The 266,718-nt window shown below is 36.0% G+C and overlaps 55 protein-coding genes, 1 long non-coding RNA gene, 2 other non-coding genes and 5 pseudogenes across 139 annotated transcripts in view; 31 read left to right on the forward strand and 32 right to left on the reverse strand.

Moving 5' to 3' along the window:
* Positions 1-4,927: 4,927 nt before the first annotated feature.
* LOC104782126 (putative LRR receptor-like serine/threonine-protein kinase At1g67720) lies at positions 4,928-9,896 on the forward strand. 2 transcript variants are annotated; one of them, XM_087510937.1, is made up of 15 exons: positions 4,928-5,386; positions 5,632-6,171; positions 6,267-6,772; positions 6,853-6,985; positions 7,068-7,139; positions 7,228-7,296; positions 7,375-7,446; positions 7,552-7,617; positions 7,755-7,918; positions 8,017-8,261; positions 8,378-8,504; positions 8,587-8,655; positions 8,755-8,941; positions 9,048-9,183; positions 9,271-9,896. In XM_087510937.1, exons 2-15 carry the CDS (start codon positions 6,086-6,088, stop codon positions 9,610-9,612), a joined length of 2,274 nt encoding a protein of 757 aa, XP_087367063.1. In that variant the 5' UTR covers positions 4,928-5,386; positions 5,632-6,085; the 3' UTR covers positions 9,613-9,896. The 2 variants fall into 2 exon arrangements, with proteins under 2 accessions (XP_087367063.1, XP_087367062.1); XM_087510936.1 differs by having other exon boundaries at positions 5,637-6,171.
* A 447-nt stretch (positions 9,897-10,343) lies between these two features.
* LOC104782127 (nuclear transcription factor Y subunit B-8) lies at positions 10,344-12,563 on the forward strand. 11 transcript variants are annotated; one of them, XM_087511636.1, is made up of 7 exons: positions 10,377-10,541; positions 10,689-10,915; positions 11,256-11,385; positions 11,578-11,583; positions 11,736-11,810; positions 11,934-11,990; positions 12,357-12,563. In XM_087511636.1, the coding sequence occupies exons 2-7, from the start codon at positions 10,689-10,691 to the stop codon at positions 12,396-12,398; spliced, it is 537 nt and encodes a 178-aa protein (XP_087367762.1). In that variant the 5' UTR covers positions 10,377-10,541; the 3' UTR covers positions 12,399-12,563. The 11 variants fall into 11 exon arrangements, 10 of the variants coding, with proteins under 10 accessions (XP_087367755.1, XP_087367758.1, XP_087367762.1 ...); XM_087511629.1 differs by lacking the exon at positions 11,578-11,583 and having other exon boundaries at positions 10,344-10,541; positions 12,150-12,563; XM_087511632.1 differs by lacking the exon at positions 11,578-11,583 and having other exon boundaries at positions 10,344-10,541.
* A 1,634-nt stretch (positions 12,564-14,197) lies between these two features.
* LOC104782128 (uncharacterized) lies at positions 14,198-17,463 on the forward strand. Its single transcript, XM_010506965.3, has 9 exons — positions 14,198-14,465; positions 14,609-14,788; positions 14,892-15,137; positions 15,407-15,444; positions 15,533-15,601; positions 15,719-15,842; positions 15,934-16,568; positions 16,666-16,895; positions 17,116-17,463. The coding sequence occupies exons 1-8, from the start codon at positions 14,303-14,305 to the stop codon at positions 16,888-16,890; spliced, it is 1,680 nt and encodes a 559-aa protein (XP_010505267.1). The 5' UTR covers positions 14,198-14,302; the 3' UTR covers positions 16,891-16,895; positions 17,116-17,463.
* On the reverse strand, positions 17,262-21,206 carry LOC104782130 (interactor of constitutive active ROPs 2, chloroplastic-like). 4 transcript variants are annotated; one of them, XM_010506969.3, is made up of 5 exons: positions 20,896-21,206; positions 20,726-20,757; positions 19,717-19,797; positions 19,358-19,538; positions 17,262-19,028 (listed from the first exon to the last, which is right to left on the reverse strand). In XM_010506969.3, exons 3-5 carry the CDS (start codon positions 19,734-19,736, stop codon positions 17,478-17,480), a joined length of 1,752 nt encoding a protein of 583 aa, XP_010505271.1. In that variant the 5' UTR covers positions 19,737-19,797; positions 20,726-20,757; positions 20,896-21,206; the 3' UTR covers positions 17,262-17,477. The 4 variants fall into 4 exon arrangements, with proteins under 4 accessions (XP_010505271.1, XP_010505269.1, XP_010505270.1 ...); XM_010506967.3 differs by having other exon boundaries at positions 20,726-20,768; positions 20,875-21,049; XM_010506968.3 differs by having other exon boundaries at positions 20,726-20,768; positions 20,896-20,997.
* A 3,265-nt stretch (positions 21,207-24,471) lies between these two features.
* Positions 24,472-25,580, forward strand: LOC104782131 (uncharacterized). Its single transcript, XM_010506972.3, has one exon. The coding sequence runs from the start codon at positions 24,547-24,549 to the stop codon at positions 25,462-25,464; it is 918 nt and encodes a 305-aa protein (XP_010505274.1). The 5' UTR covers positions 24,472-24,546; the 3' UTR covers positions 25,465-25,580.
* A 306-nt stretch (positions 25,581-25,886) lies between these two features.
* On the reverse strand, positions 25,887-27,768 carry LOC104782132 (uncharacterized). Its single transcript, XR_015597563.1, has 2 exons — positions 27,242-27,768; positions 25,887-26,345 (listed from the first exon to the last, which is right to left on the reverse strand). It is a non-coding gene; the product is annotated as an uncharacterized LOC104782132 (transcript).
* A 3,391-nt stretch (positions 27,769-31,159) lies between these two features.
* On the forward strand, positions 31,160-32,845 carry LOC104782133 (cell number regulator 8). Its single transcript, XM_010506974.3, has 3 exons — positions 31,160-31,636; positions 31,861-32,063; positions 32,373-32,845. The coding sequence occupies exons 1-3, from the start codon at positions 31,348-31,350 to the stop codon at positions 32,607-32,609; spliced, it is 729 nt and encodes a 242-aa protein (XP_010505276.1). The 5' UTR covers positions 31,160-31,347; the 3' UTR covers positions 32,610-32,845.
* Positions 32,846-32,983: 138 nt separating this feature from the next.
* Positions 32,984-34,229, reverse strand: LOC104782134 (DNA-binding protein S1FA2). Its single transcript, XM_010506975.3, has 2 exons — positions 33,816-34,229; positions 32,984-33,366 (listed from the first exon to the last, which is right to left on the reverse strand). The coding sequence occupies exons 1-2, from the start codon at positions 33,840-33,842 to the stop codon at positions 33,163-33,165; spliced, it is 231 nt and encodes a 76-aa protein (XP_010505277.1). The 5' UTR covers positions 33,843-34,229; the 3' UTR covers positions 32,984-33,162.
* Positions 34,230-35,171: 942 nt separating this feature from the next.
* Positions 35,172-37,420, reverse strand: LOC109124402 (peroxidase 21-like). The gene is made up of 5 exons (XM_010506976.2): positions 37,018-37,420; positions 36,712-36,860; positions 36,430-36,618; positions 36,162-36,330; positions 35,172-35,725 (listed from the first exon to the last, which is right to left on the reverse strand). Exons 1-5 carry the CDS (start codon positions 37,091-37,093, stop codon positions 35,325-35,327), a joined length of 984 nt encoding a protein of 327 aa, XP_010505278.2. The 5' UTR covers positions 37,094-37,420; the 3' UTR covers positions 35,172-35,324.
* Positions 37,421-42,398: 4,978 nt separating this feature from the next.
* On the reverse strand, positions 42,399-47,445 carry LOC104782136 (uncharacterized). 37 transcript variants are annotated; one of them, XM_087511648.1, is made up of 9 exons: positions 47,189-47,445; positions 46,638-46,699; positions 45,076-46,458; positions 44,711-44,847; positions 43,668-44,396; positions 43,177-43,589; positions 42,976-43,077; positions 42,759-42,896; positions 42,399-42,679 (listed from the first exon to the last, which is right to left on the reverse strand). In XM_087511648.1, exons 4-9 carry the CDS (start codon positions 44,808-44,810, stop codon positions 42,542-42,544), a joined length of 1,620 nt encoding a protein of 539 aa, XP_087367774.1. In that variant the 5' UTR covers positions 44,811-44,847; positions 45,076-46,458; positions 46,638-46,699; positions 47,189-47,445; the 3' UTR covers positions 42,399-42,541. The 37 variants fall into 37 exon arrangements, with proteins under 37 accessions (XP_087367774.1, XP_019100476.1, XP_087367782.1 ...); XM_019244931.2 differs by having other exon boundaries at positions 46,377-46,503; XM_087511656.1 differs by having other exon boundaries at positions 43,668-44,590; positions 45,933-46,503.
* Positions 47,278-51,761, forward strand: LOC104782137 (uncharacterized). Its single transcript, XM_010506990.2, has 11 exons — positions 47,278-48,227; positions 48,473-48,790; positions 48,877-48,985; positions 49,075-49,168; positions 49,424-49,511; positions 49,606-49,689; positions 49,780-49,876; positions 49,971-50,058; positions 50,188-50,293; positions 50,374-50,466; positions 50,963-51,761. The coding sequence occupies exons 1-11, from the start codon at positions 48,039-48,041 to the stop codon at positions 51,335-51,337; spliced, it is 1,641 nt and encodes a 546-aa protein (XP_010505292.1). The 5' UTR covers positions 47,278-48,038; the 3' UTR covers positions 51,338-51,761.
* A 603-nt stretch (positions 51,762-52,364) lies between these two features.
* Positions 52,365-53,936, reverse strand: LOC104782138 (aquaporin PIP2-2). The gene is made up of 4 exons (XM_010506991.3): positions 53,431-53,936; positions 53,025-53,320; positions 52,796-52,936; positions 52,365-52,705 (listed from the first exon to the last, which is right to left on the reverse strand). The coding sequence occupies exons 1-4, from the start codon at positions 53,729-53,731 to the stop codon at positions 52,586-52,588; spliced, it is 858 nt and encodes a 285-aa protein (XP_010505293.1). The 5' UTR covers positions 53,732-53,936; the 3' UTR covers positions 52,365-52,585.
* Positions 53,937-56,552: 2,616 nt separating this feature from the next.
* Positions 56,553-58,091, forward strand: LOC104782139 (aquaporin PIP2-2). The gene is made up of 4 exons (XM_010506992.3): positions 56,553-57,078; positions 57,190-57,485; positions 57,578-57,718; positions 57,818-58,091. The coding sequence occupies exons 1-4, from the start codon at positions 56,778-56,780 to the stop codon at positions 57,935-57,937; spliced, it is 858 nt and encodes a 285-aa protein (XP_010505294.1). The 5' UTR covers positions 56,553-56,777; the 3' UTR covers positions 57,938-58,091.
* Positions 58,092-58,309: 218 nt separating this feature from the next.
* LOC104782141 (large ribosomal subunit protein uL11y) lies at positions 58,310-59,202 on the reverse strand. Its single transcript, XM_010506994.3, has one exon. The coding sequence runs from the start codon at positions 58,971-58,973 to the stop codon at positions 58,473-58,475; it is 501 nt and encodes a 166-aa protein (XP_010505296.1). The 5' UTR covers positions 58,974-59,202; the 3' UTR covers positions 58,310-58,472.
* A 125-nt stretch (positions 59,203-59,327) lies between these two features.
* Positions 59,328-61,186, forward strand: LOC104782140 (uncharacterized). The gene is made up of 5 exons (XM_087511668.1): positions 59,328-59,458; positions 59,713-59,746; positions 60,393-60,473; positions 60,763-60,819; positions 60,900-61,186. The coding sequence occupies exons 1-5, from the start codon at positions 59,328-59,330 to the stop codon at positions 60,990-60,992; spliced, it is 396 nt and encodes a 131-aa protein (XP_087367794.1). The 3' UTR covers positions 60,993-61,186.
* A 926-nt stretch (positions 61,187-62,112) lies between these two features.
* LOC104782142 (CASP-like protein 5A1) lies at positions 62,113-63,263 on the reverse strand. The gene is made up of 3 exons (XM_010506995.3): positions 62,906-63,263; positions 62,550-62,682; positions 62,113-62,435 (listed from the first exon to the last, which is right to left on the reverse strand). The coding sequence occupies exons 1-3, from the start codon at positions 63,124-63,126 to the stop codon at positions 62,247-62,249; spliced, it is 543 nt and encodes a 180-aa protein (XP_010505297.1). The 5' UTR covers positions 63,127-63,263; the 3' UTR covers positions 62,113-62,246.
* Positions 63,264-64,200: 937 nt separating this feature from the next.
* Positions 64,201-67,437, reverse strand: LOC104782143 (cytokinin riboside 5'-monophosphate phosphoribohydrolase LOG3). The gene is made up of 7 exons (XM_010506996.2): positions 67,103-67,437; positions 66,660-66,757; positions 66,435-66,465; positions 65,819-65,918; positions 64,888-64,958; positions 64,658-64,801; positions 64,201-64,553 (listed from the first exon to the last, which is right to left on the reverse strand). The coding sequence occupies exons 1-7, from the start codon at positions 67,223-67,225 to the stop codon at positions 64,473-64,475; spliced, it is 648 nt and encodes a 215-aa protein (XP_010505298.1). The 5' UTR covers positions 67,226-67,437; the 3' UTR covers positions 64,201-64,472.
* An 8,059-nt stretch (positions 67,438-75,496) lies between these two features.
* LOC104782145 (RNA-binding protein CP29B, chloroplastic) lies at positions 75,497-77,381 on the reverse strand. The gene is made up of 5 exons (XM_010506997.3): positions 76,971-77,381; positions 76,690-76,791; positions 76,063-76,395; positions 75,852-75,964; positions 75,497-75,764 (listed from the first exon to the last, which is right to left on the reverse strand). Exons 1-4 carry the CDS (start codon positions 77,340-77,342, stop codon positions 75,899-75,901), a joined length of 873 nt encoding a protein of 290 aa, XP_010505299.1. The 5' UTR covers positions 77,343-77,381; the 3' UTR covers positions 75,497-75,764; positions 75,852-75,898.
* A 628-nt stretch (positions 77,382-78,009) lies between these two features.
* LOC104782146 (large ribosomal subunit protein mL102 (rPPR5)) lies at positions 78,010-81,081 on the reverse strand. Its single transcript, XM_010506998.3, has one exon. It carries the CDS (start codon positions 80,532-80,534, stop codon positions 78,252-78,254), a length of 2,283 nt encoding a protein of 760 aa, XP_010505300.1. The 5' UTR covers positions 80,535-81,081; the 3' UTR covers positions 78,010-78,251.
* A 6-nt stretch (positions 81,082-81,087) lies between these two features.
* On the reverse strand, positions 81,088-82,765 carry LOC104782147 (thioredoxin-like protein AAED1, chloroplastic). The gene is made up of 9 exons (XM_010506999.3): positions 82,506-82,765; positions 82,288-82,420; positions 82,138-82,183; positions 81,977-82,036; positions 81,856-81,892; positions 81,675-81,754; positions 81,492-81,583; positions 81,333-81,393; positions 81,088-81,202 (listed from the first exon to the last, which is right to left on the reverse strand). The coding sequence occupies exons 1-9, from the start codon at positions 82,684-82,686 to the stop codon at positions 81,143-81,145; spliced, it is 750 nt and encodes a 249-aa protein (XP_010505301.1). The 5' UTR covers positions 82,687-82,765; the 3' UTR covers positions 81,088-81,142.
* Positions 82,766-82,855: 90 nt separating this feature from the next.
* LOC104782148 (adenylate kinase 1, chloroplastic) lies at positions 82,856-84,681 on the forward strand. The gene is made up of 4 exons (XM_010507001.2): positions 82,856-83,306; positions 83,620-83,760; positions 83,869-84,141; positions 84,241-84,681. The coding sequence occupies exons 1-4, from the start codon at positions 82,881-82,883 to the stop codon at positions 84,382-84,384; spliced, it is 984 nt and encodes a 327-aa protein (XP_010505303.2). The 5' UTR covers positions 82,856-82,880; the 3' UTR covers positions 84,385-84,681.
* A 1,281-nt stretch (positions 84,682-85,962) lies between these two features.
* On the forward strand, positions 85,963-88,530 carry LOC104782149 (WRKY transcription factor 44-like). Its single transcript, XM_010507002.3, has 5 exons — positions 85,963-86,273; positions 86,627-86,899; positions 87,001-87,117; positions 87,196-87,848; positions 87,933-88,530. Exons 2-5 carry the CDS (start codon positions 86,687-86,689, stop codon positions 88,234-88,236), a joined length of 1,287 nt encoding a protein of 428 aa, XP_010505304.2. The 5' UTR covers positions 85,963-86,273; positions 86,627-86,686; the 3' UTR covers positions 88,237-88,530.
* Positions 88,531-89,271: 741 nt separating this feature from the next.
* LOC104782150 (small ribosomal subunit protein uS7z) lies at positions 89,272-136,991 on the reverse strand. The gene is made up of 5 exons (XM_010507004.3): positions 136,897-136,991; positions 90,652-90,872; positions 89,907-90,178; positions 89,591-89,794; positions 89,272-89,488 (listed from the first exon to the last, which is right to left on the reverse strand). Exons 2-5 carry the CDS (start codon positions 90,742-90,744, stop codon positions 89,434-89,436), a joined length of 624 nt encoding a protein of 207 aa, XP_010505306.1. The 5' UTR covers positions 90,745-90,872; positions 136,897-136,991; the 3' UTR covers positions 89,272-89,433.
* On the forward strand, positions 91,919-98,579 carry LOC104782152 (ABC transporter G family member 33). Of its 2 annotated transcripts, none has more exons than XM_087511669.1 (23): positions 91,919-92,587; positions 92,657-92,780; positions 92,866-92,951; positions 93,045-93,129; positions 93,228-93,387; positions 93,464-93,540; positions 93,623-93,676; positions 93,757-93,847; positions 93,936-94,237; positions 94,313-94,594; positions 94,679-94,992; positions 95,093-95,253; positions 95,336-95,439; positions 95,533-95,686; positions 95,767-95,889; positions 95,980-96,053; positions 96,165-96,497; positions 96,578-96,868; positions 96,985-97,068; positions 97,162-97,295; positions 97,393-97,620; positions 97,702-98,128; positions 98,216-98,579. In XM_087511669.1, exons 1-23 carry the CDS (start codon positions 92,232-92,234, stop codon positions 98,480-98,482), a joined length of 4,311 nt encoding a protein of 1,436 aa, XP_087367795.1. In that variant the 5' UTR covers positions 91,919-92,231; the 3' UTR covers positions 98,483-98,579. The 2 variants fall into 2 exon arrangements, with proteins under 2 accessions (XP_087367795.1, XP_087367796.1); XM_087511670.1 differs by having other exon boundaries at positions 92,151-92,587; positions 93,782-93,847.
* LOC104782151 (uncharacterized) lies at positions 98,501-104,393 on the reverse strand. Of its 10 annotated transcripts, none has more exons than XR_015597568.1 (19): positions 104,176-104,369; positions 103,667-103,736; positions 102,468-103,493; positions 102,249-102,380; positions 102,047-102,160; positions 101,811-101,869; positions 101,636-101,702; positions 101,501-101,552; positions 101,274-101,337; positions 101,098-101,181; positions 100,621-101,018; positions 100,356-100,417; positions 100,180-100,249; positions 99,964-100,044; positions 99,775-99,876; positions 99,559-99,683; positions 99,254-99,335; positions 98,924-99,109; positions 98,501-98,824 (listed from the first exon to the last, which is right to left on the reverse strand). XR_015597568.1 is itself a non-coding variant. In XM_019244934.2 (19 exons), the coding sequence occupies exons 1-18, from the start codon at positions 104,220-104,222 to the stop codon at positions 98,957-98,959; spliced, it is 2,817 nt and encodes a 938-aa protein (XP_019100479.1). In that variant the 5' UTR covers positions 104,223-104,393; the 3' UTR covers positions 98,501-98,824; positions 98,924-98,956. The 10 variants fall into 10 exon arrangements, 3 of the variants coding, with proteins under 3 accessions (XP_019100479.1, XP_010505307.1, XP_087367797.1); XR_015597571.1 differs by having other exon boundaries at positions 100,356-100,428; XR_015597567.1 differs by having other exon boundaries at positions 103,829-104,201.
* On the reverse strand, positions 104,814-106,820 carry LOC104782153 (uncharacterized). Its single transcript, XM_010507008.3, has 4 exons — positions 106,404-106,820; positions 106,188-106,297; positions 105,944-106,085; positions 104,814-105,704 (listed from the first exon to the last, which is right to left on the reverse strand). Exons 2-4 carry the CDS (start codon positions 106,229-106,231, stop codon positions 105,306-105,308), a joined length of 585 nt encoding a protein of 194 aa, XP_010505310.2. The 5' UTR covers positions 106,232-106,297; positions 106,404-106,820; the 3' UTR covers positions 104,814-105,305.
* LOC104782155 (pentatricopeptide repeat-containing protein At2g37310) lies at positions 107,518-109,624 on the reverse strand. Its single transcript, XM_010507009.2, has one exon. The coding sequence runs from the start codon at positions 109,622-109,624 to the stop codon at positions 107,660-107,662; it is 1,965 nt and encodes a 654-aa protein (XP_010505311.2). The 3' UTR covers positions 107,518-107,659.
* On the forward strand, positions 109,636-111,344 carry LOC104782156 (pentatricopeptide repeat-containing protein At2g37320). Its single transcript, XM_087511674.1, has one exon. It carries the CDS (start codon positions 109,691-109,693, stop codon positions 111,299-111,301), a length of 1,611 nt encoding a protein of 536 aa, XP_087367800.1. The 5' UTR covers positions 109,636-109,690; the 3' UTR covers positions 111,302-111,344.
* Positions 111,616-112,823, forward strand: LOC104782158 (protein ALUMINUM SENSITIVE 3). Its single transcript, XM_010507014.3, has 3 exons — positions 111,616-112,047; positions 112,133-112,378; positions 112,465-112,823. Exons 1-3 carry the CDS (start codon positions 111,787-111,789, stop codon positions 112,777-112,779), a joined length of 822 nt encoding a protein of 273 aa, XP_010505316.1. The 5' UTR covers positions 111,616-111,786; the 3' UTR covers positions 112,780-112,823.
* LOC104782157 (serine/arginine-rich splicing factor RS2Z33) lies at positions 112,732-115,350 on the reverse strand. Of its 5 annotated transcripts, none has more exons than XM_010507012.3 (7): positions 115,111-115,350; positions 114,688-114,802; positions 114,191-114,230; positions 113,971-114,066; positions 113,692-113,879; positions 113,520-113,612; positions 112,732-113,335 (listed from the first exon to the last, which is right to left on the reverse strand). In XM_010507012.3, exons 2-7 carry the CDS (start codon positions 114,792-114,794, stop codon positions 113,002-113,004), a joined length of 858 nt encoding a protein of 285 aa, XP_010505314.1. In that variant the 5' UTR covers positions 114,795-114,802; positions 115,111-115,350; the 3' UTR covers positions 112,732-113,001. The 5 variants fall into 5 exon arrangements, with proteins under 5 accessions (XP_010505314.1, XP_010505315.1, XP_087367803.1 ...); XM_010507013.2 differs by having other exon boundaries at positions 114,191-114,443; positions 115,111-115,317; XM_087511677.1 differs by having other exon boundaries at positions 114,191-114,443; positions 114,993-115,208.
* On the reverse strand, positions 115,518-118,016 carry LOC104782159 (ABC transporter G family member 2 pseudogene; annotated as a pseudogene). Its single transcript, XR_015597572.1, has one exon. The product of XR_015597572.1 is annotated as an ABC transporter G family member 2 pseudogene (transcript).
* On the forward strand, positions 121,166-125,733 carry LOC104782160 (uncharacterized). 3 transcript variants are annotated; one of them, XM_010507016.3, is made up of 19 exons: positions 121,166-121,536; positions 121,653-121,892; positions 122,002-122,094; positions 122,226-122,278; positions 122,375-122,471; positions 122,618-122,691; positions 122,808-122,928; positions 123,030-123,140; positions 123,222-123,298; positions 123,388-123,454; positions 123,542-123,607; positions 123,705-123,812; positions 123,921-124,051; positions 124,162-124,228; positions 124,369-124,433; positions 124,525-124,618; positions 124,795-124,865; positions 124,985-125,358; positions 125,487-125,733. In XM_010507016.3, the coding sequence occupies exons 1-18, from the start codon at positions 121,387-121,389 to the stop codon at positions 125,340-125,342; spliced, it is 2,043 nt and encodes a 680-aa protein (XP_010505318.2). In that variant the 5' UTR covers positions 121,166-121,386; the 3' UTR covers positions 125,343-125,358; positions 125,487-125,733. The 3 variants fall into 3 exon arrangements, 2 of the variants coding, with proteins under 2 accessions (XP_010505318.2, XP_087367799.1); XR_015597573.1 differs by having other exon boundaries at positions 121,216-121,536; positions 124,786-124,865; XM_087511673.1 differs by lacking the exons at positions 121,166-121,536; positions 121,653-121,892; positions 122,002-122,094; positions 122,226-122,278 and having other exon boundaries at positions 122,404-122,471; positions 122,813-122,928.
* LOC104782161 (putative membrane-associated kinase regulator 3) lies at positions 129,169-131,973 on the forward strand. Its single transcript, XM_010507017.3, has 2 exons — positions 129,169-130,080; positions 131,780-131,973. The coding sequence occupies exons 1-2, from the start codon at positions 129,194-129,196 to the stop codon at positions 131,877-131,879; spliced, it is 987 nt and encodes a 328-aa protein (XP_010505319.1). The 5' UTR covers positions 129,169-129,193; the 3' UTR covers positions 131,880-131,973.
* A 5,992-nt stretch (positions 136,992-142,983) lies between the features above and the next one.
* Positions 142,984-144,993, forward strand: LOC104782162 (protein SODIUM POTASSIUM ROOT DEFECTIVE 2-like). Of its 2 annotated transcripts, none has more exons than XM_010507019.3 (3): positions 142,984-143,909; positions 144,007-144,085; positions 144,708-144,993. In XM_010507019.3, the coding sequence occupies exons 1-3, from the start codon at positions 143,349-143,351 to the stop codon at positions 144,866-144,868; spliced, it is 801 nt and encodes a 266-aa protein (XP_010505321.1). In that variant the 5' UTR covers positions 142,984-143,348; the 3' UTR covers positions 144,869-144,993. The 2 variants fall into 2 exon arrangements, with proteins under 2 accessions (XP_010505321.1, XP_010505322.1); XM_010507020.3 differs by having other exon boundaries at positions 143,112-143,909; positions 144,010-144,085.
* Positions 144,994-153,772: 8,779 nt separating this feature from the next.
* On the reverse strand, positions 153,773-153,879 carry LOC147946262 (small nucleolar RNA R71). The gene has a single exon (XR_015597936.1). It is a non-coding gene; the product is annotated as a small nucleolar RNA R71 (small nucleolar RNA).
* Positions 153,880-165,758: 11,879 nt separating this feature from the next.
* Positions 165,759-167,235, forward strand: LOC104784238 (F-box/LRR-repeat protein At2g43260-like). The gene is made up of 2 exons (XM_087511678.1): positions 165,759-166,269; positions 166,374-167,235. Exons 1-2 carry the CDS (start codon positions 165,804-165,806, stop codon positions 167,174-167,176), a joined length of 1,269 nt encoding a protein of 422 aa, XP_087367804.1. The 5' UTR covers positions 165,759-165,803; the 3' UTR covers positions 167,177-167,235.
* Positions 167,236-167,702: 467 nt separating this feature from the next.
* Positions 167,703-169,117, reverse strand: LOC104782163 (protein SLOW GREEN 1, chloroplastic). The gene has a single exon (XM_087511679.1). It carries the CDS (start codon positions 169,010-169,012, stop codon positions 167,999-168,001), a length of 1,014 nt encoding a protein of 337 aa, XP_087367805.1. The 5' UTR covers positions 169,013-169,117; the 3' UTR covers positions 167,703-167,998.
* Positions 169,118-169,603: 486 nt separating this feature from the next.
* On the reverse strand, positions 169,604-171,228 carry LOC104782164 (mitochondrial import inner membrane translocase subunit TIM17-2). The gene is made up of 2 exons (XM_087511680.1): positions 170,920-171,228; positions 169,604-170,625 (listed from the first exon to the last, which is right to left on the reverse strand). Exon 2 carries the CDS (start codon positions 170,575-170,577, stop codon positions 169,864-169,866), a length of 714 nt encoding a protein of 237 aa, XP_087367806.1. The 5' UTR covers positions 170,578-170,625; positions 170,920-171,228; the 3' UTR covers positions 169,604-169,863.
* A 2,241-nt stretch (positions 171,229-173,469) lies between these two features.
* LOC104782165 (kinesin-like protein KIN-5B) lies at positions 173,470-178,975 on the forward strand. The gene is made up of 21 exons (XM_010507026.3): positions 173,470-173,856; positions 174,008-174,341; positions 174,415-174,570; positions 174,653-175,227; positions 175,317-175,473; positions 175,559-175,628; positions 175,730-175,806; positions 175,877-175,930; positions 176,018-176,098; positions 176,186-176,297; positions 176,371-176,457; positions 176,529-176,704; positions 176,801-176,962; positions 177,065-177,172; positions 177,256-177,414; positions 177,494-177,577; positions 177,667-177,872; positions 177,963-178,064; positions 178,143-178,252; positions 178,321-178,472; positions 178,582-178,975. Exons 2-21 carry the CDS (start codon positions 174,039-174,041, stop codon positions 178,774-178,776), a joined length of 3,126 nt encoding a protein of 1,041 aa, XP_010505328.2. The 5' UTR covers positions 173,470-173,856; positions 174,008-174,038; the 3' UTR covers positions 178,777-178,975.
* Positions 178,976-179,954: 979 nt separating this feature from the next.
* On the forward strand, positions 179,955-180,828 carry LOC104782166 (zinc finger protein ZAT11). The gene has a single exon (XM_010507027.2). It carries the CDS (start codon positions 180,126-180,128, stop codon positions 180,672-180,674), a length of 549 nt encoding a protein of 182 aa, XP_010505329.2. The 5' UTR covers positions 179,955-180,125; the 3' UTR covers positions 180,675-180,828.
* A 4,313-nt stretch (positions 180,829-185,141) lies between these two features.
* Positions 185,142-186,456, forward strand: LOC104782167 (Cystatin/monellin superfamily protein). Its single transcript, XM_010507028.3, has 5 exons — positions 185,142-185,226; positions 185,298-185,461; positions 185,565-185,904; positions 185,999-186,044; positions 186,171-186,456. The coding sequence occupies exons 1-5, from the start codon at positions 185,190-185,192 to the stop codon at positions 186,193-186,195; spliced, it is 612 nt and encodes a 203-aa protein (XP_010505330.1). The 5' UTR covers positions 185,142-185,189; the 3' UTR covers positions 186,196-186,456.
* Positions 186,457-186,910: 454 nt separating this feature from the next.
* LOC104784239 (uncharacterized) lies at positions 186,911-187,933 on the forward strand. The gene is made up of 5 exons (XM_087509554.1): positions 186,911-186,928; positions 186,997-187,179; positions 187,315-187,657; positions 187,772-187,802; positions 187,906-187,933. The coding sequence occupies exons 1-5, from the start codon at positions 186,911-186,913 to the stop codon at positions 187,931-187,933; spliced, it is 603 nt and encodes a 200-aa protein (XP_087365680.1).
* Positions 187,934-188,925: 992 nt separating this feature from the next.
* LOC104784240 (uncharacterized) lies at positions 188,926-189,743 on the forward strand. The gene is made up of 3 exons (XM_087509555.1): positions 188,926-189,033; positions 189,180-189,518; positions 189,732-189,743. Exons 1-3 carry the CDS (start codon positions 188,926-188,928, stop codon positions 189,741-189,743), a joined length of 459 nt encoding a protein of 152 aa, XP_087365681.1.
* Positions 189,744-198,190: 8,447 nt separating this feature from the next.
* LOC104782168 (type I inositol polyphosphate 5-phosphatase 8) lies at positions 198,191-202,100 on the forward strand. 2 transcript variants are annotated; one of them, XM_010507030.3, is made up of 11 exons: positions 198,191-198,644; positions 199,122-199,243; positions 199,333-199,417; positions 199,528-199,587; positions 200,075-200,159; positions 200,269-200,373; positions 200,469-200,850; positions 200,945-201,129; positions 201,222-201,327; positions 201,405-201,553; positions 201,647-202,100. In XM_010507030.3, exons 2-11 carry the CDS (start codon positions 199,220-199,222, stop codon positions 201,933-201,935), a joined length of 1,470 nt encoding a protein of 489 aa, XP_010505332.1. In that variant the 5' UTR covers positions 198,191-198,644; positions 199,122-199,219; the 3' UTR covers positions 201,936-202,100. The 2 variants fall into 2 exon arrangements, with proteins under 2 accessions (XP_010505332.1, XP_010505331.1); XM_010507029.3 differs by having other exon boundaries at positions 198,191-198,330.
* Positions 202,101-203,536: 1,436 nt separating this feature from the next.
* LOC104782170 (WAT1-related protein At2g37460) lies at positions 203,537-206,151 on the reverse strand. Its single transcript, XM_010507032.3, has 6 exons — positions 205,819-206,151; positions 204,939-205,001; positions 204,507-204,858; positions 204,268-204,429; positions 204,030-204,181; positions 203,537-203,944 (listed from the first exon to the last, which is right to left on the reverse strand). The coding sequence occupies exons 1-6, from the start codon at positions 206,016-206,018 to the stop codon at positions 203,731-203,733; spliced, it is 1,143 nt and encodes a 380-aa protein (XP_010505334.2). The 5' UTR covers positions 206,019-206,151; the 3' UTR covers positions 203,537-203,730.
* Positions 206,152-212,408: 6,257 nt separating this feature from the next.
* Positions 212,409-214,301, reverse strand: LOC104782171 (uncharacterized). Its single transcript, XR_015597226.1, has 4 exons — positions 213,757-214,301; positions 213,563-213,595; positions 212,792-213,012; positions 212,409-212,681 (listed from the first exon to the last, which is right to left on the reverse strand). It is a non-coding gene; the product is annotated as an uncharacterized LOC104782171 (long non-coding RNA).
* Positions 214,302-214,575: 274 nt separating this feature from the next.
* Positions 214,576-215,177, forward strand: LOC104782172 (histone H2B.4 pseudogene; annotated as a pseudogene). Its single transcript, XR_015597225.1, has one exon. The product of XR_015597225.1 is annotated as a histone H2B.4 pseudogene (transcript).
* Positions 215,178-216,102: 925 nt separating this feature from the next.
* On the forward strand, positions 216,103-218,290 carry LOC104782173 (uncharacterized). The gene is made up of 3 exons (XM_010507035.3): positions 216,103-216,777; positions 217,028-217,306; positions 217,626-218,290. Exons 2-3 carry the CDS (start codon positions 217,043-217,045, stop codon positions 217,944-217,946), a joined length of 585 nt encoding a protein of 194 aa, XP_010505337.1. The 5' UTR covers positions 216,103-216,777; positions 217,028-217,042; the 3' UTR covers positions 217,947-218,290.
* A 279-nt stretch (positions 218,291-218,569) lies between these two features.
* LOC104782175 (arginine biosynthesis bifunctional protein ArgJ, chloroplastic) lies at positions 218,570-222,232 on the reverse strand. Of its 3 annotated transcripts, none has more exons than XM_010507036.3 (18): positions 221,869-222,232; positions 221,673-221,761; positions 221,463-221,582; positions 221,247-221,370; positions 221,048-221,121; positions 220,906-220,950; positions 220,681-220,731; positions 220,525-220,593; positions 220,351-220,409; positions 220,180-220,249; positions 220,026-220,106; positions 219,849-219,935; positions 219,641-219,763; positions 219,435-219,497; positions 219,289-219,366; positions 219,049-219,194; positions 218,902-218,972; positions 218,570-218,824 (listed from the first exon to the last, which is right to left on the reverse strand). In XM_010507036.3, the coding sequence occupies exons 2-18, from the start codon at positions 221,730-221,732 to the stop codon at positions 218,742-218,744; spliced, it is 1,404 nt and encodes a 467-aa protein (XP_010505338.1). In that variant the 5' UTR covers positions 221,733-221,761; positions 221,869-222,232; the 3' UTR covers positions 218,570-218,741. The 3 variants fall into 3 exon arrangements, 2 of the variants coding, with proteins under 2 accessions (XP_010505338.1, XP_087367812.1); XM_087511686.1 differs by having other exon boundaries at positions 219,641-219,759; positions 219,845-219,935; positions 221,869-222,008; XR_015597574.1 differs by lacking the exons at positions 218,570-218,824; positions 218,902-218,972; positions 219,049-219,194; positions 219,289-219,366; positions 219,435-219,497 and having other exon boundaries at positions 219,641-219,759; positions 219,845-219,935; positions 220,028-220,106; positions 221,869-222,008.
* Positions 222,233-222,506: 274 nt separating this feature from the next.
* LOC104782176 (organelle RRM domain-containing protein 2, mitochondrial-like) lies at positions 222,507-223,767 on the reverse strand. Its single transcript, XM_010507037.3, has 3 exons — positions 223,596-223,767; positions 222,971-223,039; positions 222,507-222,866 (listed from the first exon to the last, which is right to left on the reverse strand). Exons 1-3 carry the CDS (start codon positions 223,714-223,716, stop codon positions 222,625-222,627), a joined length of 432 nt encoding a protein of 143 aa, XP_010505339.1. The 5' UTR covers positions 223,717-223,767; the 3' UTR covers positions 222,507-222,624.
* A 202-nt stretch (positions 223,768-223,969) lies between these two features.
* LOC104782177 (increased DNA methylation 1) lies at positions 223,970-229,400 on the reverse strand. Of its 7 annotated transcripts, none has more exons than XM_010507038.3 (19): positions 228,242-229,400; positions 228,089-228,157; positions 227,791-227,989; positions 227,610-227,673; positions 227,318-227,446; positions 227,136-227,201; positions 226,975-227,056; positions 226,823-226,882; positions 226,672-226,724; positions 226,401-226,567; positions 225,966-226,149; positions 225,781-225,838; positions 225,633-225,689; positions 225,304-225,549; positions 225,074-225,135; positions 224,930-224,986; positions 224,744-224,837; positions 224,499-224,639; positions 223,970-224,374 (listed from the first exon to the last, which is right to left on the reverse strand). In XM_010507038.3, exons 1-19 carry the CDS (start codon positions 228,827-228,829, stop codon positions 224,267-224,269), a joined length of 2,484 nt encoding a protein of 827 aa, XP_010505340.1. In that variant the 5' UTR covers positions 228,830-229,400; the 3' UTR covers positions 223,970-224,266. The 7 variants fall into 7 exon arrangements, with proteins under 7 accessions (XP_010505340.1, XP_087367808.1, XP_087367809.1 ...); XM_087511682.1 differs by having other exon boundaries at positions 227,780-227,989; positions 228,242-229,375; XM_087511683.1 differs by lacking the exon at positions 227,136-227,201 and having other exon boundaries at positions 227,780-227,989; positions 228,242-229,364.
* Positions 229,401-231,835: 2,435 nt separating this feature from the next.
* LOC104782178 (uncharacterized) lies at positions 231,836-232,658 on the forward strand. The gene has a single exon (XM_010507040.3). The coding sequence runs from the start codon at positions 232,098-232,100 to the stop codon at positions 232,470-232,472; it is 375 nt and encodes a 124-aa protein (XP_010505342.1). The 5' UTR covers positions 231,836-232,097; the 3' UTR covers positions 232,473-232,658.
* Positions 232,659-233,480: 822 nt separating this feature from the next.
* Positions 233,481-233,961, forward strand: LOC147946263 (uncharacterized). The gene has a single exon (XM_087510939.1). It carries the CDS (start codon positions 233,508-233,510, stop codon positions 233,910-233,912), a length of 405 nt encoding a protein of 134 aa, XP_087367065.1. The 5' UTR covers positions 233,481-233,507; the 3' UTR covers positions 233,913-233,961.
* A 124-nt stretch (positions 233,962-234,085) lies between these two features.
* On the reverse strand, positions 234,086-236,793 carry LOC104782179 (short-chain dehydrogenase TIC 32 B, chloroplastic). Its single transcript, XM_010507041.3, has 8 exons — positions 236,391-236,793; positions 235,504-235,735; positions 235,341-235,420; positions 234,999-235,152; positions 234,815-234,893; positions 234,629-234,713; positions 234,489-234,535; positions 234,086-234,384 (listed from the first exon to the last, which is right to left on the reverse strand). Exons 1-8 carry the CDS (start codon positions 236,506-236,508, stop codon positions 234,214-234,216), a joined length of 966 nt encoding a protein of 321 aa, XP_010505343.2. The 5' UTR covers positions 236,509-236,793; the 3' UTR covers positions 234,086-234,213.
* Positions 236,794-237,667: 874 nt separating this feature from the next.
* Positions 237,668-240,325, reverse strand: LOC104782180 (ADP-ribosylation factor GTPase-activating protein AGD7). Its single transcript, XM_010507042.3, has 4 exons — positions 239,237-240,325; positions 239,046-239,123; positions 238,127-238,632; positions 237,668-238,033 (listed from the first exon to the last, which is right to left on the reverse strand). Exons 1-3 carry the CDS (start codon positions 240,032-240,034, stop codon positions 238,129-238,131), a joined length of 1,380 nt encoding a protein of 459 aa, XP_010505344.1. The 5' UTR covers positions 240,035-240,325; the 3' UTR covers positions 237,668-238,033; positions 238,127-238,128.
* Positions 240,326-240,571: 246 nt separating this feature from the next.
* On the reverse strand, positions 240,572-243,270 carry LOC104784242 (cation/H(+) antiporter 20-like). The gene is made up of 3 exons (XM_087510940.1): positions 242,928-243,270; positions 241,817-242,836; positions 240,572-241,470 (listed from the first exon to the last, which is right to left on the reverse strand). The coding sequence occupies exons 2-3, from the start codon at positions 242,414-242,416 to the stop codon at positions 240,817-240,819; spliced, it is 1,254 nt and encodes a 417-aa protein (XP_087367066.1). The 5' UTR covers positions 242,417-242,836; positions 242,928-243,270; the 3' UTR covers positions 240,572-240,816.
* Positions 242,483-243,107, reverse strand: LOC147946264 (cation/H(+) antiporter 20 pseudogene; annotated as a pseudogene).
* A 2,763-nt stretch (positions 243,271-246,033) lies between the features above and the next one.
* Positions 246,034-250,120, forward strand: LOC147946265 (zinc finger BED domain-containing protein DAYSLEEPER-like; annotated as a pseudogene).
* Positions 250,121-250,714: 594 nt separating this feature from the next.
* Positions 250,715-251,132, reverse strand: LOC104782182 (protein RALF-like 25 pseudogene; annotated as a pseudogene).
* Positions 251,133-255,995: 4,863 nt separating this feature from the next.
* On the forward strand, positions 255,996-258,119 carry LOC104782183 (origin of replication complex subunit 2-like). 3 transcript variants are annotated; one of them, XM_010507044.3, is made up of 6 exons: positions 255,996-256,205; positions 256,297-256,431; positions 256,516-256,622; positions 256,903-257,035; positions 257,137-257,428; positions 257,592-258,119. In XM_010507044.3, exons 2-6 carry the CDS (start codon positions 256,297-256,299, stop codon positions 258,017-258,019), a joined length of 1,095 nt encoding a protein of 364 aa, XP_010505346.2. In that variant the 5' UTR covers positions 255,996-256,205; the 3' UTR covers positions 258,020-258,119. The 3 variants fall into 3 exon arrangements, with proteins under 3 accessions (XP_010505346.2, XP_087367067.1, XP_019100481.2); XM_087510941.1 differs by having other exon boundaries at positions 256,082-256,205; positions 256,723-257,035; XM_019244936.2 differs by having other exon boundaries at positions 256,100-256,431.
* A 10-nt stretch (positions 258,120-258,129) lies between these two features.
* On the reverse strand, positions 258,130-260,563 carry LOC104782184 (uncharacterized). Its single transcript, XM_010507045.3, has one exon. It carries the CDS (start codon positions 259,853-259,855, stop codon positions 258,371-258,373), a length of 1,485 nt encoding a protein of 494 aa, XP_010505347.2. The 5' UTR covers positions 259,856-260,563; the 3' UTR covers positions 258,130-258,370.
* Positions 260,564-263,490: 2,927 nt separating this feature from the next.
* On the forward strand, positions 263,491-264,593 carry LOC104782185 (RING-H2 finger protein ATL33). Its single transcript, XM_010507047.3, has one exon. It carries the CDS (start codon positions 263,748-263,750, stop codon positions 264,465-264,467), a length of 720 nt encoding a protein of 239 aa, XP_010505349.1. The 5' UTR covers positions 263,491-263,747; the 3' UTR covers positions 264,468-264,593.
* A 60-nt stretch (positions 264,594-264,653) lies between these two features.
* The window catches only part of LOC104782186 (beta-glucuronosyltransferase GlcAT14C), a 2,345-nt gene continuing 280 nt past the window's right edge, over positions 264,654-266,718 (forward strand). Inside the window, exons 1-4 of one of the 2 annotated variants that reach the window (XR_015597227.1) lie at positions 264,654-265,393; positions 265,993-266,087; positions 266,181-266,296; positions 266,387-266,718. The exon at positions 266,387-266,718 is cut by the window's right edge and continues 280 nt beyond it. Coding sequence is in view for 1 of the 2 variants with exons in the window: in XM_010507048.3 (XP_010505350.1) it covers positions 264,889-265,393; positions 265,993-266,068; positions 266,181-266,296; positions 266,387-266,718 (1,029 nt within the window). In the remaining variant the exon portion in view is untranslated. The remainder of the gene's footprint in view (positions 265,394-265,992; positions 266,088-266,180; positions 266,297-266,386) is intronic. The other variant, XM_010507048.3, reaches the window with a different exon arrangement.

A 266,718-nucleotide genomic window follows, 5' to 3' on the forward strand; every position in this document is an offset into this window, starting at 1 on the left:
TAGATATACCCTTAACTAGAGTTAATTACATACGTACCTAGCTACGTTATGTTTGTGGATTTTACAATCTTTTAAAGCTACAATTAATATGTAAGTCCTATGGGGCTATGGTGAATTCTATCATAGGCTTTTCAGAACAAATATTTTTTCTAGTGCTAAGTTTGAAAAAAGCTGGAGTCGATATTTATCTTTGGTTTTAATGTTAAAGGCCTTTGAATGAACATATTGGTTTATGTATAGCTTTCATTATTATTATTTTTTAATATTTAAGAAGGTGGTAAGTACAATATATATACGTAAAACATTTATTATAGAACATGGCGGGCCGATATAATTAAATACGCTATTTATCAGACTGATCTAATCAGAATGGTTTTCATATAGACACCAACCACACGTAAGTAAATTATGAATATATTATTTACATGAATGCATCTTTCTCCTTGTGCCTGATCTAGCCACAATTGTCTTTCACGAATAATATTGATATTGTTAATGGTTTTTATCGTATTCTTTACCAGGACAAAAAAAATAAACATGGAAACTTTGTTTCATATCTAAGGATTCCTACATGGAACTATATACATATATGTAGAAAACGTCAAGAAAGAATATTTGTAATCGGCAAAAGACAATATCTCTAGGGAACACATATACAGAATTAAAGTTGTTAAGCGAATATTTGGTCGAAAATATTGTTATTTTAGTGGATTTTGTAGCATGTCATCATTTACATTAAGAAAGGACTAATATATATATATATATATATATATTTAAAAATGGAGAAAAGGGAATGACTAAAATTAGGCCACCAAACAAACAAAGAGAAATGGAGAAAAGAGGGGTAACAACAACCATAGTCGCGAGGATCCATCGGACACCACTCGTCTCACCAAACCCTCTCTTTTCTTCTTGATCAGACTTATTCATTAGGTCCCACTTTCACATTTTCACCAAACCCCTTTCCTCTTTGCTGTCCAAATCATACTCAACTTACAACACCCCAAACCTAATCAATATGTACACGTCATATATCGAGTTATATCAATACATATATATTACTAATTAAGGAAGTTTGGAAAAGAAGATGGATCCAGTTCAATCATTTGAGTTTCATGTATTACTCATATTATCAAAACATGTGGTGATTATCACACCAAAAAAAAAAAAAACATGTGGTGATTAAGTATTTTTTTGCTATGTCGGTCGAGTATATTTATCAACTGAAAGAAATGGTCTGGAATGACTTTTCTTTTTCGAGTTAACTTTTCATGATGGATCTCCAAATTATTATCGTCCATAAACTTGTACACCCATCGAAGAGTGGAATGAAAAGCTTTAAACTTGTTGAAAGTTTATAGGATTGGACATATCTAAATAAATTAGAATTGATTGACGCCCTAGAGATTTTTCTTAGTTTAATATATGTAGTAGGTGGTAGATGAGAATGAGACGTACGTAAAATTTCAATAGACTACTAGTCGTAATGGTATCTATGATCATATATATTTGGTTTAAGAAAACAAACTAGTTAACTTTAAAGTTGTGCATTTATCGATACACTCCTTGCAATAAAATGGATACTAGTTGTCGTCTTTTGTAGTATTCTATCCACCCTGCTCCCCCACATGCTGTCGCAATTTTGAACATTAATTATTAAATATTCGTTTAAGAACCTAAGATAGCAGTCGACGCGACCTTTCTATTTCGTTCGTCAGAACTCAGAGGTTGTACCGTTGTAGAGTTCTTAGTTTATTGGGCTTAATTAGTTTAGTTATTCTTTTACTCGATGGGCTATCTTTTAGATGGGTTTGTTAAAAAGACAACACACCATTTTCTAATTGCCTTGCTTCGAAAACCAAGTTTGATTTCTACTCTGATCACATGATTCTTAAAATTTCATCATAGGTCGCTAATCTAACTCAGGGCAACAGGCAAAAAACAAAGAGAGGTATTGTCATTTGTCAATCATGCAAGTTATTCGGAAAAACAAAATCCACAAGATCATTTACAATGTAATCATGGGCCCTAGTTAAACCCATAAAGAGTTTTTAAGAAAGCCTTAAAAATTTAATTTTTCATAAACCGAAAAATCACAAAGATAAAAAAGCTTACAGAACAAATATGTTACATAATTTATCTAAAGTAAAAGTATGCTTCAGTTATAAATTTTATGTTGCCAATGTATATTCATTTGACGTTCATGAATATCATTTGTCACTTTATTATGATTACTAGATTAAGAGTTATAAAATTTATATTCTATGACTATCTCAAAAGACAAAAAGATTTGCTGTTAAATTAGAGAGTTCATGTTGACAAATATTGGCAACGGCCTGGAACTAGAAATGGCCAGGGAGGGAATCACTACGTCTCCACTGGGATCGTTCTTTTGAGATGCATCACTTTAGATTAGAATGAGGCAAAAAAAAAAAAAGTCAGATAAGAGAAAAAAAGATAATAATGACTAATGAGAATATTATCTTTATGAATACAAAAAGTTGGAGTCTGCTAAAGTCGATACACAAGGAGGCGATAAAGGAATTCGTCATTTGTCCACATTCCATAAAGACCCATTTAGTCATCTTCCCATACAGATCATTCCTATTTATGCTGGACTTGTCTTTAAAGTCTTTACTAGATTATATAATCAATTTGAGGTAAGTAATTTAACAAAAATTACAAGAGAACAACAACAAACTAATTTTAAAATTTAAGAACTAAAATGCTTAAACGAATTAAAGTTTCTTTTACTTTATATACCAAAATGGAAATTAGAAATTTAGAATCCATTACAAACATGATATATATATATATATTATATATATATCTATGTGAAGAAAAGGTGTAATTGGTAGGAATGTAATGTTCGATCACGCTGTAAAGAAGACTAGAGAAGACTCTTGTCATATTGTTTTGTCTCGTGACAAAATATACATATTAATACAGATCCAAAGGAGAAAATACAATAAACTTTAAGGAAAATAAAATAAAATAAGCATATTGATGATAACTAGGATACGAAACTAAACAAAAAAGAAGATGATATTGGAAAAGGCAAAGAAGAAGAATAATCCATTTTAATAAAGCAATAGAAGAGATTGATTCAAAAGCTCATTAGCCGATGCCATAGATGTTTTTAGGAAGACGATAAAACAGTAAAACAACACTCAGATCTCTAGTTTTTGTCTACTCTCCCAAAACCCGATAATGTTTTCTTCTCAACGTTTTGACCGTTTCTTATCTTTGCCATAGTACAATTTAAGCTTTGGTTATTAAAACACTAATTACTAATAAATTAGGATGAACAGAAATGTTGTGGAGACCGAAGAAAATATGTGTACCAATAAATTTTCACTAACACTATCGGATCAATCAAACTGTTTGTCATTAAACATTTGAAAATGATATTTAGCGGAACTCTTGATCTTAATTTTTTTGATCTTATCTCTAAACCTTTAATAACTCTATATATATAAATTTAACAACTCTGGCTAGACTATATCCATGCAACTTGAAACATAGAGTTATCTTATTTAAAGGTTAAAGCTAATCTTTTTACAACTTTTATCCTCCAATTTATTTTGTTAACGCAATTTGAATTACCAATTTCCCACTATAATTATGATAAGATGTACTCTTTCTTTTTTGGGTACAATATCGCTAACGTTTTTTTCTTCTTGACAACAAATTACAAGTATCTTACTCTAATTATATTCAACATATCAACAAATAGTAACATGTGTAGATGCACACTAAAAACATAGACATAGCGTACGTTGGGGGATTTATTTTGGGAATTCTGTCACATGTGTACAACTCGATTTATTTATTTAACGATTTTTTTCCCCGGGTATATATTTATGTGACATTTAATGAGTTGGAACTTCCTTTTTTTCGTTGGATTCATTATGTTTGTTTCATAGGGTACACGTTATTGCCTAAATGTAAATATAACATTGATGTTAAAAAATAAATAAAATATTAATAAATATTTATCTGTTCTATTGGCAAAATAAAACCAAGTAAGGTATATATCCGAATAACACTGAACTGAATCTCGAATATAATAATTTAGGGATGAAAAACAGAATCTCGAATATAGTTAAGATATTACCAGATTTATGTTTAGCATATACTAATATCTTAGAACTAGATCATTTAAGAACGTTATCGTGATCATCAATTTTCAAATTTCCTCCTTGATTTCATTATTTTTTAAGTATTTTTCTTTTCAATAACAATAACAATAAGATAACTTTTTTTCGTTTAACTTAATATTTTAAATGATTTGTGTTAAATTTACAAATGTTATTCAAACTTGAATTTTAAAAAATCAATTAAAATCTATTATTATTGAATTGATGATTTAAAATTTTACTTAAAAATCTATTGTTATACAAAATAGTTTATAGATTTAGATTTTAATGACATTTTAGGAATTCTGGAGAATTTGAGAGGTTTTGTTTAATTTAAAATACTGAAATCCAAATCTCATGATTTTAAATGAGATTTAAAAGAATTTTACAATAAATCATATTGATTTCTCTAAAATCTATTAAATTTTCTAAATATCATAAAAATTTTCAAAATCATGGTTTCAATAAACACTTTCAGTCACTTTAAAAATTATATTAATTTTTCATAAAAGATAAACATGCGGATGTAACAATAAATAATTAAATATTCTCAAGAAACAGAAGAGAATGTCATTGAATTTAAACCTGAAAATATCATTATTAACTAAAATGGCACCGTTTAGCTGGAGACTGCGGGGGTGTGAGAATCCACTACGACAACGCTAAAGGTGGACCACAAATGATCTGGACCATTAAATTAAACGTGAAAAGCCATACGAACGGTTTAGATGTAAGTAGTAGAGTCTAGGACTTGTTTAATAATATATGGACCCAACAATTGCAACTTTACCACTTACCTCCACTGGCTTTGGGAAGCTCTTCTCTCTGCTCTCTTCTCTCTTCTCTCACATCAGGCAAAAAAGCAAACACTTAACGAGGAAGAAACACACTCATTTCTCTCTCACGTTCCCCTAAATTTTATAACTTTTTTTTGGGTTTCTGGTTTTGTGGTTAAAACCATTTTCTCTCCTTAAATCTCTCTGTTGGAGAAAGTAATTATGTTTTAGGTTCGACTACTCTGTTTCTGGGAATTTTCATTTCTTTTTTTTCTTTCTTTCTGGGATCACATTTTGCTTTTTTTCTTTTTTTTTTTTCTTTTGGTTCTTTTATTTTGTAACGCCATTTATGTGTTGAAACTGTTACCAAGTGTTGGGTCTCTGAGTAGGAGATGGTGAGAATCTCGCTGCTTTTGTTGTGTCTACTGGTTTCTACTTGTCTTTTCCATACTTCATCAGCACAAGCTCCAGGTAAATTCACTGTTTCTCGGTACTTTTTTTTGTTGGTTGTTTCCTTTCTTGAATTAGGATTCTAGTTTTATGTGATAGTAACAAGGGTTTTGAAAAGTTTCGCCTTTTGTTAACAAATCTCAAGAGCTCTGCTGTTTTGAGATTTGTGTGTTTAGTTGGACTGTAGTAGGCAAAAAAGGTTGAGTCTTTGTGGTATTTGAATTGAATTCTATAACAAAAATCAAATTTTTTGTTTTTGGGGTAAGGGCAGGTTTTGTAAGCTTGGATTGTGGAGGTGCAGAGCCATTTACTGATGAGCTTGGACTTAAATGGTCACCTGATAATCATCTTATATACGGGGAAACCGCTAAGATATCGTCCCTTAACGAAACAAGAGCTCAGTACACGACTTTGAGGCATTTCCCTGCTGATTCAAGAAAGTATTGCTACACACTCAATGTCACTAGTAGGAATCGTTATCTCCTTAGAGCTACTTTCTTGTATGGTGATTTCGACAACAGCAGCAATGTGTATCCCAAATTCGATATCTCCCTAGGGGCGACTCATTGGGCGACCATTGCTATCTCTGAAACCTATACAATCGAGACAGCAGAACTGGTGTTTCTGGCTTCTACTCCTAGTGTCAGCGTTTGTTTGTCCAATGCCACTACTGGGAAGCCGTTTATATCTACCCTTGAGCTTAGGCAGTTGAATGGTCCAATGTATAGCACCAACTTTGAAGACCGGTTTTACCTGAGTGTTGCAGCTCGGATTAATTTTGGTGCTGAAAGTGAAGCTTCTGTGAGGTCAGTATATAGAGTTCATGTTCTGTTAGTTGTGTCAACAACGTTGTGATTTTATCAGGATGAGTTACGAAAACACTAAGTTGTTGGTATTGCAGGTACCCGGATGATCCGTATGATAGAATATGGGAATCTGATTTGTTAAAGAAGCCTAATTATCTTGTGGATGTTGCTGCTGGGACTGTACGAGTGTCGACTACATTGCCTATTGAAAGCAGTGTCCATGAGAAACCGCCTCAGAAGGTTATGCAGACGGCTGTGGTTGGAACAAACGGGTCCTTAACTTACAGAATTAATCTGGAGGGCTTCCCTGGTTCTGGTTGGGCATTTACATACTTTTCTGAAATCGAGGATTTGGCTGACGACGAGTCAAGGAAGTTCAGATTAGTTCTACCTAATCAGCCTGACATTAGCAAATCCATTGTTAACATCAAGGAAAATGCGCTGGGACCACATCGTGTTTATGAACCTGGCTATCCTAACATAACCCTTCCATATGTGCTCAACTTCAGATTTGCCAAAACGGCTGATTCTTCTAGGGGACCCCTTCTGAATGCCATGGAGATCAGCAAGTATCTGCGGAAAAGCGATGGTTCAGTAGACGGTGAGCACAACAACTAGCCCTTCCTCTTAGTGTTTGTGTCTTCTTCACATTTGATTCTAAGATGATTGCTTGTGTTGCAGCAACTATTATGGCTAATGTGGCATCTCTCTATTCTTCCACTGAGTGGGCTCAAGAAGGCGGAGACCCATGTTCACCCTCACCATGGTCGTGGGTGGAATGCAATTCGGATCCACAACCAAGGGTTGTTGCTGTGTAAGCAAGTCTATCTTAGTAGCTTTATTTGCTATCGGTTGTTTGTGTATGTGCTTATATGTCATGCCTCTTATAACTGCAGCAAGCTGTCGAATATGAACTTGACGGGAAATATACCTTCTGACCTGGTGAAATTGACTGGATTGGTTGAGTTGTAAGTTGCTTATTCTTTTAGACTTTTTAATTTAGGAGTATACAACTGATGTTCTTGTTATTGACATTGCAACTTTCGTCAATGGTAGATGGCTTGATGGGAATTCTTTTACCGGTCCAATACCGGATTTCTCTCGGTGCCCAAACCTGGAGATTATGTAAAGTCACTTTCTTTGGAGTTTAAGTTTCTTTTCTTGCCTTCATATAACTATAAATATATAATGAACTATTTGCAGACACTTTGAGAACAACCGACTAACCGGAAAGATCCCTTCCTCGTCGGCCAAACTCCCAAACCTGAAGGAACTGTAAGCTTTTTAAACAGGATTAATATATTGATATATTATTTCTTGTGGTGGGAATGATTTTATAATCTACATTCTTATGCACCTGACCTGCTTTATGATTTCCAGGTACCTGCAAAACAATTTGTTATCAGGAACAATACCATCAGACCTTACCAAAGATGTGATCTCAAAGTAAGTATTTTGTCCTATCCAACTACGGATTTAAAGTGCTTTTGCTTGAATAGTTCCTAGCTAGAGTGTCTTAAACGTGTTCAATAACACTCATGCATTCTTACTTTTTTTTTTTTTTTTTTTTTTGTGGTTTTCAGCTTTTCTGGAAACCTTAATCTTGAAAAAAGTGGAGATGAAGGGAAGAAGCTCGGTGTTATCATCGGTGCATCAGTTGGTGCTGCTGTTCTGCTAATCGCAACCATCATTTCTTGCATCTTTATGTGCAAAAGCAAGAAGAATAACAAGATGAGGAAAACTTCAGGTATGTTTTTCTGCTAGTATACCGGTTTCATAGTGTATCTTGATTCTAGTGTTTGGATGAATGTGCTTACCTTTTTTTTTTTCTTGGGTTAATTTTAGCGGAGTTAACGAATCGTCCCTTGCCAATTCAAAGAGTGTCATCTACCTTGAGTGAAGCTCATGGAGACGCTGCACATTGCTTCACACTTCATGAGATTGAGGAAGCCACCAAAAAATTCGAGAAGAGAATTGGGTCCGGAGGTTTTGGAATCGTATACTATGGGAAAACAAGAGAGGGTAAAGAGATTGCTGTTAAAGTTCTTGCAAATAATTCATATCAGGGAAAGAGAGAGTTTGCAAACGAGGTAAATATGCTTTAATATTAACCCATATTCATAGGCGCCCCAAGTATGAGTCTTTGTTTTGTGTTTTTTTTTCTTTTCTTTTTAGGAGGTAACCCAAGTGATTATGGTTTGTTCAGGTTACATTACTCTCAAGGATACATCACCGGAACCTTGTGCAGTTTCTTGGTTATTGCCAAGAAGAGGGGAAAAACATGCTTGTGTATGAGTTCATGCACAATGGGACTTTGAAGGAGCATCTTTATGGTAACACATTTTGTTAAGATAAGAATTGTGTATTGCAGCGTTTTGATTTAATGTTTTGTTAAGCAAGCGTATTCTTTTCCAGGTGTGGTACCCCGTGACCGAAGAATCAGCTGGATCAAACGGCTGGAGATAGCTGAAGATGCAGCCCGAGGTCCGTGCATCATACTAAACAAAACAGAAAGAGCTCTTGAACTCTGATCCTGAGGTCACTTTCAATATTTCATTTTGCTGCTTTTGATTGTTTTTGTAGGGATCGAATATCTTCACACGGGGTGTGTTCCAGCAATCATACACAGGGATCTCAAGACGAGTAACATCCTCATCGATAAACACATGAGGGCAAAGGTTTCAGATTTCGGATTGTCAAAATTCGCAGTTGATGGAACCTCACATGTCTCTAGCATTGTCCGTGGCACAGTTGGATATCTTGACCCCGAGTAAGCTAGACTTTAACTAATGCCAAGAACTTACTTCACATGTCTTTATCAAAACTAGCCTAAATGTCAAGAACTCACATATTTTTGTTTTAATTCGATATTAAAGGTACTACATATCGCAGCAGTTAACAGAGAAGAGTGATGTATATAGCTTCGGAGTCATTCTTCTTGAGCTTATGTCCGGCCAAGAAGCCATATCAAATGAAAGCTTCGGTGTCAACTGCCGGAACATAGTCCAATGGGTTAGTTCATTTTTTTTTAGCTGTGGCTACTCTTTTTTTTTTGGGGTAATATATATAGATCATTCCTTTGGTACCTTTTTTCTGTAGGCCAAGATGCATATAGACAACGGGGACATCCGAGGGATCATCGATCCAGCTCTTGCAGAAGACGATTACAGTCTCCAGTCAATGTGGAAGATCGCTGAGAAAGCATTGCTGTGTGTGAAACCTCACGGGAACATGAGACCCTCGATGTCCGAGGTGCAAAAGGATATACAAGACGCGATTAGGATCGAGAAAGAAGCATTGGCCGCAAGAGGTGGAGTATCAGACGAGTTTTCTAGGAGCTCGGCGCATTCGTCATCACTCAACATGGGAATGCTTGACCTGGCTGGATCGCAGAATTATGTCTCCATTGATGAATCTGTATTGCAGCCAACAGCTCGGTAGTAGTAGATTTTGGCTTTTGTTTGTACAGATGCATGCACCACTTGCTTGTGTTTTTTTTGACCTTTCACGTTGTCTGGTCTTTTTTTTTTTTTTTTTTTTTTTACTTTTTTAATTAGTTTTGAGCTTAACAACATTAGTCTTTTTCTTTTGGACTCGAGCTTACAAGAAGTGTGCTTCGAGTTTTTTTTGTTCTTTTCTTTTATTATTTTTTAGACTAACTCGGTGAGATTATCTGGGATTGTGATTTATATTATGTTTTCACATTTCAACACATTTTGTGATCATATCACTTTTTATTACGTTCTCGTGGAAATGGTTCTATTGACACCTTTGAGAGGTGTATTGACTATTGAGAACACAACTATATTTATATGAGTTTAAGTAATTGATAAAAACTTTTACAAGTTAATGTATCTTAGAGATATACCTTTCTCTTGTATTCTTTAATTGAAAAATTACAAATGGTAAAAAATTCAAAATAATGCTGGTTTAATTGATTTCTTCTATGGTTTTAAAATCATAAAACTCCCTACTATTGAGTAGCAAGTACCAAAAATCAAAATCAAATTATAGTGATTAGAAGTAAATTAAGGGTTGAATGAATAATAATACTAAAGTACTCTCCTTCATAATAATGGTAAAAGATAAGAAGAACACGTGGCGCATCTGGATTTGGTAGAATAAGAACCAGAGAGAATAATTAAAAAAAAAAAAAAACGAACGGTGCTGATAAAAAGCTCATTAAAAGTGAAAAACCTAATCTCTCAAATCGCAGACGTCTCTCCTCTCTCTTTCTTTTCTCAAGCGTCCGATCAATCTCTCCTCTCTCCCTCGCTGCCTCCCTTCCCTCCCTCCCCAATCTCTCTTCCTCCAATCAACGACACCTCTCTGTTTTCTCACTCCCGCCCTTTTTTCGAATTCATCTCTGGGTAAATCATATCTTCTCTCTGATTTCATGGGTTCATCTTCGATTTTCTGTTTTTTCTAATTGTGATGTGTTTATGTTGATGGGTTTTGTCTGTTATGTTGTTTGTTGTTGGGAAAGTTAGGTTTTTTTTTTTTTTTTTGGTTTTGAGATGACGGAGTCGCAGGCCAAGAGTCCCGGAGGCGGTGGAAGCCATGAGAGTGGTGGAGATCAAAGTCCGAGGTCTTTACACGTTCGTGAGCAGGATAGGTTTCTTCCTATTGCTAACATCAGCCGTATTATGAAACGAGGTCTTCCTGCTAATGGCAAAATCGCTAAAGATGCTAAGGAGATTGTTCAGGAATGTGTCTCTGAGTTTATCAGCTTCATCACCAGCGAGTATGTCTTCTTTTTTTTTTTTTTTTTTTATAACCTTGTCAACATTTTGATTTCCTGGACCTGTTTATAGAGGCTTCATGGGAACATTTGTGTGTCTGCCACAGTTTCAAAAGTCTTAAAACTTTATGGTGATTCAAGTCCACTTTGGTAGTTTGAGATTTTTGGATTATCTTAATGTCTGCAGCTTTGGTTGGTTGATTGATTGAAAGTTAAGGTCTTTTTAGTCCTTACATTGATTGGATTTGATGTAGCATATTGGATCATTCAGGTTAGGTTTCTAGTATTATAAAGATCCTTTTTGTAATGATGCAATGGCTGTTTTTATGACTTTGATGAGCAGAGCGAGTGATAAGTGTCAAAGAGAGAAAAGGAAGACCATTAATGGAGATGATTTGCTTTGGGCAATGGCCACTTTAGGATTTGAAGAATACATTGAACCCCTCAAGCTTTACCTGATGAGATATAGAGAGGTATGTTCTGGTGTCTCCATATTCAGCTTCCATGTAATCAATTACCTAACTTTTTCCAGACCAAGGAACAAAAGATACAATTTTGATTACGATGTTAATTAGTTCTGCTGGAAGTTTTTGGAGTTCACTCACTTACTCTGTTTTCTCCTTTTTCTTGTTTCTTTTTCTACTACCTGAACTGGAAAATCGCAGATGGAGGTCAGTGGTTTCTCATCTTTTGTTTCTTGTTCATTCCTAATACTTGCAACAAACCTGATAGTTTTCGAGAATCATCTATTGTATATTTATCTTTTAGTCAACTAGTGTATGAAATTATTGATGCTTCTCTTATCCTTGTTAATGATCAATAGGGTGATACAAAGGGATCAGCAAAAGGTGGGGATGCAAATGCAAAGAAAGATGGGCAATCAAGCCAAAATGGCCAGGTAAATGTCTCAAAACTTATTATGCCTTATGTCTTTTCATTTATCTGCGCTTCTTGTCTCTTTCGCGTTAGTTATGACCCGAGTTAGTCTTGACATTCACGGGGTTTGTTTACCATTTGTCAGTTTTCGCAGCTTCCTAACCAAGGCTCTTTCTCACAAGGTCCTTATGGGAACTCTCAAGTAAAGTTTCCTCTCTTCTCTTTCAAACACTCATTGCGCGATACACATCTTTCTCTTCTTGCTTAGTGTATACCCACTTCATTACTTTTTTCATAAATCCCTATTGTCTTCTCATTTTCTCCGTATCCATAGCTTAATCAGAATCCCAAAACGTTACAGATGAGTGGTCATTTCTCAGCTAACACAAATCCGACCAGTCATTTAATTGATGGATCATCTTTCTGAATCACCTCCTTGAAACCCTTGAGTGTTGTGCATACCGATAGGCATAAACAGAACTGAAAACTTGTAAAACATCACTTATGTTACATAATCTATAAAAAAAAAACCACTGTACTAATATGTATGACTCTTGGTATAATGTAGGCTCAGCAGCATATGATGGTTCCAATGTCGGGAACAGACTAGTGGCACCAAAAAGGGTTTTATCTTTCGTCTGTACATTATTTGTGAGCTGTAAGAGTTTTGCTATATTATATATGCAGAACTTGTGACAATCTCATTGTTTTTTTTACCTTTTGTTTTTGTTTCCTATGAATTTGTTCTGAATATGTTAAAGAAATCATTTTTATATTTGGTTTGTGGATTATTATTGCATAAAATTGTTTCAAAATTGCAACACATGTCCAAAGAATGATTTCTGATTCAAGTATTCAACCAATCAAACACAGCAAATGACAAAAAATGAATACTTCATATCAAAAACCTCGATGCCTAGAAAGTGCTCTACAGCAAAATGATCACACTACGTAGTAATTATGTAATTTTGATGGGGAAAAATGTAATTTAAACCATCAACTTTCAAATTTTGGCCATTTAAACCATGAACTTTGTTGTAGATCATTTAAAACATCAACTTTTGTTGATTAGTTTTTTTAAACATGAAGTTTCGTTGACCAAATCAAAAAAGACATGACTTAAATCCAATAATTGACCTACTAACAGTCGTTATTATGCCGTTAATCACTCTGTTACTAACAAAACGATGTCGTTTTAATGGAAGTTTTAATTCGATTTAAATCATGAACTTTTAAATATAGACCATTTAAACAATGAACTTTTAAATATCGGCTATTTAAATCATGAACTGTATGTCATATAAACCATGAACTTGCTTTGGGCGTTCCATGAAAACTAGAAAACCTGAAAATTTTGGTTATCGAAGCAAACCGGAAAAAAGCCTAACTTTTCGGCGCAATTGATTTGGCTAATCGGATTTTTGTTCAGTTCGGTAATCGGATCGATTGGTTTATTAGAAACCGCAGAAGTATATAAGCCTAACCGGTTAAACCATTTAACCCTAGTTTAGTTTCTCTCTTCTTTCTTCGGCTCTGCCTCATGATGCGATTCTGAAAAAAGAGAAAGAAGAGCATCAATTCATCCTTCCTTTTCAATTTTTGTCATGTATTTTGTGTTTTTTTGTACTTGTCTTGAGTCTTTTTCATTTATTAGGATACTACACTAGAGTTTGAATGATTAATCATTTTGTTTTAGGACACTACATTAGAGTTTGAATGATTGATCACATTTTTCATATATTGTGGTTTAAATGACATAAATTTGAAAGTTCATAGTTTAAATGACATACATTTACAAGTTCATGGTTTAAATGACCTATATTTAAAAGTTCATGGTTTAAATGACATTTTTCGAATTAAAACTTCAATTAAAACGACGTCGTATTGTTATTAACAGAGTGATTAACGGTATAGTAACGTTTGTTAGTAGGTCAATTATCGGATTTAACGTCATGTATTTTTTGGCTTGGTCAACGAAACTTCATGTTTAAAAAAATTAGTTAACAAAAGTTGATGTTTTAAATGGCCTACAACAAAGTTCATGGTTTAAATGGCCAAAATTTGAAAGTTCATGGTTTAAATGACATTTTTCCCAATTTTGATTTGTGAATTTAACTTTTTTTTTGTAATTTTGTAATAAAATTTTGATTTTGATTAATTTTATATATTTTTAGATTAAATGTAATTAGATGCTTATTGTTACATGTTGGTTACAGTTGTGTTTTTTTTTAAACACGGAGTTATCTGTTAAACCAAATTAGATATCCTTTTCTACGAGAAGAAAAATAAAAAAGTATCCAACGGTCACAAATTCAGAAATCAACGGATCACGTTTATCTTGAGAACCCACTTCGGTTAAAGAAGAAGAATTAAGACAAAACAAAACAATGATTATTGTAATTAAATAAGCAAAATAACAAAACCGCCGATTTGCTTCGTTTCAAATTCTTTCATCTTTTTTTTTTTGGGCTAAATCCTTGAGATTGGTAAAGGTGCTTTCCTTTCTTTCATTCTATGGGAGGAGGAGGAGACAACAATAACAACAAGGAGAACTGGAGCAGCGAGGAGCTTGGAGACATCGATGGTCTTGCTCTCATTGATGTCTCCACCGAGGATGATAACCTCCTTTTCTTCTCTTCTTCCCTCCTCGATCCATCCACCTACGATAAATTCTCAGGTAATTTTCTATAATACATTAGATCTCTCAATCGCATTTCAAATTTTTTATCAATTCTGAATTCTTGTTGTTTGGTTCATGATTGTGTTATGTTGTTGGTACTGATTCTTTTTTTTTTGTTCTTGATGATGATGTATTTATAGATACTGATAAGGAAGACAGAGGTCTTTGTTTGTTTGGAGATACACATGATTGTTGTGATAATGATGAGATTGTGGTGTCTTCTACTACTACTACTTTAGAAGATAAGGAACCTCATAAGATGATGAAGACTCATCTACGCAAAAGTCTTGCTTGGGATAAAGCCTTTTTCACCAATCCAGGCATGTCTTCTTCTTTTGTTGCTGTTGTGTTTCTAATTCAGTTTAGTGTGTGTTTTGTTTAGTTTTGGCTGAAGATACGTTGTTGATGTTGTCGAAATTTTAGGTGTTTTGGAACCGGATGAATTGTGTAGCATGATGGAGAGGAAGAATTTACCAACCATTCGAGATGATTTGCATAGATCAACAGAGTCCGTATCTACATTGAAAAGTGACTGCACTGTTGAGGAGACTGGTTTGTTTGATGATGTAAGAGCTTCAATCCAAATGTCTGATATAACGTCTGATGCAGCAACACCTGACAAGACTAAAGAATTGGGAGCTAATGAGGCAACAACACCTAGCCCAAAAAGTGAGTTTTTCTTTATTTGGTAGAGAGAATTAGAACTAGCTTTATAATTCTAAGCTGATATATAAGGTTTAAAGCATTGGCATCTCTGGCTATGATTATATTCTATTTGTTTTGGTGTAGATGGAGCTTTTAGTCATGGTTCTTTTTTTTTTTTTTTTATCAAACAGATAAACTTATAGGAAGTGTTGTTTGAAACTGTATATGCTTGAACATAGTTAATTTCTGTTATCTATTGAATCTCTAATTGACCATCTTTTTGAAATTTGTAGCTACAAGTACAGTAGAGGACCCTGGCTCTGAGGAAAAGGTAAGTGCCAAAAACAGCTTTAAGCTATGGTTTGATCTTGCACTCCCTCTTTTGATTAACCATGTCTTTGTTTTGTTTGTTTTCTCAGATAAAACCCAATTCTATTCGTAAAAGGCCCAGTATTAAGGCACAAGGATTAGTAAAGGCGACAAAGCAGGTATATGTTTATGACTCTCTATATGTGCTTGTTTTGTTAAAGCATCTGACAGGATAAGTAAGAGAGATAGAAAATGTTGAGCTTTACTAATGAATGTTAGTGATACATTGTCTACAGCCCATCGCTACAAAAGAACATAATACATCCATTTCCAGGCCATCCACTGGACTCAGCAGAACTACCAGAGGTTCGGTAGATACTAACAAAGCCAAACAAGAAACGAATCCTAAATTATCTGGGGGTTAGTCATAACTCTTTCTTAAAGATGTCTTTACATGTCTTTTAAGAGCTATCTCTTTCTTTACTTCTGCATCTTACTGTGATCTTTACAGGTAAAGAGCCTTTTGCTTCCAGAGTTCCAATTTCAAGAAGAACTAGACCCGTTGTATCAACACCTGTAGTGCACTTTAAATCTGCTTTACGTTCTTCAGTTGCCTCCAAGAATGATTTGACATCTTCTTGCTCTTCACTTGAGAGCTGTCTCAGTGTTTCCTCAATCGCTTCTACCAAGTCTGCTCTAAATTCAGTAAAGCAGAAGAAAGATCAGAGTTTAAGAATAGCCTCCCATTCTTTGGCAAATAGACCAACATCTAGTGCTGGATCTAGAATTATAGGCCAGCCTAAAGTGTCACCGCTCTCAGCCAGTAAGACATACAAGTCCAAGCTTAATGTATCACGTCTTAGTGCTAGTGTTGACTGGTCATTCGAATCACCGCGAGCTTCAACACCTAATAAAATGGCTAAAGGTAACAAGAAAATAGTCTCTGGTGAAAGCAGCCCTGCAGTTAATGATACAAGACGGACTCTGAAGCCTTTTAACAATTCTAAAGATGTATCTGCTGTCCAAAACGACCCTAAGTCGGAGAAACGTGGTTCACTTGTCAATGGCGGTGCTGTGCCTTCTGCTTCCATGATGAAACCAACAGGACTCCGTGTGCCATCACCCAAAATAGGCTACTTTGACGGAGTAAGTTCCCAAATTCAGAGTAACATTAAAGAGAAATATCTCTGAGCCATATCTATGTGGAATCCATTAAGTATATATGAATGTTTGTTGTTAACAGGCGAGGAGTAACATTGCAAGAACACCCACGGGATCATGTACTGGTATGGTAAGTGGCTTGGCAAAACATGGAGCTCGTACTCCCAATGGATCAGCTGCTAGTAGAACCATGTCTAAAGCAAAGGTCAGTCCTCTTTCAAGGAGTTCAAGGCTGAGTGTCTCGGCTTCACCAAAACTTACCAACAAAATGTATTCAAAAGTCAGTGCAGAGGAACAACTTGGATAATATAGGTACGGTGATGAAGCCAAATCACTTGCAACTTGTTATAATTTAAATTTACCATAAGCTATTTAAGTAAAGAACAGATGGATAAGTGCTCTGTCATGTATAGTTTTGATTGGTACTTGCAGTCTGGTTTGTTATGGATTTTATAAAGTAAAAATATCAACTTGTATATCAAGTTTTAAAACCTTCTTTTGAGTAATACAGTATAGTTTCATTTTCATGTAGTAGCTTAAATATTTCCGAGTCTAGTCAAATAGCAAGATGAGCAATCACGGGAAGAACAAGAAGAGAGGAGGTAGAAAGAGCAATGGCAAAAAAGATAGGAGCTGGTTAGAGGAAAAAGCAAGCAATTGCAGTAGATGTGGAACAACTTTAGGAGCAATATATATGTATTGTAAACAACCGAGCTCAGCTTCATAAATGTTGATCAGATAGTTTCAGCTACGTCAATAGAAAAGAAAAGCAAAAGTAGTTCACAATACAACTTTCTTAGCAACAAAAACATGTCTACACATAGAAACTTACGAAAAAACAAGCGAATATTACAGACGAGACAATGGTGGTTTCTTGTTTCTGAACTTCAATGATTACTTCTGACTTTTCTTCAGTAAAACACCAATTTTCTTCAGCATACTCCCATTCTTCTTCTTTGGTGATGACAATTCATCATCCGTTTCATCCATATAAGGCGACATGTTCACGTTCCTCCTCCTTAAAGGACTCTCTAGTGATCCTGTTCTCTCCACGTACTTCCCATTACTGTTATTGTTGTTGTTACCACCAGAGAGCATAGTAGCTGCGGCTTCAGCTGCTTTCCTCCATTGATCACACTGAACCTTGAGTCTCCTCAGCTCAGCTTCTAGTTCTGTGTTGGTGACTTGTGCTGCTCCTAGCTGTTCTGTTGCATTTTCCGCTCTCTTCCCGCTCTTATCTGCTTCCTCTGTCAGACTCCTGAGATTCTCTAAGGCCTCATTGATAACCTTGTTCTTCTCGCTCTGCATTGTCTCCATTTCGCTCCTGAGACTCTCATTCTGCGACATTACGCTCTGCAGCTCCATCTCCTTGTCCATTAGATTCGCTCTCAACTCCATCACATCGGATTCTAGCTTCTTGAGTTCGTCCGTGTGCTCAGGCTCTTTCTGGTTCAAGCTGTTCTCCAAGTTTAAGTTTACTTCATCTTTTTCTTTGATTTTCAAGTTCAGTAACTCGTTTTCATCGATGAGTATCCTCAGCTTAGCTTCCTTATCCATCAACCGTTCATGCAAAGACTCTCTTTCAGCTTTGGTTCTCTTCAGTTCTTCCCCCAACTCTGCCTCTCTCTCTGCATATCCGGATTTTACTACCTCAACTTGTTCATAAGCAGTTCTAATCTGCAACGTGCTCTGGATATACTCTTCATGGTACCTTCTCTCAGTTACTTCTACTGCAGATTTCAATTGGCTAATCTCTTGCTTTGCAGCATTTATCTCTTCTTTGAGTTGTTCCACTGATGATGAGTCCTCGTTGGTGTTTCCTCGGGATTCATTATCTTCCTCAAGCTGTCTCACAAGTTGCTCTAGTGACTTTACCTCAGATTTAGACTGCTCTATCTCGGTTGTAAGGGAATTACAAGCTTCAGACATCTTCATCCCATCTGAGCGTAACATCTCAAGCGTCAGGTTTGCTATCTCTAATTGCTTTTCAGTTCCCGACACAATTTCATGTGCCCGAGCCTCCCCTTCCTTTGCATCCAACAGCTCACCTCTGAGTTCCTCAACTAGAGACAGTGTCTCGTTAAGTTCCATCCTCAAGTTTTCAATAGACTCAGATTCAGACAGCTGCGCTTTCAGTTTCTGGACCTCGTTCATACTAGAAGCTAAAGCAGCGGAATCCATAGCATGCTGTCTCTGCATTGCTTCGAGTTCAGACTGCCATGCTTTGTCTCGTTCTTGAGAGAGCTTACGAAGCTCATCAATTCTGGAATCCTCAGAGGCATTGATCTCCATCAAGTGCTGCTTTGTCTCCTCTGCTTCATCTTGAGCTTCCTTCTTCAACGCTTCTGAAGCACTTAGCTGTTCCTTTGCCCTCTTTAGCTCCTCTTGCAGCTGAGATATCTGAGATGCCACTTCGGCTGTTCTCCCTGTCCGCTTCTTCTGAATCTAAGCATACAGAAGCAACGAATATAAACAACTCAATTACGAAATGGATGCCTCACAAATCACATATATCAAGCAACAAGCCACAATACTTACAACAAACAAAAAATGGTACATTTCTCTTTCAGTTATTGCAAAGAGTCAAAAACTTGCAAGGTTTAATTAGTTGTTGTAAGAAACAATACATAGACAAACTTCAAACACCTAAAGAGTTTTAGCAGCACCAAGAATTAGTAGAGGATCTCGACAACACAAACTAGTTCTTGTGAAACGTGAAAAACTAAAACCAGTATGAGTCAAATCAAATAGGCATTGTGGAAAGCTAGTAGTACCTCATTTACAGGTGTTCTTGGAGAGCGGCGATCAGCAACTACTTTTGGATTTTGAGTTTTCGGTGTCCTGATTTTCGGGTTGGGAGATGATACAGGATCGGACTCTGCAGTTTTGAGCTTACGAGCAGTTTTAGGAGTTGCTGTAGGAGATTTCTTTTGAGGCACCTCCAACGATCCCGGCCTATCATAATCAAACAAACCAAGAAGGAATCAATAAGCCACTAAAATACACTCCCAAGAACCATTGAAACAAATCAAAACTTCAAAAACTACAACTAAAAATCTCCAATGAGCACATCAAAGACTCTAAAAGACACACAAAAATAGAAAGGTTTGGACAAGAGTGAGGGGATTATCACCTAGGTTTTGGAGTCTGCATTGCTTAGGATTAGAGTTTTAAAAAACACTTCCTTTTCTTTTGGGTACTCTGAAGAAAGAACCTGACAAAAAGAACATGAAGAGAAACTGTGTGTGTAAGAAAGAAGCAACAAAACACCAGTCCAGTATTATAAGAATATCATAAGCATATACAACAAACTCAACGGAAGTACAAAGCTTAAGCAAGTGTACAATAAAAACAAAAAACCCTAACAAACTAAACAATACAAATACATTAGCTTCAAAGAGACTCCATTTGAAACTACTACCACTACCACCAAACCAAGGCAACAAGAGACAAACATAAAAAAGAAAGAAACTGTTCACAGTCAAAAGAAAAGGTTTTATCAAATTGTAATCCAAACTAATGACAGAGATAAACCCAATTACAAGCAAAGAAAGTACAAATTAATATTCCACATAAAATCTTTTTTTAGTTGTCAAGTCATCAATCTTAGTTTTGTTTTCTCTTTACAAAAAATTTGGAATCTATTGAAGAGGAAGAAAATACCAAATTTCAATTTATGTCATTTAGTTAACGTGGGTTCTGGTTTTATTAGGTGAATCTTTCCCTAAAATAGACAACAGATCTTTAAAGAAACTAACCAACTTACAAAATTTCAATTTTAAACCTAAAACGAGAACATTTTTATCAGAAAAATCAAAACTTTTAAAAACCCTTTCTTTTAGAAAAGAACAACAACTATATTAATTTCTTTGGCTGAATCTTCAACTTGAAGAACAACACCAAAAAAAAGAGAGTAAACATAACAATTATAACCCAAAACCCTCAAAGATTTAACCTTTCTCCAATATAATAATGCATAAATAAATAAAAACCCCAGAAACATAAGGAAAAGTTTAGGTTTTTTTCGAACCCATCAAAGGAACATCTTCTAAGAAACAGATTAAAAAAAACCCATTTTTTTTTAAGTATTTCAAACAGATAAAGAAGAGAGAGAGAGAAGTGGTGTTGGGGGTGTTCTTCACCTGCACTGTGGCTTTAGCTTTCCTCTTTTGGTCTGTAAATGCGCTTAAGAACAGAGAGATCGGAGTAATTAGATGAAATAAAGAAAAAATGAAAGATTTTTAGAAGCTAAACCCAAGAAGAAGAAGAAGAAGAAGAAGAAGAGTTAAACCAATGGAGCTTCAGACATCACCTTCTTCCTCTCTCTTTGTCCCTACTGTTGTTCTCTTACTGACTCTGCTCGTTTCCCAAGTCCTTTTTTGTGTGTACCAGTGAACTGTCTATTTGTTTACACATTAAATATCCAGAAAGAGAAAAGAGAGAGACTGTGAACAAATTGAGACTTTAGGAGAAATCATGATTTTGCCCCGTTACTTTTTGTTTTATTTCAGTTTAGTCCCTATTTTATTTACCTCCTCTTTCCGACCAGGTATGTCAGATGGTGTTCGTTATTCAAGAAATAGTAATATTTTTTAATAGTAATTTTTTGAAAAGTTTAATGCCAACACAATATAGCATAATCAAAGTTAAATACGCCAAATTTTGTAAAAGTAAAATTCACACTATTAATGTGTTTACAATCATTAACTCCATTAACCATAACTATGTTGTTTAACATGTACCCACCCACCATTCAAAGCCTAAAAAGAAATGTAACGCCAACCTCTTTCTTTAATTCCACAACTCACTAGCTTACAACTCACTAGTTTTGATCAGTTGCACCAGAGTCTCTGCCACGCCCATATAGAAAATCGAGGTTGCTATATAGGGAAGATGAAGGGAACACCATAGGATGGGAAGGGATTGTCGATAAAGCCCATACTTGACGTGCTGGGGGGCATTCAAATAGCATATGGTTTATAGTTTCCTCCTCCGCTCCACATCTAGGACAATCTTTATCTCTACCAATATGGCGATAATGCAGGCGTTGACATGTTGCCAAGCACCCAGTCACACATTGCCAAACGAAATGCTTAAGCTTCCGTGATGTTTTTAACTTCCATGCTTGCGCCTTAAGTGTCGTAACACTAGGTCCCTGAGAAGGGAGGTCGCAAGCAGGGCGAGAGATAGCTCTCACGGCTTCGTATCCAGATTTAACGGTATAATTTCCAGACTTTGTCAGAGTCCAAGAATAGTCGTCCCTCGAGGCATTCAAGCTCGGTTTAATCCCCAAAATAAGGGTAATTTCTTTCGGGGGGAAGAGTTCCCGAAGACGTTCAATTTTCCACTTTTTTGTGTTGAAATCTATCAAGGTGTTAACACAAATCAAAGGATTTCTCTCACTAGTTAAACTTTGGGGTGGCCGTGCTGGCGTATCTGGGATCCATGGTTCAGTTCAGATACACGTATTAAAACCCGAGCTTATGGTCTTACGAATTCCGTACGAAAGAACCTGCTTTGCTGCCAACATGCTCCTCCAGCCATACGAAGGTCGATTTGATACTTGTATCTCTAATGGACTACAATATCGAAAGTATCTCCCTTTTAGAACTCGGCTAAGAAGGGAATCTGGATATCTCAGCAATCTCCATAGTTGCTTTGCCAAAAGGGCAAGATTAAATTCTTCTAGTGTTCTAAAGCCTAGCCCACCTTCCGAAAGTTGAGTACACAATTGCTTCCACGATATCCAGTGTAGTCCTTTACTGTCTGTTTTATTGCTCCACCAGAAATTGGCTATCGCGCTAGTTAGTTTTGAGCATATAGCTTTTGGTAAGAGAAAACACGACATTACATATGTCGGAATTGCTTGCGCCACTGATTTGATCAGGATTTCCTTGCCTCCCTTGGATAGAAATTTCGAAGTCCATAAGTTTACCTTCTTATGGAGTCTATCCCTCACGAATGCAAAGACTTGTGCCTTTGACCCATGAATCTTCTCAGGGAGACCCAAGTATGTACCCATGCCTCCTTCTTGTGCTATCCCAACAATAGATTTGATCTCTTGACGTATATGGGACGGGACCTCGGTTCCAAACATGATAGAAGATTTGGAAAAGTTAATTTCTTGTCCAGACGCCTCACCATAAAAGCGGATTATATCGATAATTTCCTTGCATTGCTGAGGATCGGCTCTGCAGAAGAATAAACTGTCGTCTGCAAAAAGTAAGTGGGAAACACGTGGGCTTGCGTTCGAAATACGTAAACCCTGGATCTTTCCCTCTCTTTCTGCGTTCCTAATTTGAGCAATTAAGGCCTCAGTACAAAGTATAAATAGGTATGGAGAGATTGGGTCCCCCTGACGAATCCCATGTGTTGGCCTAATTCGTCCCTTGGGATCTCCATTGATCAAAATACGGTAGGAGACGGAAGTAATGCATTGCATTATCCAACCCACCCATTTTTGATCAAATCCCATTTTTTCCATCAAAGCTCTTAAGAAATTCCATTCCACTCTATCATAAGCTTTACTCATGTCCGTTTTTATTGCCATAAATTTTTTCCGGTTGGCCTGATTAGAACGGAGGGCATGGAAGTTTTCTTGAGCAATGAGGATATTATCTGTGATTAATCTTCCTGACACAAAGGCAGATTGGGTCTCAGATATAAGTTCCGGCAAAAACTTCTTGAGACGTAAGCTCAGAATTTTTGAGATGACCTTATAGCTCACATTACACAAGCTAATAGGGCGAAATCTTGACATTTCACGAGGTCGTTCTCCTTTCGGGATTAAACATATATTTGTCTCATTTAGCTTGCCATCAAAAATTCCTGAGCTAAAGAAGTTCTTCACCATCTTAGTGAGATCGCCTTTTATGGTTTCCCAAAAATTTTGGAAGAACAAAGCAGTCATCCCATCCGGTCCTGGAGCCTTTCCCGGATTCAGGGAGAACAAAGCTCGTTTGACCTCCTCTTTTGAGATTTCTTTTGTGAGATGCTCATTCATGTCAGGTGTGACCAATGTAGGTACATCCTTTATGACCAATGTAGGGTCGCTCGCATTCGAGGAAGAAAATAGATTGTCAAAATACTCTACCGCTACTTTTAGTAGAAGTATATTTACAAGTATTGTGTTGTAAGCAGACAGAGCAAAGACATCCATAAGGAGATTTAAGCTTGGTAGTCTTCTAGTTTTTTTAAGTAATTAGCACAATGCCAAGATACTTGACAATTAGAGAAGCACTAGTGAGAGACCAAAAACATTTCTAGCGAAGAAGTTGTTGTTTTTCAAAATGAAAAGAACATGTGATGTATGCAAAATTAGTTGGTGCCAAAGTTATTGCCGTATCACATACGAAGGTGAAGCTCAGATTTTAGTGGAATCAATCTAGATTTAAACTGATATTTTCATTTGCTAGTCCTTCATGTACGTACCTTTTTATTTGTTGGACTTCCAAGTAATGGGTGGATCCGTTTAAACATCAGACTGAAGCAATGTAAATAGAAATCTCAAGTTTCTTCGCATATTTTGTTTATTAGTGTAGAAAATGGCCATGTTTTTTATAGTTTCATTATGGAACATACCAATGCAGTAGTACTCTCTTTATTACTTTTTCTTCTTTAGACTCAAGTTCTCTCGTTATTTTACTTAAAAGTTTAGATGTCCCGAAAAGTGAATCCAGCAAGAGATCTTAAGCTCTTATTAGCAAACAACTAGAGAGCATAGAGACAAAAAGTACAAATATTTCTTTGTGAAAAGGATTAGCCAAGCAGAACCGCCGATTTCCTCTTATAGAAAAGATCTCAGCCGTCAAAATTTCTGAACACAACGTGTGAACATTAACAAAACATAAAAAAATAATAATAAAAACACAGTCTTCGATCTGAATCATATAGGGAGAGGGACCAGAGTCACCAAAATAAGAGTGAGAGAGCTTCAAAAATCTTCACTACTGAAAAAAAAAAGATGAGGTTTTCTTCATCAAGACCCGTTTCAAGTCCGGGTCGAACCGAAAACCCGCCTCTACTGATGCGGTTCTTGCGGACCAAAAGCAGAAGTAGAAGCCGTTCTCGTTCAAGAAGACCAATCTTTTTCCGGCGGAAGAACGCGGCGGCGACGACGGAGACACAAGAACCTACTTCACCCAAAGTCACTTGCATGGGTCAAGTTAGGATAAACCGGTCAAAGAAACCCAAACCCGGGACTAATCGGGCTGTCGGAAGTGCAACAGATCAAAGCCACCGGGGACGTCGGTGCGGGTGGGTGAAGAACGCTTTTTCCTGTCATCCTTTCACCGGAATAATCAAACCAACTTGCTTTAGTCCCGTGTGGCGCAAATGGAAATCGTTTTATAGTGTAAGTTTCTCGAGAAAATCAGAAAAGAGATCAAGTTCGTCGCGAAGTGAACCTATCTTTGGACGCTCCACGGTGGAGCCAGAAGAAACAGAGAAGACTCAAAAAGAAGAAGAAGAAGCAAGTTCATGCAAATCTTTCACAGCTACACCACCAAGAAACGCATTTTTACTAACTCGATGCAGATCTGCACCATACAGATCTCCTTCATTGGCTAATAACAACAACAGCTTCTTTGAAGATCAAGAAGAACAGAGCAGTGAAACAAAGCAAGATCCTTTCCGACGACACGCCTCACCGGGAAATGTATTATTGGTTCCTTCAGGAGACTCAACGACTACGAGCGTCACAGAAACAACAACAGATGAGAGATTGGATGATTCAAGAAGAGAATCAGCTGCGAGTGATGAACCACCAAAACGAAGACAATGTGTGATCCTCACGCGCAGTAACTCGGAGCCAGCTAGAATCGGAGAGAAACTCGTTCCCGAGCTGAGTTATCGACAGAACCGAAGGTTGGGATTTACGTGATCGGTTTACTACAATTTTTTTTACTTATTTCTTTGTATTTTTACGAGAAGTTTTATACAACAGTATGACGATTACTATATTCTTTCTTGGATTTACTTCCGGAAGTTTCACTGAAATTTATAGAGCTTTACCCTAGGGAATCTTGTGGTTCCCTTAGGGCATCTCCAATCCTACTCTATTTTAGAGTAAAAACTCTATTATAGAGCAATATTTGCTCCAGATTGCTCTATATATAGAGCAAATCTGTTCTCATCTCTATTTTTTTACACTAACTATTGCTCTATTATAGAGTTATTCTATTTTAGAGAAAAAAATAGAGATATACATTGGAAATGGTCTTAGAGCATCATTAGTAGAGCAACCCTCCTAAGTTACTCACAAATAAATTAATATTAAACTAATTAAAGCAATCCAAGAAGAACTTAAACCAAAATCATCTTCCACTAGCTCAATCATAAAACTGAAACTGTTTTGCAAGTTGAAAAAAATTATGTGTTCATTCTCTCAATACTTGCATTAACCATAAAAAAAAACACAGACATTCAAATCCTAAACAATGCCATATAAAACAAGTATTATCTTAAACATGTCTCAAAATTGAAAACAAAGCAAATAACGATTAAACTCTCATCTCTTCTCACTCATGTCTTAAACTAGACTCATACAAAAAAGACACCAAGTCATTGTTGTAATTGATCATCTCCAACTGCAACGGCCAAGGATTCAACAATGGCGTCTCTTTCTCTCACCTCTGCTATAACAATCTCATCCGGAACCAAACTACCCGAATTCATGAACTCTTTTGCTCTCTTTCCAATATCTGTCCCGGCTGAAACCTGTGCCCTCAAGAGATCCCCCGTTGATATGTGCACCAAACCAAACTGCATGAGCAAGAAACAAAAAAACTGACATGATTTACATGTAGATATGCAAACATCGACAGCATAATCTTAAACAAAGTGAAGATGGTGAAGGTAAAATAAAAACTAGAATGGGAATTGTACAAAAATAAAACAAGAGCAGATATTTCCCATGTTGTTAACAAGCTCTACTCGTTCTCCTCTTCACCACACAACATCCATACTGTGTTACATAACTGTTTCACAGATTCTAATTGGGCATCTTGTTCAAATACAAAGAGAAGAACATATACTACTTTGTTTTGTTACTATAAAATTCATATTGTAGATTCTTGGTTTCATGGAAGTGTTTGAAATTAACAACTGTTCGTATATACTCTACTGAGGTAGAACACCGTGCAATGGCATTGACAGCACTGCATCAAGACTTCCAAATTACACCATTGTTATCAGAAAAGATTCAACATGGGCTGAAATCAGTTTCATTGATAAAATCTAAATAACTATTATATATATGATCAAGAATCAGAAAAGACGATGATCAAATCTAAACTAACTAAATCACAAGATAAACTGGTAGAATCACAAGATTTACTTAAGCCAACGCGTACAGTGATACGATTCAAAATGGTGAAATATCTACAAGGAACCTATATTGCAGAACAACAAAAGCTCACTTAAACAATGTTTGCAAAAATCATTCGCATCAAAACCTAAGAATATATCAGCAACAAACAGATAAATTCTCCTAATCCTTCAGCACCAATTGAGAGAATAAACTTGACTAATCAGAAAGAAATACATCAACCAAAAAGACACTCAATTACAATGCTCAACAAAGAAGGTTAAAAACAAGCAATCTTCAAATCACCAGTCAACATACTCAATGCACACAATTCCTATATATAAAAACATACCTGGTTGCATCGGAAGATGATTCTTATCGACAGCCGGACCAATACGCATAGGCCTGGTCGAGCAGTATTGACCATTCATCTCGGTCAGCACCTTCACTCGGGCGTCTCTCTCCAGCACCAACCTGAGCCCAGTTGAGCCTAAACGTCTGTTCACCGCTCAATCTGAAACCTCCGCCGTCGTGTGTCAACAGAACCGAAGCGTCAATCTTTGGGTTACGCCGATTAATAAAGCCATCGCCTCCGGTGACCATCAACCCTCCAGATTTAGACTGAAAATTCAGCGGATTCGATGTGAATCGGTTGAATTTCCAGATTCTCGGACGAATCGTCTCTTCCGTCGCCTCTCTTGTTTCCGTCGCCTTTCCAAACGAGAGAGAAGAGAGATAGTCGGGGGAAGAATGAAAGGGAATCTGAGAGTATCGTTACTCAGGGAGTTGCTTAATTTCTTCGGAGAGCAACGATACTCTCGTTTTTGGACTCGGAAATGGGTATTTAAATGGGATTTTGGAGCCCAATTGTGAGAGCATAGAGTACTTCCCAGTAAATGGTCTTAGTATGTAATAATATTTTTCAATTGTCTTTTCTATGACACTAGGTAATTAGTCCACACAATGCGTGTGGTTGTATGCATAATAATTTTGATTATATTTTTAAAATTTTCTTAAACTAAAATATTATTTTACTAATGTATAATCTCAAAAAAATTATACTAATGTATGAATCTCAAAAACATTTATAGCAATTTTTCAAAATAACACTCCTGTCAACAATTTTTTGATATGGTTATTTATTATATAAAATTTAAAATATATAAACTTTTTTATTAATCAAAACTTAACCAATACTACAAAAATTATTACAAATTGATTAGCTATATTAATATAAATAATAATATAGAAATTTAAACATTTTCCTAATATGAGAGAATCTATGTTTATGATCATGTTTTATAGAGGTTAAACATTGATTTAAAGATTTTTTTTAATGACCATGTAAACATAAGACTATAGTATAGTAAAATTGAATCAAAGAAAATTATCAAAAAATTTAGTAACTACGTATAAAATTATTGTATATAGAATATTCCTCATTTCAAAGTTTAAAGCAATTAAAATAATTAAAAAAATATTAAAATTTTACCAAAAACATTTTTTCTTGAAAGATAAATATATTAGTTGGAGGAATGAATGTAAAATTATTGGGTAGGAGTTACATTTGAGTTAAATGTAGAGTTAAATGGAGTTAAATACCTTTAAAAGTGGGTTAATTATAAATAAATATTTTAATTTATTTTTTGACTTAAAAGAAAAGGAATGCCAAGTGGCTCAATCAAAATTTAAACTTAAACTTTTTCGATTGTTTTGTTGATATAAACTCAATACTCACACATAACATTCCAAATTGAAAATATTACTTTTTGAAGTGACAAACTAAATTAGTTTTTTTTTTTAATTATATGAACTTTAATTTAATTTTTTTTTAAAACCCCAAGAATAACTTCAATCCTTTTGGTGAAGTGACCTTAGTGCAGTGACAGGAGGTAAGTCCATTTGTAGAAGGCACCATCACACCCGGGATCGAGTTTCGGTTCCTACGAATGTAGGAATTTGACTAATGGGCCGACCAGTTGTGGCCCAATGGTTGAGAAAAAAAAAACTTCAATGTTTTTTGTTTTTTGTTTTGTTTTTCACTCATCAATATAATTTATAGTGCTAGATTTCATACTAATGATTTCATCTTTAGAAGATTTAATTAGTTAAATGGTATTTTAAAATAATGACTTATAAGATGCTAATCTAAAATAGATAATGAAGATAAACCTTTTAAAACAGATTCTCAAATAAACTTGATTTTTTTGTTAAACCAACATATGTGAATTTAAATTTAGCTATGGAAATTTTAAAAATAACTATGAATAGATTAGAAAGGCAAGAAATATAAAAAAAATATTTTATTTTTATATAAATAAAATAAAAATTGAAAACAATGTTAAATTGTTAATTATATATAATAATTTCTAAATTAAAATATAGAATCAAACTCTTACAACACATATTATATATAACAACATTTGGTATTGGTGAGAGAGGAGAAGAGAATGATTACTTATAAGATGATAATCCAAATTAGATAATGAAGATGAATCTTTAAATATAAAAACAATGTAAAATAGAGATATATATATATATATATATCATGTAGTCTCTAAAATTAAAATTTAGCATTAAAAATTTTACAATGATATTTCATTTGGTTTTTTGTAACCCATACAACAAAAAAAAAGAAATTGAAAACATAAAAAAAATACTAAAAATGATTTGAGATATTGTGGAAAAGAACGAGAGAATGTGAAAATGAGAAAGTAAAAAATACTAATATGAGAGAATGAGGCAATGCTTATTTATATGATAAGAATTGATGGAAGTTACATTTAGAATTATTGGAGTTACAAATATTATTTATTGTGTTTGAATAAATTGAGTGGTGGAATATGATTAATGCATAATTTATTTTATTTTCAGTTATAATTTTATTTTAATGTATGAATTAAATGTATTGTGTTAATTGGGTCTTAAATATTATTTAAAGCAATTAAACAATTAGAAATCAAATAAAAAAATAAATAAAAATAAAAAGTATTAAATAAAAATCAACTAATAATAAAGAGGGAATAAAACCTTACTTTTATATATATGATTGTTCGTAATTAAACAAAGGGAACCAGTTTCGTTCGTACACTTAGGTGGTGACTGGTTCTCCCGCTACCTCCCGCAAACGCTGCGTTTGCGGATGGTAGCGGCTGCTAGCGATTGGAACCAATTACACAAATCGCTCCCAGTCGCTCCAAATCGCTTCCAATCGCTTCAAACCACTGAATTTCAAAAGCTGTCTCCCGCAAGCGTTTGCGGTTGCGGGCGATTGCGATTGAATTTTTTTTTTTTTTTTTTTTTTTTTTTTTTTTTTGTAAAAAAACTTAAAAGAAATCAATGATAATGAATTTTTTTTTGTTATATCTTCAATCTATCCATTTTACTCATTAAGGATGGGAAAAAATGAAATACGAATATGATTGCAGAGATTATAAAATAAACAATTAGAATTAAATAATATTCTAATTAACAATAACCCAAAAAACTTGATGAAAATTTAATGGCACATCGTACATAAGTTCAAAAAAATCTAAATAAATATAATATTTTATCAGAAATTTAAGAAAATAAGATTATTTGTAAAAAATATTAAAACAAATCACCAGTGACTCATCTCAACTCTCACATGACTATTCCTACCGATGAAACTACTGAGCCAAGATCTAAGAGAAAAGAGAAAAGATCTACGATCTAAAGCATATGTTTTGTCATTTATCAAATTATTTGATTAAATTTTTAGTGAAAAGCCAAATGCATAAAGGAATAAATATTTCAATATGAAATTTATTTGTTTTTTGAATAATTATTTTAGTACTTTTTTAATAAATTTTAATTATAAATCAAGTTTAATAAAAAAATGGGTGTTTTTAAAATTTATATATTATATATCACATGTATTATGTTTCAACCGCTATTGCACCCGCTGATCAACCAGTCGTAAACCTCCCGCAAACGCACCAATTTTAAACCGCTAAACCAGTCGTTCAAAACGCTTAATAACGCTTGAAACTGCAATCACCCGCTTCCGCAATCTTCCGCAACCGCAACTGCAACCGCAACGTTTGAACCAGTCAGGCCCTTAATAATAGATTCGTGTTTATAGAATCCTAGATCTCTCTCTCAGACAGATATTTTTTCGAAGATGCATTAAACAAGAAGAGCCTCTCTACGCATAAATTGATGAGCTATGGGCCATACAAGAGTATGTCATTATGGGCCTCTATTAGGCCCAGATATTTAATGAAGTAAAATTATTATTTTTGGAAAATGGGGATGAAGGTGTCTTTTTATGACTATCTCTATTAATTTATCTTAACGCGTACGAGACGAGACGCCCAATAAAATTGGTTAAAGTCTCTCTCTTTCTTCTTCTTTCGTCTCAACCTTTTTGCTTCAAAGAAGATCAATCAAAAGAGATCGTTTTTGTCCAGAATCAAAAGAAATTTTTAGCACAATATGGCGGGAGAAGATAGCCGCGAAGCTCAAAGAGAGGAATCGAGTCCTCTCTTGCAGGGGAAAGAGAACGACACCAAGATCTGCTCGAAAGGGGATGATGTTAAGGCTAAGTCGGCGTCGGTTGTTGCGCCTCCTCCTGCGGCGGAGGAATACGGTTGGACGGCGGATGGGTTGCCTGTGAGCCATGGTAGCGTGATCGGCGAGCCTATTAGGAGAAACCAGTGGAATTCGGGTCTTTTCACCTGTCTTGGTCGTAATGATGAGTTTTGCAGCAGCGATCTCGAAGTTTGTGAGTATTTTGGATGATTGGGTTTTTGAATTTTGGGGTAATGGGTATGTTAATTTGGTTCGAGATTGGTTGATTGAATTGGAAACTTTTGGTGATTTCTGATTTAAAAGTTCAATCTTTAGATCTGATTGAGTTAAGAGATAAATGGGTCAAGATGAGATATTTAATTCGGATTTGTTATGTGTTTGATGAGACTCTTTAGTGATGAGGTTATTGCTTTGTAGGTCTCCTTGGAAGCGTGGCTCCATGTGTGTTGTATGGAACGAATGCAGAGAGGCTTGGGTCTGCTCCGGGAACATTTTCAAACCACTGCTTGACTTATTTGGGTTTGTACTTTGTTGGTAATTCTTTGTTTGGCTGGAACTGTCTTGCTCCATGGTTCTCTTATTCCAGCCGTTCTGCTATTCGCCGAAAGTTTAACCTTGAGGTAATGGTTTATGTTTCCTTCATATGATATAGACAAGTGAACTTGGGATAATTAAAGATGAGATTGATCACCTCTTGTCTTTATGATGAGTGGGGGGGGGGGAGGGTATAGCCCCAATTGTAGTTTGGTTCCACTTCCACCCAATTCACTAGTATTTAGAACCCATAGAAGGGCCAGCCTGGTCTCGTAGATCTCCATTAGTATTTAGTCTCCTTGTTTTCATTCTATTTTTTTGCTTCTTAGTAAGGGCAAATTTCATCATCTCCTTAGTCCTGATCTTATCTTTCATTTTGTTTTGGGTAAAAACAGGGAAGCTTTGAGGCAATGAACAGGTCGTGTGGTTGCTGTGGTAGCTGCATAGAGGACGAGATGCAAAGGGAACACTTGGAGACGACTTGTGACTTTGTGACGCATGTCCTTTGCCATACATGTGCCCTTTGCCAAGAAGGACGTGAGCTCCGCAGGAAGGTTCTTCACCCAGGTTTCAATGCTCAGTCTACCGTGGTCGTGATGCCACCTAGAGAGCAAACCATGGCTCGTAAATGAAGCTTGCTTTGAGTCGAGTGGTCTAAGTAGCACTTGTATTGGATACGTTGGTGAAACAAGTGTCTTGTGTGGAACATGAACCATGATATTGTCTTTTGCTTACGTTTTTTGAATAAAACCTTATCTGGATGTAATCTGTCGTGTGTCTTTTCTTTTTTTTCTCGAAAACGAACATATATATCTTTATTGTTACGAACTTGTTTGCATGTGGTCTGGAATGTTCAATTGTTTCACAATTCGCAGAGCCTAGAAAAAAACGAAAACTGGATTGGTTTAACGTAAGAGTTTGTAAGCAAAACCTTTGGATCAACAAAGCTAACAACGTATGGACAAGTAAAGTGATCATGAGAGACTCTACGACAACTGCTACCAAATTTGTGAAGGGGAAACCAAACGCAAAGCTGAGATTCAAATCTTTGTGAAGTCTACCGAAAGCAAAACAAGGGTCGTTTCTACACTCCCATATAAAAGTCTCATTGACATTTTCAATACAAGAAAAAAGTAAACTGGTAACTGACACAGTCGAAGAAGTAAAGGGGAAGAAGTTAGAAATCTATTCACCGGGCACAGGGACTCCCTGCTTGAGCTTCTCACGCTTGAGCTTCTTTTTGGAGACGGGCTTCTTCTTCTTTGGGGGTAGATTCTTCTGGGCATACATGTACATCACGTAATTGGCTAACAGGAATGTCACAAGCAGACCTCCAACAACAAGCAACACTACCAATCCCGGGTTCAATCCTTTGGCTTCAACAGCCGCCTGTAAAATCACAACAATGTATACAAAAAATCTTCATACCAATGTGAGATTTATGGTAGCATGCAAGAGAGCATGACGAAACCAACACTATTAGTGATTCCAAGGGCAATTGATACACATTAGCAGCAGCATCATGTACAAATTGTGAAATCTATCACAGCGAATTGGGGCACAGTGAAATCTTAACACTTCGACACTAATCCATAAGGAGAACACAATTGAAATCCTCTGTTAAAATTTCAGATCATGTTTCAAAAATAAACAATGCAATGCGAAAGGATCAACAAGATCAAGACAATACGACAAGCTAACAGCGAAAATTCAGATAATCTTCTCTATCAATATAAAATTAGATCTAAACCATAAAATAAACCAAATTATGGATCATAAACAGACACACACAGCTCGATTTCATCGAAATTACAAAAAAAAAAAAAATGGAGACGTACCTTTCCGGCGGAACCTTGACTGCTCATACCTACGATCCGAATCTACGAGACCCCGATGTGGCAAAAAGAAACGAGTCGGAGATTCTATAAAAAACTGAGATCTGTGTTTCCGACAAGAAGAGATTCAGACATAAGACAAGAAAAAAGAAAAAAAAGCATGTACACAGAAATAGACAAATAAAATAAAATAAAATATAGTATTAATTCATTTGCATCCAAGTAAGTAAATGTAGAGAGGCCCAATAAATAATTACATAACAATCAGGCCACAAATTGACTTTCAAAATTTCTTATAGTTGGCTTAGCTAATGTATGTATATCCTCCTCACTTAAAACATATTTTTCTAAAAACCTTAAAACCTAATTTAAAATATGTTGAATGTATTATAGCAACCTAGTCATCAACTCCCTTCTGCCTTTGCTTCGTATAGGAAATTGTGTTTTATATGATCCCAAATGCTTGTCATTAAGTCTAGAAAAGTTTAAAGACTGAAGAGAAGAAGGGGAAGTTCCATTGTTCGCTCATCGCTCACGTACCAACGTTCATCATAAGTTCATAACAGTTATCTTGATTTATATGATTTAAGATTCAACAATATTATTTATTATATATACGCTTCTTTGTATCGTATTAATTGCGTTAGATCCTTTGTAATAATTTGATTAAACTAGTGATTAGTTTGACTCCATGCAATTTACTTCGCATGTGATTCGACTTCTATAGTTCTATAATTTGGTTTTGAATAGAAAATATAGATGACTTCTATATTTTGGTACTATCTTATATGTTAAAATTGTTAATATATATATTTGCCATTTTCTTATACAAATAATTAGGTCTATTAATTAGACACCAAATGAGACTGACCAAACTATTCGTCGATAGTTAAAAAGAAACATATTATTAAAAAACTCTTACAATGATGGGAATGATCGTAAAAAGAGTCAACGGAGACACATGGAGAAGTACCCAACTCGTTTGGCATCTCACAACTAAACAAACACAAGGATCATGATTTGGCTTGGAGCCAGCAAGTTGATGACCTTAGCTAATTATATTCCCCGAAATTGGTCTCTATATATCTTGTTCTTGTTGATAGGCATAAACTTCAAATAGCTCGACATTGTAGACAACAAAAAAAGTTTAAAATTTTATATCTATGTATTAAGATAGGTTTGTAGTATAGGTTTAGATGATTTCAAATAGTATTATTGTCTGGTTTTAGAGAATTTAAAATCTAACCGTTCTGCTTAATTTACATATGGGTTGGTACCACTATTTATATAACTTAGAACTAAAATTCGAATAAGTCCGAATCGGTGGTTGCAAAATCACTCACGGAATACACCAACAAATGACAAAATATAAAAATACCATCGGAACCTTAGGACGATACAAACATATCTCAATCCACAACGGTTTTGGTGTTTCTTCTTCTTATTGAATCCAAAACATTTAAATACATACATTCACATGATTATTGTCTTTCACATGCATTATAACCAATTCTAGTTCACATAACGACAATCCTTCCTGATCTCCCCTTGGTCTCCGGTAAGCGGGTTGGTCTCGGACAAGAGCCTGACGCCACGTGAGAACTGCTCGTGGAAGTAACCGTTGTCCGCAGCCATCTTGGTCACAAACGGTGCGGTCCTCGGATCGGTGGCTAGCTCATCATCAATTACAAGAAGCCCCTTATGGGCCATGATGTTCTTGTAATACATGTTGTCCACAACCATAGGGGTCTCCCGATCGTTGCGGGAGTACAAGACGGCGTTCGGATCAGGTGTTGGAGTTGGGCAACGTTTTTTCAAGTAAAGAGCGTAACTTGGGTCGAGCGTCGGGTCAATCGTTGGGTATAGTCGGTGCACTAGATTAACGCAATGGACCCTACCCACTGAGTGAGCACCTACGATAATATAAAAATTGACTGATCAATATATCAATTTTATTTAAGAATTCATATCTCTAAAAAAAACTTCTACGATGTATCTTTTCACTTCCGTCTCTATCGTTAGACAACACCGAATCAATACCAAATTTATATAACAAAACAAAATTTCTTTACGATGATCGGAAACATACAAAATTTAACTATTAAAGTCACTTTCCAGATTAAAATTTATTGTATACTTTCCTAAATTTATAATTAATAAAAAAGATTAATTGTGTGATTAATCTCAAACAACCAAAAGATTAATAATCAATTTTATTTTTTTAGATCGAACTAAACTCTTCTCTTTTCAAAATTTTCGTTTGAACTGAACCGTGGAAATGCCATCCTAGTTAAGTGTTACTGGCCGTGGCCGGTTCAAATATAGTGATATATGTCGTTAAAAGGATACCTAAGAGAGCGACGGTGGCTTCAACATCGATACCAATGGAGTCAAAGGTGGAGAGAACAGAGGAGAGAGAGTCATTGTGGTTAGGGATAAGAGTCTCAACATCTCCCAAGTAGCTTCCTCTGCTGTCTCTCCTTCCTGTCTTAATCATCTCTATCTTTGGCCCTTTCAACTATTAATATCACCAGACAATAATTAACAAAAAATTATATGCCAGCTTTATTATTAGAATTAAATGTAAAATGCATGTAAAAAATTGCCTAAAACGCACCATGACAATACCGTCTCTAGCAGAGAGAGCGACGATATCAGCGCAAGAGACTGTGGAAGGACACTCTTTCTCAAGTGCGTCTTTGATAATCTTAACGTACTTAAAGTTTCTCATACCGAAACTCCTCGTTGATTTCTGCTCAGATTCCACACCTCTCGCTGTCTCCAGCAGCAGCGACGCATCACACGACTACAAAATAAAATAAATAACACACGAACATTAATATATGTATTCGTAGTACTTATGGTGAATATGTAAAACTAAAAGAGTTGATTAATTAACCTTGACGACACAGTCATGGAAGAGGTTACGGAGCCAAGATACGGCAGTGTTGCCGTGTTTGTAGTAAAGCGTCTCCACTTGTTGTCTTATTATCTCTTCCGCTTTTGGACAACTCTCTCTGTAATAGTTCATCTCCAACTCCCCATTTCCTACATTTTTGTTTCTTATTATGTTAGATGTGCGTTTACTAGCGATCACTAAAAATCAAAAATAAATGTTGATCAATTTTTAACGGTGGAAAATGAAACTAGTGAAGCATGGAGACACATGGCATAACGTGATTAGATGAGGGAAGAATGTATTTACCGATATGGAAGAAGGAGAATAACTGTAATAACAGACAAAAGAAGCCGAGGAGGCGGAAGGGATCTGCACTGGCCATTGCTCTCTTTCTCTTCTCTATTACTCTTTTTTCTACTAGTTAATTATTGGTGTGTGTCTCTATGTGTTCCAATGTAGGGTTATATAGAGTTTGAGAACCTCTCTTAATCTTGTATTATATAATTAAGTATTTTTTAGTCAGAGTGGTTGCAGTCGCTATTATTTTTTTTTTCTCAATAATCAGGGGGTTTCTTCATTATTCTAAACGCATATTAATACTCAAATATATAACCACTAGCTATAGTTATCTGAAGTCTGAACTCAATAGTTGTTGGACATGTGAATTCAGTGAGACTCGATTTCAAAAATTTATTCGATAATAAATAGTACAAAAGTAGTTGTAGTACTAGTTTATTAGTTTGGCTATTCACTTTCTTTTGTTCTATTTTTTCTCCATAAACTACATTAGTTAGCCATCATCTTTAAACAATTCCATGTTCCACGAGAAGTAAACGAAGAGATCTAATATGAACATTTGAAAGAGTTCTTAAAATCAAAATTATTACAGAATATAATTGTTTGCAAATGATTATGAATACTATACACGTCAACGTCCAACTTTCTTAATAACTAACCACTATACTAATCTATAGCTTTATACTATATTTGTCCTATTATTTTCATTATGGTTATAATTAAGTTTAATTAAATTTACTAAACATAAAAAATCTCATAAGCCTTTGATGCTGCTACGGTGCTACCTGCTGAACTGGTAAAGTGTGCACGACCACAATTCTAAACTTATTCTACCAGACTTACAGGCTTCTTACTTTCCGTTTAAGATATCGTTACAAATTTAGAATCATTAGCCTCACTTTAGAAACTTTATGTCTTCAGTTGGAGTTGTTAAAGTTAATTTTCTCAAATATCAAACGAAAGAATTGGACTACTCATTAAAATATCTTTGTGCATGGACCAATTTGTAATACATCATGCCAAAAATATTGAGTAAAAACCTTAAATTCTTAAAAACTCGATGGTACGTTGTCCACGCAATTTTTAGTTGTCCATACAAACTAGATGCGTGGATGGTGTATTTTTAATTGTTTATAAATTTTTATTGATTTGTGACTATAATAAAATCATATATATATACATGATCAAATTTGATTTGATTGTTTGATATGCATTTATTTAATATCTTACATATATTTTTAAAAATAAATAAGTAAACTAACAAGACAATAAGCAAATTATATGTGAAATATAAACAAAACATAAGTAAAATACTTTTACATATGTGTTTTTATAACAAATAAAATAGACTCTCAAATGTCATACCATCTCTTTTTAATTGTAACGTTAGCATTTTGTTAGTTTATTAAACATATATTTTCGTACAAAGTTTTAACACAAATTCTCAAGTTTCATGTGCTATGCCTTATTTAAATCATTTGAACCTCTTTAAATATAAAAATATGAAATATCTACAAACTAATTTTAATACAAATTCTTAAGTTTCATGTGTTATGCCTTATTTGAATCATTTGAACCTCTTATTTTAATATGTATTTGTTTAATTAATTACATATTAATGTATTTAAATTTGAGGAAAAACACATGTATTAGTCTATTACTAAATGGTTTTAATTAATTTAGGACAAATGTCAAACTCTCATGCGACTTTATTATATAAGATTATGTATAACATTAATAAATATTTTTTCAAATAAAATTCAAGTGTCTCAGTACAACTTTCTTAATAGTATATCTAGCAACAATTGAAATGTTTTGTTGGAAATTTGGATCCGATCTTACAAAGAAACATTTGTGTAGTGTATATTTTTTTGAAAAAAACAATATTGTTCTAATCTCGAGTCTGGTTGGATATGGTCTCAAACTCGGTGTCGCTTAAGAAATAATGGTTAATCGTTATTCAATGGTTAAATATGAATGTTACGAGAAGTCTGAACAAATTTGAAAAATCCTATAACTAAATAGTTGTTCAACGATCCTCTAGTCGACTAATGACATGTATTAGCATTAATAGATCACTTCAGTTCTACTTTTTTTAGAGTAGAACTGAAGTCTTTGTCACTCGACACCATAAGGATGTTGTGTGGAAGGATACAGTCATGGTCAGAGTGAGATACGATGTTGTGAAGGATACACCTCTTCATGTGACATTTAATTGCATGAAGGAGCATTGTTTTCACCAGAAGTACATCAGCTGCATCTGTTTTCCTCTCATAAGGATCATCTGTCTGCCATGTTAATTTTTGTCCCAAAGATGATCGAAAAAGATAGATCTGTGTTATCATCAAACCACAGATTCTCAAAGTCTCATAGCATAATAAACCCAAGTAGTTCGATGTCAGATCTGGAAAGTCTCTGCAAATCAAAATGCAATGTTATATCAGGTTTTTCTGCGTGTTTAGCGGACTAATGCAAACGTTTGATGCAAAAATTTAACATGACTGTCAATATTAACACATTCTCATTTAAATATGATTAGTATAAACTATAAACCAAAGCATTATCGTTGGCTTAGCAAATTCGTTGGTGTAATGTACATAATTAAAAGCCATTTTTGACCTTTTAGGCACTTGCGTAATCGCACGCGCATTCGCATAACCACTTAAATAAAAATCAATTCCACTTTCTTAGTTATGGCGGCTGTAAAAATACCGATCTCTCGTCTTTAGTTTTGCTGACATAATGCTTTGTTGCCACTTTAACTACCGTCCAATCCATTCACTTGCTGACATAATGCTTTGTTGCCAATTCACTTATCCTCAATATTCTTTGTGTAATGATTTCCTCGGATCTTTTTTTTTTTCTTCTACATCGAAAAGGTTTCTCTAGAGGCTTATACATGTATGAGTATAATTTTGATCATCTTTCACCAATAGAATTTGGATCTGGACCATCACTTTCTGGCTCTCATCAAAGTCAAAAATATGGACCCATCTTGCTTCTCCCCGCGAAATGCTTGTAGCGTGTCGGAATAATTTTGAGTTTCCTATCGTTTCGATCCGAAGAAAAATCAATATACAATATTTATATTATATCTTGTTTGGTAATGTGTTAATATGTTAGTGTATTATTGCTTCATAGGTCTTGAATGGTGACGATACAAAAGGCGTTTTTCTAGGTTTTATGAGAAAAAAATAGACCATGTAACCAATCACACCAAAAACAAAAAATTTGCGTTATTACAAAAAAACAGTAAAAGTACTATTTGCGGTTTTCTAAACACAATATTACTCTATGGACCGCAGTTGTTTGTTAAACAACCAATTATCCAGCGTTTTTGCAAAAAACGACTTGAGTAAAAAGCAAACTTTTTATTTACTTAATTTGTGATTACTAAAAAAACAATAATCAACATAAGTTTTAACAAATGACTGTATGCTGAAAAGGGTTTTTAAGTTAAATTGTTAAAGATTTTCATAAATAATTTGTTACTTATATGTGTTTTTTTTGAAAAAAAAATAACTTACCTCATTATTTTTTTCACAAATTGTACAATAATCAATTTTAATACAAAAAATAACAGAATTGTAAAAACAAAAATCTATAGTCAAATTTATGATGAAAATATCATTAAACTTTAGTATATATTAATATCTTAATAGATTTAACAATCTCAAAATTAAATTATAGTTTTTAATTATAATTTCCGTAAAAAAAGAATTTATTTTTAAAATATGTATTTCTTCACTATTTTATTAAAAAAAATTCACTTACTTACTTCAAAATAAATTTTGATTTTAAAATTTTTTAATAATATAATTGTACTAATTATTAATAAAACAATATGAAATCCGCACCGCATATTAGTTTTTTACCAATCAAACATTATTTTGTACTGCTTATTTTGCATTAACCGCACTTGTTCCGCAAATACATTTGTTTCGCACGTACCGCAGTTCAACTGTACCGCACTATCAAATCGTTTATCCCGCATAACCAAATCCGCGGTTACTATCTGAACCCATAATATTAGACATAAATTTATTTCTTTTTAAGTTAGTTTATATATTTCGAGATATATGAATGTGACTTATTAGATGAGTTGACCCTTGTGAATATCCCCTAAAAGAGTCTTATCCGTTACATTAAAATTTTATTATCACCCCTTATTGTATTTAATTGGGAGTGTGTCTGGCGTATGTATTTTAAATTTGTGTGGCTATATTTGTGTTTATAAAACGATAATTATGTAGTACTGATGGAAATTCAAGATCATAATCATCCTCCTCTTGAATTAGTTCTCCACTTGCTTTCACGTTTTCGTCATATATGGAGTAAACAACCATTGGTTTCCTCTTCATCTTATTCCAATTTTCAAAACCAATCATTCTTTTTAGTGAAAATATATATTTGAATAAATAGAATAGAATATTTCAATTCTTAATTGTTTATATATGAATAGGTTGATCAGGAGTCCAATGAGATTTAAAATGAAATAAATACTATCACAAATATATTACCTAGGTAACTCTAGTGGATATTCAATTATTCATCGTCACAAGTATGCATGCGTATTTTATCATAGACAGCATCTTTTGTTTATCTCCTAGTTAAAGTACAGTTCAAACAGTACTCCAAAGCTAACTATAGCTATGCCAGGTGAGCACAAGGAGGCATTCGATCAGTACTTGGAGATTGGTGGAGTAATGGCGTCAACGTATATAACAATAGCATGCAGTGTTCTCGGGTTAGGACAAATTGCTAGGAAATAATTTACGAGTTACTAAACTTTGAGGTCACACAGACGACGCACTCTAAACTTTTCAAGCAAAATTAAGGTTAATCATGTTTGAACATGCAGGTTAGACACAAACAAAGAGTATATATATAGAGTGAGTGCTACGAACTACTACAGGAAGTCATTAATACGAATTAGCAACGAGGAAACATTGCTTTATGTATGGTCCATCATGTTCTAGTGTGTACTGTTGTCTCAGCTGCAACTATTTGCATCTGTAGGAAATCCTTGAGAGCCACTAGCAATAACATATATTGGCCCTGTTCTTTTATAAGTCGCTCATTGAGCGACTGCGACCGACCAAAACGACATTGACGACGGCAATTAAAAACCAAAACGACAACGGAGAAAGCAAGATGACGATGCAGATGTTTCTTTTAAAGTAAGAAAAAGTGTCGCTGGAGAGAGAGATGAGTCGTCGGAATTTATAGCGACCGCTGCGACAGGTTATTTCAACACTACGGCAACTTTCGGCGACTCTTTTCACAACGGCAGCGACAGTTATGATTCCGTTTATGTCTATTATTTCTGTCGCTGTCGCTAATCCAGCGACTTAAAAACAAACAGGGCATTGTATAACCCTTAAGAGAAATAATCATGGAGTTTCTTCTATTTACAACTAATAAGACAACGTAATGTTGTATTCTATATATATAACATTCACACAGAAAAGATAAACCTAAAAGCATTTGAGTATTTAAAAATCTAGAAAGATAATTTATGACGATGGGTTCTTCAAGCATCAGGTAAAGCAGGGGATTTGCAAATAGGGCAAGAGTTCTTCATCGACAGCCATTTCTTGATGCAGCTCCCATGGTAGTCATGACCACACCCCTTCACTTCCCCCAACTCTTCTTTCTCCTTGTACTCCTCCTAGTTATATTACCATTAACACCTCACCATTAGCCTTTTTACTTGCATAATAAATTGTTTTCGCCAAGCAAAATCTTACCAGGCAGATAGCACATTTTTTTTCCTCCTCAGTTTGATACAATGGATAATACGTTGTCGCTAACAAGCAACTGGAGATAGCGCTGTCCGAGAGACCAGTGTTGACACTCCCGATCCTTTCTCCAAGAGCAAGAAGATCCTGGATGGTGTCAATCACTCAGAAATATATATCAGTGAGCCTATGTGAGGCTTCAAAACACAAGTATTTGGCTATTAACCTCATAGGTCATGTCATCGATGTCTAGCCTCATGTCTCTGTGGTAATCAGGCGAGTTTCTGGATCCATCGTAGTGTGGTTGGCGATCTACGACCATGAATACCTGTTTTTACGCACACCCCAAATATTTATTATCTTTATGTTTAATGTGATTAGGACAGACTTTAACTCAAAATAATGCAGCTGCAAGGGAATGCCATACCTCAGATGAAAATCGATCATGGAGAGAAACTTCATCGAAAGGAGGCTGAAACCTCTCATAGGAACTCCTGCGTCTCCCTGGGCGATCACCGCTACGCCATGAAATGTGTGGTGGTGGCCTTAGATGCCTAGAAGGATAAGTCTCATTGACCAAATGAGACCTGTCTCCAGATGAAGATGCTACATGTCCCAGTCGCGAACCATGCGAAGAAGATCTATAGGTGGGTGTTGACCTATGAGAGAAGCGGCTGCTGCTTGTAGATTGTGTTGATGTTCCAGGAAAACCGTGGGAAACTGTAGGGTTTCTGTTTCCGGGAAGTCCATGGTGATAGCTGGAAGTATCAACAGAAGTGCTGTTGGCAACACTTCTCGCAGGAAGAAAATTATTTGTCTCCGGACTAAAGCCATTAATATCTACAAGGTGAGAATTCATGTGGTTATAGAGACAAAAAAAACAAATTCAGAGCTAGAGACAAAATGAAAATTGCATACCTCTAGGAGCTGAGGGCGGTCTACCACAGTTCCAGTCCTTATCTACGTGAGATGTATGGCCAGGAAATTGACCTGAGCCAGAATGCTCAACACTGTGGTGGTGTGCATAATGGGAATCAAGTCTCGGGGTTCTTGACAAATTATTTCTATCAAAGCTGGACTCTAAATCAAGTGTAGGACGACTCCGGACATTCCTTGAAGAACCCTCTCCCCTGATCAACGAATTATTACTTTGGTAAGTTGGGTTCATGAGCCATGGCATGTAATGAGGATCATGATCATGCTTTATTGATTTTCCCAGGTGAAATTCCGCGGGGAATGGTGTGTCTGAAGAAGGTCTGTCACTGTGGTATCGGCTTGAACTGCCCATTTCATAGATGGAAGAACCACACGGGCTTTTTCGCTTTTGTGCTCCTCTCACATTTTCCGTAGACTGATCAACATAACTAGTATTTGACCATGTCTGGTTGTTGCAATTCGAAGAAGCTGAAAACGTCACATAATTCTCATGTGGAGCAGAGAAAGTTCCAACTGTCGAGCTCACGAAACGGTCATGAGATGGGCCTGAAGCCCCCGGATTGTAGTGTGGTCTCTCCACACTATGACCTGAGGCAGTATAGGCATTTGGTCGTGGGGAAGAGTTCCAATGAGAAGAACCTGGCATTCCTTCATTCGATATGTTTTCTGCTGGATAAACATGCGATCTGTTCTCACTTGTCCCAGATCTTGCTGAGAAAATGTGGGGTGGATAATATTAATCAGAAAGTCCAGAGACATTACTAAGGAAAAGGAGGGCATCAGAGATGATTATAAAACCCAGCCTCCTAATTCTCACTAGCTGAGGGTCTCCACTTATCAAGATTCAATTTTCGCCTAGTGAAACACAATTTACCCATAGGTGAAAGCATATGGAACATCCTAACCTAAAAATAAACATGCATAGCTTTTACAAAGGTTGAATATCAATCTCTAAAAAATAGAGAACGAGGTTGAAAGATTAATTTCAACAGTTTAAAGATCTATAGAAATGGAGGACTAGTTACCTAAACTCGTATATGGATACTCTGGGTGTATATGATTCCATTCTTGATCATGTTCATCGTCAAAATATTGGGATGAGCCAGGAAAATGTCTGTGCCCCATGATTACACAAAACTTCAACCTTAATGTCCAATTAAACCTGCACAGAAAGTTCTCTCAACATTCAAAATTCATCCAGATATACATTTCAAAATATTTCTGTAATTACCAAGCAAATTCAGGTTCCTTTCATAAATAGTATTTCTTAAAGTGAACCCAAGAAGCACTAAATGGTGACTGAAAACGTATCACCTATTTGTATTCAGTCTGATAGTCATATTTCCCAAGTACTATATAAGAAATCAGTCATAGCTCTAGTACTAATTACCATATTCTACCTCAGATCTCATGGAATTATAAGCAAACAAGTTTCTGTGGCCTTATGCTCTGTGCTGCAGGGAAGTTCATGATGCTTATAGATAAAACTAAAAATAAACCTTTACTAGTACAGCTCTATTAGTTCATAAAAATAACTTACATTTGTCAGTAAAAAAAAAGACACACAGTACTTGTTCTTAGTTAAACCAAAAGAGAAAAAGAGACAAAGAGCAAACAAGATTGGGAACACAACAGTACTCTCTCGCCTCTGCAAACCAGAGCCATCAAAAGTTAAGAGTAACACAAGGAGTTCATAAAATTACACACTTTCAGAAAGTCAATAAGTTTTACAGAAGCAGTCAATTGAGAATCAAGTATGACATACAGAAGAGGAGGGAAGAAAATACTGTATCCGAATAGAAGAGCATCAAAGCAAGTCGATGCAAAATAGGTAACTATTAATATCATCATTTCAGCTTCTATCAATGCAGTGCTTCTTCTTTCATATTCACCAACAATGATTTCCAACCTCAAACAAAAGGCACTCAACTACTCAAGTAATGTTCTTTGTTACAAACAATAGATTTGACAGATCTGGAGTGTGTATACTATGTATAAAGGCCATGTACATGTCTTTCACTAAACTTACAACCATGGTTTAATGACCAAGAAAACTACATGGACGATCGAATAGCAGGGCATAAGCTTACAGTATTTTATAAACTAAAACCCTCAAAAATGCACCTGCAGGCAAATAATTCTAGCAGGATATATAGGTTTGGAAATCCTAACCAAAATACACTACACTACCCAAGTGAAAAAGCTTGTTGTGCTTGATTGAGAAACTGATTCACCATCTTCACACACCTTTCAAATAGACCAACCGGAAGTGATGAGGCCTGTGACTTCACTAATACAATAAGAACACCAAATTTTTAGTTCCTTTTCTTCCACAAATTGAATACACTACAGCTTCCTTGGGTGAACGGTTTAGTCTACAAAAGTGCTAGCTTACTACTTCATTTACTATTTCAGCGCTCTTATTATCCTAAACCCACAAATGCACCTTGACAGACACCTGAATTCGTGACTCATGAGCACAAGGATTGTAAAACAAAGTGAGTTGTTGAAATCAGCATTATGTTTCACATCATCGTGCACCCAAATAAAATGTATGTGGCAGCGTGTCATTCCAGACACCATTATAGGATGAATGCAGTCTTGTAGAGAGAAGAGTAAACTGGTGGATATACTTCACAAAGCCTTTACAACCATAAAAATTGGTCATCAAACATTAGGAGTAGAACTAACCACGCTAATAACTTTTGGATCACTTATCTGAGTTCAGGATCTCTCTGCTTTGCCAATCAACCAAAACGGTCCACAACAAAATCTGCAAATCAGAATACAAGATATGGCCAGCCAGTCGCCACTGATCCTATGTGTTACAAAGGCTAGCATGAGAGACTAGCATCTGTCTGATAAGTGTTGACAATACCAGTTTTGAAGAGAATGATGCTATAATTTCAAAAGTTTTCTAAAAGTTCTGGAAGAAGGAAGATGAGTTCTGACCTGAAATCTATGGTTGTACTAGCTCTCAACTCTCCCAAAACATTCGTTCGTGGTGGAGAAACCTGCAGGATACAAACCAGCTAAGCCTAGGTTATGCTAATATATCCCAATCTAGCTAGCTAAGCCCGTCGCTGCAGCAGATCCTGGACAACTTTTACCAACAGCTAACCAAAAACATCGTAGAAACTAATCCACCAATTTTGGTCTCTTCTCTGTTCTCACTTCTCAGCATCGGAACAAAGCAAAACAAACAAATTCAAAGTCCGGTATCCTCAAAACCGACTCCGATTTACGGGACATGATCGCGCGATCAAACCCGAAGATTGCGTGAAAAGTCACCGATGTAGCAACAAAACCGGGAATAAACCGACAAAAAGCAAAACAATCATCACACACATACACACACGCAATCCCCCCCCCCCCCAAAAAAAAAAAAAACAACGATCGGTAACGAGAAAATAATAATGATAAAAAAAATTGCAATCATCATCACCTCAAAAGGTTGAAACAACAAGGATCGGGAGAAAGGGACAACAATTTACAAACCTTACCACAACGTTTACGTTCCCCCCGGCGATGAGAAATGATTTACCGATCGGAGGAGAATAGCAAAAGAGACGGTATGAATTTCGTATTAATGACGCAACTTTTTCAGGAAAAAGAAAGGGTTTAGAGAGAGAAATTGTATATGTTTTTCTGAGAAAAAAAAATTTGCTTTTCCTTTTTATTTTTTCGGTGATGGTACTACGTACTTAACTAATAAAGCCGATGAAGAGGATCGGTTTATTAGAAAGAAAAAAATCAAATTAAAGCGGTTGACTACGTTTGCTGGGACAATTAATCCTCCTCTGACCAGTGACCACCTTCACCGCCTACCGGTCGAAGCTGAAGTAGGAAATTAATGGGCCTATATTTTGGACTGTGTATGGGCCTCAACTGTAAAGGGTTCGGAGAAACCCAGAGATCCATCCAAAGATCTCTAGCCGTTGAATTACACCCACGGGATCTGGACCGTTGATTGAGATGACTTTTAATTTATCCATGAATAGTCGGATTTGATTGATGATTAAGAAAGCAAATAAAAGAAGCGAATCGGAATATATACACACAAAGTTAGAAGAGGAGAGGAGAGGAGAGGACCAACAACAACAACATTGTATTCTTCTTCTTCATTGAGTTAAAATCAGCCAGCCATTGGAGAATCCAGAATTTGAAGTTCCGTTTTGATTATCCGGCGAACAGAGTTTGAGAGCAATTTTTTTTTGTATCGAAGACGGATATAATTAAGAAGGGGATTTAGTTGATTTTTTTGTGTAGAGTGGGAGAAGAAGAAGAAAAAAAAACCCTAGCTAATGGATGTGATCAGATGCTACTAGTAAGTAAGTAAGAGGAAGAGCGAAGATGATGAACACTTCGAATGGGATGATCTCCGGGCCTTCTTCTTCGTCAGCTTCGGCGGCGGCGAATCCTCCTCAGTCTCCCGGAATCAAGACCTATTTCAAGACCCCTGAAGGCAAGTACAAGCTCCACTACGAGAAGACGCATCCCTCTGGGCTTCTTCACTACACTCATGGCAAAACCGTCACTCAGGTTATATATGCTTTGATTCGTTTTGTGTTTGTGTTTGTGTTTGTGTGTGTGTGTGTGTTTAATCTATGAATTGAAGTTTAATCTAATCCGATTGTGATTGTGATGTGGTTTGCAAAATTTGGGAAATTGATCACTGTGAAATTGTATACCTCTCAAGGGGTTTTGTGTAGGAGTATCAAATGTACATATCATTTTGCATCTTTTTTAATTTCTGAGGATGGATTTGGGAAATTTTTGGGTGTCAGGTTACTTTTGCTCACCTTAAGGACAAACCTGCTCCATCCACCCCAACTGGTACTTCGTCAAATGTCACTGCTAGTAGCGGTTTCCGGTCAGCAACGGCAAGGTTACTAGGTGGTGGGAATGGTAACCGTGCCCTTAGTTTTGTTGGAGGTAATGGAGGGACCAAAAACGTGGGTGCAAGTTCGAGAATCGGTGCCTCATTCGCTGCCTCTAGTTCTGGTACCTCGGCTACTAATACAAATTTCGATGGGAAAGGAACTTACATTGTCTTCAATGTCGGTGATGCTATTTTTATTAGTGACTTGAACTCGCAAGACAAGGTACTTTACTTCTACTCCTTTAATTTTCTTAAGATTTGATTTGATGTGCTTGTTTTGGTCTCAGTTAAGATATGTCTTTGTTGTAGGATCCTGTAAAGTCTATTCATATCAGCAATTCGAACCCTATGTGTCATGCGTTTGATCCAGATGCTAAGGATGGACATGATCTACTTATTGGGCTGAATTCTGGGGATGGTAATGTACAACTTTGAGATCAAGTTTGTTTACTTATGTTCTAGATGAAAATTTGTCTTGTTCTTTATTCTTTTGGTGAATTCTTGTAGTCTACACCGTATCACTAAGACAGCAGTTACAGGATGTCAGTAAGAAGCTTGTTAATGCTCAGCATTATAACAAAGATGGTTCTGTAAATAACAGGCAAGATTTTTTCCCTGTAAACTTCTTTATTTTACTGAATTGACATGTGGTCACGTAGTTATCGTTGTTTTTGTCATTTTACTGGATATATGCTCTAGGTAACGCTCAGTTTAGTGAATCAGATTATATACATTATACTTGATTCCCTTCTTGGATAAAATTAGACTTAACAAAAATCTGGCTGAAATATCCTTTCTGGAACAGTATATATATTATTTGTGTCATGTGATAAGATAAAGTTGTTCTTATTAACAGTCGCTGTACTAGTATTGCTTGGGTACCTGGAAGTGATGGATCATTTATTGTTGCTCATGCCGATGGAAATTTGTACGTGTATGAAAAGGCAAGCACTGAATTCGGAAAAAAATTATTGCATTTGACTTTTCATTTACCTAATTTTGTCTAACTTCTGACCAGAGTAATTATTATACTTCCAGAATAAAGATGGTGCAACTGAATCTTCATTTTCTGCTATAAGAGATCCGACACAGTTTTCAGTTGACAAAGCAAAATATAGCAAGGTACTAGTGTTATAATTGGTTTCTTTTCTCATTTCTTTTTCTGTCTTCAAAATATTAATCATCTTTTCACTTTCACAAATATTCCTGCAGAGTAATCCAGTAGCGAGATGGCATATTGGTCAAGGTGCTATTAACTGCATTGCATTTTCAAATGATGGAGCATACTTGGCAACTGTTGGAAGAGATGGTATGATGCTCTTTGTGATTTTATCGCCGACTCCAGTTCTTTCTCTACATATATCTTTCTGTTGACCATTCGTTTCTTTTTTGACCATGTACAGGTTATCTTCGAATTTTTGATTTCTCAACCCAAAAGTTAGTGTGTGGTGTAAAAAGTTATTATGGTGCTCTACTGTGTTGTGCTTGGAGGTGACTGGATCTAATCCTTTGACTAATCATTTTTCCCTAATGCATTTGAAGGAACTGAATTTTCGTTCACTCAAGCTGCTTTTACCATGGAATTGTTGTTGTATGCTAACATTGTAATCGGCCTGACAGTATGGATGGAAAGTACCTTTTGACTGGAGGTGAAGATGACTTGGTTCAAGTCTGGAGTATGGAAGATCGAAAGGTTGTAGCGTGGGGTGAGGGACACAATTCGTGGGTATGGTTTTCAAATTGGAGTATAGTGAATTTTGTATGTAACACAACACTACTTGACTAATGTTATCTGCTTTCTCACAGGTAAGTGGAGTGGCTTTTGATTCTCATTGGTCGTCACCAAATTCAGACGGTTCTGGCGAGAATGTCATGTATCGGTTTGGTTCAGTTGGTCAGGTATTTAGTTATGCTACATCCATTCTTCCAGGCTCTCCTTTCTTTTATGTGAATGTCAACTAAACATTTTTTGCTTCCTTGTTGAGAGTTTGCCTTGACCTCTTTCTATCGATTGAATGGTCTTAATACCTCTCCTTTTTATATTTACTGGAGAACGGGAATAGACTTCTGACCATCAAATGGAATGTGAATAACCTGCTGCTCAGATTCTTTTGTATTTTAGTTTAATACAAGAATGTAGAATGATCTTAGTGTAGGAGAGATAAGAGTGAGGTAACTGAGATGAACTGTTTTCATGGAAAAATTCTTTTGATCATATGGGGCGATAGCATTTGGAATTTGCTAGATTATGGGCATAGATTCGTTAATCTGCTCGGTAAAATTTGTTAGAAAGTGAGTTTTTCCATTGCCTTGGCACACTTGTTGTGAATGTTGTGTCTGTAACTTATACTTTGATCTTCTGTTGTTCTTGGCTCGTCCTACATGTGCCAAACAGGACACACGGTTACTGCTATGGGACCTTGAAATGGATGAGATTGTAGTTCCGCTTCGGAAACCTCCAGGAGGATCACCCACTTACAGCACGGGGAGTCAGTCCGCTCACTGGGACAACATCGTACCAATGGGCACACTTCAGCCAGCGCCATGCATGCGCGATGTCCCAAAGCTTTCACCAGTCATGGCTCACCGTGTTCACATGGAGCCCCTCTCGGGCTTGATCTTCACCCAAGAATCATTGATAACAGCTTGTAGAGAAGGCCATTTAAAGATCTGGACACGACCAGACAACCAGTCCAGCAGTAACACAGAAACATCAAATCCAACCACAAGCAAACCCTCGCTGACCAGCAAGGTCGGTGGTTCTAGTTAAATCAGACACCATTCGATCATGTTGTTTCAGGTCCTGGTTTCGAAAGGAAGCCATGCGAATATCTCTCCTGGGTCTGAATCTGACTCCATTAATGTATGTGAGAGGCTGAGACATATCTGGGGACTGCTGGGGAGTGGAGACTACTAAAGAGACAAAGAGAGTTTTCGGATGTAATTAGAAGAAAACATTTATTTTGGATTTAGGGCTTATATCCAACAAATACTAACCAAAAAACAATAATTCAAGATTGGTGCTTCGGAAGAAGACGCTAAGTGTTTTTACTGCACTGCAGTGATTTTTAAAATTTTCCTATAATTGTTTCTAGTTTTTCTAAACAATGTTTTTTTTATCTTGATTCTTGAGGTACATTTGGATTTTTGGATAATCTACACTGGATTGTTTATTAATGTGTAATCTTTCCAAACTTGTGCCCATCTATAGGATTTTTACTTTTTTGCTGTAATTTGTTCATCAGGCTCTCTTTGATATTGTTATTTGTGAAAATGACCTTTTCTATATTTTATGTTAAGTGACGCAAATTATTTGAACCAACAAGCTATATATGCTCAATTTACTATTACAAAAGTATAGCTGCTTATAATAGTGAATGGGAATGTCAACTTAAACAAAAAGTGTTAACCACAAATTTAATTTATGATGTAGACTAATTTTGAATTTGAGACGACGATTTTACCAATTGACTTGTGGTTTAGAGTTTGCTAATATAACTAGGCGAGGGCGACAAGTCGACAACAAAGTGCCGAACAGAAAACACAACTAAAGAGTTCAGAATGAGCTGGCGAGTGTGCGCCTTTTAGAAAGAGGAACATATGTTTCTTGTACTTTTTTTGAAGAAAAGCTGAACACTACTTTTAAAAACCAACTAACTACTAATGTTTCTTATTTTTTTGGTGTAAATGTTAAGAACCTATAATGTAAATAAGCTTTTAGGTAAACATCTGGAATTTTTAGTATGTGTGACACATTTCATCACTAAAATTAAAAATATTGACATGAAGCAAGAAAAGAGGCAAAACAATTTGGTTTTCATTAATTGTTTTCCCGAGTTCACAAACATTGGCATTGGCACATATCAAAGCATTACACCACAATTTTAAACAGATAATAAACAAGAAGAAAAACAGGGCATATTTTTGAAAAGCAAAGTTGCCAATTTTTTTGTACATACATAATAACACAACCATTTTATAATTGTTGTTATCATGATTGTTGTTTTTGTGGCTAAAATCAAACGTTGGCCGCACTTCTGAAGGATCCGAGGGACTTGGAACCTGATGCCCTTAGGACGAATTGGTGGTAGAACGCAGCAATCGCAGCTCCAATGAATGGCCCCACCCAGAATATCCACTGTAATTATATAGCCCAACAAAATATATTGTTATTTCCATAAAACCAATAGAAACATAATTTGAATAGATCATAGGAGTAGGAACATACGTGGTCATCCCATGGCTTGCTTTCGTTAAAGATTACAGCGGCTCCAAAACTCCTGGCCGGGTTAATCCCTGTTCCGGTGATGGGAATAGTGGCCAAATGTACCATGAACACCGCAAATCCAATTGGAAGTGGTGCCAATACCTTTTTTTGCAAAAGTAACACAAAGTATTAAGTAACCATATCATGTTAAATTTTTACTAATTGATTATATGAAGAGATTAATACTAACGGGAACGTGGGAGTCTCTAGCGTTTCGTTTGGGATCAGTTGCGGAGAACACTGTGTAGACGAGGACGAATGTTCCGATGATTTCCGCGGCGAGTCCGGTTCCTGTGTTGTAGCCGTCGGCTAGAGAGTTAGCTCCTCCACCGTAACGAACGTAGTAAGAGCTTTGAAAGGCCTTGACGAACCCAACTCCACAAATAGCACCCAAACACTGAGCCACCATGTAAAGAACCGCCCTAATCAACGATACCTTCCGGGCCAAGAACAATCCGAAAGTTACCGCCGGGTTAATGTGACCACCTTCAAAAACGTTTTGAGGTTAATATCAAATATACAAGAAACCAAAAGGATACGTTTAAAAATGTCACAATTTTAAAATAAGTGAACCGGTCCGGTTTGATAAATGATACCTGAGATACCGGCGGTGCAGTAGACAAGAATGAAGATCATGCCACCAAAAGCCCATGCGATGCCGAGGATTCCGACACCTCCACAGTCAACTCCACCAGCGGTTGTGTCGGACTGAATCTTGTAGCCGATGACAGTCAAAACAGTGACGTACAAGAAGAGGAGAGTAGCTACGAACTCGGCTATGACGGCTCTGTACAAAGACCACTTGGTAAGCTCCTCGGCGTCGAAAAACGGAGTTGGCGGCGGATCTTCGTAGTCCCTAGATTGAAATCCCTCAGGTCCTTCCACGTCTTTCGCCATTTCTTTACTTTTTTGTTATGAAAAGTGTGTCTTGTGGTTTTTGTTATGTGATTGTGAAGAGATGAAAGGAAGGTTGTTTATATAGAGACTAGAGAGTTTAGTTCCTAGCTAGTGTGTGCTCTTATTAATTTTGCTTGTCCATGGTGAATAATTCGTATTACGTATTATTATTTTGATAAGATTACAATAATGAATTACTTTTGGTAGCTTTATGGTTGTTCTTATTATCCGTTTCGATGAAAATGAATATAGAATTGTCTGCGACGATTATGATTATTTTTTTGTGGACGTTTTGCTTTTCACTAATTAATTACATAGCTAGCTGTGATGATAATATATATATATATATATATATATATATATATAATCTAAACCAATCTAATCATTGCTTCATTATTAATAGAAATTGATATTGGCGTAATATATTCTTGCTCCACTATTAGTTTTTTTTAAAAGCAAAATTTTCATATCCATGTAGTTATTACAGTAAAAACCAACTGATCATGGTTAATATAGTTACTGTCTTTGTGAGGAAATTAGAACTCACATTTATTTGTGGTTTCAATTAATTAACTTTGCAATTCTTTAAACTAAAAGCTGAACATATTTTGAGAAATGGATTATTTTAAAAAGAATGATTGTGGAGCTATCAATAAGAAGAGCGACCTTTTTAATTCTAAAATTATTATGGTAGATAATGGAGTATTATGGTTAAATTAACTTAGCCTCGCCGCCCCATACCTAAACGTAGTTTTCATTTGGACCGACCCTAACATACTATATGCTTCTATATTTTCTTTCTCTTGTCCATATGTCATGAGCCTTGTCCTCTCCCTAGAATAATATAGACTGTCACTCTTTTTACACATTAAAAAATATAATTGTATGAATCTTATCTATTTGGGCATACTTGAAATTAGTTTTTTTTAAAGAACATTCGGCTATAATATGCGATAACGTTATATATATATACATGTTGAAAATTTTCAGATAGCTAGATTTATCAATGGTTGGAAAAAAAATCTAATTATGTCGATTCCACCATCTTTTTAATTGCTACTTTAAACCTCGTATACAAACTCTCTTCAAGGACCTCATGTTTTTGAATAGTAACACTAACATCAAAATAAAAGATTTACGGGACTAAATAAACTATCATACTCTTTATAAATAGTGAAGAGTATTACATAAACTATATTTATGAAAACTAGATTTCATGTATTTACTAATTGTAAAAAGTAAGTATTACATCAAAATGAAATTGTTAATTACTACACTAGGCCACTACTATTTATTTTTCTTGTTTGTGATTGGTAACCGCTTAATCAATTTATTTAACTCATAGACTCGGTGTTACCTATAAGATCTATAATAAGATGGAAGAAAAAAAGAAAGAATAAAAGTATTTTCAGCAGTACCTTACCATTATATTTCTAACATAACTATCACATGGACAGGATAAAAGAAACGGCGTCACTTCACGGGTTCTGTTTCCACTAAATAGGTCGAAAATATGATGAAACTCGGGTCCACTAGACCGCAGAGAAACCGCCCCAATAGAGATAGCTCCGACAATTGGATCGGCACCGTCCATACAGACTAAGTCCAACTCAGTACAGCCGTCGGTTCTCCACCCAACCACTCCTCTAACGCCACGTTGTGCAAATTCCAAAAGCAATTTTCTTACGTATGTATCCCACTCACTATTATGTATACAAAATTAAACTAAATTAGAAAAACAAAAGTGTATACATACAGACAAAAGGAATGTGGTGTGTAGTGTTGTGTTCGTGGCCAATGTTTTGCCACATCACAATATCCTTATCGTTTTAGCAATATTCCTCTGCTCTCATTGGATTAGACTCTAATCATAATTAGAGTTCCAACCTCAGCTTAATATTTGTATTTGTCGCTTTCGTTTGTAAAATAAATGGTTACGTATAATATTCTTTATGGAAAAAATGTGCTAATTTACTCTGAATTCTGATAAATTTATACACTGAATAAACCTTTTCGTGGTTCTTTAAGATCACTCATATAAAATGACTCAAAAATATAATTTCATTTCTCTATAACAAAATATGATTCGCTTTAATTTGATGTTCTTCTACCTAACTATCATGGAAAAGATGCAAGAATGATCCAGCATGTGCTCGAAACGGCAGGAAACACACGAGTTTTTTTACACGATCGTGACAAATACTTTACAAAATGATATAATCTCAATATTTGCCAAAAGCTTTTTTAAAAGTACATATGCATGTGGGTAAAAGCTTGTAGATAAGGTAATGTATGTATGTAAACATAAATGTATTTCTGATTTATCATTGTTTATATCTGTTCACTTGTATAGTTTGCTCACGTTTTATTGGTTTTTTGGTTGTTTGTCAACGGTCAAATTTTTGGGGTGATGCCTAACAAAATTTAGTGACGTGAATTTGGGATGTTGATATCTCCAGTAAGTCAGTAGCAAATAGCAATAATTGAGTTATTTGGAAATAGTAATAGTATTTCTTCGTTTAATGTTTTCATGTAAATGTAAAATAACTAAATATAGTTTTTACTTCAAAGTTTACTTACATCCCACTCAGATTGGTTTACAACTTACTTGACGTGAATTTGATGATTAAATAAGATTACTACCATATTAATTCAAGAAATATGACACTACTAACTTACTATGTAGTTAAAAGAAATCTAGAAAGAATATAAAAATTAGTGTAAATAAAAGAAAAAGAAAAGAAAATGATTCCTCTTTGCATCTAATTTTTTTTTTTCCTGTACTTATATATTCACAAACATATGTAATCGTTACAAAAACAAAACATTATTGTCTTTAAAAAAGAAAAAAAAAACATTATTGTTGTTGTAACATCAAATCAAAAGTGTCACATAAACAGTATCACAAATCAAGAAGAGCTCACACTCTCTATATAAAGAGCCTTTGCACTTCATCTCTCACAACCACAAGTCCAACAACAAACAACAACAATCAAAACACTTCTCTTAGCTAAGAAACTCTAGAAGCATCATCCATTAACTTATTATGGCTAAAGGCGTCGAAGGAGCCGAGGGATATCAGGCAAGGGACTACGAAGATCCGCCGCCTACTCCGTTTTTCGACGCGGATGAGCTTACCAAGTGGTCTTTATACAGAGCCGTCATCGCTGAGTTCGTAGCTACTCTCCTCTTCTTGTACGTCACCGTTTTGACTGTCATCGGTTACAAGATTCAGTCAGACACAACCGCCGGTGGAGTTGACTGCGGAGGTGTCGGAATCCTAGGCATCGCTTGGGCTTTTGGTGGCATGATCTTCATTCTTGTTTACTGCACCGCCGGTATCTCAGGTATCATATATCAAACTGGACCGGTTCAGTTATTTTTAAAATGATGACATTTATAAACGTATCCTTTTGCGTTCTTGTTTATTTGATATTGACCCCATAACGTTTATGAAGGTGGTCACATTAACCCGGCGGTGACGTTCGGATTGTTCTTGGCCCGGAAGGTGTCGCTGATTAGAGCGGTGCTTTACATGGTGGCTCAGTGTTTGGGTGCTATTTGTGGAGTTGGGTTTGTGAAGGCGTTTCAAAGCGCTTACTACGTTCGTTACGGTGGAGGAGCTAACTCTCTAGCCGACGGCTACAGCACAGGCACTGGACTCGCAGCAGAGATCATTGGAACATTCGTCCTTGTATACACAGTATTCTCCGCTACTGATCCCAAACGAAACGCTAGAGACTCACACGTTCCCGTTAGTATTAATCTCTTCATATACTATCAAGTACTAGTAAACTTTAACATGATATGGTTAATTAATACTTTGAGTTACTTCTTGAAAAAAAGGTATTGGCGCCACTTCCGATTGGGTTTGCGGTGTTTATGGTACATTTGGCAACTATTCCCATCACCGGAACAGGCATTAACCCGGCCAGGAGTTTCGGAGCTGCCGTAATCTTTAACGAGAGCAAGCCATGGGATGACCACGTATGTTCAACTCCTATCTTAATCAAATTATGTTTCTATTGGTTTGACGGAAAAATAATGAAATGTTGTTTGTTTCTTTCTGGTCTATGTAAATTACAGTGGATATTCTGGGTAGGACCATTCATTGGGGCTGCGATTGCTGCATTCTACCACCAATTCGTTCTAAGGGCATCAGGTTCCAAGTCCCTCGGTTCCTTCAGAAGTGCAGCCAACGTTTGAACTTAGCCACAAACAACAACAATGTAGAAATCGGGCTCATGGTTTTTTTTTTACAATATGCCCTCATTTCCACTTGTATCTTTACTTCTTCCTGTTTTCTACTTCTATTTGCGTGTGATTCCTTTAATCAATCGAGTGAAAAATGTTTTCATCATTGAGTTTTTGTGCATTGAGAAAGACCACTACTTCACTTATCCATTATCTCCATCTACTCTAAACAATGTGTATATTGAATCCCAATTTAAGAGAGACGAACACACAAGCATTGCCATTGTTCTTTCTCATTTCTAATCCTAAAACATTTCTCTACTCTTAACTAACAAAAGCTAAGTTCATACTCATCCCTAACGCATTTCGTATAAAACTGGAAAATAGCATAAAGATTGGGACTGGATAGATAAAAAAAAAAAAAAAAAGTTGCAATAACAATCCAAAACTGAGTTGAGTCGTCGTTGTTGTTCTCTAAAACATAAAAGCTCAAATGGAAGAAGGAGCAGAAGAAGTAAAAAAGAAACAAACGAACCATTAACCATCTTCAATTCTCAGGAACTTCAACTTCACCTTCTTGAATCTCCTGTTGAATGTCCTTCGGATCTTTACCATCCACAGTACACCCAACAGACACACAAGTCCCCAAGATCTCTCTCACTGTACCACTCAGCTCTTTAGCAATAGATCTAGGCCTCATGATCCTCGCGATCTCAATCACATCTTCAAACGATATGTTCCCGTTATGCTTAATGTTCTTCACCTTCTTCCTATCTCTCTCCGGCTCTTTCAACGCCTTGATGACGAGTGCAGCTGCCGATGGAACCACTGTGACCTTAGCCTGACGGTTCTGCACAGTTAGCTTGACTGTTACACGTAGTCCTTTCCATTCTTTGGCGGTTTCTTTGGCGATGTCTTCTCCGATCTTCTTTGGTGCGAGACCTAGTGGACCGATTTTGGGAGCTAGAGAACTCGCTGCTCCGACTTCTCCTCCGGTTACGCGGACGTATACGTCAACGATCTGACTCGGATCCAACTTCGGCGGCATGGTTCGGTGTTTTTTTTTTTGGCTTTCTCGGGTTTTTTTCCTAGGGTTTCTTTTTACGATCCGAGTCCCGAAACGAGGAGGCGCTTCGAGATGACGATCCTAAGGTTTTTGAAGGAGGTTAAAAATTAGGGTTCACGGAAAAAAGGAATTTACGATTTTAGCCTTATTCGCATTCGGGCCTCTATTGGGCTTGCTTTTTATAATCTAAGGAAGCTTTCACTAATCCGGTTATGTTCGGTTTAGTTTGATTGAACCTTTCACTGAAAAAGCAAATCGTTGACTCTTTTGCTGGGAGAGTCAGAGAGAAGAGAGGCTTCTTGGTTTTGGGGGCAAGGTCGTCGTGGATGTTCTAGAATGGCGGGAGGATCTGAGAGGAAGACGATACTGGTGGGTTTGGTTCTACCTCTTGTTCTTGGTATCGCTGTTTACTTGAGGCTTTGGACTATCGATTATACTCTGTCTTCAGATGACACTGAACGCTTAAGGTTTGTGAAAAAACGATTGATTCAGTTTAAATCATTGCAAGGTCTGTGTGTTTCGTGTAGTGTTGATTTGAAGTATTGGTTTTTCTGGATGGGTCTTTAATTTCAGTAGCTTTGGATTTTTCCAACTTTTATTTGAATAGAGACTTTTCGTTATCTATCTCAGCTTCGTTTTATGGAATTAGGGATTTTATGGTTAGTGTTAGAATCATTCAAGTAAAATGTGTATGATTTGAGATTTTTTACAATTGGTGTAGGAAACAGTTTGATTTGGCTAATAGAGAAGCAATGGATGAATCTAGGGCTGGGCAAAATAACCGATAACCAAATAACCGACCGAAACCGAACCGAAAAAAACCAAACCGAACCGAACCGAAATTCTTCAAATACCCGAATGGTTAGTAAAAATCTATATCCAAACTAACCGAAACCGAACCGAACCGAACCGACAATTAAATGGTTAACCGAAATATCCGAAAACTTAGAAGATATCAAATATTATATACTTAATACTATGCAAAACTATAAAATAAACTTAAAATATAAATTATTTCTAGATTCAAAACAATTAAATATTTTAAATAATCAATATATGTAAATGTTATTATTTTGAATTTACAAAGTTAAATACTATTTTGTAAAATTGAATCCATATTTTTCCCTTTTTTGTATTTTTGTTATTGTATATTTGGTTAATTTTGGTTATATTCGGTTAGTTTTGGTTATATTTAGTTTATTTGGTTAATGTTAATATAATTTATGTGAGTTATGGTTATTTATTTAAATAACCAAACCGAAACCGAACCGAAAGAAACCGAACCGAACCGAACCAAAATTTCAAAAATATCCAAATGGTTACTGTATTACTATATCCAAAATAACCGAAACTGAATACAACCGAACCAAAACCGAATGGTTAACCGAATGCGCAGGCCTAGATGAATCTGCAGACTGGAGGAGGAGAATGTTTGATAAGGAAGCTGAGAAAGCTTCTAAATGTACAACAGAGCTCGCCATGGTATTTTTCTAAGCTCCTCCTTGTAGAAATGTTTCTTTTTTTTTCCGAATGTATTTGTTGTGACACTGAACAAGACTGTCACTAGTGGATGTGGTTGCCTTGTAATTCTCAATAATTGCATCTGCTGTGGGAATGTACAGCTGTGTCTTCTCTACGTAGATTGCTTTCGCCGTTTGTGCATTTATATGTTTAAAAACCGTTAATCAAGAATCATCAGCGCATAGCACTACCTCTAAGTCTCCGAGGGTAGTTTTCTATTGATTTTGAGCGTTCTCTTGTTTTCCTACAGATCAAAGAGTCATCTGGGAATGGAAACGGTAATCAAAAGCTGGAGTCATTACAAAAGGTGACATTCCCCACTCAGTTCTTTTAGTATTGTCTTACGTTGAATGTTCATGGCTTATTAGTTCACTGTCTCTTGTGTAGGATAATGCGGCATTGCTCATTCAGATAGAGACATTAAAACAAGAGCTTGAAGCTTCCCGGTTAAAGTGTCGCTCACGACAGGCACCCCGTTAGAATAATCTTCATGATAAGCCACTGGTAAGAAAAATACTGGATTGTCATAGACGTTTCATAGGCTCTTTCCTGGAATAGTTTTCCAAAGCAGCAGTACTATACAACAACACCAACCTTATAACCTTGTATTGATAAATCAACTTTTGAAATTTAGCTCTCAGGTCCTTTCACTGAATTCATGTTGTAACTCCAAATGTTTATTTTGATCCTCATGTTAATGAATACTAACTAGATAGGCGAAGAGCTGCACTTTTAGTTTTTGAAGAAGGTTTGCACTTGTACATCATTGAGTTTAGCCTCGCCTGTGTTGTGTTCTTCCCCGTGAGAGCACAGATATAACGGTTTGATTTAAAGGTGTTTTGTTATAACGGAAACCAGAAACTATACCATAGTTGAGTATCATAAAAGCTTTTAGATTTCTTTGACTGATTTCTCCTTGTGGTCGTTTTATTGCGGATGGATTGCATCACAAATCTTTCTGTTTCCTTCATTGAACCGGTCTTTACATTAATTTATATGATTCACAAGAGACTAGTGGGTCTGTCACGCTAGCAAAACATGGTCAGAGGTGAAAATTCTAGTCAAGTATTGTCATTCGTAGATTCATAGTAACCATCAAATGAAAATATTGATTTCATTACGTATCATTTTAAAATACCGTTTTATATTATTTTCGTTAAACGAATTGGTCAAACTCCATTCCATCACACCCATCAATTCTTTACTTTTTGGAAATGAAATGAAAACTATAAAACAAGACGATTTGCGTTACTGAAACCTGATTGATTTCATCATATATCTAACTTTCCTGTTGGTTACTCAACGTCGGACTCCTGACACTATGGAGAAGTTTAAGTTGCTACACTTCCTCTCAACTCAATACGAAAACACACACAAAATTAGCAAATCATACCACTCCATATCATTATGCATCATCCTTATCTAACTTGGAAGTTGGAATCTACAAATAAGTTACGTTTCAACATCATCTATTCACCTAAAACAGCCAAACCCAACCACTCACTCTCCTTCTCCTCCTAACTCATATTGCCTCAAGATTCCACATAGATCACTATCTTGTTGATATAAACTAGATGACTCATGGAAAAAATGTCATAACTTTGCTCAACCGATAAGACCAACTACTATAATTTTCCAATGTAAAAATATCTGTTTCAAAACATTATACTCCACCCTTTATTTACATTATACTAGGAAGATGGATTTCTCTGAACTTATCCTGTGTGCTATATTTTAGTGGGTGGCTAAGGACCAGAAGTTGAGAATAAAGGAAGGAGACACAGCAAACCAGCTGATGAAGGCCATTGCTGTGGCGGTCTCGAACCTTGTACAATGATTCACGTTACATTGTCCAAGATCGTTGATGAGTACAGTTATGCCAGCAGAAGCAGATGCAGCTGCAAACGTAAGGGTTGATGTGACCTGCAAACAAACGAGAGATGGCAAAAAAAAAAAAAAAAACAGTCACTGGCAATACCTCTTAGTAAACTAATTAAAACATCAAACAAGAGATTGATTTTTGTATAGGTCTTTTACTCCATCTCCGATTGTAAAACATTGAACAGCATAGTGGTTTCGAAGGCTTCTCCTCACCAGAAGAGCATAAGCATCAACAATAAAAAGAGACAAGCTCCACAGGCTTTGCAAGCTAACCGCAAGAACCAAGCAACTGTCACATATCATAAGAGATTGTCAGATTCATATTGTCTAAAAACCAAACTTGCTCAAACTAATTCCAAAATTCTCAAAACCAACAAGTCTAATTTCATATCAAAACCCTAATTCCAAGCCAACATCAAACAAATTTGATTCCAAGGACCCTAAAAGTTTACAGAATCTTAAAATCATCGAATTCACTAAAATCCTAGGTTCGAGAGTCAGTTTTGGATTACCAGAAGGCGGTGGCGGAGCGGAAGTCGGAGGTGGTGACCATGACGGAGACGGAGATGAGAGCAGGGATGAATTGAGAGAGACGGAGGATGAGACCGCCGGTGGTTCCGGGCATGCCCTGCACATCTTTCATCCTCACTGGTGGTCTATCGATCGCTCCGGTAGTTGGAGCCATCGGAAGAACATCCACCGGGTGAATCGCCGGCCGGCTTACGTTCATCATAAAGCAGCTAAAGGCGAGCTTTGAACAGTTCCCACCAAGCAACTGCAACCTGAAAATGACGTTTGCGACTTGGCCAATATATAAGAAAACAACAAAATGTGATGTGTTTTTTTTTTTTTTAATCAAATTCACCACAAAAAATTGCTATTATTGCTCTTAAACTTTATATTTAAAAATTTTAAATATTTGACAAATATATACAACTTTTACTACTTTTAGTGTTAAATTTAAAATCCATTAAACACAGTAACCGACGTTGTTGATTGTTTTAAAAATTATTAACTTTTAACAAGAATAAAAACATAGTATTAGTGTCGGTTTTGATTGATTAATCTTTTTAACGTCTATTTGAAAGATGTTGACGTCTAATTTTACATTTTTTCATAAATTAGGTAAATGTTTGACTCTTTATAGGTAAAGTTATCCATAATTTTATTTAAAATTTTGAGACATGATCTATGATCTCACGTTAACTAATTTTATCAAAAAAAAACACTCGGTTGTGCGTAGGTTATTTCTGATGCAGATTTGTTGTATTTTGTTCGATAACATGTTCTTTTAATCATTTTACTAAGCATAGCCTTATTTAACTAAAACGGACACAATTTTTTACTTAAGTACAAACATACTTATATATTGGTTTTATGGTTTATTAAAAGCCACTATATCTCTATAAATAAACGTTTTAAATTTTTCTGAGTATTAAAGTTTATATTTGAATTAGTATTGCATTGGCTACCCAAAAAACACACACACTCAAAGTTTTTTTAAACATTCCAAATATAGTAAAATTAAAATGAAAATATTTTATCATGCAATCTGAATTATAAAGAAAAGATGGTTGCTTTTTTAGATTTCCTTTTTTTTTTTTCTCTTTTTCTATGACAACAATTTTAGATTTCCTTTTAGATAAAGCTTTTGTAGATTTTTTTTGTTGTTTTCGTTTGTTTTTTCTGTTGTTTTTTTTTGGTAAAGAGACAATCTCTGGCATTGAGTATTGACTATACATAATAGTATATGTTTGTCGGTATTGATATCCTGTGAGGAGATAGATAATGTATGAGACGACACGAAAGTGTGAATTGTTTTGGTTACAAAGGAAAGAGTTTGAGCACTTACAGAATTTAAAAAGAAAAAGAAAAAAACATTTGGCTTGGAGTTAAAAAGACTTACTAATAATAATTTACATAAAATAAGAACTTCCTCCGTAGTGGAAACTAATCATAACCTATTCCTTCCTTTTATAGTAAGATTAAAATCGTGAAACTCTCCGACAATTTTCATATCTATATATATGAAAATATTCAAGTCGATTTTTTTTTAAATATAGATAAACTTGATCTTAATCACTCTTCAGAAGAGTAGCCAATCCGTTCCATCTCCCAACAAAGCTTAGTTGCAACACTTTCATGGCAAGGTGCATACTCCTACAAAACAACAAACACTTTATGAGATTATGAAGATATTCAGAAAATTACAATGATCAATATATATATATATATATATATCTTCAGTTTTCTTTAATAATTACCTCTAGCATTTTCACCAGCTCTTTAGCAGTAGGTGCAGAGACGATGATCTCACGAGCAGTCGGGCTAATGAATCCTTCTTCGACGGCTTTGTCAATGAATGAGAGCAGAGAGTTGTAGTATCCATCAACATTGAGCAAACCCACCTGCAGAAAAAAATTGCTATTAATCTTGAATATCTCAAACCTCGTTTATAAAAATCTGAGAGGGTTTATTTATTTCTTTATTTTACCGGCTTGTCATGGATACCAAGCTGAGCCCAAGTTATGACTTCAAGCAACTCTTCAAGTGTTCCATAACCACCTACAATGTTCATGCAAAACTTTTAGTATATTGGTTTGGTTAAAGAAAAAAAATACAAAACATTAATTATTTAATTTGATATGGTCAATTCAACACATGTACAAGACAAACCAAAATAATAGAGTCTTCTCTCCTCTCTGTTACAAGTTTTGTAGTACATTGGTAAGAATATGATTGCAAAAGCAAGATCTTTGAAAGAATTTGACTTTCCATAATGATTTCAGATTCAGTGTGGGCAAAAATATGCTATTTATGGGACTGTTTCAGGTTTTGTCTCTTACCTTGAAATAGGTAAGAAGAAAACTTTGGTCACAGTAAGACTATACAAGCTCTATGGATAGTACTCCTAAGTTAAAAGCAGAGCAATAAACAGAGTAAAGAGAGAAAAAAAATAAAGAGTCTAATTTTAAGTGCCAGATGTTGATGGGTCAAGGCCCTTTATCTTAGACTGTAGAAACTTTTAATTATTTTAAAAAATTTCCATACCAACAAAAAAAAGAAGAAAACTTTTCAGTGTAACTTTCACACTGCAGCTTGACCAAGACAATTAACATGTTTTTTAGTTTTACCAATTTGTTGTTCTCTTCTCTCTTTGGCAAAATCAGTCAAACTTCTTTTTTCTTTTCATGAACAATTATTCCTCTTTTAAGCATTTTATTTCCCATAAATTTTACTTTTGGAGGGCCTAAAACTGGTGTTCTTGAGGCTCATGTGTCACTAGAGTTTTGACCAATTTTTTCCTTAGATAACATCATTACTTGGTTTGAAAGAAAAGCAAATTTGAGGTTTATATTATTAAAAAAAAGCAAAGCAAAATAAAATGATGAGAATTTGGGTGGAGGGGGTTTAAAAACAAAAACCTGGTAAGGCAATAAAAGCATCAGAGTGCTTAGCCATCTCAGCTTTCCTTTGGTGCATATCTGCAACTGCTCTTACTTCTCCTACTGTTTCACCAGTCAACTGTAAACAAAGAGCACATCCACCAATTATATTTTTTTTCAAAAAAAAATATAATAAAAGGAAGTAATAATTAAAAGTAGTTAAAGGGAAAAAGCAGGTTTGGACTCTTCTACAGGCAAAAGCAATCATGGCAATGCAAGTAATCGTAAAATATTGGCTGTTTACATTTTTGAATCTCTTACATACTATATATCTCTTTTTTTTTTTTACAGAACCCTAATCTAGTTTACCTCTTTTTTATCATTTTCTTTTCATATCCCTTTTTTATTTTCTAAATAAAATAATACAGACAAAGAAGATATTTTTAGTTTAGGGTACCTAATTGAATAAACGGGAAAGAAGAGGAGGCAGAAAAGAGAAACTACTCATAATCATTAGACTTAAGAAAAAGGGTAATAAATAGAGAGAAGAGTAAAACTGAAGCAAAGACTGAAGATTAAATGGGGTTTGAATGGTGATATGGATAACTTATAGATGAAAATTAATAAACAATTAAAAACCTTTAAATTTGTTTACCTCTCTAGGCATGAGGGTCTTGGGAATGATTCTGTAGAGTGACAACAAGATGACAAAAACAGAGGTTTGTTAGAAAGTTATTAAGACAAATTGTGTTCCATCAGAAACTCAAAAGACTGTTTTCTTTTGTGTGAAAAAGATTCACAAAGTTGTTAAGAGAAGAGATTAAAGAAAGAAAGAAACAGATTTAACTAAAAACTGATTTGACTATAAAAAAAAGTTTACCCAATAACATGACGACCACCATCATGAACAGCTTGTGAAACCAAACCCATCAATCCGATGCTCCCACCTCCATAGACTAGATCAATATTCCTTGAAACCTGCAGAACAAAAAAAAACAGAGTTACACATGAAGCTTAGATTTGGTAGTAGAAAAAAATAGTCTGAGTTCTACATGAAGCATAGATTCAAACCCCTTTAACAAAACAGAAACTCGTATAATCTAAGGTTCTATCACTTGGCACGTTTCGAAGAAGCAAGCAAAAATGCTCTGCATTTGCAAAAAGTTACACATCTTGTGAACATGTTGAACAAAAACCTTCAAAATCTACAGTTTTGTAGTCCATAATGAAGCTAAATTAAAAAGCACATCATCATCTTATTTCAAAACCCACTAGCGAAAATCAAAAACATAAGTACGTAAAAGAAAGTTATATATGTATTACCAGTTCGTTGCCGAGATCAACAGCAGCATCTTGGTAACTACTCTTCTTGCCTTGGCTGCTTCCACAGAAGACACAGATTCTTCTGAACTTTGACTTTTGTATCGTTTCAGCTTTGATCTCCATTTCTAACTTAATTTAAGAAAATCTAAACTTTGGTCGAAAAGAGAAGTTTAAAGGTTTCTTTGAGCACAAGAATCAAACAAACCTAATTGATATCTGAGAACTCTTTTTTGTTTTTTGTTGTTGTTTGTTGTAGTTTATCTTCACCACTAATGCTTTGGCTCAAGGATGGTTGTTAGTTATATAGTGCGTCTTCTCGTCATGCGTCATCGATTAATTTATATTTTAATAAATTACATTACTTTTTATTTGGCATTTTCAAAAGTACGACACTTATTAAGCCAAAAAAAAACTAACGATTAGTAAAGTTTAGCAATACAATTTTTTTTCCTAAAATTGGGAAAATAATAATATATTTTTTTTTGGAAAAATACTAAAACCACTTATAAATTATCCTACCTTATGAAAAAAATCTGTAACTGAGTTATGAAATATTGTTAAATATATTCAGATACGAAAAAAATTTGGTATTTTTTAGAAAATCAGAAAATATAATAATTAATGTAATCAAAAAAAATTATGTAACTGAGTTATGGTATTTTTTTTTTGTTTTTCCTTTCGCATTCCTTAAATCTTCTTTTGTTTATATTAACTGAAGAAAAAAAGAAATTGATTTGTCTTATTCACACGTGAGAGATGAAAAGCACGCGCGTCTTTCCCCAACCGCTCATCTTTGGCACGCGTGACCAAATTCTTCCTTGTGTTAACTCTCTCCTCTTAGTTATTGTTATGTTTCAACAAAATAAACGTATAACAATATTATGGCTACTACCATAAACCTTCGTTGTGGTTGGAAGAAAAAACTTTGGTTATGGACCTTATGGGTTATGGCTAGGCAACTTCATGTCTTTAGAGCTGACAGTGACAGGAAACACTTGAACTCACGATACACATCTTACATAGTCGGAGACGGAGTCACGAATCCCCACTATTTTTGAAGAAGAGAGAAAAATATATGTCATTATGTAATCTTTTGATTTAAAGTAGTTATGACACATAAGCTTGATTCGAGTAGGCTTGATGAAAACTAGAAGAGGCATGCTGATCACTCTCGGTATTAGTACATTATCGAAGAACAGTAGCCAGCAAAGTACATAGAGGCTCATGGAGACTGTGTGAAATGAAGTCCTTATTAGTCAATATTTTACTTCTAATTTGAACGTTGAGGCTTAATTTTGATGTGGTCATCGGGTGGGATAAACATTCGCGTGTACACTATTACGATTTAATGTTCCAAGAAACGGTACAATATTGCGTGTAAGATTTTATACATCTAGATCATAAACAAGTTTTATTATACGAGTACTTCATGAATGATTACAGCATAACAGCAATGTAATATAGGAATGTTTTCCTAAACTGGCTAGATATAAGACCCTATGCGTGGTGAAGATTCATTATAGGGTGTGTGTGAGTATAAGATCTTATATCTAATTGTTTACAATTGCTTTGATATATACACCAACTTACCTTTTCATCAAATTTAAATGATAAGAATAAAAATGTTTATGTTATATCGTTTGTTCGTTTGTAAACCGTAATATTTATATATATACATTTACAATGAGAGCACGATATTGTGGTACTGGTACACTATTTATCGATCACATCACATGCTCATCAATTTCACCATCACTCAGATTTAAGTTCTTTCTAAAAATATGTCCAAATGAATAAGAACAAGACATGAAAAATGGTATAGTCTCGTGTATATTTACTTCTCTAATATGCGCGTAACAATGTTATATATGCTGTAAATTTCTTTTATGCATGTATATAGTAAAGCCCTCTTGCTAGTTTTCTTTAAGAGAGCTTTCAATGAAACAAAAGAGACATTTTAGATTTTAAAATTGATTGATCAGTGATAAAGTTCACTCACTTTTATTCCCTTGATCAAGAACAGGACAAATAATCCATTTTCAATACAATAATTTGGGGGAAACAATATTGGACAGCTTATATCTGGACAGAGTAAGATGGGTATAAACGTTATTTACTGATACTCATGCAAACAAAATAAAGAAAAAGGAAAAAAAAAAAATAGCTAAGACAAGAATAACCCATGGAAATGTTATGGGGTACACCAATAGATATATACGCACATTTATTTGTTTATATATATATATATATATATCAAGAATAAGGAAGTTAATGAGATGATGATGTCTGAGATATGGAGCAATGTGCCAATTGATGATTGAAATAAGAAACACAAAGTGAGTTATGGCTTTTATTACCAATGTAGCCCAATTCACCCTCCCTATGTAGACAACCTTCTTCTTGTTCTTTGCATAGGAAACATTTCTTCTATTTTTTATTCCCCTATTCTCATTTTAACCTTTTTATAGTTTTACTAGAAAACACTTCTTTACATTGCCCCATCTTCTTGTGTAACTAAGTTGTTCTAATTGCACTTGGTCTTATCACTCCACGTTTTATTGTGGTGTGAGACAGACAACGTGTGTATATAGAGTTTCGACAGATGATAATGTTTTAACGTTTCAAATCCTATTGGTGGGCAAAATGTTTTAAAAATCATTAGAAGTGGCTGTATGCCTGTATCTATTTCCAACTCTAACTTTGCTAGTTGATAACTTTAGAAGTGGCTGTATCTTGAACGCTATGAAAGATGACACCTCGAATGTTAACCAATATTATCAAAACTCTAAATTCACTAACTAACGTAAAAGTTAATCATCATTAATAAACATCTAGTCACATATTGTAGTTGGTTTATAAAGTATGGACTGATAACTTAACTTAAAATGTTCCACTTAAACAGAAATATTCTCCTAGATTCCATCGTTTCACCTATTAAATTCTGAAAGGATCTCCTCTTTGATTCCATCCTAAGGTAGAGTGTCCGAGAGCTTTTTTTAATTAGTCTTTTGGTATTTTCTTTAATTAGTTTTCGCTTAAAAACGGATAAGAAATACTCATAAAAATTCAAAGCCTATGGTATAACCCTATTGGAATTGTTGGCTTGGAATAGCAGTAACCCCCACATTCTTATACTTAATTAAACAGTTACAATATACAAATCATGTACTTTATTTGTTTATAATAGTATATGTTTAAGCGTGTGAATATTTAACGAAGAAAAATAAGATAGTTGCAATCCCAATATCTGAGTAGATGCTGCCCATTCCTTCTATGTAGGGGTTATAGAGATTACAAACACATAAGTAAGTTTATAAATTACTGTGTTTTATTATCTGCATGCTTGCATGCGCATTTTTTTTTTGTTCATCTCTAGTTTGCCTCCACATTCTTCTTGGGGTTTTCACTTCCGACCCAATTTTTATTTTATTATAGTAACCATGACGATGCAGTGATATCACAATTCCATTCGACAATACTTTATTCTGTTTAAATTGAAAGGTTATATATATGAAATTGGGTACATGAAGTCTTGTGAAACAAAGAAAAACAGAACTTCGAAAAGTGGATATATTTTTTTTTTGATAAAACAAAAAGTGGATATTTTTGAAGACCAAATTCTTCTTTTTAACACAAAAGGTTAATGTTTTTTCTTTAACCGGTTGTTATGATGTCAAAGTTTTAACGGAATTCTACATTACTTTAAAAAGACACTTTGGTTTTTGTTGTTGTTTCAAAGAAAGTACTAGTTGCCAGAGATGTAGTTCATTTTGTTTTAAAAAGGGGCTATAAGTTTCATTATAGAGTATCCTTAATGTTCTTGGAATGGTCAACATTCGTTTTAACATTTTTGAATTTACAAAAAAGAAAAGTAAAAAGGTCAGTTAAACTTAGAAAAGTTCCGAAAGCTGAAACTTTAGTTCAAAAGCCAGTTAAATTTTTAGGGTAACGTTGACCGTTTTATGATTACTTCAGTTAAAACTTTGAATTTATAACTATTCATTTCATATTTAAACGAATACTCAAATACGATTTTTGTGTAAGTAACTTTGTCAAAAAGCGAGAGTAAATTATATTACCGACAAAGAGGCACCAAGTTATTAGTATAATACAAGCTCATCTATTTATTATATGCATGTATTATTATTATATATATAGTACTGACGAAGCAGAAAAGTTTCCACACTTTCTATCTGACATGATATTTTTTTTTGTTAAAAGTATTCAATCCCGACAAATTGAATGTTTATTTTAATTTAATTGAATGTTAAGTAAGATGAAGAAGAAATTAAATATATTAGTATTAAATTTTCGTTTTTCAGTTTTAGCTTTAGTTAATAAAAAGCTGTTTATTTATTTATTTTACCAACCTGGAAAAATATATATTTAAACTAATATATAGCTTTGTATTGATATTAAAAAGTGAATTTATTCTTTCAGAAGGTAATCATAATTAATTAACGAATGAGGTATCTGTTATATATTACCTTTCTATCGGAAAATGCCTGTATGCTTATTATATATCCGGTCAATGATAATTACAAATCTTGACGATCTATCTATCATGAAAGTTGTCTACAAAACTTGTACTTTGTTTTATAATTAGAAAGATCAAGATTGATCCCTTATATACACGATTAAAAGGAGAACAAAAAATAGTTACTGAAATATCTAACGCTTATTCAGGTACTAAATTATTGGTTGGATCTTGTTAGATATTTGTATAGAAATATTACTAGTATTTTTGGCTTCTATATTATGGTGTGAATTTAAGATTAATCCTGTGTGTGATCTAGTTTGGTTTGGTGTATATAGGTTGAGGATATTGTTTGCTTCGTTAAAAGGTAAAACATGAACGGTTTACCGTGTGTGGTACACTCTAAACCAAATAACTTATTTTGGAGATTGAAATATTTCGGAAAATATGATACCTATTATTTTTTTACGTAGTTACTAGCTAGTTATGTTATATTGTTAAAACTTTAAAATCTTTTGAAAGGACATCCCACGTAAAATTCTGTAGGAGACTATGATTACACCCCGGGTAAAAATTCTTGAATGAACACGACGTCAAACTTAATGCAAAACCATCAAAAAAAGGTTGATATGATTCCGACAATATTTTTGAATTATGGCTTTTACAAAAAAAAAAAACATTTACCGCCTCGAACCGAAAATAGAATTCCTAACATTGTTTTTATCCCTACGGACCGACGCTAAATCCATAAATTAAGGAATTATAATGTTAAGAACAAAACAAAAAAACAAAAAGAGACAACAAAACAAGAAAGAAAAAGATGAACATGGATTTTAAATGGGTCAAAAGGGACCAGTCAAAGGTTAAGAAATGGACAAATCCGTTGTTTAGTAGTTATCATAAAGTGTCGGACAGTTAATACCGTTGCTTAAAAGTCAAATCTCTATCACATTTTTCACTTATCACACTAATTAATATAACAACTCAAATTACCCTCTCCTCTCATCAATCAAACCTAACAAAGAATCAGTCTAATCGTATTGATTGAAAGAGTCATACTCTTATTTAATTTATTGAAACTTCTTTTCTTTCTTGGGTCAACAGTTTAAAACATTTTGGTTTACGTAATGTATATATGTATAGTGAAGGGTATATTCTATAACATAATGAAGACAAAAGGAGAGATGAGCTAATTTGTAGGCAAGAAGAGTGGTAGACGTATGATGGAGAAGAAGCAAAGAGACATTCATATGTTTTTTTCTTTCTTTTGGAGAATTAAGTTTGTCCTTAGTTTTTTGGGGACATTATCTTACATTGATTTCAATTCCCTCAACCTTTCGGCTGTCTCTATACCCCATTTGTTTTTTTTACACATTTTTTTTTGTCTTTTTTTTTTTATCAAGTTCATATTGGGCGCCTACAATTCGAACTATTTAGTTCCTGTATACACATGTGAATCACACACATAGCTTTTCTTTTTCCTTAAAGAAACAGAATAAATGAATCACTTAGTTATATCTAAGTTTCAATTATAAATATTTTTTTTCTTTTTGAGAGATTGATCGTGTTATAAACTTATATATACGGCCAATCAAATAGTGTAAATATTGATTCCTAATATATATTGCATGCCGATCAAGTCCCCTTTCTGAAATATATAGTGCCTAGAAAAAACAAGGATTGAAATAGTTAATAAATACGTGGAGAATATGTTATTTCGGAAAAGAAATATCGACAAATAATTAGAAAAGCATGCATCGACATCAGTTTGCTACATAAATATGGTTGAAAATGTCTTGTAATATGATTCATAGGATTCACCAAAGGAGCAAACATGGAACATGTTCATGCCTAATGAATGAGGTTCACAAGTCAAAGAGGGTCTACTTGCGCTGACCAGAGTATACAAAGCTGTGTGTGGCCCATAACTCACGGCTTGGCATATTCAAAACCCTAATATTACTTCATCTTTTCTTTTAGATATAAACATTTTACGAAATTCTCCATCACTCCTAATTATATAGTATAGTATATTAGTATATAGTGTATATATATATATATACCTAGTTGTTTTTTTAATTACATTATTACAAGTTGTCAATATTTTCCTTCAAACTATCGACGAGAAATATTCTTTATACTTTCAGAGATGTATCTATGTTATAAGAACCTCAAGGTATTTAATTTGCTAGCAGCAGTACTGGAGTTTTATTATTTCAAATAAATGGGGCAAACGTAAACTTATTTATTTTAGCTTATATAAGTCTTTTCGGATCAAGCTTAAGCAAATCTATATATCAAACACAAAGCTACAACACACAAAAGCTGACTACAAAACCATTTGCTTTCTTTTTGTTTGGGCTTTCGGCTTTGCTTTCTTGTTAGGCTTTCGTTTGTCATAGAGGTTCAACTCCTTTGTGCTTTCTGTTTTGCATGCTTCAATTTGAAAAAGAATTAAACTCCTATTAGTGTTTTATATATGTATAGTCCTCAGGGCCGCTTATGAGATAATTGTGATTCCATACGAAACACAAAACGAAGTCGAACCATAAATAAAACTGAAAACACAAAAAAAAAGAAAAAGTAAAAAGAATTAATTCAATGAAAAGAAACTGTTTGGCGTCACCTAAACCAAATTCATCTTCCTATTTTTATTATGTAGTTTGTCTATTACTTTTAACGACAGCTTTACTTTATTTACTACAATTTGCTAATAGTTTTACTGTTACAATTTAAAGGATCTCACTTTTGTTTGCCTTCTTGATTAATATGTTATGCAATAATTTCTTTTTTAACTTTCTATGATTCAAATGAGTAATATCTTTTAAGTGGAGCCCCATAAAGTAGGAATCCTACGTAAATGTTTCATGCTAAGGTGTCTAAGACACAAGGCCCCGATAGTCTATATATGATCATTGGGAGCTTTGTAAAAACTATCCTTTTAGCTGATTTAATAAAAGTAAACAATCTATATAACAAAGTTTATGCTTTGTTTAAACCAAAAAAAAAAAAAGAAAGTTTATGCTTTGTTGTAACTTGTAAGAGATTGTACTTATGGAACGAGATTGGGACAACATCAACGTTTTGTGGGTAGCATCATTACCAACAGAACTACGTACGTCTATCGGCAATGGAAAGCAAGTGATGCCCTTCATCATCATCATAATTCATAAACTGCTTCCAAAGTGTATATCTTTCACGTTTCTGCAACAACAAAAAAAATATTACACGTAGATATCTATATTTTGACGTCAAATTGTGAATATATGAAAATAAGACGTTTCGGATGCTTTACTTTAGCTTCTATCACAACAAAGAAGAAGGAGAAGACTCTGGATCAACAAGAAGTCTCTCAAACAAAGCTGTTCTCAAACGGGCCAACAAGCTGTGCAGCAGCCCATTATTAACCAAAAATAACATTACAACTTAAACTCAAAACCCTTTTTATTCGTATGTGCTACCTAAAAACTCATATATACTATCCTACTACATTAGCGATGTTTCATGAAACTTGAGTCATATAAACTCTGAATACCAAATTCATAGGACAGAGTGACAGACCAATTGAACTCATCAAATGCTCAATGGTCTACCACCTAAACTAAATGGACCAAATGCTAAAAAGCCTATCCTCTTAGTATATTCAACTACAATTACTCTCTATTCAAACTTAGGGATTTTTGTTATTTAAGTCCACACTACATTTAACATTTGGGCTATGTGAACCAATTGAGTTATTTGATCAGTTGATTGTGTTGACTTATCGGCTAAACGCAGGTATCAGTCTCTTTCCTTTTAAAGGAACGATAGACAAGCTGCAAACTCTGGAGATACTTTGTTCATTCCACCTCAAATTGTATTGGTTCGATTTTAGACATTGCTTGATTTTAGTATTTCATATTCATTTGCTCAGAGGATTGAAAAACAGAGAAGCATTAAGACGACCACAAAAAATAGAGAGAAAATTTGAACCAAAACCAAAGCGAAGCAGTCAATGGCAGCATTCAGACAGACAAAGAACACCGTCTCTCCGGTTTTATCTTAATTATATGTTTCTCAAAAAATTAAAAGACCCATTCCTTTACGACCTTCGTGCATCCAAAGGCAACAAACATAGGCGAAGCTAAGAGCTTAGTACCGTCTGAAACTGCCATCATCTCACAAATCCTCTCTGCTTCGAAGCACCTGTTACATTTCATAACTCAATATATCAGTCATCAAATAGTTAAAGGCAAAGAGCCCATCTATAAATACATTAGTGTTGAGTCATACCCTCCAGAATATGCGTTTTTGAGAATAGGAGGCCATAGATAAGGTGCTCAAAATTGGCGCCTTGGAGGCCTAGCCTCAGCTTCTGAGACTCTAATTTGTCTGCCATCCAAATCCTATAGAACACAGTAAAAGTATGTCAAGACTCAAAAACAGTTGTTAGATTTGATCACCTCTTGCTATATTGGTACAAGTAAGAGTAAAAGATACTTACAGCTCCATTCAAGGAATTGATGGCATTTTGGACCTCTTGAGAAGAGTTGTATGTCACAAACCCAAAACCCTTGGATCGACCACTGTCCCTGTCATAGATGACTCTAGCCTCAACAACTTTTCCTTGCTCCGCGAACAAACTCTCAAGAGCCATGTCGTCGACTCCCCAAGAAAGATTACCCACGTAAACACGGTTTCCTGAACCAGCATTAGAACCTCCTCCATATCCAGAACCTGAGCCTCCAAAGCTGCTTCTGGGACCTCTGGAGAAACCATCTTCCCTCTTTGGTGGAGGAGGTCCCGCGTTAACTCTCAATGGTCTACCATCCAACTCCTGCAGTTTCACATAAACAGGATTTAACTAAAGCAACAAAAAGTTTATGCAATGTGAACAACAACACAAAGGTTCAGGCTTTATCATTACATGTCACCTAAGAAAAAGTTTTCATTTTCAATACACTAACACAGCTTATCACAGGAATATAGAAGGAACTAATTAAACACATCAAGTAACACCAAAACACAAACTCATACCAAACAATAAAGGATAAAAACCCTCATAGAATTAATATCTTAATCCAACAATCGAAGATTAGAGTAAGGTAGAGAGAGTGAAGTATCTTCTTACATAGCCATTGAACTGCTGAGCAGCAGCCTCAACCTCAGAAACTGAAGACATAGTCACGAATCCAAAACCCCTGCTTCGTCCTGTTATTTTGTCATAGATAACCTACAAACAAACAAACAAATAACCAAAAAAACAATAAATCTCAAATAACAAAAATCAAACAAAGTTATCATCTTTGTCTAGTTCTCAGGATCTTACTGTAACCACACATTTGCAAACCCCTAAAAAGCACAGTTCTTTATTCACAAAAATTGGGTAATAAAAACCCTAAATCAAATTACCTCAACCATCTCAACATTCCCAGCACTCTCAAATAGCTGAGCGAGCTGAGCACTGTCAACGTTGAACGGAAGGTTACCAACAAAGAGTTTAAGGTCAGCAGAGAAAGATTGCTCCTGCTGGGGCGCCGCGGGCGCGTCGTCGTCAGCGAAACCATCTTCTTCGACCTCGAAGTCTGAGGAAACAGCGACGTTACGGACGAAGCGAGAAGAGCTGCTCCATTTGGCGGAGATGGAGACGGAAACGGACTCGGGATTGAGTTTAAAGGAAAGGGAAGGAGGTAAGAGAGAAGCGGAGGCTGGTCTAGAGACGCAGAAAGGAAGGGATTTAGGTTTGAAGGTTGAGAGAGCGAGAGAAGAAGCTGAAGCAGCCATTGGAACACTACTGAGAGGAAGAAGAAGAGATAAGGTTTTTTTTTTTTTTTTTTTTTTTTTTTTTTTTAGGGGTTTTTGGGTGAAAGAAGGATTTGAGAGTGGAGATAAGATGCAGTGTCTTCGATATTTATGCGCAAAATGGAAAAAAAAAATATTTAGCTTTTTTGCATAAATATCTCAAATTATTTTTATTTTCTAAATTTTACCTCAAACTTATAAATTGTTGTCTAAATATCCTGATTTCTGCTTTATATTTCTCAAAATTCAGAAACATCTTTAATTTTTCTGGTTTTTCTTTAAAAGTTTAATAGTATATATTAGTTAAATATCCCAATTAGTATGCTTTTTGTAATTTTACTTTTCCAAATAATTTTTGTGAATATATTGTGCTTTTTTTCTCAGTTAAACTAGTTGTGTGTTTGGTTGTGGTTTAATTGGGACAGTCTCTCTACTAACTACTTGTCATAATATGAAGTTGTGATGATGGATGAGATGAGATCTGGACCGTTGAATTTTGGATGGACAGTGGAGATGGCACGTCTCGTGCTAAGGGCAAACAAAAAAATCTATGAGAAGATAAGATATTTTTTACTAAAAGCCAATGGAAGATGCAACACAACTCCTTGTTCCAGCACGGATCTTTCAACTTGTTCCAGAGATAAAGAAATGAAAAGTGAAAAGTCTGTTTTACGTACTTTAACGACTTCAAAACGAAATAAAGATTCACAGTAGTTAAAAACTGTAAATCAGAAAACAAGACAGTTCCCTACCAAAAAGAACTGATTATACAAACGTCTCCTTCAAAACAAGTTTCAGAACAAAGGATTTATTTGGATAACAAAAGTTTGCAGTTCTTGAACTAACAAACGAAAGAAGAACTAAGAAAGAATCAATCACTTGTTTACGTTTCTATAAAGAAACAGTGTTTTGTTTCTTGATTTCTTGTCCCTTTTTGATCATTCTAGAAAGAACATCAGCTTGCTTTGTGTTCCCTTCCTGGTTCAAGCTCTTGATCAGTTCATCACAGCTCTTCCAATCTGTTGCACTTCCTTTCCCCATGATCTTACACAGAACCGAGTACGCATTCAGTGTCTTCCCAGCTCCTAAAAGCGCATCCAACACTTTGTCGTAGCTTGAAAACTCTAAGCTGAGATCCCTCTCCAACCCGAAATCTAACAGCTTCAATGCTGCAATCGTCTTTCCTTTCTCGCTCAGAACAGATAAGAGGCTGTCCAGATCAGCTGTGTGTCCGTTTTGGTTCAGAAGATCTATACGTCCGAGGGCTTCTTCTACGTGACCTCTCATTAACAGAGCTTCCAAGATCTTGGCAATCAAATCCATGTTTTCTTCGATGCCAACGTTTTTATCTATCATGATCATCATCACACGGCTTGCTGTCTGCACCCTACCATCTTCAAACAAACTCTCAATAACTGACCTGAAAAGTGATGAATCCGGGACATGCCCATCTTCGACCATGCTGTCCAGTGCGGTTTTCGCGTCTCCAGGCTCACCTTTGCTCATGTAGCTCTTGATGAGCAGCTCATATGCGTTTGATTCTCTAGGGACACCTCTCCTCGACATAATCTTCAGAATCTCGTAACTAGAATCCGGGTTTCCTTCTTTTGCATGCCCACGGATTAGATTGTTCAAGGCATCTTGGTCTTGAACACCTCTTTTCATCAGCTGCCTGAAAAGCACCTCTGCTTTCGACGTTTGGCCATTGTTGCACAAATACTCGATGATCCGGTTAAAAGCGCTGGGCTCCATTTCCAGAGTATCCTGATGCCTCAATATGACCTCTTTCTCAAGTAGCGTGTCTAAAAGCTTGATAGCACGATTGTATGCATTAGCCTTGCACTGATTCTCGATCAAGACACCGTAATGTCCTGCTTCTGCTGGAACATTCAGTGTAGCCATGGCTTTAAGCACCTCAGTAGCTGCTGCCATATCCCCAGCTTTGCTCTGAGCAACCAAAAGCTTAAGGAAGATCGAGTTATCTTTTGGAGCAATGTGTTTCGCCATCATATTCTTCAAAATATTCTTAGCCTCCACCATTTTCCCAGCATCACACAAACCTGGCAACAACGTCGAATACGTCGTAGCATTTGGCTCAATACCAGAAGATCTCATCTCCTCAAAGATTCTCAACCCATCATCAACTCGGTACACAGAAAGATATCCTTTAATCATCGTGGTGTAACTCACAACACTAGGCTCAATGTTATCCCCTTTCATCTCCACAAACAACTTCTCAGCCTCATCCATCTTCTTAAACCGGCAGTACCCATTAATCATAGTGTTATACGTAACAGCATCAGGCGAGATCCCTCGAGTTTTCATATCTTCAAAGAACCTCAACGCAGTCTCTAACCTCAAAGACAAAAAGAACCCCCACAGCATTAGATTGTAAGTGTGCCTAGTTGGCTCAACACCTTCACTTACCATCTTATTAAAATACCGTTTCGCCATCATATACCGACCACGCCTCAAAATCACCTTAAACAGAGTATTATAAGACTTAACCGTCCTCTCCACACCCAAATCTTTCATCTTCTGAAAGATCTTAACAGACTCTTGCACAATACCAGCTTTGCCGTAACTCTCAATGAGCACCACAAACATATCCTCATCCCAAGGAACACCCTTTTCAGGCATTTCCAGTATAATACACCGAGCATAGTTAACCTTGTGAACCTCACCCAACATCTTAATCATTTTCATATGCGTATCTCTATCATGACTAATCAAACCAGATCTCTCAGTCCACCGGAAAAACTGAAGAGCGTGCTCAAGTTTCTTAGCACCGTGCAAGACGTTATACACTAGAGAATGATCCCATTCAGGTACAAGATCTCGGATCGAGTTCTGTAAACGTGTCGTCCAAGCACGGTTATCCATCATTCTACATATTGTATCCTCTAGCTTTTCATGGTTTTGACGCTTACCTCGTTGGAACCTCTCCCTAATCGGCCTCGTCTCCGTTGAAGAACCCGGAGGATGGTTCTTCTTCGTCTCGGGGTTTGCGTCTGCGGTTTGGGTTTCTGGGTTTGCGTCTCCTGAAGTTTTGATGTCTTCGATTGAGCTGAAGAAACGGGAGAGCGAGAGGAATGAAGAGTTTGACGATCTGGGAAGTGAGAGATAAACCCTAGCTTTTGATTGATAGGGTTTAGATCTGGAAATGAAAGCCATTTCCTGTAATCTGAAATGGAGCCTTCGTGTATATGATCTTTGTGTTCCGAATTTCTGATAAATTTTCAATTCGACATGAAAGAGCTGAGTGAGAAAGAGCGAAGGAGAAGACAGTGAGAGAGTTTTAGTGATGGGTAGGGTTTAGGGGGGGGATCCGAGATCTTTCTCCGGGTCGGGTTGAACTTGAACCCGGTCCGTTTATTGTTATAATCAAGCCCGGTTCAGGTGTATTAATAGCATAGGCCCAAACCAATCTCTCTATTCATAGAACGAACTAGTTTTGAACTTCTTGTTGATCAATCATATGAAAGTGATCAAAATTTGAAATCATAAACCAATTTTTTAAGCTTTCGAGGAAAACAAGTAATTGAGATTCACTTTTTTTGGCAAAACTAGAAATGTATGTGTATACCGTTTGTATAAAGCTACTTCACCATGTTTTATTGTACAAAACATATATAAACAAATCAATCTCCTTCACTATGTTCATATTTTTTGATACATTGTGTTGTGACTTGTGAAGCAGAAGAGAAAGAGGAGAGATTTGATTCTATGGTAAGAAAAAGGATGCCACTTTTTTATTTTATAAACTATGTTTGTGGATTCTTTCAAGCGCAACACGCTTTTAAGATCTCTTGAATAGGTGGGTCATCTCCGGCTTCTTTGTCCTGAAATGTTCCCCAAATAAATAGTTTAGTTACAGTCATGAGCTTGGAAATTGGAGACTCGTCTTACATCAGTATTACATGACACGGTTGTAAAACACAAAATCCACAAAAAGAAGAAGAAGAAGATAACCTTGCGGATGTAAGAGATGTTATCTTTTCCAGGTCCAGCAACTAGGATTCCGCCTTGTTGCCTGCACGAGTTCTCGTGAGAACATTAATCAAACACATTGTTGATAAAGAAACTGGAAAGTTATCCGGAAGGAATGATTCAGACACTCTCTTAACCTACCAGCCGCCCCTTTCTACTGTATCTTTCATAAAGGAGAGTTTCCAGTCTTGGCGGTATCCTTCCATGTAAGACTCTATTATCTTCATAGCAGCCTATAACAATACCACAGCAGCTACTTAGACCACAAAGGCACATAACATTTTGGTTACCTAATAATTATGCTAAGTTAGGAAGTCACTTTACTTTGGGGGTAAATGTCACAGTAACCCCTGAAACAAACTCTAGCGCCTCGTATGATGCGTGGTTTGGATCTGCATAAACCTCTGAGAAACGAAATTGACTGAAAATTAGATGAGTAATTCTCATAAAATGCATTCACCTGTCTTTTTGAGTATCCAAAAGCTAATTGAGAATCAAAACAAACCTCCTTTGAAATTAGTCTGTTCCACAAAAGTATTAGCCTGCATAGATGATGGTTATAAACGTGAGAATCAACAGTTGAAAGCTGCTTACAGTAACTCTATATTCAAAAATATGTTAATTACCTGATCGATACTTCCTGGTCCGATCAGAACAAGAGCCACACCAGATGCATCCATCACATCCTAACACAATCTCAAATGTATCACTCACTCACTCACTCACTCAATGACTTCAATTTTTATAAATGACCAATCTTTTAGAAACCCAAAGATCAAGCTGTTACCTTCTTTTCTGCAAGATAAGCTGCTCGTTTCCGACAGAGCACGCATCTGAAATAAAAACATTAAACAAACCAAATCTTAGATAAGCAATTAAAAAACACCAAATTCATCAAAACCTAAATAAGAAATTCCAAAAAAAGATTAAACCAAACCCAAAATGACGAGCAAATGCAACAACAGCCTTCCTATCTTTCCATAAATCAGAAATCTGAACCTCATTTCCTCTCAAATCCAAGACTTTCACTTTATCTAACAAACCAGCAGTCTCTTTCCCAATCCCAGTTCCTGTTTCGATAAAATCGTTATTAACATAGTAAGAAATATAGAATCTTGACACTCAGTTTCATCTAAACACTTTAATAAAACTCACCTGAAGCGCCAGTAATGGCTGACACAACAACAGCCCTACGCCGTAGAGAGACACTACGAAAGTGAGATTTGACCGAGTAACCAGGAAGTACTGTTCTTAATCCATGAACCACCTTCAGCTTTGGCTGTAGAGTTATGGAATTGATCGCCGACGACGATGGTGACGATAGAGAAACCGCCATTGTTGCTTCCTTGAGAGAGCTGAAGAAAAAAAAAAAAAAAATCTCAATTAAATCGAATTTTCTCAGACCGTTGGTTAATCTCGTGGAGTTGGGTTAGCACACGTGTCCGACGACGTAAGCATGATCAGTTAGAAAAAGTCATATGCCACGTCGGATAAGTTTAGGGCAAAACGGGAAAAGAATCTAAAGAGCATATGCCACGTCGGATATGTTCGTGCGCGTTCTTCTTTAGGGTAAAAAAAAGCTCTCAAATCTCATCTCAAGCTCACACCAAGCCCAAGCCGCTGCTTCTATCTCTCTCTCTCTCTGCATTTTCTATATCTGCAATGGCGAGAATAGTGCGTGTGGCGAGATCCTCCTCCCTCTTTGGTTTCGGTAACAGATTCTACTCCACCGAAGCTAGCCACGCGTCGTCAACTCCTTCGCCGTTTCTTCACGGCGGCGGAGCTCGTAAGGTTGCTGCGAAAGATAGGAATGTTCAGTGGGTGTTTCTTGGGTGTCCTGGTGTTGGAAAAGGTACTTACGCTAGTAGACTTTCGACCCTTCTCGGTGTTCCTCATATCGCTACCGGTGATCTCGTCCGTGAGGCGCTAGCTTCTTCTGGACCTCTCTCCCAAAAGGTGCGACCTTTTTTTTTTTTTTTTGCTTTCTCTTTTCTATTGCTGTGATTGAGTTGTGAGATGAAGATCTCTTCTATGTTCGAATTTGGATCCAAGTAGTCTGAAATTAACATCTTTTCATTGGATCTGAAGAATTTAATATATCTCGTTACAGATCTAGTGACCTAACTCCACTTTAAAGTGTTTCTGATTACATTTGATTAGCATCACAACGGATCTATTTGTATACATTAAAGTCAATGGCTTTGTTTTGTTTCTTTGTATTAGAGCTAAAGAATCACTTGTAATGATCATTTGGATGTTTCTGATGCAGCTATCGGAGATTGTGAACCAGGGGAAATTGGTGTCTGATGAGATTATAGTTGACTTATTGTCCAAGAGACTTGAGGCTGGTGAAGCCAAAGGTGAATCAGGGTTTATTCTTGATGGCTTTCCGAGGACCATGAGACAAGCTGTAAGTTATCATTGGACATTGGTTTTTACATCTTTAAATCATATTGAGCAAGTTTTGATTCTCAATCTCCATCAACGTTTCTAACATTGGATTGTCTTTTTGTTTCAGGAAATACTGGGAGATGTAACTGACATCGATTTGGTGGTGAATTTGAAGCTACCTGAGGAAGTTTTGGTTGAGAAATGCCTTGGGAGGAGAACCTGTAATCAATGTGGTAAAGGTTTTAATATCGCTCACATCAACTTAAAGGGTGAGAATGGAAGACCTGCTATTAGCATGGATCCGCTAATGCCTCCACCTAACTGTATGTCAAAGCTCATCACTCGAGCTGATGATACTGAAGAGGTTGTCAAAGCAAGGCTTCGTATATACAGCGAAACGGTAAGGCCCTTTATTGTTGTTCTGTTTCTAGTGTACGAATGTCTGACTTGATAAATTATTTAAGTGTTGATCAGTGTCTTTCTTTCTATATATATGCAGAGCCAGCCTCTTGAAGAATACTACCGTAACAAGGGAAAGCTAATGGAGTTTGACTTACCTGGAGGCATCCCGGAGTCTTGGCCAAGGCTATTAGAAGCCTTAAGGCTTGATGAGTACGAAGAGAAACAGTCTGCCGTGGCATAGTTCACAATCAAATCTCCCCGGTATTTAAATTCTTTGCATGTGGAAGACATATGCCTCATCAATTTTGTGTTGGAAATAAAAAGTAAGAAAAAGGAACACCTTTAGATTGTTTTTTACCTCAATAGAAATAATCATACACATTATTATCTTTCCACGAGCCCGTGATTTCGGCTCCATGAGAGAAATTTTCTGTATCCAATGATTGTTTGAGCTTGCTAGTTGATAATACAGGATTGTATCAATACATTTACACTACTTGTTATGTGCTTCGTGATCAATCTTTATGCTCTTGTGGTATGTTTTGTTGGCGAATGTGATGATATTGCGGCTGGCCGAGCTGGCTGGTTAACCAGCTCTTGACTGTCCTAGAATTGGCGGTGCGGGATAGAAATGTTCCTTACATCATCGAATCGATACTAATTAGTGGCACTTGTGTATTATATACTCTTTTTACTGTATTAGTGGCACTTGTGTATTATATACTCTTTTTACTTTTATGTGATCTCAAAACCTATCTTACGTTTTTCCGTTTGCTGCCCTTGTGATTCTTCTTCTACTGAACGGTGAAATAAGATTCAATTGAAAGGCTAAACCGGACGTAGCTAGTTGCAACTAAAATCACAGATCCAAACGTATAACTTTGTTCGATTGAATGGCTAAACCGGACATAACCCGTTGTAGCTAAAGGCCAAATCGCAATGACAATCACGTACTTCAATTGCCTTTGACTTTGTAATGCAAGACTTGCTAGCCAGGTTGATGTTCCAGTTGATTAATCAAAGCTGTGATAATTAGTTTTTAGAGTTTAGACACATACCAATCGGTTTAAAACTCTCATTTCACTGTAGGAGTCGAAAACTTGACAAACCAATTATTGTCAAGAACGAAATAATTGTATTAGTTTATAATTTCAAAACTTTGACGAATTGAATTCTAAATTTCCAATAGTAAAAATGACTAATGCAAAACCTTCGAGGAATCACAACAAGAAGATGAAGAAGTCGAGATGAGAGTTAATAGGAGAAGGAGATTTCTCCATAAAACTGAAACTGTGTACAAGTGTGTTTATACATACATTGATTAAGCTTCAACAATCTTCTTAACTAAGAACCTAACTAATTAGTTAGACAATTAATAAATATCAACTCTAATATATCCGTTGAAATGTCCAATATATTGTTGAATATTGCAAGCTAACAAAAGTAAAACAACGATAGGTAGTTTACATAAATATGTTTTTTAAATGATCATTGGGCAGTGGTATTTAATAATATTTTACTTTCAGTTCCATATACAAAGTTACAAACAGTAAGGTTGGTAAAAATACGAAAGGGGGAGAAGAACAACATGACCGTAATAAACCGGATTTAATTTGGTTCGGTTTAGTTTAAGATAAAAAATATAGGTTGGTATGGTTCTGTTCACGTGTTTGCTAGGAACAAAACAAGTTGGCGCGCGTGTCAACAACCAATATAAGACATTTTTTGGTCGCTGTGACTTGTCAACTAAAAAGCGAAACGATGGCGTTTCTATTCTGGCAACGTTTTCCAACTAACTTTCTAAACTCAACTAACGTTCAACGAGTGACGACCATCTTATTCTTTCTCACATCTCTCTCTCTCTTTCCTTTTCATGAGCTTCTTCATCATCAATATAGACTAAACGGACCTTGATCCATCCAAGAATTCCCTAAAGTGACACGTGTATACGTTACAGTGTCGGCCAAAGCTCAACGAACTCTCTCATCGTACGAAGGGTATATGAATATCATATTGCAATCATCGTGTAAACCGGATTCGGATATGCTTCTTGGATCCTAACTCTCTTGAAATAGGGTTTCCTCTCAAATCCTTTTCACAAGTTCAGTTTTTTTTCTTGGCATTCTCACCGTGAGTACTACTTACTACTTCGATTTCTCTCTCTTTTGGCGTTTCTGTTTTTTTTGTTTTGTTATGATTGTAGATTATATGGGCACATGTGTATCATCAAGTTTCTTTTCTTATCTTATTATTTGCAACTATTTTTAAAAGTTTTATAGATCGAGAGATTTTTTTTATGATTGGATTTGGGAATTGATGTTTCTTCAATCACTTTTGTTTGATCTTTGATCTTGCTCCATCTTTTCCTTTCCTAAATTGGGCAAATGAGTTTTGTCTTTTTAGTTATAGATTAACGAGTTGGTCATAACTTAGAATCATGAGAAATATCTCTTACAGAATGTGGAATACATGTTTTTGTTCAGGCTCATAGAAACGGTGCCTTTCTAGGATTTTTTGACTTTGGCACTGGTTAAGGTCGAGTAATGGAGGTGAAGGAGGGTGAAAGAGTGGTAATAGCAAAACCAGTGGCCTCAAGGCCTTCTTCAAGTACAAGCTTCAGGAATTTCACTGAGCTTCTCACTAATTCAGTTACCGTATCTCCTCAATCTAATTGCCATGACATTGTAGACGCTGCTATAAGACCAAAGACTTTGAGGTTCAACCAGCCAGTTGCAGCTTCGGTCTCATGTCCACGGGTATCGATCTCGAGTTGTCTCTTTAATTCTTGGCATTGCTATCTTCTTTCTGAATCTTCTGCATTGTGGTCTTGACTCAACACTCTTTCTGATAATTCTAGGTCGAAGGAAACAGTAATGGAAAGTCTTGTGATGATTCAGATAGCAAAAGCTACGTTGTTTATAAACCGAAAGCAAAGCTTGTCTCCAAAGCAACCGTCTCTGCATTGGCTAATATGGTAAGTAGTTTCCAAAGCTAAAAGATCACTGACTACGGATATTTCCTAGTCGTTTTAACACTCTTTTGTTTTCTTTAGCTTCAGGGGAACATGCAGCAGACTTGGAGACAACCCGAAGCAGTAGCCTATGGGAAGATTGTGAGCCAAACTACATATCGAGCGGGTCCTAATTTAGTCCAGAAAGTTCCATCCTTTACGGAACCAGAGACATCTATTGGGGACAGATCTTCAGTGGATGGATACAACTGGAGGAAATACGGACAGAAGCAAGTTAAAGGGAGTGAGTGTCCGAGGAGTTATTACAAATGCACACATCCCAAATGTCCGGTGAAGAAGAAAGTAGAGAGATCAGTGGAAGGTCAAGTTTCAGAGATTGTGTATCAAGGTGAGCATAATCACTCAAAGCCGTCTTGTCCTCTTCCACGGCGCGCTTCATCAACAACCTCTTCAGGGTTTCCGAAACCACCAAAAGCGGTTGCTTCTGAAGGATCAATGGGACAAGACCCTACCAATAGTCTCTATTCTTCTCTTTGGAGCAATCAAAGCAATGAATCTTCTAAAACAGGAACAGAGAAGATGAATGAGGGTTGTGTTATTACACCATTCGAGTTTGCGGTTCCAAAATCGACAAATTCGAATGCCGGAACTTCGGATACTGGTTGCAGAAGTAGCCAGTGTGATGAAGGAAGCAACGGAGGAGAGCTTGATGATCCAAACAGAAACAAAAGAAGGTAAGACTAGGGCTTGTTTCAAACTCTAGTTTACACGTTTGTGTTGTTAGCATTTCTTGTATTGACTTTGTATTTTGACGACAGGAAGAACGAGAAGCAATCGAGTGAAGCAGGAGTATCGCAAGGCTCGGTGGAATCAGACAGTCTTGAAGATGGATTCAGGTGGAGGAAGTACGGACAAAAAGTGGTGGGAGGCAATGCGTATCCAAGAAGTTATTACAGATGCACGAGTGCTAATTGCAGAGCAAGGAAACATGTTGAGAGAGCGAGTGATGATCCTAGAGCTTTCATTACAACCTACGAGGGTAAACATAATCATCATTTGCTCTTGAACCCTCCAACTTCCTCCTCTACTCTTCCTTTTAACTCTCCACAGCTTTCTAAGTAAGACATTTTGATGCATTCATGCTTTCTCTTTTTTTCTATTTCTTTTTAAGTTAAGAAATAGAAAAAAAGAGAAAGCAAATTGGTATACACAATCACCATTTTCTCTTTTACCCATTTAGCTTCCCACAACTTTCTAAGCAATCCATTTAATCCCATTCATGTATTTTTCTTCGATCTTTATACCACAGTAGTTAATTAATCGTGTGAATCTATTTTTATTTACATTAAGATTGTAAGGATAAGAAGACTGATGTTATTTTAACAAAACCAAAAAAAAAAAAAAAAGAGTTACATTTTAGGTGTCCTCATGATAGAATCAAGAAATTGGTGTTGTAACTTCCTACATGGATGGTGGGTTGATTGGACTCGAGAAATTTGGTTTCAGAGTACCATTTCCTTTTTTCCCTCTCTTTGTTAAACATAATGCACTTTCGACTGATATGCCTCACTTACATTAGTGGTTTATCGAATCCACTAAATCCCCTAACGTTGGTATCGTACTTCTTATCCAAGAAATAAAAGATAAACTCATAAGCTTAATGAGCTATAACCTATCTGCTGCTAGATGAGTATATTTTTGCGGTCTGAACTGAAGGGATACATAAACTAATACTGAGATCATACCTGGTAGATGGGGATTGAAAAGGTCGGCCATGTCTCGATATTAAGAAGCCCCTCTGCGTCACTTGAGTATGATTCGTAACATTCTCATAGTCATGCACGCATATTTAAACATGATTGGCACCATCCAGGAATGTCACATAAATTAGTGTCAGTCTGTCATATGGAATGATTGCCAAACTAGTCAAGCAGCAACACTAAGCAGTGTTTAGTTGGGTCCTTAAAGATTCGAAATATTAGCCGAGTCTCAAAAGATATTTTCTTGGGTTGGAAGTTGGAACACAATTGCACCATCATTTACATTTTCTATTTGAAGAATAGCTGCAAATTGGAAACTATAATTCTTGAAGATGGGTACCATATATCAAACAATCATAATTTATAGAACTTCTAAATCAGAAATATATAGATGAAATAGTTTTAAATATGAAAATGTTTGATTGATCAAGATCCCAAGTCGATTCAAGCGTCAAAACTTCATTAAAGATAGAGAGATCATCTGAAACATATCCAAAGCTAATGGAAACAGCACAAAAACTCTTTGATATAATGCAAACATAAAGGAAAGGACGATCCCTTAACGATTGGCCTTGGCAACCCTCTCAATCTCATCTTTCTTCTTGATGGCATAGCTGCAAGAGAAGAGAAGAGCAGATACTATTATTAGCTTCTAACCGATACAAATGCAAAGACATGAAGAAAGACACAATGTAGATGAGTGTGTATTTATTTACCTGTTGGAAGATCCCTTGCCAGCATTGATGAGTTCATCAGCAAGGCACTCAGCAATTGTCTTGATGTTTCTAAAGGCAGCTTCACGTGCACCAGTGGTGAGCAGGAAGATCGCTTGGTTGACACGTCTTAGAGGAGAGATATCAACAGCCTGTCTCCTAACCACACCAGCAGATCCAATCCTGGTAGCATCCTCACGAGGACCACTGGTTCACACAAAGAAAACAAACATCATGAGAAAAAAAAACGTTCATAGAAGAAGCACGCACGCACGCAAGAAAACAACAGGTTGTTTCGATAGCACAATCTTAAAATTACCTGTTAACAATGGCATCAATGATAATTTGAATCGGGTTGGCGTCAGTCAAGAGGTGGATGATCTCCATAGCATGCTTGACGATCCTAACAGCCATCAACTTCTTACCGTTGTTCCTTCCGTGCATCATGAGAGAGTTTGTAAGCCTCTCAACAATTGGGCATTGAGCCTTTCTGAACCTCTTGACAGAGTATCTTCCAGCAGTGTGGGGAACAAAGGTTGCGTGTTTCGCTGACTGAACACCAATGTAGTCAACAAGACTTATGTCTTTAACCTACACATCCACAGATAACACAGATCGAAACAACAAAATTATCAGCCTCAATCTTTTGCAACACACACACAAACAAAAAACATGACCTTTGAAGTCAATTTAGAGATCCAAACTATAAAAAGCCCTAATATATAATTAAAAAAATAACATCCCAAGAGCCAAATAAGTGTTATTAGCTATAGCGAAACAATTTGAACTAACTCAAACAATGAAGCCAATGTAAAGTACTCATATCAGAGCAGAGCAATCATTTCAATTTCTAGCACATTTCAAGAGATAAGATTCATTAACAAGGCTAGATTACAGCTAAATCTAGATTATAGAAAAAACTGCAAACGAGTAGATCGATTGGAACAGAACCAAAAGAGTAGCAGCACAATCTACGAGTTGTTGTTACACACACTCTACAGAGTTTAAAGAGAGAGAGAGAGAGAGAGAGAGAGAGAGAGAGAGAGAGAGATGAGGAAAATTACATCAAGATCATCAAAGCTCCAACGGTTGAAGAGCTTGACCTCGTTGGTAAGCTGTTGTTGAATCTCAGTGTCGATTTCTACGGCGGCGGCCATGACTGGGAGTGAGGATGGAGAAGGAGGAGAGAAGTAGGGATCTTTTTAAGCCGCGGCTTGAAGAAGAAGAGGAAGCTCCGCACACTAATGAAGAAACCCTAGAAACGAGTGAGGTAGGAAGTAATGTTCTGTTTATAAAATGGGTTTTATTGGGCCTTGATGTGTTATAATATTGGGCTATTGGGCTTTGTCTTACTTAAGCTTTTTTTTTACCTACAGATTTAGATTAGAAGATTAGTTTTGATGCTAAGTTAGATGGAGATGTTAAGCCTAACTAAAATATATAAATATAAATGTTTATATATATATATATATATCTATAAGAATAGAAATCTGGAATGTCAAAATAGAATTGTGTTAAGATTCCGACTAGTTTAGGTTTATCTAATTATACTACAGTTTAAAAGCTCCTTTTTGCTAATTTAATCCTGGACAGTTTTATTCTTAATCATCCATCATCATAACGTTGGATTGAATAAGTTCTCAAAATGTCCACCTACCTGATTTATTAAGTAAAAAAAAAATACTATTATTCTTAGATACGAACAATACATTCTTCTTCTTTTTAATGATGACCATCCATACAAAGTATCATCATCTTTTGCTTTGTCTCACCATCCATCATATCTTATTAGCACTAAAACGCAAAAGATGATGATACTTTGCTAATAAGATATGATGGATGGTGAACCCTCCAATATATCTTTATTACTATCGAGAGCAAAAAAAACGCATCAATTAAGCCATATATATTGGCTTTGACGTGCGTCTTTAGTGACTTTTAATTATTACAAAGGAGCGTATAATTAGCGGCAAGCCAATAAGCATGAGGTTTATGATACTGCCTAACTATTAACTTTTAACTGTAAAACTTGTTTTATTTTGTCAAATCCGTGCGCCCACTCACAGAGACTAGCTAGCTGAGAAAGACACTTTGATAGTTCTCTTTTTTTTTTTTCCTATAGAGTCAACAAATACTGTCTATCCAAAGGAAACTAGAATTTGATAACAATTACAAAAGAAACACATCATATACCTTTAAGTCTTAGACTAATCCGCCCGGTCACATCTCACTTACCTTTAGGTGTAAATTGTAATATAAATTATCTATTTTCTATCTGTTTAATAGTGTTGCTTCTGCTTATTAAAAATGGTGGGTACACAATATAATAGTAATAATTATTATTTTTTAACTCGATTTCTTTTTTTTTTAGTCGGCTACAAATCGAATTTGTTCATTGTTGTTATACAAATCTTTAAAAGAAAGAAAAAAAAACACAATTACTGTATGTTGTGTTGAATTTCGATAGTTAGAATGTTACAATCCTTTTACCTTCCACCACCTAACAGTTTGAAACATATTTTCCATATTCGTATATTATAGTATACACGTACATAAGAAGAATGAGTCAAATGCGTATATCATATAATTGACTTGTGACTTGTGAGCATCTCACCAGAGAACTTTAGGGGCTCGTTGAGGCATCATGACTCAAATGGGTGGAGAAACAGAGCAAATGTCAATGAGAATGGAGCTTGCAGAGATTGGAATAAGCAACGGATCTTGTTCCAGGAGCAGCTCTTCAAGAAATGAGCTTGAACATGGTGTTGATGAGGCAGAGCATGCTCTGCAATGGGGTGAAATCCAGAGTTTGCCTACTTTTAAACGGCTGCGATCGTCTCTGGTGGACAACCATGCCGAGGCTGCGGAGAAAGGGAAAAAGGTCGTTGATGTCACCAAGCTTAAAGCCATGGAACGTCATCTAATGATTGAGAAGCTCATCAAACACATTGAGAATGATAATCTCAAGCTGCTCAACAAAATCAGAACAAGGATGGACAGGTGAAATATTATATATGATTGTGAATCTGCTTCTTGAAAGTATGAGACTTGAGCTTAAGAAATCTGCAGGGTCGGTGTGGAGTTTCCAAGCATAGAGGTGAGGTATGAGCATTTAGGTGTGGAAGCAGAATGTGAGGTCGTTGAAGGGAAGGCACTTCCAACTTTATGGAACTCCTTGAAGCGTGTTTTCTTAGTGAGTAATATATTCAAGAATGTAATGTGGAGTTTAACTTTTGTAGTGGCTGGGGTTGAATCCAATTCTAATCTTTTTTCTTCAGGACTTGATGAAGCTGAGTGGTATAAGAACACGTGAGGCCAAGATAAACTTACTTAACGATGTTAGCGGCATCATTAAACCCGGAAGGTTAGTTGCAGTCTTGCGAAAGGAACTTTCTTTTGATCCAAGTTATGAGCATTGTGTAATGCAATCAACTAATGTCTCTTCTTGATTCTCAAGGTTAACATTGTTGCTTGGTCCTCCTGGATGTGGAAAAACTACTTTTCTTAAGGCCTTGTCTGGAAATTTGGAAAAGAATCTAAAGGTTACAGATCTTTTTTCTTCTTTCGAATGCTTATTTTGAATGCTTATGCTGCAGATGTGTGAACTCATGTCTCTTTTTTTCTCCTTTATCTTCTATAGATTTCTGGTGAAATATCTTACAATGGACACGGACTGAACGAAGTTGTTCCTCAGAAAACATCAGCGTATATAAGTCAACATGATCTTCATATTGCAGAGATGACTGTGAGGGAAACAATTGACTTCTCAGCTCGTTGTCAAGGTGTTGGTAGGCGAACAGGTAGATATTTTCATGCTCTTTTCGAAACAATCTCTAAACGGTTTTGGTGAAAGATATATTTCCTCTGCTGAAACAGATATCATGATGGAGCTCAGTAAAAGAGAAAAGGATGGTGGAATCATTCCTGACTCAGAAATAGATGCTTACATGAAGGTTCACTCTTGAGGCTTAAGTTGAAACTGATCTTTGAACTTGAGCTATTGGTTTTGATTCCTTTTGTATTCTCATTGTGCAGGCTATATCAGTTAAAGGAATTAAAAGAAGTGTCCAAACAGATTACATTTTGAAGGTAGTTCTTTTCTCTGATACTGTTCAGACTTCTAGTCCTCTAGATTAGCTTCTTAATTGTGTCTTGTATGAAATCTTCAGATCCTCGGGCTTGACATTTGTGCAGAAACATTGGTTGGAAATGCGATGAGAAGAGGCATATCCGGAGGGCAAAAGAAGCGTCTTACCACAGGTTAATAAGTTCATAACCAAGAATCCTCCAAAACAAGTCATCTTTTAGTTGGTATGGCATGTATTCTAAAAAAATCAGTGTTTAACAGCTGAGATGATGGTTGGTCCAACCAAATCTCTGTTCATGGATGAAATAACAAACGGCTTAGACAGTTCCACGGCATTTCAGATTGTCAAGTCTCTTCAGCAACTAGCTCACATTACCAACGCAACTGTGTTTGTTTCCCTTCTACAACCTGCTCCAGAATCATATGACCTCTTTGACGATATTGTGCTGATGGCTGAAGGCAAAATTGTGTATCAAGGTCCACGCGACGAGGTATTAAAATTCTTCGAGGCATGTGAATTTCAATGCCCAGAAAGGAAAGGTGTTGCAGACTTTCTCCAGGAGGTAAAAATCCAAAAACTCTGTTCCTTGACATTGAAATTTTCTTTCCCATGGTCCTGACTTGTTTTTACTTTGCAGGTTATATCTAGGAAGGACCAAGGACAGTACTGGCTGCACCATGACTTACCCCATAGCTTTGTCTCAGTAGACACATTGTCAAAGAGATTCAAGGACTTAGAGATTGGAAGAAAAATTGAGGAAACCCTCTCTAAGCCATATGATAAATCAAAAACTCACAAAGATGCTCTATCATTCAATGTGTATTCTCTTCCAAAGTGGGAGCTGTTCAAAGCATGCATCTCAAGAGAGTTTCTTCTCATGAAGAGAAACTATTTCGTCTACCTCTTCAAGACATTTCAGGTTAATTACATTCTTTCTTTCTGTAGATATCTCTCTCCTTTTGTCTTCTTTTTCTGAAGGATCCTTCTTGTTTTTGTTGCACAGCTTGTTATATCCGCAGTCCTCACAATGACTGTGTTTATTCGAACACGTATGGACATAGATATCATTCATGGGAATTCTTACATGAGTTGCCTCTTTTTTGCAACTGTTGTACTTCTGGTTGATGGTATTCCAGAGCTGTCTATGACTGTTCAACGCCTTTCCGTGTTCTACAAGCAGAAGCAACTTTGTTTCTATCCAGCTTGGGCTTATTCAATCCCTGCAACTGTATTAAAAGTCCCTCTATCCTTCATTGAATCTCTCGTTTGGACCTGCCTCACTTACTATGTCATCGGGTACACTCCTGAAGCTTACCGGTGAGATCTTGATATCCTCTCATGCTTGTTCCCTAGTCTAGCCACAATCCAAGCCTGAGAATGACAGAAAAATGTGATGTAATGATCTTTGATGTTTCAGGTTCTTCCGACAATTCATTCTGCTCTTTGCTGTTCACTTCACATCGATTTCCATGTTCCGGTGTATAGCTGCAATCTTTCAGACAGGAGTTGCCTCATTGGCAGCTGGTAGCTTTGTCATGTTACTTACCTTTGTATTCGCCGGTTTCGCCATCCCCTATAGTAAGATTTTTACTCTCTTTTTTTTTTTTTTTTTTTAATCTTGTTCGAAAGTTCCCTTTACATATGACATTGGTTGGTGCAGCCGATATGCCGGGGTGGCTGAAATGGGGATTTTGGGTAAATCCTATAAGCTACGCTGAGATTGGACTCTCTGTAAACGAGTTTCTTGCACCGCGGTGGCAGCAAGTGATTCTCTCTTCTCTTACTTGTTTCTCTATAACCATGCAATATCCTCTTCATTCTCCAAGACTTAATTAGGTTTTCTTGTTATGTTTGTAGATGCAACCTACGAATGTCACCTTGGGGAGAACCATACTTGAAAGCAGAGGACTGAACTATGATGATTACATGTATTGGGTCTCATTATGTGCCTTGTTTGGTCTCACTGTTATCTTCAACACCATTTTCACTCTAGCTCTGAGTTTCTTGAAATGTAAGGATATCCAAAGATTGTCACAAGCACAAACCCACATATAAAAAAAAAAACTGACGAGCTTCTTTAACACATGACAGCTCCCACATCATCCCGTGCCATGATTTCCCAGGACAAGCTCTCTGAGCTGCAAGGAACAAAAGATTCATCAATCAAGAAGAGCAAGCCACTAGATTCCACAATAAAGACAAAAGAGGATTCAGGTGAGATATGTTGTCTTTCTTTCTTCTACTCACACAAACTCTTCCTTTTCCAGTCTCCATCAACCTAACAATGCCTTTGCTGATCAACAGGGAATATGATCTTACCTTTTAAACCCCTCACCATAACATTTCAAGACTTGAACTATTACGTCGATGTCCCTGTGGTAACAAGCTTCTGTAGATTCTTGGTTAATTATAATAATAAAACCAGTTTCAACTTCAACGGCCATCAAAGAGAGAGAGTAATACATGTCTGGCTATTTTGCTAATCTCAGGAGATGAAAGGTCAAGGGCACAATGAGAAGAAGTTACAGCTTCTCTCAGACATCACCGGAGCTTTCAGGCCCGGAGTTCTAACGGCGTTGATGGGAATCAGCGGAGCCGGTAAAACCACATTACTCGACGTTCTCGCCGGAAGAAAAACAAGCGGATACATCGAAGGAGAGATCAGAATCAGCGGTTACCTTAAAGTACAAGAAACGTTCGCACGAGTCTCAGGCTACTGCGAGCAAACAGATATACACTCACCAAACATCACAGTCGAAGAATCCCTAATTTACTCAGCTTGGCTCCGTCTAGTTCCTGAAATCGATCCCAAAACCAAAATCGTAAGCCCTAATTCTACAGGGCATCATCAACACTGTGACCTAGAAATCGAAATAAAGAAATCATCTGAAAATTCGTGCAGAGATTTGTGAAGCAAGTTCTGGAGACGATCGAGCTTGAAGAGATCAAAGATGCGTTGGTTGGAGTGGTGGGAGTGAGCGGATTGTCAACGGAACAAAGGAAGCGGTTGACTGTAGCGGTGGAGTTGGTGGCGAATCCGTCGATCATATTCATGGACGAGCCGACAACAGGGCTGGACGCAAGATCAGCCGCTATTGTAATGAGAGCTGTGAAGAACGTAGCTGAGACTGGACGTACCATTGTTTGCACTATTCATCAGCCTAGCATCCACATCTTTGAAGCCTTCGACGAGGTCAATGTTTCCAATTTTTTATGCTTAAACCTTATAAATATTTTTAATTTTAGGTCTTTTTTTCTTTTTGCTAAGTTTTTTTAATATATTCATATCATATGTTTTATTATGTTCAGTTGGTTCTTCTGAAGAGAGGTGGTCGCATGATTTATACTGGACCACTCGGACAACACTCATCTTGTGTCACTGAGTATTTTCAGGTTAGCTTTCAGCACAAGTAACAAAAGTCAATTATACTGGATTTTGGTTGTGTTGTTAGTAATCTTTTCAGTTTTGTTGGGGGTAAATAACAGAACATCCCCGGAGTTGGTAAAATTAGAGACAAGTACAATCCAGCAACATGGATGCTAGAGGTCACTTCACAATCTGTAGAGACTGAACTCAACATTGATTTTGCAAAAATCTACAACGAATCAGATCTTTACAAGTGAGTAGTATCTATAGATCTTAGTTACGGCTAGATTTGTGGTTCCTTTATGATGTGACTAATGAGTAATGAGATTTATGTGTTATTGTTTCTACAGGAGAAACTCAGAGCTTGTTAAAGAGCTGAGCAAATCGGATCCAGGGTCAAGCGATTTGCATTTTAAGAGAACTTTTGCACAAAACTGGTGGGGACAGTTTAAATCTTGTTTATGGAAGATGTGTTTGTCTTACTGGAGAAGCCCTTCTTACAATTTGATGCGAATTGGTCACACTTTAGTCTCTTCTCTCATCTTTGGTTTACTCTTCTGGAATCAAGGGAAAAAAATGTAAGTTTACATAAAAATATTCCAAGTTTCATTACACTATATTTAGTACGTAATTCACTTCTCTTTGTATGTTTTCTGCAGAGACACTCAACAGAGTTTGTTCACAGTTCTAGGGGCCCTTTATGGTCTAGTCCTCTTCGTGGGGATAAACAACTGCACCTCAGCTTTGCAGTATTTTGAGACAGAGCGTAATGTTATGTACCGCGAAAGATTTGCAGGAATGTACTCTGCGTTTGCATATGCATTAGCTCAAGTTGTGACTGAGATTCCTTACATATTCATCCAAAGCGCAGAGTTTGTGATCATAATATATCCTATGATTGGTTTCTATGCGTCTTTCTCTAAAATGTTGTGGAGTCTCTATGCAATGTTCTGTAACTTGCTCTGCTTCAACTACCTTGCATTGTTCCTCATCTCCGTTACTCCAAACTTCATGGTCGCAGCTATTCTCCAGTCTCTTTTCTTTGTTACTTTTAACCTTTTCGCCGGATTCTTGATCCCAAGACCAGTAAGATCTTTATCTTTGATCATAATCTTTGATCTTTTACCTTATCAGATACTTAATAGTGCTTTCTTGATGTTGAAAAAATTGCAGCAAATACCAAAGTGGTGGGTATGGTTATACTATATAACCCCGACATCTTGGACACTCAACATGTTTTTCTCGTCTCAGTATGGCGATATTCATCAAGAGATCGATGCATTTGGAGAAACAACAACGGTTGCGATATTCTTAGAGGACTATTTCGGATTCCATCATGATCGTTTGATGATTACAGCCATTGTTCTCATTGCATTTCCAGTTGCATTGGCTACTATGTTTGCTTTCTTTGTTGCCAAACTCAACTTTCAAAAACGATGATAAATTAAACAATTCATATACCAACACAAACTTTTCCTTAGACCATATGATAGACAATGTACCAACCACTACAAAAGATATCAAATGTACTTAAATATGGATTGTTTTGTTTTTTTCTGGTGACAGTTTTAAACTATTCTATTTATAACTGATCACGAAAATTGAACAAACCTTTACTTCATTGTTTTGGAGTTTTGCAGGTATCAAGCTCCTGAAGATGAAAGCTTGAGGAAAGCAAATTTTTCTGACAATAGCATTAGCCTCTTAATCTATAGTTCAAACCCCAAACTCTTCCTTATGACAGAGAGACAATGGGAGAATATCTTTAGCAGCTTCAAGATCCTATGAACACCATACCGATACGTTTTTCAGACGCCCTCTGGGTAGTTGCAGAGAACTCATAGGAAGGTGAATATGATGCTAGAAAGCTTTGAAAAGTACCTAAATGTTCAGCAGTTTATGACTCTTTCTCGGTTAACGTCTTGTCTCAGGATTTAGAAGATCTTCGGTTTTGCTTTCTTTTGATACATTGCTTTCCTGCCCTGAAACACTATCTTTTGATGGAGATTTGACTTCAGATGTTGCATTACTAGTGTTATCACTATTTGATTCTTCAGGCTGTTTCGCCTGTTACAAAAAAAACATTACATTGATAGTTAAGATAGATCAGACATATCATCTAAGTTTGTGGAAATGTAAAGATGGAGAGGAAAAACAATGCTAAGTCCAAGCAGAATATTTCATTAGCTAGATTGGCATTAAGCACTTCACCTTGTTCCTGTCACGCCAGCCTAGCCCAAATGATAGGAAGCCTGTCCTCTTTTTAGGGCTCTCCGGTGCAGGACGAGGAAACCTATACAACGTTGAAGAGGAAACAATATAAGAATTATCTTCTTAAACAGCATTGACTTGAGCAGTAGTACAATAACACATCATAGCAAATGTAAAACTGAGTGATGTGTATCTATAGAAACAGGTAGATTCTGTTTTTGGTATGTTACCAAGTTTTTGGAAGATTTATACAGAATCAAAGCAGCCAAATAAAACATAAAGATAGGATCTGGTTTTTGAAGTACCTTGGAGATGATAATGCTTTATTTTGACCTGATTCATATTGCAAAGTAGCTTCGAGAGTTGATTCTGCTGTAACTAGTTTCTTCTCCATCTGAGCTAGTTGGGTTGCAAGCTTCTCATTTTTTTCCTGTACTTCCAAGAATATTATCAAGCTAAGATAAAAGATGATGTATCTCTGATTGAATGTTTGAAGATACAAAGTGAGATGGCCAAAGCACCTGAAGCACATGTACTGCATATCTTTGTGCAGCTGCATCCTGCTCTGCACTTATCCGAGCATCTTCTGTAAGCTTTTGGTCTTGATCAACTTTCATTAAGACCTGAAGCACGCGTCACAAGGTAGATTAAAACACCGATAAGTGTAGCGTGCGCTTTGCACTTGTGGGGTAAATACATGAAACATATACCTGAAGCATTGCTGTTTCTTGTTCTTTTTTGTCAGAAAGAACTTGTTTTAGTTCTCTCACTTCCTTTTCAAGTTGTTCAATCTGTAAAATTAAAGGTTTAGTTTTTAGTTTAATCAGTATTTGTCACTATCATTAACAATCAATGATACAGTAAAAACAATCAATGATAGTAGTTCCTCAAGCTAATAACATTGTTTTGAGGAAGTCTAGATTTACCTTTGCACTTAATTCTAATCTGTTATCTTCTTTGACCATCTCCATCAAAGCTATCTCTAGTTCATCAGCTCTACAGAAAGGAGTAATACATATTAGGATTAAACTAGTATCAAAGACAATTAAGTTTAAACTCCTTGAATAACGAAAAAGAGAATGTGAAGTAGAGTAACAATAACCTCATCACAGCTGATCTTTTCTCCTCCAACAGTCTGCATAGTTCAACCTTCATCCATACCACCTACACAGTAACTGTTATGGGTGAAATTTAAAAAGAGTTGCATATTGCTCATACTTAATCAACTACAGAATAACATGAACTCAACCATATTACCTTGAAATTTACTACCAAGAACAAGATATAGTATATGATTATCATAAATTATTAGATGATTGGCTCTGAAGGACAGAACATAAAACAGAGAGTATGGAAACAAAAGTTACCTGTTCTTGAAGATCTGGTAAAGAGTCTACTTCGGAATCAACATTTGCGCCATCAAGATTCAGAGAACAACTAGGCGAGCGAGATTCATCATCACCATCAGTCCTTTGAGTAGGCTTTTGTTTATCTATTATAGAGCCTTCATGTTTAAAACTATATAACTTAGAAGCCAATCCTTTTTTATCCTTCCAGACTCGACCCTTCTGTATTCTTTCCTCGACAATCTCTAGTACCGCAGGTCTATGTATTTTCCTCAGCTCCTCTAGTCTAGCTTCATTCGTCGACATATAACCCATACATGCAGTCAAAACAAGTTGACTGCTATCAAATGTTGAACTAGCGAAGCTTTGTAGTGAAGTAATAGCATCTCCTGCATCTTTTGTAGCCACTATTGCAGGACCTAAGAAAATAAAGAGTGAAAGTAAAAATTGTTTCTTTCAAACACACACTTTTGATACATAAAAGAGTATCAGCTATACCATATAGTTCCATTAAAGCAAAGGCTGTTCGAAACAACACTACACGGTTTCCTTCAAAGAGAAGCACATCCCACATCCGCAGAACTGAGACCAAGAAAACAGATCAAAGATGAAATACAACTTTCATTCCTTTGACATAAAATGAATGCAGAAACTTTTGTTTAAAGAACTCTCACCACATTCCCAGGGAATAATGTTGACAAAAATAGATAGAAACCAAGGCCCAGAGATCCAAGCTACCTGCACTCCCAAGTAATCCAGATGATTAACTGCATCAGGAGGATTATTGGAATAGAAGAAACGATCACATTGCTCTGTATAAGGTGGAAATATATATATATATATATATATATATATATATATATGAAGAGAAACTTGAATATAAAGATGAAAAAAAACGAACCGAGTTTTGGAAATCTTTCTCGCATCAACTCTTCAAAGACTAGTTGATCAACCTAAGAGAAGTAGATTCACAATGGTAAGATAGAAATGTTGTAAGAAGACATAATCAGAAAGCCTTTTGGGATGAACTGTTTACCTGAGATTCTATCATCTCTTCTGTATAGTAGCCATCAAAATAATCATCAATAATCCCAACCAAAGTCCTGAAAATATACAGTAACGCAAAAATCAGCTCATTGTGACAGCAGAATCACTCATAACAATGCATGTCAGGATTCAAATACAGAGAAACCAAAGCTGTATCACTCTACCAAAATGCATTTTCCTCTGGCATCAAGAGAAGCAACAGTCCAGCAAAAAAATTCATAGCCTGCAATTTTACAGGATCATTGTTAGCTTAGCCTAGCAACAATTGTAACAACTAATAATGAATTAATATATAATGCTATTATGCAAAGTTCCACCACCGATGGAATAAACATGACTAGAGATGCACTATAGGAACTAAAATATAATTTTCAGATTATTCTTTCCTAGCCCAAGTCACCTGACAGTAGCCAACAGACGGGTTGTGACAAGCATAAGCTAGAAGTATCCGTCTTAGGGAATCTCGACCATTTTCATTCAAAGCAGGGTGGCCTGGGAATGTTCGAGGTATATCCTGTATAGTAATCATCATGACAATATAAGAAACTTTCAAATTCAAAAGACTTAGTGCTAAAGTTCAACGTGCATTTATCTAACCGAACCTTTTCAATTTGTTTTTTCCATTTTCTTTGGACATCAGATGAGCTTTCATCAGAGTTAGTTATCTGGGCCAACAAATCCTGATAGTACCTCTCAACTCTTCTTGCTTTTACACCTACAAAGGCTTGCCAGACCTGTGAGTGTAAAAGTTAGACAACAAAAGTACAAATTTAATTCAGTGAGATGGTAAAAATGAATGAGATGGTTAGTCTAAAACTTACCTCCCCTCTGAGATCCTTTGGTACTCCCAAACGAACAAGTACCTCAAGTTCTTCATACCAAGGGAAAAATGGCTCTGGAGAAACACTATCCTGAGCATCATGTTCTTCCTTTATCGAATGTGATCTACTCGTGGAAGCCTCACTGTCACGGTCATTGTCATTTTCCCCGGAGTTTTGCTCAGACTCTTTAATAGAAGCTAATGATTCGTGTGACGGTGAAGCATGTTCCCCTACTATACTCTTCTGCTTGTTTTGCATATACTTTACGTTCTTTACACGAGAACACATCATTGCCTCTATGGACGCAAGACAAGGTCTAATATGAGCCCATTCAATAACTGAACGGGACTTTGTTTCCTTTTGTGCTTTTTCATCATCCAATCCACATTTATCTGCTTCTTCCACAAGCTTTTCTGCCTCATTCTCTTGTTGGGTGTGTACATGATCAACAGGTTCTTCTACTGGTTGAGATTGTTTCTCTTCATCAGATTCACTTTCAACTGAAGACTCCTTCGCTTTCTCAGATTCAAATCGCTCATCCACATCTCTCACAGATTCACTTTTAACTGAAGACTCCTTCTCTTTCTCAGATTCAAATCCCTCATCCACATCTCTCACAGATTCACTTTTAACTGAAGACTCATTCTCTTTCTCAGATTCAAATCCCTCATCCTCATCTTTCACAGATTCACTGTTTCTTCCAAGACTCTTCTCCTTCAAATATTGGTGCTTTTCAACAACATGTGCCTCCTCAGCTGGCTCTTTCTCTTTTGAATGCTCACCATCTGTTTCAGTACTATCTTTTTCAAGATGCTTCACTTCTAAACCACCAGGTTCACAAGAACCAGAATCATGATTTTCATTTCTTGAATCATTTTCTGAAGCACTCTCCTCTCCAGAGTCCGAATCATCACCATCAGCCGGTAATGTATCCTGAAACTCCTCTTCTGAGGAACAAGGTTCAACGGCGCTGTCTTGACGGTCAAGAAAAATCTTCCATTTCTCTGCTCTCTCTGTCTCTTCCTCCTATTCCATTAGTACAGAATTTCGTAAGTTGGAATGTAGAAACAACACACAAGCCCCATACACATTTTGATTTGACATACCACCGCATACATGAATTCTAATGCCATGTTTTTTTTTATCTACTAAATGATCTGAGAAAGCAAATGAAGCATGCTGAGAAATAAGAACTCAACTGTATAAATGCTAAGGTATTCTTGATATCTCTTAACGTGTTGAGGTCTCAAGGCAAATCCATAGGCGTCCCTGCAGTGCCAATCAAAAAAAAAATCTTCAAATAACGTATGATGATAATATAATCACAAAATTACGAAATGATCATATGAGAAAGTAATTACCTGGAATCTACCTCCAGTGAGCGTTTGCTCACCAAAGATAACAACATAATATTTCACAAAGAAGCCTATTTCTAATTCCCATAGCTTTTACTTTACAATATTACCACACCGCACAGTACTACTCACAAATCTCAAATCCATTCACAGTTTCTAATGATTTATTCTAATGATTAATTAACAATAACATTAAACGATGATAATATGAGATCAAAAGAAGAAAACAAAAGCTAGGATCATCGGTTTCGTTTGGTACTGCGATTGAGAGAAATCGTCAACGAGAGAGATTACCGATTAATCAGGGGATAATTAATTAAAAAAAACATATATACGGATTAAAAAATTATCACCTGTCTCTTAGATAGTTGTGGACGACAAACAAGTGTTTCTCCGTCATGATCGGTCATGCACGATCAAATTCTTGTTTTATTTTTATTTTCCAGCAAAACGAATTAAAAAATTATATAGAAAAATTATAAAAATATGAATTTCTAATCGATTATAGAAATAAATCATAACGTTAATTCTATCAGTTTAATACTTTAATTTGGAACTAATTTTTCTGTCTGTTTCTTACAAAAAAGAGAGAAAAAAAAATAACTCAAAATTACAAAACCTGGCAATAATATCTACTTTATCCACGTGGCGTATTATTATTGGATACTAGTTAACTTTGTGAGCCCACCTACACACGACGTGGACATTGTAGAAACAAAAAAAAAAATGTAAATCCATAAAAGTATGAACTATTTACATGATTTGATACAAATTATGAGTGAATTGATGGTTCTACCTTGGTTAATGATAGATTAGACTACTTGATTAGAACATGGAAAATAAAGAAAAAGAGATAAGTGATCAAATCCCTTATACATAGGGAAGATGGTATCACTCTAGTAGACCATTGAGCTCGTTTTTATACTAATTGTCTCAGTTTATATCCAAAATGAAGAAAAGATAAAGGCTAAGCTAAGGTCGATCCGTTCAATTGCAATGAAAAAAATATACTGCTTCCTTTGTTCGGTTTCATCGATAGGTTCCAAAGAAACGTCACTTTCGTTCTTTGGTAACAAAAAAAACACAAGAAGAAAGAGACATAACATTATGTCATGTGTGTCGTGTCGTCCTCCCCAACTCTTCTAACACTTTGAATTTATTACTATGAAACTCTACATGTGTCCTAAAGCCTAATCAATCCCTTTATTCACATGGCCTCTCTCTTTCCATTACCTTTTTGTATCAATCAACCCACATTTGTCTTTGATCTTGGCTTCTCTCTTCTTGTTCTTGTTGATTACTATCTCTCCATTACCAACCAATCTCCTCTATTGAGCTTGTCCTTAGACTGGTGATTAACAAAAGTAGTACTTTATACTATCTAGTATTTCTTAGTAACTTTATGATCCATGCCATGAGAAACGGTTCTGATTCAAAGTTGGTTAGGGGAGGAGAAATGGATATTCTTGATTCTTGAATCCTCTTAAGTTGCATCTGAGCACCAAGAGAACTCATTACCAGCCTGTGATTCTTCTTCATGACTTGAGGTTGAAGCAACAACACTTGCTTCACCAGAAGAAACATCTTTGAGCTTTGAACCTGAATCATTTTCCATGGAGGCAACATTCTCAGTTGCATAATCAGTTTTCTTTTTCTCTACAGTTCCATTTTCATAACTTTCATCTTCTTCTTCTTCCTTGGAGGCTGAAGTGCAAACCGACGATATACAAGAAGCTTCAGATGAACTCAATTGCTGATCAGATCCCTCCGAACTGTGTGACCCTTTAATGGATTTAAGTTTCTTCATCAGATACTTAAGTCTCTTCTCTGCTTTTTCCCTTAATCTGATCTCTTCTTTCAGATTACGCTCCAACTCTTCCATCTGTTTCCAAGAGATCAGTAAAGGTTGTCTCTAGAGATAAGATAAAATATCAACTTTTTACCAAAGCCAGATCAAAACTAACCACTTTAAAACAACACTTCTTTTGGTCGTCCAAGAAACTAAAACAGAGTAATTAGTGATACTCTCTTGATAGTAAACTAATTAGAATGACTCTTTCATGGTTCTTGATCAAACACAGTTTCTTAAAAAGGAATGAAACTTAGGATTTTATGAGTTACCTTTCTGGTAATAATCTCTGCCCCTTCTTTTGCAGATCTTGAAACTTGCCTCTCTGCAAGTAGTCTCCCTCTTAAACATTCCACAGTTCTGAGACCTTCCTTTTCTTCTTCTTCTTCCATCTTCTTACCTGCAAAATTTGTTCTTAACCAAACAAAAAAAAAACACAAAAGTAGTTCCTCAGTCTCTATATAAAAGCTCTTAAATCACATATATATCTATATAAGTAGAGAGAGAGAGACTCACCTGCATTTTGTGTTGTAAATGGAGTGATCAATGGTCATACTCATAATGTTTTTATCATTCAACAACCAAAACCAAATTGGTAAAATCTTAAAGTTCAACTTCACAACTAACTGCAAACAAAAAAAAGAGAAGAAGACCGATGTATTGTTAGATCATGTCATTTAATGTTACATTCAATAAGGACCATATCAACATCATACTTAAAAATCGACTTACCTCGACACTCTTCAAAACAAAATTTTCAAAAATACTTCCAAGTTCAAAGAAAAGAAAAGAAAAACAGATCCAGATTCAAATCCAAATCCCCCTGAGACTTGAAGATAGGAGGGAAATGAACCTAAAAACCCCCAAAATTTTGAAAAACAAAAAACAGAATCTGTCGTGTAGGGACAATAAATAAGTTGATTTGTAAGCAAAACGACAGTGTGGGCTTGGACTTTTGTTGCCTGCACTTCCCGTGAGTTGGTAAAATCTCTCACTTCTCAAGACCCTTTTAAAAACATATCACTGTATTATACATTTTTGTTACTGCATAGTTTGCATATATTATCTTACATAGACAAATATACATGTGCACATGAGGAATCATCCTGATTGTTTATGCTAAGATTAAGATATATAAATCCATAAACCATAATGTTGTACTTTGACGTTAATTCCAAAGAAAAAACCAAAAGTCTTCACTGTTTTTGTTGTGACGATTCTAGTTTTACCAAGTGTCACAGAACTCTTCGTCAAAAAAATGACTTTTCGTTTTTTGTTTTTAATGTATCGGTTGCATTTATATGCCTACTTTATTTCTGTGTTCTGATTCTTGTGTTGTGCGGCATTATACTATTTGTTGATGTAAAATATCGAAAACAAAAAAAAGTTTCAGACAGTACTGTAATCGAATAAAATTAAGGAGATGAGAAAATTCTTGTGACCCTCTATAGATCTGAGAGTAAATCATTAGAGGTGGTTACGCTGAAATATTAATGCTCCCAACCTTACCCTAAGTAATTGTTTTGGTTTACTTTACAAATTTTACAAATTAGATATGCTTAGCAACACGCAAAGACAAATTAAGTGATTACTGATTAGTAAATAACATAGAGCTCGCGTGTACTTCACTCTGGGACCAAAAATTAACTACCAAAACAACCATTAATCATAATAATGCTTACTTTGTGAACCAAACTAATGAATCATAAAAAAGTGATGTTCTTATTCTTATTAGCAACCCTACCACTTCAATCAATATCACTTCATTTACTCTCAAGTTGAAGCTTGGGTTTGCTGTTTCTATCAACTATTCAACCCCATGTTCGTTCAATCACAACTACAAAAATCATGGGAACAAAATCATTAAATAGCAACTCTCTGAAAAGCCCCAAAAAGAACAAAATCATCATTTACTGTAGATGCCCCCTAGAAAAAAAAAACTTTGAACTTCATGGCAAGAAAATGCATAGGAGATACTTAAGAAAGGATCAATAAGTTTCATCAAGCTCTTGTTTCATGATATACTCTTTGTCCTTCATTGACTCAAGTAAACCCTCTATTACATCATACATCTCTTCGCTTCTCTCACACGAACTGTCTTTCGCAATGAAACTACGTAATCCTTTATCAGTTTCGATCCAGCTAGTTCCAGGGATTTTCTTCAATCCAATTCTGGTCATCTTATCCCTTACAATTTCCGCTTCTTCCCATCTCCCTGCTTGAGTGTACAAATTCGCCATGATAGTGTAGTTCCCTGTATTTTCAGGTTCCATCTCAAACAAGCGATCACAAGCAAACCTAGCAATCTCCACATCACCAAGAACTGAAGCTCCATTCAACAATGCACCCCATACTTTAGCAATTGGTTCGATTGGCATCCTAGCAATGAACTCCATTGCATTCGAAAGTTTTCCCGCCCGGCTGAGAACACTTACCATACAAGCATAGTGCTCAACACCAGGCTCAATGTCATACTTTGTTACCATATAATCAAATATGTCCTGCGCCTTATCCGAATCCCCAGAGTGCGCAAAAGCTGAAAGAACAGCTGTTAGTGTGACATTGTCTGGCCTAGTTCCAAGACATTGCATTTGTTCAAACAGTCTACAAGCAGAATCAGAGTCCCCATGAACAGCATATGCTGTTATAATTGCAGTCCAAACGATCAAGCTCCTCTCTATACAGTTATCAAAAACCCTTTGAGCTCCTGGCAGGAATCCTAATTTGGCATAGTTATCTATGATGGAGGTGGTGACATATATATTGCTGTCAGCGCCATTACGGATAGCAAAAGCGTGGATTTCCTTACCCCCTTTCAGATTTGAACTATATGTCAACGAAGGAAGAAGGCTCGAAAGAGTCACCGTGTTTGGCCTAGAGCCACATCTTATCATCTCCCTAAATGAGTTTATAACCTCCTCATGATGATTGTTCTGCATAAGACCCGAAATCACAGCATTCCAAGTACTCAAACCAATGTTTTCCATCTCACTAAATAAAGCCATTGCTTCTTTAACAAGTCCATGAGCCATATAACCTGAAATTATAGCCCCATGCGTAACAGAGTCTTTCTCACTCATCTCATCAAACAATGCTCTTGCATAATCCAAGCTACCACATTTAGCATAAAAACCAATCACAGCATTACACAGGGATAAATCCATCTGAATTTGATTCTCAATCATCTTCTTGTGAACTTCCATCCCGAAAACAAGATCACTAGATTGTCCACACGCCTGCAATACGCTTATTACAGTGACTCCATTAGGCTTCAAATCAGGGCAATCCAACATCGCTTTATACAACTCTTTACAGTCCTCAAAAGACCCACTTTGAGAATACCCGGAAATCATAGAATTCCACGAAACAACATCTCTCTCAGACATTTCATCAAACACTTTCCTCGCAGACTCGATGTTATCACACTTTGTATAGTACGTGATCATCCCATTGCCCACGAAGACATCGGAATCAAACCCACCTCGAATAACAAACCCGTGAACTTGTCGAGCCAGTGAACCCAACCAAAAACCATCATAGCCGGACCAAGCCTTCAACACACAAGAGATACTAACAGAATCTGGCCTGGCGGCACCTGAAGAGCCAATCCAAGACAAGAACAACGACAAAGCATCGAAATACATCTCACGCGAAGTATACGCGATGAGAAGTGCGTTGTAAGAGAAGGCATTTCTAACGGTAATTTCGTCGAACACATGGAGTGCTTGGCGGAAGCGATTCTCCCTGGTGTAAAAGTTGATGAGCTTGGAAGCGAGGAAGTTGTCAGGCGTGACGGAGAAGATGACAATGCGCGCATGAAGCTGAAGCGCGTGGAGAGGAAGTCGTTGACGGGTAGTAAAGTGCTGGATGAGGTGACCGTACGCGCCGCCGTCGACCGCCGCTTTGTTTAGCAAGCCTAGCAAGGCTCGTTGAATTTCGAATCCCAACTTCATTCATATCTAACCAAAAAAGCTAAACCGGAGAAAATAAACATCTTCATTATATACCAAAGCAAGTTAATGGGCCTGTTAATTGGACTTAAGCCCATATTTAAAGTAATTTATACGTACATACTGACCGATGGAGTCGTCGGTGTTTTTTTAAGTTTCATGTCTTTTCTGAGAAAACATCATTGTAGAGCTTTCAGTTATATTCAATCTCGATCTGGCTACAGTCGATCACTGAATCGTGATTTAACCAACGAAGCAACTGAAGTCGAGAGACGAGCTCGTGCTCTGAGAGTTTTAGATATTATATCTTCGAAATCTGGTGGAGCATCGTCGAGTCGTCAGAATCATTTTGGTTTCGTTCAGGAATTTCTACAAACAGATTCGAGGCGATTCATAGGTTCAGCGATTTCCGATGATTTTGATCTCTCGAGAACAAAAAATGGCGTTTCGAGCGTGCTTAAAGAAGTTATGTTGGAGGATTCTTCAAGATTTGTCAATGGCGGTATGCAGCAGCGTGATGGGTGGAGTTTCGATGGCTATGGGTTATCGTCCGCCGTGAGGTCTTGTGGGTCGAGTGGAGACTTTAGAACAGGTTATGGGTTTCACTGTATGACGTTAAAAAGTGGGTTTATCTCAGATGTCTACGTTGGAAGTTCTTTAGTTGTGTTGTACCGAGATTCAGGTGAGGTAGAGAGTGCACATAAAGTGTTTGAAGAAATGCCTGAGAGGAACGTTGTTTCGTGGACGGCTATGATTTCAGGGTTTGCGCAGGAATGGCGTGTGGATCTCTGTTTGAAGCTTTATTCAAAGATGAGATATTCAACTTCTGATCCGAATGATTATACATTTACGGCTCTCTTGAGCGCTTGCACGGGGAGTGGAGCTCTAGGGCAAGGGAGAAGCGTTCATTGCCAGACACTTCGAATGGGTTTTAAGTCGTATCTTCATATATCAAATGCTCTCATATCGATGTACTGCAAATGCGGTGATTTGAAGGATGCTTTTCGTATCTTTGACCTGTTTTCGAACAAGGACGTTGTCTCTTGGAACTCTATGATTGCTGGTTACGCGCAGCACGGCCTTGCAACGCAAGCAATCGAGCTTTTTGAAGTAATGATGCCTAAAAGCGGAACAAAGCCTGATGCAATCACATATCTAGGAGTCTTGTCATCGTGTAGACACGCGGGTCTGGTTAAAGAAGGAAGAAAGTTCTTTAATTTGATGGAGGAACACGGCCTGAAACCAGAACTCAACCATTACTCTTGTCTGGTAGATCTTCTCGGCAGATTTGGTCTGTTGCAAGAAGCCCTGAAGCTGATCGAGGACATGCCAATGGAACCAAACTCAGTCATATGGGGATCTCTGCTTTTCTCTTGCCGTGTTCACGGAGATGTGTGGACTGGAATCAGAGCTGCAGAAGAACGGCTGATGCTTGAACCTGAATGTGCAGCCACGCATGTCCAGCTGGCGAATCTTTACGCCAGTGTCCAATACTGGAAAGAGGCGGCGACAGTGAGGAAGATGATGAAAGATAAAGGACTGAGGACGAATCCAGGTTGTAGTTGGATCGAGATCAATAACAATGTTTTCATGTTTAAAGCCGAAGATGGTAGCAACTGTAGAATGTTAGATATTGTTCTTGTTCTTCATTGTCTTGTAGATCACATGGAGTTCCTCTAGATTAGTCTTATAGTATATATACCAGATCCAGATATTTTCTTCATATATTTTGGCCATTAACGGTTACAACAAGACCTAGTACTAGTGAAAATAATTTATAATTACGTAATGAACACACATTAGTTATTTAATCAACCAGGTAATCAAATGAATATAGCTGTATAAGGCGGTAAAATGCACCAAGAGTTCTCTAAAACCCTCTCAGCTCTTTTGACTTTGTTCTAAATGACGTATTTTCTTGAATTATTATAATGAGTTTCTTGAAATTTTCTTTGGTTTGTAATAAAATTTCTATGGTATGAGTTCGCACGATTGATAAAAGGAATCGAATCTATAATTTTTTTCTTTCTGAAAAGGATCTTAAACATAAGCTGAAGAAAATAAAGTTACTCTTTCCAACTGGTCCTCTTTTAAATACCCTTCCCCACTACTACCGCACTCATAAGACGACGACAAAACAAAAGTAGAGGAACACAGAGAGCGACATGGATCTGGTTTGGGAAGATTTTTTCAAGGATTACGAATGGCTCATCGTGTTTTTGAAAGGCATGGTGAAGCCTGCGGCGGCGCTCGCGGTTGTGCTTTTGGCTGTGGTTCTCTCCTACTCGCAGAACCTCTCTTTGGAAGGAGAAATGATATACTCTGTTTTCAGATCGTTTGTTCAGCTCTCTGTTATTGGATTTGTTCTTCAGTTTATCTTCAACCAAGAAAACTCTGGCTGGATCATCCTCGCTTATCTCTTCATGGTCTGTTCCATTCAAACTCTAGGATCTCCTCTGTTTTTCGATACTTTTTCTTATTTATTCAAAATGCTTTGATCATTCCGTACAGGTCTCTGTCGCCGGTTACACTGCCGGACAACGTGCTAAGCACGTGCCACGTGGGAAGTACGTGGCAGGAGTATCTATCCTCGCCGGAACTTCAATCACGATGCTCATGCTCGTTATCCTCAACGTCTTTCCTTTCACTCCGAGGTATATGATCCCTGTCGCCGGAATGATGGTCGGAAACGCCATGACGGTCACCGGAGTTACAATGAAACAGCTTCGAGATGACATCAAGATGCAACTCAACCTGGTAATAAATAACTATATACTTTTACAACCTAAACCGAACCACATTATCGGTTTAATTAGACTTTCCGGTTCAATCAATTTGTTTAGGTGGAGACAGCATTGGCACTCGGAGCAACGCCAAGACAAGCGACGTTGCAACAGGTGAAGAGAGCATTGGTGATCTCTCTATCTCCGGTTTTGGATAGCTGCAAAACCGTTGGGTTGATCTCTCTACCAGGCGCAATGACTGGTATGATAATGGGTGGTGCGTCGCCACTTGAAGCTATTCAGCTTCAGATCGTAGTCATGAACATGATGGTTGGAGCAGCCACGGTTAGTAGCATAACCTCTACGTATCTTTGTTGGCCATCCTTCTTCACTAAAGCTTACCAATTACAAACTCATGTCTTCTCCTCAGATTGAAATTTTTTATAAATATCCATACTCATAACAACAACCTTTGAAAACTTGTTTGAAACAGAACACATCCAACAATATGTCTTAAATAGAAAAACTCTTGATAACATGAACTTAAAGGGGTCCAAAGCAAACACACTTAAACGAGAAAGGAAGTATCTAGCAGTCGGTCGATCCAATAGTACACATGCTAACACCTGTAACCTGAGGCCTTGAGCCATCAGAGAGTTAAGGGGACTCGCTTCCTCTAGGGGAAGCACGGTTTGGCTCGTAATCATCATCAACAGGGCTACGGTCCTCTCTTGGGCTGTCACCGCCGGCTCCAGAGTTTCTGCCATTCTCATTGTCTTGGGGGCTACCACCATCACGGTCTGAACCATCTTCCTTTTGAAGCTTTGGAGATGGTGGCGGGCTCCCATCAATGATCTTTGGGCTGCCTTCATCATCAAGAACCGGACTACGATCTCGGCCTCTTGGTGACAGAGAGTCATCCATTCGCTTTGGACTGCGTGATCTCTCTTCCACACTCCTCTCTCTTCTTCTCACCGGGGATCTTGATCGACTGACCATAAAGAAAAGAAGAAGTCAATCAGAGTGCTATACAATTAAAACCATACACAAAGCTATAGAAAGCAGTTACTCAGATTCATGCTATTAAGTTCATATCAAAAATCTAATGCCTGTAAACATCTACACACACCAAGAAGTTGAAGATAACAAGCAGTTTTAAGAGGGAAAAGACTAACCTGTAGCTTCGGCTAAGACTCCGGCTTGGGCTTCTTCTACGACGAGGAGGAGAACGGGATCTTACAGGTGACCTGGAGTAGCTTCCACTCCTCCTGCATACAATTCACAAAGAGTTATAAGAAACCGGAAGGATAACAAAAATTTCACTTTTTGATAAGAAATGTTTTATACCTAAGCTTCTTGGGGCTGTTTTTGCAGTTTCTCTCGATGTGTCCTCTCTCTCCACAACGGTAACACTTGTTCTTCCAGTCCCCTGCTGTGCAGTCTCGAGCCCAATGACCGTCAACACCACAGTTAAAACAGCGACCCGACCCAGGAGGTGGGCCTCTGCTATCATAATCCCGAGAACCACGAGGTGCCTATTCATGATATCCAAGGCATTAGCATCAACCATACATATAAACAAACAATAGATCATGAAAATAGAGAGAGCCAAAAAAAAAAACTCACTCCTCTTGAAAACTCCACAGTGATGCGACTCCCATCAATGTCGCGTCCATCCAAGTAATGTCTCGCGTCATCAGCATCACGGGGATCACTAAATTCCTGTTTCAAAATTGTTAGGACGAAAACCGCATGCACAGTGTGAATATTTCCCAAATCATACATAGTTTACATGGCTTTTTTTTTATCAGCCAAAACCTTACGGTAAAAAAGAGATTTTACTTACAACAAAAGCATAATCTCGCTTCATATCCACATCGCGAACTCTGCGGAAGAAATTGTTGGCAGAAAAGTAAGGCCATCACATCATAAGTACTTGGTAAACACCATTTTGAGACTGAGTCTCCGTTTCCATCAAAACACACACACACAAACAAAATCAACAAACAGATTCGCCAAGGCGGCCCCCGCCCCTATACACTTGGCAAGAAATTCCACCAAGTCCACCCATTCATCAAACACCTCCAGGTCCCAGAGACCTTCAATAAGATCATTCAAGTTAAAAACATACACTAAACCCTAGATTTCACAATCTTTACCCCTCGATACTTAGGTGTTAAACTTTCTGCATAATGTTCCTCACACAATAGCAAACAAATTCTAAGAAAAGACGAAGAAAGCACATTGAGATTGTCATTTAAACCCCATCACGTAGAAATCAGATTACTTTCATAATCATAAGTAGAGCGAGAGCGAGAGAAGAGACCTTCAAATCTCAATTACCTTCCGAATCTGTCGAAAAGACGTTCAAGGTCTCGGGTACGAGTACGAGATGATAAGCGACCAACGTACAGACGAGTGTTCCCATAGCGATCATCGTAACGAGGCATTGTTCAAACTACACAAAACAAAAAAAAAAAGGACAAAAGAAACCATAAATTTTGAGCATTACCACTGTATAACAAAACACGTCAACAACAACAACTCCAACTAACCCAAGACCTAAACAAAAAACCTCCCACGAAGAGTCAAGATTTCAATCGAACGTCACTCAATCAAGATCGTTGGAGACGAGAAGAAAAACTAACCGGAAGGAAAGACATGCACCGCAGATTCATCAAACCAAAGTAAAAAAACGTAAAATTCGAGAACGGGAAACACTAAACCTCAATCCGAATCATCAAATTCAACACAGATTCACGATACCTGGGGGGGATTGAAGGAGCGCACCGCGTAACCCGGAAACCCTAATTTCGAAACGAAAGGGGGAAGAACAGCGTTTGGTAAGGCAAAAGCCTGGTTTTCATAAAGCATATAAATGGGCTTCAGACAGAACCGACTAGATCCAAAAACGGTAGTGATTTGGCGTTTCTCTACAACCAACCGGTATAAGGTGTTTAACCAAAAAGAGATAAAAATCGCTGATATTTACCAATTTTGCAATCTATTGGGCCTTGAACTGTAATAAGCTCATTTATAGCAAAATAATTTTGGAAACCATAAAATTAGCTTTTCATAACCAAGTAAAGAGGTTTGCCATTTTTGTATAAATTACACATTTACACTTAATCACATTTTGATCAAGTCAATATATTTAGTTATTCATCTTCATATAACAACATTTGATATGCATTTAATTAAGGGAACTGATTAATTATAAGTGTACAGTATATTGAAAAAATACAAATATTTAGGTGGTAAAAAAAAGAAAATAAATTACATGTTTTATTCTTTTCCGAAATTTCACAAAACAACCCCAAAAAAAAGGTTAAACGATCACCTGCGTTTGTTCTTGCTCCCAATCAAGAGTGTAAAATAAAACAAAACCCTAAAGAAGAAACCCCAAGCAACCGTGATCCACAAACAATTCCATTTACTAATATCCGTTATCCCTTGCTGCTTCAATATATCAATCCCCGTCGTCACACACGTCTCCGCCGTCACATTGATCCCCAATACACCGCTCATGCTCTTCAACAGAGTCAGTTTCATCGCTTCGGGGACCTGCCCCAACGGCGAGTTGTCGAATATCTGAACTCCTCTAACGAAACATTTCGTCCGATCTTCGAATTCGTTCTGCAACACTCCTTCGTAAGGGTATTTCACTAGTGAGAGGTAATGAAACCAGATCCAGTAGAGTGGGATCCGATCTCTTGAGATGAAGAATCCAGAGAAGAGGAGGAAGTAGGCTAAGATCGCTACGACGACTGTGAATCCGAGCATCACGTTTGAGACTACGCCGGATAGGAACGTTACGAATGAGCTTCCTGCCCAGAACGAGGCGAGGATTGTGAGGTAGAAGAAGAGGAAACCGCTGGAGCCACCGGCGAGTCCAACGGCCCAGAACGTTGTGGCGGCGAAGCTCGCGGAGAGGAAGATCAAAGCAGGGATTGAGATTATGGATTGAGAGAGGACGTATGAGGATCTTCGGTAAGCGTTGTAAGCTGTTTCTCTCATGAATATGTAACGTTCTTGTAGGAAGACTGGGATTGCTTCTGCACATGTGTAGAATGTTGTGGACATTGCGAATGCGAAGAACCCTAAACGTTCTTGGACTCCTTTTGGGGAATTGTCTAGATTAGTGAACATTGTTGCCAAGATGATTCCTGTGACCATTACGGCTCCTAGCCGCATTGCCAAGAGCTCTGGTTGTCTTCTTGAATTTAGTATAGCACGTTTGCCTATGACGATCATTTCGATCCAGAAAGGGTTTGCGAATGTTTGGAATGAGGTTGTTAGGTTTGATGTGTTGTTTGTTGCCCCTGAGACAAGTTTCCCTCTAGAGATACTTGCGGTTATCGCTTCTTTGAGGGTTACGTTGGTGTTTCTGTTGTTATAGCTTGGTGCTTGCTTGGCTCGCCATTGCTTGTGGAACTCGACGAGTGTTTTGGTTCCTTCTGCTGAGTTTTCTAGCTCACGGATGAGATCGAGCGCGAACTCTGTTTTGTTCTCGTTTTCAGGAATCGGGTGCTCGAATTCTGAGAAGAACTGAGGGAGATGTGTTGGTGAGCCGCTGTAAACCGTGTTACCTCTTGAAAGGAAGATTAACTTATCTAGCAAACCCATGATTCTGTAACTTGGCTGATGGATGGACATGATAACTATGCTGCCACTTTGTGCGATTCTTTGAAGCACTTTGATAACCATGTATGCACTTGTAGAGTCAAGTCCCGAGGTTGGCTCGTCGAGAAAGAGGATAATGGGGTCATGGATTATGTCGATTCCAATTGAAACTCTTCTCCTTTCTCCTCCAGACACGCCTCTGTGGCCTTCATCACCAATCACGGTTTTTGCAGCGTTTCTTAAGCCTAGTTGGTCAATCAGAGCTTGAACCCTTGCTTTCTTCTTCTTCTTGGAGAGTGAACGAGGGAGTCTGAACTCTGCCGAGAACATTAGAGTTTCCTCCACAGTAAGCATTGGGAAGAGAAGGTCGTCTTGCATCACGTAAGCTGATATGACTTTCTGTAGGCGGGATTCAAGAACTTCTCCGTTTAAAGTGATAGAGCCTTTGAGGCTGTCTTTTGCGATTCGGTTGGCTAATGCGTCGATCAATGTTGATTTACCAGATCCACTAGCTCCAAGAACCGCCATCATCTCCCCTTCATGAGCTTCACCTGAAATACTGTTCAGTAGTATCTTAGTGTTCACGGAGGAACCATTTCGTGACTTCCCGTAGCAAGCAAGGGGATTAAACCTCTTCTGGCTCTTCACGCTATATGTCAAGTCGTTGAAAGAAAGAACAAACGGGGAAGATGATATCGAAGAAGCTGGAGCTGAAGTCCATGTATCGAAAGATGATGTAGAAGAAGTGATAGGTGAAGCCATTTCCAGTGTCCGGCGAGCTACACTTTGGTCATTCCTTGCATCCTCCACATTCATTAGAAGCTCGGCGAATGTGACAGAGACTCTAGGCGTGTCCCTTGGATATCTTTGAGGCTCCATGGACGTCTGGTTCACATAAAACAGAGGAAGATCATTGTTGCCAGCTACACGTTTGGATGGAGATAATTTAACGAGTAAGCCAGACATTTTCTATGTTTTTTTTCTTCTTCTTATACTTTTCAGGTTAAATGGGTTTTACAACTCATACCCACAAAGAAGATATGAACAAGAATGATGAGAGAAACTATATAAGGCAAAAGCTTTCGTTAGAAGAATGAAAGAGATACGAAATGGTCAAAATAGTTGGTAATCTCTAAGTATCTAACGATGTCTTTTTGGTTTTGTATATATTTTGATGTAATGTATTAACCTAAAAGTATTTGGGTTGGTGAGAAGTTGTACAAAAACCCCTTCTCTGTTGTTCGTCCCCATTGTGTTTATGTCTATTAGCTTAAGCTACTTTGAAAATTCGCTATTTTTTAGTGTTTGTTTAATAACTTGGGTTTAGTTACACGGGTTTTATGCGGTTGGAAAAATAAGAATTATAATAGTACATATGGTGTTGATGGTTGAGAATTATGTACATCGAAATTTTCATTACATGCTAGTTAGTAGATGTCCAAATCGTGTTAAACCAGAACTCGTACCTATCTTACGATAATAACGATATAAAATTGTCGTTTTTTCTTTTAACATCTCACCACTTCTCGAAGACTGTCTTGTGTTTTTTTTAGCTGACATTCCAAAACTAAAAAAAAAAAACATGTTTTTGGACCAATTTTGGTCTAGCAAACAAAGTCACCTTCCCTTTTCTCATTCAAAAGACAATATAACATGTTTAACAATATAAATAATTTTAAAAAGAACAAAAATCTGTTGAGCTAATTGACCTATTTTACTTATAAAACATATTATAATCTCCTAACTTATTTATAGTTTAGTTTGTACTATATTTGGTTATAACTAATAAGGTAACATTTATTGTATAAGTCTACGTATTCCATTACATGTTCAGAATCAATCACATACATGCGTGGCAAGATATTTTATATAAAAAAATGCAAAAAAAAACTAGAACTTTAACATGTTCATAATAAAAGAGGACAAGACTGATTTAAAAGAAACAAAGTTTACAATTCGAAATTGGATCACTCTTCTCATTAGTCAGTACTACTCAAAAATTCATAAGCTATAAAGTCTACATTATTACAGTAGGTGTCTTGTGCAACATGCCCATATTAGTGATTAATAATTTTTTGAGAAGTATATAACAAAATTGGACTAAGAAAAGTCATTGGAACAAAATTAAATGTGGATACGACTTCAATAGTATGATGATGAGTGGGCTACACGAAAACCCAAAAATTCTAATTACAACATAATAGGATAAGCTCAACGTGACGAAGTAAGCATATAATATATATCCCCCCAAAAAATGCGTAATATAAGCCTAACGTGGAGAAGTAGGCATATAAAGGTTTGGTATGGCTGTTATATCTGTTTTTGAAGACTTTATACTATACGCTTCACAAATAGGACCTAAAATGATGAGTACATTCCATTTACCTATTCTTACAAGAAATCTCATAACCCACGGAAAAAGAATTGTCTTACATATTAATTGTTGAATCATGATTCATGAGTTCTCTTATTAACAAATTTTCACATGAGAGTCAATGCGTTCTGGTAGGCTATATGTTCTTAGAAAGATTGATGCTGATACTATACAAACTTTATGATTTATATATTTAACTGTAAATATCTGTTTTGCGATAATCGCCTTCATTATTTATCGCTTATTATCAAATAATTAGCTCAAGGTAAGAAAAGGTTCAAATCGTTAATGTCATGAAAAAGAAAGTTCAGTTTGATACAAAGATTTTGATGCTAGTTGACAATATAAAAGATATATGATCTGCCACGTCATGCGAATACTACCTTTTTAAATCCAAAAATCCTTTTTTGAGTATAGATTGCTAAAATAGGATGTATAAAAAAGTCAATGCTAAGTTGAAATCACAATAACCGAAAAAAGCAAAACATCTAGCAAACAGTTTATAACTTCCTCACATATATCGCTTGCAAGATACCATTCTAAGCCAAGTTTTTTGTCATTTCGACGTGCGAGGGATATAATAGAACTTTATCAACCATCAAAACAAAACACCTTCAAGCAAACATTTTCTAGATCTTTTGAATGGTCTTCTCTCGGCCCAAATTATAATTTTCAAGTGGTAACATCAAAGTAAGTAAAACAATCATTAGTATTAGTCAGAACTCAGAAACATCAAACATCTAAACTATCCACTTGCTACCAGTTCACGAGTCACGACTAAACCACAATTACATGCACTACAGTTATTTTAAACGCGTTGTTAAGACAAGACCAAGACGATTAGAAACTAGTACTACTCGAAATTAAGTTAAGACCAGAAGGCATTCAACTATGAATTGAGTACGTAAGCCTGATACGACAACAGACCAACATTTTTCTTTTTTCGTCGAACGTCCAACATTTTTCTTAACTATATGAATTATCAAAAAGCATCAATCTATGTTTACATACAGATAAATTTTGGTAGACTTATAAATTATAATCTGTGTAGGCAATAATTTTGACTAGACTTCCGAGTTCCGATACGTGTTCTGCTTAACGCAGACGTAGAACATTGTATATATTAATCCTGCGCTAGATATGACTAAGACAAGCTTGATTGATTCTTCTTCGATTTAGGTTGACTTTTACGTAAATTTTCTATGACTATGACATATTTACTTAAAAACTTTACGACTACGTCGACATACTAATATGCATCATCAAAACCATGTGAGAGTTCTATCTAGCATTTTTTTTTTTTGCTATATATGACTTGTATATAGCAGCCACATTGTATTTTGTTTCGTGGTTAAATATCAACACGGTATACAATTATAATAGATCATTCGTGAATTAACCAATCATACACAAAGTTGGCCACAAAACTATCTTTAACCATGCATGATTGCATGACAAACAAAAGCCGGCGGCCACTGTATAAAAGTTTCTGGCCATTTTAAATTTTTAACAAACAAAATACAATCATGAGTTTGTTTTGTTGTAAGAAATAATAGTTGGATTTTTTTTTTTGGAAAAACATAACAAAAGCTTATTTGAATGAGAAAATCTTTGATGGATATCCTTTTTTTTTTTGTTTTAGCTTTTTTTTTTAAATGTATTATATATATTTTTTTAAAAATAACAGATGACAACAAAAAAGTTTTTTTTTTTTTTTTTGGAAAAGATGATATTTATTTAAAATAAATGTATTATCAAATGAATCCAAATTGAAGACCTAAAAATTAAAATTAAATAATAAAGACACCTAAGAAAATGTTGAAAAGAACACGTCTGACTTGTTCTCCAATCTCTTCCTCTCGCATTGCACTCTGTTTTTTTTTTTTTTTCTTTTTTCTTCATCCAAGTAATTAAAATATATATCGTTTTAGCAAAACCAGAACGAGACCCCTAATTTTAGCCAAATTTCGAAATCCGATCATCGGCGAAGAAGAAGAAAAAGAAAGAAAACGAATTCAAATTCAAAAAACAAGAATCTCTCGGCGATGTCGTGGTTGAGATCGGCGGTAAACAAAGCAGTAGAAGTCGGCGGGAAGAACAACATCACCCGCACCGTTCGCAATGTCGCCGATTCCGTCGTCCTTACAGCCGGCAATGCCGTTTCCGAAGGCGCTAAACTGATCCAGGATCGCATCGTACGTTATCTTTTCCCCCTGATCTCGTTTCCCAAATCTCGTCTTGTTATCTTGAAGATTTGAGATTTTAATCTCCGATGAGATGTGTTGTTTTGTTTTTGGATTCGAAAACGTAGGGATCGAGGAATGTGAAGAGCTTTAGTCTCGCGGTGAAGAGGTTAGAAGAGGTTTCGGTTTCTTCGAGAGGTAACGAGAGAGTGCAGTTATTGAGAAGATGGCTCGTTGCCCTCAGAGAGATCGAGAGATTGTCTTATTCTTGTTTCGAGCATAGCGAACGTAACAATCACAAAGCTGATCATGATCCTAATTCTTCTTCTGATGAAGCCTCCAAGGATTCTCCTAAAAATTTCAGCACCGTGAGTAATGCTACCCACCAATGTCTTTGATCATCATATATAGGCCTCATGGCTGCAAGCAGTTTTAGTTTTTATTAATCATGTTTGGTTAATCTGTGAAACTGGATAGGTTTATTACGTTGATCCTGGTCTTGGTGAGCCAATGACTTTTCGTGATGTGTTTCTTCATAGTGAGGCACTTGAAGGAATGGTATTATCTATGGTAAGCTAGAATAATGCAATGTAAGACAAGATACATTGTATTGCTTCTCCTGTTGTGGCATTGTAATAGTGATCATAAAGACTCTTAATTTATTCCTGATACACTGAGTTTAACTCTTTTGTGTGAATCAGATTTTGGAAGCGCCGAATGAGGAAGAAGTCCAGCTGCTTCTTGAACTGTTTGGGTGATGTTACAGTTGAAGCTTTTTTAATCAGTTTATTTTATACTGAACGTGAAACCTTGAATCACAACTCAAAGTGTTTATGGTTTATACATACAGGCTCTGTTTATCAGGAGAGAAGGAAGCTCACGAAGCAGTGATTCAAAATGTGCAGGATTTAGCAACGGTGTTTTCGAAGTACAAGGATGAAGTTCTGGTAAGGATGTTCTGGATTTTGCAAAACAAAATGTTCAGTTTCCTAGACTCTGTTCCTTGGAACAGAGTTCTTGTCTTCTTGTCTTGCTAGATGATGAACTGTTGGAGGTCTTGCACCTTGTAATGCTTTTTTTCTGTCTTTTTAAGGCGAAGCGTGAGGAACTACTTCAATATGTTCAAGGTGCTATAGGAGGGCTAAAAATCAGTGCTGATCTTGCAAGGTATTCTTGGATCAGAACATTTTTATAAGCTCCACAATTGTTCCTGTACTGAAGCTTTGTATTTGTCTTAAAATTTTACTTCTGTTTGGTTTGGTTCTCGTTTGTAACTGACTCAGAATAGATACTGAAGCCCATACTCTGATGGAGAAACTCGATAAGACGAAGCTCAAGGTTCTCGAGCATGCTTCAAATGAAGATGCTTCAAAAACTGCTGGAAGCACTGCTGCATCAACAGAGGTAATAAGATATTCTCTCCTACATTTCACTAACACATTTTTCACTTTAAAGCTTTGGTCACACTCACATCAGATTTGGTCTCATATTTCCAACTTATGCAGGCTCTCCGAGAAATTCTTGAGCAAGTTCGCACTTTTTCAAAGCTAGAAGCACTCTTGCTTAGGAAAAAATCATTAGGCAATGTTGATTCTATTCAACGCCACAGTGAGAAGGTGAGAATCTGCAAGACGATCCAGAACATTCACGTCTTGCAATAGAGAAGATTATTAACTACGTTATTTAAATACTTGCAGATCGATAAACTGAAAGTTCTGTCAGAATCCTTGCTCAACTCTACCTCGAAAGCAGAAAAGCGAATTGTGGATCATAGGTGAGAAAATGTAACATGGAAATTTCAAATTTTATCTTTCATGTTTACTACCATATTTAAGACCTATCTTTTTACATTTGACAAAGTAGAAGCCAAAAGGAAGAAGCTCTTAGCTACCGGGTTTCAAAAACTAATGAAGTTAGTCAGCTGGAAAAGGTTTGCATTTATATGATACTAGCTCAGTACTTTGGATTTCTGTTTTCATGTTTCTTATCATGGGCTAAGTACAAATGTGATTTCCAGGATGTAGCGGCAGAATTAAAGAAACTTGAGATTCTCAAGGATGATCTTGAAGCTGAGCTGAAAAGGGTAACTTTCACAAGAAGTTTTATTCCAAAGAAATTTAGTGAACTGGTAGAGATTTAGATTTGTGGGTCATGTTACAGATTTTACATGTATTTTGAAGGTCAACACCTCAATAACTTTTGCCCGGGGTCGCCTTCGCAATGCCCAAGAAGAAAGAGAGCAGTTCGATAATGCAAGTAATGAAATTCTTATGCACCTGAAGTCAAAGGTACTAAACTACTTGTCCTTCCCCCCTTGTATTAGCTAGATGGAACGTAGGCAGGGCCAAATTAGCTCATAAGAACAGTTTGTGATGTTTGGCTGGCGTACGTTGTAGGAAGAAGAGCTGACTCGTTCAATAACTTCATGCCGAGTAGAGGCAGATGTTGTAAATAAATGGATCAAGTTTTTGGAAGACACTTGGATTCTCCAGTCTAAATTTTCTCAACAAAAAGAAAACCAAGTGAGGTATGTCTTATCTCCCCACTATGCAAAGACCTCAGCAATTATGTTGTTTCCCTAATTACTTTGCATTTGATCCGTCTGTTGCCACCTCCCGTCATGGTTCAATACTCAAGTGGTCAGATGGAGAGATATAGTGACCATTTCATCGATCTGATTGTTCAACTCCTCTCTTTCTACAAGGTAATTCAAAATGTTCATCCCAAAATTAGATACAGTAAATAAAATGTTTTTTTTTTGAAAAAAAAAACTGATTCCAATTCCTATCAGGACTGTAAACCAAAGATTAATATCTCAAATTCATATTCTTAATATTAAATCAGGAACAACTGGATCCTTCAATACCCAAGATCCGAAGAGTCGTGGAAAGTTTGGAACCAAGTAAAGGGTAATATATATACTTTCTCTGTTCTTGTAAATTTTATTTGACTGTACTAAGTTAGGCTGATAGCTCTTATGTGTATATGCGAAAATATTAGGTTAGAAGCAGAGAAAATCACAGACAGTACGGATACAAAGCCAATCGATTCTAGAAAACAGCTTGAGAAGGAGTATCTTGACCTTGAAGCTAAGGTAAAATGGCTTTATGAGATACAGACATCTAGACAACGTTTCTGAACGTGCATAATAAAACAGAACATTCCTAAGCTTGATCCCAACTGCAGAGCTAGAAACTTGTGGCACAAGTTTCTACTCTGCCTGTCCTTTTTTCCATAACATCTCTTCTGATTATTTATTAGTTTTAGCAGTTTGTAACAACATTAAGTGTGGTGGATGCGATGAAAAAGCCATTCTATTCACAGACAGAAGGTATCTCCAGGTAAAAGTTACAAAAAGCATGCCCATTCTCTTTTAGAAGTTGAAGTTGAGATTATAAAAATGCACTTTTATTATGAGTAACAAACATTTACTCTGTCCTGGTTTGGTTTTCGGATCCAGGAAAGACGATAAAAGAGTGAAAGAACTATTTGAGGCATTGGACAAAACAAAAGAAGAGTTTGAGGCTATTGAACGCCCGCTTCTGGATATTGAGTCTCCTTCTAGAACCTCTTCTTCACGCTCACCGTCCCTGAAAGTGACGCACGAGACTCCACTTTCCGATACAGTCCTGAAACAATCCAGTGATGATGACTCGCCAGACAGTAAAAAAGGATCCTCAGAGAAAGAAGAAGACCCGGCAAAGAAACAACTCGAGCTGGAACTAGACGATGGAGAAGAGTTCTTGGCAGATGAAATCAATGATTGGGAATTCGACGCTCTTGACGACACTCTGACCTCAAAACCAGTAGCTGACTGACCCAAATTTTGCAAAGGTAAGCCACATGAGCTTATACTTAGCTACAAGCATTATACACATGCTTTTAGGCAAATCTGTCAGAACAGTTGATATCGCGTAATAATGTCAAGTTAACAAAAAAAATTTGTTATGTTGTTGGTGTAGGAGCTGATGGAGGAAGAGGAAAGTATATCTTATTTACTACTACCTAACAAAAAATGCGTCCGAGTTCCAGAGTATACCCTAAAAGGATATTGTAAGTTAATCTTTTTCTTCTTTTTGAATTTCTAATATGAAATATGATCAAGTGTAGATAATATATTACAGCCACCCAATAAGTTTTGTATATACTCTTTCCCGACTTTTCTTCGCGGGAGATTAGAATTACTTAATATTATATATTTATTCTTCATTCTTGTTCCTATGTGATACTATGTTTTTTAAGTAGAGGATACCATCAATGCATGATCACTGTGATTCATGTTTTGCCTTGAAATATTTTCCTAGACAAAAAAAAAATTATTGAGTGCAATTGTTCTTGTGCATATTATATTGGTTCAAAATTTGAATGGGATATGCATTTACTATGTCAGTACGTTCAATATGGATATAAATGCATTTGTTACCTCACACATAACAATGTGTTTATTGCCTTCTTATTGAACGCACTAAGAAAAAAGTTTCAAACACTTTTTTTTTGTATAATATACTCCAACGTCCACCACGTAGAAATTTATATGTATAATATACTCATCCGAATCTTTCTAAAGTGCTAAAACAAATACAGTTTGATTTATGATTGTATTCGAAGTTAAAATGACGATTTGCCGTTTTCATCAAATATTCTTCGATTTGATTAAAGTAACAAATTTGTCATTCATTATTATAAGGGACTATATATCTTGTTTGCACTGACACACAGCTTCTTTGCTTCACCTGGATCACAGATCCTTCAAAATGTATTTTTTGAAAAAGTCAGACAACTCATGAGATCCGATTTGAGTTGATTGACAATTTTTTTGGTGGAACCTACAAAAGCTGCCGAATGGTTTTTGTTGTTATCATCTGGTGTCTTGGCTTAGTCCTCCTACCTCACGAATAGTTCATTTTCCCTTATATTTTAACAATATTTCAAGAGGTTCAAATTCGAATTACGTGGTAGCTACGGATATGAATGCACAGTTGCACACAACAATTTCAAGTCCACTTGTTGTTAGGAGAAGTAAAATATAGAACTATAAGAAAAAAATATAAACAGGTAGGTCCACATTATTATGAAATGTGGTGGTCTTATGGTGTGCATATGTTTTGACTGAGAGAGAGGCTTCCCACTACACACTCCATTAACTCATAATTAGTGGGATCTAACTTAATTAATGATTTGCTTACAACTTAATCTAAATCTTATTCCCACTTTGATTCTTTGTTTTTATCTTTTCAATCCTATTTTTTTTTTCTTTACTTATTCAAATCATATATAAGTTAGAGAAACTTTGGATTTTGGATTGCGTCGTAATTGGCATTATTATATGGGGGATATAGGTTATTAAGAGTGTGGGATTTTGAAGAAAAAAAAAGTTTGAAAGTGTAGTTGTTCTCATCATTCCACATCTTCTACCACACTATGTATATATATACTGTATGCTAAATTTTTAAATTCTTGCTGGAAAAGAAGTTAGAAATTAATTTACAAAAACAATTTGGGAAAAGGGAAATAGGAAATGGTAGGCATATTTTACTTTGTGAGGTGTTGTCAATGATTGAAACAGAGAAGAACTAATTCACTCTGCCTTTTTAGGTACTTCGCTGTGTACGACAGAGTTCCCACTCCAATTCTCTCCATTACCAACCAACTAAGACATGATTTGTACGGAATTACCAACTAAATAGTACAAATTAACTAAACCTTCTTTTATATTAACCATGTACTGTATTACATACTATAGTATTATTTTTTATTAGTAGATATTTTAAGATGGTGGTGGTTTACACTCTATAAAATATGAAAGATTCAAGTTCAACTACCAATGATTCAAATTAATTAACGAATTTTGTTTACCGTGTTTAGTAGTTATATTAAGATTTTCTACTTAAATATTTTTTGATAATAGAAAAACAAATCCCAATTTGTCGATTTGTCCATGTCAATTCTACGCATGGACCATGCTAATCTCTATCTATCGTTATAATTTTATGGGAAGGTGCATAAATCATTTGAACGATCTTATTCCTAAATTCGTGACTCGGTAAAAAAGAAAAGGAAAGCATATAGTAATGTTTTCATGTGATTATATTATGAATAAAGAAAGTAGAAAGCGAAAAGACATAAAAAATATATATAGTATTGGAGTGTGGGGATGATAGTCACAATCCACTTACCCACAACCTGCAACAATTATTACCCTTTTTGGATTAAAAAGATAAACTTTTCTGATATGTCGAAACGAAATATGCTGCATTTAATTTGTAATTTTAAAAATAAATATATAGTCTAGTAAATAATGTAAGAAAAGATTGTGACTTTTGTCATCTACCGTTTGTGCTCTTTTACCACTTCACGTGACCGTTGTTATTGTGGCCAATGAGACACGAGGGTAAGGATAAAATAACGATTTTATTTCTTCTAAGATTTAAACATTTTAATCATCTTTTTAGTAGATTTTTCTTTCAGTCTACATGCTGAATCTTATAATTGCTGATCAGACCAGAAACAAACAAAACGAGAAATAAAACCGTTAAGAAGCAGGACTTAACTCAGGCGATCATGATATCGTGTGTGTTGTGGTGCTGCTGAGCGATGCTGGTTTTAAAAAACTTTCAAATTTATTCACGGGACAATTGTCATTCACATGGTTAGTATGTATATTCCCTATACAAATTACTAAATTAGTAGTGTTCAAGTTTGTTCGCGGTTGTGGAATTTTAGGTTTAGAGTGAAATATCAACAAACAAAATAAACATTGAAATTAGTATAATTAATCCTTTTGTATAAGATCTTTTACTAGTAAGTAGTAATCGATCTACATCTATGTATCTTGGACGTAAATGGAATATTTTAGGTTTAGTAATCTTGGATCACGGTGGACAAATTCAAGTTGAGATTAGTGAAGTTACTAGCAAAATGGGAATTTTATCGAGAACTAATAAAATCGAAAAAACAGTTCAAAGGTTTCGAAGAGAGTACGAGGAATGGGAACATAATCTATATTGGAGACTTCAAAATAGATCCACAAACTCATTAGTCGATTTAATTATTTAAATGAATATAAAATAAAATATTTGTTTATAAGTAGTTTATATCTACTCATCTAGTCATTCGTTGATCATTTAAACTTGTATATAAATAAGAGCATACACCTCCATTAATATTTTACTGGCTTACTGGTTCCTCTCTATTATAATAGGCCATCAAATCAATCATGCATGTAGTAAAAAAATAAATAAATAAATAAAATAACCAATGCAAATTCACACGCTCCAACGGTAAACTTGCGGGATCATACATCGTAGTATCAAAAATATGTGAACCCCTAGACAAATCCTTTTTACAAGGAAAATAAATAATTACATAAATTGGATGTATAATACAAATCTATTTCTTGTCTACAAATTAATATGATAACAAAAAATCAACTATTAAAAAATTGAAAGAAAAAAGGTGTAGTAGTAGCCACCTAGGCATTTAATTATTTTTTTTTTAATAAAAGAAAATAAAATGAAAGAAAGAAAAGATCACTTTAAAAGATGCTCTTTCCCTCTTCTCAGTTCTCTCAGTCCCTAGAAGTAAGTAAAGAAGTAAAACCACAGAGAGAAATATATATACACACAGACACAGATACATACACAATCTTTTAACATAATTAAAGAAAGACATGGATTTGCATGAATCAGAATCAAGAACACATGTTATGTCCAACGATGGTGATGATGATGGTTACATTGACTTGGAGGTCAATCTCTCTTCTTCTTCTTCTTGTCCGTCGTCCTCAAGCTTCTTCACCTTCAACGTCACCTCCTCACCACCGCCGCAAAGCCGAGAGTTCGAGTTTCAAATGTGCTCCACCGCCGTAGTTTCCGGCGAATCAACCACATCTCCGGCGGACGAGCTTTTCTACAAAGGTCAACTCCTACCTCTTCATCTCCCTCCTCGTCTCAAAATGGTACAAAAGCTTCTTCTTGCTTCCTCCTCCTCCTCATCCGCCGCAGCAGCAACAGATATTCCAACCTCTCCACGCGCCGCCGCAGCCGTATCTTCCTCGCCAAGGAGGTTTAGTAGCAGCGAGATCGGAACAGACGAGCAATGTTACTTCGAGATTTCGACAGAGCTCAAGAGATTCATAGAGAACAACGAGAACCATCTCGGAAACAGTTGGAGCAGAAAGATCAAACAGTCATCGATTACACAAAAGCTCAAAGCCTCACGCGCTTACCTAAGAGCTCTGTTCTCGAAACCAGGGTGCTCAGATTCATCAGAGATCAACCCAAGATTCAAAACAGAACCTTGTAAAACCTCAAGAAAGAAGAAGAACCCATTTGTGAACAGTGATCAGAATCCTCAGTTGATTCATAGGAGATCGTTCTCAGGTGTGATACAGAGACATTCTCAAGCCAAGTGTTCAACATCTTCTTCTTCTTCTTCCTCTGCTTCGTCGTTGTCGTCTTCGTTCAGTTTTGGATCAAACGGGTCGTTGGATCTGCAGACTCTGATGAGAAGCAGCAACGCGAGTGATAACTCCATCGAAGGAGCGATTGAGCATTGTAAGACCATCATTAGTGGGGAGTACTCACAAAGTTACTCTCATATTAATTAATTATATAATTAATATTAAATTAATTAAAGGAACCCTAAGAAAACTTAAGCAAAATCAGCCTATTACTAGAGAACCCCAAAGAAGGTTACTCAAACATTTAAATAATAATTTTTTAATTTGTATTTATTAATTATCAAACTTTAATTATTTAAAATTATTTATATTACATTAATCAAAAACAGACTTGATTAATCAAAAACATGCTTCAACAAGAACACAACATAAAAAAAAAAAAAGATGAAATGTTTCAAAGTGTACATGTCGTAAAACAAAAGCAATGTGATTTCAATAAAAAATAGCTTCACTTCAACGATTGTAAAGCAGAAGAAGTAGTGACAAGGCTAGACAAAGTCCAACGAGAAGTGCATTGTTGTAAGTGGTTGGCTTGTTCTGCATTGGGTTCTCTCGTGATCAACAAGACTAGACAAAAGACCAACAAAATTTGAAGGAACAACAAAACCAAGCAGTTGAGAAACAGAGAGACCATAAGAGAAAGTAATCAATTTACTAAGTAGGCTTCCTACTAAACCACATACAAAGACTTAGAGGCACCAAGCAAAAGCATACTCTCATAATGCAGCAAAAATATCAAAATTAAAAGCTTTGCATTTGACCCTAAATTCTACACAAGATCATAGAACAGATCCATGCAAACAGAAATCAATCAAACAAAACCAACCCTAACACAAGCTTCATCGGTAATCAAAACAAAGATAGAAATTTTCATACCTATCCACTGAGCCCATTGTGCAATCAATGGAGAAAAGATTAATGTCCAGTGAACTTGCTGTCTCTTGCGTTCTTCTTCCCAAAAATCCTCCATAGTACGCTTCTAAGAGACACACAACAGATAATAATACAAAAAAGGGTTCCTCTTCTCATCTCTTTTCAAAAACAAACACAAACTGAAACACTAACCTCATTGTACCCATCTCTACTATTTCCTAACAAAGGTTCGCTACTTCCTAACAAAGGTTCACTTAAAGTTTCAGATTCAGTTGCATCCTAACGTTCACAACCAAATTCTAACCAAATAAACCAGTCACAACCAAGTTCAAACCAAAATCCAAATCAATTGATTGAATCAAGCAGCAATTACTAAGAATCGATTACATGATTGTTTCTTCTCTTTTGGAGTACCACTACGTTGGAGGATCTCGAGCTCAACGAGACCTAGAGACATGAGACCCAAAGTGAGACCAGACATAATTCTGGCCAACATCCTCGCCGCAACCACCGTCGACCTAACACCAACAACCCTCGAGTTTCATATGAATCGGCGATTGCGGCAAATAGAGGAAAGAAGAAAGACTTACGATCTCAAGAGCACTGAGAGCATCGACCATGGAAAACGAGGTGAATCGACTGATTTTTCTGGTTTCAAGATGAATCGGCTTCCATCGCCTTTTGGATTGAGAGAAGAGAGAGGATCGGGAAAGAGAGAAAGAAGAAAAGGGAAAAAGAAAATTCTTTTATATTTACCCATCTACGTATCATAACAGGCCACGTCGCGTTGCTTACTGCGTTCCTTAATTCCTTCCCATAGAATCGCTTCTCTTATTAATGGACTGAAAAATGAATTTTAATTAGACTTTTGGGCCCCAATAACAAGAGTATCGATGAGAGAAACTCTCAGTAATGATGCTCTAAGCAATCATTTACAACTAGAAAGAGCAATGTGGCTGAATCTGAGCTCTGTTCTTCAAGAACCTCTGTTTCTACTTGTGGTGAACTTGATAGAGATTGAGATTCTCAGATCTGTGACCAACGCTCTCTCTGATTCTCTCATTCCAAAAGGATACCAAAAAAAAAGAGAAAGGACATAAAAAAAGTTCGAAAAAGATGACTTTTTTCTTCTACTCTGATTTTTTTTTTTTTTTTTTTACTTTTGTAATTTTTAGATTCTTTTGTGTGCCTTTTTGTTTTAGAAGTTTACTGAATTCGAGGTTTCTTTATGTGTTATAATGTTAATGCTACAAAAATTACTAATTTCAAGGTTCTTGGGTTACTTATTTTGTGAACAGAGCACTTATTTTTTTTTTGAATAGGTAATGACTTTTAAAAAAAAAAGAAGACGAAGAAGTCAAAACAAAATTTATAAAGTATTACTAATTGATTGTCTAGACTCTAGCTACAAAATACTCCCATGTCCCACAAACATTCATATTTTAAGATATTTTTTTGTCCTATAAAAAATTGATGTTGTAATCATTGAAAATATTTAAAATTTTAAATTGTTATTGGTTTAAAATTAAAAATATTTTTTTAGTCAAAGAAAAAAATATATTTAAATTCAATAACATTGTTTTTTTAAAATGTGTAAAAGATTTTAAACATTAATCTTTATTCTTTATGGGACAAGAGGAAGTATTTACATAGTTCTTGTTGACCGATAATTAACACGGGATACTTTTGACCGCCCATTTTAGAAATTGGAGAAACCAAATTGGAGCAGTAAACTAGTAATAATAGTACTATCTAGTTTTTGTAGTTTGATTATTTAAATAAAGTATTAATCATGACAAATCATAAAAAGAAAGACTGATAGGCATTTAGTCACCATAATTAAGATTTGAAATAACGTTCGACTCAACGTTAATCGTGTTTGACTTTGAACCCTTATTTTTGCGTCAATTGTTACCAGTAGATTTAGATTTTGTTCCGTCAACATGCATTTATGACACGTGACATGACGCAGTTGAAGATTTTTGTACACATCAAAACGTTGTACTGGTTGAACGAATTTTCAATTCACTGGATCCATTTACATTTTATAATGATCTCATTTTTGTATGCATATATTCGTGCTTTGCACAAAATATATATATATATATATTTACGAGTTTGTGTTGTAATGCTAACAATAGTAATCTCGTGGTCAGGGCCGGACCGAATATATTTGCTGCCTAAAGCAAAATTGCCCATTAACAAACTGAAATAAAATTAAAATTGGCAATCAGCCTGTTTCAGGATTCGAACTCGACACCCACGCTGCCCTTAACATAGACTTAGCCACTGTACTAAAGGAATTTTTTGTAAACTTATGCCCTTAATTTGTTCATATATTTGTGATGCCTAAAGCATCTGCTTGTTGGGCTTTAGCCCCGGACCGGCTCTGCTCGTGGTTGTTCTATGGTACTAAACTCCTAAGACATTTTGCATTTATGCAGCTCATCAGCTAGTAGAGCCTAGAGGAGATGATCACATGTCACTAGTTTGTAGCATTTACTAAGATTTTTTATTTTATTTTTATAAGCTGTTAATAAAATTAAGAATTTATACATTGTACAAAAACTTACGGTAGAATGGTTTGTGTAAATATCATTATTATATTTAAATCTAGTATGATGCATGTTATTGACAAATCAACAAGTAACACCAGCAAAATATAATGACTGAGATGTTAAGAAATATATAAAATAGGAGAAAAATGTCAATAAATAGTAAAAATCAGTTACAAAATTATATCAAAAGAAATTGAGGTAGTAAAGTAAGAGGATACAACTTGGATATATTAATTTATTTTGGTTTAAGTGGAATGACTTTGGGTTTTAGTATTTAAACCCATAATTTCAACTTTAATTCGATTTTCTTGGATTTAATATTAAGGCTTAAAGTATGTAAAGCAGATTTCACTTGCGGGAAAATTTTTAGACTGAAGTGTCTCCAATACAGTATGTTATAGAATATTTAAACATTTATAGCGTTGGCAACACCGTATTATAAACTCGAATTTCATAAGGAATACAGTTCCAATGTATTTAATTACGTGGTACGTAGCAATTTTTTTCACTTCATAACTTCTTATGTTCATTAAAATTCAGGTTTCTCTACTAATTTCAAATTATTACGTATTTCCTAATATACACCAAGTTAAAACTTTGGTGAAACTATGAGTTACAATTTCTCTAAAAAAAAAAAAAAAAAAAATTGAGTAGACCCAAAAGAAAAAGGACGAAGCAAACTGAATAAAAGGGACTTTACAGCAATAGTGAGGATCTCTCTCTCTCTCTCTCTCTCTCACTGAGGTGCCTTTTTATATGTATTTAAACTACATGTTTGTATATTACGTCAAACCTAAAAAGAATTATATTTTCCCAACAAATTTGTAATCATAGGGATACCATGCAAAATAACTATTGGTCAATATGGTATTTCTTATATTTAAATTGTATAGTAAGTAAAGATAGAAGAAGAAAAGCGAACTTAGGCCCATTTTTTTTGGGGTCCAACTTTTACATTCATATAAATCTCATATGTAGTAACCCCCACAAACATAAAAGGAATAACTCAAAAGTATCTTTTCATTAAAATATTTCAAAAATAAAATTTCAATGATTATGAGCTTCTTGAAGTTTATCACTACAAGAGATATATGGTCCCATTATGATTTATTCGATTATTCAAAGCCATACATTAGATGGTGTAAGATTTTGGATGCGAAATATTTGAGCAGTGAATGCAAGCACATAAATATATTTGTTTATAGATAATAATAAAGTGTCTTTTTTTGTTTGCATTTTGTTTTGGAATCTAAAGTGACAAAAACAATACATCTACTCATTTTGGTTTTAATGTTGAAATTTCTATAAAATATGATAATTTTACTATATCTACTTACAGATAGTTTTTTAAAAATTTAAAGATTTAAAATAGTGATGGGAATGCATGAGTAATATATCAAGTGGTTGTAAATATAGTTTTGTAATGTTGGATAAAGTCGAAATTGAGTACGCGAGGTGGACAAATTTAGTTGTGAGTTACAAAAATCTTACAGCGCGCAGCTACACAAATCTCAACAACAATCTGCGTTCAGAACATAAAGCTCTGATGAAAACTAAAATAAAAAGTAACTACACAAAAATCTTGTAAAATACTAATTTGAATGCTTAATAAACTAATAAAAAAAAGGATAACCACTTTTAGCAAAGTAAAACACATTTAAAAAAAAAAAATCATATAGTACTGTTTCGATTAGTTAAATAGACTAATATAAATCCGCGTGGAGGGAAAAAATCTCTGTTGAAAATCTTTTAAGAGTCCATGGGAAGCATAATGAGTGTCAGCTGCATGAAAGTGTGTAGCTTTCGTTTTCCATGCATCAAAAAAAGTTAAGCTTATAAATATGTCATTGATTTGTTTAATTTACATAAAAGTAATGATTTAAAGTAGCTTGTAATTATTAAAAACATAAACTTAAATTGTTTTTAAAAAATGCGACTAACTAATTATTTATCAACAACAAACTCAAAACAGTAAAAATAATACGTGGAAAAGAAACTCCTCAATTTTACACGACACTAAGAAAATACTTTCACTTAGTATTTGATTTTTTTTCATTTTTTATTTTACTTAGTTTTATTTCTTTTTCTATAATTTATTTGTTCTATTGAACCAACAAAAATAAATTAAAAAGATCTGTTTTATCTTTCTCTGTAATTAAAACCCACTCTATTTCAAGAATGATCAAGGTACGTTTGCTAGTCTAAGTGGTTTTTAAACAACCTATGATCCAATCCACTCTAATTGGATTTTAAACAACTTATGATCCAATCCACTGGAGACTTCGAATTGAGTCATGCTAGTTAGGCGACATTGACATATGAGCATGCCAGTCAACTCAAGTCGGTGAGAATAGTAGACTACTAGTGCATTTTCTAAGTTACATGTATTAACAAAGACTTTTTGTATAATTTTTTTGTTTGTTTGATAAAAGCAAATACTATATATATATATATATATATATATATATATGAAAGTGTTTTATTACATTTTCGTTAGATTAATACTATAATATTGTAAGATAATAAATGATACAAAATTTCAAAGTTTGTTTAGAATATATATCCAATAAAATCTGTATTTACTTTCTGTATATAATCAAATCGAAAACTCTTTATTTGTTTTAGAAGAAAGAAACTTACTGATTTATTTTTGTAAAAAAAGCCACCTAAATTTGACTACCAACATAGTGATTATGTGCTACTACTACTACTAGTTCCATGTCCTCAAGATCGATTAGTCTTAAAATCTAAAATCGAAAACCGTAAAAGTTAAGCATACAATTATACCATGGTCATATCATTACACGTTTATCAAAAATATTTTGAAATTGTATGTTGGCAAAAATAAAACAAAAACTAAACCTAAGAACAAATATGCATCGTATTTGTACCATTCTAACATCATCAACTTCATATATATTATAGATTTATACAGTAAAACCTCTATTAATTAATACTCGATAAATTAATAATACCTATAAATTAATAAATTTTTCTGGTCCCAAGTTGGGAATAGTGTAATTTTAGACATTATTCGATAATATAATAAAATTATAATTTTTTGAAAATTCTTTGTAAATATATGGTACCATCAAAAATATAAATTAATAGTTATATAAAATTATCTAAATATATGTATATATACACATTAATTTTTACTAGAGTTCATTTTTAAGATTTTTATTATATAAAAATCTTTGAGTGATATCTTTAAAACATGGTAATTGTTATTTTCTTTGTAATTGAATTTATAAAAATATTAGTTGTAACAATTGAATTTTATTTTTAATATATTTTTAATTAAATTAGGAATGTCTCTCTATAAATTAATAATTAATAATTTATCGAGAAATTAAAACTTTTATAAATTAATAGATTTTCATTGTCCGAGCATTATTAATTAGTAAAGTATTATTCGTGCCCCTGCATATCAGTAAACTGTTTCCCTCGGAGTAAAGTCCAAAAATCCACATGATCTACACACAGGAATCAGAAGATGAAGTGAGCTTTTCCACAGTTTCGTTGACCCATCGACGACTAAATCTTGTCAGTCTATTGGTACAATTAAAAAAAAATTACAAGATTCAAACATGTGACACATACTCATTGAAACTACAATTGATAAATTAATATATTTTATAGACATTTCAGAAAAGCTAAGATCATCGGCATTGGTTGTCCTTCGTTTTTGGTCCCCTATTATAATAATATTATTTTGAAAGGTTTTTATTTTTAGTATGAGCATTGATGTTTATTTGTATTTGGTCTTCCGAATAAAATAATAATATTTTTAAAGTTTAAAACATTAATTATTTAAAGTTGAAAAACAAAAACATACAATTAAGACATTAAAAATAGAAAACATAAAACATAAAACATCAAAAAAAAAACAAACATTTTATTCAACTCATAGCAATTTTAAAATTAATCTTAAAACATTTTATTCGTCTGAGTACTTATCAGCCAGATCGGATGATTCAGGCTGAAAGTAGCTATAGTCTTGGCCCATTTCTGAGTTAACCTGAAGATAAACAAGAAGAAGCAGATTAGACTTAATAGAACAAATGTTAAAAAGAAATCACAATCTGATTAAGTGAGTTAATACAATAGCCGAGTTACTATAACATGAAATAGACTTATATTGATTTAGTTTAAAACATGGAATACAAATCAAACAAACAGGAAATACAAAAGCCGAGTTACTAGAAATTAACCAAGAAATACAAACAACAAACACATAGTTAATATCAGAAATACTGGGACACTATCTTGTTCATGATAACTTCTTCACTCGCATTCAAGGGTTCTTTTTTGGCTAAGAGAGTGTCTAGGATGGCCAGCTTCTGTAGTTTCTCCTTTTCAGCCAATTCCTCTTTCTTGACATCCCACATGCTCTTATGGTGTTTCTTGAGAAAGAGTTGGCGCCTCAGAAGGTTGTGAGTTGCTTTGTCCAGAAGGTGGATAACTTTCCCAACGAAAGTTTTCGTTTAAACCACCTTCTTCTTGACTGTTAAGCAGGTTTAAGTAAGAAGAAGACATATAGAAGAGATTCGTAGAATCCATATGAAGAAGCGAGTAGAGAAGAGAAGGAATAAGATTAAAGATAACAAAAGCGAGTATAGAAGAGAAGGGATAAGATTTAAGAAGCGAGTAGAACTGAGAAGGGGTTACTAAATGAAAGAGATTTATGATGGAAATAGGAAGAAGTTGGTTACGGTTTAATAGGTTAAAAGGTAACTTGCAATAAGTAACAAAACATAAAGACCTAACAACCAATGTCTAATCACAATTATGACAAGTACACATTACAACTACCAAATTAAACAAGAAACTATGAACAAACCAGACCAAGACCTAGTATACATTTCACACCTACTTCGTATACATGTCGAAGCAACCATATCAATTACACAACAATCACAATTTATGAGAAGTACACATTACAACTACCAAATAAAAAACCTATAATCCTTTAACAATTAAGACAAAAAAACAAAAGTTTTAGCAAAATCAATGTAAAAAACATTTTAGCAACCATACGATTTAGTAAACTGTCAATAGCAAACGACAGAGACACAGAGACGTTGAATAGATGAACTTCGACATACTTATACAGAAACGAATCGACCTTTACACAGAGACAAATCGATCTTTACACAGCGACAAATCGATCTTTACACATGAATAAACAGAACGATTTAAACTATCTATATACAGACACTAATTCGATAACCCTAATTCGATAACCCTAATTCGAAATCTCAAATTGGGGGAAGAAGACAAACCTTATTTAGCACGATTGAACCGCCGGACAAGCTTCGGGAGATAGAGAAGATCGCTTTCGGCTTGAAATCGCCAATGGTTTGATGAGAGACACGGAAGATCGGCTTCGGGAATTCGTCGAGACAAATCGGGAGAGAAGATCGGACCGGCTTCGGGAGAAACAGAAGATCGGCTTCGGTAATTCGTCAAGAACTTCCAGTGAGAAGAACGGATCGGCTTCGTGAAATCGTCGAGGATCGGTATCGGTTTCTCGACGCTGTCGAGAGAAAAAAAAGAAGTCGAAAATTTTCTCTCTCGAAATTGTTTTATTTTAACCCTAGACAAATTCTACTACCAATCACAATAAATCACGTGTCCAAGTCGACGGACGAAAAACGTCCCAAAATAAGAATCGTTTTTTTGAATATGGGCCTTTTTTGATTTATTTAAAATCACAAAAAAATGAAGGACGGCCCAAGTGGACGCCGTTGCACATGCTCTAAGACTCAAAAAGAGTTATCCTGTGTCTCCAACTAAAATGGAAATAAAGGAAGAAGATCAATCATGTCTGCAACGTGGAACCCACGTAACTGGTTTTAACTGTTTATACACTTCTCCACTCTCTAAACAGTAAACTCTAACTACTAAAATCCATGTCCCTAATAGAAAATTTCTTATTATGTTTCTGCTTCTCAATCATCCATTCTCATAACCTTTAGATCAAATACGAGCCACATATGTGAGATATTAATATGTGATGTGCAATGAGACCACAAGTTAACGGGACCTCGTAAAAAATACTGGAAGCAAATAGGCGAAGACAGAGAGACAGTGACAAAAAGAGAGAGGGCATTTCGTAATGAGAAGCAAGGTATGAGTACTTTTCGGACCACCAACTTGTCTGTGGATAGCTTGTCTTCTTCCCTAATCCGGCAAGCTTTTTCCACTCTAATGGATTGCTCCGTCTGTTACTGTAGCTTTTGTCTAGAGTCCCGACCCAACACACCTAACCAAAGAAAAAACATTGAATATGGATTACAATAATAAGATGTCCATTTCTTTGTTATCCTCCAAGCTGGATTGTAAACACTGAATATGCCCATTAGATAAGAATTCTAATGTTGACGTCTCTTAGTTAGTCAAATTCCTGTAGAAAAGAGTTGGACAAGATCAAATTTATACAGTTGCAATGAACATATGTAGTGGGGGCTACTTTGTTTAACTTACTTATAATAACGTAATTTAGCGTAAGAAACGACACCTCTTTCTAATTCTATCATAATTTGGTCTTTAATAATGCATGTTGAAACATTCCTCAAGAAGGGATGTGATGGGGACAAAAGCTGAAACCAATGTCTACAGAACTGGTGCCATTTCGGAGAAAAATTTGGTAAACATCATCCAAATGATCAGCTTACTTTTGTATGTTTTGGGAAGGACATAGAGACGACATAGCTAGATTAAAAGTAACACGATATGTCTAACGTCACATCAGTTTGCCGAAAATATTATCTTGAATCAATAAGGCATCCAAAAGAAGAGAACCAACAACGTGCATGAATATAGATAGTAGTGTGATTGAAATGTTTACCAAACAAGTCTGTACGTTACAATCACAAGTAAAGCAAACCTGCTTCTTTGTGAGCTGTTTGCAAATAGGTGAGACAGTACAGTTAGTATCTAACTAACTTACTACATTAACAAAAATTTCAAATTATTATGCAAAATTGACCAGATTTGCCTCGAGATTATCATTATAATACACTTAACTTTCAAACTCTGATCATAGGTTGAAGCAGCATGCATGCATAAACGTACGATATCAAATTTGGCTCTCAAGTCAATATACAGTATTATCGGAACTTTAATTAATCAACGTATAGCTCTCTAATGAAAGGCGTAAACGATCGAGCTGCTCAATGCAGAAATGCAAGGACGCATGATTTCATAAAATAAAAAAACAACAAATTTCGAAACCACGACGCAACCAATATTAGCGATCGGCTCTGCTACACCTAACACCAATTGCGAGCGGCAAGTCTCTTTTTTCTTCGCGGCTCTCTTCGGCTGAAACATTAGAACCTGAAGCCACAATCGCCCAATGGGCCTTAATTAGTGCTTAACTCAAATGGTGAATAACCCTCGTATCTAACAATTAATAAAGCCCACCATACTCAGCAAAGCCTTAAGGGGATATATATTTTCTTTTTACACATCAGGGGATTTAATTTAACAATGATAGTTTAGTATCAATATATGACTCAATTTAAGATAAAACTAGAAATATATTAGGGATAGTTAAGAAAAAATCAAATTAATGAAATAAAACATACTCTTTACTCTTTAGGTTTGAGTATTTTAGAGTTAATGTTTGTTTAAGGTTCAGGTTTAGACTTTTAGCTTTTAATGTTTGAGGTATTGAACTTAAGTTTAGATTTTAATGTCCGGGTCTTCGTGGCCTAATGGTAAGGATGGGCTCTGGTTACAAACATAATCCAAGTTTGAACCATGCTGGAAGGAACTTTCTCACGAATTCTCAGACACCCACATGGGTATAAGTCTTTGCTTTTGACCCATTTAAATACCTGGAAGGGAGCTACCTATGGGTTGCCTTTTCTCTAGGGGATTAGTCTGGGCTATGTGGGCTTAGGATTACGCGTGAATTAACAAAAAAAAAGTTTAGATTTTAATTAGACTGTTTTGTTGATTTTAAAAATATAAAATATTTGATAGAAAATTGTTACTACAATGTAATTCTTTCAAAGTAATCTACTATATGTTGACCCAAAAAAAAGCTACTATATAAATATGCACTGTCTACACGGTATGCGCGACAGTGAGTATTTTTAATATCACGTTCACGTAGGAGGTTTGAACTGAGTTATACTTGAGTATAGTGAGAAATTAAAGGTTAAAAGCCTGGATACACCCTCACTTGATTTGTACCTCCAACACAGAATATTCCTCGTGTCAATTGCGTCAGATCTCAATAAACAATCCAAATTACTTAATCAGTGAAAAGTTGAGGAAGAAGATAGATAAATTATGGTAATCGTCAAAATATCTCTGACCGGCTCTAACATTTAAGCATCACGTTGTCCATTTATAAGGAAAGCTCCATTAATACTCTTTTCTCAGCATTATATATCTGTTTTTTTTTCGACCGTTACCCTCTCTGACACAGTTAACAGTGTTTCATTTGGAATTAAAAAAACTAAAAGATTAGTAAAGAAGATAAGTGAAGTAAGATTTGTAAATTAGAAAACACGGTCCACGCCCAACATCTTCATCCAGTGACAGTGAGCCAGTGAGCATGCAATTTATTTACAACTAATTAAAAAAAACTTTAGGAGAGTACGTATTTTTTCAGTATTTTTATACGTATAAGGTTTTTTCCTTAATGATATTGATTTTGGTTTTCATTTTTTTGTAGGGGAAAAACAAAAGGTACACATTCTAAACTCCCACGTGAAAAATAATTTACTATTCCCACGTTCGGAGTAAAGATCATATCATCATCACATGAAATGAAACTAGATAGCTAACCTTCGAGTACTATATATGTAGCATATTAAGTATAAAATAATTATGAAGTTGAAGATGCACTTGCATGTTTATAACATCGTAATAAATGTTAAAGAATGATACAACTACAAAATAATACTAGCTAGGAACACTTTAGCTTTGAGAGAATGAATGCTTTGGTTATATTGTACAACTATGTTCTAAAACATATTTGTACTTGTGATATCAAGGGACCCAATGATATATGGTTAAAGATTTGAAAGGGTATAGCTAGTGTGATCCGTGATTGGTATCCGTCCAAAAACTCAATTATATGTATAGCAAAGGTAAATAGTCTTATTGTTTCTTTTCATATTTGTAAGTTTGTAACCATGTTTTGTCTCTTAGAGCATGTGTATTGGTAAAACAAGTAAAAATTTCTGAGATATATTATTTTAATCTATTTCATATAAACACATTTTTGTTTTAAATTTAAAAAAATAAAAAATAAATTAAAACCAATAAAATGATGCCATATATGACATATGTCTCTCACTAAGTTTCTCATGGTTTCTCATATAAAAATCTCTTATCTCTCATCTCTCAACTTTTTCATTATTTTTGTTTTTAATATTATCCAGAATTTGGGTGAGAAACCCCCATTGCACATGATCTTAGACTTTATACATAAAATTCCAAAATAAAAAGGTAATGTAAAATTACCATACGAAAAGAGAAATATATAGTTTTAGTAAACTTTTGCTTATAAGTATATTGAGAGTCGCAGAAATCGACGAACTTATAAACTAATTAATTTAAGAAATATAGCACAACAGCATTAATTTTTTTTGGTGAGCGATTTTTTTTTTTGTTTACATAAGAGATCGATGAATGTAATTTTGTTAAAAATAATTGCATAGATATTTTAAAAAGACAAAATGTAAGAGTAAATTACAAACGCCAGCTCAACAAACTTATTACATATATGGACAAAGAACTCTTTTATCATATGAGCGTTACACTCTCTTAACTTTTCTTTGTCTCTATTCCAATCCACTTCTCTCTCTCTATATACGAGTACTAACATCTTCAATCATATACATATTACCACTCTCATCAAGATTTGTTCACATACTGTCACTTCTTGAGCTCTCTTTCTCCATATAATGAAGGGACGTATGTTCTGTGCTTCGCAAGCATCGACAGCCATATGTTCAAGCATGGACCACGTTGATCACAAACAAACCACCACCTCCGACGATGAACGAACCAGCGGCCGAGCTATAGACCGCCACAATCCTATCATTAAAGATCCCCGGAGATCATTCGCCGACGACTTCATCAAACTGCCTCCTTCCGGCGCCGAAAACGGAGAGATCAGTAACAAAAAGCTAGAGATCTATAAAGGCAGGAGGAGCTTCACTGGACGGAGAAGCACCGGCGGTGGCGGTGGAGGCGGAGCAGCTGCGTTGTTGAAGCTCATCACTAGTGATATCAGCCTAGCGAGGAAGAGTTTCAGCTGTGTTGCGAGACCCGCATGTGACTTTATAAACACCCCTGTGGGTTCTACGAGGTTTCTTTTGGGATCCGACCCGGATTCTATTTCCGGGGGGTCTGCGGGTCAGGATCCGGTTAAGAAGGTTGAAGCTGTAGTAGCTCCTGCTGGCGAAGACAAAACTTTAACGGAGGAGAAGAAGACTACTTGTGATACTGGTGGTTCAGACCAGGTAAGTTGTTTTGTTGTTAAGCATTATGAGTGGGATAAATGTAAATATATTGTGGTAAGAGTGTGATGATGATTAGAGTTGCAATATTGTGAAGCAGCAGGTCGTTGTTCTCAAAGTGTCTCTCCACTGCAGAGGCTGCGAAGGCAAAGTAAGGAAACACTTGGCCAGAATGCAAGGTGATTACATGCAATGGCCGAGCCAGACCAAAAGTTGAGCGGGCTTAGAAGAAAATTTTGTTTTTCTAGTAAAATAAAAATGTGAAATTTATAACGGCAAAATAAAATTTTATTTTTTTAGGGTAAAAATGCAAATTTTTTGAAAGATCAAAATATAAATTTTATTTTAATAGGGTCAAAGTGTAAAATTTGTTGGAGTTAAAATGAAAGTTTTAAATTTAATAGGGTCAAAATACAAAATTTGTGAAGATCATTTTGTTATTTATAAGTAAAAATATACCAAATTTTTTTTTAATGGAGTCAGCTGACCCCACTGCCACCTTACTGGTTCCGCCCCTGATTACATGCCATTCTTATATCCCTCTTTTGGCTTAAGGATCGGTTAAGTTTCAAAAAGTTCCGGTTTAGAAAATTTATGAGCAATGTACAAAATATATTATTGGCTCGGATTTGGAATTTTGGAGTATGAAAACCATAGAACTGGATTTGATTCCAATTTACCTTTTTGGCTCACTTTGATTTGGTTATATTGTCCATACCAGAGCTGGTCTGGTCTATTAATTTAAAAATCGGTTTTGGTATAAAGATGGTTTTATAACTAATGAATTTGATATCTTTGTAGGTGTAACATCCTTCAACATTGATTTTGCTGCAAAGAAAGTGACTGTGACCGGAGATATCACTCCCTTGGAAATATTGGATAGCATCTCAAAGGTTAAAAATGCCCAATTTTGGACAACTCCTACAATCCCAAAGCCAAACGTGAACATTCAAAATCCCTAATTTACTTTTACTCTTTTTTTTTTAAATGCGACAATTTACTTCTACTGAGCATGTTTGTAAAATAAATGGTAAAGTTTCAAAACCTTACTGCCATAAGAGCCCCCTTGGTAGGTTTCATTTTGATACTTTATCCGATCCAATCACCTCGTCCTAAGATTCTTAAACTTGTCATTGTTACATGCATGTTTGCATTTTCCACAAATGCTTTAGACTTAATATAACTTGTAGAATAGTATGTAACTTTCTAAAGCAAACAGACTTTTGGTTTAATATTAAATCTGATATAGTGCTATGAGTTCATCTGTCAAAATTTCTCTATTTCTTCAATCTCCTTCCTTACCTATCACTTCATCAATATCATCTTTTCAAGTTCGGCTACTGCCTTTGTACCTCCACTTGGTTTTACGTATCTTATATTAACTTGAAAAATAACCTCTGTATCCATGGATTTTTCCTGTCTATCTTATGCCTCGGGTAAGATTTTATTAATCAGAGCAAACATGTACAAATCAAGAGATTTTTTACCTCCAAAAAATAGAAAAACGTACAAATCAAGAGCTTAAAAAAGCTCCTCTTCAAACACACCTGAGCTTTACAATTTTGAACCTATAACTCTCTCAGTAGTTCACTATTATGTGGAAAAAAAAAATGAGTCTAATGAGCTCCAGAAACATTACACACCAATAGAAAAGTAACAAGTTCTTATCGGCCTATGTTTTTTTTTTCACAACTAACGAAACAGCTTCTCTTAAACACCCTTCTTAACCTCCTACAAAATGGACAATTAATAATTCATCATTAATCACATTAGTATAAAATAAAAAAGCAATAAATGACAAAAAGCATTACTCACAGTGGTTTGACGACGTTCATAAGATTGTTTTATTGCATTATCATATGCAATTAGTTCATCTTGAGAGAGCCTGCTTTTTATAAAATCATTTCTTATATACTTCGAACAGGTAGGCACAGGACAACTTAATCTGACTTCACCATGAGTTACTTCAGAATTGATGTATACTTGAAAAAAATAAAAAAACAAAATTAATATCATCTAAAGAGAGTCACAAAACAATCATTTAAAAAACACTTTTAATTTTGTGGGATACCTAAGATGCATCTATTGCATAAGTAGTGTCCACATCCTATGTTTTGACACACTTCTTTATTCCAGCACCTAGGACAACTAGCCTGAAAATAATAACCTAGTTTAACTATGGGTTCTCAACAAGTAAATACAAATACCAAAACTGTATAACACATACCACAGCAAAGTCATGTTTAGGGTTGTTAACAATGTCCTTTGAGACTCTTTCATACTCATCAGAAAGCAAGAAGTTTGAATCAAACTTTTGTTCATTCCTAGGCAAAATATAATTTATAATCAGTGATTAAGAAGAAATTTAGTATAACAAGAATAGTGGGGGAATATATACCAGCCATAAGAAAGAAGTAGAGTTGTTGCTTTGTCTCTACTAATTCTTATCCGTGACACAAGCTTCGAAATAGTAGCATAGGGCTCAGGCTCTGACTGTGTCTCAAGCTCTTGCTCGTGTGTAGTATCCATATTAAACCCTTGTGAGATTAATTCGCTTGAATATGGATACTCTGTTTAATCAAACACTTCCACAGCCTGAGAAATAGAGGATTGAATGAATCAAAACCAAATCCAGCCCAAGATCTCGAGTAAAGAAACAATTTGAATTTAGAGAAAACGAATTGATTAAACTTGCCTTCACTTTATCCGAACTGATTAGAAACTATCCACAAAATGCAGAAACTATATCTCGTTTTCTCTCTAACTTCTCTCAGTTCATCTCTCTGTTTCAATGCATAAAGAATTTATCAATCAAAAAAGAAACTAAGATGAAGCTTTGGGTCTATAATTATAAAACCCTTTAACAATGAAAACAACAAAAGGAACCCAGAAACGATCTATCTTGAGTCTCCTCTTTTCTCTTCACGTACCTCTCAGTTTCTTCTTTCTCTGTTTCAATATGCGTAAGGAATCGATCAAAGAAGGAAGAAGACGCAGAAGCTTTGGGTCTTGAATCAGAGAAAACAAATGCAGAAACGGTTTGAGTTCTCCTCTTTAATATCTCTTTACGCACCTCTCAGCTTCTTCTTTCTCTGTTTCATTATGCGTAAGGAATCGATTAAAGAAGGAAGAAGACGCAGAAGCTTTGGGTCTTGAATCAGAGAAAACAAATGCAGAAACGGTTTGAGTTCTCTTCTTAATATCTCTTTACGTACCTCTCAGTTTCTTCTTTCTCTGTTTCAATATGCGTAAGGAATCGATTAAAGAAGGAAGAAGACGCAGAAGCTTTGGGTCTTGAACAAGAGAAAACAAATGCAGAAACGGTTTTGAGTTCTCTTCTTAATACCTCTCTCTCAACTTCTTTCTCTGTTTTAATGTATGAAGAATCGATTATAGAAAGAAGAAGACGAAACGTTTGGGTCTTTAAACCCTTGAAAACGCAGAAACGAACAATCTTGAGCTTCTTTCTCTGTTTCAATATGCGTAAGGATCAAGGAATCGATTCAACAGTGAAGAAGACGAAGCTTTGGCTCTTTTTAAACCCGTCCGTAACTGTAAAAACAAACTAAAATCGCACGTGTGACTCCCACACGTGTAACTCCCACACGTGTGACCAATGAAAATTTAAAGATTAGATTAGCCATCGGATCGGACCTTCTGTTTCAACCTGCATGTCTCGCCTAAATATAAATATATATATATATATATATATTATAATTAAAAATATGATTTATTTTTGGTGTAAAATCAAAATCTTTGATGAGATATACGTGGTCAACGCATTATGAAATTGTGAGATGGTGGGAAAGGTATTATCAACTTTTGTTACTTAAATTTATATATTTTATTTCGCATATACTATACTACGGTCATGGTCATGGACTCATGGTGTGTTCTAACTTCTAAAGTTCTGTTTTCGTAATTCGTATCATTGTCGAGATTAAAAATCATCATTTGATACATCTTAATATCATATTTAAGAAAATCCTCGCTGAGGGTCTAAATTCTTCAGAAGTAGATAATATATCATCGTTTTTACGGTTTTTAATCATGATATAAGTATGCTTTTTGAGTCTTTTGATTTGTTTTCTAGGTTGTTTTTGTGTCATTACAGGTTTTCTAGGATTTTGGCACGGATGAAGCAAAGTGGAGCAATTTGGACATTTTAGAGCATTTAACCCGGAGGAAATAAACTTGGAGTCGAAACAGAGTGAAGGTGTCGATCGACAGCACCTCGACATCGATCGACATCCTTGTTTATCCGATGAGAGAACAAGAATTGGAAGTTTTACAATTTTGCCCGAAGTTTTCCACAATTGCATCATAAGCCCCTGGACGTGTTTTAAGATGTATATATTTTATTTTTGGGTTTTAGAAACCTCGAAGTTATTTTCTAGCAATTTTTGAGAGAGAGATTATTGAGAGCTTTTGGGAGAGAAGAATCTGAATTCTTTGTAGAGAGAAGATTTCTAAACTCCCTTTTTACTATTCAATAATCTATTGCTTATTATTCAGAAATATGTTCTGTTCTTCATTGAATATGTCTGAGTAGTTTGCTTGTTAGGTTTAAGGTTTTTCATAGGGTTTTTATGATTTATTAGATCTGTAATTTTTAGGGTTTTTAATCTTTTATGATCTTCATCTTTGTTTGTTCTTCACAATAATTCTTGATTGATCACCTAGAATTGTTATCATAGAGAAATAAATTAAATATGAGAATATGATTGTTTTCCTGATTAAACCATTGATGAGCAAAATATTTATTACAAAGAGATTTGAATTAATAATTTTGTGAACATATCTAAACCTGTTCTTAAAGCTGATTTTTAACTAAAAATTTTATAAAGAGATTTGGATTTTCTAGTTTCAAATTTAGATAATAATTGCAGTGAGAACTGAATTGTTTTACAAAATTGTTTAGAGTTCTAGATCTGATTTTTAATTGCTTGAACCTTAATTAATTTATCTGATTTAATATTTCATAATTTCCTGAGAAATTCCCTAGGCTTAACCTTTTGATTTTCTGATTTCACAACAGTTTAATTTAATATTTTTGCATTGCTATTTTAATTCAAATTAATTTGTTTAGCTTAATTACAAAACTCTATAATTTATTGAGTAGTCTAGAGTCCTTGTGGAATTCGACCCCTAAGTACTGCAGTGACCTCTAAATTTGAGAGAGTAGCTCTAGGGATTAATTTGAGCATATCAAATTTTGGCGCCGTTGCCGAGGACTCTTTGATCTACCTTTAGATTTGAGTTTTTAATTTCGTCTAAATTTTTGTTTTTCTTTTCTACTTACACGTTTTTGTTTTTCTTCTCTTTGGTGTTTCAGGTGTATGCCTCCTAGACCTCACACAAGGAGCAACAAGACTATTCCTACTGTGAAGCTTTCAAACCAAGAGTTGGGAAAACTTGAGCGTGAAAACCGAAAAGCAGCCAAATCATTGAAGATGGTTAATACAATCATTTTGATGTGTGATGAGGCTGGTGTTTTGAGGGATCTAGAAGGCCACTTGCGCAATGAGCAGGGCCAAAAGCTTCATGCAGAGGGCAATGTGATTGCTGAACCTGTTGTCGACGAGCAAGCTGTCATCAATCAGCAAGTTGCTGCGGATGATAATCTTGGTGTCGATCGACACCAACAGGGTATCGATCGACACCCCCTTCCTGTAGACGGACGTGGAGATGCAAACCACGCCTAAAACCGGGTTCGAAGACAGGACAACAACCGAGACTTGATCAAGACCATTGCTGACTACAACCGGGCTGATCTTGTGTATGAGAACCAGTTTGCTATTGTTCCTCCTCCATTCCAGAGGAATGATTTTGAGTTGAAACCGACTTATTTTCAACTTTTTGGGCAGAAAACTTTCTTTAACCTGCCCAATGAGAAGCTTTTGGACCACATTGAGCACTTTGAGGATCTTGTGACCAGTATCAAGGCTAATGGAGTGATTGTGTAATGACCCTCACCAAGGAGTAAAATTCAAAATAAAAATCTCTGGCCAAAGGACTGGAGAGGACGTAAACGGAAGGTAAGGAAGGAAGGTAGAAAAAGCACGGAAGGAATGTCCGAGAAATTCTGGACAGATCGAAAGATGGCCGATGGTACCATGTACCATGTACTGTACTGGACGTACCAGACGAGCGCCGAAGGGAATTTGAGAAAGTAAGGGCGGACCGAGAGATGGCCAAGTCGACCGAGACATACTGGCCATGTTGACCAGGACGTACTGGCCGTGTTCTCCGAGACGTACTGCCCGAGTCGACCGAGACGTACTAAGCCGATAGTAACCAAGAGACCGAAAAGACTGTCCAAGAAATATCGAGAGAACCGATACTGTCCGAGGATTGTTGAGAGGAGAGCGTCCGGGCGAGACAAGATATGTCGAGGACTGTCGAGGGCGCCAGACGAAGGGACGAGTTTTATCGGAGAAAGGAGGAAACATGTGCCTTTGCGAAACTGTCCAATCGCATTGCATGCATTCATGTAGAGAGAATTTTGGTGTTTTAATTGGAGTGTCGCAAGCTGATTGGGCGGTGAGATACATGCGCCACATGCAGCCAAGAAGGAAGCAACTTGTCAAACCGCACTAATGAAGAAGAAGGAGGGGTCGCGCCTATTAATAGAGGCTCGCGACTTCATTTGCTCATTTTTCTCCCTTTGCTCCGAAATTTCTCAAACACTAAAGTCTTGTTTTCTCTCAAAGTCGAGAGAGAGATCAAGAGAGAGATCGAGAGAGAAAGAGAGATCATCGACGCTTGCGTTAAGAAAAGATCGAGAGGGAGCCGATAGAAGACGGTGTTGTGTAGAAGCGATCGAAGGAATCGAGAAGAGAAGCGGTTTGCGATCTGGAGAAAACCAAGAAGCGAGACGGGCTTGTGATCGAAGAAAACCAAGAGCGAGTCGGCGGTTGCGGATCGAGAGTGAGACGCGGTTTACGGTTGAGTAAAGACGAGAGCGAGAAGCTGTTGGACGCGAAGAGGGGGGAGTTTGTCTAATCGAGTGGTGCGGTGAAGTCCGGTAATCATCGACGGTAAAGGGTGAGTTCTTTGGTTTTGTGTGCGGTGCTGCATGGATCTTTAGATCCTTGCGGTCACCATTTGCGTGTTGCATGTAGACTAGATTCATGGTAGAATCGGTTTAAATTGGATGCATGCGTAATATGGTAGGATTCATACTAGTGAAATGTTTAAATGCACATCTAGCATGAATCAGCATGCGAATGAATTTGGATGCATTTTAAGTAAGATGGACACTTAAAATTTGGTTAAGAGGACTGCATGCATGATTAAATTAGTGAAGTTCATTCGATTTATTATTGCATAAATTCGTGGGAGGTTAGCTTAAATGCTTAAACGAATTTTAAAAGATTTAATTGGTTAACTCAAATGAACTTGCATGCTTCATTGGACTAAGAGGATTTAAGAGGTTAAATCAGAATGGCCTTGCATGCGTAATTTTGGACTTAAGGATTTAAAGCGGTTAAATCAAACGGTTGCATGCGTATTAGGACTTGTTGCATCAATTTTGCTTAAGTTGCTTAATTTGGTTGCTTGCATGTAGAATAATCTTAAGTTGCTTGATTTGTGTTTCTTGCTCCTTGTTGATTATTGCTTGCCGTAATTCTTGCTTGAGTTCATGCTTGTTTGCTTGATCTATCATTGCTTGAATTATTGTGTGTTTTATTTTAGCTTAGTCTCTTGAATCTGTTTCTCGAGTCTTAGCTAGAATAGTAGTGTCGATCTCTGTTCCAAATGCGGTTGTCACGCGTGAGTTCCCGACGACCACTCACGCGGGACACTGTCACGGCTAGCTAGCTACTAGCGTGACCGCTACATGACGATGTAGCATAATTGCGGGCTCATTGCTGGTGACCTTTGTGGTCTCGGCATGGGGGATGGTATGGAACGGAACAGATTATCGAGGGCCCTTAGGTGAAAAGAGTCTAGAGTATTTCAAGCGATCCTTGTAGTATTCTAGATGTCTTTGTGTGGTGGAAAAGTTAAGGAGTCTAGGGTATTTCAAGTGTTTCTTGTTTATTCTAGTCGTCCTTGCGAGTCGTGTGGAGTTAAGAGTCTAAAGTTTCTTTAGTCGTCTTTCTCTGTGAGTAGCAAGTCTAGATCGTTCGAGTCGAGTCGTAGTGATCTAACCTCTCTCGCTTGTGTGTGGTTTAATTTGCTTCCGCTATTGTTTCTGTTGCGTTGCTTTGATTACTTGCTGTAATTACTTGCTTTGATTACTTGCTAGTTTGCTTTAGTTGCTTGTTTTCTTTGCTTGCCGGGGTAGTCGGGCTGGGGAAAGTAGAGTCCTGTTTAGGAGAAAGGGGTACCCAGGCACACTGAGTAATCTTAGATTACTCATGATAATATTTTGTTTTGCATGAAGCCTAAGTAAGTCTAGAGCTGGAGCAAACATTAGGGCAACTTCAGTGGTTGAAACAGTTGCCAGCCGAATCATTGACAAATTGGCATGATGTCAAGGTGGCCTGTAACGCCCGCGTCCCGCGATCCTAAAGGGGGGCAGTTTGTTTTAAGGAAATCGATAGCTATATGAGCTTAAGTAGCTAAGTTACTAGCTCAAATAGCTGGAATACGAGCTGAATGAGCTGAACTAGCTCGATGAACAAGTAGTTCAGCTGCGGACAGCTATCGGCCAGCTATGGACAGCTATAGGCCAGTTGCGGACAGCTATGGACCAGCTGCGGACAGCTAGGCCAGCTAGTATGAGCTCGTCCAGCTAGCGTCCAGCTAGCGTCAGCTCGACTAAGCTCGGCCAGCTGGACGGCGGTGGACAGTCTCCGGGCCAGCTGGGGAGCTCGTGGACGGTCATGGGACGGCATGACCAAACAAGCATGACCGAACGGGCATGGCTGGACAGGCACGGACGGACAAGCATGTCCGAACGTGCACAAATGAATGGTCTTGATGGACAAGTGCCTTTTGGATCCTAGACTTCGGCCAGGGCACTATAAATAGAGGGCAAGGCCTTCATTCCAACACACCATCATCCTTCCATCGTCCATCTAAGCCTAAGTAGAAAAGGGGGGGGAGGGGTGCGGCTCGGCGAGTTTACTCGTCCGAACTGATGTGCATGCTACCTCTCTATAAAAGGTACGATGAGACGAGCGACGGTTCGGCAAGCGGGCCGATCCGATCGTAGGATAGGCGGCGGTTCGTCCGGGGAGACGAACCGATCGTAGGATGATCGACGGTTTGATCATAGAGTTGGACCGATCGAAAGGTTATTGACGATCTGCGTCAATGGATGGATCGATCGAGGGTTGACCGGTGATTCAATCGCTAGTCGGATCGGGTGATCAAAGGATCGACGATACGAGTCGTAGGTTGGATTGATCGGTCGGGTGGTCGACGAGTCTGTCGGAAGTATCGGCCTGGTCGGAGGTCGATCGGCGATTCGATTATGGGGTCGGATCGTTCGATCGGAGCAGGCGCTGATACCAAGATCGACAAGTTGATGGCGTACAATGGTATGACCGATGGGTCAACTAATGGCACGTCCGATGCCAAGATTCGGGAACACGAGTGGTTCGGGAAGTCGGTAGAGCAACCGTTCACTGTGAACCAAAGGTACTATATGTCCCCATCCCTAATAAGTGCAAGCCTGTGAGGTTGGTTGGTTGTATGGCTTAGCACAAATGGATGAGTCAAGGTTAAAGTTATATTCCGCTGCGTAAAGGGGTTATAAAGCATGGCCGCGAGCCAAAGCTAAGTAACCAAATCAAAGGATATTCGGCCGGGAATGGGACCGAATGGAAGCCGTGACTGCGGACACTGGGACGTCCGGGTCGGGGTTTTTCATGGCCTTCCTCAACTATTTCTATGATGATGCAATGTCAGATGAACTGAGAGTCAAGCTGTCCTCTTTCAAGCAAACACCTGATGAAGCTTTCAAGGCCGCTTGGGTGAGATTTAAAGCTTATCAAAGGGACTGTCCACACCATGGTTTCTCAAGGGTTCAATTGCTGAGTATCTTCTTCAGAGGGTGTGACTGGGAGTATCAGTTGGCTTTAGATGCTGCAAGTCATGGGAATTTCAAGACAAGATTTCCAGAAGATCCTGAAGCTTTGATTGGAAACTTGGCTTTTAGCAATAGTACTAAGAGAGCAGATGCTGAAAGGAAGAGACTACATGGAGGATTCGATTCAAACCAGTTAGCTTCTGTTAATGTTAAGCTGGATTCAGTGCATAATCTCCTTGTCGGCAAGAAATCTGTTCACTTTGCTGCTTAAGTTGAGACATATGAGCCATAACCTGATCAAGGAAATTATGAGGAAGAAGATGTGAACTATGTCTATGGGAATCAAGGCCAGCGGTTTGGTAATCAACAAGGCAGCATGCCTTATAGTGGAAACAACCAGCGCAGTAACCTTCAGGGCAATTCTTCTGGTTTCACGTCCAAACCTGACTATCAAAGGCAACAACAAGGCAGTGGATACACAAGGACTTATGGTAACAACTCCTATCAGTCCCCTCCTCCGAAGACAACAGAAAGTAGTAAGATGGAAGCTATGTTTGAGCAGCTTTTGCAAGGTCAGGAGCAGATGACAGTGACTTTCAATGGGAAGCTTGACAATGTCTACACTGAACTTAATGGGAAATTTGAAGAATTGAACATTCATGCCAAGAAGCTGGAAAGTCAGGTTGCACAAACAGCTGGATCTGTCAAAAGGCAAGAAGGATTTCTCCCTGGGAGAGTTGAATTAAATCCCAAGCATTCATGCAATGCAGTGACTTTGAGAAGCGGTAAACAACTCCATCCTATAGCCCAGAAGATTCACATTGATCATACACATGAGTTGATTGACATAGATGAAGATGAGAATGTCTCGGCTGAGCCAGTGTCGACCGACACACACAAGCATCGATCGACATTGTGTCCACCCGAAGCCACGATTTCTACACCAGAGGACGGTATCGACTGACACCACATGGGTGTCGATCGATACCCGTTACGAACAGAGACTCCGAATGCCACTTCTTCCACCCCAGTTGCTGAAAGAGTTTACAAACCCAAGGTTCCTTTCCCCAAGAGTCCAAAGAAGTCCAAACAAGAGCTAGATGATGCTAAATGCAAAGCAATGATGGATAAGCTTATTGTTGAGCTACCTTTGATTGATGCTGTTAGGACTTCTCCAATGCTAAGGAGATATGTCAAGAGAATGGTAACCAAGGATTTGAATGCTGAGCAAGGAGTCATGATGATATCAGCTCAAGTCAGTGCTATTATTCAGAACAAGATCCCAGAAAAACTTCCTGATCCAGGTAGTTTTGTTCTTGATTGTACCATCTTCACTGACCGATTTGCTAGATCTTTGTGTGAACTTGGTTCTAGTGTCAACTTAATGCCAAGATCAGTAGCTCTCAGCTTGGGAATGACAGACTTCAAGCCTACCAAGATCACTCTAATCCTTGCAGATCGGTCAATTCGTATTCCTGATGGTGTTCTTGAGGATGTTCCAATTAAGATTGGAGAATGCTTGATACCGACTGATTTTGTAGTACTCAAATATGAAGAAGAACCTAAGGACCCTCTCATTCTGGGAAGATCATTTTTAGCCATTGCTGGAGCTATTATTGATGTCAAGAAAGGTCAGATTGGTCTTAATGTGGGTGATCTACAAATGCGCTTTGACATGGATAAGCTGGTTAAGAGGCCAACCATTGATGGACAGAGATTCTATGTGGACACATTGTCTAACCTTGCTGAAGAGATATTCCAGGAGTTGCATCCTGAGGATCCACTAGAGAGAGCATTGGTTGCTTCTGCTGAAAAGGTTGAGCATCTAGATGACATTGCTGCTGGGTATGTCAAGCTACTTGATGCTAATGAACAAGTGAAGAAGCTGGTTGCACAAGAGGACTTGGTTAGTACTTCTTCACAAGCTGAAAATTTTTCTGATTGGAGTATAAAGAAAGCTCCAAAGCTTGATCTCAAGCCACTTCCTGCTGGTTTAAGGTATGCATTTCTAGGTGAGAATTCTTCCTACCCTGTTATTGTTAGTGCTTCCTTGAACAATGCAGAGCTCACTTTATTGCTAAGCAAGTTGCGCAAGTTTCGCAAACCTCTTGCGCTATTCTCTTGATGATATTGCAGGAATCTCTCCAGACTTGTGTATGCGTAGGATTCATCTTGAGGAGGGAGCTAAGACATCTATTGAGCATCAGAGGAGGCTGAATCCGAATTTGCAAGATATTGTCAAGAAAGAGATCATGAAGCTGCTGAATGCTGGAATCATCTATCCGATATCTGACAGCAATTGGGTTAGTCCGGTACATGTTGTTCCTAAGAAAGGTGGAGTAACAGTGGTGAAGAATGACAAGAATGAGCTGATCCCTACAAGGACAATCACTGGTCATCGGATGTGCATAGACTACAGGAAGTTGAATGCTGCAACCCGAAAAGATCACTTCTCGCTTTCTTTAATTGATCAGATGTTGGAGAGGTTAGCTAATCATCCATACTACTACTTTTTGGATGGTTATTCCGGGTTCTTTCAAATTCCAATTCATCCTGATGATCAAGAGAAAACCACTTTCACTTGCCTATATGGTACCTTTGCTTACCGAAGAATGCCTTTTGGTCTCTGTAATGCTCCTGCAACATTTCAGAGATGCATGATGTCTATCTTTACCGATATGATTGAAGACTTTATGGAGGTATTCATGGATGACTTTTCAGTTTATGGATCTTCTTTCAAGAACTATTTAGACAATTTATGCAAGGTGCTAGCAAGGTGTGAATAGAAGCATCTGGTGCTTAATTGGAAAAAATGTCATTTTATGGTTAGAGATGGCATAGTGCTTGGCCACAGGGTTTTAGAAGCTGGAATAGAGGTTGACCGCGCTAAGATAGAGGTGATGACAGGTCTTCAATTGCCAGAAAATGTGAAGGCGGTAAGGAGTTTTCTTGGGCATGTAGGATTCTATAGGAGATTCATCAAAGATTTCAGCAAGATAGCTAGACCACTTTCTGCTTTGTTGTGCAAGGATGTCAAGTTTGAATTCACTGATGAGTGTAGGATAGCCTTTGAAAGGATTAAGCAAGAGCTTGTGAGTGCTCCTATTGTTCAGCCACCAGATTGGGATCTACTATTTGAGGTTATGTGTGATGCTAGTGACTATGCAGTGGGAGCAGTGCTGGGACAGCGAAAAGACAAGAAGCTTCATGCAATCTACTATGCCAGCAGAACACTTGATGATGTACAAAGAAATTATGCAACAACAGTGAAAGAGTTGTTGGCGGTTGTGTTTGCTTTTGAAAAGTTCAGGTCTTATCTAGTTGGATCCAAATTCATTGTTCATACTGATCATGCTGCATTAAAATATTTGATGCAGAAGAAGGATGCTAAGCCTAGACTTTTGAGATGGATTCTTCTTCTACAAGAGTTTGACATTGAAGTGAGGGATAAGAAGGGAATTGAGAATAGTGTTGCTGACCACTTGTCCAGGATTAGAATTGATGATGATGTCCCAATAAAAGACTGTTTGCCTGAAGAACATGTCTACTTTGTGGATACTGGATTTCGGCCTGATGAAACGAAGAGTCTGTTCTCGGATACAGATGGTGTCAATCGACACCACACTGGCATCGGTCGACACCCATGATTTCCCGAGACAGATTGGTGGTATGAAGGAGATTTAGTTGCTGTGGCTAGTGATACACAGAGTTTTAAACCCTATTTTCCTAATGCAAGTGCACAGCAAAGAAGTAGTACTTAGGGGTCGAATCCCACGAAGACCAAGTTTTACTCTATGGTTCTATTGGTTCAATTTCAAGCTAAGACAATTCAAAGTTGGGTTTGTTTGGTAACAGTAACGCGATTAAAACGGTATAAAAAGGCAATAAGCAAAACACTAGATCAGGGATAATTCTCGGGAATTTCAGAGACAACAACTAAACAACTATTCAGGGCATAGATTAAGTACCAGTCTAGAACTCAAACATAAATATAAACTGATCCACTGTCGTGGCATCAATAACTTTATCTGATAGATTCTGTGCGGAAACGCGGAGCACGTGCTCAGACATCCGGAGCACATGCTCGGCGGTCCATAAACCCTAAACTGTCGTTTGAGCCCAAAATCGCAGACAAACATTAAAGAACAGGAATGATAAGTTCACAAATCACCTACACATCAACTTTCGCAGGTATAGGATAATTTGCCCACTAATGTCTTTTCTAGCAACCTATTACACTTTTGATGAATAGATAAACCTAGAATCATAGATTGGGTGATCAAATCAACCTAAGCATTAAGTCTAACAATAGTGAAGACAATCGATTATATAAAGCCCTATTTGTGTTCTGTTGCTAACCCATGAAACCCCTTTGAAACCCCTAATCTAGCAAAGAAAACTACTCAGACATAGAGAATTGAATAGCCAACATAGATGAGAAATTCAATAGCATAAAAATATAAAAATCACAAGGGTTCAGAATCGCTTCTCTAACGTAGCCGCTCTTCCTCTCCCTCACAAAACGTCCCTCAAAAAAACCAAAAAGAAAGAGTGTATATTCTGTCCCCTAAAAACCCTAGGTTAAATAGCATACAAGTAGAGAAAAATAAGGAAAGAATCCAAATTCAAATCTTCCTATTAAAAAGCAATCTCAGCCCTCTTTCTCTCACAAAGGATTTCCTAAAATAAGGGGAATTAGGCAGGGAATCGGCGCCTAGATGCTTGCCACGTCGTCATGAAACCGTAGAGTTGGGAGCATGTGCTCGGAAATCGGGAGCATGTGCTCCTGGGTCTAAAATCAGCTTTTCTGCTCCAATTCAACTCCTTTCTGCTCTGATTGCTCCTGCTGTTCCAATCCTTGCTTTTAGCTTCCTAGCCTCGTATTATAACCTGAAAATGACTCAATCAACTACAAAACTATCAAATAAACGGGGTCAAAGTGAGTCAAAACCGTAACATATCAGCTAGCTCCAACCAACCCTGGTATGCTGATATTGCCAATTATCTTGCTGCAGAGGTAGAACCAGATAATTTCACTGGCTATAACAAGAAGAGGTTCATGAGAGAGCTTAGGAGATACTATTGGGATGAACCTTACTTGTATAAGCATTGCAGTGATGGAGTTTACAGAAGATGCTTAGCAGAGACTGAGGTACCTGACGTTTTGTTTCATTGTCCTGGATCTGACTATGCAGGACATTTTGCTACATTCAAGACAGTGTCCAAGGTTCTCCAAGCAGGCTTTTGGTGGCCAACAATGTTCAAAGACGCTCATGAATTTGTCACGAAAAGCGATGCTTGTCAAAGGGAAGGTCAAATCAGTAAGAGGAATGAGATGCCACTAAACTTCATTCTTAAAGTTGAAGTATTTGATTGCTGGGGTATTGACTTTATGGGACCGTTTCCATCTTCTTATAAGAACAACTACATCCTCGTTGCTGTTGATTATGTCTCAAAGTGGGTTGAAGCGGTTGCATGTCCAAAGAATGATTCTGCAGTGGTTCTTAAGCTGTTTAAGACCATTATCTTTCCAAGGTTTGGGGTGCCTCGAATTGTTATCAATGATGGAGGTAAAAACTTTATCAATAAAGTCTTTGACAAGCTGCTGAAAAAGTATGGTGTTCAGCATAGAGTGGCTACTCCATATCATCCATAGACTAGTGGGCAAGTAGAAGTTTCCAACAGGCAGATTAAGGAGATTCTTGAAAAGTCAGTTGGTGTTACAAGGAAGGACTGGGCTATGAAGCTTGATGATGCACTTTGGGCATATAGAACTGCTTATAAAACACCACTTGGCACCACACCTTTCCATTTGCTTTATGGAAAAGCATGTCATCTTCCGGTGGAGTTAGAACACAAGGCAGCCTGGGCAGTTAAATTGATGAATTATGATGCCAAGACAGCTACAGAGAGAAGGTTAGTGCAGTTGAATGAGTTGGAAGAGCTGAGATTTCATGCATTTGAGAATTCCAAGCTGTACAAGGAGAGAACCAAGGCATATCATGATAAGAAGATCATCTCCAGACACTTTGAGCCTAATGACTAGGTACTCCTCTATAATTCTTGTTTGAAGCTGTTTCCCGGAAAACTCCGTTCCCGTTGGTCTGGTCCTTTTACTATCCAAGAAGTTAGACCATATGGAGCCATTGTGTTGCTGAAGTCCAAAGGAGAGAAGTTCACTGTTAATGATCAAAGGGTGAAACATTATTGGGCACATTGTGCGTTTGAACGGACACATTGTGCGTTTGAACATATTGATGATCAAGCCGAGATACCAGACGGACACATTGTGCGTTTGAACAAAGCACCCTCCGCCTAATCCATTGCCATGTCAAGCTAATGACTTAAAACGAGCGCTGACTGGGAGGCAGGCAACCCACTGGTAGGAATTATTTATTTTTCAAAATTTCTTTTAGGATTACTAACATATTGATTTTTGGTTTTGAGTTTTATTTGTTTCAAAAAAATAAAAAAATAAAAAAAACTAACTATAAGGTTCGGATACCATTGATCAGCATCAGTGTCGATCGATACCACCTGGGTATCGATCGACACCACTATTGGATCGCAGAAAGGTTGATGGGTTTAGGATTGGGTTTGCGAAAACTGGGCCTCAAATTGCAACTGGGCCGGGTCCGACAAAAGTAGCATCGATCGATACCACTTAATGGGTATTGATTGACACCGTTGAAACCGAGGGAATCGCGATTTAACTCCCGAGTCTTCTTCCTCGTTTCATAAACCTAAAAACTCGATGAAAATCTTCAACTCTTCATATCTTCTCCGATTTTGATCCGTTTTGAGTGCTTCCAAGTGCTATTCCAATCGATTTTCTCTCCTCTTCGTGGATCTAGTCTCAATTTCGCATTTTGAGGTGATGGCGCCCAACAAGAAGGCACGAACCAACGATGGCGAGGCTTCCTCTTCTCGCCTAACTCGCCTGACAACTCGCCGTCCGCCGTCGTCCGCTTCAACCGCCGCTGCTCCGCCTCCACGAACTCTGGCGAGACCTTCCTCCAATCTCGCTGACCTTTCACTCCCATCTCCCATTCAATCTCATTTCCCATGGCCAAGAGATGAAGGTGAACCACTTCCAACTCAATTAGTATGGGAGAATCCTATTGCAGAGCTTAAGAAACCTGAATTCATCAATAGGCCACTGTATGTTTTGGGAGAATATGAGACAATGCTATATAATGCTTGGTTAGATGTTGTTATTGAGCCTACAAGGTTTGTTGATCCTGCTGTTCTTCGTAGACTGGGAATTTATGATGAAGTTTTAGGATTGCTGGATAAGATGAATATTGGAACTGTCTGTACTAAGCAGTATGATCTTTATCCGGATTTAGTGCGGCAGTTTATGGCTTCTGTTAGGATCACTTATGAGAATGAGCAGGCACCATCAGCAAGTGACGGTCAAATGCATTTCTTCATCAATGGACTGCCTTATGTTATCTCTTTTGAAAAACTTTGTGATGTCTTTGGTTGGATTCGTTGGCATCAACCCACTGTTTTGCCCAAGTATTATGAGGATCTCTCTGATTTGTGGTCTTACATAGGACTTGGAGAGTATGATTCCAAGACATCTCTTCAGTCAGAAGTCCGCCATCTGGTGCTCAGGTATATTCTTCGGGCTCTTGGTACCACTTTTCAGTGTAAGATGGAGCCTAACAAGATGAGAGCAGCAGAGCTTTATTTCTTGAGCCTTGGAGTTGGCCGTTTGATTCCTTCTCTTTCTCTTGAGCAGCGTCGTGACCCTTTATGCCTGAACTTTGGGGCTATTTTTGCACACCACTTGGTTGATTTGCAGATCAAACCGTTTTTGGGTACTAACACTAAGAAAGAGGCTGTGGGGAGCCTTATTACTGCAATTCTTCAGTTCAAGAGAATTCCTATTGATGGTTATAGCGTTGTCACTAAGAGACATCTCATGGACGAGCAATATTTGAGGAGTACACATTGGCTGAAACCAGGCTTGTTGTCGAGGTTTATTGATGACACGGGAGAGCACTTTGTTCGCCTTCCGCGACCTGATCTTACTACCATTAGTCGGGATCCCGAGCAGTTATGTTTTCACCCTTCTGCTGATGCTTACATTGCTTGCCCTCCTTCTCGTCGCCATCGCGTTTCACGTACTGCTTCCACTGCTGCACCTGCTACTAACCCTGCTGGGGGTTTTGAGATTGGGTCTTTACTTGAGTTTGCAGAGCCACCGGAGAATCCCACCACTATGTCTCAGGGAGCTCATCAGGCCTATGTGATTTCTGCTTTGCGTTCTATCTGGAACGGCATGGCCAGGATGTCTAGTTGCTGCATTCATCCTACTAGGACCAGATCACCTTCCGCGTCTTCATCACCTGCTAATTCCGTCTCTGATGACGACGATGTTTCTGCTAGCTTCTGATCATGGTTTTCTTTATCTTTTTCTCTTTTTAGGATTGAGTCATTTTTATTCTTGCATTGAGTCAGTTTGTGTTTGAAATTCGTTTGAACTTATGAACTATCTATCTATCATGTTGCTTTTAACCTGTGTTTGTGTTTGAGTGCTTTCTTAACAGAATTAACATCAAAGGATTGATCTAACAACTCAACAACACAATTAACTGCAACTAACAAGGAGTTTCGGCCAATATTCATTGTTCATCGAGGGTGTCGATCGACACCACTTTGGTGTCGGTCGACACCGATTGGTAACCCGAGAATGTTCATCTTTTCTTTACAATTTTCAAATACATTTTTGTTTCTTTACCTTTCTCTTGCTTGAAAACACTGGGGATAGTGTCGTTTAAGTCTGGGGGAGGTTAGTACTAACAACTAACTTGTGTCAAAACCGTATTTTATTTTTATTGAGTCAAATTTTTGTTTTCTTTTGGAATTATGATCTCTAACTAATCGTTACTGTTCTTTGGCTAACACTCTAATGATTCTTGACTAAGCTTGACCTCAGAAATGAAGTGTGGAAACGACTATGAGTTGTATCAACAATCCTGAAAGCCCTTATTCAAAGGATATCTAGTTAAACCAACGTTGTCTCAACTTTTATCAGGATTTTAACCGGACTTAATCTCTTGCTTTGGGGTTTGAGATCAGTGGACTAAATTTCTTCTTCCGGCCATACAAGACAGTGCAATTTTTCAAAGTATGTCTTCCCTCTCTTTTCCCTTCAGTACTTCAAAAAAAAAAGTGATAAAAAAAAAGAGAAGAGAAGAAAATAAAAGATGAGATGATTTTGATCAGTTTAGAGGGATAGGTAAATTACCTGTGACCCCATTATTCTACTCTTGAGTCAAATGATCACACAAAGCTTGGAAGTGAGGGGTAGGTAAATTACCAATGACCCCGATATTCACTTACATCTTTGATTACTTAAAAAAAAAATCCTTTTGAAGTGAGAAAAGAGAGATGAAAGGAGATGTATGAAGAATGTCTTGGCCAGAAGAGAGTCCATATGCCATTGATCGATACACCAAGGTAAGAACTCACTTGTATTTGCTTTAATTTATGTAATGAGATGACAATGGTGAGATTAGAGATTCCTAAGGATTGTGGGATTTGAGTAAGGAATGTTGATGCTTCTCAATTGACAAAGTACATGAAGTAAGTTCTGAAGATCAAGGCGATGAAGAGTGCGAAAACAGTTACCTGCAGTTGAGTGAATTCCATGTTTTCAAACCTCTTTCACAGGTCTAAGTTTCTGTTTTGCTTGAGGGCAAGCAAAGGCTAAGTCTGGGGGAGTTGATATATCATGGTTTTTACAGTTTTTAACCATGATATAAGTGTGCTTTTTGAGTCTTTTGATTTGTTGTCTAGGTTGTTTTTGTGTCATTACAGGTTTTCTAGGATTTTGGCACTGATGGAGCGAAGTGGAGCAATTTAGACATTTTGGAGCATTTAACCCGGAGGAAATAAACTTGGAGTCGAAACAGAGTGATGGTGTCGATGGACACCACCTCAGCATCGATCGACACCCTTGTTTACCCGATGAGAGAACAAGAATTGGAAGTTTTACAATTTTGCCCGAAGTCTTCCACAATTGCATCATAAGCCTCTGGACGTGTTTTAATATGTATATATTTTATTTTTGGGTTTTAGAAACCTCGAAGTTATTTTCTAGCAATTTTTGAGAGAGAGATTATTGAGAGCTTTTGGGAGAGAAGAATCTGAATTCTTTGTAGAGAGAAGATTTCTAAACTCCCTTTTTACTATTCAATAATCTATTGCTTATTATTCAGAAATATGTTCTGTTCTTCATTGAATATGTCTGAGTAGTTTGCTTGTTAGGTTTAGGGTTTTTCATAGGGTTTTTATGATTTATTAGATCTGTGATTTTAAGGGTTCTTAATCTTTTATGATCTTCATCTTTGGTTGTTCTTCACAATAATTCTTGATTGGTCACCTAGAATTGTTATCATAGGAAAATAAATTAAATATGAGAATATGATTGTTTTCCTGATTAAACCATTGATGAGCAAAATTATTTATTACAAAGAGATTTGAATTAATAATTTTGTGAACTTATCTAAACTTGTTCTTAAAGCTGATTTTTAACTAAGAATTTTACAAAGAGATTTGGATTTTCTAGTTTCAAATTTAGATAATAATTGCAGTGAGAGCTGAATTGTTTTACAAAATTGTTTAGAGTTCTAGATCTGATTTTTAATTGCTTGAACCTTAATTAAATTATCTGATTTAATATTTCATAATTTCCTAAAAAATTTCCTAGGCTTAACCTTTTGATTTTCTGATTTCACAACAGTTTAATTTAATATTTTTGCATTGCTATTTTAATTCAAATTAATTTGTTTAGCTTAATTACAAAATTCTATAATTTATTGAATAGTCTAGAGTCTTTGTGGAATTCGACCCCTAAGTACTGCAGTGACCTCCAAATTTAAGAGAGTAGCTCTAGGGATTAATTTGAGCATATCAATACAATTATAAATTCTTCGGGTTTGGTATTCTTCTTTAACTGTTCCCCACTATGGTCTAACTTCAAGCTTTTCATTAATCCACCATTATGCACACAAACCTGCAAGCTTTCCTCAGCCTTTTTCTTATAGTCCCATCAAATACTCTAAAAATAATAATTGTATAAATATATATATATATATAAACAATATAGTTAGTGAATTTTGACTTTTGTATTGTTTGTTTTTCCTTGAATTAATGTTAATTTTTCTTATAATTAATTTTAGTATATTTACTGTTTCAAAAAGTTTTGTGGTTATCTTTCTTACTTATAAGTTGTAAGTTGTAACTCATTATTATTATTTTTAAGTACCTTTAATTAATTTAGACACATATTTCTTAAAATTTATCGAACAAGTTAATAATATATCTTAATTATGATGTTATTAATTTATAGAGGTTTTATTTACATAATTCAAGAGTAATACTGCCAACTCTAGATAATCAAGAATAAAATAGTGGATTCAAGAAGGATCTGTGCTGACTAGGATTTGATAGAGCAATCTCTAAAATTATTATCATTGTTTATTTTATATTTTGACCATATCATTTTTGTTTCTTGTTAAAATAAATATTATTTTTTAGAGATTTAACTTTATCCAAATAAAATTAAAACAGGTTCAAAAATTAGAAAAGGTGTGCATGGTTATTATCTATAACACTAGATTATTATTTATCTTTTTTTTGGAACATACATAGAATGCTTATAAAGTAATTATAGTATTAATATTATATATAAAAAATAAACACAACACCAAAAAATGTGTAATACAATAAAAATAACTAACGAAAACTGGAATATAAGAATTATATATTGTTGAAAGGTTTTAGATATGTTCGAATAAATTTATATAACTATTAATTTATGATATTAATAGATTATATATAAATTCACGGGATCGGAATAGAGTTTCTCAGACAGAAGTCAGAAAAAGAACAAAAGCATGCAAGCAACAAAGATGGTGGAAGAAGAAAAAAACACTAATTTGATCTACATAGTTCCCGATTTATTAGAAGAAATATTCCTCAGACTGCCCTCGAAATCAATCCTTAAGTTTAAAACCGTCTCAAAACAATGGAGATCAATCCTGGAATCGAAGATGTTCGTTGAAAGGCGTATGAATGTTAAAAAGACCCGGAGAATCATCGCTGCTTACAACTGCGACTGTGGCGACCGTCCGAGAATCATCCGTCAGGCCCGTCTCGACGAATGGGACGACGAAGTGATCGTCTATATACACTTCCGCGACGCAAGACCCTCGATGAATTGCGACGCACGGCCCTTGATGACTTGCGACGGTTTGGTCTGCATAGCTGAACCAGAGTCTATCATCGTTTTGAACCCCTCGACCGGACAACTCCTGCGGTTCCCATCCGCCCCAGATCCAGTGTCCTCCCGATTTATAAATGGTTCGTACGTAATCCTACTTTTTTTTTTTTTTTTTTAACTTTTTGTGTGGCAATAATTAATGGTGTCAAGACAAGGTAGAAACTAGTGTTGTTACTTCTTTCAGGAGAAGAGGTAGATTTCATTCGGGGAAACTGGGTCATGGGATTTGGTAGAGACAAAGTTACGGGGAGCTTTAAAGTAATCAAGATGTGCAGTTTCCCTATGGAGGGAGGATGCGATGTTCTTGATGTTGAAAGTGGTGAATGGACGAACCTGAGGCTTTATCCTTTTGTGGTCGGAGTGTCAAGAAAATCCGTGTGTGTGTCTGGTTCCATCTATTGGTTGTCCTGTGCATCGTATAAAATTGGAGGGGGTTCCAAAATCCTAGCCTTGGATCTTCACACACAAGAGTCCCATTTCGTCTCTGTTCCGGATAAGTGGGTCTCACGATATACACATATCGCCAACCTTGAGGACCGTCTGACCATAGCCACTACGCGTGCTGCTACCATACTAGAGATATGTAGCATGGATGCACACCAAGAAATATGGAGCAAGACTTACTCCATAGCTCTAGCTGCTCTAGATGATTTAAACCTAGGACACTCAAGGTGCTTTATGTCGTTCACGCCTCTGGCTGTTTCCAAGCATGGGAATCTTCTCTTCCATAACAATAACCAGTGGTTGTTCATATATTACCCAGAGACACATGAGATTCGTTGTCTCTCCTCCGATACATCTGTTGTATCTTCTTATGTCGAGAATTTGGTCCCACTTCGGTCTGAGTTTGGACATCAGCCGCCTGATCCAGATTCTAATAAAATCAGCACGTCTAGCTGCAGTTTTCTTACCAAGCATCCGGACCCAAGAACTTCTGTTTACCACTCTAACTATAGTTTAAAGTTGTCTAACATTTGCTTATGGTAGTCTCTACTATATATTTTTGTTGTTGTTGGAAATAGACCCTTCTCCCAAGTTGGGACAAATTCTTTTTTTTAGATATGTTTGGCGAGGTTCACACTAATCTTTACGAAATGCAGCAAGTGGCTGGAAGAGAGGAGAATAAGGCTCTTAAACTACAAAAAAGAGAGGCTAATTTCTCCTCTTTTTCATACCAGACCATACCAAGCAAAGTAAGAAACTTTCAAATAAGAAGACAAGAGATAGCAACTTGTTACCATTGAAAGAACAAGTACGCAAGGTCGCCAGCAATGCCTAATTATTCCAAACAAAAATTAAAACCCATGAGAGCAATCTTTCATCAAGAAGACATATATAAAACATTCTGCAGCTCCTTCATAATCTTCTAAACCAAAAACCACAAGCTCTTTTTTTTTCCCTACGAATTTAAACCTCATGGTAGGAGGAAATGATGAAGATAAGCAAAGTTTCTCAGCAATTCTCACAGGAATATTTTCGAACACGTTGTAAGCTAATAGATCTAATCCACAAAAAAAAGAAACAAATTCTTTTTACCAAACTCCACTTTTTTGGAGTGTCAATTACACTCGTGATGTGTGTAATACACATCTCGACAACAACAACAACAAAAAAAACTGCACGAGATTCAAGATTCCAATATTGAGTATTCAACAGATGCTACAACAACACACGATCTTGATTATCAAATTCATTCCCAAACTACCTTCTACAAACCATCTAATAAAACCATAAGCAGCAGAACAAAACCAACAAAAATCACATTACCCATTTGTGTAAAGACAACAATCATCAGAGTTCCAAATTTTTTTAACTCTTTGATCCAGCCATCTCTCTCTGTGCCTTCTCCGCATAGAGCCTAGTAGCACCAATATTATCCATAAAATACTGTCTGTAAGGATGATTCTTAGGAACAAGTCTCCTAAACTTCTCAAACTTCTTCTCAGCCTCATCTTCCTTCTTCAACACTGTATATATAATCCCTTGACATAGATACGGCCTAAAGTCTCTCGGCTCTTCCTTCACTAACTCCTCATACAGCTTCAACGCCTCGTTATGCTTCCCTTCAACAACTCGAATCTGCGCCACTAGTAACTTAAAATCCCTCAAGTCCTTAAGATTCTTCTCTTTCTTGCACCTCACCATCGCTTCCTCAATTCTCTTCTCCACAGCACTCAACTCAGCACCAGAATCTGAATAAGCCATAACTAAGCCGTGGTAAGCCTCGACACGAAGCGGTTCCTTAGCTATAATCTCTTCGAATCCATTTTTAGCAGACTCTAAATCACCACTGTGACTAAAGATGTTAGCTTTAAGAATCGGCCACTCTTTTTCCTCTGGTTCAAGTTCAAGCAACCTATCGATCAACTCTATTGCTTCTGTTAGCTTCTGAGATTTGATCTTTATCTCCACCAAACCTCGTAGGCATTGCACGTCTTCAGGGTGAGAAACGAGATACTCTTCGATCGATCTCTCTATATCTTGGTAAGTATAATGCTCTCCGTTACTCTGTTTGTGAGATTCCACAGACGGCGTCGCTGTGACGGGAGCCGCAATCGCCGGCGAAGGTTTGAGCTGGAGATTCGCAAGGAACAAAGCTGTTGCGGTGGTGAGGGTGACGCAGGTGGATTTGAGGAATGAGAGAGTAGGGTTTTGAGATTTGGATGAGGAAGCTTTGATGGAAGCGTATTTGAAGGATGGAGTTGATCTGGGTAAGGATCTGAAAGAGATGGAGGATGGGGTTTTCGGGAAAGATGAAGAGAAGTGAGTGAAAGAGAGGTGATTTGGTTGCTGACGAAGCTGTAACTTCCCTAGAGACTCCATGATTGCAGAGAGAGAGAGAAAGTAATAACCCCTAAAAACCCTACAGTGAGATTTGAGGAAGACGAAGATCAAAGCAGCTGAGTTCGAGTATGCTATAAGATACGACGCCGTTTATGACCAATAGTTTGGGCCTTTATAGGGCCGGAACTAGAAGATTAAACGTATTTTTCACGAATTAAATGTTAATTAATCTCTTTCCTTAATCCCTCCTTAATCCTTATTCATCTTTGACAAGTGTGTTTGCTAAGTAGGGTTGCTTTTGTGATACAGTTGATAATTTAGTGATGCAAAATCTCAAACATACTCAAATTTGAATTATATTATCAGTGAACCAGTACTGCGAATGATATATGATTGTAGTTAGAATCGTTCATCTTCTTTTTCAATTTGAAGATTCTGCAAACCACTTTGCCAGTTCTATCAAGAACTTGCTTGGTCTACATATTTGCAGTGTTTTGAGTAGTTGGGTGGAGAACACTTTTAAATGACTCTATGAACGAGATGACTCTTAAATCTTGGACAAGGGGATTCCATTGAAGCTCTCAAGGGATTCATGTTCATTACTCAAAACACATTCCCACCAGGGGCATATTATGAAATTCTAAAACTACATTATTTAAGAACCAACAATATCTGTATGATGGTTTCACAAGGATAAATATTCCTAAATTGAGTACATAAACTCATTAAAACATAACCATTAGCGAAAGGATAGAGGACATAGTATGCTGATTCTTCCGTGAACAAGAAGAATTCAGCAGAGCACGAGGACAGACAAAAAAGACGATAAAACGGAACTGATTGTTGAGGCAGCAGGCAAACCATTGGATGACAGAGAGATGTCCACAAGCTTACTTGTACTCAAATGATGGCACCGGAGGAGCATCAAAACTCTCTAACACCTCCGTTTTACTTCCGCTGCCTGGTTGCACCTCCTCGTTTTTCTTACCAAAAAGCCCTCCAAACCATGATGATGATGACGAAGCTGTATTCTGGTTTTGACTCTCTGACATCTGCTGTGCTTGATTCTGCATCTGCCCCATTTGCATTCCAGGCACTCCTTGCATTCTAGGCACTCCTTGCATTCCGGGCACTCCCTGCATTCCGGGCATACCAGGGACAGGCTCCTCCATCATCATTTGCTGAGGCTGAGAGAGTAGCTTGTTCAACATGATCCCAGCTCCTTCAATCAAAGCAAGCAAAACACCTCCAAAAACAGCTGATCTAGAAGCAGCGCCCAACCCTTGTCGCATGGACAGGAACCCTCCAGTTGCAGCACCAGCAATGATGGAGTTCCAGGGATCCTCCTTCTGCCTTAAGTAGACCATGGAGCAATCAAATGTGGAGAACAAACCTCCCCAAACAGCAAAACTGCCTCCAGTACGAGGAGCATTCATGCTCACTGATTGTGTTCCTCCAACAAAGCGACTACCTTTGGGAGAGTTGTAAGACCCTCTAATGAAATGAAAAGCAGATCCTCCAACAGCTCCCATACCAAAAGCACCACCGATATCATCAAGGATACGGTCAGGGCAAGGCTCTCGAGATGTCTCTGGTGTTCCCATTAATTTATCCCCACCAATATATGCCTCAGGCAATGATGGCTATCGAACCTGCAAGTAAGTGAATCAAAATGAAGACTGATAAGCAATTTCTGAGAGATTAGGGTTACTCTTTAAGTCACTGCGATCAAGAAATTAGATCCCTAAATAATTCCGATTAGATAAATACTGAGTAATCTATCTACAATTGAACGAAGACGATTAGGGTTTATCAAAGCTCGGTACTTTACGATCGACACAAACCACTTTGGGGGAAAAAGGTGGAGACTTTATGATTAGAAATGAATCCAACGGAAAGGAGAAAGCACTGATGTTGATATAAAAGTGAAGATCGAAGAAGCATACCTGAGAGAGAGAGAGAGACTACGAGGGATTAATCGGTGCGGATGAGCGACGAGTAGCTTTGAGAGAGAGAGCGAGAGAGAAATGAGAAAATGAAGGAGGCGCGTGAAGGTTCTTTTATTAGGGTTGTTTGGTTTGGTAGAAAACAAAACAAAAATTATTTGTTTGCTTAACCAAATCTGACAGTAACATACGATATACGAATTTAAATCTGAATACGTGATGCTCGGTTATGTAAAAAACCTAGAGAGTAAAAGGATCATATAGATTTAGGCTTATACGTATTAGTAAAGCATTGATCAATTCTAATATAATAATAATAAATTTCATATAATTGTTAAATATAGCCGCAAAACTTACATCCAACAATATCTTCAACACATAGAGAGAGAGAGAGAGTGGTTAACCCATTAGCAAATCTTGTACGAAAAATTAATCTTTTTAAAAATTTATTTTATTTTGTTTTGTAAGTTTTCAAAATGGAAGAAATCAAAATCATTATCTTGGTATATTATAAAAATGATTTTTTTTTTATAAAGAAATGAATACATCAACATCTTTATCTTTGTTATTCATGGATTTTTTATTGGCTCTGAATTAGTGAATTCTCTTTTCAACTGTATGTAAATATGTCACTATCTTGTTTTCTTTTTGAATAATAAAGGTTTAATATCTTTATAGAAACTAACCCCTTTTCGAAATCACAATTAACATGTCCAAATCTTTCTTTTTTGTTTTCTAAACTAACCACTATTGCTCAGTCCACTAACACTTAATCTATTATTACTGATTTATTTATTTTATCATTCTCTTAAGAAATGTTAACTATTGAAATATACATAAAAAATACATATCAGAAAAATCTGATTATTTTAATTATACATAAAACATTAATTATTTTTTAAGAACTTGTTACATATTACAAAGATTTGTTTTTGGGTTTAGCTTAATCAATTACAGCTTTGTTTTATTTTTCCAATATTACAGCTTTGTTTTGTTTTGGTTACTTTTTGAATAAAAGTTAATAGGTCTTGTTTCTAGGATATTGCTGGACTATCACCAACTGATAGGTGCTCACTTATACATTCATAATAAGGTGAGGGTACTTTTGCGACTATTGGCCAGAGGAAAAATTCGCCAATAGGTTTTTTAAAAACTACAATGGTCTAAAGATTTTTCTCAAAAATGATGGTTTAATAAGAGAAAAAGACGGTAAATACGTTTTGAAAAATGGTAAATGAGATTAGAGCAGTTTGGCATGTGACAAAGTGAATGTTAGTTTGCTCTATTGTTTTTTTTTGTTAAGTTGACTAGTTAATACTTCAAGTAATTTTTGTAGATCTAAAATCAGTTACAACAATTCCAGGATAGAAAAACCTTCAAAATTTTTAAATTCAAGGTTCAAGGAAAAAATGTTGATGAAATGGAAATCATTCGTTTGTTGAAGACCATTGGATCGATCTCTGTCGAGATTGAAGTCACTCATGCCTACACAACCTATATGAGTCAATATTAATAATTCCTTTAAATATTTATTTGGCATATTTAGATTTGATTTCTGATTTCTTCCTTTTTTTGAATAGGTGGATATATATTTTTTCTTATTATTATTTTTTTTATTTTGTTTTGTAAGTTTTCAAAATGGAAGAAACCAATATCTTCGTATGTTATAAAAATGATTTTAAAAAAAGAAATGAATACAAAATTTAATATCTTTATAAAAACTAACCGCTTTTCGAAATCACAATTAACAACATGTCTAAATCTTTTTTTTTTCTAAACTAACCGCTATTGCTCAGCCCACTAATACTTAATTTATTGTTGCTGATTTATTTAATTTATCATTCTCTTAAATAAATGTTAACTATTGAAATATACATAAAAATACATATCAGAAAAATTAATCTCTTAAAAAAATAAGTTATGAAATTCAACAATATGATAATTTGAATTTGTATCAAAAATGTAATGATAGCAATATCTTATATGATTGTGGAAAAAAAAACAATATCTTATATGTAATAATTATAGAATCTAATATGAACATATTGGTTTCACAAAAATATTGATTAAAAATGAGAAATAATGCACATTTCAATTTACAAACAAATGTACAACTTTTTAGTAAAGGCCTACTGCTGAAACTTATTTTTGACATGTGAACGAATATGATTGGAAACTAGGAGAGATGACATGAAACTTATTTTTTTTTTATCTATCAATAATGTTTTAGTAATTTGTTTCAAACAAAATTTCTTTGTGCTATGGGATGAACATTATGCTTTGTCTTCAAATCATATATGAGGTTTAGGAGATTTTATACCTATTAAATTCTATTGCATTCTCTTAAATTCCATCCTATTCTATTAAAATCTAGATATAATAATACAAACATTAGAATTACTATTGATATTAGAATAGAATTCTACATAGATGATAAATACATTAAATTATCATTAATCCATTTTCACAACTTGAATATCTATATATATTCTACATATGTAATTGAATACTCTAAAATTCAATTACAAATTCTTTTGTGTTTTTTAGTTCTTTTTTTTTTTTTTTTTTTGTCAAATAGGTAACTATCAGTTTTGATTTATCCATCTCCATTCTCCTCCAATCATGTTGATTCCAAATTCTTTCAAAACAAAAGTGTAGTTAAATACTGAGAAAAAAAAACTTCATATTTGCTACTTTAAAAAAAAAAAAAAAATTTTTTTTTTGGTTTGTTACTTTTTGAAATTCGAATCCACACATTTCTTCTCTGCTTTACATTAGACACACACACACACACACTCGGAGCCCGATCTAATCTAAGAATCCCCAACGGTTACTTACCCTAACTTTTTTTTTTTTGTTTTTGTTTTTGAAATTTCTCTCAAACTTGAAACAAAGTTTCTCTTTCGATCTCCAAGATCCCTACATCTTTCTTTATCTGTAAGTGAATCAATTTCTATTTTTTTTTTTGGTTCGTAGTTTGCGAAGAAAAATTGAATTATATTGAGAATTCGAATCTCTGTGATTCTGAATCAAAGCTTTCTCAGTTGATTAAGGAATCAATTTGTTTTTTTTCTTGTTGGATTCACAGAAATCGAAGGATCAATCTCAGTTGAGGAAAGATGTCGTTTACGCCAGAGGCTACAAGGAAAAGTGGAGTAGGAGGAGTGATCCCATCACCGGCACCGTTTCTAACTCCTCGTCTTGAGAGAAGACGACCTGATTCTTTCTCTACCCGTCTCGACAGAGATAACAACAACAAAGAGGTTAACGTTCAGGTGATTCTTCGATGCAGACCATTGAGTGAAGATGAGCAGAGATCTAATGTTCCTAGAGTCATCTCTTGTAATGAGATTAGAAGAGAAGTCAATGTTCTTCACAGTGTTGCTAATAAACAAGTCGACCGTCTTTTCAACTTCGACAAGGTTTCCGATTCTTAATTTCTACTTTTGATGGATTGGCTCTTTTTTGGTCTCTGATGGTGTTGAATGTTTATAGGTTTTTGGTCCTAAATCGCAACAAAGGTCTATATATGATCAAGCTATTGCACCTATTGTTCATGAAGTCTTGGAAGGTTTTAGCTGTACTGTGTTTGCTTATGGCCAAACAGGAACTGGAAAGACTTACACTATGGAAGGTGGGATGAGGAAAAAGGTACTGTGTTTGCTTATAGAGTGGTTCCTCTCTTGTGAGTGTTTCATTTTGTTTTATGATTCGTGTTTTTTGTTTTGTTAAGGGAGGGGATTTACCTGCGGAGGCTGGGGTGATTCCAAGAGCTGTTCGTCATATTTTCGATACTCTTGAGGCACAAAACGCTGATTACAGTATGAAAGTAACATTCTTGGAGCTTTACAATGAGGAAGTTACTGACTTGTTAGCTCAAGATGACTGTTCTAGAGCTTCTGAGGATAAGCAGAAGAAGCCCATTTCTTTGATGGTGGATGGGAAAGGTTCTGTGGTTTTAAGGGGTCTTGAAGAAGAAGTTGTGTACAGTGCTAATGATATATATGCTCTTCTTGAACGAGGCTCATCCAAGAGGCGCACTGCAGATACTTTGTTGAATAAACGAAGCAGTCGGTCTCATTCAGTTTTTACTATCACTGTCCACATTAAGGAAGAGTCTATGGGAGAAGAAGAGCTGATCAAATGTGGCAAGCTTAACCTTGTGGATCTAGCGGGATCTGAGAATATTTTACGATCAGGAGCTCGGGATGGCCGTGCGAGAGAAGCTGGAGAGATTAACAAGAGTTTGCTCACTCTAGGTCGTGTGATTAATGCCCTTGTGGAACATTCTTCTCATATACCTTACAGGTACTTGCCCTGTTCTACAACTATTTATGAGTCTATTTTCATACTATTTGTGTGTCTTGAAACATAATAATGCATCTTCATCTTTGCAGGGATAGTAAGCTGACGAGGCTTTTACGGGACTCTCTAGGAGGAAAGACGAAAACTTGTATCATTGCTACAATCTCTCCATCTGCTCATTCCTTAGAAGAAACCTTAAGTACTTTGGATTACGCCTATCGTGCCAAGAACATCAAGAACAAACCCGAGGTTTTATTTACGCTACCATATCTCATCTTTATTTATCACTGTATATCCTTTATTTTTATCCTTCTAACCAAACGTGTCTCTGCAGGCAAACCAGAAAGTATCCAAGGCTGTGCTGCTTAAAGACCTTTACTTGGAAATTGAGAGAATGAAAGAAGGTTTTCACACATAATATTCTGTCAACATTCTCCAGTTTCTCTTTTCTATATTATCAAGTGAGGTACTGGATTAGTATATAATTCTTGTACAAATGATGCAGATGTAAGAGCGGCAAGGGATAAAAATGGTGTTTACATTGCACATGAAAGATATACACAAGAAGAAGCTGAAAAGAAGGTATGTTCAAATGACAACACTTAAAGTCTATATTTATTTTATCATCAGCTTAATGATTCTTTTGTTGCAGGCAAGAATGGAGAGAATAGAACAGTTGGAGAATGAATTGAATCTCAGCGAAAGTGTATGTTTGCTTTACCTTTTCTCTTCTAACTGTTACAAACTAAACTAATCTTCTCCTGTTGGAACTTAAATGGCTTCTCTTATGCAGGAAGCTTCCAAGTTCTGTGACCTTTACGAGATTGAGAAAGAGAAGTTACTGGACGTAGAAAGTGAGCTTAAGGACTGCAAGGTGATAAAAAACTCCAGTGATTTACTCTCTAGATTATGCATGCTTTGAATGAGAGTTTTCTTGACTTTTAGATTATTCATGATCCAGAGAGACCTGCATAATAGTAACAAAGAGTTGCTTGATCTCAAAGAGAATTATATCGAAGTTATCTCAAAGTTGAAAGAAAGAGAAGTCATCATCTTAAGGATGAAAGCCTCAGGTATTCTAGCTCACAAAGAAATTTAAGTCCTTCATCTTTCTTGGATCAGTTTTATTGAAATTTTCTTGGACAGAGACTTCTTTGATCGACCGCGCAAAGGGGTTGCGTTCTGATTTGCTGCATGCATCAGACGATATAAGTTCGTTGTTCACGAGATTAGGTACTTCTTCTTTCCTATGTCTAGGGCTGAAAACAAGATCTGTCAAGTGCTGATTTTACTTATTTCTGCAGACCAAAAGGATCAGCTGGAATCCGAAAACCAGAGCATGCTTCTGAAATTTGGTTCACAGCTTGATCAAAACCTTAAGGATCTGCATAGAACAGTTCTTGGATCAGTATCTCAGCAACAGCAACAATTAAGAACTATGGAGGAACATACCCACGCATTTCTTGCACATAAATACGATGTAAGAAAATACCGTACCATAATACCATGTCACTATGTCAGTTCACTTTTTGCTTAGGACTATTTGATAACACTAGTGATTGATTTACACACACAGGCAACACGCGATCTGGAATCAAGAATTGGGAAAACAGCAGACACATATACTTCAGGAATAGCAGCTTTGAAGGAACTATCTGAAATGCTACAAAAGAAGGCCTGCTCTGATTTGGAGAAGACGAACTCCTCTATAGTATCACAAATAGAGGCGGTGGAGAAAGTATGAACAAGATCTAGCTATGAAATATTATCACCTCTTGCTGTGAATTTCTATTTCTCAGCATTTGTTTTGGTAATAATTCAAGTGCTCTTCTGTTCTCAGTTTCTCACTACATCAGCAACAGAGGGTTCTGCAGTAGCTCAGGAAATCCACAGTACACTTAATGATCAGAAGAAGCTATTAGCACTTGCTGCAAGACAACAAGAGCAGGTGCTGTAAAAATTATTTGCTGGTTTCTTGTTAGTTTAATTATTTTTTTTCTGAAAATTCAACTGTGTTTTCAACTTATCCAGGGCTTGATCAGAAGCATGAGATCTGCACAAGAAATATCCAGTTCGACTTCAACCATTTTCAGTAACATCTACAACCAAGCCCACAACGTGGTGGAAACCCTTAGAGCAAGCCAAGCAGAGAAATCAAGACAGCTTAGTGCTTTTGAAATGAAGTTTAAGGTGAGCTTAACTCTTAAAGACTTCAATTGGATATGTTTTGAGAGGTTCACAGACAACTCATCATCTTTACCAAAAACAGGAAGAGGCTGAAAGAGAGGAGAAGCAAGCCTTAAATGATATCAGTCTGATATTATCGAAGTTAACTTCAAAGAAAACTACAATGGTGAGTCTTTAACCATAATAGCTCCACTAGGCTTTAATTGTTCATTTGTTGAATCAAACCTTAAAGACTGATGCTCTACGTGTTTCTAGATCTCTGATGCATCAAGCAATATCCGGGAACACGACATACAGGAAGAGAAGAGATTGTATGAACAAATGTCTGGTATGCAGCAAGTCTCGGTTGGCGCAAAGGAGGAATTGTGTGACTATCTAAAGAAAGAGAAAACCCACTTCACGGAAAACACAATAGCTTCAGCTGAGTCTATCACAGTCATGGAGAGTTACCTTGAAGATTGGTACAAATTCCATCTCCCTACTGCTTTCGGTTCAAACGTCTCACTTAGTTTACATTCTATCTTCTCACACAAACATTGTATTTACTGCAGTTTGGGAAGGGCCAATGATTCTAAAAAGCTGTGGGAGACCACTGAAACAGGCATAAAGAATCTTAACACGAAGTATCAGCAAGAACTTAATGCCACAATGGAGTAAGTTTTTTTTTGTTCTGTATCCATGCTTCTCTCTGTTTCCACATCATTACACTGAATAAAACTCTCTACGTATAGGGACATGGCAAAAGAAAATGAGAGGGGGCACGATGAATTAGCATCCACGTTTTCCTCAATGGATGCTAACTTTGTTACTAGGACTAATGAACTTCACGCTGCTGTTAATGGTAACCTTCCCTACTCAAAAACCGCTTTTGGCTTCTGGAAGACAACTTTCTAATCCTTGGTTTTACAGACTCATTGATGCAAGACCGTGAAAACAAAGAAACAACGGATGCCATAGTTCAGACTTGCATGAACCAGGTCACATTATTGCAAGAGAGTCATGGACAAGTCGTATCAAACATCAGAAACAAAGCAGAACAGTCTCTCATAAAAGACTATCAGGTACTGAAGCAGTCATAACAACATAATAAACTTAAAAACTCTATAGTGTGAATGTGTGATCTATATGTGTATATATATTAACAGTAAAGCTTTTTCATGCAATGACCAGGTTGATCAGCACAAGAACGAAATACCAAAGAAACAGTCCATAACTGTGCCAAGCCTGGCTTCGATTGAGGAGATGAGGACTTTGTTTTCGCAGATTACTCTCAGCGAAGATCTCACAAGTTTGGAGAAAAGATCAACAAAACAGGGACAGGACGAAGCTAACAACAGAACTCCATTCTTGGAAGTAAACATATGATGTGATCAGACAAGAAAAAGAAAAAGCTTCAAGCTCTGGCAGTTAAGTTCATTAACTAGATGAGTTTAGAAGATCTAGAGTGTGTAAAGGTTGTTATGTAGTACGCAAACTTATCTTTTACATAAAACCCGGTATGCATATTAATTGCTGAAATCTCAGATTTTGGAATGACGTCACCGGTTATGGTTGATTTGGCTAATTTTCTCGTTTGAGTCAACCAAATATGAAAAAGAAAAGTAAAGAGAGAACAAAAAGAAACCAAGACTTTACATTGCTTCTGCCTTCTACAAGAAAAAACATAATAAAGTCAAGAAAATAAAGCACATATTTTTGTAATTTATCCCTTTTTAAAATACAATTGCTGTCATCAAGAATCCGTCACTGATGACGATCTCAAATTAATCTGACTGCCTTCGAGCTCTTATTAACCATCTAGGTGGAGAATGTATTATATACATTGTATTAAAAAAAGGCTTGAGGTTGGTCTCTAGTGCATTTGTTTGACCAAATTGAATTTTTCTCAACGAACATGGCGATGATTTGTATTAGAACTTGGATCTGAAGATTAGTTTTGTATTTTTGCTTTGCGCTAGTTTGAAGGTTTAGTAGTGTTTTCTTGACTATACGTTAAAATGTGAAAAAACAGTTTACCAAAACTAATATACTATATTACTTATTTAGAGTTGCATTTTTCCAATCATTGATTTAAGAACATATGATTAGGATACAGTTTAAACTAAATATATATATGGATGGGTTAGGTGTTGGTATTAATTATTTAAGTAATGACTGTGTGGCAAGCAAGTCCATGAGAAACCAAGTTGCTAGATTTATTCTGTGTCGTGTGTACATTTGTTGACTCTACTACTTTTTGTCAGATTCACACTTTAGAAGTTTCGAAGAAGTGAGAATTATGTGATGATGCATCACTTGCAATGACGATATTACCCTTGTTATTCAACCCTCGTGGTATGCATTGTGCCGGCGGTCGAAGGGTGATTACACTGAAAATGTCAAACAAAACAATTACAAGTCAAACAAGCCGCATTACTTACTCTTGTTGTTGTTAGAATATTAGTTTAGACGACTTCTTTTGGTCAAACTACTAGAAAGTCCTACTTTTAGGTATTGCTGTTATATTATAAATACATTACTTCTGAGTTCTCAACCTTCATTACAAAATTCTCTCAGTTCAGGTTTCTTTTTTCACAAGCAAAATCTCAAACGTCTACTTCTTTTGTTTTTTTTTTTTTTTTTTTTTTTTTTTTTTGTTTTGTAACACCTCTCAAATCGTAATTTACTTTGCTTTCTTAGTTCTCAAAATCTTACCAAACCAAGAACAAATAAGTATGAAGAGAGAAAGATCTGAATTCGAAGAATCCATCAAGAGTCTAGACATTGCCAAATGTCTGATGATATTAGCACAAACTTCCATGGTTAAACAGATCGGTTTGAACCAGAACCAACATACGGAGAGCCATATGAGCAACCGATTCGAATGCAAAACGTGTAACAGGAGATTTTCTTCGTTTCAAGCCCTTGGTGGTCACCGGGCAAGCCATAAGAAGCCAAAGCTCACTACCGTTGAGCAGAAAGAAGTGAAACATCTTAGCAACAATTATAAAGGAAATAATCATTTGCACGAGTGTTCGATATGCGGTCAAAGTTTTGGGACCGGACAGGCTTTAGGTGGTCACATGAGACGACATAGGTCAAGCATGAAAGTCCAGCCAGCGTTCATATGTCCCGTGGTTCCTACCATGCCTGTTTTGAAACGATGCAGTAGTAGCAAGAGGGTTTCGAGTTTGGATTTGAATCTAACTCCGTTAGAGAATGATCTTGAATATATTTTTGGGAAGACATTTGTCCCAAAAATAGATATGAAGTTCGTTCTTTAGTTTTTTTCTTTTCTTTCTCTCAGTCATTTGTATTGTAATTCCCATTCTTTTATTAATTCTTCAAACGTTAATGTCAAAAAACTTCATGGTATATATATGTTCGTTCTTGGTTTTTCATGTACAATTGAAAAAAAAATTAAATTATAAATTTCTATTCCTGGAGTACAACGTATTCATTAGCGGGCCAAATTTTGGGCCCATCTATGCCTGATTAGGAATTGTAAAACGTATTATTTCTTGGCTTACGGGTATAGTAGGAAAATCGGTAACTTCATACCCCAGCTAAGGGGTATGTTCAATTCCTACATGATGTTTAACACTGTGCAAGTCCATACATTAAGTTAAATAAAATTTAAATTCACAATCCCAACTCTTCAAACAGTACTAATACCTAACTCGTAACGTTGTTAAGAAACCGTTAACGGCTTCTGAGATGGACGCCACATACAAAACGACGTCGTTTTGAAAAACCAAAAAAAAACTTTCTTTTGGTCAAAACGACGTCATTTTCTTCCTTCTTCTTCTTTCTCTTTCCTGACTCAAGGAATCTGGGTTTCTGCGATTGAACCGGCTGCGGAAGAGGATGATGGAGAGCACATAGTGCGTTAAAGTTGTCAGTTAGAATTTAGAATAGGTTGTAATATTTGGGATTTGATTATTGTTTCAATTTGGCAAATCCAGTTTTATGTGTGAATGGGAAATTATTAGGTTTTTACCGAGAAGAGCTGTGATGAGATTTGATTTTATAAATATGTAGAATTGATTATTCTTAGTAAGTTTATTATAATTGTAGTTGAAAGAACTCATATTTGTTGGGTTTTTTTGTCTTTTGACCAAAAGAAAGTTTTTTTTTGGTTTTTCAAAGCGACGTCGTTTCATATGTAGCGTCCACGTCAGAAGCCGTTAACGGTTTCTTAACACCGTTACGAGTTAGGTATGTATTAGCACAGTTTGAAGAGTTGGAGTTATAAATTTAAATTTTATTTAACTTAATGTATGGATTTGCACAGTATTAAACATCATGTAGGAATTGAACATACCCCCTTAACTGGAGTATGAAATTACCGATTTTCCACGTATAGTACGTAGTACGTACATACTACATATATACGCTATGCAAAAATATAGATGTTAAAATCTAAGATGTTGTCATTTCACTGATTTGCTTATACTGTATATATGGTAGTAATGAAAATATATTACGCATAATTTAGGATTAGTAATTTTATTTCCTGTAAAAGATGACACATCATTAGTCTTTCATTCCACCCTATTAAGCGGATGTTTTTTTCGAATTAAAAAGCTTAACTGGATATTATATATCTTAGTTTTCGTAAAAATAATATCTTATATTTATAGAAAAATTGTATAAGCGTTCGAAAAAACATAAATTTCAACAAGCTCAACAATCATTATAAAGGTAGTATTAGTCTAGTAGATACTAGATACACATAGACATAGTCACATAAATTAATGAGAGAACCATTGTTTTGTCTCTAGCTAGTAATCCTAATTTGTGACTCGAGCGAGCCTGGTAATTGTATATCAGTTAATATTTTGTAATTTCTAATCAAGTTAATTGTGTACAGTTATCCTTTGCACTTTAAAACTTATTATGGCTAAAAACGGAAAGTTAGTATTTAATCAAAAGAAAAAGGAAAACGACTAGTACTCTTGACACTATAGAGTACAAATTAGGACGGTTTAATAAATCAGGACTGAACACTGAAATAGTCTCGAGTCCATCATAAATTAACAGTTAAAAGAATTTGGTGACTGCGCGAGATGATGATATGGGGTTGTAGTACAACAATTCTAATTAAGACGGTTCAAATTTGATTAACATAACGAAAGTTAAGAGTTCAAATATAATAATTATTCGTTTGACACTATAGAGTACGAAAGAGTTAAGAATAATTATATCAGATCGGTCCTTGAATTTTGGTGGCATAAAGCATAAAAAAGTAATTTTGTTAAAAAATGTAATAACAATCAAAAATTTAGTTTTTCTAACTTTTATTATAGCAAATACTCGGTAAACATCATTGCTAATCAAAAGTAGTTGGTAATAAAGCATTATTATAATAAAATAAAGATTAAGGAGAAGAAGTGATTTTGATGTTCTTGTATAAAATTTTAATTATGTATCATAATATTTTGTAGTTAAGTTAATTCAAATTTTTATGGATTTTAATGTAAAAAACGGGAACTAAACCAAAAAATAATAAATAAAAAACAAAAAAAAAAAACTGTAAACGAACCGGCAGAGTTGAAGGCTTGAACCCATGACTTGACACATAATTGTATGATACAGACCCAACAGACTTGCCTAATTTCTCAAAATATGTATCACTAAAAATTTACTATATGATGTGGTCTAAAGCAGCTGCTTTGCCTGCTTTAGGGGTGGACCAGCACTGATAGGGGCTCATCTCTTTATCTATGGTAAAGTGAGACACCTTTCGCGATTGTCTCATAAACATCTATATGCTCATATAGAAGAAAAATCTGCGGACGGATTCTTGAAAAACTACAAAAGTGTGAAGATTTTTCTCAAGGAAACTGAACTGGTTACTTAAGACGACTGTAAATGCACTGTGGGAAAAGAGGAAGGAAGTGATAGTACAATTGCATGCGACAAAGTAAAGGTTAGTACTAACTATACGTATATTATTTCATTATTTGTTAAGTTAATTAATATTAGGATAAATTTTCTAATCATTAGACTATAATTTACTTTTTCGAGAGGTTAGAAAATGAGATTTTCTAAGTTTCATCATACTTAAGCTTCCATTAGCACATCTCATAATTAATTTGCCTATTCTCCACTTGCATGTTTTTTTTTTCTTTTCGATTTGGTTAGTTTTTGAATGTGGGAAATGTTGTTTAGTTTTGAGGGTATCAGTTGATGCGTTTTTCTTTTTATTATGTATTTTTTTTTTTGTCAATTTATGGCTAAGGTCAATATTAAATTTTCAGGATAAAAAAACTTTTAAAATTGGTGAGTTCATCATCGTCGAGGGAAAGAATGTCAATGAAACAGACATTCATTTGGTGAAGACTCAAGGACCGGTTTCTGTCGAAATAGAAGTTACTGCAGAATATACACTTTGTAAAGTAAATAAATTTTTTACATAATTTTTCAAATACTAATTTTTATTGACATAATCCGGATTTGACTTTTGACTTTTTTTTTTTTTTAAATAGGGGATATTATGTACTATAGGCCACCCAAAAAAGTGGAAGTTGAAAATCACATCGTGCTACTTACCAAGTATTCAACAAACAAAAGTGCCGTATCATATTTCGAGTATCAAAACAGTTGGGGACCCAAATGGGGAGTGAATGGTTTTGGAAAATTTGCAAGGAAAGTCAGTTTGCGTGCTGGAAGACCCTCCTTGATTAAATCCTACATGTATCCTGAGGTATGCATGTGCATAATAAGTTCGTTCTGTCTAACTTATGATTAATTTACTAATTTTATTATTATATATAATAAACTTTTACTAAATTATGCAGCTTCTTGATCAAGTCGTGGATGTATGAGGATCAAAAACCGCTAGTAAGTAATATATTCTTGTACTAAATATTGTTTAGTTTACTAAATTGGTTTTGTGTGATATGAATCGGAAATCATAAATTTAATAGGTTACTGGAATAAACTTGAAATTTACATAAACACTCATAACAGTTGTATATATAAACAGGTACTCAAGTGCTGTATCACATGGAGCAGCGAAATGAGTTTACTTTGGTTTTAGAAGCGGTCTTATCTATTATGTTGGCTATGCACCAATTTATCTTATATATGAACTATGGTGCACTATAATTCTAGGAATTTTAGTTTATTAAACAAATGAAAACTATATTTCTGGTATTTAATTTTGGTATTTTGAGAAAACTCGTTTTGTATTTTGTTTTAAAGAATTTTTATAAAAGACTTTGTTCTACTACTTATGCAGTTATGATGTACCTTATTATATGATGCTATCAAACATAGTAACCATATGTCGTCTTAATCTTAATATATATATAACACAAGTCACTTACCGACTTACTATGTTTGATATGTTATAAAATACAAGTCAAACATATACCATATGCAAATAAAATAATAAGTTTTCTTTTCAACGTTCAATGTAAAGTAATATCAAACACAAGTCACTAATTATCTTATTTATCATGTTGCATTTTTGGGTATTAAAAGACTACACTGCTAATATTAATCACAAGGATAGATTCTTATACTACAGCTTCTACTTGCACCTTAGTACCTTACACATGCACCCATAGCTTAGACCCTTACTCCTAGTTGTAGACTCACTTCTACAAGCACGGTTAAACTACTAAACATTACACAACAACAGTCTACTTGACAACTCTACTTGTACCAACCTTACAAACAACATAATTCAATAGTTGGGCCTATCTCAACTAATAAAGCCCATTGTCTCATTAATACACGATACACAAGCAAAAACAGAACTTTGTTCATAAAACGCAAAGGCGAATTCGATGGGGGATTATGTGGGTGTGGGGACTGATTTACCAGGTACGATTCCAACTCTGTAAATTATTATTTACAAGGATCCCTAATTAGTTGCACAATTTATCCGGTCTCAGATTGGAGAAATATAGTGATACCTGTAGAATTGCGATACAAGGATGACGGTGATGTTCCTGGGGAACATTATTATCCGCATATAAGACGCCCTAAGGATGAAGATTCTACGATCTCAGCGGAGGATGAGTATCTCCTCATGAAGAAACAAGTCCAAGATTCCAAGGTTTTCATCAATCCTGGAAAGATATTCTATGTTGATTCTTGACAAATTTCTTTTTATCTTCTAATCATCTTGGTGTGTGTTTTTCATTTTTATATATCTTTAGGGTTTTGACATCGATTTCACCAAGTTCCGCTGCATTTTCAATTACAAACCCGTTAATCTTGATGACAACCAGTATGCTTTGGAACCAGAAACCACCAGAGAGTTCATGGCCAGGCTATCTATGGAGTCCCTAGAGGGATTCAATGAAATAAATAGTACAAATTATGTGTTTGTCAAGGTTATCAAAGCCAATTTTCACTTCTCTGCTGGCATCATGTTTTACATTACCTTTCAAGGTAAGCTACTATCCGATTATGTCTTAAAACAGTTCCAAACTAAGGTAATTTGCTATTGCGCTGAACCCGATTTTATCTCATGCGAACTCAAACCTGAGAAAAGAGGTAAGTAACTCTCGACATGACTTGGTCTATCTTTGTTTTCTTGTCTGTTGTTGAGAAATCATTTTGAAACTGCTTATAATATTGTTTTTGGCAGTCCACTCCATTGAGGCTGCAGATAAAGAAGATCCCAAGAAACCGAGGTATATCTATCTTGTCTTCTTCTTTACTTTGATGAGTCTTCTTTTCCTTTATGTTCTCTCCTAGGGTACTAGAGGTTTTTTTTTACACTGCTGAAAGTTTTTTTCTTGTTATATTGATATCCTCAGATTGACTGACACTGGAGCCATCTAATATCTATTACTGGATCAGACGCAAGCACTCTTGTGATAAATTGACCGAGTCGATGTTATGATGTAATGACACTTGCTACTACTACTTTTGCTACCAATCTAAGACAAACCGAATCTCTTAACCAAGTTGATTAGCAGGCCAACTAAGTCAGGGCTAATGGATTTTAGTTCATGTAATAATACTACATGACGCATTATTTTTTCTTTCCAGACCATTAAGCGGATTGTTGGCAATTCAACTATAATATTCTTTTCGAAGCAATGCTGACTTTATAAAACTGAAAGTGGTTTTGATTTTAACAATAGTAATACTAGTCAAATAACAAACATAGATAATACCCAAATAACAGTCGTCGTCGTAGCTCAATACATATATGATCATTATACAAATTCGGAAACATATTCTCTCTTGGTTTTGGCAGATACATATATGATATGAATATGATAATAGCTAGTATGCAAAAATATTAAGTTTTAAGACGTTGTTATTTTACAGCTTTGCTTTAGAAAACTAGTACAAACGTTCAAGAAAAAAATATTAGCAAATATGTTAAAGCCAAATTTTCTAAAATATTAAATTATGTATTTTATTTTCATGCTCGTAACATTGCAAAAAATTACAATAGCAACTCACTGACACTAAAGGGTTAGGGTTCTTGTATTTAGTTCATAAACGCAAAGCGAGAAATCTGATTCGATGGGGGATAATTCGGGGTATGGCCATGATTTACCAGGTACGAATCCAACTCTGTAATTTGTTTTTTTAAGATCTAATGCATATATAAATCCCTAATTTGCGGAGGCCCCAGATTGGAGAACTACGCTGGAGACTGTGTATGTGAAATACGCGGATGAGGATGATTATGAAGATGTTTCTGGGACGAAAAGGTATTATCCGCATATAAGACGCCCTAAGGATGAAGAGCCTAAGATCTCGCCGGAGGAAGAGTGTCTCCTCATGGAGAAACAAGTAGAAGAATCCAAGGTTTTCCATCTTTTCTTTTCTATTTTCATATGTAATTTGATTCTTCCTTGGTAAAATCTAGAGTTGAGGAAGCCAGATCTTTATAGTACTCAAGTCAGTTTCTCCTTCTTTTTTTTTTTTTTTGGTTATCTTTAGGGTTTTGACATCGACTTCGCCAAGTTCTGCTGTCGTTTCAATTACCTACCAGTTGATTTCGATGCTCACAACGCATTCGTTTTGGAACCAGAAACCACCAGAGAGCTTTTAGACAGGCTGTCTCTAAAATCCCTTGAGAGATTCAATGAAATAAATAGTACAAAATATGAATTTGTCAAGGTTATCAAAGCCAATTATCACTTATCTGCTGGCATGATGTTTTACATTACTTTTCAAGCTAAGCTGTTTTCCGATGATGACTCGAAAGAGTTCCAAGCTAAGGTCTGCCATTTAAATGATAACCCCGATTTTATCTCATGCGAACTCAAACCTGAGAAAAGAGGTAACTCTCGCCATGACTTGGTCTATCTTTTTTTTTTTTCTTGTCTGTTGAGAGATCATTTTGATGATACTAGTTATATAATATTGTATTTGGATTTTCTTTTGGCCATTGAAGCTCCGGAGAAAGAAGATCCCAAGAAACCAAGGTATATATATACCTTTGTCGTTTTTTTTAATTTGATGAGTTTTTTACACTCTCCTGAATGTTTTTTTTTTTGTTTTGTTTTTTTGTTATATTGATATCCTCAGATTGACTCATGAGCCATTTAGTGTCTAGTGGTGGGTGTTGATCAGACCGAGAACAGAGTCTAGTTATATAATGCATGACCTATGCACATGGAATTCTCATCAGCTCGATATAGATACACACATTAGTTGCCGACATAGAATTAAGACTTTTTTTGCTTTTTTAGATTATACAAAACTATCAGATCATGTATCCTTCACCTTGTTAACTTTCACTTTATTGATGATTGTATCTATATCGGATAGTTTTGTATAATCTAAAAACGAGTCATCACTGTAAGGATATTGATAAAGAAAACGAGTCATCACTGTAAGGCTCCTCAATCCCATTCCTTCCTAGAGTGACCTTTTCATCGTTAATGGTATGAACGGTTTTATCATCTACATCAGCAGCCCTGGTAGTTTCAGCCCTGGTAGTTTCACTGTAAATTGACCAGACAGGGGAAATGTGAGCTAGAATACAAGTTGCTGGTAGGAATGTCAGGTGCAGGTTTCTTGTTTAGAAGTAACTCTGCCTCGGAGCCATCCAAATGCCACTGATGAGGATTGAGGACGCTAGAGAAGCATTGCCATAAGCCATCTCTCACCAACACTATATGAATCCATGACCACTCTTAGCCATCCAAAAAAGCTTTGGTTTTGAATTGAATGCAACATAGATTGAAAGAGCTTATTATTACGAATCTTTTAATCCAAATTTGCAAACAATTACCAGCTTTAAACTAACAAAATCAATTAAAAATTAGCTCAATTTCCATGATCTTTTGCGAGTTAAGCTGAAAACATTTCATTAATATATCTGAGGGTATTTACGGACAAACAAAACTATAAGACCAAAATGCGAAGAGTACAAAACCTAGAGTGTTAGGGTTTTTGTTTTGTTCATAAAACCCAAAGGATGGGGGATAATGAGGGGTCTGATTTACCAGAGACGATTCCAATACACATCCCCCCCCCAAAAAAAATGGTATCCGGTCTCAGATTGGAAAACTATGGTGATACCTGTAGAATTGCGATACAAGGATGACGGTGATGTTCCTGGGGAACGATTATTATCCGCATATAAGAAGCCCTAAGGATGAAGAGTCTAAGATCTCAGCAGAGGATGAGTATCTCCTCATGAAGAAACAAGTCCGAGGTTTTCATCTTTTTTTTTTTTTTTTTTTTTTTTTTTATGGTAAAATTCTTTTATCTGCTTGGGAATAATATTGATTCATCATCTTGGTGTGTGTGTGTGTGTGTGTGTGTGTGTGTGTGTTATTTTTAAATATCTTTAGGGGTTTGACATCGATTTCACCAAGTTCCGCTACATTTTCAATTACCAACCATTTGATCTCGATGCCAATATTAATATTCCTTTGGAACTAGGAACAAGCAGAGACTTAATCGACAGGTTATCTCGGGAATCCCTAGAGAGATTCAATGAAATAAATAGTACAAAATATGAGTTAGTCAAGGTTATCAAAGCCAATTTCACGTCTCTCCTGGCATCATGTTTTACATTACCTTTCAAGGGAAACTACTTAATGGTTATGACTCCAAAGAGTTTCAAGCTAAGGTCAGCTGTCGTGTTATCCCCGAGATTATCTCATGCCAACTCAAACCTGAGAAACAAGGTAATTCGTGATACTTGGTCTATCTTTGTTTTCTTGTCTATATATATTGAGCTCAATTAGAAAACTGGTAGTAACATTGCTATTGTAATTGTACTTGGATTTTTTTTTGTCTTTTTAATTACTTTGATGAGTCTTTTGCTTTGTGTTTCTCTCTATTCGGGTAGGGGGTTTTGACACTCTGTTGAATGTTTTTTGTTATATTGATATCCTCAGATTGACACATGAGCCATCCAATGTCTAATACTGGATGGTGATCAGACACAGTCTAGCTAGTTATATAATGCACATTATGGTGATCAGACAATGTCTAATAATAGTTCGCTGGACCCAAAAAGGTAGAAAAGTCTAGATGAAACAGTTGGTAAACTCTGTAATGCCGATTTGTTACTCGTGGGTCTTAAACTAGTCTTGTAAATCATGGTCGTTTTCTATTCGAACTAGGAAACTGTCCCTAATTCATTGATCATTATGTTTGAAGACAACTGGTGCTGGAGAAGAGTGTATTTATTTTCATGCTAATTTTAAGTAAACAGCAGCACAACGGTATCCATTATCCGTCTTGAAAAGAAAGAAAAAACTCGTTTCTTTACAAGTACCAAAAATGTAGCAATTACAATATTGAAATCAACCAAAAAAAAATTTAACACTGTAATAAAGTTGACTTCAATCAAAAGTTTAACTTTGCGTGTTGAAGAAAGTCAAAGGTCCTCTGTTTTGAAGCACGCAATTAATTGCCACTTTTAGCGACCAATTTAAAAGAGTTTTAATTACTAAACATGTGATAGCCACCAATATTTCTCATCGACCACTATCACCATTCACCACATGGTCCACATCTATAGTTTTATTAAATATATATTCATGCGAACAAATACAGATATATAGAGACAAACATGTAACATATGCATGCGCGGCTTCAAACATGATGAATCATTTTATAATATTGTAGAATGTATAGTTCGATGTATCGAGTTTTTGGTTCTGAAAAGTTGGTGACTTTATATATTCAAGGTTTATGTATATGGTTCGGGATATGTGCATGTAGATGTCGATCCATGCATGCCTTTATTTGAGAAGTCTCACTTTATCATCAAATTTGGATGAGTTTTGGAATCGCTAGCTACGGGGACAGTCGTATATTCGTATAACCATATATGATACATAGGACATATATAGCCAAACATGGATTCATCATCATGTGTGCAAATATATATGAGATATATCTCAGCATGGTATATTCGTATATATGCAATGCATATTCCCCACTCGCTAATCTGTCAAATGCTCGTTTTTGCTCAATTCTCTTGGTTAGTAATGGGCCAGAATTGTGTGTGACCACCACTAAAACTGCATAATCATAAACAATGCATAAATAAATTGAGGAATTTCTTTTTGGATGCATGAAAATATGAAATGCTCAACTCTATTGATGCATGAATCACGTATATCACACTAACGTCTATATATCTATACTTACTAGCTAGAATGCATAGCCCCTACTAACTAACTAATACGCGGAATATCCCAATTATTTCAACAAATCATTGGTTAATACTTAATTACGTCACATATAATATTTAATTAATACTTACATACTTATTTATCTATATATGGTTTAGGTCGGTGGTATAGTGCTTTCCAAAATTTTAGGACTCTAGTAAAGATGGAAATAAATCCCAACGAACCCGAGGGTCCAAATTCGATTAATTGTCTGCATTATAGATCGTAAAAGCATTATTTATTGGTCTAAGTGGGTTGTTTTGTCATCAAAATAACTAAATTAATGAGATTAATGATATTCTTATATATAATATAGTTAATTAATATCAGCATAATGCTTGATTAGGCGAATCATAAGAGAGTTTAAATCACACTCTGCTTGGCATGAAGTGCATTTCATGTGATTCTCGTGAATGGGAAAAAGCGGGGGATCATTCACGTCATTGCTTAGCTTAGCTAGTTACTATTAACCGAGTGTACATGTCAATTAAAAGCTCAATGGAACTCGTAATTCAGTATAATAATTATTACTGGCCATGGATCACGCATATATATTTTGATAATCATATATATATATATATATATATATTTATGATCATATAAATGTTATAACGCTAAATTAAAGCGCGGCTCTGATCGGGTGCTAAGTAAACTTATATCATCTTCACGATGTAGTCTATATATGCATACGTACTTGGAATATCTCATAACACATACTGTTGTATTAGTTAAACTAACTTCGAGGCTTCGAGACTACCCAACCAAAGGCTCAGCAGTTACTTGCGATTGCTTCCAACCATAACCACACTCATAGCAATGGAGGTCCTACCACAATCACTCCATTTAGTTAATTAGTATGAAATTTATGACAACTAAAAATAACAATAATCTTCAATTATATATTACTTAGAGCAGCTCCATCGATTTGATATCGTATGAGTATGCTAAATATAATACGTTAGTCAGTTTATAATATATGAATTTTTTAATTTTAATTAAAAAAGAGTAACTAACCATATCAAGCCAAAGTATGAGAAGCCCATTGTCAGTCGTTTCTCATTTTTTCTCCTGCGAGAACCGTTTCTGGCCTTCTCTCCTCTTCTCATCTATTCCTTTATAAATATTTTAATGGTGAGAGATTCACCTACATACGAACCGATAGAGCTGTTCTTATATGTTGAACCTTAAACATTCTAAATGTTATGATTTTTTTCCCTTAAATTAGTAATCTTATAGATTATGTACAGCCTTGTAGTCGTTTATATTGAGGTTATTCAGTTATTTACAATAGCATAAATCTATTATTCCTTTCTAACTTAGTACAGTAGTTTCTTATTTTTATCATTAAAAGAGTTATTTCAAATTTTGTCTAAAACAAAATACCTTTTTTAATCTATAATCATAAAATATTTGCAATCTATTATATAAGTTGATTATTTTTATATTTCATATATTTGTATTTAAATTCGTAGTTTTTACTCACAAATTTATCCCATAGTGCGCTTCACGGCTAAATGCTTTTTCCAAGTAGAAACTACAAGGGAAAAAAGTGAACTAGAGTCTTAAAAGTCTAATTTTGAAAAAACGGCCATATAGTTTCAATCTGGAAACTTCTAAGAATAACGTGGATTAGAATTATATCATACTCAATTAGAATGAGAGCTATATATATTAATCACGATTCACGCAGATTAAAGGGGGCTAACTAAGAAATGTGGGTCACTCACTTGCCTGCCAAAGCTGGCCATATGAGAGCACTTTCTAGGAGAGTAGTGGTACCAACTTCCCTCTCTATACAATATTTCGATCCAAATCATTGGTCTCTCAACTCTATCATCAAAAGAAACATTCATTATTTAGTGTTTTTTATAAATTTATTAAACTATTGTAAAAAAAATAATAAGCTTTACAACAGAGCGTAAATTTGCAATTTAAAAGTATTGGACTTATAATACTTTTTAAAGTACCATAGACTAAAAGAAATGCAAATCTTTTTCGGATGGTCATATATCGATAGCAATCGTTTACTAGTTTTTTTTTTTTTTTTTTTTTTTTGGGGTCAAAAGTCTTATATTAATTAATATATATTTCGCTAAATATCTTTTTTTTGTTAACAAAATGAACATTTTATGTGTGGTTTATAATATATTTTCAATATCTGATTTCTAACTAAGTTAAACATGTATCAATGTGCGTTAACACATGTATATGGTGTTGGTTGAAATGGACTCATCATTTGAATTGGACGCAAACGTGAATTTATCATAAGATAATCAAGGACATGCATAAGTTTGGTTGTTATGATTTTAGCGCTTGTTTTTACATGGTTGCGTGATATTAAGATTCTGGATTCGATATTTCACATCCACCTTGTACAGTTTTAAATCTGAATTTTCTTCTGCAAAATATGATCATGCATGGCATGGCAGTTTACATACTTCTCATCATAGGCATTCATTATTGTTTTCCAGTCTCCCTTTATAAAATATGGATCGGACATGTGCATCTATTTGGGACTTTAACTTTTAGCAAGTGAGTTTAATTATCAGAACACTTGATTGTAGTCACTAAACACTAATCATATCGTTACAACTCTAATAATTGGACAATACTTTCGTTCTTTAGCCTTTTTCTGATTTTTATTCTCCTTTTGTAGATTAACTAACCAACCCCACTTTTCTTTGCGCCACTCCATCTCAAAACGCTCGTTGGCTTTTTCGATATTTAATTAATTAACATATTCTTCCAACCATATGTTAATATTGTCAGGATTTTGTTGCTATAATAAAATATAAACATATAGATTTGGTTGTGATTTAAAAAAACTTCAGCGCTCGTAATTAGAAGTTGAATGATCAGTATTCGACTTTGCAAAAGACAATTCTTGATTAGTGTATACTAGCAGAGAATCCGTTGTTGTCATTGATAATATATTCTCGGTTTATTAGTCGATAACCATTCAAATTTCGTTCAAGAGTTCTGAAACCCATTTTCTTCCTTCTCACCCAAGATATGTTACAATATAATCATGTCAACTACGATGGACTAAGATCTACTCTTTTAAGTTTAAACATGCATCTGGTTCTTTTCTAACCTGAGCATAATTAAGTTATTACATCTTTTAACATAATTCATACAGAAAAAAGATACCCTCTAATTTTAATGCTTAGATCATGGTTCTTGCTAATTGTTCGAGTGTAATATATTTCTTGTTGTTGGCACAACACTTACTTTCTTGTTGTTACTCGGATCTAAATATTTTCGTTAATTAAGTGTAATAATAACTTATCGAATGTAATTAGCCTTCGATTGTAGCTTGAGTAACCGCCAACTAAACTTATAGAATTTGTCTTTTAATGAACTTCACTTGTTTTAGCCTCTTTTCTTTTTGTGTCGACCACCTTGGTTTATTACTTAATGGCTGAAATATGACTCTAATGACACATGCATGTTATCAAGAATTTAACTTTTATTACTAAGATTATATAGTATTCGAAACATTTTTGCTCTTAAATTTCATGTCTGTACGTTGAGGACAGCTAAATTGTTCCCATGTGATAGTTTTATATGCATAATGTCAACACTAGATCACATCTATATAATCTACCCCAAGAAGAAAATAGATATATTTTCATCAATACATAAATATAGATGTCTTAATCCTTTACCTCCTCTAGTAAAAATTAAACTAATCCCCCTTTTTAGGTGGTGATCATCATAGTCATATCTAATTCTTTTTTTTTATTTTGACACATGGAGGCACTGTGTTATTGAAGCCTCGTATAAAAAACAAATTTACTATGTATTGATGACACTTAGGCTGGCTCTAATTAGAGAAATAATGAATTGTTTAATGAATGAATAGTGGTGGCGTGACCAGGTTAAACGTAAGTTTAGAGTGTATATTTATAATTAAATAATACCTTTTCTACTATATTCTTATTTAATACTCCTATTACCACAACTATTTTAAACTAAAATTTGCAGATTTATTTATTTTTTAAAATTATTTTTTCTAGAAATTTCATTACTTTCGTTATATCTTTTAATCTTTTGAATAAAATGAATGTAGTCAATGATTTCAAATGTTCAAAAGTTTATTTCATTCGTCATATTCACTGTTATAGGAAGATAGAACGTATGTAAGGTTTCAACTTTTCTTTCTATTCTAAGTTTGTTGAAATTCGTTTTTAAAATATCTACTAGAAATTATTAATTTTTAATGACTTTTGATAGAATGCTGCATTTCACTGCCAATTGAACTTTAAGTTAACCTAAGTTTCTACTACAACCACAGTGTTGTAAAGTGCAATAGCACAGAGAAAATCTTTAATTGTCTTTCAGAATGTTAAGTTCACCGATTTAACTACGAAAACTTAATTTAAACTATATGCATGTTAAATTTTCTTATGTGAATTACAAGTATGTTTATTTCTTAAAAAAAAGTGTAAATATATGTATAATTACACTATATATTGAGTATTAACTTATATACGATAACCAAATTCTCGGATACAAAATATGGATAATATGACGTACAGAATATTAAGAGACTTAAGACGATAATGAAAGATTACTTGTCGTTTGTGAGTCTAAAATCCGACGTGCATGTTAGGTCGCCCGCATTATTTCAATCAATCTACACATACCCGTAAAAATAAGCCACAGTTTGCAAAATGTTAAAAACTTTGTATAGTTTAATCCAAAGGGGGAAATATGTAAGCGATAAAAACTAAAAAGTATGCACATTGGAAGCTTCTTCGACTAGTCAAACATCTAAAACTCCGAAAGAGCAATTAACTTAATAAGTTAATTACCTTTAGAAGAGAGATTAATAATTGTTAATACATCGGGGGACATGGATCTTCATCACTCCTTGTAAATGGATCGATAAGATCATATCCGTGATGAAAGAGACAGGAGATCAATAAATACGAGAATTTAACCTACCTGATCTATATATGTTGCGTTAATATTCGGACCGTAGGATAAATCAGGACGTGTCGTCTGAGATTATGTGATTAGTTGGTTACTAATTATATTTAAATGCATGTTTGTGGAATTCTGATTTGTAACGAGACTATAATAATAAAAGGAGTTGGAACACATGTCGGAGTGTGGAGCACGATGACGATTCGTAGGTTTTTTGTGGGTTAGTCAAAAGAAGGCCTTCAAAAGTTCAATTTTTACGAGGTTTTTTTTCACTACACACACATATAGGCGTCTGTATATATGGGCCGATGGCTCTAATAAAATATATTATTAGTAATAATAAAGAGGAGCAATAAAATGTTTAAAACGTTCAAGGAAATCAGTATTAGGTTTGTTTTTTTATCACTGCATGCAGAAGTATATATATTAACTTAACATTCATAAAAAAAAAAAGAGTCCAATAACTTTGTCTATTTTTTTGGGTGTAGACTGTAAAGATACTATTATTGGCTGTAAACATATATAGTTTCGTAAGATTGCCGCCCTTTAACATGTTAGTTGGGTACTATAAAACTCATACTTTCAAATATTTGCTATCCTTCCTTTTTTTTTTTGGGGCAAATATTTGCTATTCTTCCAAGTTTTTAAATGTCCCAATGGAACAATTTAATACAATCTTAACAGTTAGTCATTTAGTGATTGTATTTTTTATATTTTCATGGCAGGAAATATGTGAATGACAGGATTGGTAAGTTAAAATTAAGAGAAATTGTGTAACAAAAGTGGGTAAAATTGAATATTCTTATGGGAAAATAGCAAGTTTGAGGTAAAAGCAAAATAGTACATGTTTCAAAAGAACTTAACTGATTTGACCAAGACATTTTAGTACGGTATGTGTCAACTCTGCCAATTGCAGTTTGGTTTGCATTATTTTCCACGTCAGAAAACTTTTTTTTGTTGCTTTAAGGAAAAAAAAACTAAAAATTGAATATCATAACCAAATTTATAGAAAGGATATCACAAGGATTCAAATAAAGATTAGAGTAATTAGAACTCCAAATTTGGTAAAACTCAAAATGTTACATGTATAATACTGTGCTTAAAATGTTATTGTGTGCGTTCTTATATACACATATGAGGAAATATCAGTGCATCACATTTCATTTGTCTCTATAGGAGAGGACGACTGAATAATTGAGTTCATAATTCAGTCGTAAGTTATTAGTTAATCTTATTAGTGTAAATTGTGTAATTAAATCCTACTTGTTTTAATTATATTCATAATTTCAATGCTGAGACAAAACCGTGGGCTCAATGTGAAACTTGTCTCATGAAGTCAACCATACAACTACAAGAGGATTCATTTGAGAGATGGGAAAGAGTTGACCGTAATTTAAAAATCGTTGGAAAATGCAATTTATGTACTCCAGAAAGAAAAAAAATTTATGTTAATGTGAGTCCATATCATGAATTGTTCATTTTCTAATTTCTAGTCGATTACTACGGACCTTTAACTTAAACTTATAAATTTTTAAATCATACTCCCTCCGTTTTAAAATATAAGATGTTTTAGAGAAATTTTTTTTGTTTCATAATATAGAATGTTTTCAAATTTCTATAGAACTTTTAGATTACTTTAAGTATTTTATATTATGCAGTATTGTTTCTGATTGGTTGAATTTGTTAAAAGTAAAAACTTCTTAATCTGCGTGTTTTAGTTAAAACTTCCTATATTTTGAAACGGAAGGAGTATTATTTTAATAAAAAAATTATTTTTTAGTTTAAGTATATAATATATTTTAAATAGGTAAGTTAAAACTTTGAGTTTTATTTTGTGAAAACTTAGTAAATAGAAGGTACAACAATAGTAGACCCAAAAGTCTACAAGCTTTAACAATGAAAAACCGAAACCAAAAACAATTTTGATATAATAAGACCTTCTTTTTTTTTGTCGAAAATAAGACCTCTTCCTGATCCACAAACCTTTCCTACTTCTAGATCTCCCCATAGGCCATATAGCCAAAGATATAGTAAATTTCCAAAATTACAAATTTTATGATCACGATTACCATAAACTTTCTTACTAACCTTCCACCTCAGTACACCTTTGCATAGGTAATGTAAAGTATCATTAAATATTAAAAAATATCACACATAAAATAAGGAATGTATTGGTCCAATCAGTCCACCTCCACACATAACACAACTTTTATAAATTCCATTTACAGCCGTATAAGCGCACAATGTTCCTCTTCATCCTTCGCAACTTTTCTCTCTCTCTCTCTCTCGGTCTCCCTCACAAGTTTCTCCTCCTCAAAATTTAAACTGGCCCTTCTCCATTTCCGTTCACAAAACATTGTTTTGTATAACTTATACTCATGTAAGTCTATAGCTCCCCTCTTACAAAACTACAATTATTACAGCTAATAAATCTGTAATTTACCCTATTTGTTCATTAAGTCGTTTTCGGACGAGACTATCTATTGTTTGAAACTCACAAATGTCTTCCCTTGAATTTTCCTCACGCTTTCGTCTTCTTTTACTTGCTCTGTTTTTTTCTCTTCATGATAGCTCTGTTTCCTTATTTTCCCCTTTAACACTAACCATAGGAAAAAATGGTTTTGTTATCGTTCCTCTCATCGATCTCGTTATTGCACCTCCCTAGTTCAAAGATGCGTACGCTTATATTTTCGGGTAATTAGCTTTTTTTATTTCTAAAATAAGAAACAAAGTTTCAGTTCTCGTTTACAAAACCTTATTCTCTGTTTTTTTTCCCCTCTGTAAAGGAAGAACATGGCTTCATACGCATCATGGGCATGGCATGTGTTAATTAAATTTTTACAACATGCTTTTTAATATAATTCTTAATTAAGACTCAAGAACTGTTTATTTTTTTATAAGTAGTATTTAAAATATCTGTCTCCGATTCTCCTGCAACTAGGTTTTTTTTTCTATTTTCCCTTTGAATATCTTAGCTACTAGTATTATTTTTGTTTCAATTTTTTTGTCTGCGTTTTCTTTATTTTACATTATAACTTCTGTCTTTCTTGCTCTTTGATTGGACCCAAATTGCTCAATAAATATTATTCATATAGTTATTAGTCATTATTTTTCCATTAATTTCGTTTTCTCTTACGCGTACTAATATCTTGCTTACCTCTTAATTTCCAGATCCTCATCCTTTATAATCCTCGGATTCGTGGTTCTTGACTTTGTACAAACACAACAACGGTGGCGGAAAAAACAGCAGAGCGTTCTATTACAGAAATATGGGGAAGATCTTGAAATCTAAGGTACGTACTTGAAAACCACATGTAGTTTTTTAGTTTCTCCTTTATTATTCATCATCTTGTGTTAAAACCGGCAGCGTTTTGCTTTATAGGATTCTTGGCCAAGGACCGTCGTGAGGAAGTGGCTAAACCTACGTAGCGGCGCTTACGAATTCCACTCCGACTACTCAGTCAAAGGTGAGATTTTGACTCGTCCCGTTTTGGATATTTATCTAAAGAACTCCGTGCCGTCTTTTTTTAAATATTGTCGTCCTCGACTAACCGGAGTTTTTTTTGTTTTTTTCTAGTGAATATGGAGCCAAGGCGAAAAAGCTGCTCCGACATGATCGTGCCGGAAAATTTTCCAGGTAAAAAAATATATAAAAATCTCATGAATTTTTACTATATTGTTATTGTGCATCGAAAACGGCGTCGTATCCGTTTTCCGTACGCGAACTGAGACAGTGTCCGTACAATATAAAGCTCTTGGGTCCATCTTTAGTAGTAGGATTAGACATATGTGTTAAAAACGACGGCATAATGGAAGGAACCTATAGATTTTATCTATGAAAATCGTGTTTTGAGTCTTGACAAGTGATAAAATGAGATTAATTAGTTGTTAAGAAAAAAACAAAGAAAACAATAGATTAGTTGTAATATCTGTCTCCACGTGTAGGGTGAGAGATGAGGACTTACGCAAAGTTTTTTAAAAGTCGCAAGTTTTAGGTGTACTTGCTATTCAGAAATTCACCAGTTTTTGTTTTATACATATCTTTGGCCGTTTAATTTTTTTTTATATAATAATAATTAAGTACGTAATTAATTAAATTTGTTTTTGTTTTGTGGTTAAAATAGGGTGGTTGGGCCAAGGAAATGGGGATTTAAAACAATCAACTGGTGAACAACATCTGACACGTGTTGATGACAAACTTGATCTCAAGTAATATATATATATATATGCTTTCATGATTAATCGATAATTATCTTATTTTTAGTTACAATTAGCTATGGTTACTAACTTTGTACGTTTTTTAATTGTTGATGGTTAGAATGTTCGTGGGGACATGGAACGTGGGAGGGAAGTCGCCACATGAAGGATTAGACTTAAAAGATTGGCTTGAATCTCCCGCAGATGCCGACATTTACGTGCTAGGGTATGCTTACAACCATATTAACGAATTTTCTCGTACTTTTTATATACGGTTTAGACTAATTATATTATATCATATCATTACTTTGTTTTGTTTAGGTTTCAAGAAATCGTGCCATTAAATGCCGGTAATGTTCTTGGAGCCGAGGATAGTGGTCCAGCGGCTAAGTGGTTGTCTCTTATCCGAGAAGCCTTGAACAACAACAACAACAACAACGACCTTGAAGTTGTTAAAAATCACAGAACCTCCTTTGAACTTACGAAATCATCACAACAGCCCCGCTTCAGCTTCTCAGGTCTCTCGGATGATAACCCAATTCCATGCAATTCGACCCCTCTTCGTGGATATAGCCTCGCCGCGAGTAAACAAATGGTGGGGATATTTTTGTGTGTATGGGTTAGAGATGATCTCCGGAAACGTATAACCAACCTCAAGGTTTCATGCGTTGGCCGTGGCATCATGGGATATCTTGGAAACAAGGTTAGTCCAAGATATGCATATACGTTTCAGTAGAGCTGATTCTAAGATATTTTGTTTATGCTTGGTAGCTAATTAGCGATGTAACCTTGTATAGGGCTCCGTATCCATCAGCATGTCGTTGCATGAGACAAGTCTATGCTTTGTTTGTACCCATCTTACGTCTGGAGAAAAAGAAGGCGACGAGGTCAGAAGAAACTTAGATGTGGCTGAAATATTTAAGAGGACAAGATTCGCACGTTCTTCTAAAGATTCTCGACCCGAGACAATAATGGACCACGAGTAAGTCTATATGAAAAATGTTCGAATAAGAAGTTTATTATATTATATTGAAGTTTGATTTAACTTATTCTTGTTATGTGGTTGTGTTACAGTAAAGTAATATGGCTCGGAGATTTGAATTATCGGCTAAGGGCGAGCAGTGACGTACATGAAAAACTTATAAACCATGATTGGGAAGCACTTCTAGAGAAAGATCAGGTACAAATTTTTTTTATGTTAACTTATTGGTTGTGTATATAAACTACTTAAACTAACAAAGCATGTTCTCTTTGCAGCTAAAGATAGAACAAAGTGCTGGTAGAGTTTTTAGGGGATGGGAAGAAGGCAAGATTTATTTCGCACCAACGTATAAATATCAAATAAACTCTGATAATTACGTTGTCCAGACCGGAAAATCAAAAGAAAAACGAAGAACTCCGGCTTGGTAAGATAATTAACATGCACTAAATATTCTACAATAATGATGAATAAACTTAAATTTTTCTAACAATGTTTTCAAAATCATTTTATTTTTCAGGTGTGATCGGATATTGTGGAAAGGTGACGGGATGAAACAACTTTGGTACGTGAGGGGAGAGTCAAGATTCTCGGACCACAGACCGGTTCAATCTTTATTTTCGGTACATATTGACTTGACTCATAATCAATCGAACCGAAAAACTAAACCGCTTAACCAAAACCATCGTCCAAACCCGGTATTGCCTTATACGTGCCACGGGAAAGTCCAAGCTGAAGAGATCTTGTTGCTCACGCGTGCACAAAGTTGTATAGATACACAACCTAGACTTATATCGTCTGCTTCCTAATTTACTTTTGTTTTTTTTTTTTTTTTCTATTTCTTTTTGGATGTTTTCATGTTGACACAAAGAAGAGATGAACACATGGATTCCTAGGATTGGACAGTGGAGCTTTCGAATTTGGCAAAAGCAAGATTGTTTAAATTATGTTAATATTGGGTTAACCTTTTTTTTTTCTTGTTTCCCTCTATTAGCTAAGTTTTGGATTAGATCGAGATTAGATGTTTATTTTTAAAGTAAGTGGAACATATAAGCTTCTGTTTATTAAAGTAAAAATTGAAAAATCTATTTTCCGGCACACACTAATAGACCCAAACATGAAAAGCCCAAATCACTGGAGCCTCTCGGCTCTCCCCGTATAACTTTCTCACCTGTTTGCACTTCATTCTTTGCAGTTCTTACTATTTACAGAAATGTCCTAAATTTGTCGCACTATATAACCTAAATTTGTCGGAAACACCCATAACAAGTATAAACTTTTAAAATTGATCAACTAAACCAAAATTTAATTTCCAACTTATAGATGTCACAAACATAACTATAATAATTAGCATAATGATTTTTATTCAATTTCGTCGCTTGTATAGGTTATATAAAAAAAACACCCAACATATGGTGTGCATCACATCTCACAAATATTATGCTCTGTTCTGCTCATAATTAAGTTATGTCTAAATCTCCTAAATGTCTAAATCCCTAATTATATCAGTGATTATTTCACTATAAATTGTTCCCAAGGATAGGCATGATTAGGTACAATTGGTCAACGTTTCCCATCCATACAAAGTATCGACAGTTCTCCATTCCTAAGGATTAATATAACTTCATTCCTCTGAGGTAAGCTACATGAATTATGCATATCACTTAAACGACTCTGCCTCTAACAGATTTTTTTTTTGTTTTGTTAATTAGTTAATATGAGTTAGTTATCTTCATCAAATTTATGATGAATTTTTGAAAATATTCAGAAATCAGAATTATTTTTAAGGGCTCTCATTGAGAATGCAAGAATCTACGCTTTGCTTCTTACTTTGTTCACTACGTTTCTACTTCTTGTAGAGATTACTGCTCTTTGTAATGAAGGTAACCGGAACATTGCCCAAAAATCACAAACTCAACCGATATGGGATAATATTCTAATACATCTCCTCATGCTCAGGGATGGATGGACATCTGTAGCATGAAGTTTATAAGGCTGGACATCTGCGGGTAGTCCACAATCAAAATTTGGTCTAGACTCTTATACCATATTAGTAATGGACCTAACTCATTCCAAAAAGCTAGCTCAAGAGACGAGACTTGCCACACAATATATATATTTCCCAAGAATCACAAACTCAACCGATGTGGGATAATATTCTAAATTTGTAATAGACGAACTCTGGTTTAGACGACACTATCTAGGAAACTCTTAGCTCCCAATGCAATCTTTTTTTTTTCTTTAGACCATGGTAAGTCTGTATGAGCGTGTCTCGATGTGGTAGAATTTTTCCATTACTATTTTTTTCAATGATAGGTTAAAGAAGCTCACTTTCATTGAGAACTGTAACTTCATTGCCAATAAATTTTCTGCTGTATTGGTAATTCAATTAGCATATTTCATTGTATACTGCATGAATCCCATAGTTTTATCATATATAAATTTTGCACTCTATTCCACTTGGACAGTTTTTTTTTCTCTCCATGGGTAGTTAGCAATTCTTTTTCTACAGTTTCTCTGATACATATTGGAAACTAGTGGAAAATCTCTGTGATACGTTCTGACTCCTCCATGAAAAACATTTTTGTCGATATACTTGTTGAGTTAGACTGAATCTAAAATTGTTGTTCTCTTTTCTCCTTGCTTGCTGATTGTAATGACTTCATGATCTATATTATCCTTTCCAATTCCGCTTAGTTCTAGCTTTGGTTGTGTTGATGCATCATTTGTTAGCAGTGTGGCTTGATATTTGTAATCTTTACCTTTGCCCCATATCACAAGGTATAGCCCTCCACATATAACCACCGCACCAAGAACCCTGCCAAAGAAACAAAATATTTTCATTACAATCATTCTGAATTTGATAGTTAAAGCTCATGTTTCATATTTGGTGATTCGCTTACCTTCCAAGATACATCTGCTCTGCAAAGATGATGGTCGACATAATCGCTACTATGATCATACATAGAGGACTAAAAGCTGTTACAAACACAGGACCTCTAGTTTTCATCACCACTCCTCCAACATAGTAAGCCAATGCTGAGCATACTATCCCCTACACACATTTTAGATCCAACGATTTATTTTATTAATTAGTGATGAATCCACTGGCTTATTGGGATATGTATGGATGAATCTTACACTATAGGTGGATGTAAGAAGTTTAGTATCCCAACCAATGGCCCAAGCACTAGGATTTCCTTTCTCCATCACTAATGCCACGACCGTTCCTTCTATTGTCCCCATTAGGCATATCCATGCTGTGAGAGAAAGCTCAGCCGGGTATGTTCTCAGTGTAACTGCCTGTTGAAAACATTGATTCATTTGTCAAAATCAACCCATAGCTGTATTATTTTGTAGGTAGAGAGAATTTAGCTTACTTGAAGAATCATGAAACATGCATAGCTAAAACAACCAATTGTGACCAATACTGCTCCTTTGATGGCGCTGTGAATATCAGTCCCATCTGTATTTTTTGAAGATATTCCTTTGGTCCAAAAGAGATCAAGAACCGGGCCTTTAACAAGTGTCATGATCATGGCTCCTCCAACTGTAGCCAAAGTCCCAATCACCTTACCCGCGCTCCTGATGCACCGTAGCTTCACTCTTTCGAGCCCGAATATATAGGCAAGGACAAAAGTGATTGCGGGTAGGACGTTGTACATGGCGGTTGCAAATGTAGCCGTCGTGTATTTCATCCCTAGATAGTATAAGTTCTGATCGATCACTGGCCTATATTATTACAAAATTGTTTATTAGATCAAGTTAAGAAAAAGAAAAAGAGAATGAAATGAAGAAAAATAAAATATTACTCGAGTAAACCAAGGAGTGATATCTTGAAGAATATCATCAGTGTCATCTTCGGTCTCACCTTCCTGTTTTTATTTAAAATCAAATTTGATCAGAAAACTGAAAATTGATTAGAACATGAACTATGTATAAGCCTAAAATCATTTCATTTTGGTTCATAGACTGACTAGAAATTACTAGATTACAAATTCACAATTACTAAAGCATACACACTTTTAAATTAAGCACTTGATGTTGAATTAGTATATCTCTTTTTGCAAAAAGAAACACTAAAAAATTGTAAGGACTCTCACATTCAATGCATGATCATGACAGAAGCCACAGAAAAGCAAATATAAAACGGTTACAAGTCTTTTGTCTTTTAACATACGAGTGACCATTTCTTATCATCATATATTACGTCAAAAGCCTCATTCTTTCTTTTTGTTACTTTCATTCATCCTTCCAACACACCAAACGTCCATGCACGCGCCAGTCACCACCCACATTTTTTTTTTGACATAAACAACTCAACAATAAATATGTATACATGATTTAATATAAAATTTCTTTAGTGGAATATGACCACAAGAGTTTCTTTGCGTTTGTGTTTGCATTTCTATACTATCATATTCATGATCACAGATATACCATCACATAGAAACACGAAGGTAGCCTAAAAGATTTGTATTGCAAACTCTGTTCCTAATATTGATCAAACTTGATATATATCCTGCAAACTCTGTTATATTCCCAACAATTCTACTTTTTTTTTTCTTCGAAATAAACACAAACGTAAAAAGAATGAAATCTTCGTGTAGATGATATTTTGATGTAGCGGTTCAAACAAAACATTGAACTATGTTGATATAAATAGAAGGGAAGATAGAGAATAGTACGTACTTGTCGAAGTAGAAGGCGAAGGGGGCCATAACGATGGTAGCAACAGCATGACGGTAAACAACAAGGACGTAATTGCTCATGCCTTTGTTTAGAACAGCCTTTGACAGAATATCCATTCCCGCTAGTCCTACTTGTAACACTACCATTGAAATGAATGGCCTTGCCTTCTCCATACAATCCCTCTTCTTTACTTCCTCCATCCTAATAACTTAGGATCAAGAATCTAGTTTGATTATATTTTAAAGTAGTAGCAATATAGATATATGGAGAAATTTCTTTTTTATAGAATGAGTTGTTATGTTTTGTCTTTGTTATCTCTCTTTATATAGAGCCAAAAGATAAAGGATGTGATGTGAACATTCTTTTCTCTACGGAAACCTATACGTCTTTGTTTAGTGTAAATATTTTATTATAAAAGTATGTCCGTAAATTTTTGTTTTTCTTTCTTATAAATTTTCAGACAACTTGTCCAATTCCTTAGTCTTAAATTACGGGACGTATTTCTCTGCCTTATCGACTAAAACCATACAAAGATACAAAGACTTGTAACTAATTAAATATAGTTCTTTACGTACGTTCGCATATTTGATCGAATTTGATTGCACGCTAGCTGTATCAAATATATATTCTCTCATTTATTTGATTCATTTTCTTGATGATCATAACATTCTAGTTGTGGAAGTATACAGTTCGTTTTTAACTATATGTTACATTGATACTTATGTCAATTACCATAATGTATATCCACATAAAAGATGCATTTATCAATTTTGTCAACCAACAAAATTGCTGAAACAATGTCATTTTTTGTGAAAATCTCTCATGTATCTACGTCATGTATTCGTTTACTCTAATACATTATTTTCCTCGGTTGTACAAAATAAATCATAGAAATGTCCTAAGCATAATTTTTTAATGTTCCCATGTATCATTAGATGAATGGTCGATCGCCTAACTCCAGCAGGAGAGGTGTTGATGGATCGAGCTCTTTCTTGTATAAAGTATAAACTAAGTAAATGATTAATGAGTCACAATATACCGACACTGTTGGGTAGAATGATCATTGGTTACATTTTTTCTTTTTTGCTTTTTTGCTTTTTTGCTTTTTATTAAGTTATTTTCTAATTTATTTTAGTTCATGGAATATTTGTTGATGTAAGTGCGTATAATCGCCAATATTTTGGGTCATTTGCACTGTTTCCAGTTTGCCACTTAGTTTCTGGTGGAATCGCTTTCATTACTTTCTTACATATAATTTTATTTTATTTTTGTAAAGAAGGATCGGTTCGTTTGCGTTTTTGATTCATTATTCTGCACTTGGCAGGTATATATGAAATATTCACGATATAAGACGTATATCAAATTTAAAGTTGGTTGACAAGAAGCTGCAGTGGGCTAATGAATAATGATATATAATCTTTTAGGTTTCTATACAATACGTACGTGCTGTTATGTGAGCTGCAGTGAGCTCAATTTATGCGCTATTAATGTTGTAAGTGTTATTGATCTAAAATAAATTATAATTTTGATGATGAAATTTTAGATGACGCATGTACTAATTTTAGATTTGTAGATAAAATGTTACTAACCAATTTAAAGTGTCGCATGCATGTAGTAATTTTGATTGATAGGCAATTTTGGAGATTTTTTTTTGTAACATTATTTTCTTTTCACTTTTTGTTGTTGTTATACATGTAAATGTGGTGGAGCTTTAGTACTATCCATTAACCTAAAAAAAAAATCCCTTTCAATTCAAATTACATGATTATTTGATATATATATGTTCATATACATTATACAAGTATAGAGAAATAACAAGAAGATACAAAAATGATTTAGTTTAATTACTATACATCCTAAGGCTATGCATGTGTCTCTAGAGACATATGTAATTATTTTTTTTATCAAAATAAAATTTTGAACCAAACGAAACATGAAAAGAAAAAACTGTCAAGAAACGATATTACTTATCTTCGCTTGGTTTAAAGTTGAGTCAAAGTCACAGATACATGCATAAACCTTTTATACTGTATATGATGTATGTATAATGAAAAAAAAAATCTTATACATACACATAAGATTGTAATTTAAGCAAATCCTTAAACGTTAACGTTTACGTACTTTGTCAGAACCAATAAGAGACGTGCAAAATAACAACTGGGATTCTAAATATACATCTTCTTTCCCTTTTGAGCACCGATCTTTAAAATAAAAAAAGGATAAGAGATTGGGAATGAATAAATTGCAATGATTTAAAAGAAATTTTTTCTTGATCGTTATTATTAAAGGTAAGGTATGATTTTTGATTAACGTCTCTCCTTTCTAACCATTTGATACTATATTTTCATATATAAACTCTCTTTGTATTAGATCTTTTGGCACTTTCATTATACAATTATGAAGGCTGAAACGTTCGTAGAGAAGTTTTATAAGAAGACTATTGCATATCACTATACTATACATAGGGTTATTGTATATTGGTTTTATATGAGATCGTGAGAACACAAGATACATTATGAATTTAACCTCCGACTAACAATAAAAGCAATAGGTGATGTTAAACCAAAGAAAACTTTAATGATATCTGCATAAATTTTTATATAAAACGTCTTAATTTAGGATTGTATATACGAGTCTATACAATTGTCGTTTTTTCTTGCGGGTCAACCTTTGGATGACCTATAATATCCTCTCCTAGATATATATGTGGGCAAACGATACGAAACCGCATATATAAGGCTGTTTTTGAAAGCTCCAAATTGAAGATGTAAACATCGAAAGTAAAAGGTGAAGAATGGGATCTCCATTAATTTATTATATGGTCAAAGATACAACAAATTACGAAAAGAAAGATAATGATCGTCTTCTTCTGATCAAGTTTTTTTTCAATTGCTCCTTTTTCTCTTTTTTAACTTGTTATGTAATGCTTTCTCTCGCATTATTGCCTAGTAATGCTTTTCCCCGCATTATTGTGTATGCTAATGCTTTGGGCGGTCCTCATTTTAATACATATGGGCATTGTCTTTCCTTTTAATACTTTCTTTTCATCAGAAGTTATATAACAATTACGAGATTTAATGTGCTTTCGTTTATGAACATCGATCTATCTAGTGGATTAATATTATTATTCGTTTTCATAAAAATCATTAGAAAAATTGAAGATGGATTTGCTTGTAGATCTCCGATCTTACGATACGTAATTATAGTTCACTTACTCCCAGTCTCCCAACATTAATGGATACAACATAAAACTAACCAACATTATTTCGATAGTTCTCTAGTTCTCCTCTCAGTGTTAAATATCTACATAATTTTATATGATATACAAGTGCCTAATGTAATACTATAATCGAAAAGGAATAATATTGTGGTCACGAGTGCGATATAAAATTAATAAAATTAATATAAGATAATACTCTCTAATTGTGGTCACGAGTGCGATTGTAACGATTAGCCTTAACTTTTTCATTTACCTGTTTTTTAATTAGCCTTTTCTTTAGGTATGATTTTTTTTAGTGTTATCAATCGACAATAATTCATCCGACTCTGTGTAGTTTAGTTGAAATTTGAAACATAACCAGGGGGGGTTTATATACTACTTTTTCTTATTTCTCATTACATTATCATAGTGTAAATTAACAAATAAACATTGTGTCGTTGGTCCACAAAATGTTAGGAATCTCACATATGATACAAGTAATTGAGATGATAATTGTTTAACAGGTTTCCTCTTATATATCAGAAGCAAAGTGTATTAAAATTCAAATATAAACAATCAGTACAATTCGAATTGAAGAGTTCTTTGATCTCTAATAACAAACCTATGTTTGAGCTTGAATTAAGCTTATGCACACTGCAGAGTCACATAATCCAACGTCCAAAAAGTTAAGTTCTAGACTTTAAATGTCTTTGCATTACGGGTTAGACTATTTAGATAAGAATTGGTACTTAGTGAGTGTTAATACTATAATCTAAAAGAAGAAAATGAAGTTACTAATTTAAAAAATGTAGGTAGAAAAGAGCAATAATTACTAATTAAAAAAAGATGAGCAAAAACTGAAGAAGAAGGTATGTGTAAAGATTATGGAGAACAGATCTAAGTGAAGTAGTTGGTGATTGGTGGGAACATAATTACTTTGTTAGTGTGTCTGTATCAAATGTTTAAAATGGTGTAAGTCGACTCAGACATCAAGTCTTATCACCCACTTGCAGCTTTATTTCTTTGGTGCGTTCTTCATCAGATTTAACTTCCCCTTGACCTATCTCTACTCTCAACCCCATAATTCCCATTTTCCTAATAGATAATTACTAGCTATAGTTTTCATCATGACACAACAGATTCTTCATAGATTATGTTGTGACACCCAATCATGAGAAAAGCTCATCCATATGAAGCATATCTCATTAAACTTTTTTTTTTTGTTTTTGAAAATATAGAAACCAATCGTGTTGAATGTTAAATTGATAAAACAGAATCAAAATTGGATATTGTTTGATAGCAAATTACTCATTTGGATTTGGGTTGCTTTTATTAATATCTACAAAAATAAAGGAGAATTAGGAGTGAAAGTTACACTATAAGATCCAAATAAGTCTTGATCTGATGCGAACTAGAAAGCAGACAATAGGCATCGCCATTGTGGCAAAAAAGCAAAAGCGAACCCTTTACATATCTGAAGACATAATTTCCAATCACATACCGAAAGAAGTTTCAACAATCCTAACTTCTTTTTTTCTTTTTCTTCTTTTTATAATTGTCTTTGAATCATTAGCTAGGTATGGTTTAAAAATATGACAACCCTTCCCGTGACCCTACTAGCCCACCACTAGCTTGCCCTTATGGATCTCGAGCTGGCCTTGCAGGACATCGATCCTAACCCCTCACTGTGGATATGAACTATTCATCCAAATCCACCAGTAGGTTATTGGTGCGCCAGGCGTTCCTCGAACCCTGGTCTCCACCCTTTAACAACTTTCCCACAGGACAAGCTGTCACCAATTGACATCCGCTCCAACGGACCCCAAGCTGGCCCTGCAGGACATCGATCCTAATCCCTCACCGTGGATATAGAACTATTCATCTAAATCCACCAATAGGTTATTGGTGCGCCAGACGTTCCTCGAACCCTGATCTCCACCCTTGAACAACCTTTCCACAGGACAAGCTATCACCAATTGAGCTGCAGATAACAAAGAAACAAATGGTGGTGCATGCCTTTGTTTCTTCTCGTTACCTTACGTTTTACACGTTTTAAGAACCGCAATATGCTGATTTTCGCGTAGCTTGGGGATGTTCCTCCGGTAGCCTGATCTTGGGTAGCTGGGAGAAAGTTCAAGACAGAAGATATGTTACGATCAAAACAATCATCACAGACGACAAATAGATTGTCAATCGTACGTGTAACTGATGTTGGAGTCTATAATGAATTAGGGTTTAAGGTAATGCATGGGCTAATCTTTGCTCAAATGTCAACTAACCCTTGGAAACAGAGTATTTTACCTTTCTGTTGGATATGTTATTTTACTACATTCAACGTACATATATATAAGTCACGGAAAACAATGTTCATGTTGTGTTCCTTAACATTCAAACTAATCGTTGCACTTTATAACTCCATAAATCATCAGCCAATGAAAAAAATCAACGTTAGTATATATTGAAGACAATAACAATAGCCTGAGCCATGACATAGGGTCTAAAAAAGGACTTGATTCCATATTCATCAGTAAGAACTTGGCCCTTGGAAAATTTGGCACATCATGGAAATGACAAATGAAGTGACGGGTTAAAAACTCACGTGAAAAATAAGGAAGAGAAATTAAAATACTAGACCATGGAAGGAGAAGGTAGAGATACTCTTATGCTTGTGATCCATAACCAGCTTTGTTTCCCACTCGAATCTTGTTGACATTGTCTTTGCTCAAATGTTATGTTAGGGGATCTGATTCCTGATGTCTAATCATAGTTAGTAGATATATAACAGAAATCAAACTCAATAAAAACGTGATCTAAGAGTAAAGACAATATTTTACTACTGAAAAGATGATTTAATCTGTAAAATGCCCCCATGGCTCTCCCCATAAGTATGTTGCAATAAGATTAAACCACTTAGGCGATATTTGTAGATTCCCACCATGAATAAAGAAGGAGAATACATTCACACATTACATCAGAAAAATAAAATTAAAAAAAAAAAAAAGCAAAAGGGAGACAAGATGATTTCTCTCAGAGAATATCTCAGAAACAGAAACAAACCCCTGTTTTGTGAATTATCCCAAATTTGCAGCTTCATTCTCTTGTCATCCATCACCAGCTCAAGGTTCCATATCTTGATATTAATATTGTCAAACCCCAATACAACTCATACAACTTGTCCCATAGGACAAAGTTCAAACTAATCTTGAAACCATTAAGACCATCTCCACTCCAGAAACTCATCTAAATTACTCAAAATTAAACTAATCATATAATTAATATTAAAATAATCAAAGCAATCCACTAAGAACTTTAAACAAAATCACCTTCCACTAGAGAAGCCCTATCAAAGTTGCTTAATCATTATAATCCAAAATTTATAAACAATTTCAAGTTTCTTAATTGTATGTAAACCTTTAATTGAATCAAAATGTATGTAAAGAGATTACAATACAAAGAGATTACAATATTAGTTAGTATGAACCTTATCAAGACATCTAATACAAAGAGATTACAATATTAGTGAATGAAGCAGCTCATTGAAAGGGAAGAAACCTCTGAATGTATATGAGGTCGCTTCCATGGCCAAGATGGTTCTCCTAATGGGAGCGTCACTAGATGAAGTAGGAGACTTGACCGCCACAATGGATGTCAAACTCATCCTCCGCTACACATCAAACCACACACAACATCATGTGTTAAAGCTCATATATAATTTTGCACTAATGAATCTTATATTGAATCTGAACGGGCTTTTGGGAATGAATCTGAACGGACTTTTTCGGTTTTCGCCTTTCTTGGTTTGTTGTTGAGGAAACGAGGCTTGAAAGCATGATGGTAGGATACATGCTACAGGTAGTTTGCATGATGGATCTATGCAAGGATGTTGGATACAGTACGAAGCAATATGACAAGACGGTTGTGAAGTTGATTGAATCAGTGTAGGACTCACGAAACTCTGCAACTCAAGTGCAAGAAGTACTTCAGAAGCATAAAACCTGCAAATTTCGAAAACATAAGAAACAGAGAAAACAGAGGATCCACTAGAATGTGAAATGTCTCAGATTCTTGAAAGCTATACAAAACAATCAAATCAACTTGATTTTAAAACTCTCACACAGCAAACACAAAAACGCAACACATATGAATAAAACCAATTTGAAATTACTCTCACATCAACACAAAAACATCGCCAAGAAATAAGACAAAACAGAGGATCAATGAATAAATGTTTGCCAGATTCTTAAAGCTACATAGAAGAATCAAAGCAATCTGACTTCACTCTCAGACAAAACCTCAAAACATAACCATAAAAAGACAAAACAGATTCTTAAAGCTACATAGAAGAAACATTGAAAGAGAGAGACTTGAAACCATTTCTAATCAGTAAAATCACCAAGTACGTTGCCGGTTCCATTCAAATAAATGTCAGACCAAATGCTACCAAAACAAATTGGTAGGAAGCGGACTCTCTAGCCAAGAGTTTCAAGGCCTTGTTTAGTAACAGTAACACAATATAACAGCAAAAAATCTGTCCTTGTGGCCTACCATTTCTGGCTGTCTGGCTCTCTTATCTCCTTTCTACACAAAAAAAAAAGAATAGAAACAACAGCTCAACGAAAACAAAGTTTGAGCAAGGGAGATCGAAAGAAGAGACAATGGATACACAATCTAATAGTTGCCCCCATTAGATTGAATCCGAACAGAGACTAATCAAAGTTTAATTCAAGTTGAATCCGAACCTAATCGCTAGCCGGTGGACCTCGCCGTCCGCCTTAGGCCATCAGAAGCAACATCCGCTGACGAGTTTTCCGGACTTGAGGTGAATTGGCGAATCCATCGGGAGAGAAAAGAGAGAAAGGGTCGGGAAAGAAACCCTACAACCAATCTAAACCTGACACGTATGGGTTGCTTATGATTTGCTCTGGGTTGCTCCAACTCCTTCCGGAAGAAGCGATTCTCGGATTTTTGAGCTATATTATGGGTTTTTTAATTTTTTTTTTTGATCATAAATAGAAGAGTAACCCATTGAGCACTCCCCACCGGAGGTGCTCTAAGAAGCCTTAATACAATAGATTCTATAAGACTGAAGGAATCTCAAAAAGTAGAAACCAGAATCATCTACTCGGAGTACCTGAGGAGTACGTCAGCATTCCGGTCAATCTATCTCGGAGATTCATAGATTATTTTTCTCGTTTTTTTTGGTTGGATCGATCTAGACCGTTGGATCTTGTTCGCGATAGCTTGATTTAAAGGTTACCTTTGAAACGCTGCCGTATAGTGTTGTAGCTTTCCATTACTGCAAACGACGACTGGTTGTTTTGTTAACACTCAACTAATACTGGGCCTTGGGCTTGACTCTTTAGCTAATCTGAAAACGATTGTTTTTAGACTCAGCGTATATGGGCCTTAAGCAAAAACTTCAGATCCAACCCAATTAAAAGAAGCGATGCGTCAGATCAGATGGAAGAGATCCTCCTACGTAATCTCAACCGTTTATTTATCTACGCCACGTCATCAATCCTAGTAAAAACACAGAAACCAATAAAAAGCAATCACATTGTATCTCTTATATAAACAACAAATCTGATTACGCCTTCTCAGATCATTCATCATCAACGCCGTCTCTCTGAACTTTAATCTCATAATCTGTGATGGCACCGAAAGGAGCGGAGAAGAAACCAGCCGGGAAAGCACCGGCGGCGGAGCAACTACCAAAGGCGGAGAAGAAGATCAGCAAAGAAGTAGGAGGAAGCGAGAAGAAGAAGAAGAAATCGAAGAAGAGCGTGGAGACTTACAAGATCTACATCTTCAAGGTTCTGAAACAAGTCCATCCAGATATCGGGATCTCTGGGAAAGCCATGGGGATTATGAACAGTTTCATCAACGACATCTTCGAGAAACTCGCTCAGGAATCGTCTAAGCTCGCTAGGTATAACAAGAAGCCGACGATTACCTCGAGGGAGATTCAAACCGCCGTGAGACTTGTCTTGCCTGGTGAACTCCCTAAGCATGCTGTTTCTGAAGGCACCAAGGCGGTTACCAAATTCACCAGTTAGGGTTTTCTGTTACTTTCCGGTTTAAATGTTTGGTTTAGACTCGATTTCCGAAATTTGATGGATTATTTGGTTCTTCATCCTCTCAATAAATTGATATTTACTTATTTAGTCCCCAAGGTGGATAGACGATAGACTAGTGATTTGTTGTTATGCACCACAGCAATGACGATAGACTATATCAAAGTAACATATCTTGCCGTAGCAGGAGGTATTAGGGTCGTATACGAACCAAACCACCATGACCATGTTGCTGCGTTTGAAATCATAATGTCACTCCCGACTGCATCATAGAACCAAAACAGGGTGTGTTTTAGTTTTAGAAGGGAAATACATACTACAATATTGCTTTAGACATGGAGAAACAAAATTTGTTACTCAGTTTTGGATTTAAATTGTTTGCGTCTTCCAACATTCAAATGGTTATGCCTTGTGCCAATTCTGAATTCTGGTAAGATATATGGTTCTATCCGTTGGTAGTGATGATTGAACAACTCTCAGTGTTATATCGATCGACCGGACCTATCAAACATTAAAAATAGAGATGTGGATGACAAATAAAACCGATGCTGAAATCCCTTTGTTATGGAGCCATGGAAGGAATCTGTTACAATGGATTTCAAAGTTCGCAGCCGTTATGTTCCAGTTTGCAATTCTTTGATACATGAGGAGAAGAGAGTGGCCGCATGTAGTAGTTTTCTAAGCGGGGGACGGTAACACTAATTGGAGAGCACGATGAATATCAAATATTGTCATAAAACCAAACGCTATTTTCTTACGCAATGTTCACAATACTAATCGCTGATTCTCATCATACTTGTTACATCGTCATTTATACCAACAGGTCGTTGAATCATGACGTTTATAATACCAACAGACCGACCTAATTTTTAGGTAGATTTTGTTCGGGTGTAATTGATTTCCTTAAATAGCAGTTTATTAGCCCGTTATTAGACCCAAAAAGAAAAGTATCCAGGCCCAATAAAGAAAAGTCTTAAAAAGATAAAAGGAATACGTGTACGGTAATGAATCAATCTGTAGGGTAGGCCGCCACATCTATCACCGTTGATATATTCTTGTTTTTAAAAACGACATCAATCATTTTCTTCGTCTCCTTCCTTCCTTTGTGTTCGTCTTCTTCTTCATCTTCTCAAATTAGCCTTTTTCCTTATTATTATCTTCCTCCTCACGCGTGAGATTCGTTGTGGATATAATTAATTCTTCTCCTTAATTCTCTGGTTTTACTTTTTTTTTCCATGATCCGATTTTAAGGCTTTTTTCGGTATATCTTTGTCCTTTGTTCTATCTGCATCAAAAGTTTTCTGAGATCTCTGAAGATTTTTTTCTTTGGATTTCGAAATTGGAGAACTAGGGTTTTTTTGCGGTGCTAGGGTTTCGAAGAGCATAAGATAAAGAATGCCTTCGGTGCCCTCAAAGCTACTTCTTGTTCTTCTTCTCCTTTCGTTGACTCCTTCGTTGACTCCTTATCATTCTGGTTTGAGTTCTTCTAATCGTTCTAAACCTTTTGAAAAGAGTGATTGGCGTGGTAATCTTAGTTAACATTTCATATTCCTTCTTCCCCTCTCTGCTCTCTTCTTTTTTACCCTTTTCCCTCTCTCTCTCGTCCTCGTCTCGTTCTTGAGATTTCTTAGCTCGGATACACAATCTTTTATCCATCTCTGGTGTTTTCATTTGCAACCCAAAAAGGTAATTTTTTTTTTTTTTTTTTTTTTGTCTCAAGCTTTAATTTTTTGTTCAATTTGGGGTTTTTGTTTCAAATTTATGCAAGTAGAGTGAATGGGATTTAAGAAATGACTCTTTATTTCATATGTGTGAGCATTTGGTTTGTAATAATTTGTGCTGTGACTAATCTTATGCTTTTGTTTCCTTTGTGTGTTCTAAAGATCATTCATTTACTAATGATAACTTTTGAATTTGTTTGTGTGACTATCTTCAGCTTTTTTAGTTGGATATGAGCTCTGTTTGTGGTAAGTTGGATTTCAAAGATGCAAGCTTTGAGATTTCGGCTTCGAGTTCCACACAATGTTCTAAAGGCTTCAAGCATACTTCGTTTACTGGATCTGAAGATTCTCAGGAGTCTGATGGAGGAGATGAAACTGGTTATATACACCAAACTGTGAATGAAGAAACTACTGATGATATAAGGATTCCATCAAATCCACTTTTAAGTCCCAACTCTTCTGATGATGAAGACAAGGATGAGAATCTTACGACTGTAAGTCAGGATTCTGGTTAACTATCTATTTTTTATTCTTAGATTTTGCTGTTTCTGGTCTATATATCTAAAAACAAGTTGGGTACCAGTTTTTGGAGCTTCAAAGATCACACTAGCTAGTTGTTTTGCCTAGGCTATCGAATTAGTGTTTCTGGAGTTCCGTAGTTTGTATTTTAATAAGAGTTTAAGAGTCCTGGCAAATGGCTGTTGTCGGTTAGATTGATTTCCTAGTGAGAACCTTTTTATATCTCTTAAGCCAAGGCTGCGTATTCCCAGCTCTATGCTGGTTGTTTCTCACCTGTTTCTTGAATTGCAACAGACACCAGTTGTTCTCATCCCAGCCATAAAAGGCAGTCGAGAGAAGCATGGCTTGTCACTGAGGAAGACGAGTGTTTCATGGGCGGCTGATGTGTATGATCCTCCTCCCTCGATAGCCTCCCACACAAGAAGCAAGAAACAGCAGCAGAAACCCAAGAGCAAAGACAACCATAGGAAGACCGGAAAGAAAGGACAGAAGGGTAAAGACAACTCTTCCTCGCGTGGTGGCAGCAGCAAAGACAAGAAGAAAACTTCTCGCAAGCACAGCTGCGAGAAATTTGAATGGGTAACTCAGATGCCTTTAGTTGCAGCATCTTCTTGAATGGCATTGGCTTACTAATTTCATCACATCTATGAGCTTGGCCACCTCTTGTCTAATAATCATCAAATCTCTGTGTCTGTTTCTTGTTGAATTTCATAACTTTCCTTGTGTGTAATAGATGATCCCTAAATCGTTTGTTGCTTCTACTTTATTCTTTTTTGGATTTAGTTTCTCTGTGAGTTTCTTATGTGTAATAGATGATCGATCATCCCTAACACTATTCTTGTAGTTTTGTTGCTTCTTTTTCCTTATTGAGATTTAACAGTTTCAAACGGAAGAGGTTGACAACACTATAAAGAAGTTGTATAATGTATATAGTATTGATATGTCTTCCCAAAAATAAACTTCACCTATAGTCTTTCCTGTTTGCATGCGAGACTCATCAATGCTTTCTTATAATTACACACAAGCCTAAAAAGCTCAGCAGTATGGCCGGGCCTATTCGATGTAGGAGTAATTGTCGGCAAATATGTAAGTCGGTACGTCCCCATCCTAGTGTGCAGGAGCGGATGAAGGAAGTGCAGAAAAGCAGAGCTGATACTGATTATAATATATGCGCCATGACCTTGTATACAAATTTCATTCTCGATCATGCATTATCTCTTACAAATAGTGTGAAAAAATTGTTAACACTATTGTGAAAATTTTATTGAAGTTTCACTTTATGTGAAGAACTCAAATGAACTTTGTTTATTGAATCGTTGCTGTCTTATTTGAAGCAAAATCAGTTTATAAATTGAGATAATAACACAACAACAGTACATGAAACTCTGTCTCTCGGTCTCACTCTCAGTCCTATGAGGTGTACTCAGCATTGATCTTGACATAATCATAGCTAAGATCGCACCCCCAAGCCTTTCCGATGGCTGCACCTTCACCTGTTCACCGGACAAAACCACACTCAGGTCCACAATACAGGGTTTATTTCATAAAGCTAGTCAAAACACTCTCTTACCTACGGATAAATCGATCGTAACCGTTCCATGAACCTCGCCCTTTTTCTTGAGGTAGTTACTGGCTCCATCCCTGTTATATGCATTTGTGTAAGAACATGATCTAACTACATTTTCCCATTGAGAGACAAATCTATTGTAAGATAAACCTGTCAAATGGAAGAGGTTGACCACTCTCCATGAGTGAGAACTCGCCGAGCGATATCTTGAGCTTATCCATCTGGAAAGAAACCCCGGCATAGCCAGCAGCTGCGGCTATCCGTCCCCAGTTTGGATCTCTCCCATAAACAGCTGCCTGTCACACCAGCAACAATAGATGTTTACTATTAATTTAGAAGCAAGAAATGCTCAGTTTGATTATTCATGTACGTCTATTTCTGATCTCATACTTTGACCAGTGAAGAGGAAGCCACCGAGCGTGCAATTTTCCCTGCCTCTGCTTCAGTTTCTGTTCCTTTTACAGTTACCTGGTGATTTTTGTGTTAAGGTTTGTGTTAAATCAGAGGTTTGGGAGAAGAAGTTTTGTTTTATGAACCTCGATGAGACATGTTGCGCCTTCACCATCCCAAGCTATTGATTTAGCGAGCCCTTGCATCACCTGAAAAACATTACATACCGCAGCAACTGTTATGAAGATAGCAAAAAAAACATACATACATACATTTTTTAGGGTTCCATCATCCATGTTAAGTCCAGCTCATGAACAACTGTTACGAAGATAGCAAAAAAAAACATACATACCGCATCAAGGCATGCCTGAAGCTGTGCAGCTTCGTTAGAATTCAAAGAAGATATAGAAGGTGATCCAGATAGTCCACTCGCCAATGCAATGACTGTGTCATTAGTACTCGTGTCGCCATCTACCTATAAGACCATGAGTTAAATTTAATCAGGACTTGGGAAATGAAATGCATCCAATTACAACAATGTTTGAAACTGTGTAACCTACAGTGATCTGGTTGAAGCTTCGGTTTACTGCAACCTTTACCATCTTTCTCCAGATATCACTTTCAACTAGCGCATCCGTTGTGATGACCTGAGAAAGATAAATATCGATTTGGCATTGTTTAAAACAATGTATGTTCAAACAGATACACGCCTAAGAAGAAAGTAATAAAGGACATACACCTAACATAGTAGCCATATTTGGATGGATCATCCCGGAGCCTTTTGCCATACCCCCAACTCTAATTGTAGTTCCACCGACCTGAGCAATTTCAAAGTTTTGTAAGATACATCAAATGCCAGAAATAGGATACAAAGGTGTTTCTTGAACCTACCTGTGATTCAACTGCAACACTCTTGCTTACAAGATCCGTTGTTGTGATTGCTACAGCAGCAGAATCTGCCCTGTATATCAAATTCATATGGTTATGTCCAACGGCTACTAAAGAACTTGAAGATTGTGCCATCTACAAACTAAGAGAAAGATTGAGAAAAGAAGGTTATACTCTTCAACAGAGTCTGATATGGAGTTGACTAGGGTTGGAAGTGACTGGATAAGCTCTTTCTGCAAAAGAAAAAGAATGAGAAATATGTTGGAGAGACTCTTCCTGCAAATAATTAAGGGTAAACTAACTTAATCGGAGCACTTGCATGGAAAAGGAATGAGAAATAACTTGTACCTTTTTAATCCTCTGACCAATAACCCCAGTTGACTCGATTAACACTTCCTCTGGATTCACTTTAAGTAGCTGCAGCAATAAAGAAACAAACGGTAACTATGTTGAACGACATGAGGTTTGCGCAAGACTCGGGAATGAAAGACACCAAGGGCATACCGTCGCAAGAGAACCAACACAGTCTAACATATCTTGGTAACCAGCATCACCCTGAAAAAATGAATGATCTTAATCCTTAATAACTATAACAATAATGAGTGATGCATAGCTAATAACCATGTCGATTTCAGGCTACTTCACAATCATATTAATGAACTCCTAAACCCATAACCCTAAATCTCAACTTACTGAAAAATCATAGGATCACATCTAAGAACATCTTACCGTAGCTGCATTGGCTTGACCAGCGTTGATCAACACCGCACGCGCCTGAAAAGTTTCAAACCTTACTGATTTCAGAGCTCAAAATCACAAACTGCTTTGGTTCGAGATCTTAAAATCGAAATGATAAGGTGGAGAGGATTACCGTTTTGGAAGTCTCAAGAACCTTTTTGCAGTAAACTACAGGAGCAGCAGCAACCACATTCAAAGTAAACACCCCTAACAAAATTCCCCAAAAAAAACAAAGTCAGAAACATTTTGCCTCTGAATACACACACACACACACACACACACACACACACACACACACAATATTAAGAACCAAACAAGCTAAGCATTGGAACCTGCAGCTACAGCTTCAACATCACAAGTTACAAGAGCAAGATCAGGTTTCTTTCCAGCAGCTCGTAATCCAGCATACATACCAGCAGCTTTAAACCCTTTAGCAGCTGTAACTCCACCAGCTATCTAACCCAACAAAAAGATTTCTCTATTTTACAAAACTTTTGAAGCAACTAATTAAAAATAAAGATTACTAAGTTATGATGCCAAAGCAAAACCTGTTTCCATGAGCCTTCAGGTAAAGAGATTGGAGCTGCTTGTATGTTAGCAGACGCCTCCTCCACACTGGTTGCTACTGCGAACACTCTAAAATCTCTCCGTGAAGACGCCATAAAACTCTGAATTTTTTTGCCAAAGTTTTAATATTTTTCTTCTTAAATGGCAACTAAATCACACACACAAAATAGATGAAGAATGAGAGAAGAGACCTTAGGCGCGAAGAAATGAGGAAGCTTGAAGGATGCGAAGTGAGTATGAGAACAATGCATTGTTTTAAAACAATCACCAAATCAGGAAGCTGCAGATTAATTAAGTATGAGACCAGAGAAGATAAAGATAAGTCCCAAACTAGAAATTATATGTGATACTCAAAACTAGAAGATGATCAAAGGGGAGAGAGATCACCTTGAAGAGAGCTTGGGTTCGTGGAGTCTCAACGAGAATGATTTTTTTTTTTTTTTTTGAATTAGCTTCGGCTGCAGGCCGTACATAATGTAGAGTGTCCCCCCTCTCAATCAAATACAACCCTCAATAATTAAGCCGGTTAATAAAAGCCAGTCATTGAACCGGGAATCAATTGTATATTAAACCAAACCCAAATTGCATAAAAGATAGTTAAGGTTAAGGATCAAGAGAATCCCTGTCACATTGTACTTTCGTCTGAAAATCAAAACCTTTGAACCCTAGAAGAAGTCACAGTTCTTGTCTTTTTATGTCAAAAAAAAAAAAAAAAATTCACAGTGACAACGAAGGGGAGAGTCACCGTGGCAGAGAAAGAGACGGAGGGAGGCTGTGAATGTGATAAAATAAAACGCCGCGTTTTAGACTTTCTATTTTGATTTTTTTTGGTCAGTCATTGTGTCCTTTTCTGTTTTGCCTGATACAGCTTTTAGTTATTCTTATTACTTAAAGTCTTAAACTGCGTCTGTAGTAATAGTTTAAAAGGTGAAGAGAGAGTCATCTGTTGTTGTTCGGCATTCAGGTTTTTGTAACCTCTTATTGCATCATATGAATGATAGGGGGATATCTCCAAAACGGAAAAGTTAAGGTTCCTTTGGAAAAGTTAAGGTTCCAAAGGATATGACTTTGTCTTCAAAATAGATGAATGGCTCCAAGAATCTGATTTTATTTCATACATAAGTAGTCAGTTGGGTTTTTTGTTCATTTACACCAGCCGATGGTTTTGTTGGTTGTGAAACCAGATCCAGAATAAGACTGAGGAGGTTCCTGCTGCAGAGGCCGTCTTGGTTCTCTAGGTTTTGCAGGATCCACAAAGATCACCCAACCGTCCAAGAACTTTGCATTCATTTCTTTCTTGGCCTTCTCTGCATCTTCTATTGTTGCATATGTCACAAATCCGAAACCCTTTGATCTCCCTGTTTCTCTGTCTGTGATCACTCTCGCTACAACAACCAAACATAATCTGTGAGTTGAGGAGGCTCTATAATCCAAGATATGATGGATAAAAGGGGAGAGAGAGAGAGAGAGAGAGAGAGAGTAGCATTACCATCCACAAGCTCCCCGAAAGATGCAAATGCATCCTGAAGCTTTTCATTTGTTGTGAGTCTAGAAAGACCTATTCAAGACACACCAAAGACACAAGAGTACATATAATGAGAACACTCTTTATCTTCAGGTCTAAAAGAGACTTATAAAGCAAACAAAATACGGTCCTTTAAGACAATCTATAACTCAGAACATCCATCGGAGTTCCACATCAAAGAAGATTAGCACACTCACCACAAGTCCTCACTAACCCACTAAATTCAATTATCAGAAAAATGGAAAATTGGCAAGTAGATCTCAACCTTCATGTTGATTTCAGACACAAGATGAAACTGATAGATAAGATCAAAGATCCTAATTCTATCCCTAAGCCAAAAGGTTCTCACTTTACAAAATAGTTAAAGACTCCTCCACACTAATTCTACATTTTTACTTATCACTAAGACACTAACACAGAAGAAGTAGGAGAATGATTATTTCTCAAAATGGTCAACACTATAAACAAACACTTATCATCTACAAGAATCATCCAATCTTGCATATCGACACCATCTATAGCACAACTCCAGAAAAGCTGAAATTCATCTTTGATTAAAATTGAAAGACAATTCAAGAAAGAAATTTACCACTAACGAAGAGCTTGGGAGACGTAAGAGTTGAGCAGTGGCGAACGTAGGAGGATGGAGAAGACAAGAGGCTGTTACTAGATCCGGCAAAAAGACGGCGAAAGCTGGATGAGAACGCCATTGTAGCAACTAGCAAGTGAGACAAGGATTTGGGATCAAAGGGTTTTAAGTTTTAACTAAAACCAAACAGTATTTTATTTATTTATCATTCAAAACGTCGTCGTTTCCTCTGTTTCACAAAGGTAAACATTAAAATGAAGATGACAACAATGAGAAGTCCAAAGATTGTTTCAGAGTTCAAACATATAGTATCCAAATCTTTCATAAGCATTGCCAAAAACTTTTACAAAACAAAAAAAAAGGATACTGTTAAGTAAGACTGAAAATGATTTTATTTTCTGGTTAGTCTAATACTTCCACGAACATGTTGTTTATATCTGTTTTTTATGTATCTGTTTATTTTTCTCTTTGGTCTCTATACAAAACATGGAACTGTTCTGGGACTTATGTAAAACTAAAACCTACAATCTATATTCAAAAAAAAATGAATCAAATATTACAAAAAAATATACCAAAAAAACCTGCTCCATCTTCCAGAAAACAAAAAAACAAAGAAGAGGATAGATCCCAACACCAAAAAAATCCCAGACGGATCTTTTCAAGATATCAGATCAAATGAGAGTTGTTGATTCTGATAAACACGCCGTAGGTACTTTCTTCTCCAGCATTGACGTTCCTTTGAAGATTGTAAGCTGCACTTCCTTTTGGTACTCCAGCAACTGCAAAAAAAAATACCATTGTTATTGCTTCTTGCTACTTTTTACCAAATTGGATTCCAACACTTACTATTTTTCTGAATCCTCCTCATGCGTAATATAAGAAGAAGAAGAGAAGTTCACTTACTTGCTGTTCAGCCATCCTTGTAAAGCCAAACTTCTTTGTCCATATAGACTCAGCTTCTTCAGCTGCCGGAAGGACCAGGTTCTCAACATTTAAAGAAGAAAGAAGATTCTCTACACAAGCATACAGTCCTTGGAAGTATCCCTAGTGACCAAATCACATAATAAAGTAATTTAATCCATAAGCAGAAGAAAAGAAAAAACAAAACTGAGATATTATGAAAAATATGACATGTACAGAGGCTTTACCCTTCCTTGGTACTCTCGGCTTGTAGCTACAATAGGAAGTTCAGCAACTTGCTGACCAAATATTCTCAGCAGCGCAGCAGAAACAACAAGAGAACTAAACGAACATCATGCGAAAAAAGCAATTAGCATAGAAGACAAACAAGTTGTAAGATAAAAGGCAGAGTAATAAACAGAAAGAGAACATACTTTACAATCAGGACCAAACAATACATCCCTCCAAACTCCTGGCCAGATATATTTCTCCTGCATATATATCATAAGAATTACAAGGACAATCAACCACTGCCAAAATATGGCTATTATATCAGAGTTTGTGACGTCATTGCTTACCCATACACCATGACAGGAATGAGATCACGGCCAGACTTCGCAACTATGGGATCAAAGCACTCCTAGAAGATTAAACAGGAAAGAATTAGGGTGATTCTTTGTTACACATATTTTAAGAAGGTCAATATTATACGCGAGAAAGTGGTCCAACATATATAAGCCCTGGGGCACATCTTTAACAAGTAATAAGATCAAAACATAGTTGGAACACATCTGAAGTCAAGACATACCCTGAAGATAACAGCCGCTCGTGAAAGCAAGGGCAGATGCTCTGGGTATCGACTCTTTCCACTAAGTATTCTCCATTCAACTGTATCCCCATGATCGGTATATATTCCTTTTTCTCTGTCTTTTCTACGTATCATGTCTAACAGAGGTGTAGGAATAGTTTGCGGCCCACAAGAAACAGAACTCTGAACTGCCGCGTGAATCCTGCTGCAGTCACTACAACAGAACCATTTGTCCTGCGGAATTTCCTAAAGCAATCAAGGAAGAAGTTGAGAAAAGATGAATGACCTCGTGAACACAAAGCAGAAGGAGCCAGCCTAACACAACTTACTTTCAAATCACAGAGCCCATTCGCTCTGAGGCAACCAACATGGTACTCTTTCTCACACTTCAAAAGAAAAGTAGAAGAGAATTATCAGAAAAGGCTGAACTACTAATAGGACGAAATGAATTAAAAGAATCAGGAATCAAGGGAGTACCTGGTCACAGAGAATAACAGTCCTATCATCAAATTTTCCAATGCTAAAATCATGGGACCTATCAAATAAGACCAAATGTAGATTCCACATCATGCACAGTAATCAAAGGTGCCTATTGCAGTGGCTTGCACATGTATTTAGGATTCGACAACTGTTATACAACCAAATATAGTTATGCAACCAACCTGCAAAACACACAGCCACCAATTTCGCTTTCTGGCGCTTTAACGACTCTTGTCAGTCTTATAACTATAGCCTTCAAGTTGCTAGAAGGATCAGTTGCAGTAGCCTTTTTACAAGACACAGGTCCATCATTGCAGCTCGAACAGTACCAAGTACCTTCAGGCATAGACTGAAATTTCAAACAAGCTGCATATAAAAGAGACAAGAAGGATCAGCACCAGAGAAAAAATACCGGGAGTTGATATCTAACCATGAAACACTTATTAAATTAAAATTTAGAGAAAATGGTTATTGAAAGTTAATTAAAAGTTCCACATGTATTACGATTGAGGAAACCATTTAAGAAATCAGTGCTTCAGCTACTTTCAGTTTGAAACCTAGAAGCATTTTTAATATATTGGAGTACACGAGCAAGAGTACTATACTCCAGCACCTACCTGTATGAAAGGCTTGAGGACATCCAGCACAAAGTAGCAAATCTCCACCATCCCCACAAATTGAACACATGTCATCACTATCACCAGTTGTAATGACATGTCCATTCGCCAATGACATGGCTATATCGTGCAATGACAATCCGGAAGAGATATAGATATGACGATAACTACAAAAGATACAAAAAACTTTAGAAACACATTCCAACATAACAAGTTTACTTTAAAGTTATCCATATCTCACGGTAAAATATCATATTATTGGATAACTCACGGTTGTCGTCTAGCAGCCATTCCAGCATGCGATTCGAATTGCGAAGGACTAATCTGTTGTAATAAATACAAAACAAAATAAGTAAAACCACATCTGAAATTCAAACTGATTCTGATGGGGAATCAACATAGCAATTGCATCCACCATTTACCTCTCTGCTGCAACAGCTACATAATATACCACTTCCTTGCTTGTAACCCTGTAGTAGTTTCTGTAGGGGAGAAACATGTTAACAAAACTAAAGTTCAATTCAAATTTCAGGGAAGATAAGCAGAACAAGTTGTTTGTCTGCAAATAACAAACCTGCGTTTTCACATAGTAAGCCAATTCTGTCCCGTCCGGAAGCCCATTAGGCATAAACAGCAACCGATGTAAATCATTGTCCCTAGAAACAGAGGATTGTATCATTTTCATCAATGTCAGATAGCCATTAGAGATTCAAATGCTAACAAAAGAACACAAACCTCTTTCTATTGTTTCCTTCAGAAACTTTCTTATGACAACCCATACCAGATACATGAGAAGCAAGCCTACAGAATTAGCGACTAAATAAAATTCCATAGCTCCATTAGAATAATTGTCCTAAGGACCATAAGTAATACCTAACAGTAATTAATTTGTAAGTGAGAATATCAAAGATGCATACTTCTTTGCTATCCGCTTTGGCTCATATAATGTGTCCTTTGCATATGTTTTCTCTGGATAATAATGGTTCTCCACAGAGCATGGAGTAAGACTCTGACTCTCATCAGGACCAGGACCAGAACCAAGATAACTGCAGCTTTCACAGGAATCACTTTCAGAGAGTAACACAAAATGGCAACTTAGATTGCATTAACCAAAAGCTATATGAAACCAAAAGTATCACTGACTATCATCTCAAATAAACTCCCCAATTACAGATCAAGTAGTAAACCACAAGTAGGAGGTGATAGTACCTGACAGTAGAATGTTCCGTGATATAGTTCCGTTCAGACATGCTATTACTTTGTTGGAAACTTGCTGCAGTAAATAAAAGCATATCAGGCTCTGAACTAGTAATCAAAAAGCAAATGCTTGCAAAAGAAAATCTATGGAGAGCGCATAGATGCAGCAACAATCTAGACACCTGACAATCACCTTTCCAAGCTTGAAAGCCCTCCTCATTCAGAGCAGAACCAGCTATATTCCTTATCACTTCCTCGAGAACATCACGAGGAGCAGTCTTAACTTCTTGAAGTATGTTATAAACCGCCCTTCCATTCTCCAAAAATATGTGATTATTAGGATGTCTAGTTTTTGCACCAGCATGCAGCTCAAACTCAAACGCACTTAAAACCTTTTTGCATAATAAAATATGACATCGTTAAAACCACACAGAACAAAAACAAATCATAGAAACAACAAACCCATAAATAACGATCACAAAGAAACTCACTTTCGAGAAATTGCAACTCGCACAGCCACACAAATACCCAACCGAATGGATTATCCCCTGAAGCTCTCTCTGTAAGGCCATAAAAAGTGATATAACGAGTGTATAAGACATCAAAACTCTAGTCGATAAGAAACACAAAGATTCAGACTTTACCACAGGTGGGGTTGAAATATACTTCACTGGAGCGCCTTCGAGAATACCCGTTTCCAAAAGCTTGTTCACGGTAGATGGGTAGCTGACAGAAACAATCTTCTTCGGCATCTTCACAACACCACCGTCCCAAGTATGATCCTTTACCACGGGCAACTCATCAAATTCCTTCTTAGGTTTACTCAACTTAAACGTGATCTTCGTGATCCCAGTCGAGCTAAGATGCTTAGGAATCTCCAGCACAAAACGAGATGGTAACACCACATCACTCGAATCCTCTGTTACGCCACGTTCTCCATCGCTTATAGTCTCCTCGGAACCAAAATCGGATTTAACCGGCTGGCTAGAGACATCGCGGAAAAGAGATGTGCTTTCAACAGGAGAAGCGACGGGATTAGAAATCTCTGATGTAATGTCATCGTTAGAAGCTTCTTTGGCTTGTTTCTTATTGGGAAAGTGATCACCTTTGACACCACCTTCATCAGTAGTATCAAGACGCTCTCTTTTCAATTGACCCATTGATGATGACATCTTATCTTCCGCCATGATCTCTTCCATTGGCATCTCTAAACAAACTGTTCCTTCTCCCATCGCACCGTGGCATTCAATATACAGAACAACACTAACTACTAACTAGAGGTTAGATCTGAACCTCGGATTTGAATCACGTAAGCGTTGAAGAGTTCTATTAATCCAATTCGTAAACTTTGTATTATCTGATTCCTAAGAGAAAGAGTAATCTAATTCAATCCCGGGAATTTACAGAAGGAAAAAATTAAAAAAAATCAATTCATAGGAATCAAACGAGGAAGAGAAATACTAAAAAGTTATGTGGGGATAGAAGAATCAATCAAGAGTAGAGAATTACGGATCTAAAAGATCTGTAGATAAGGCTTTGGAAGATTTCGAATTGGGTAAAGAGGTAAAAGAGAGGACGACGGCGAAGAAAATTAGGGTTAGGGTAAAAGAAGGGAAGGAGATAAGATGAGGGAGAGAGAAGGAGGAGGAGGAAGAAGAAGAAGGAACGTGGAAGGCGGCAACGAACCAGAAAACTAAAAGCTTTGTTCTCGCGGCCCAGATTACTTTTCAAAGCAAAGCAGAGGACAAGGAACAAAAAAAAAAAAAACCAGAAAAAAACAGATATTTTAATATTTTGTAATTTAGGAAAAAAGGAAATAATAATAGTAATCAGTAAATCCAAATTAAAAGAAAATACAAAACAGTCCTTAATTGTTTTCAATGTTTACTTTTTGACCGAGATTTGCGATCCAGTATACTTTAAAAACAAATATTAATGTTGGATTGAATAATTTCAGTTTCTTTATTTGTTTATTTAGTGATAATTTTATATATAAATTTACCATATATTAAATATCAGTTTGTTTGAGATCTTATTTTTGGTTGTTTTGATTCGAGAGGGTACATGTGAGATTTAAAAAGTATGGAGGGTATTATAAAATTTAACTGAAACTTGTGGGGGTGAATTTATGTAAAATGGAAAGATAAAAAAAAAAAAAAAGAGGGAAGCAAATCGTGGCAGTTGCTGATGACATCTTGGAAGGAAGGTACGAGAAGAGACCAAATCATTTATTTCAGTTGCTCTTTTTTTTTCTTTTTCTTTTTAACTTGGAGAATATCCACGTGTATATGTGGGCTCTTTTCTTCAATAAAGAGATGTCTTTGTTATAGTTTTTTAAACTTTTAAGAAAACAATATCTAAAATACCATAAATATATTTATAAAATACATTTTAAAAAAAAACACTATCGAAACAATAGGTTTGTGAAAAAATTGAGTAAGGTTTAATAAATTCATTTAACGCCATTTTCCTACACTTTTAAAAACTTTTTAATAAACTTGGTGTTTTTTTTTTTTTTTTTTTTGTAATAACAATGAAAAAAAAGAAAAAAGAAAGTGACCGTTATAAAAACTGTCCTCGATAGGCGATGCTTTGAGAAAACTTTTTTCCGGCAAAAGCTTTCATTTCCATCTGTTTCCCGGTCGGCGTCGACTTTTTTGACGTCGGTCGGTGCTTTCTCTTTGTTTCTAGTTTTAATTCTATGTTTTAGTTTATAAATCCCTAATAATCTGTCCAATGTTTTCTGCAATTTCATTGGTTTTCATGTTTCAGTTCTTCATAATTTTCTTCTCCTTTGGGATGAGTTTCATTCCGACCATAATCCGGCAATTTTTCCGGTGGTGTGTCGATGCCTTTCCGTTGATTGCAATCGATCTTCATATGTATCGTCTTTGCTTCGACATGAATTTCTTTTTGAAACATGGTTTTCAATCTCGGATTTGGGATCCCGGCGACTCAATTGTTGGATTAGATGGTGACAATCGATTCTATCTTATCGGTAAACATCTTCTCCATCTCTGTTCGGTGGTGGGCCTCTTACTCTCACTCCTAAAGGCGAAGACAAAATTTGATGTTGATGGTTTTTCATATTGGTGCTCAACAAACTTTGCTCTATTGATTGGTCTCTTGGGATGTGATGCTTTATGTGGATCTGAAGATAGAGTAGGGTTAATTTACGATGAAATATGGTTTCAATGCTTGGTGTGTTCGTTGGTGATTTATCCTTATATTTTATGGAACATACTTTCAAGGTGGTCTTTGAGATTGAACCATCTGCCGAAACCATTCATTTATGGTCATTGAAGAATATCAACAAAGGAGTCAAGATTATAGATTTATCATGGGCAAGATTTACAACCAAAATTGTTTGTGTGGTTAGCGATGTAATTGATGGATCGCAACCCTTTGATTTTCAGAAAAAGTTTTGGTGCTACATAACAGGAATGATAGCCCAACAAAAAGATTAAAACAGATTGACAATGAAGAAGATGAAGGAAAATAACAGATTATTTAATTTGTTAGCCTGTAAGGCTTATCTACAACAGACGTTTGCTTCGTTTATACTTAAATTTTGGTTGTATGGTATGTGAAGCTTCATTGTGTACGCTCAATGATATAATTGTATTATCCGTTTCAAATTAATAAAGAATAAAGGTGTTAAAAAAAAAACTTGGTGTTTTTTTTGGATTTTTTTAGTAATTTTAGAAAATAAAACATAAGTATGATATTTTTAGATTTCTTAACTAAAAAAATCTATACAGTATTTAAATATTTATCAAATAAAAAAAGTATTACTATTTTTGTTTGAATGAAGTTTATTGGGTTTAAAAATGTAAAGATTTGAAATTTAAGATTTATTTGAAACATTTTGTTCTGGTTCGCTAAGGCAAGTAATGTTGTCACCCATACCAATGAAACTTTGACAAATGGGTATTCCTGACAAAATAAGGCATACAAATATAAATATTAATCATACAATTTCAAAGATGGATTGATGTTTAATTCTTATTTTAAACCTTCAAATCTATAAGTCTATAACCCTACAAATTCATTTTAAAATTTTCTAATAATCCAAATTTTTATCTTCAGTTTTGGCTTTTTTAATATAAACCCCTAGCAAAACCTCTTACTAATTTATGCCATTACGTATGACATAATTTGACTTGTTTGTAAATTTCACCTCTATTGGTGTACGTCAAATATAAAATATCTAACCTCGAGACTCCGACAACTAATTAACGTGCGTCTCTAGCTCCCAGGTATGCAAAGTTGCGAATCTGATGACTACGTCTTAATTCACAATATGATTATGACACCAAAACGGCGAGAAGTTTGGTCGTTTCAAAGTTTGTCCTCAAATTCGTCGTTAGAGCAGGTGAGATTAGGTTATCTTCTCTTCTCTACTTATCTCCTTCATCGAAGCTACTCCATCTTCTATATGGTGCCATGGTGGAAGTAATATTTATAACCGGCTTGGAAACTATAAACCCGTAAGAGAGAATGATTCGCAATCTCTTCTCATCTCTGACTCACCGATTCGCCTGGGGGGTTCCGCTTTTCGTCTACGGCGTGACGTGGACGTTGTTTCTGACGATCACGGTGGCGATCATCTCGCTGGCACCGGAATTCGCATTCGTCTCGGCGATTTACCTGTCTTCTTCTTCGATGGGGTTCTCGCTGCGGTGCGGTTCCGACGCAGCCGTTTTGGTTCCGTTGGATCTTCCCACGGAGATGTTCTGTTTGCCGGCGAATCTTTTCCGGAGGTCGAAGATGGACCTCGTTGTGCCGCCGGTTTTTGCAGCGATTGTTGTGGCTCTTTCCGCCGTCGTCGTACGAACTATGGGCCTTTGGGAGGCTGAAGAAGAAACCCACTAATTTAGGCCCATTTTAATACACTCTTGACATCGCATAGACCACTAAATATTCTCATACATCTAATTATTATATGTGCATCTTTTTTTTTATAACCTTGTAATAATATAGATGTTAAAAAAAAAAAAAACCTTGTAATAATATATATACTTGTCTTAATATATAATTTGGAGAAATTATAGATTACTAGAGGAAAATGTTATTTTATTAGACTAATTTTTGTGTTTATACTTCATTCGATTCACACACAATCGATAACGTTTTCTGATTATTGTATCCCATAAAAAAAACATGTGGTGATATATAATAAAGATATGTCAATGTAACAACATTATCAAGAAACATAAATTTTGAGTTGTTGGTACATTATTAGTGAGAGAGAGAATCGATAAGTTTGACACTGAAATCCCAAAGTTTATCGGCCAAAGAATTGTCGGTACGTAGCGAATTTGCTCGGAGTGATGACGTTACAGACTTACAGTCGCCGAAACACTTCCCGGTGACGCCTTTGAGATGAGATCAGGATGAAGTGCGACGTAGCATGTCGTTGCTTCTCCCTAATTAAGTACAATACCCCCAACAAAAATTAACAAACATATGAGAAAAATAATATAACTAAATCTCATAAGAAAAACAAAAATGACAAAGGGTTTTAAGTTCACCTAAGGTATATTTTTCCACAAGAGGAAACATCATAGCCTTGAAGACCTCGAAGCGACTCCATCTTCTATACGGCCAGGCCCGGCGATGGGACGATGCGAGGGGTGTTTTTGCACTACGTCACACTTTTGATTTTTTTTTTACAAAATCTTTAGGTGTATTGATATTTTGACAAAAAAAAATCTCAAATATGTAAAATCTACAAATAATAAAAAAACAGAAAAAAAAAAAAAAAAAAAAAAAATTGGTACAAAGTCCAAGGAAAGCCGGCTCTGTATACGGTGGAAGTAATATTTACGACCGGTTTAAAAACTATAAACCCTACGAGAGAAAAGAGAAAAAATTCGAAACCCTTAAGAAAAAAACTTCAAACCAAGAATGATTCGCAATCTTTCCTCATCCCTGACTCAACGATTCACCTGGCGGATTCCGATTTTCGTACAGGGCGTGACGTTGACGTTGTTTAAGTTGATCACGGTCGCGATCATCTTTTTCGCACCGGAATTCGCATTCGCCTCGGCTATTTACCCGTCTTCTTCTTCTTCTTCTTCTTCTTCTTCTTCTTCTTCTTCTTCCGTGGGGAGAAAGTTCTCCTCGCGGCGGTGCGGTTCCGACGCAGCCGTTTTGGTTCCGTTGGATCTTCCCACGGAGATGTTCTGTTTGCCGGCGAATCTTTTCCGGAGGTCGAAGATGGACTTAGTTGTGTCGATGATTTTTGCAGCGATGGTTGTGGCTCTTTCCGCCGTCTTCGTACGAACTATGGGCCTTTGGGAAACCCATTAATTTAGGCCCAATATACACTATATCTAGTGGGATATACAATATGTGCATCTTTTTTTTATAACCTTGTAATATACTTTTTCTCAATTTCAGTTGGAGAATTGATAGATTATTATACTAGAGGAAGATGTTACTATTTTCTTACACAAGATTGCGTGTGTTTATACTTCATTCGATTCTCACACAATCGATAACGTTTTCTAATTATTGCATACCATAAAAAAACTATGTGGTGACATATAAAAAGATATGTCAATATGACAACATTATCAAGAAATATAAATTTTGAGTTGTTGGTACATTTTTAGTGAGAGAGAGAATCGATAAGTTTGACACTGAAATCCCAAAGTTTGTCGGCTAAAGAATTGTCGGTAGCGAATTTGCTCGGAGTGATGATGTTACAATCGCCGAAATACTTCCCGGTGACGCCTTTGAGATCAGGATGAGTTGCGACGTAGCATGTCGTTGCTGCTCCCTAATTAACGATACCCCATAAAAATAATTTAACAACCATATAACTAAAATAAAAAATTAAGTCTCATAAGAAAATTTCGGAATGAGTAAGGGTTTGAAATTCACCTGAGGTATATTTTTCCACAAGAGGAAAGTCATAGCCTTGAAGACCTCTGAACATACGTTAATTAAATTGTCGAATTAGGAATAAATTATCAAAATTAAGTGTACGATATAGGAATGAAGAATAGAGAACAGGTACGTACTCATTCCGAAACCGGAGTGACGGAAGAGATTGGTGGTGACAAGTCCAGGGTGTACCGAATTTACTGTGATGTTCGCACCTTCTTCCTACATGATCATTTCGTATTATGGCATCACATTTTTAATCACTTACATATAAATGTACGTTAAAGACTATATCAATGTGTATGTGTGTACATATATATTACCTGTAGTTTACGAGATAGTGCATTGGAGTGCAACAAGTTTGCGAGTTTGGACTGTCCATAAGCCCTTCTGTCCGAATATCTAAAATAATGATATAGACCATATAGAATTTGTTTTTACATTAGTTAAAAACTTTAATCTCAAGTTCAATATAAGTATAGAATTGTATTAAAAAATAAAACTTACCCATCAGGGTCATTGATGCTTTCGAACTTGATACCTTCGGGATAAGTATAAGTATGAGCAATAGATGATAAATTCACAATCCTTCCTTCGGTTCCACTTTCTCTTGCGCTACTCTTCATTTTCTCCAGAAGCAGATTTGTCAACAGAAAATGACCTGGACGATCCATTGTCACATAATATAAATATAGATGTATTGACTTTTAGAAAAAGGTTTATTGACTTTAGCATATTTCTTTAGAATTCATGTACTAAAGTAAACATGATATTTGGATATATAGTAAAAAAATATTTGTGTATTTCGATATAGTTTACTGACAGGAAACATTAAAATAAAAATCTTACCGATGTGGTTTGTTGCGAACTGTGATTCAATACCATCTTCAGTAAGCTGGAAAGGACAAAACATAACACCTGCATTGTTTCTAACATTTCAAAGGACACAACAATTAATTAACATTAAACTCTCAATCGTTGCAAAGAAAAAAATATCAACAAGTATACGTACATGAGTATGTTGAGAGGGAGATTAAGGGCAAGGAATTGATCGGCAAAGGATCTGACTGATTTGGTGGAAGCGAGATCGAGCTGAAGATAATCGATACGAGCTTTAGGGTTCATCTGAAGAATCATCTCTTTCGATTCATTACCAGCTTTTGGGTTTCTTGCAGCAATGATGACTTGAGCTCCTCTCATTGCTAACACTCTTGCTGCCTCCAATCCAATCCCACTTGTTCCACCTTTTTTTGGTTCATTTCCAATATTTTTTTTAATCATTATTTGAAGATATTGCAGACAAAACAAAACAAAACAAAAGAAGAATCCAACAAACGGCCGAAGCAACGTACAAGTGTACGACTAACGATAAGATTCGTACTTTCGTGTCTTTTACACATGCATAGAAAGTAAATTCTAGCGTATTCAGAAGAAAGACAGAAGTAATTGTAATAAATAAATAAAAAATGGCATGTTGACTACTATCAAATCAATATGGTCATGTATTTTGTATTTTTCTATTTTCTTAGTTTGATACATAAAATAAGTTTTGTTCTACTATATATGTAATATGTATCTCAATCTTAATTAGAGAGAAAATATAAAATTAATTAGAATGTTTTGGTTAATTATTTACGAAAAGGAAAGAAAATCTTCTGGTGTTACAATATGAGAAAAATAAATTATATTAATTCCAACATTAAATCTTAAAAGTTTGACTTTTTCTTCCACCATTATTGAATCTTAAAAGTTTCTTTGTGACGAAATATCTTCCACGACACCAAAACGTAAAACAAATTTGTTTGGTAATAATAGATTTGCTTTGTTTTTCCTCTTTTTGTGATTTGGAAAAAGAGAATATCAGATGTAAAACAAAACAAAAAGAAAACAAAGCTGAACCTGTGATGATGGCAGTGAGATGATTAGCATCAATGGAGTGAGTGACATCTTCAGCAGTTGAAGCTGAGCCAAATCCACTCTTTCCTGCTTTCCCTGTCACCATTCCATATATTCCCATGATCTCTCTCTCTCTCTCTTTATCTAACCAATTATATAAACCCTAAAAAAAGGTTGCCGCAGATGAATAAGAAGAATGGAGAAGAATAGAGGTAGAGAGATTACAGGGAAGGAACTTGTGTGGTTTTAAATAGGCTCTCACGCGTGAGAAGATTAGCTAGATTTAGACTAGAGTTTGCTGTCGTCGACACATGTGGTCCATTAACCTTTTCACTGACAGCTTATCAAAAATTAATGCTTACAGTTTTCGTAAAATGCCTAGAAAAGGTAGTAACTAATACATATAGTGAAACTAATCAAAACAATTGACTAATTTATTGGACAAGGATTTTTTTCTTTACGTAGAATTGACTAATTTTTTTAAAAAATTATTATTTTGAAAACTTAAATTTTTGTAAAAATAACCTCAATTTTGGAAACTTAAATTTTTTTTTAAAATAACCTCAATTTTGGAACTCGTCTACCGACTCAATCGAATACTTAAAATTTTAATAACAGACTTATACTACAAATAATACATCACTGTTCTGTATTTTTCTATGATGTTGCAACCTTGTGTACAACTCTAATTGCTCATCTAGTTTCGTCTACGTTAGTATGTTATGAGACTGGAAATTTCTTTATTATAAATTGAACATAACGTATTTATGTAATATATATATATATATATATATATATATATATATGATCTGGCCCGATTCAGGATGTCGGATTATTGAATGCAAGTGTGAACTGGTGCGGTTTGTACGACAGAACATAGAACGTGTGAGAGACATGCTCTCAACTCATAAACCAAGTTGCATCGTATACATTAAGCAAACGTAGCCTTCCTTCAGTTTCAACTTTCAAACTTCCAATATTCTAAAGTGACATTGCTTGGTATATCAAGATTTCTTCCAAACTGTGTCATCTCCACATAACGCCACCTCTATTTAGCTACTTCTTTCCCTCCATGCACATAAGAATTTTACATATGAAATAAGCTGCGAATAAAAACATTACTCCATTTTCTTTTTGACCAAAAATTCATTTTGAATATGTACCCGAAATCGGATCAGATTCCGATAAAACTTTTCTCACCAGTTCGGAAAATTAGAAATTCTTGTTGAACTACGAAAGGATATTGCGTGTGTAAAAAATAGTAACCGGACAAAAGAAAATATGTGAATTTGAAAGAAGACAATATAAAGAAGGAAAAATTGTTTTTGTGGTCATTACAAATTTCAAGAAAAATAAAAAGTTTAAAATCTCAAAAAAAGAGCTGAAGACTAACCCGAATAGTTTAGTAAGCAGTTCTCTATGAAGCTTGTACAAATATAAATGAAACTATATTGTAGAAGAACAAATAGTGACGATCCATATTTTGATTGATCGCCAAAGCAATTGATATGTGAAAAGAAGGACCTGTGATGGCTTTAATATGGTTGAGATGACCACTCTGCTCTCTCTTGTGACAGAGCACGAAAACCCACAGCCTCTGCTTTTCCTTAATTGTACAACTTCATTCACCATCATCCTTGAAACACCTGTGATTAGCAAAAAATAGTGTTATTGCAAACGTATCGACATTAAAGTGTTTAGATTAGTTTTTTTTTACTTGATTGGTGTTTAGTGCTTACCGCTAGAGAAATCCTCCACCAGTCCAAGCAGAGTCTGATTTCCCATTGTGACCTACAGATTTCTTAGCGCCTGCACTCTGATAATAGAAGTCATCATCTTTGGCATCATTATCATCCCAACCAGCCCAACCATCGTCATCATCATTAGAAGTCGACACCTTTGGTGCTGCTTCCTTTTTGGTATCCTTCTCATCTCCCCAGTCATCCCAAGAATTTGAGTTACGATAACTGTTGTTCTGACCACTTGATGATGACTGTGACCCTCCAAAAGATGAGTTTGCTGTTTTGTTTCCAAACCCAGAGTTCTGGTAGAGACCGTTTCCCTCGTTTTTATTCTGTTGATTCCAGGTTGATGCTTCTTCTTTAGTGAACTCTTCTACCTTTTGTGAAGCAATTGCCATTACTCCTTTCATGATCCCCCATGTCCTCTGTCCTATCTCTGTTGTCTTATTCGCAACAACATTAACAGTCTCACTAACCGTGTGATCTAAGCCACCTTCTTTGACCTGCGATGAAACAAAAGGTTTCTTACCTCACAATCCAAGAGTTTCTTGGCAGCAGTATTTGACAACTACAGAGAGCATCCGGCAATATACTATATTCAGAGTTTTGATGGATCTCACTAGAGATTTTGCAAAGGCAAGCATAGAGACAAAATACAGTAAGCCTCAGCTCTGCAACTACAGAACATTATACAGCTAGACAAGAATCTAACTTTTTGTTACTTAATAATGTTGAAAATGGGATAACATTGCAGAGTATTGAGCACAACGGTCGGTAACTAGATTTCAATATATATTAGACACGGCTATGTGTTATGGACCAAAACCTAACCGTAGTCTTGTATCACTATGAAATAACTAAGACTACGTCCTAACAAAGCTAGCACATCACCGAAGCAGAATGATAAAAGCAGTACCTTGGAAGTGAACTCCATGGTGCCAGTCTGAACAACATTTGCAGCTGATGCAGCAACAAGAGACAATCTCCCAAAACCCTATTTTGCAAATACAACGTAAAACAAACACAATCATTCACACGATTCGATAAACAGAGAAGTCACTCAACATCTAAATCAAATCACTCTAAAAAACAAGCATCCATATTTACCTCCGACATAACAGAGAAAACATCAGCACCACCACCACTACCTTGTTGATTGCTTCTCGGACCTGGACCAGGGCTAGATCCAAACCCAACATACTTACCTCCTTGCGAAGGAGGAAGTCCCTCAGGCTTAGACTCATTCTCAGCCATCCTCTTAGCGAAAAAACTCTCCTTATTCGCCGCCGAAGCCTCCAGCTGAGACCTCGAGTATATATCCTCCGACGATTTCGACTTCGCCGGAGCACCACGACCTCCCGACGACCTAAAATCACTCGCCGATTGATTCCTCCTCATATCCGTAGATCTGAACGAATCATCATTATCCCAATTATCCCATCCACCATTACCAGAATCCCTACCACCACCTCCCTGAGACAACGGAGGCTTCTTATTCATCCCACCACCACCACCAACCGATTCCTTCACAACCGGCGGATCTCTCCATTGCCTTCCCTCAGCTAAAGCCTGGATCCGATCTCGATACACAGACGCGGCGTTCGAGTTGTACTTTGCGATGATATCTGTCTCTTTAGAGATCCCGTACTGAGCCAGAAACTTGTTGAGACAATCGTTGCCTCCGGCGTCCATTTTCTTGATCTGGATCTCGGACCATGAATCCATGGTGACGGATCTGACGAAGGATATGTGTACACCTAAGCCACGGTGCTTCCCTGAGCACTCCAAGCACATGAAGATCCCGTATGAAACCGATGCCCATTGTGGATTCTTCTGGGAGCAATCAACGCATACCTTGTTCTCAGGCTGGGATTGGAGAGTTCGTAACCTTCTCGCCGCCGCCATAATGCCGGTTCTCCGATCAGCTACTAATTTGACCCGACCCGAATAGATCTGATTCAGGTCCAGATTCTGATGATACACCACCAACGCGTTTTTTCGCTCAATCGTTTTGCTAATAAATTTGGAACTTTTGTTTTGGATTTCTCGTGCGTTTTTTTTCCGGCACGTGCGAGTTTCGCGGCACCTTCACTGAAAAATTCCAATATTATTATTGTTTTTTTCTCCCACTGCTAAAAATATTGTAAACGAGCTAAAGGCAAATTAGTAGATTAAAAAAAAAATCATTTATTAATTACTGTCCAAAATTTAACATATAAAATTTTATGCTAATACTCTCTCTGATTTTTTTTAATTGTCGTTAAAGGTTTTGCACACAAATTAAGAAAAATATTAAATTTTTTGTTTTGCCCTTTATTAATATATTTCATAATTTTTTATTAATTAAAACTTTAAAACAACGGGAATATTCACCAAACATCTGCATTAAAAAATGTAAAACGATAAGTATTATGAAACAAAAATTAAGTTCCAGAACGACAATTAAATTAAAACGGAGCCAGTATTGTTATTCGATTACCAAAATCAAATAGCTAAAAGCAAATATTGTAACCTTAGCTACAAACTTTTAAATTTGTATACTAGTTCTTGATTATTTAGTGATATTTTGATATCAATATCTTGTTACATAACTATGGTGTTCCATCATAGCTGGATAAACCTGTACGTAAGGTTCATCTTAGCTGGAAACCACCAATACAGACTAGTAATTAAATCAATCATCGTTTCTAGGATCTCAAACATTGTCCTACCCTTTTTGTCCCCTCGCGGCTACTGCTTTCTCCAGTCTCTTTGTGGTCTAGAACAGCAACCACTGGGCATTTAGCATTCTCCATCACCCTCTCGTTGACTACTCCCCATCCCGTTACCATATGCGGTAATATGATCATCCACACCTTGTTATGTTCCGCCGCATTGCATATGTCCTCGTGCATCGTTCCCAAAGCTGACACACCTTTTAAGTGGCGGATTCTAATCCTCTGTTTCTGGTCTCTGACCTGTCCGTAAATACTAAACGCAGCTTCTATCTGGTCACGCGGCCTCCCTTTACACAACTTATCTATGAACGGCACACCGTTTCTTCTCGTTCGTTGGACCATCGAGATGGAGGATGATAGTTCAGTGAGTTCCATCAAATGCATCACATATACTTTGAGTGATCCATTGGACGTACCAAGAGACTCAACGAGTTTGATTATGCAAGGAACGTCTTGAGGACCACGTACGCAGGCTAGGATGCGTAAGTTCTCTTTCTCGTCACCTGTGGAGTCAGAACCATCATTGTTTAAGGGTTTATATACAGCCACGACTGATGGAGTCGTCATGAAGGTTGTGACCAGAGCCATCAGGACTAGAATTGCGAACATCTCGTCGTTGAGCACCTAATCGATATTAAAAGCATGTAGATCCATCACAAATTTTAAGATATCAAGACTAAAATATCTCAATGGCCAGTAAATAAACATATATATAAAAAAAAATTCCATGTTGCATCTTCTCTACTTTCACAAGTTTTGGCCAGTGTTAAGGTCCTACAACAATATTTGTTTCTTTGGCTTTTGCTTCTTTTTCTTTCTAATCTAGTTCTATTGTTTAAATTAAATGTTTTTTTCGTAAATAAAATCTATAGAAGTATCTCAACCTTGACAAAGTAAATAGGTCTTCTATTATATGAAAGAACTAATATTGTGGTAATGTGTACTTGTCTAGTTTACTAGTACTATGTACCTTCTTCTCCTTGCCGATGTTTAGTACAACTAGCTCAACGAGCCCTTTAGTGTTCATCAAAAACCCTAAAGTGAGGGATTCACGCGCCGATATGGTGCACATCATCGCCATGAGGAAAGTGCCAATGATTTTCCCTGCGCAAGCCGTGGATATTACCAAGGCCAATATACCCCAAGCCTCTGCACCTTTGATCTTGTTTACATCTGTTTTCAATCCGCTAGATGCAAAGTAGAGCGGGAGTAGAAGCGCGGAGACAAAGTCTTCTATCCGCCCGACGAGCTGGTCACTAAAAGATTCACTTTTAGGGATGATCAGCCCAAAGACAAAAGCCCCAAATATGGAGTGTAGTCCGATTAGGTCTGTAATAAAACCGGAGGCTAGGACTCCTGCTAGAGTTAGGCATATGCACGCCTCGTGCATCGTGCTGGCATAGTTCTGGACGATCCATTTCATGGTTGGTCGGATCACAAAAATCATGAAGATAACAAAGGCAAAACCTGAAAGGAGAACCCATATGGATATCAATGGAGATGCATGTTTGTGGTGGTCGTGGCTTCCGGGGAGAGCCACAGCTAAGGCAAGGAGGATCCATGCGGCCATGTCATTGAAGGCAGCAGCTGCTAAGGCTGTCTGACCAACACTTGTGGTCAAGAGCTTGAGTTCAGCTCAGATACGGGCAAGTACTGGGAAAGCTGTGATGGAAAGAGAGACTCCAATGAAAAGAAGGAATTGCCAGTATCCTGTTGATTCATGATCCTCCTCCACGGCTCTACGGAGAAAAAGGGAAACACCAGCGCCCAACACAAAAGGGAGAGAGATTCCGGCAAAAGGAATAGCAAAAGCTTTTTTCCCCGTGCGGCCTAGAACGGTAAGGTCTAGTTCTAGACCGACTAGGAAGAGGAAGAAAAGGAGGCCAATGCTAGCAACTGACTCTAGTATCGGAGTGCTCCATGCTGGAAACACGAGTTTAACAAACTCTTTGTTTCTCCCCAATGCTGAAGGTCCCAACAATATCCCTCCCTATAATAATTTTATTAATATACTCGACGTTAATGTGACAGTTTAAAATATAGAAAAGCATATCTGTATGCATGTATTGTCTAGAGCTTACAAGGATCTCGGCGACGACTTTGGGTTGACGAAGGGGTTTGAGGAGGAGGGTAAGGAAGCGGCTGGTGAAGAGGACGATGGTGACTTGTATTATTAAAAGAGGAAAGGCACTTTTGAGAGGATTGTCTCCTCCCCATACTCCGTCCGACGCAGTTTTGATGCTCGTTCCGTTTATCGCCATTTCCTTCAATTTCAGTCAAAATAACGAACCCTGAACGATCTTTATACTTTTAATTTTATTTTTTTGCATGTAAACGAATAATCTAACGGAACAATTTTATTTGATTTTTTTTTTTAATAGATTTTGGTGTGGCCTTCTCACTAACATGATTGGAAGATCTTATGACAAGTTAGGAACGACCGATTACTCCTTTTATAGACGAGACAGGAGAGTGGTTAGTGAAAAAAACCACTGTTTTTTTGCACAAAAGAATTTGAAAGAAGATCCATACATTTTTGTTTTGTAATGCAAATCTTTTTTTCCCTTGTCAACATCATTTTGTTATTATATATTTGAATTCTCTTGTGCGTATATCCATGGTGCTCACTCTGTCACTCACATCATTACTTAAAATAATTATCACTAGCTGTTAAAGAAAGAGAACGTCACTGACATTAATTAAGATAAAACACCCATATTGATATTTCTATGGAAGCAATCGATCACCAAGTCTTTATCACTAGAACGAAAATCCGATGGTCAAAGTTATGTATGATATGAATATGTTAAAGGAAGAGCAAGTGCCTGAATCCGATGAGTGGAATTGAGTCTACCTATCGTATTTTTATAGAATGGCTTCCTTTGCCTGTCATATGTAACTTCCAATGTTCTGAAGGTGCATGCGACGTCGCATGCATACGTCTCATCTGAGATGAGACATATCACATATTCAACCGCATTTGAATCATTTATATTGCAAAATATTTTTTGTCACTGTCGGTTATTAAAAACAAGTATTATAGTCTCTGTGCAAAATCGTATTTTCTATAGCATAAATTCATTTTAAGTTGAACAAGACCAGTCCAAATGAAAGGTGGTCCTAATCAAGAAAAAAAAGTAAGTGACTGTTCTCATGATACTAGATTTTTTAAATGTGTAATACTGTATATTAAAATATTTTTAAACAACATTTATTTAGTAAAAAAACAATAAATTTGATGGTTTAAAAGGTATAACCACTATCTTAAAAATGAGTAAGTGGCTCTTAGAAAGAAATTAATGGTAATCTTTTCCTTATCTCGTGTCTCCATCATCAGTCCATCGGACCCGAACTGGTTGAGTGTAATATACAAAGTCTTTTGTTTTTCTTAGGTCTAATTTTTTAATGTATAAAATGTGTATTTGCCGTCAATTACGAAAGAGTAGTTTGAGTCCACTCACGACAGTCCACTGTCCACTACTAGTCTACTACTTCTCCGTTCATATATGCATAATGCAATATATTCGTAAATATCTCCTCGATCGTGTACAGTTTGAGAAAAAAAGTATTACGTCTTCTTGAATTTTAAGAAAACGGCGGGTACTTCTTTAAGGTAAAATCTTGCGCAGGACACGAATAATTCACTCTGTTACGATCGAACGTTCTGTATACAAAGTAACAAACACGTCGAATTAATCATTCTTCGTTCATGGTGCGTCGATCATGTTTCTTTGTTGGTACCGTAAATCAATATTCTTGAATTGTGATAACTAATTATCGTAAATATGCGAATATCCAGATCACGGAACTGAGTAAACGACAAAATATCCCATAATCGACTCAAACAGTCAAACCTTTGTTTCAGTAAGGCGAAAGCTTATTGGGGTATATACATCGCTCCAAACTAATTTGCTTTAGCCACTAATTAAAAGTATCTTTGACTTTGTGCCAACAACTATTTTGTTATACTACGTAGTAGTACCCTATATTTTAAGCACTCTGGCTCTTAATTGGAAACGTGTCGAATCCTATAGTATGTACTATGTACACCCAAAGAAAATTAAACAAATGATTATAACAAAAAAAGGCATTAAAATATATTATGTATATATAGTTAAACCAAGCAGAGCCGTGTCTCGTTTTTGTAAATAGAAAGTAAGCAAAGCAAACTTCCGACAAGAGCGACTAAACTTGAACCGGGTCTTCCATATGAAATAATTTCGATTATTTAGTTTTGCGAGTAAGAGAACTTGTAATATTTGAGGAAGCATCTGAAATATTAACATTCAAAAAGCGTCTAAACACATGTCCATAATACGTCGTTACCTAGGCATCATCAATCTTTCATAAATGAGGTCTAACGGTCGCTTGTCTTTATCAGCTTATACCGTATACGTTATTTGCAATCATACTACTTTGTTAAACGATTCCTCCGTGTTGCAGCTAGCATACCATTGCACTGTTTTCTTTTTTGGGCTCAATCCCCACCATCATCTTCATCTATATATGTTATCTCTCGATGCAAACAGTTTATATCCATGGGTACTTTGTCTCAACTTTGCAATCCCCATCAGCACATTCCGATTTTAGCTATAGGCTACAACCTCAAAAAAAAACCACAAATTTTAGATCCCCACAGTACTGCAGCTCATTAAGCTTTTCCATCAGGCTAATTGATGAATCTTTAATGACATAAATAAAACTACGCTATCAACAAACCAAGTCAAAATATGGCTACAACAAACTACACATGTATGATCGAACTTGGATCTCTAGCGGTGACTTTGTAGACCATAATACTCTTATAATTTATTTAGTAATTCTAAATTCGAAGATGATTTAGCCATTAACTCAATGCTCACATATAATTTATTTGTTTAGTAATTCTAAAATACAAGTAAACTAAAATACAAATTTATTTGGTCATTAACTCAATGCTCACATATAATTTAGCCATTAGTTATTAAGTTTGCGATACCATATTTATTTTACCCAATATTTAGCCATTAACTCAATGCTCACATATAATTTCTAAGTTTGCGATACAATATAATTTCTAATTTCTAAGAGATGATTTCTAGTTCATCTTACCCAATAGCAAACTTGTATTTTATGCAAGTATGAGCGATTAATTGTTAGCTGAGAGATCATGAAAATTCTAGTGATCAAATTATTTTGCAAATAGTAGAAAATATGAAGGAGAAATTTGATAAATATTGGAAAGAATTCAGTGACATACTTGCAATTGTTGTAGTTCTTGATCCAAGATTGAAATTTCCATTTCTGGAATATTGTTACAATACTTTAGATCCTTCAACCAGAAAGTCAAACTTGGCTATGTTCGAAGCAAAATAGTTAAACTTTTTAAAGCTTACTAGAAAAACACACAAGCAACATTACTGCAACCACTTCACAAGTTTCACAAAAGAGCGTTCCTTTTGGATATGATGTAATTATATTCTCTACTTTATCTTTGCTTTTCTCCATGACTATTGTTTACGTTCTTATTTAAGTATAGTCTCTTTTAATCACGTATGATCTGATTGCTTTAAGTCTCTTTTACTTGTTTGTTGGATATTAAAGTGGCAACGTTGTGACTTAACTAGTGTTTCTGTGTGTATTGTCTCAGGGGTATTGATACTAGGATTTTTGTATGTCCAAGCAGGTTCAATTAACCTTATGTGTTATAGTACTTAAGGTGTCAATCCAAATGGGATATTGCTAGCAATCAAGATGCAATCAAGCAATCACAAGTCAAGCCAATTCAAAAAGAGTGTTTGTTTAACAATCCTAGAATGATCAAAATGCAAAACGGAAATGAGTCACAGAACTAGAAACGAAAATGTATGACAAGAAGCGAACAAGAATAAGTGAAACCGAAAACGATTCTAAGCATGAACTAAACAACAAGAAACGAAACAGTCTCAGGAATGCAATAAAAATCAGAAAGAAAGAAGTCCTAAGGATGGAAGTAATTGATGTCGGTGGAGTATCCTAGTCTATAGAGTGTTTAACATGTCACAAGTAAACCATCCCTAAACAATGAACATCACTTCTTAGCTAATCTAATCGCTTGACAGAAGCTACTCAAACTCAACCACTTCCAAACCTAGCTCTCGCTAGAGAAACATGATCAAGCATGGCATGAAAAACAAGTTCATTCACGTCAACAAACATCCTAGACAACTAATCTCTTAGGCTAGGAATGTAAGTCTCTGGCACTAGTTGGTTAGACATTTCATCGAACACCTTATGGGCGTGGAAATGTCTAAGACCTAGTTCCAATTGATCAGAGAGAAATTAGTATTTCTAACTTTAGTCCAGAAGGGAGTCATACAAATCCAAGCTTAAACACCCTACATACTAAGATCCTCCGCCTAATCTATCCCATCCTCAAGAACTACCACACTACTCGGATCTAGAAATCATCATCAACGATACCAAATTATAAAACATTGAATCAAGCATCATTAGATAGATAAAAATAAGATGAACAACTTGTAATAGAAATCCAATGCAAAAACCCAATAAGATCAAAAATACCTTAAGGAAAAGAACAATACGAGATAAAAGATGTCTTCAGCCACGACTTAACAAAACCTATTTATAGTAAAAACATGTAAATCCCTAAAACTTAAAACGACAAGGTGAAGAGTTGGTTTGGGAATCTCCTGAAGCGTGTATGACGAAACGTCTTCCTGACATGTGTGAACGAGTCGGTGTGCGTCTAGTGGCTCGATCCAGATGGCTCAATTGAGGTCGAGTGATGCGTGTTGAGGTTGGCTCGAGCGAGGTCGACTGGGTGGAGTGGAGGGGTGTTGGCTCGAACCAGAGTGGTGTTGGCTCGATCTAGAGTGGTTTTGGCTCGAGCTGGGTGTTTACGCATCCACTAAAACAATGATAACTCTTGAACTACACCTCCGATTGGCTTGAAATAAACGGCTTTGGAAAGATGACTCAATTCCCTACAACTTTGATGGAGACGCCGAAAGCTAAATCCCACTCGAGTGGAACGGCTCGAACGGGGTGTTGGAGAGTGGCTCGAACGGCGGGTCGGAGAATGGCTCGAACGGTGGGTTGGAGAGCGGCTCAAACGGCGGGTTGGAGAGTGGCTCGAAGGGCGGGTCGAGTGATGCGTTTCCGACGTCCCCTAGATACCTGAAATACTCTGAAATGCACAATGTATGCGAGGATGATGCAAGAACTACCTAAACTTGCAAAGTGTATATAAAAGACTAGAAAATGATGCAAAACAATGAGTCATCCTAACTAAATGCATGATAAATATATGCTATGGAGAGACAAAATATAAACATATCATGTATGTTATTCTTACATTTCTCAAAAGAGTGGTGGTAGTGGAAAATCACCTTTAGAGACATATTTGGATGAACCGGTGTTAGATATGGTTTCATTTAGGAGAATGAATCTGATTGCCTATTGGAAAGACAACGCAAGTCGGTTTAAAGAGTTAGCATCAGTGACATGTGATGTCTTAAGTATTCTAATCACAACGGTTGCATCAGAATCATCCTTTAGCATTGGTAGTCGTGTTCTCAACAAGTATAGGAGTTGTCTTTTATCAACAAATGTCCAAGCTTTGATATATGCAAGAAATTGGTTTAGGAGATTTCAAGAAATTGGTAAGAATTCTACCTTTTTTGCATATAGTATTTGTAGTTAATGAATTTCTAGGTGAGTTCTGAATTTGCTTTGAATATTTTAGGTGATGAGTTCAATTTTGTGGACGAGAAATGAGCTATTGTCGCTATTTAAGTTTGGCTTTGTATTGTTGACTTTGCTACTAAATTTGGTTATGTATTGTTCTTTTGGATTTTAATCGTTTTGTGTTGTTGACTTTGTATTGTGTTTTGTTGACTTTGCTACTAAATTTGGCTTTGAATTGTTGACTTTGCTACTAAAGTTGGTTAAGTCTCATTAGTTTTGCTTAGTCATTATATTCAGTAAACTAAATTTCTTAAATTATACAAATAGAAATTGTTATTTTAAATTATATACATTAATTTTTAAATCTCATTTAATAAGAGAAAAAAAATATGGACTGTCCATGGACAAGACCATTTGGACACAGACCTGTTTTGGATCATTGTCATTATGATCTATCCAAATTTCGCCCATAAAAAAAAATTGTTCATCTGGACACACCCAATGATCGTTGGTCCGTCCATTTGACAGTTCTACCCATGTGAGACACAAGGTGGTAATAAAGTACCTGAGTAAGACCGGTGGTGGAAGCTAGCAGCAGAGTGGTTTCCATGAGGCATCAGCGTCTGAACAATTAAAAACAATGGCATCAAAGGCCACAAAATTTACAACAGCCAAAAACACAATCCAAAATTTACTAAATCATCAGAGAATAGCGAAGACGTCTCACCCTCGAAGAAGAAACAATGATTTGGAGTCGTCAATTAGAGTTTTATTACTTATAAATGATGCACATCGTCAATGGGCCTTCTTTTAGCTCATTTATGTTATTGGAACAACAAAAAGTAAAATCTTGTTTTGTAAAATGAATTTTAGGTTTCACTCCCCTAAGCTCATTTTTGCTTTGATTTAGTTAATAAAACAATTAATCTTTTACCTAAATAATTGCTTTAATGAATTTTGAAATCTTACCAGTTTGGTAATACACTTTTGATTTTTTTTTTCACTATATATGTTTATATACTTATTTAAGCATAAAACAATGTTGTTAAAATTTAATCATACTATCATGTGGCATATTACAAAAAAATTCATTACATTTTAATTAAATAACTAACAAAAGAAAATTTTATATTGGTTTATAAAATAATATAAAAAAAAATTCAAAATTATTTACATATTTTATTTATAAGGAAAAAGAGGAAAATGTTCAAGGAACTTCGGTCTATCATAGAGAAGAGGAGGAGAGTGAAGAATACGATTAAATGAGTTTATCAAGAGGGATGAGGCAGAGGGGGTTTCTATCACTCAAGAAGATCTCTTTGGTTGGGCTAAGAAGCTCGACAAGTTCGGAAAACATAAACACGCTTGCCAGGTACGTACGTTATAGATGGATCATACTGGATTAATGATTATATATAAAAGAGAATTTGGAATTTTGGAATTAAAACTATTAATGAATGAGAATTAATGTGTGTGTTCCTTGTAGATATATGAGTGGATGGATACAAAGAAAATGACAATTCCTCCGACCGAGCTTGCAAACTATTTAGGTCTTGTTGACAAAACTAAAGGCATAAAGGCAGCAATAGCCTTGTTCGATATATAGAGTGGACCCAAACTTCGACAGAAAAGACCCTCATGCCAAGAATTTGCCTGCTCACCGGAAGCTTCTGGAATGCACCTACTCCAAGAGAGGCACGCTTCCTAACTACATCTACTATTCCGGATCCTCGTCTTCCTATGTCTTGAGTAGCCCGTCTCGACATACCTCCGGTCCAGCTGTCCTGAGAGGCAAGTCTCGATATTCCGGCGATATAGCTAACCTGATAATCCCGGCCTATTTTCCACCTCCCTTTAGTCGAAGCCCATCAGACAAATAACTTTTGCAGCTGATAAGTTTGGATGATCGTGGCGGAATAATTTACAACATAAGTTTGGTGAGTAGTGTATTAATGAATAAAAAAGCACAGGTTTCCAGAATTTAGCTCTTGGATCTTTTTTTCTTTTTAACTTTAAAATCGTTGTATCTTCCTTGTTTGAACTGTGTTTCTGTGTTCATCTGTATAATGTCATCTCTTGATGCAATCTATTTTATCTCTATGGCACTTATCAACTTTATGAATTCTTAGAAAAATTCACATTCGATTTTAGCTTATAAGCTGAGAACCATATATGGATTTTCGTTACTATGACACATGAATTTATTAAGTTCAAATTAAAACCCCGTTAGCATATCACCGCCAATACTGAAGATCAATCATGTGAAATGTTTTGAAGTACATAACACCATAAATAATATGACTTATATGGTGGCATATGTTACATAAAATATATCATTAGATCTCATGCTTAGGACAGCCATTACGGATCATGTCGGCGGCATCGGTTGATTTTGGTGCAGCCACGTGTATATTTGTGAACCGGGGTACGGGGTTTATGTGGCTGTTGATGACATCCTGGGGGAGGATTAGGACGTGAACATCGGTTGAGGTTCAGATATTTCTTCTTCGGTTCGTTAGCCTCAACTCCTCCTGCAATCAAGATGCTAAAAATCACCAACAAGATTATTATAAATGTCTTCATTATTTGTTGTTCTTTTCTTTTTCCTCCTCGTTGGTGATTTCAAATATTGTTTAAAAAAGTGAGATGTGGATATGGGTACATATAGAGCTTAGAGGAGACGCTAATTTTAGCGAATCCAGATTTGAAAAAAAGTCTGATTCTGTTGGATATGAAACATGGTTTTTGGAGATGTTTTTTCGGGATTCCATTGCTTTAATTTAGAGAAAATTTTCTTTAAATAAATTGATTCTTTCGAATTCTTTGATTAAGTTTTGAGTTTTCCAATCTATATTAATATTTTCACATTGATAAAGAAAACATGAAGTTGGAAACTGTTTACATTCAATGTCATTGTAATTAATCTTTTTTAAATAATTAAAAATTAAATCACACACACACACAAAAAAAAAGACAATTGTAAAAATCAATATTTGCATATAGCGTATAACCCAAAAAATCAAATTAAAATTCTTCATTCATTTATTTCCATAATTTTATCATATTAACACTAGTCTATATCTCTAATACTCCGAAATCTCCTCCACACTAATTTCGCATCTGATTAGAAAATTAAACATGCTATCGAATATCCATATATATCCGGAAATATATTCGATTTATAATTTATGATCAATTAAATTAATGTAAGGTGATTTTTGTTAACAATTATTCTCCCTAATCTCGACTTTCCAAAACAATCGGACCAAGTTATGTTCATTCCAACAATAATTTGTACCAAATCTAGAGAATATGCCTTATGTTTTCTATAATTTATTTATGCAATAAATATTGAATATTAACATTTATTTCAAATTGCTATATTTTCTAAATTTAAAGTTTGCTCACCAAATTTTCTCGATTACTAACAAACATAATCCTAACCATATGCTACATGTATAAATAATCTAACAATAGACCAAAAAAACAAAAAACAAAACCAGCACATTAAAGTTTAATCTTTGTTAACATTTCGTAGCTCCATATTCTTTGTTTATGTTTTAATATTCTGTTCTAAGCTGATTTACCTTTTTCTGATTTGTCAGAAAGCCGTCGGGTGATGAACTTAACGATATTGACGAGACTTAAAGAAAACCAAAATGGTGAGAGCGATTCTATTCATTATTATCTTTATTTTAGGTTTATGATTATGTCTTGATGAGATACATGTTTTGTGACACTGCAGCATGAGATAAAGCATGCGGGACTCAATGGATGGGGACGATACAACATTGTCGGATGGAGATAGATCCAACCAAATTCGTAGCATACCACTTAAAACGAAATCAAAATGTCTATTGTGCACCACCAAAACAACATGACAGTTAGAAAAAGGATGTGGATGAGTGGTCTAGCCACATCATAACGAGGTGCAAAGTCCTGAAGTATATAGTGTATTTTAAATCTTTTAGTTAAATAACTCGAGTTAAAATCTAGTTGTTTTGATAATTATATAATCATCGTAAATATGCGAATATCCAGATCACGAAACTGAGTAAAGACAAAATGTCCCATAATCGACTCAAACCTTTGTTTCATACATCGCTCCACTGGCATTGGGATAATTTGCTTAAGCCACTAAATAGATAAAATAGCTAATCAAAACTTGAAAAGTATCGATCTTTGACTTTGTGCCAACAATGATTTTGTTTGTTATACTAGTACCCTGGCTTTTATAATTGGAAACGTGTCGAACCCTATAGTATTTAGTTATGTACACGCAAAAAATATATATATACAAATTAAAGATGGTTGTATACTGAAAAATAAACAAATTCTTTCATTCATTCAAAACCATTAAAACCATTTTTTTTAAAACACTAACAACAGCTGGGAGATCTCAAGCTCCTGAAGTTTTCAAACAAACCCTAAGAACGAACGATTTACAAAAATCCGATTACATAGTAGGAAACAATTAAAACACCAAATCCATACAAAGTTCGTCCTTGCCTCTTCAAGGCATAAAACAACATCCATGATCCATCTCCGTAAAGTTTTCCGACGAGGCATGCTCACTAAAACCGAATAATTAACAGCATCACGAATCAATAGTTTAAATTAAAATCCAAAATTAGTACATACAGTAAAACCGGAAGACAAAAAACATTCGTTTTTAAAGCAAACCAAAACCAGAATCTTAACAAAAACGATAACCAATCATCAATCAATCAACATTAAAGTGAACTGTTTAGGGTTTTGACAATGGTGACTTGTGAGAGAGTGAGACAATGAACTTCCGCCGCATTGTGATGGTATCCGGTTCACATTTCTTGAAGAGGGTCTGTACGACGGTGGCTGCTCCGGCGTCGTCTAGCGTCGAGAATTCTCACCTCTGGAGGCGGAGCTGTACAACGTCAAGTTCTCCATTGACGGCGGCTGGCGTCAAGGCTGATCTATTCGTGAAAACGATGGATATTCGGGTTCTGCTGAGAAGGCGAAGGTGACAGCCAGAGAGCAGAGGAAGAAGAGGAAAATGTTCAAGGAACTTCGGGCTATCATAGAGAAGAAGGGGAGGGGAGTGAAGAATACGTTAAATGAGTTTACCAAGAGGGAGGAGGCAGAGGGTGTTTCCGTCACTCAAGAAGATCTCTTTGGTTGGGCTAAGCAGGTCGACAAGTTCGGAAAACACATACACGCGTGCCAGGTATTACGTACGTTAGATGGATCATACTGGATTATATATAAGAAAGAATTTGATTTTGGAACTAAAACGAATGAATGAATGAAAATGTGTGTGTTTCTTTGTAGATATATGAGTGGATGGATAGAAAGAAAATGACATTTCCTTCGACCGAGCTTGCAAACTATTTAGGTCTTGTTGACAAAACTAAAGGCCTATTGGCAGCTATAGCCTTGTTCCAGAGAGTAGAACCAAACTTCGACAGAAATGACCCTCATGCCAAGAATTTGACTGCTTACCGGAAGATTTTGGAATGCTCCCACTCCCAGAGAGGAAACTACAGCTACTGTGTCTTGAGTGGCCGCGCGTTTCGACGTACCTCCGTTCCAGCTGTCCTGAGAGGCAAGTCTCGATATTTCGCCGCTCCAGCTGTCCTGAGAGTCCCGTCCTATTTTCCACATCTCTTTCGCCGAATCCCATCAAACAAATAACTTTTGCAGCTGATATGGATGATCGTGGCGGAATAATTTACAACATAGCAATGTCTTAATGAATAAAAGCACAGGTTTCAGAATTTTACTCTTTAATTCTGAATGGTTGGATCTTCTTTTTCTTTCTCTCCGTTGTTTTGAACTTTGAAATCGTTGTATCTTCTTAGTGTGCATTGCTGTGTGTTTCTGTTCATCTATATAATATCATCTCTTGATGCAATTTATTTATTTCTATGGCGCTTGTCAACTCTGCAATCCATATGATGATAAATTCACATTCGTTTTTTAACTATATAAGCTAAGAAACCACATATGGATTTTCGTTTCAATGCCCATCATCATCTTCATAGCCATTTTCGTTTATGATATCTATCCTTCTTGTCAAGTTTTTAAAACTTTGCAACCATATATGATATAAGATCCTTAAAAATTTAGACAGAGCACACAAACTGGGACAGAGCTAAGAAAAAGATACAGATTGATTCAAAGTTTCCAAAACCATTCATTTATTATGTTATTCATTTATTCGTTATTGCTTTATTGAAATTGCTTGGGTTATTCGCTGTATTAATTGGAGTTAGGGAATATAGATGTATTAAAAAAAAAAACGGGTTGGGTTGTTTCACCAAACGATCATTACATGGCTTCCAAATATACCATATGATCTATGGATTTTTGGTTTTCAGACGTCACAAAACAAAGATCAATTATGTAAAAAGCAAAAAAAACAAAGGAAAACAAATTGATTAGAAAGCCATCGATCTCTTAACTCATTTATTTATTCGTGTGGCATGTATTGTTGTGCCTTAAGCATCGTAATGGATTTGATTAGAGCTACTAATGAAGGGACTCAATATCATTGCAGCAAATCATGGGACACTAGTACTAGAAAAGCTACACGCCAACCAACAATTGGAAAACAAAAGCTAAATCAGTGGAGATAATAAATCAAGTAATACCATGCCAGTTTTCGATTGCGCAATGGCTCCATCAGTTATTGACTCACCTATTGATTGCTACTAAAATTGGTTATGTATTGTTGTTTTGGATTTAATCGCTTTGTATTGTTGTTTTGTTGACTTTGCTACTAAATTTGGTTTTGTACTGTTGACTTTGCTACTAAATTTGGCTTTGTATCGTTGACTTTGCTACTAAATTTAGTTAAGTCTCATTAATTTTGTTTTAGTCATTATATTCAGTAAACTAAATTTCTTAAATTATACAAATAAAATTGTTATTTTTAAATTATACACATTAAATTTTAAATCTCATTTAATAAAATAAGAGAAAAGAAAATATAGACTGTCCATAGGCAAAACAATTTGGACATGGTCTTTATTGGACACAAACCTGTTTTGGATCATTGTCCATTACAGTCTGCCCAAATTTCGCCCATAAAAAAATTGTCCATCTGGAAATCTTAACTATAAGCTAAGAAAACCACATATGGATCATCATCTTCATACCATTTTCTTTGTGCCATTATCAGTTTATATATCTATCCTTCTTGTCAAGTTTTTATAACTTAGATATGATAAGATAATTAAAAATTTAGACCATATATGAGATAAGATCCTTAAAAACAGAGCAAGAAAAAGAAACAGATTCATTCAAAGTTTCCAAAACCATTCAAAACATTCCAAATTAAAAAACACTAACCAAACCAGCTGTTAACCGACGGTTTATAATGTCGATCCGTGTGATTTTGTCAACATAGCATGTAGACCGTTGGATCTTTTGCCATCCGTGTCATATCTGATAATGGAACATGAACCGTTAGATTTAAAATGCCTGTGAAACGACGACGTCGTGTTGTAACCGGGAAACACGAAGAAGAAAAGCGCGGGAAAATCGAGACTGCATCTCATCGTCTTCGTAGGTCAATTTTTGTTGTCTTCTCCGCCTGCTAACTAAATCTAATCGTCGAAGTTCTTACCGGCGATCTGATCGGACACAAAATCGAATCCACGAACGATTCGTTGCCGTGATTTTGTTCGTGTAGGTGTCCGGATTTTATAAAGGTGATTTCTCGTTCGATATGGTGAAATTGAGTTATCCATTGCTATGTTGTTAGTTTCGTTCGATTGTTTCATTGTTTTGTTCCAAACGAAGATGGAGGACATTGACGACATAGAAGAAGAAGATGAGTTTGGTTTCTCAAGAAACTACTTTCTGGCAAAAGAATTGGGTGGGGCGAGTAAGCGATCAGCTCACAAGCTCTCTGATATTCATATTGTTGATGAGCAGGTGATTCTTTTTTGGATATTCTCTTCCCAATGTATGCTTTTTTGGTGATAAACTGATGGAGAAACGTTATGTGTGTGTTTTCAGGAGCTTAGAGAAACATCATCTAATATTGAAATGAAGCACGCTAAAGAGGTTTCTAAGCTTATGAGTGATTACAAGACTATGTACCCAAAGTGGGTCTTTGAGCTCAGGTGAGTAAAAAGGTTCTTTGCTTTTTGAGTTTTGACTTAGCATATGTTATACTCCTCTTTCTTGGATACAAGTTAGAATCTGAAATATCACTTATTGTAGAAACTGTTCAGAGGAATTTAACTTAGACATTGAGCGTGGACCTTCTCCTGTATTTCTTCTCTAGAAGTTAAGAGTCACCTATGCTCCATCTTAGTTTTGCCCGGAATCTGAAATATGTTTCATCCATCTGAATCGTCATACTTTTAGTGTGTCTTCATTTCATTTTGCTGCTACTTACAGGTGTGGCTTTGGCCTTCTAATGTATGGCTTTGGATCTAAGAAAGCTTTAATTGAAGATTTTGCTTCTGCTTCTTTGACTGAGTATTCCGTTGTGGTCATCAACGGCAACCTCCCTTCCGTAAATCTAAAACAGGTTCTCTTTTGTCTGTTTGGATGCAGTATGTTCTTCACAGGTTGGAAAGAAATTCGCTTTAGGTAATAGCAAAATCGTCTTTTCAATGTTTGTAAATTCAGGTTCTTTTAGCATTAGCTGAACTTCTGTCCGAGCTGTTGAAGTCTAGAAGAAAGAGTTCGGGGAGCGTCTCTAAAGGTCAAGAAACATCTCCTTTACGCTCCGTAGATGACATTCTTTCCTTTCTACATGCCCCACAGTCTGAAGATAAAGACTGCTTCATATGCGCTGTTGTCCATAACATTGACGGCCCTGCTCTTAGGGATCCCGAATCACAACAAACTCTTGCCCGGCTTGCTTCCTGTTCGCACATACGTATTGTTGCCTCTATTGACCATGTCAACGCTCCATTATGTAAGCATTACTCTCCATCTTTCTCTGTATATCTTCTGCTAATTGCTCATCATGACTGAGGTCTGTTATCATTATTTATGTTCACTGCCATCTGTCCAATACTTTAAATATCTTCTGTATTGCTTCTTTGTCCTGAGGCGATGTTTCTTGTATCCATTGGCAGTGTGGGATAAGAAAATGGTGCACACTCAGTTTAACTGGCTATGGCACCATGTTCCAACGTTTGCGCCATACAATGTGGAAGGTGTATTCTTTCCATTGGTTCTTGCACAGGGAAGCACAGCCCAAACCGCCAAAACAGCAGCCATTGTCTTACAGAGTTTAACGCCAAACGCTCAGAACGTCTTCAAGATTCTTGCTGAGTACCAACTTTCTCACCCAGATGAAGACGGAATGCCCACTGATGATCTGTATTCAGCCTCTCGAGAACGCTTCTTTGTGAGCAGTCAAGTGACTTTGAACTCACATCTTACGGAATTTAAAGACCACGAACTGGTTAAGACCAAGAGGAACTCTGATGGACAAGAGTGTCTGAATATACCTCTCTCTTCGGATGCACTTCGACAGCTCTTGCTTGATCTCAATCAGTAGCCTTAAACTGTATCTGATATGATTCGTTTTTTATTGCTTGAACGAGCTATTATACTTTGAAATGGTTACATATTTAAACTTAAGAGAATGTTACAGTCAACCCTCAAAGCTTTTACTGTGGTAAATTAGTAATATCTTAAATCATGACAAATTTTCTTTCTTTGTACTGTACAAACACAAATTGAATCAGGGTTGATTCCAACGCATCGTACACACAGCTTGCAATGAGATGAAAAATCCTATTAAAATTTAAAACGCCTATATATGAGTGGCCATTGGCCAATATCAATGAGAGATGACTCCTATAATAAGCTATTACAAACAAAGGAAACTGGACATATGCTTCTCTTTTTATGTCAGCATAAGATCGTTTCCACTGAGATGAGGACGGAGACACACCCGCACCTCATGCTCTTCCGGGCCAGCTCTTAGTTTCGGAACAAGTATCTCAAGAACTGATCCAGGTCCATCATAATACGCTTCAATGTTTGCATCTTCTGGGATCCGGGTTGATAACGGGACCTCTCTGACAAATTCTCCTGGTGGGCAGTGCTCAGAGGCTGGATCAGTCAACTTGAATGTTCTATCATGTCTCTTTATAAAAGGTACACGCGATGTGCTGATGCATGAAACTTTTATGATTCCGTGTGCGAGAGTGTTCCTCCACGAGACTTTAACGCTGTTTAAATCAACAAAAGGAAGGCTGATTATGATCAAGAAGCCTTCTTCATCCTCGTAGATCGTTTTTGCAGCAGTAACAGGTCCATAAACGTTTTTCATGGCTCCACTAAACTCGTTTGACCAATTTGGTAGCTCGTTCTGGTGAGCTTCGATAACAGGAGGTATCGGGTTCACGGTTAAGCAACATTCCTCCTCATGGATCCCATTTGAGAACAAGTCCTTCCTCTTCTTATGGCTTGAGGGAGACAGATCAGTTGCTTCACCATTTGAATGGTTGGATGGTTGAGTTGAGAGATTGAGCCCCGATCCATTGAGTAATTTCTTAGAGTGGCTTGCAGAAGGATTCTTCAAAGACGGTGTATGCCTCTCGAGCTCAAAGTCAGTGTTGGGAAGGTTTCTCCACGAACCAAAGTCACTAGCTTCAGGTGGTATGGTGAAATTCAAATCACGACCCGTAAGCTCCATCCACCTTTTCCTCTCTTCCTCATCAAGACACGTGAGGTTTGGCAAAGGAACAAGCTCAATCCCGTGAACACACTGCGGATTTGACAAACCTCTGTAGTGCTTCCTCTGCATTCTATGAGACCTTACAAAACCTTTTTCAACACTAAATGGAAACAAACGATCCCCTTGTCTCGAATGCCCGTTCATGTAACTCCTCAACTGCATCTTGCCAAGCGCATTCTCAGGTCTTTCCTTAAAAACCCACATATACATGTTCTCCATATCATGCTGAACTAGAAACACATCAAGCTTCAAATCTGACTTGTCAAAACCAGAGATCCCATTGCTATCCCTAACTATTTTCGCCTTTGACTTCTCGTTCAACGCAGGCTTGAAGTAGAAACTGAAGAAAAACCAGGCACCCCACACACTATCAACCCGCTTAGCACATTTCCTCCCAACCTTAGGCACAACACTCATGTAATTCTCAGTCTCATAAGCCTGTGAACCTAACCCAACATCCAAAATGTCACAAGAATCCAAGTTCCAAGGCTGAGGAGGAGGACTTCGCTCAGCTGAGAGAGGCAAATTGATATCAGGAGGGCCAGAAAGAAGAGATTGCCTGTTATTATTCATCTCCAAATCAAGCTCCTCGTGAGAAGAAGCACTAGAATCCATAGACAAGAGAGTCGAAGGATGATGATTCTCCATTGAGTCAAAGACGTTAAACAAAAGTATCTACCTTTTTTCAACTCACACCAGAGACAAATCTCATAACCCCAATAACAATAACAACACTTGCAATTCTCATCTTCCTCTCCTAAAGACAAACACTTTCTAAAAGAGGAACCAAACTACTTAAAATATATACCTAGAACACTCCTTATCTCAATCGAACTCTAAAACACCTAAATTCCCAATCTTTCAGCTGTAATAATTAGTAAACACACAACTCCAATGAGACTAATCGTAAAAACCTATAACAGGAAGCTCCCTAGTCTTCTCAGATACTGATGAATCGTCACAAACCAACAAAGAAAACGGACACTTTTGAAGAAGAGATGCAAAAAAGGAGTTTTTTTTTGGTTCCCTTGTGGAATAAATACAGATAAACATAGAAAGAGGATGAAGCTAAGATGAGCACGATGCAGATGGTATCGTCATCATCGTCGCCAACACAACAAAATCTTGATTTTTTCTTCTTCTTCCTCTTTTTTTTTTTCTAGAGAGAGAGAGGAAGATACGAACCCGACGGAAGTAAACGCCTGCCCTGGATGGCACCGTGGAGACTTTCCTCCGTTACTTAACGGTGACGATGAATAGTTTATTGATACTTTTTGGTTTTGATTACACGCCGTCAACTATGTACAGTCTTGGTTCTAATTTTTTTTTTTTTTTAAGAAATTTATAAAATTTGTTTAAAATATATTTGGTGATAAGAAGAAGAGTATATAAATTATTTTTGGTTTTCAAACTAACAAGTAACAACGTTGGATTTGTGGTAAATAAAAGAAGAACAACATACACTAATACATCGTTGTCTAAATTGTCTTTATCTTTGTGCTCTTTATATGTTCTAACCTTTTTCTCAATCAAACAAAACTTCATGAATTTGATATTATGGATTTTTTTTTTTTTGCCTTGTATAGAACAGATAATCCATGTGATTATCTAATGGGTTAACGTCTCACTACAATATATTTAGGTCATACCAAAACTTGATTTATTTTTCTTTTAACGATATCAAAACTTGACTTTCTTTAGTTTCAAAATTGATATCAAAACTATTAAAACAAAATAAAGTAGAATAATAATAATAATAACTAACAATTTTCAAATATAAGTCATTTAAATCATGAACTTTCAAATGTAGGCTATTTAAACTATGAACTTTCAAATTTAGGTCAATTAAGCAAACATTGTTGAAGCTCATCTAAAACATTAACTTTTATTTACATAAATTTTTAGACATTCTAGTAATTTCCCTGATTGCTAGGACTTGGAGGACTTCTTTGTTACCTTTATGGAAGAGTCTAACCAAAATGTCAACTTGGAGAGATTCAAGAGGGTTTAGGACGTCGACGCCGATGCCGAAGAACATTGTGACCCTGAGGTTGAAATTCATGCTCACAAACTCAAGTATATGAGTATCATCAATTACCAATCTGAGAGCTTCATAGTTCACAGTATTGGTCCTTATGCAAAGGTGAACATCGATCTTAACTTTGATGTGGAGGAGTATGATGATGATGATACTATGATCAGTGGTTTTCTCAATGCCATATCAATAGTCCGTGAAATGACAATCTCTGCTCAAACGCTAGAGATACGTATCAAGCTTTATTCATTGATCACTAACACAACTTTCTTAATTATGAAAATTTTCTTTCTCAATACACAGAAGATTGCTGATTATTACAGATTGGATCCGCTACCTCACTTCTTTAACTTGACTTGCTTGAATGCTTTGTTTCCTGAGTCTTCTTGGGAAATGTTTGCAACGTTTCTTGGTTACTGCCTGAATCTGAACTCACTCGACTTGCATCCATCATTTCCTTTGCTTTTGTAAAATTACATTTTGAGATTCATGTCCAACAATGAAGAACTAAATTTTCCTTGGTGTTGTTGTATCATCAGGAATTTGACGGCCTTCTAGAGACAAAGAACATTAAACACTCATTTGTTCCTCAGTGTTTCAAGTCATCCCTCAAGTTTGTTCTATTGAAGATACCAACCACAGTTACAAAGACATCAAGCAAGATGCAACTAGCAAAATACTTTATAAGGAAGTGTCTATTTTTGAAGAAACTAATGCTAAATGAAAGTTTTGGAAACGTCATCAATAAAGTCAGAAAGATTCCAAAACGGGCTACAAGGTGTGAAGGTGTCATGCTAAATCCAACTTACCAATGATGTACGAAGACATGTTCATTCCAAAATTACTTGATCAGTAATTAAGTGTAAGACCTTTTAGACTTTTTGTAGACATGGGTCTTGGGTCTGACCAAGAAGTTATGGAAGTAGATGAACTTGGGGTTTTTTTTGGTTTAGTTGAATTTTGATGGTTTGATCGACTTTGGTGGAATTTTCAGTGGTTTAAGTCTTACACTTAATTACTGGTTGAATTTTGATGGTTTGATCGACTTTGGTAGAATCTTCAGTAGATGAACTTGGGTTTTTTTTGCCTTGTATAGAAGATGTAATCCATGTGGTTAAGGTCTCTCTACAATATATTTAGGTCATACTGAAATTTGATTTATTTTTCTTTCAACGTTCTGATATGTCCCAATCAATCATAAACAAATTATGAGAGGTAGTAAAAGAAATTTATCTAGTAATTTATATTGATTTTTTTTTCTTAAGTAGAAATCTACATTTAAGAATTAGGATCAAACTGTGGGCACAGATTTTGACTCTCTTTAATTTCAAAACTGATATCATAACTTTTAAAACAAAATAAAGTAGAATAATAATAATAATAATAATAATAATAATAATAATAATAATAATAATAATAATAATAATAATAATAATAATAATAATAATAATAATAATAATATTATTATTATTATTATTATTATTAATAACTTAGTTGTCCAACCATATTGCTGATATCGATTTGAATAAAACTTTCAAAACTTCTCGTAATATTTTTTTTTACTCATCTTAAATTCATAACATTACACATTATATATTTTGACAAGTACAAACAGGTAAAAGTAAAACCCATAAAATCCATCATCACTATACTCCACTACACCTCAAAGCTCAAATTAGTGGTCTATTATTACCTATTTGGTCTATACTATATAAAATAGAAATAGAAGTTTTTTTATTTTATATATTTAGTAATTCATCAAAATTGGAAAAAAACTACAAAAAAGTAACTACTATTATATTATTAATTAATAATTATATATACTTTTAATTAATATGTTATAATATATTAAAAGTTATATATATAGAAACAGTAATATATATGTAAACTAAGAATAGGAATTTTTAAAGAATTGAATCAAGATGGACACAAGAAAAGGATGTCTAAAATTAGCTTATATATAACCAAAAGTCCAAAACCAAGAGCCATAGATAGAGAAATATAAAGGCTGGAAATAAAAGAATAAATAATTTTGGTGGCACCGACAAACCACCAAATGTCCAACCACTACTGCCATGTAACCATCATAACAAAACACCAAAGAAGATCCTTCTTCATCTTTAATTATCACTTGTGTTAAAAAAAAAAAAAAGAGTACGAAATACATATACTAGAATTACAATAAGGACACGCTATCAAAATTAAATAAACCAATGAAAGAGATTTATTACTTTGTTATGTAAGCGTAATTAAAATAGTTACGATTACGAAAGTGATTGTTGCATACAGTACGAGATTAGCAAATTAATACAACCGCTAAGCTGTAAGTGAATAAACTGAATAGTGAATACTACTATTTAATTTTGTTGTTACAAATACAATTATTTAATTTTGACCTTTCGCCAAAGAAAAAAACAGAAAAACAAACTTAGTTAGTAATAAGAAGCACTATCCATTATTATTATTATCAGCTCGTCCCCCACCACATTTCATATTCACATAATTATGTTCAATAATTCAACAACAACCTTCGGCTCCAGCTCCGGCTACGGCGCCGTCGTCCCAACTCCCGCCGTTACTGTTCCCGACACCGTCTTTCCCGGCACCACCATCACTACCAATTCAACCTTCATCATCTTCGGACCTCCACCACCGTTCCCAGCTCCTCCACGAAGCATCGACCTCTCTCCTCTCAAACTAATCTTCGCCGTCATCGCAATCGTCGCCGTTCCCGCCTTAGTTTACGCTCTCTTCTTCACCGTCCCTTGCTCTTCTTCCTCCCGACGCAACTCCTCTTCCTCACGCCGCAGCAGCAGCACAACCTCGTCCTCCAACGACGTCACCGTCGACATCACCTCACCGACCACCACCGTAGTATCTCCTCCTGAATCCGGCGATAAATTCCAAAAGGAGAAACATTCGAAAGAGATCGGAAACGAGTGCACGGTGTGTCTCTACGTAATCACCGACGGTGAAAAAATACGGCGGCTTACGTGTGACCACGCTTTCCACGTGGATTGTATTGAAGAGTGGCTTCAAGATCATCCTAATTGTCCCATTTGCCGAGCTGAAGTCCCTGTTAAACAACAGAGCACCGAAACCGCAGCAGCTGCCAACGTTACTACTGTTAACGCGAATCGCAGCGGTGGAAACCGTCGCGTTTCGGCCACTAATAGAGATGACGATTGGCGTCAAGGCTTACCTGATGCTTCTAGTTTAGTTTGAATTTTTTTTAATATAAAAATTAAATATAATTTATTTCTCGATTTTGCTATTTTCCACATTTTTTTATATATAGATATTTTGTAAAACAAATTACGTCAATTTCGAAAAAAAATTATGTCCGTTAAATTTTATTTTATTTGGTTGCTTCGTAACTCCGTAAGTGTGTATCTGTGTGAGTGATGTGAAATCTGACGTTGACTCACAGCAAGCTCCTAAGATTAATCGGACGGTCACTAATTCATCCACGTCTTCTCTTAACAAAGACGACGGCGTTTTTGGTATTTCACCAACCGATTTAATATTTTCAAAATTAAAAAAACTAAACTTTCGTCTTCTTCTTCCCGGCGTTACTCTCTCTCTCCACCGTCGGGTCAGATCTAGAGACGGATATGCCCCGGAGAGAAACCTATACGATTAAAACATGAAAAGATCTCACATTACTTCTCCTCGTTCTTATTCTCGACCGGTGGTTACAGTATTCGGCGTTTTACTTTTATTTCTTCTGGGTTTAACACTAACCTCTCGAAAACCTTCAGATTCATCCTCCGGTTTAACCCCAAACCGAATCCTAACCGGAGAATCGAAGATTCCGAGGCTAGCTTATCTGGTAACGGGGACGAAAGGAGATGGGAAACGTGTGAAGAGGCTGTTGAGAGCGATACACCATCCGAGAAATTACTATCTTCTTCATTTGGACCTCGAAGCTTCCGATGAAGAGAGGATGGAGCTTGCTAAGTATGTGAGATCGGAGAAGAAGAAGTTTGGGAATGTTATGGTCGTTGGTTTGGCTGATTTGGTTACGGAGAAAGGTCCGACGATGTTAGCTAGTACGCTTCATGGTGTTGCGATTTTTTTGAAGAAAGCTAAGGATTGGGATTGGTTTATTAATCTTAGCTCTTCTGATTACCCTCTCATGCCTCAAGATGGTAACTTTTTTGCTCAATCTTTAAAACAAATTTCATAAAATCTTTTTGCTTCATGTTTTGGTGGTGATAAGTTCATTGGAGATTCAAAGTGAAATTGTTCTTGTTCTGTAATCCAATATCAAATTAGGTGTATACAATGTTCATTTGTATAGGAGGAAATAGGAAAATTGTATGAAACAAAAGCCTTATGTATTTGATTTGGCGCATGGTTTTGTTGGTTGTCTTTGTAGACAATGTTGTATTGTATAGGAATCAAGAAAATCTTAATGCTTTTGAATTTGATTGTCCTCTTAACTTGATTTCATGTCTCTTGTTTGAGAATGCTTACTACTCAAATCACTTCCCCTCTGTTTGATGCGTCCTTCAATGTAGTCCGATCAGTTGACTTGCTGTCTTCTTGCACTATTGACTTCTACAAGAATTAGGAAGACTTATGATTATATATGTTTGGTTTGTTTCTCTGTATTGACTCTAACTAGACTCTGAACACTGGACTTGAATGTAAAACATGTGAAGGTGTCTAATTGTGGTTTTGGCTTGGACTTATCGATTCCTGTTTTATAGTTCAGTGATCTTATTGTACTTTTCGCTTGTTTCAGATATTTTGCACATCTTCTCATACTTGCCTCGCTACCTGAACTTCATTGAGCACACAAGCAACATCGGTTGGAAAGAGTGAGGGAGCTAATATTATGTATACCTACCTTGAAATGTCCTCTGTTTTAAATTTAGTATTTGATCATTTACGTTGCTTCTTGCATAGTATCTCTAATTGTAAGTTTTGCAGGAACCAAAGAGCAAGGCCTATCATTATCGATCCCGGCTTTTACCATTTGAAGAAGTCTGGTGTCTTTTGGGCTAAAGAACGGAGATCTTTGCCTGCTTCATTCAAACTTTTCATGGGTAAAAAAAAACACTTAATCTCATTTCATCTTCACTCTTATCCTAAGCGTATGATTGCCTCATTTTTGTGGATGAATCTTGTTCTAATAGGTTCAACCAGCGTAGCTTTAACAAGACCATTCCTCGAGTTCTGCATTTGGGGATGGGACAATCTCCCAAGAACGTTATTGATGTACTATACCAACTTCCTCTTATCATCCGAAGGCTATTTTCAGACAGTTGTGTGCAACAACAAAGATTATCAGAACACAACTGTTAACCACGACCTGCATTACACAAATTGGGATCCGCTTCTTCAACAGCGCGCCTTGAATCTAACGGTTGAGAATTTCTTGGATATGGTCCAAAGCGGGGCTCCATTCGCAAGGCAGTTTCGAGAGGATGATCTCTTACTCGATAAGATCGATACCGAGCTGTTGGGT

The sequence above is a fragment of the Camelina sativa genome, chromosome 4, assembly GCF_030686135.1.
Source record: "Camelina sativa cultivar CO46 ecotype springtype chromosome 4, ASM3068613v1".
In the NCBI taxonomy this organism is placed as follows: Eukaryota; Viridiplantae; Streptophyta; class Magnoliopsida; order Brassicales; family Brassicaceae; genus Camelina; species Camelina sativa.

Bases quoted from the DNA above. Each gene is read 5' to 3' on its own strand.
- LOC104782126 (XM_087510936.1), top strand. From the start codon at position 5,308: ATGGTGAGAATCTCGCTGCTTTTGTTGTGTCTACTGGTTTCTACTTGT. The intron at 5,387-5,636 runs GTAAATTCACTG...GGGTAAGGGCAG, and splicing joins TTCATCAGCACAAGCTCCAG to GTTTTGTAAGCTTGGATTGT. The intron at 8,942-9,047 runs GTAAGCTAGACT...TCGATATTAAAG, and splicing joins GTTGGATATCTTGACCCCGA to GTACTACATATCGCAGCAGT.
- LOC104782127 (XM_087511629.1), top strand. From the start codon at position 10,689: ATGACGGAGTCGCAGGCCAAGAGTCCCGGAGGCGGTGGAAGCCATGAG. The intron at 10,916-11,255 runs GTATGTCTTCTT...TTTGATGAGCAG, and splicing joins ATCAGCTTCATCACCAGCGA to AGCGAGTGATAAGTGTCAAA. The intron at 11,386-11,735 runs GTATGTTCTGGT...AATGATCAATAG, and splicing joins ACCTGATGAGATATAGAGAG to GGTGATACAAAGGGATCAGC.
- LOC104782128 (XM_010506965.3), top strand. From the start codon at position 14,303: ATGGGAGGAGGAGGAGACAACAATAACAACAAGGAGAACTGGAGCAGC. The intron at 15,445-15,532 runs GTAAGTGCCAAA...TTGTTTTCTCAG, and splicing joins ACCCTGGCTCTGAGGAAAAG to ATAAAACCCAATTCTATTCG. The intron at 16,569-16,665 runs GTAAGTTCCCAA...TGTTGTTAACAG, and splicing joins AAATAGGCTACTTTGACGGA to GCGAGGAGTAACATTGCAAG.
- LOC104782130 (XM_010506969.3), bottom strand. From the start codon at position 19,736: ATGCAGACTCCAAAACCTAG. The intron at 19,539-19,716 runs GTGATAATCCCC...TGATTATGATAG, and splicing joins ATGCAGACTCCAAAACCTAG to GCCGGGATCGTTGGAGGTGC. The intron at 19,029-19,357 runs GTACTACTAGCT...CTGTATGCTTAG, and splicing joins CAAGAACACCTGTAAATGAG to ATTCAGAAGAAGCGGACAGG.
- LOC104782131 (XM_010506972.3), top strand. From the start codon at position 24,547: ATGAGGTTTTCTTCATCAAGACCCGTTTCAAGTCCGGGTCGAACCGAA.
- LOC104782133 (XM_010506974.3), top strand. From the start codon at position 31,348: ATGGCGGGAGAAGATAGCCGCGAAGCTCAAAGAGAGGAATCGAGTCCT. The intron at 31,637-31,860 runs GTGAGTATTTTG...ATTGCTTTGTAG, and splicing joins CAGCAGCGATCTCGAAGTTT to GTCTCCTTGGAAGCGTGGCT. The intron at 32,064-32,372 runs GTAATGGTTTAT...GGGTAAAAACAG, and splicing joins GCCGAAAGTTTAACCTTGAG to GGAAGCTTTGAGGCAATGAA.
- LOC104782134 (XM_010506975.3), bottom strand. From the start codon at position 33,842: ATGAGCAGTCAAGGTTCCGCCGGAAAG. The intron at 33,367-33,815 runs GTACGTCTCCAT...GTGATTTTACAG, and splicing joins GTCAAGGTTCCGCCGGAAAG to GCGGCTGTTGAAGCCAAAGG.
- LOC109124402 (XM_010506976.2), bottom strand. From the start codon at position 37,093: ATGGCCAGTGCAGATCCCTTCCGCCTCCTCGGCTTCTTTTGTCTGTTA. The intron at 36,861-37,017 runs GTAAATACATTC...ACAAAAATGTAG, and splicing joins ATTCTCCTTCTTCCATATCG to GAAATGGGGAGTTGGAGATG. The intron at 36,331-36,429 runs GTGCGTTTTAGG...TGATATTAATAG, and splicing joins CTAGAGACGGTATTGTCATG to TTGAAAGGGCCAAAGATAGA.
- LOC104782136 (XM_087511648.1), bottom strand. From the start codon at position 44,810: ATGGGGCACAGACATTTTCCTGGCTCATCCCAATATTTTGACGATGAA. The intron at 44,397-44,710 runs GTAACTAGTCCT...ACATTTTCTCAG, and splicing joins GTATCCATATACGAGTTTAG to CAAGATCTGGGACAAGTGAG. The intron at 42,897-42,975 runs GTTAATAGCCAA...GACACCATCCAG, and splicing joins TCGATGACATGACCTATGAG to GATCTTCTTGCTCTTGGAGA.
- LOC104782137 (XM_010506990.2), top strand. From the start codon at position 48,039: ATGATGAACACTTCGAATGGGATGATCTCCGGGCCTTCTTCTTCGTCA. The intron at 48,228-48,472 runs GTTATATATGCT...TTTGGGTGTCAG, and splicing joins ATGGCAAAACCGTCACTCAG to GTTACTTTTGCTCACCTTAA. The intron at 49,169-49,423 runs GCAAGATTTTTT...TCTTATTAACAG, and splicing joins GATGGTTCTGTAAATAACAG to TCGCTGTACTAGTATTGCTT.
- LOC104782138 (XM_010506991.3), bottom strand. From the start codon at position 53,731: ATGGCGAAAGACGTGGAAGGACCTGAGGGATTTCAATCTAGGGACTAC. The intron at 52,937-53,024 runs GTTAGTATTAAT...TTGCAAAAAAAG, and splicing joins CTAGAGACTCCCACGTTCCC to GTATTGGCACCACTTCCAAT. The intron at 52,706-52,795 runs GTATGTTCCTAC...ATATAATTACAG, and splicing joins GCAAGCCATGGGATGACCAC to TGGATATTCTGGGTGGGGCC.
- LOC104782139 (XM_010506992.3), top strand. From the start codon at position 56,778: ATGGCTAAAGGCGTCGAAGGAGCCGAGGGATATCAGGCAAGGGACTAC. The intron at 57,079-57,189 runs GTATCATATATC...ACGTTTATGAAG, and splicing joins CTGCACCGCCGGTATCTCAG to GTGGTCACATTAACCCGGCG. The intron at 57,486-57,577 runs GTTAGTATTAAT...CTTGAAAAAAAG, and splicing joins CTAGAGACTCACACGTTCCC to GTATTGGCGCCACTTCCGAT.
- LOC104782141 (XM_010506994.3), bottom strand. From the start codon at position 58,973: ATGCCGCCGAAGTTGGATCCGAGTCAGATCGTTGACGTATACGTCCGC.
- LOC104782140 (XM_087511668.1), top strand. From the start codon at position 59,328: ATGGCGGGAGGATCTGAGAGGAAGACGATACTGGTGGGTTTGGTTCTA. The intron at 59,459-59,712 runs GTTTGTGAAAAA...CAATTGGTGTAG, and splicing joins GATGACACTGAACGCTTAAG to GAAACAGTTTGATTTGGCTA. The intron at 60,820-60,899 runs GTGACATTCCCC...TCTCTTGTGTAG, and splicing joins AGCTGGAGTCATTACAAAAG to GATAATGCGGCATTGCTCAT.
- LOC104782142 (XM_010506995.3), bottom strand. From the start codon at position 63,126: ATGATGAACGTAAGCCGGCCGGCGATTCACCCGGTGGATGTTCTTCCG. The intron at 62,683-62,905 runs GTAATCCAAAAC...GATATGTGACAG, and splicing joins CGCTCCGCCACCGCCTTCTG to TTGCTTGGTTCTTGCGGTTA. The intron at 62,436-62,549 runs GTAAAAGACCTA...GTTTGTTTGCAG, and splicing joins GTTTTACAATCGGAGATGGA to GTCACATCAACCCTTACGTT.
- LOC104782143 (XM_010506996.2), bottom strand. From the start codon at position 67,225: ATGGAGATCAAAGCTGAAACGATACAAAAGTCAAAGTTCAGAAGAATC. The intron at 65,919-66,434 runs GTAAACAAATTT...CTTTGTTTACAG, and splicing joins AGACCCTCATGCCTAGAGAG to TTGACTGGTGAAACAGTAGG. The intron at 64,554-64,657 runs GTAATTATTAAA...GTTGTTTTGTAG, and splicing joins AGCTGGTGAAAATGCTAGAG to GAGTATGCACCTTGCCATGA.
- LOC104782145 (XM_010506997.3), bottom strand. From the start codon at position 77,342: ATGGCTGCTTCAGCTTCTTCTCTCGCTCTCTCAACCTTCAAACCTAAA. The intron at 76,792-76,970 runs GTAATTTGATTT...GTTTGTTTGTAG, and splicing joins GGAATGTTGAGATGGTTGAG to GTTATCTATGACAAAATAAC. The intron at 76,396-76,689 runs GTAAGAAGATAC...GTGAAACTGCAG, and splicing joins CTCAGCAGTTCAATGGCTAT to GAGTTGGATGGTAGACCATT.
- LOC104782146 (XM_010506998.3), bottom strand. From the start codon at position 80,534: ATGGCTTTCATTTCCAGATCTAAACCCTATCAATCAAAAGCTAGGGTT.
- LOC104782147 (XM_010506999.3), bottom strand. From the start codon at position 82,686: ATGGCGGTTTCTCTATCGTCACCATCGTCGTCGGCGATCAATTCCATA. The intron at 82,037-82,137 runs GTAACAGCTTGA...AGATTGTGTTAG, and splicing joins CTTATCTTGCAGAAAAGAAG to GATGTGATGGATGCATCTGG. The intron at 81,893-81,976 runs GTAATTAACATA...TCATCTATGCAG, and splicing joins GACCAGGAAGTATCGATCAG to GCTAATACTTTTGTGGAACA.
- LOC104782148 (XM_010507001.2), top strand. From the start codon at position 82,881: ATGCCACGTCGGATATGTTCGTGCGCGTTCTTCTTTAGGGTAAAAAAA. The intron at 83,307-83,619 runs GTGCGACCTTTT...TTTCTGATGCAG, and splicing joins CTGGACCTCTCTCCCAAAAG to CTATCGGAGATTGTGAACCA. The intron at 83,761-83,868 runs GTAAGTTATCAT...TTTTTGTTTCAG, and splicing joins CGAGGACCATGAGACAAGCT to GAAATACTGGGAGATGTAAC.
- LOC104782149 (XM_010507002.3), top strand. From the start codon at position 86,687: ATGGAGGTGAAGGAGGGTGAAAGAGTGGTAATAGCAAAACCAGTGGCC. The intron at 86,900-87,000 runs GTATCGATCTCG...TGATAATTCTAG, and splicing joins CTTCGGTCTCATGTCCACGG to GTCGAAGGAAACAGTAATGG. The intron at 87,118-87,195 runs GTAAGTAGTTTC...TGTTTTCTTTAG, and splicing joins TCTCTGCATTGGCTAATATG to CTTCAGGGGAACATGCAGCA.
- LOC104782150 (XM_010507004.3), bottom strand. From the start codon at position 90,744: ATGGCCGCCGCCGTAGAAATCGACACTGAGATTCAACAACAGCTTACC. The intron at 89,795-89,906 runs GTAATTTTAAGA...TGTGTGAACCAG, and splicing joins ATTGATGCCATTGTTAACAG to TGGTCCTCGTGAGGATGCTA. The intron at 89,489-89,590 runs GTAAATAAATAC...CTTCTCTTGCAG, and splicing joins GGCAAGGGATCTTCCAACAG to CTATGCCATCAAGAAGAAAG.
- LOC104782152 (XM_087511669.1), top strand. From the start codon at position 92,232: ATGACTCAAATGGGTGGAGAAACAGAGCAAATGTCAATGAGAATGGAG. The intron at 92,781-92,865 runs GTGAGTAATATA...TTTTTTCTTCAG, and splicing joins CCTTGAAGCGTGTTTTCTTA to GACTTGATGAAGCTGAGTGG. The intron at 93,677-93,756 runs GTAGTTCTTTTC...TGAAATCTTCAG, and splicing joins AAACAGATTACATTTTGAAG to ATCCTCGGGCTTGACATTTG.
- LOC104782151 (XM_019244934.2), bottom strand. From the start codon at position 104,222: ATGACGGAGAAACACTTGTTTGTCGTCCACAACTATCTAAGAGACAG. The intron at 101,182-101,273 runs GTGAGAGTTCTT...TCTTGGTCTCAG, and splicing joins CATTATTCCCTGGGAATGTG to TTCTGCGGATGTGGGATGTG. The intron at 100,418-100,620 runs GTAACTTTTGTT...GTTACTGTGTAG, and splicing joins TACCAGATCTTCAAGAACAG to GTGGTATGGATGAAGGTTGA.
- LOC104782153 (XM_010507008.3), bottom strand. From the start codon at position 106,231: ATGAGTATGACCATTGATCACTCCATTTACAACACAAAATGCAG. The intron at 106,086-106,187 runs GTGAGTCTCTCT...TGTTTGGTTAAG, and splicing joins ATTTACAACACAAAATGCAG to AACAAATTTTGCAGGTAAGA. The intron at 105,705-105,943 runs GTAACTCATAAA...TCTTGGAAACAG, and splicing joins CAGAGATTATTACCAGAAAG to ATGGAAGAGTTGGAGCGTAA.
- LOC104782155 (XM_010507009.2), bottom strand. From the start codon at position 109,624: ATGAAGTTGGGATTCGAAATTCAACGAGCCTTGCTAGGCTTGCTAAAC.
- LOC104782156 (XM_087511674.1), top strand. From the start codon at position 109,691: ATGGGCCTGTTAATTGGACTTAAGCCCATATTTAAAGTAATTTATACG.
- LOC104782158 (XM_010507014.3), top strand. From the start codon at position 111,787: ATGGATCTGGTTTGGGAAGATTTTTTCAAGGATTACGAATGGCTCATC. The intron at 112,048-112,132 runs GTCTGTTCCATT...CATTCCGTACAG, and splicing joins TCCTCGCTTATCTCTTCATG to GTCTCTGTCGCCGGTTACAC. The intron at 112,379-112,464 runs GTAATAAATAAC...CAATTTGTTTAG, and splicing joins TCAAGATGCAACTCAACCTG to GTGGAGACAGCATTGGCACT.
- LOC104782157 (XM_010507012.3), bottom strand. From the start codon at position 114,794: ATGCCTCGTTACGATGATCGCTATGGGAACACTCGTCTGTACGTTGGT. The intron at 114,067-114,190 runs GTAAGTAAAATC...ATTTTGAAACAG, and splicing joins AGCGAGATTATGCTTTTGTT to GAATTTAGTGATCCCCGTGA. The intron at 113,613-113,691 runs GTATAAAACATT...AATTGTATGCAG, and splicing joins AACAGCCCCAAGAAGCTTAG to GAGGAGTGGAAGCTACTCCA.
- LOC104782160 (XM_010507016.3), top strand. From the start codon at position 121,387: ATGTCGTGGTTGAGATCGGCGGTAAACAAAGCAGTAGAAGTCGGCGGG. The intron at 123,299-123,387 runs GTGAGAAAATGT...TTGACAAAGTAG, and splicing joins AAGCGAATTGTGGATCATAG to AAGCCAAAAGGAAGAAGCTC. The intron at 124,434-124,524 runs GTAATATATATA...CGAAAATATTAG, and splicing joins AGTTTGGAACCAAGTAAAGG to GTTAGAAGCAGAGAAAATCA.
- LOC104782161 (XM_010507017.3), top strand. From the start codon at position 129,194: ATGGATTTGCATGAATCAGAATCAAGAACACATGTTATGTCCAACGAT. The intron at 130,081-131,779 runs TAAGACCATCAT...GTAATGATGCTC, and splicing joins GAAGGAGCGATTGAGCATTG to TAAGCAATCATTTACAACTA.
- LOC104782162 (XM_010507019.3), top strand. From the start codon at position 143,349: ATGAAGGGACGTATGTTCTGTGCTTCGCAAGCATCGACAGCCATATGT. The intron at 143,910-144,006 runs GTAAGTTGTTTT...ATTGTGAAGCAG, and splicing joins ATACTGGTGGTTCAGACCAG to CAGGTCGTTGTTCTCAAAGT. The intron at 144,086-144,707 runs GTGATTACATGC...ATATCTTTGTAG, and splicing joins ACACTTGGCCAGAATGCAAG to GTGTAACATCCTTCAACATT.
- LOC104784238 (XM_087511678.1), top strand. From the start codon at position 165,804: ATGCAAGCAACAAAGATGGTGGAAGAAGAAAAAAACACTAATTTGATC. The intron at 166,270-166,373 runs GTTCGTACGTAA...TACTTCTTTCAG, and splicing joins GTCCTCCCGATTTATAAATG to GAGAAGAGGTAGATTTCATT.
- LOC104782163 (XM_087511679.1), bottom strand. From the start codon at position 169,012: ATGGAGTCTCTAGGGAAGTTACAGCTTCGTCAGCAACCAAATCACCTC.
- LOC104782164 (XM_087511680.1), bottom strand. From the start codon at position 170,577: ATGGGAACACCAGAGACATCTCGAGAGCCTTGCCCTGACCGTATCCTT.
- LOC104782165 (XM_010507026.3), top strand. From the start codon at position 174,039: ATGTCGTTTACGCCAGAGGCTACAAGGAAAAGTGGAGTAGGAGGAGTG. The intron at 174,571-174,652 runs GTACTGTGTTTG...TGTTTTGTTAAG, and splicing joins AAGGTGGGATGAGGAAAAAG to GGAGGGGATTTACCTGCGGA. The intron at 177,415-177,493 runs GTGAGCTTAACT...TACCAAAAACAG, and splicing joins CTTTTGAAATGAAGTTTAAG to GAAGAGGCTGAAAGAGAGGA.
- LOC104782166 (XM_010507027.2), top strand. From the start codon at position 180,126: ATGAAGAGAGAAAGATCTGAATTCGAAGAATCCATCAAGAGTCTAGAC.
- LOC104782167 (XM_010507028.3), top strand. From the start codon at position 185,190: ATGGGGGATTATGTGGGTGTGGGGACTGATTTACCAG. The intron at 185,227-185,297 runs GTACGATTCCAA...ATCCGGTCTCAG, and splicing joins TGTGGGGACTGATTTACCAG to ATTGGAGAAATATAGTGATA. The intron at 186,045-186,170 runs GTATATCTATCT...TGATATCCTCAG, and splicing joins GAAGATCCCAAGAAACCGAG to ATTGACTGACACTGGAGCCA.
- LOC104784239 (XM_087509554.1), top strand. The intron at 187,180-187,314 runs GTTTTCCATCTT...GGTTATCTTTAG, and splicing joins AACAAGTAGAAGAATCCAAG to GGTTTTGACATCGACTTCGC. The intron at 187,658-187,771 runs GTAACTCTCGCC...TGGCCATTGAAG, and splicing joins ACTCAAACCTGAGAAAAGAG to CTCCGGAGAAAGAAGATCCC.
- LOC104784240 (XM_087509555.1), top strand. From the start codon at position 188,926: ATGACGGTGATGTTCCTGGGGAACGATTATTATCCGCATATAAGAAGC. The intron at 189,034-189,179 runs GTCCGAGGTTTT...AAATATCTTTAG, and splicing joins ATCTCCTCATGAAGAAACAA to GGGTTTGACATCGATTTCAC.
- LOC104782168 (XM_010507030.3), top strand. From the start codon at position 199,220: ATGGGGAAGATCTTGAAATCTAAG. The intron at 200,374-200,468 runs GTATGCTTACAA...TGTTTTGTTTAG, and splicing joins GCCGACATTTACGTGCTAGG to GTTTCAAGAAATCGTGCCAT. The intron at 201,554-201,646 runs GTAAGATAATTA...TTTATTTTTCAG, and splicing joins AAACGAAGAACTCCGGCTTG to GTGTGATCGGATATTGTGGA.
- LOC104782170 (XM_010507032.3), bottom strand. From the start codon at position 206,018: ATGGAGGAAGTAAAGAAGAGGGATTGTATGGAGAAGGCAAGGCCATTC. The intron at 204,182-204,267 runs GTAAGATTCATC...AAATGTGTGTAG, and splicing joins TTCTTACATCCACCTATAGT to GGGATAGTATGCTCAGCATT. The intron at 203,945-204,029 runs GTAAGCGAATCA...TTTCTTTGGCAG, and splicing joins GAGCAGATGTATCTTGGAAG to GGTTCTTGGTGCGGTGGTTA.
- LOC104782173 (XM_010507035.3), top strand. From the start codon at position 217,043: ATGAGCTCTGTTTGTGGTAAGTTGGATTTCAAAGATGCAAGCTTTGAG. The intron at 217,307-217,625 runs GTAAGTCAGGAT...GAATTGCAACAG, and splicing joins AGGATGAGAATCTTACGACT to ACACCAGTTGTTCTCATCCC.
- LOC104782175 (XM_010507036.3), bottom strand. From the start codon at position 221,732: ATGCATTGTTCTCATACTCACTTCGCATCCTTCAAGCTTCCTCATTTC. The intron at 221,583-221,672 runs GTCTCTTCTCTC...AAAAAAATTCAG, and splicing joins CTCATTTCTTCGCGCCTAAG to AGTTTTATGGCGTCTTCACG. The intron at 219,936-220,025 runs GTATGTCCTTTA...TATCTTTCTCAG, and splicing joins ATATGGCTACTATGTTAGGT to GTCATCACAACGGATGCGCT.
- LOC104782176 (XM_010507037.3), bottom strand. From the start codon at position 223,716: ATGGCGTTCTCATCCAGCTTTCGCCGTCTTTTTGCCGGATCTAGTAAC. The intron at 223,040-223,595 runs GTAAATTTCTTT...TGTCTTGAATAG, and splicing joins TCCCAAGCTCTTCGTTAGTG to GTCTTTCTAGACTCACAACA. The intron at 222,867-222,970 runs GTAATGCTACTC...TGGTTGTTGTAG, and splicing joins TTTCGGGGAGCTTGTGGATG to CGAGAGTGATCACAGACAGA.
- LOC104782177 (XM_010507038.3), bottom strand. From the start codon at position 228,829: ATGGGAGAAGGAACAGTTTGTTTAGAGATGCCAATGGAAGAGATCATG. The intron at 227,057-227,135 runs GTTTGTGTTCTT...CTCTGTTTCTAG, and splicing joins GAAGGAAACAATAGAAAGAG to GGACAATGATTTACATCGGT. The intron at 224,375-224,498 runs GTAAGTGAACTT...TTTTTTTTGCAG, and splicing joins CAAGGATGGCTGAACAGCAA to TTGCTGGAGTACCAAAAGGA.
- LOC104782178 (XM_010507040.3), top strand. From the start codon at position 232,098: ATGATTCGCAATCTCTTCTCATCTCTGACTCACCGATTCGCCTGGGGG.
- LOC147946263 (XM_087510939.1), top strand. From the start codon at position 233,508: ATGATTCGCAATCTTTCCTCATCCCTGACTCAACGATTCACCTGGCGG.
- LOC104782179 (XM_010507041.3), bottom strand. From the start codon at position 236,508: ATGGGAATATATGGAATGGTGACAGGGAAAGCAGGAAAGAGTGGATTT. The intron at 235,421-235,503 runs GTACGTATACTT...TTGAAATGTTAG, and splicing joins CTCCCTCTCAACATACTCAT to AAACAATGCAGGTGTTATGT. The intron at 234,385-234,488 runs GTGAATTTCAAA...ATCGTTAATTAG, and splicing joins TGTGGAAAAATATACCTCAG to GGAGCAGCAACGACATGCTA.
- LOC104782180 (XM_010507042.3), bottom strand. From the start codon at position 240,034: ATGGCGGCGGCGAGAAGGTTACGAACTCTCCAATCCCAGCCTGAGAAC. The intron at 239,124-239,236 runs GTAAATATGGAT...TTTGCAAAATAG, and splicing joins TTTTCTCTGTTATGTCGGAG to GGTTTTGGGAGATTGTCTCT. The intron at 238,633-239,045 runs GTACTGCTTTTA...GTTTCATCGCAG, and splicing joins CCATGGAGTTCACTTCCAAG to GTCAAAGAAGGTGGCTTAGA.
- LOC104784242 (XM_087510940.1), bottom strand. From the start codon at position 242,416: ATGGCCGCATGGATCCTCCTTGCCTTAGCTGTGGCTCTCCCCGGAAGC. The intron at 241,471-241,816 runs GTACATAGTACT...AATATCGATTAG, and splicing joins ACATCGGCAAGGAGAAGAAG to GTGCTCAACGACGAGATGTT.
- LOC104782183 (XM_019244936.2), top strand. From the start codon at position 256,249: ATGTTGTTAGTTTCGTTCGATTGTTTCATTGTTTTGTTCCAAACGAAG. The intron at 256,432-256,515 runs GTGATTCTTTTT...GTGTGTTTTCAG, and splicing joins TTCATATTGTTGATGAGCAG to GAGCTTAGAGAAACATCATC. The intron at 256,623-256,902 runs GTGAGTAAAAAG...TGCTACTTACAG, and splicing joins AAGTGGGTCTTTGAGCTCAG to GTGTGGCTTTGGCCTTCTAA.
- LOC104782184 (XM_010507045.3), bottom strand. From the start codon at position 259,855: ATGGAGAATCATCATCCTTCGACTCTCTTGTCTATGGATTCTAGTGCT.
- LOC104782185 (XM_010507047.3), top strand. From the start codon at position 263,748: ATGTTCAATAATTCAACAACAACCTTCGGCTCCAGCTCCGGCTACGGC.